The sequence below is a fragment of the Amblyomma mixtum genome, chromosome 5 (genome assembly GCF_055824585.1).
Source record: "Amblyomma mixtum isolate Tamu chromosome 5, ASM5582458v1, whole genome shotgun sequence".
In the NCBI taxonomy this organism is placed as follows: domain Eukaryota; kingdom Metazoa; phylum Arthropoda; class Arachnida; order Ixodida; family Ixodidae; genus Amblyomma; species Amblyomma mixtum.
The window spans coordinates 21,044,896-21,277,924 of NC_143016.1; the positions used below are offsets into that span (position 1 = coordinate 21,044,896).

The window sequence follows — 233,029 nt, forward strand, 5'->3', positions numbered from 1 at the left end:
AGCAGTGGAGCCTACAAAAGGGCATTTATAGAAAGGAAGAAAATTTAGAGCCTTTCTTTTTTGGTGTCAGAACTTCGATTTGTGAAGAATCTACTGCCCCATTCGCTTTTTCCATCGGTTTAATTACTATAGCAAAGGGACTGGGCTTTCCATATTTCAGTACCATTTTTGACAAAAACAAACATGAAGGATGTTCGATATTGACATTTTAACAACGTGGGTACATCATCTCGCGCTAGAGGACTAAAAGACAATGCGTCCATATGGATGTACACGTCGCGCCATAGTAAGGTGGTCGAACACTACACCAAACAAATGAAAAAATTCTGAGAAGGAACCTTCGCTACCCGTCGTGTATTTTATTTTTCAGAACAAAAGTACAGCCGTTAAATTTGTTGTCACGCACCTCGTGGTGGCACAGAAAGTCAACTAGACAGATATCACGAATTTTCTGGTAACGCTGTAATTATTTACCAAGCACAATGTGTTGGCCAAGGTGAAAATTCGTCCATAAGTCACTAGCTTTTAATTTGCGCAAGCTAGCAGCGATGGGCTCATGGCTCACTCTTTCGAGCGCTGGTCTAACAATCGCGAGGTCAAAGACCGCTTCAACGTGCAGTTCCTGGTATATTTCTCTTCATGCCTTACGCTCCCGAGAAAGACGCTTGCAGCTATCGCTGTTGGGTTCTCAAATTGAGTTTTGATGCAAAGAAAGCAGTTCGCGTGCGACGCTCACCAGTGGCCACGTAGCAGATGACCCAGGAGCCCCACGCTTCGCTCAGAACGAAAGCGACGATGGCGCGGAAGGCCGCACCCTGCAGCGTGTAGAAGGTCCGGTCGTGGCGCAGCCGGGGAGGCTCGGCGAGCAGCGGGTTCGAGAACAAGAAGTCGGTCTCGGCGCGGCTCAGCGTGCGGGAGTCCGGCACGCAGGTCGAACCGGTGCCCGGGTACGTGGTGGCGTTGGTCCTCACGACAGTGCTCAAGGAGTCTCTTCTGGCGGTCAGCTTGATGAAGGCGGTGCCGTTGAAGGCCCGCTCGATGTCTTCCCGCCGGAAGGCACACACGGCCGAGTCGGGGTAACCGTTGCTGCGTTGGTAGAAGACGGAAGAGTTGCGCCTATGTATTCGAATCGAATCGGATATCGAATCGGTAGTTTTCGAACCGACAATCTGGCTATATTTTTTTTTTCTTGTTCCGCGAAACCAAAGAGCATATATCGATGGGTGATTTGGATGCAGATTCTGAGTTCTGATCAAACGGCGACTGATATCTTGCTTCTTCGCTGGTCCGCGGAGAGAGACTCCATCGCCGATTGGAATACGCCATCCGACAGAAGCGCAGAATGGTTTGACACCCTCGCTATAAGCGTGTTCGTAAACCGCAATTCCGTGCGTTGCCATTCTGCCGCTACGGCCATCCGTCACTTGAGCTAATATTTTACGCAAGCCACTCCAGTTGTCTCCTTTATGGCATAGGCAAAAATGGTGCTTCCACGCTAGACGTCACTGAAGGAAAGAAATTCTGTTAGGAGCAGATTGCATCTATTCTCGAGTTAGGAATTATTTTTACAATAATTCTTACGTGACGGTCACAAAGGTGCCGAAAAGCACACCGTTCTCCAGTTCGGGCACCCAGGATGAACCGTCTGTGATTTTGAGACAGAGAGAGTAGGAAAAAAAATAAGTGCTTAATGGCGGAGGCGATAATGTGCTTGTAAGACGGGAAGGCTCTCTTCCTAAAACTGATGTGGGCAACAACCAATGCCTTGTAAGGAGACGCTGATTACAACTCTTTGTTAGTAAAACTAATGCAGCAAGCAGAAAATATAGCCGTGAAGAAGCCTTTGCTAGCAGTGCCCTGCTAAATCATCTCTATCCCAAAGAGGGAGCGCAATGCTCTAAATGGCGCAAGTTCCGCTATGCGAAGACCTAGGTTCTGCACAGTTAGACTCTAAATAAATAGCTACGGCACACCATTGCTCTCGCATCTAAACACTTTGTCGCCGCTGCAGAATCATATTCCAACCCCCGCAATGAGTAATTTTTGTTTATTAACTTTAGACCCTCCAAGCGCACTGCAGAGCACTACTTAACTGGGGATTTTGAAAATACAAAGCTGTATATAAATTTAGAAAGATTAAAATCTGCACACGAGGTACACAGGTAGCGTGCACAAGAACAAAAAACAGCTTTACAGCCAGGTGCGAGCATCGAGAAATGACTAACGCTAGTCGGAACCCATACAGATCGGTCATGTTGACTAATGTTCAACCGTATGGTTTTAGTGCTTGTTGGTGCATAGTAGATGAACAAACTGTAGCGCAGCAGAAGACGCGGACACAGAACGGAGACGACTGATCGTGCTGTTCGACTCAGTTCAGTGTCCTCGTCTTCTGCTGCGTTGCTGTTTGTTCCTTGACTAAGGCGACAGGTAAATAATCCGATTCATTTAACGAGAGTACAAAGAGAGAACCTGGCGTTTTTTGACACGCGCGAAGGTCAGGGATACCTTCTCAGCATGGACCATGGGACTAGAAATGCGATGAGCAGGGCGGATATGAGAGGAGGCTAACGATTAAACCATGGTATGGTGAGTGGAAGGGCGATCTACAAGCGAGAGATATTCTACTGCGTGATGAGACTTTGAAAAATAAATAGTTTGAGTTCCGAGACTGTCTGACTAGAGGAGGAGGAACAAGACATGACTCTAATAGCCTTGTTCTACAGGGATTCAAGGGCATGATTTAAGATTAGCATAACATCGATGCCACATTACTGAAGCATTTTGTCTCGTGGCTGGGACGACGGGCGTGGTAGCAAACGAATGACAATCAGAGAACGCATTGAGCATGAAATATTTTGACCCTTTGCCATTGAAATGGTCGCTGCTCGGCACCTTGCCGAGCACCTGCACATCCTGAATGATGCCAGGACGAGCGCACATTATGATATCTACTCCATTATTAGTATCGCCATTCGGGCTCTTAAACACGCACTTACTCTCTCGTTTGCGGAAGAAAGTAATCATGATCCGTAAACTATTTTGGTTTGCGAAATTTACGAACTCTCCCTGCTATTCCTAGGACCTATGCTGTAGTCACTAACTGCTCGGTCTCCAGCCTGCTTCTTTCCTACCTTGGCATTGAAGTCGAATTATCCTAGACTTGAAGAGAACGGAAGAAACTAGTAAGGAACAATCTCATCAACGAGCTAGCGGTAAGAGGGAAAGTAGAGGAATTCAGGATATCATTGCAGAAGAGATATTACGCTATAAGGATCCTCCGATATAACGTGGTTCCTGAGACACGCATATTTTTTCAATCCGAAGCTGAGGCGACCTGCGCTGCACGTGCATGCGCAGTAAAGGTGACGTATCACATTCTGGAGACGCTGTTGTGGACGCATATGCGCTGCTCCGGTGCCTCCCTCCGTTCTGGAGCCAAGCTCACCCGTGGCGAGCCAATAAAGGGAGCTAAAAGTTTTCCATGCTGAATGCAGCCCGAGGTTGGAGTACAAAAGGAAGCAACCGTCACCCATATGAACAGCGCTTTTTTATCACGAAGTGGCCCGAGAGCGCTATAACATTGAATAACAAGGTAAAGTTGAGCAATTTCCAGAATTCGCCGCACATTTCACGAGAACTTTCATCTGCATATTCCGTCTCGTTCCCCCACTTGATTCCCTCACAACGTATAGGGGCAGCGTCGATGTGATTAAGTTTCGGGTTCGAGCTCCAGGAGAGTTTTTTCTCCTCCTTTTTTCAAAGCGAATATTTGCGAACACCTTGAAAGAGAATTACGCCTGCGTGTTGTGTTACGTTCTGCACTCACGTATCTCATCAAAGGTGAAATTGGTCTTCGCCGTGTCTCCAGGAGATCGAGAGAAATCGGTGCAACGGAGGCGGACCTTCATGTACGAGGTCCACTGCTGCCGCCTGACCCTGTCCCCAGGGTCGCCTCCCAAGTCGTTCTATTCCAGCGATAAAATAAATAATTCACAGAGCTTTTAGTTGCAAAGCTACACACGGTCTGTGAGGCACATTGCTACAGACGGTAGCTCAGTAATACCGACGGCACTGAGTTTTGGTAACGTGGAAAGAAACCTGAATACACGAGCATTTTTCTAGCATTTGCCCGCATCGAAATATGTCAGTTCAGCCATCAATAAAAGAGATATTGCACACATCCCTATTATAAACGAACAAAAAAAACTCCGGCTAGTTTACGTCGTGCTTCATTCGCCTGCAAGAGCAGCTAAGCTTCGTGACACAAGGGATACCTTGTGCTTGGTGCATGATGGCCATAGCTGCCTATCTGCCATTAAACCGAACACAACACAAGAGAGAAACACTAACGTAGTGCGGAACAGAGATTTGAGCGCATTGCTTAGTTGCTTTCTACTGCCTATATATGCAGATTTTGGAGACTATTCTACATTTTTTGAACTTGTGTTCTGCAGTTTTCTTTAGACCCTTATCCGCAACAGCGCCTTGATCGGGTGACGAAAATAACAGAACATGAAGTATGACAGCGAAGCCTATTGTACACACCCACCACGAGTGGCATGTACAATGCCACAACTGTCTCTAACATCAAGGACAGACGCTTCTGACAATATGTTCCATCTGCGTCTGTCACGTCGACCTTATCTATCGGAAGAAAACAGTGCTCACTGTGGGCTAATATACAACGCCGTCACTAGTGTAAGCTTGTGTTTATTGTAAGCAAAGTGCCTCTCCATAGATCTCCACATGGTCTAATCCTTTTTACTGAGTTGGCATTTCTTCTTTTTCGTAAGGATTAGCTCGTTCCTCACTGCTGTTTACATAGCAAGCCTATCAATTGGATCGTCTTTGATTGCATAATGCTGGTTTTAGTTCCATTGGCACTTCGTTGTATGATTCATATTTATGACAAAACTAGAGGCCATTGCTTTCGGCACACGAGGCGCTTCCTGTATATTCCTGTAAATAAATGCCTTTACGTTGACTGCGCAAAGTACTTCGTAGGAAGACGCCCAGGTGAGGCAGTACACACCTTGCACACACGGGCCATGGCGGAGGCGACCCGGCCGCCGCACGCCCTTCGCTCTACTTGGTGCTCGCGGAAGATGAAGTAGGCGTGCGCGCCCAAGGACAGGGCGCCAACCGTGCGCGGCTCTGTGGAGATGGAGTGCAGTGTTTTGCAGTGAGGCCTAAATGCAGTGAGGCCATTTAGGCCTAAGTGGATCACTTGCGCGAAACACAGCACTGTGGAGGAAAGCGCCGGACAGGAATGCACGTAGCTAAAAACATGGACAGAAATGAACGACACGAGCGTGAGCAGAACAGCTAGTACAACAACACCAAGGTTTAATGTCGAGAACTTCACTTTGTACGCCTGTGCTCTCTGAATTCCGCTCTTGTGTCTGCAATGACACTTATTCCAAACTGGATAACCTCCGCACCATGTTAACAGATAACGATAACAAAATCTGCGAAAACGCCGACAGACAGGCAAGCATACAGACATATTAGATTGGATTCAGACCATACGTTAAATGAAATTAGATAAATAAACACAAGTCTTGCAAAAATGTTTTAGCACATTAAAAATCGCTTAGTTTTAAATCGTACGCAATCCTCTGACTTCGTCGCCGACTAGTGTTGTGAAAACTTCGTGCTATTCTCTCCTGTTGAATCTCTCTTATACAGATCCAGCGGCATTAGCAATTAGTGGCAGTAGTATGGCGTTTTATTGAGGCGCAAAACCTAGGCGTCTAAGACGTCGATGGCCTGCTGCACGGGCGTGCGCTGTTCGTCTTCATGGTCAGCTCCAAGCCAGTCCAGCCAGGTCCCGACAGCGAGGAAAGGGGGGGGGGGGGGGGAACCCGAGTGCAGAGCACCAGGCACGGAAATAAACAGTGGTAGAAGTTGGCATAAGGGGCAATGCAGTTGTGACATGAAGGATAGCGACGGAATTTGTACGGATGAAGCCGTGCAGGTGTGAAAAGTGTGTTGAGTTATATCTGTCGAATGATATGAGTCTTCGGCACAGAAAAACTAAGATGAGGGCCGGGGTAAAGTTTAGAGCAGATCCCATTTGCCACCAGGCAGGAGCGCTGCGCGAGCCGAGCGATGAGACGGAAAGAAGGACATATTAAAAGGAGGAGAATGGGCGCCGTGCCGCAGAGCGCCTGCAGCACCAGATCTGGCTCCATGAAACACAGAGGTGACGAATGGAGAGGAGATGAGCAGGAAAAAGTGGAGTAAGCGAGCGCGGCGCATGTTTTTCAGTTACAGCGCAACCTCGTTATAATGAAACAGTTTATAAAGTAATTAATGAGTATAACGAAGGCATGGTGATTTCTCTTGGAAGCTCGGTCAATACGGGCTATAGAGAAGCTACGGCTATATCGAAGTAATCGCAGGGCCCCTTCAACTTCATTATAATGAAGTTGAAGTTGAATCAGTTCAAAATCGCGCAGCTAGATTTATTTTTTCGGACTACTCGTATCACACCAGCGTCACTGCACTTAAATCTGAGGCTAATCTTACTAATCTCGAGTCCAGACGTTGCATCTTTCGGCTCTGCCTCTTTCATAAATGTTATCGCAGCCAACTTGATGTTTCAGCTATCCTGCCAGCTCATCGCTTATCAAGCCGTAACAACCATCCTAAAACAGTCTACCCTCCCCCAGCACAGACTACAGCTCATCTTCGCTCATTCTTCGTGCAAACTGCTCGAGACTGGAACGGCCTGCCATTCGACTCCGTGCACCACTCCGATCCACTGCACTTCAAGGCTGCCATCCAATCTTCCATTAGTGACACATTCAGCCCATCCCTCATGTAATACCCCATTCCTGGGGCATTTGAGGTATTGATAATAAATGAGGTTCATAGGTTCATGTGTACTATGTTGTTTTAACCAGCTTGTAAAGGTAATCCCATCGAAATTGGTGACTTACGAAATTGCATCATTAGACAAAGATAAGCCTGAACTTTAGAGAGATTAAGTATAATTTCTTAGGTTCATTATTTCTATTCCTATGGCGGTTCCAAGTGCGGACATATGAAGAAAAATTCCAATTCAAAAACTCTAGACACAAAAAAAAAACGTCAAGAGCAGCAGTTAAATGCAATTTCCATTAAAATTTATGCCACAGCTCCGCGGAAGTAAGAACGCAGAGGGGCCAAAAGGGAAGCAATTGCATGCGTCACGCACCGTTGAGCACGGCGATGTTTGTGGTGTCGGTCAACAGGTAGTTGTAGAGGACTGTGTTCGTGCCAGGCGCTGGAATTGCAGCGCGATAGATGGCATGCCCCCCGCGTTTCAGGGGCCACAGGCTCACCACGCATGAACTATTCTGGACAGGTGCGTCGTCTGAGTGCGAGAATGCGTGTGCAGAAACACATCAACGACGAGCAGGATTTGACACACGCGCGTACATGAACACGCAAAGCCACCTCCCGTTCTGGTGTCGTACAGCACTCACTGTAAACAAAACCTTGTCCACAGTTCCGCTCCGAAAAAAAAAAAAAAGAACGGATACATACTCAACGATGCGTGAAGCTCGTTATAGGTCGGTTATGTTGGACACGCTGGTGACGTAGAGCTCTAGGCATGGTAGATGCAGGGGAAGTTGACGTGACTATTGTTAAGACGCGGAACAAAACTACTGGACTAATGGGCCGTCTTTAAATGAGAAAAGGAAACTATGGAATTAAAAATCACTACTTTCGAGGAGCACTAAGATGATTTTAAGTGTGGTATTCCGCCGCCACTATCGGCTGATTATGTGACATGATACCGTACACTAATATCTCCGTGAACAAGGTTGAATAGTTAATAAGGCCGTCGTCTGTGTCCAGTCAATTTAGCGAATTGTACTGAAATTTATTAGTAAGGCAGTTAATTGAAAAGCAATGTCAGCACAGAGTCGTCATGAGGGTCGCAGGGACCTGCGATCGGCGGAGTACAAAATGAAACAGCTTATCGTCTATCTTTCTTACTCCATCGATGACTTCAGCATTGTAGTGTCATAAAAAAGCAGCATGCACAAATAACGCCCCTTGGCTCATCGTCTCTCTTTCTTACTCCATCGATGACTTCAGCATTGTAGCGTCATAAAAAAAAGCAGCATGCACAAAGGACGCCCCTTGTATCTTCTATTCCTGATCCACCGACGAATTCCCGGAAAGCTATCTTCTTCGCCAGCTCTCGCAATCCCGCGCAGCACCTGGAAGACCTATAGAGAAGGCACCCACCCAACCACAGGGAAGCGGCGTCCTGGGAGACGAAGTACGAGCAGCGGCCCTCCGCTTTGCCGGTCATGTTGCTGTCCATGACGGACACCTGCTCGGCCATGGGTGTCAGGGACAGGTCCATTGCCTGTGAACGACATAAGGCGTTGCGTAAGCCGCGTGGTGAAATTTTCAAAAGCAGCTACTCATTCAGTGCTGACTAGGCCTTGATGCCATGCTCTGCTTGTAGTTCTTCCGTCATGCCTATGCCTTGTTACTCTTCAGATAAATATGGCCCACTGAGGAACAGTTTACAAGATGTTCCGGATGTACGCACTTTGCCCTTGTCTAGCGGACAGTCAGAATGAAGCAGAAATAGCAATAGAGGAAATCTCAAAGCGAAATAATGCAATTTTGCCATCGAGTCGCCAGTAATTCTGAAATTACACCCGCATAAAAAAAAAAGAAAACTTTCAAGCCGACGTGGCCCAATCCAGGATATGCTTCGTGAGCGCTCATAGCCTCCAGAGAGACCCAGTAACAGGCACCTATACCATATGGTTAGCCACGTTTAGCAGTACTTGTATGCACAGGCACCCACCCGCACTTGCCAGTCGGTCGGATCCCTGGCGTTCGTGCCACAGACGTAGAGTCTGCTGCCGTCCCCGATGGGCTGGACCACGCGGATGTGGTTGCCGCATTCCACTTGAGGGCCGAGCTGCGTGTGGGACATTCGAGCTAAAACCTCACACCGTACGCCGTTGCCAGTCACTACCGAGAGGCTATACGCTTCGGATAGCCCCAGCCCTCACTCGTCGCGCACTCACTATTTTCGCAGGTGGTTACGCGGAAGTAGGCGGCATGCGATCGTTATGCTCATTAATATATGGGATAACCCTACTCCTGAGTGAACAACGTATGCGTGTCCTGCCATCGGTGGAAACTCGCCTCGCTGTCTCTGGCTGTTCGTAAAACTTCGGTGGGCCTGAGCCACAAGGTACTTAAGGAGTGTCGAATGACGACTCTCTACTATTTCTGGTATCTGAAGCTGAACCCGAGATCAAGAGCAATTTATTTGGAAGTGGAGGAGCAGTTTTTCTGCTTTTTTTCTTTACTGTCCATGCAGTGTTGGTAGTTGAGCGCATATTGCTCTACGCTTTGTCGACCCAAAGGTGAATCTTAGGAAAAGTGCAGCGTTCAGGATAGTTGCATGTAAAGATGTGACGCTTTCAAGGGCTCGCGATGTCTGCGTAACCATCTGTGGTGACGTTGATTCTGAAATGCAGATCCTCGGACAGGCCTCGTGTAGAGATAGACGCACTCGTATAAAAGACGATCATTGTGAGTCAAGCGGCAGGGTATGCGGTAGCATTAGTGCGAAAGTGTGCGACCGATTTGTGTCTGCGACGGGCTTCCGCACCGCTGACCGTTGGGGCAGAATCCATCATTAGTCTTCTCCCTGTCGGCGCTGCTTTAAACTGGAATCGTTGAGCGGACACTGGTGCAACCGCCTCGGAGACGGGAGGAGAATTCTCAGTACACGTCCGACCGATTCAAAGAGTGAAATGAAACTGAAAGGCCACCGAACTCCAACTTAACTTTTCCCCTCTTCATCATTCCTTCCCTCTACGGCACGTAAAGTCCCCTTCGCTGATTGGCTACAGTCTCTCTCCTCCTCCACCCTCTCTTCGCTGATTGGCCACCGTGCCAGCTCCTCTCCACATGACTGCCATCGATTCATCCCACTCTAGGCTTCAGGCAAACCACGTCAGCGGTCACAATTTGCAGAAATGCGAGTTCTAATGCTAAAGCATTAAGCCAGAGAACTTTGGGAAAAATCTTTTATCTATTTTTTCTTCGCGAAGCCTAGAAGGCAGTGAAAAACCGTGCACGACGTGATGGCCCCTGACAGTAATAATGAACTACAAACGACGACTGACAGCCGCGCTAAAAGAAGCGGAAATGAGAACACTTCGTAAAGTATTTTTCAGTACCAAAATATTTCTAGATTTCGGCACCATATTTTTTATACTTTTCAGATCATAAAGACCTAAACAAGAGTGGCGCTAAGTATTGGCCTGCTGCAGTCTTGTATCTCGCCTTTTGCTTTTCGGTCGCACATGGCCGGAGCCAAGCCTGCTATCAGAACTTGTGCGGTTCTGTTCAGCGCAGCAGCCGGCAGACAGGCTGTGTTGTGAAGCCGAGAGGGGAGTGTAAAGATAGCACTTTAAAGCTGGCCAACGGCCCTTAGGAGCGACAGACAAGAAATCCAAATTCCTGCAAGGCTCACAAATGCAGCAATCTTGCTTTGGCCTGATTCCTGACCGGGACGAAAGCGAGTTCGCAGAAGCAAGAGGAGCGGTGCGTCAAAGAGGGTGGCCATCGCCCGGCAACCCCTTCGGATACCGTGAAGCAGCCGCCGAGGATGCGTGGCAGCACTTACCGGACCTCCCCCGAGCAATGTGCAGCTGTCCACGCTTGACTGCGGTGCCGGCAGGTGCAGCTCCTGAAGGATAGCGTTCGCCAGAAAATGCACGGCAGTCAGTGCCTGAACTGCACTAATGTCGCCCCTTGCTCATTATGTGCAGTGCCCGTAAACGAGCAATAAATAATCAATCACAGCAACGGCAGAGACACACGCTCTCTGTTGTTCTGCCGCATGCCTGCAGGGGCAAAGTAAGTTTTAGGGAGCTGACATCATCGTCACGAAGTTTATGATGAGAGAGAGTTTAATTTCAATGGCTGGCTGGGAAGGCTGGCCCCCCACTGTAGCAATTCATACCCATCACTCCACGCTTCACTATGCCGTTTATGAGCTTTGAAGTCTCTTAGCATTCGTGTTGTCTGCGGTCACCCGTATAACATTTCTCTAGAGGTATGTGATGCGGATGTTAGCAGACAGCTGGAATGGAAAGGATAACCGCGAAACCTGTTTGTTTAGGTCTGTTTGTCAGCCCTCACTCGATCAAGTCTTTATATGTATAACTTTGGCTGGTCCATGGGCACGCTGTTCGAAATTCACACTTTGTCTTACCATGATTGGCATGCGGCTTATGTCGTCGAGTTGAAGCTTGAACAGACGGTCCCTGAAAGCGAAATAATGCAGCATTTTGCTATTTTTCCGCAAAGCCCATAGGTGCTAAAAACGAGAGTTAATAAATTATTCCGGCAGCCTTGAGAGTACTCCCCTTGTTAAAGATTTGGATATGGCAACAATGCGAATGCCAGAACAATAACGCATGGGCGAGACCTCGCAGACGCAAAAGCGAGCACCGTCGAGTCTGCTGAAAAACATTGGGGTACTTGGCGATTGTGTGAAAAGAGTTTCAACGAAGTACGTTTCTCGCAAACAAACTATTGCTCACGTAAGCGCTCTTCGAAGTTACAGCGAAGTAGGGAAAGTTAGTTGGGAGTAAAAAATTTTTATTCAGCGCGAAAAAGAATACAAAGACAAATGATATTTTTAAATATTTCATTTGCATTCCTCCTTAATTCTACCCAATCAATGAAAATAAGTAATAGTTTCCGTCGTTTTACGATTTGATTAAGGAAGAAAAAAACTTAGCGTTTTAAGAAATTTTTTCCCAGAAACTTTATAAATGGTAAAGGCACAATAATTTTTCTCGTTTTTCCATGTTGGTATACTTTCTGCTAAAATTATTTTTGATTCGTTAAATAAAGCACTCTTTAGAAATTTATTTTCATAATTTCCAAACAGAAAGTAATTTTTTTTCCTAATATTAAGGCATAAATTCCGGGTCAAGGCCCTCCAGATAAAATTTCGTGAGATGGCTCATTGTACACACCAACTTAGCTCAAGATCTAAAAATTTTAGTGCTAGTAAATTTTGTCTGAGGCAAAAAACAATGTCTGAAGACCAGAACCAGCCCCAATGGTAGGTACTGTGGACAGTGTCTTCACTACAGAACACGCACGTGCCGCTGCCTATTTTTCTGGCATGCATATGACTGCAGCTCTTAGCGAAGCGATTGTGTGCTGCGTCGCTTTACACCAGGATGAATACATCGCAAACTGCCCATTTTCTTCAGTTCACCACATCTCATTTTTGGGACTCGGGTGATCAAGTCATCCATGTGAGCGTTTTCCAGTGGCAGTTAGTGGCCAGCCTTGCCCAGTTGTCTGCGATACGGAGACAGTAGTATCATAGGGTGTTTATAGAGACAGGCGCGAACGGGAAAATCAATGTGGCTTGAGCGTTGATAAAATTTGCGAGGAAATTCTTTGAAACGAACAATTTTTTGCTTTTTTTACTGAACTAAAAAACGTGGATAATTTCTACATGGTTTCAATGGAGCCAAAAGAAACATCAATGCAAATGAAATACTAAAAAATAATATTTTTCATTGTACCCTATTTCACACTTAATTTAAAATTTTTTACCCCCAATCAACTTTTGCTTTTTCGCGGGACCTTCAAAGAGCGCTTACATGAGCAAGAAATGCTTCGACAAAAGTCAATGACACAACGCCAACTTGCCCGATTTTTTTTTTAAATAGGCGGCAGTTGCTACTGGATCTGAGACGTTTCACGTGCAACGGCCCGCATGTGAACGCCTGACATCACGTGACACAAAGCTTCACTCGTGGCACAATAAATGTACTATCGTTCTCGAGCGCAGCGAAAAGGCGGTGGTACGAAACAGCCCGCACGTTTATTTCTTTTTCGTAAGCTTTGTGAACTTTGTAAACTAGGAGCATTTCGAAAAATCTGGTTGTCGTCGCGATGCGCTGTTTACGAACGCTGTCATCGTTTAGAACACAATGCCAATAGCTGCACTCCACTTTTCTGCTGAGATATTTGTTGGCCACCATGAGTTTTCGGCAAAGCAACTGGCACTAATAAGCAAAAACTCCAGATGCAAAAATGTCATTACACTCGTTATACGCATTCCGTATACCTGCATTCACTTAGGTTGTTTTTACAAGTAAATATTGTGCAAATGTGTAGTATATACCGTCACAAATTAAGCGTAATCTTTAATCAATTAAGGTGCCGCATGCAGTTTTCAGGTAAAGAAAGCAAAAAAAATTATTTACCAACGAGAAAAACGATTGCTTATTTTTAAGAGAATGGTGGGGATTCAAAGTTGGACGTGCATTGTAAGGCGTGTGAAGGTCACTACCCACATCTCTGGGCTACGGACATTTTGGCAGTTCATTAACTGCAGAGTAAAGTTTCACACGTTCTCTTTCCTCCTTGCACCGGGGGTGCCCCGCCAGAGACGGTTGATTTAACTCGAAGACTGAAGGTTGATCTTCGCACCAGGGGTGCCCCGTCAGAGACGGTCTCTCGATGAGTAGAGATGCAGGGATAAAGTGAATACTTATGTACAGTTTATGTACAGCAATTTACAATAGATACAAGTTAAGGCACTGGAGATATATTAAGCAGAAAAGGACAAACCAAACAACAAAAAGGTGGAACTGGCTAACACTAGGGGAGGCCCCTACTCGGCATTGCCGATGATGCATAGCATCTCACCTTAGCGCAGAACCCCGCTTCCGGCTCCGGGGTCCAGTTTTAAAGCCCTAAAAGGCCCGGCCCACATTCCGTGGCTTCCAATCATGTTGCGGTCTTAACATGATTGGTTCATCCAGGGCATGGCCAGCCCTCCAGCTTCCGTAAGGTAGAGCACTCTCTCCACCACAAAATAAAAACAAACACAAATAGACATTCGTGCCAGCACGTGCGCGAATCGGTACCGCGGGGCGGGGGACACCCGTTCTTCCCGGCGCGTTCGCGAGCGGCCGCGTTCCAAGAAAGGAGACGCTTCGCTTTGAGCGCCCCAGCCAGCCGCGTTCCGATGACCCCGCGTACACTAACGATCCCTTACACGCCCTTCCCAAGATTCTACAAAGGGCTCAAATGCCACTTTTAGAATTATAACAAAGGGATCGGTACGGGTCACAAAACCACCCTGTGGGTGACATGCCGCAGCTACACCAGCACTGGCACGAACAAAACCAAAAACAAAAAAACGCACACGGGCACCAACACAACATTACGCAAAATGCACACTTAAATACACACAGTGGCATGCCTGCCGTGCGCCGCAACACAGCGTTCAAGTTGGTGGGTTGCACCCAGTTCACCACCTCAAAGTACACACCCTCGTCCTGCTCGCGAACGAGAGCGCACGCACACACACACACACACACACACACACACACACACACACACACACACACACACACACACACACACACACACACACACACACACACACACACACACACACACACACACACACACACACACACACACACACACACACACACACACACACACACACACACACACACACACACACACACACACACACAGGCACTCGCAACTGGAGCGTTCAGTAGCACTCGCACGACGTCCGTAAGTGGCCACGTGAGCCTCCTTAGTCGCACCGAGCGTCCCTGTGTGCGTTTCGAGCCAACACGTGTCTCGATCGACACGATTAACGCCTAATGTCCGCTACGCTCATTAGACTGATGCCACAGCGGGGCAAGAACTCAACAGCTGGTGTCCTCCAGGATCAAACACGTCATGATCCTCGATAGGTCCAAATCTTTGACCATGCGACGCCCCTAAGGGAACGCTCTCTCCGGCGCACCAGTATGAACAGCGTACTGCGTAAGGAACATTAGCCTTGTGCAGTCCAACTATAACAGTGCGGCCGGCTTTGCTACATCTAATTTGACGTACCGCAGCCCGGAACGTACTGTTCCTCGCACCGACTTTCACTTTGAAAGCCACGCCCCTGCCTCCTGTTAGTTCGCCTCGCTTGGAGCCATTTGTCCCGTTCCTGCACGGGCATGCAATGAAATTTACGCTCCCTGTATTATAGGCGCTTGCCGATTTCGTGGCATCATATAACTCCGAGGCTACCTGCGCTCTTTCGCAGCCACTTAATCCTAATTTGCCTTGTGGCAAGTCGCCACGAATTTCCCTGTCCTCAAATGAAAGGACTTTGCCATCAATAGTGCTACGTGGCACTTCATGCCACATGCCTGGCACAGTGTGCCGTTGCGGCAACGTTTGACCTCCTCCTATCCCTAGCTCGCCAGTCTGACGTCTGTCGTCGCTGGTCGTTTCACGCTGAACCGACTGCTCTTTTTCGCAGCTTGCCTGAGGCCGAGTTTTTATTCCTGAGCTCGCGTCCGCGTCCCTGGTGTCATTTGGGGTAGAGCTAACCTGCGCAGCTGGATCGTCGGAGTGCGCGTTCACCGCCTCTAACACCGCGACGCTGCGTTCCGTCAGGATACTTTCTTCACGAGAGATTCCAGTTTCGCGGAAAGCTGGCTCTCTTTTTACTTCTCTCTGGTTGTTTTCTTTTCCTGTGCTTGACAGGCATATGCCTTTGCCTTCCAGCACTGGCGACCTCTCTGCTCGGGACTCGGAGCAGTTCTCCCTGGCTAGTTGGCTAGCTCTCCTAGACTCCTTGATCTTAGAAATCTCGAGCTCTACCTGCTGGCGTCTGGCTTCGATTACCTTCAAGACATACTTAACCTCCTGAGGTTCTTCCTCACGAAGCAGCGCCTTTCCGCCATTCACTTTCGCGAGTTGAGCCTGAAGGTCCGCTAAGCGCGCCTTCGCTAACTCAACCTGGTACCTCACATCGAGTGAGGGCCGGCATGGATAACTCTCCATACCGCCGTCTATACCACTCAACTGTCCTACCGGCTCGAACACATGCACAGGGACGGGAACAATGCGACGAAGGAAACTCACTGTTTCGATGCGTCGATCCGCATTGCCAGCTCCTTGGCGTCGGAGTCCACCGCCACTTTCACTGGACGCTGCGATGAGCTGTCGCACGCCGCTGGTCCTGTGCCCGCTGCTGTCGCCTTGCTTCGAGACGCCGGTGACCGTCGAGTTCTCGACGCGCTGCTTTTCTTCCCCGGTCGCAGTCCCGCGTCGCTGGACTACTGCCGTGGTCCTTGCATCCTTGCCGCCGTCTCTCCGCAGGTCCTTTCTAGAACGCTGCTGTTGCCTGACCGTCACCTTTCTCCCTGCGTTCAATCTTCTTCCTGCGCCGTCTTCCGATGGCCGCAGGATCCTGTCGACTGCGCCAGTAAAGTTTCACAGGTTCTCTTTCCTCCTTGCACCATGGGTGCCCCGCCAGAGACGGTTGATTTAACTCGAAGACTGAAGGTTGATCTTCGCACCAGGGGTGCCCCGTCAGAGACGATCTCTCGATGAGTAGAGATGCAGGGATAAAGTGAATACTTATGTACAGTTTATGTACAGCAATTTACAATAGATACAAGTTAAGGCACTGGAGATATATTAAGCAGAAAAGGACAAACCAAACAACAAAAAGGTGGAACTGGCTAACACTAGGGGAGGCCCCTACTCGGCATTGCCGATGATGCATAGCATCTCACCTTAGCGCAGAACCCCGCTTCCGGCTTCAGGGTCCAGTTTTAAAGCCCTAAAAGGCCCGGCCCACATTCCGTGGCTTCCAATCATGTTGCGGTCTTAACATGATTGGTTCATCCAGGGCATGGCCAGCCCTCCAGCTTCCGTAAGGTAGAGCACTCTCTCCACCACAAAATAAAAATAAACACAAATAGACATTCGTGCCAGCACGTGCGCGAATCGGTACCGCGGGGCGGGGGACACCCGTTCTTCCCGGCGCGTTCGCGAGCGGCCGCGTTCCAAGAAAGGAGACGCTTTGCTTTGAGCGCCCCAGCCAGCCGCGTTCCGATGACCCCGCGTACACTAACGATCCCTTACATGCAGATTATATGAGAAGTCATTGAGGCCAGACTTATCTTGCGACTAGGGAAGGAATGTGTCAGCGAGCAGTCCATGGAGTTAACGAGAAGAAAGTTAAGCTTTCTTGATCTGAGCGGTTCTCAGGGCTGTTGTGTGTTCTGGCGTGTCGCTTGGTGGGACTATGCACTCTTCGTTCGCTTCCATAAACTTCAGTTACGAGTCAGCACTCGTTCGTGTATACTTCATCTCCTTGTCGTTCGCGCCGGTAAAATTAAAATCACACCGTACCAACTTGCCCAGGTATCTTTCTCTTTGTATCTCTGTAAATTTAACGATACAAATTGCCCTCACCTACAATCAGTGCTAGCAGCCATAGAGGCGCTCAAGAAAGTAAACACGCGAACTCAATGGGTTTAGCAGTGCCGTCACACGCCAGCGTGTTCGGAACTCAGACGCAGTTAAGGGTGCGACGCTTGATTAGCTATTTAGAAAATGGCTACGTAGGTATTGTCGACCGTTAATACAACACAAAAGAGAAAAATTGCCGACGATTACGTTACTTCATAACGCGAAATTTGAGCGCAGCTCATCAGCTGTTTCAGCTTTTTGATAGATTGAGGCAAAGAATTTGAGCAAGACATGTGTGTACAATTGCAGACGACTTGTTATTTTTCACACATATTTCTTCTTCTAGAAACACTCCACTAACAGTTCTTCTTTGCCATGAAGGAAGCTTTGTGGACAGAGAAATAGATGGATATATCCTCGACTTCCTGCACCAAAGCTTGGTTCTTAAAGACGAGGTCTGCACAAGTATTTCGCGAGGTTGCCACAGGGTGTGGGAACCGTTACGAGCGAGAGGAACGGGATGTTCTCCTGCATAAGTGGTAAGAAATTCCCGCTTGTCTTGTCCCTACCCACCCTGCCACCCTGGCAGGTGGCAGGGTTTCTGGTACAATGTTGCCAATGCCAAAGCATGCAGCGCATATCTGTCACTGCCGTCATGTAGCTTAAAGCACGATTGAGGTGTCCACTGTTCCAAGTGGGCAGTTATGCGCCTTCCCTCTGGTTCAAGTGTCCGCCGAGATGTCCATTATCAAACTAGAAAAGCTAACTGAACGTGTCTATGGCTCTCGGCTGTAGCAGCCATTAACTATCACATATAAGCTGCGATGCGCACAGAGACTCCCACATACCTGGCTCCGACGAACAGATGCCCACCGGCCACGTCTAGGTAAGCCGAACGGTAGTAGAGCTTCCCGCGGGTGAACACCTTGACCTGCCGCTCCACTACGCCGGGTGTTGTAGCTGCACATGGAGGACACGCTCGACTGTACGGCACAGCAGATTGATGTAACGTGCTGCACAGCGCACAGCCGCCTAGGCGCGACCTGGCCTGAAGGCTATGGGCTATCCGGTGACGATAGCCGAAAAACAGTGGTTTCATTGATCCTCCCGCCACGGAATGTTAAAAATTTCTGCATTTTACATGCAACTGCATTGAATTTATTTAAATTAACTTCATTGCCACCTACCGTGGTGGGCAGGTGACAGCCTGCCCGCCGTGGCAGGTGGGCCGCCTGCTTTTTCATGGCACGAACAGACGTATGGACGCCGGCCTTTCTAGAAAATGTGACCTGTAATGCCATCGCATTAAAGAACACAAGCCAAACGGATCGACTGCTGCAGGTGTGGGCGCAAGTTTCATCATGCAATCACAATTGCGTAGCTTCCAATGAATTTCCGTTTGTTGACAAAGATTGGAAAACTAATGCGCTAGCGAACATTCCGGTGACAGGAAATATAATCCCAACCGGATGCACTACTCTTTCAACCTTATTTATATGTTCTTTAGTACATATCCTAAATCATGCAACGACAACTAACGTCAGTGACGTGCATATAATACAAGTAACCCTCTTGTTTTGTTTCCTACAATAGCGTAAAAATGCTAAACAGCTGTTCAAAGTTAATAACGCCACCATGGCTGCTCTGCAAGAAAGTTGGCAGGATAACTTCAGGGAATAGTAAGGACAGCTGAATCGTTTTTTTTTTTATTGCAGAAGTCGTTTCTGTGGCTCTTTCTGAGCGCATATTTACTGCTATGGTTGTTCGGCAGCAAAAGAAGTTATTGCCAAAAAAATAGATATAAAAATTTTTCCACAACATCATTCAAACTTCTGGCGTCAGATTCTGTGGTCTTTATTTAGAAGTATTTGAAGTGGTAGCCTAGCCTGGATACGTACACAATAAACTGTATCGACGCGCTGCAGTTTATTTGCAAAAACGGCCGGTGATGGCGACACCTGCACTTCATTTCTGGCTTTTCCTTGCTTGAAACATCTCGTTTTCAGCGAAGTAGCAGATTTGTTCTTATAATGCGATGATCTAGCGATGCACGGTAACTTTAGTTTGTCTCCAGTGTTCCTTTAGTAAGTTTATCGCCATTTCCTTGTTGACTTCATTAGATGCTTACCCTTGCTGGCAATTCCAACCTGCTTTTTTTTTAAGTGCACTCAGCTAGTGTCTACCAGAAGGCCTGAAATACGTGTGAGAGCTTATGTCAAAGCTTAAAAAGTTACACAGAGACTTGTGGTGCGGTACGCATAGCTCAGAGAGAAACAGCTTAGAAAAAAAAAAATTCGTGAGCTTAAAAGGCTGGCTGCAAGAACACATCAGTATTTAACATACCAGCGGATGAGGCTGAGCCGTAAGTAGCAGAAGTTGCAGAGGCGGCGAATGTGGTGGTAGAAGTGATAGCACCATTAGGGTTGGCGGGTCCTCCTGGTTTGACGACGATGCCGGGCGGCAGCGTTGCCATCTCTGGAGTGAGCACCATAAGGGGCGGCTGGGTGGCGCCAGTGGGCAGGGCCGGGCTTCCTTGCGGGGGCTGCGCTGCCAGCGTCAGCACAGAACCAAGGATGCCGGCAGCCACCATGGCGGTAACCACGAAGACCACGTAGGCCAGCCGATGAGTCGCAGTGCCCGTCCCTTCCTGGGCCGGAGAGGAACGCCGCGAAGGCTGCAGACCTCCGGAAGCATGCGGAAAGAGCAGTGCCTCCTCTCCATAGTATCCAGACATGACCTGCTCCTCAGGCGACGGCCAAGTGGGACTCACTGGCACCTCTTGTCCTGGCCCTAAGGAATACATCGAGTGCGTCGTGGGGCGTGATCGAGAAGGGAACACCGGGCAGGGTCAACGAAGCAGGGACACCGGGGCAGAGAAGCTGTGGCTTCGCAATCTTCACTTCTTCGTCTGGCTCGCGTTACGCGCCACCTGTGGGTCAGAGATGATGATGATGATGATGTCCTCAGGGGGGGGGGGGGGAGGGGGGGGGTCCGCTTGGAAGTTATCCCGCTTTTTCTTTTCTTCTCAGCATAGACCACGCAACGTAGCCAGGAGAAGGAAACTCAAGCTAGTTTCAGTTTTAAATAGTTCAGCACACCCTGGTGACTGAAGGAGAACTGATGGCCAAGAATGAATAATTCCTGTGCATGCCAACCATTCCAGAGACAGCAGATTTGACCTACTTGTCTCGGGCACCGGAAGACGAAGTTGTTCTGGTTCTGTAGGCAGTGGTTCGAATCCCACTCGTGAGTGATGTTTTTGTTACTGCTGAATACCGTTGCCATGACGATTCGACGCTCCGCTATGAGAAGAATTGGCGCTGACGTCTGGATTAGCTGGACAATGGTGTCTATGGAATTTTCCTACCCCTGACGTAGCTGCCGATACAGAAAGTGCTGAGCGCCCCATCGTGAACGATCAGCAATTAGGCCAGCAACAAATACTTTTAATATTAGTGCAAGCTTTTTGCAGAATTACGGAAGAGGCGACACAAGACGACACGCGCAAACTTTGAAGTGAAATTTATTTTCACCGGTGCACGTTTCCATAAATCAGCCAACGCTGGAGGGCTGGGAGGCGGCCCTGTCCAGCTCGGACCTCGAGGAACGAGCCCTCGTCGCCAGAGCACGGGCAGCGGCTTTTACCAACGGTGTCCCGGACTTGAGCCTTCCCTTCAACTAAGGCATTGTGGCTTTCAATAAATCTTTTCATCATCATCATGAGCTACTTATCCAGACACAAGATCAGAAAGCAATGATAAAGTGAAAAAAAAAAGAAAACGGAAGTGAAAACAACGTGGAAGAACAATTCTTTTCCTGCGATGGTAGACATACCACCTTTGTCCGTTAAACCATACCTTGCTCCTCGATAGCCATTAGCTCGTGTTGTCCCGGTTGGTAAAACTGGAGCAAAAACATCGAGTGAGAACTATTTACCTTCAGGCATATCTATTCACTTCTCCAGCTCTGTAGAAAACGCTGCTAAGCGCAGTTAGACCTATGCCTCACTGCTGGGCACCACGGAATGGGCCCATGTCGGTCAGCTACGTTGACCTCTTAGTGAGCTAGCACTGCAGTTTGGGCTCAGCCGCTAAGCAGTTGTCCGTGTGGTGCCTCTGTGTGGGCAAGTTATGACGTGACAAGGTCACGTGACCTAGATGACCCGCTTGCAACCCTACCATGCTTCTGTGGTGGAGCTCGTTACACAGATAGAACTAAGCGCAAGCTTTGACGCTAAATAGCACCTCGTGAAAAGATCCCTTAATTCTTTGAGGTACCCACGTGTGTCATTTTCAGCGCGACAAAGTGCCGAACTTTATTCGCATAGATAATGAATCGGCGCACACACCGTACAGCTATGGTTTATTACACTTCCGCAGATAAATGTCAACGTTGATACCGAAAAAAAAAACACGAGTCATTATGCAACGTTCGGTTTCGTATTTATCTTTTTTTTTATGTGGAGATAAAATATTTTGAGACATGAAATTGTTAACGCAGACTGATGTGAGCGGCCGGCCTGTGACGACTAATTCAATGTGCGCGTGCTCTGATGCTCTCTCACGAACAATGGCCCCGCGCGATGCTCTGACTGGCGCAGGGCAACCAATCTGTGCCGGAGTGAAAGCAATTGCGTGGACGACGATCGGCCGCTCCCCCTCCTCCACGCAGTTTGCACGCCCGCGCGCACGCGTACTCTCGACAACCATGCGCGGCTCAGAACCCCATATTTATTTGTTTTAATATCCTATATTTTTGTACATAGTTTATATTGCCGCCCTACCCCTATCCTTCTTCTATCACTCCCCCCTTTCTTTCCCTCTCTGTCCTTTTATTCCCGCTATCCGCAGCTCAGGTGTTCCAGGCTTCGATTGAAGATGCCGCATAAATAGCCGCTAACATCATCTTGATCTTCAGCACGACCATCGTTTGGCTCTGTAAACACAGAAACAAAGGAAAGCTAATAGCACTGCGCAGCAGTCAACGAACGCGGATTACTTGTACCGCAGGTAACGAATATACGTACAATGGTTAGTTTGGTTTAGGTTTGGTTTATTGGGGTTTAACTTCCCAAAGCAACTCAGGCTATGAGGGACGCCGTAGTCGAGGGCTCCGGAAATTTCGACCACCTGGGGTTCTTTAACGTGCACTGACATCGCACAGTACACAGGCCTCAAGAATTTCGCCTCCATCGAAATTCAGCCCCCGCGGCCGGGATCGAACCCGCGTCTTTCGGGCCAGCAGCCGAGCGCCGTAACCATTGAGCCACCGCGGCGGGGCAATATACGTACAAGGGTTCATGCCAAGCACTATGACTAGTGGTTACTTCTTTAAAATGTGGTTTCCTCTCTTTTTTTTTAAATATTGCCTCTATATATAATCAGGTCATACATTGCAACATCATATGCAGTGAATATAAAACGCTTAAAGGCACGAAGCAGCCGATTACTTCATGAATACGTTTGAGAAATATCGCGCTAATATTTTCAGAGTATATATTTATACATAAGATGCGCTCGAAATAATATACATTTTTTGTACAGCAGAGCTGTGAAGCTGTTCGCTTTCTAATGGCATGCATCTATACGCATATCGGGCATAGGTACTGTGGTAGTAAGCCTAAACTATATAAAGGCCGACTGCGGTATGCTCGAGGGGTGTGTAAAGTACACAATTTTGTTTCCTGTAGAACGCACCCGTAGGCGTGCGCGAGGCAGCGTCTCCCATCCCAGCCGCAGAAAGGGTCCAACAGACAGGTGGCGCAGTCCAGGCGGCGTTCGTCGCAGTCGTCCATGCGGTACTGAAGGACAGCGTCGTCCGAGAAAACGTACAGGCCCCGGTTCTGTGTGCAGCGTGATCGCCAAGGGTTTATGTGCAGAGCCGCACTCACATATCCACAGCTGCAGGCTCCTGATGCGGTATTTGACATCAAAACTAAAAAATTCAGGGGGCACTTTGACTGTCTAAAGTGCGTAGAGGCGAAAGCGTTTTCCGCACCACTTTCAGTGCTTCTGTGGCACTGGTGGCGTCACATGTAATTGAGTACTAATTACTTAGTGATGACAAATCACTAATTAATTGTTAATTACTGATTAATGCCTGAATACTAATTAACTGCTAATTAAGCTTAAGCTTAAGCTTCGCCTTTAGGAGTGAAACGCGACTGCGTGTTGTAGCGCTGCCAGGGAGTCCACGGAACGCCACCACCCGTTCGGCGCGATGCCTTCCCGTTTCAACGCAACGGTTTTTGAGGAAAGGAAATGGCGCAGTAAATCTCTGTCATCTCGGTGGACACCTGAACCGCACCGTAGAGCAACACCACCTAGACGAAGTTCGTCTAGGTGGTGTTGCGTAGAGGAACGAAGGAAGTGGGAGTGAAAGAAGAAAGACGAAGATGGCCCGTAATGAAGAAAATGAAAATTGTATTTGAGGAAAGAAAATTACGCAGTAACTGTCTCACATATCTCGGTGGACACACGTCAAAATTCAGGGGGGGGGGGTGCACTTTTTTGACCTAAAGTGTGGTCACTGATGTGTGGTTAAGATGTTAAGCTTCGCCTCTAAGAGTGGGACGCGAGAGCGTCTTGCAACGCTGCCAGGGAGTCCATAGAACGCCATCGCCCATTCTGTTCTACGCCTCGCTCGTCGGTAAATTGGTTTTTGAGGGAAGGAAATGTATTTCTCTCTCATATCTCGGTGGACACCTAAACCTCGCCGGAAGGGAAGGGAGGAGGATGGCAGTGAGCGAAGACACCGTATTCACTAGACGTGCCTTTGTTCATTCCAAACCATCGAGCTTGCATGGCGGAGTGGATAGCATGCTCGTCTCGAAGTCCGAAGACCGGGGTTCGATTCCCGAGCTCGACCAATTTCTTACTAGGTTTTATTTATTTATATGGCCTGACTAGAGAAGTTAATTAGGCTAATTGGGTAATTAAGCAATTAACTAAGCTCAGTCCCACTTACTTGGAGCATCACTATATGGTCCCTTGAATTGGTTGCATGGTTACTAGCCAAAGTACAATTGGCCCCGTTTGAAATTGGCGCACTGTGACGTCACGACCGTTTCGACCAACTGAAAAGCGTGACATTCTCTGTCGACAACTGCTGCTTACAACGATGAGACATTAAAGGTTTTCGCCTTAAAATTTATACGCTTTGCCCGCATCAGAAGACCACTAGAGTAAAAAATTACCGACGATTACGTTACTTCCTAATGCGAAATTTGAGCGCAGCAAATAAGCTGTTTCACCTTTTCGATAGATTGAGGCAAAGAAATCGAGCAACACATGTATGCGCTATCACAGAATTTTTTTTTATTTTTCACACGTATTCCTTTAACAAAGACTCCACTAACAACACGATAAAGGGAGGAGGGAAGAGATAGCAGCGACTGACTGATGCCGCTGACGCCGATAGTGAGTCAACCCCAGCTGCGGAGTTGGTTTCAGGGACAACGCCGCCGATGCCGACACAAACAATATGATACCCTCGCTTCCGCAGCGCTAAGAACCAGGTCTAGCCGTGGGAAGGTGGTCACGTATTCGTCGACGTGCCGGGGCCTACGTGAAATAACCGGCGCGTCGGCAACTGAAGAGCACCCTATCCGCCACACAAGAACAGGGGGGACCCTTTCCTCCTCTTTCTGCATGGCGGCGACGGTGTTCTATGCAGTCACGTTATCTTGACTCTCTAGCGGCGTCAGCGGCATCCAGCGGTATCAGTCGGTCGCTGCTAGCGCTGGGGGGATGAAAGGGGGGCGGAGCTGGTTACGAGGCCGACGACAACGCCGACGACGACGCGAAACCCAGGAACGGACGCCAAAGAGCTGCGCTCTAAAAGAAGGGTGGTTTCAGGCCGCTTGGTAACGTTCCTTATTTCACGAAAGACTTCGTAATGTTGCTAGGACGATAACCCAGTAGGATGTTGTCAAAGTATCATTCCAGTAATTACAGGCATAAAGGTCACTGTTCTGGACCCTGGCGCCTAAATCGTAACGCCGTCCTGCCTCGAAAGTTGACCTGCGCTTCTTGCCTCGATTCTAAGCATAGTCCGCGCACGATTTTTGCCTTATTCTCCGATAAGGCTATTCGCCTGACCCGCAGACATGCAGGTCTGTCATCCTGGGTCATGTGATCAGAAAGTCACAAGACATTACATACTTTCTCCATATCAATCATGCTGACGCCTGATTTTAATACTTCAAAACATAATTGCGTGATTTTTAAACGGTGACGCTATACGTTTCTCGTTACGGTACGCATCTCGCTGTGACGACGACTCCGCGAAACTCTTAAAAACAGAGCTGAAAGAGCTATTGCTGCCAAAAAGAAAGCAGTGAAAAACGGGTGTCCATACAGACCTCTACGGAAACCACAAGCTTGCGAATCTCTCCCGTGGGAACGCTGAACGCGTCCACCACTTGGGCAGGGGCGGGTGTCGCGTCCCCGGACACGATTTCCTCAGCCAGTTTCAGAACCAGCCCGTTTGCTGCACAAAGAAGATGGTCTTCAAAGAAAGTTTCATGGGTAGCCACATAAATCTTTCCTAACCAAACACTGGTGTGCTTTTCCACAGTGCTACTGCAACAAGGATTACTATATACTGAAAAAGTTAAAAAGAATGCATGTTCGAAACGAAGGTTTTAATAGGCCCTCCATTAGCAGAGGAAAAATTCCAAAAACCGCCACCTCTCAAAGTTTCGAGCTTCCAGCTTACGCAGCTGCCTAACTCCGGAACAAAACTTTTTATTCGAATTGTAATAAGCAGGATTCCCGCTAGTTGGTGCCGCCCTGGTTAGCTGGCTGCCTATCGTGCTCCGCTTTCACCTGCCCCTGGCCTAGTCCAGGGCTTCGCCCGCCCCTGGATTTCCTCTCCATCGATTCAGGAAGGCTTCCGAAGCACGTGGATACCATCAGCATCACGGCCCGCAGCCGAGCTGGCCCTCCAAGCGCCTCCAAAAGTCTGAAGCGGCGCGGCGCCTCGCTAACCCTAACGCGCCGCGCCTGCACCTCTGCAATGCAGCGTCTGACGAAGACCCTGCAGCCCAGACCCACTGATGCCGCCACCGCGGGGCCTACTTCAACCACCCACGTCACCGCGCAAAATCCTGTCGCAACCAACACTGTGAGCGACGCTGGGAGCTCCGGATCGACGGCCGCGGCGCAGCCGGCAGCGTTCGTCGTCGCCGCAGCGTCCACTGCTAGCCAACTCCACGCATGTCTCTTGTAGCCTTTAAAGTGCAAATCACCTAAAATTTCTTGTGCCTGAAGGCTTTAGTGAACGAATTTTGATGGTCAATTTTGTGGACCTTAAAAACAGGAGATCGAATTTATACAGCATCAATCGCTTACAGAAAAGGGTGACTATCACTATGTTAAAAATTAGGATGTTGGTTTCCTCCGAGGTGGCTGTGCCATATGCAGAACTCGCGACATGCAACACACTCCGTCGATCGGTCCTTCCCTACAACTGCTGGCAGTCTACGTGGAGCACTATACCCGCGAACACTTCCAATTATTCCTGTAAATGGCGATGGCTTCTAATCAACGCTGCTCGGACGAGCTTTTGCCGTGTGGTACGTTAACTGGAATGACAAAGTGCCTTTCACAAGCACTTCGCAAACCTCCGAAGACCAAACAATACTTTGATCCGCAGCAGCTTATTACTTTCTGTTCTTTGACTTTCAGAATCCGTTGCACCTGTCTTGGCCGAAAAGCTGACCAGGGGTTTCAGAAGAGACCATGCATTTTCGGAAAGAGTTTCCAAGCAGAAAGGATTTCGAAGCTCTTAAATCTCAATTTCGAAGGAGATCGTCGCGCGTAACCAGAAGCAGTTCGTGTGCAATGCTGACCCGTGGCCACGTAGCAGATGACCCAGGAGCCCCAGGACTCCTCAAGCACGAACGCGGCCACGGCACGGAATTCGATGCCCGGAAACGTGAAGAAGACCCGATCGTGGCGCTGCTTGGGCGGCTCGGCGAGCAGTGGGTGCGAGAGTACGAAGTTTGTGTCGGTGGGATCCAGCCTGCGGGAGTCCGGCACGCAGGCGGCAGCCGCTCCCGAGTAGTTGGCCCGTTTAGCGTTTACTACCTTGCTCAAGGTGTCCCTGCTCAAGGACAACTCGAAGAATCTGGTGCCGTTGAATGCCCGTTCAATGTCCTCCCGCCGGAAGGCACACACGGCAGAGTCGGGGAAACCATGCCTGCAGCGGAAGCGTTGTGCCACGCTTTACCTGAAGTACTTTTTGAACGCTTACACGTTCAAAAGTAAGCGGCATGCTAGAAATCTTCAAATCTTTCGGCGGCCGCCGCGTTTCCTATGGATCAATCCCTGTGCTCACACGCCCCCTGCTAGGCTCGCCCTAATTGAACGCCCAGAAATGACACCTTGTCGAGAGTATTCTGGTAACATGGTTTCGTTTTGAGCCATGCAGCTAAGCACGGTCTTGAAAGGTGAGTATAAGGCTGGAATAATTTTTGTTAGCGGCTAAAAGAAACAGATACAGAGAGAGAAACAGGTGTGTGTGTGTGTGTGTGTGTGTGTGTGTGTGTGCGTGTGTGTGTGTGTGTGTGTGCGTGTGTGTGTGTGTGTGTGTGTGTGTGTGCGTGCGTGCGCGCGTGTGTGTGCGTGTGTGTGTGCGTGCGTGCGTGTGTGTGTGCGTTTGTGTGTGCGTGTGTGCATGTGAGTGTGTGCGTGTGCGTGTGTGCGTGTGCGTGTGTGCGTGTGTGTGGGCGCGCTTTTAAACCGCCAAGAAAATTATTCCAGCAAGCAAATACCATCTAGGCCCACTTAATGTTTTAACGAAGCTAATAAAATGGTTGTTCTCACCCTGCAGAGAGTGTAAAGGGGTGCTAGAAGTACTCCAGGAAAGACACATAGGGCAGACCATGTGGACTGAAGACTTCTTACCAAGGCTAGTTACATCACTCGGCAATCTTTTACAGCCCTCCCTCTTGGCCTAGTTGTCCCGGTCTCCACTAATCTCATTTCATTTTAATACCTTAAAGGCCCAGCGAGGGATAATGCATAAGGGGTGGGCACAAATAATATAGTGAGCAAGTATTAACACAACGAAAGATGTTTGGTGACATTTTCGCGAAGTTTGATGAGCACGTAATGGCTGTGATCTAGTTGGCTAGGTCGCTCTAGCCTGCAGGAGCCAGGAAAAAAATGTCGAACCGAAAGTAACAATCGAGGAAGCTGAAAAAGAAGGCGGGTGCGGTGAAATATGCAGGCTGGAGGGACAATGTAGTGTGGGGAGCCAAGTGAACTATGAAAAAATTTATGAGCTAAGCAAAGGTTGTCAATACGGGGACGAATTAAGAGCGGTAATGAGTTGGGTTCTGCTTTCAATGCTCATACATCGATATCGTAAGAATATGAAGAATGAATAAATCTGGCCGCTCTGCTTTTAACTCATTCAAGCGCATTGATAAGCTAATCATGATGTGGGTTGCAGCTTGGAGGGCGAGCTCTACCTCCCCCATTGAGCCGTAGGGTACGCCGAAGTGGGATGTCCTGCGTGTAGAGGAGGGAGTGAAGACGTGGAATCGCAGACATGGTTCGCGCGAGTGAAAGCATGTCGAGGTTGAAATGGGTTGACGTAATTACAGAACTCTGAGGGATCTGGCAAGAACGGAGTAAAAGGACAAATAAGAGTCCAGCGGGCACCTAAACCAGTCTCAAGAGCGTGGGCGAAAATTGCTAATTGCATCGTGTAGCAGGATAGCGACGGGTTGGCGGACGTCAACTGTGACGAGCGCATGAACATGACAGCTTGCTGGAAAGAAGGTTTCTTGAAGAAGTAGTAAGAGACCTTGAGTGAGCATATGAAGTCAATCTTATTGTTAGGAAGGTAAATGGTTTTGTTGAAATGAAATGAAAAAAGGAATGGTTATTAAAAAAATCACAAGCGCAGTAACTGTCCGAAATCTTAGTGGGCATCACAACCGGGACGTCAGGAATTTAGGACTAAAAGAAGGAAAGAGAAAATGGCTCCGGAATAATTTATACCACCTGGGGATTTTTGATGTGCACTGACATCGCACAGCACAGGGGTGCACTCTGTTCTGCGTTTCGCGTCCATCGATAATGTCGAGAAGATCCGTTAGGCTGGGCAGAGAAGCCGATGCGGAGTGTAGGAGAAAGGCATCGAAGAGAAAAATGAAAGGCGCCAAGAATAGATGGCATGTGGAGCGCACGGAAAGCAGCTGCATGCGTCAAAAGATGTCGGGCAGTCTATGGACACAGCTGAGGAGCAGCGTCTTGTTGGGCCTTGCTGCGGAAGGCCAGAGCTACAAAGGTGCGGTGATTCGAACAAAGCACGAAGCTTTTCGGAAGCAGTTGCCGGCAAAAGCGCTGCGCAATAAGATCCTCAGCTCCGTGATCACACATTTCTCGCACCACAAAGCGCTGGGGAGAGGGCAAGAGGAGGGATTCCAATTGCGCCGACATCGTTTATCCTGGAAGAGCATCCTCAGAACGTGGCAGGAAATTTGGTTTATTGGTTTATTGGGGTTTAACGTCCCAAAGCGACTGAGGCTATGAGAGACGCCGTAGTGAAGGGCTCCGGAAATTTCGACCACCTGGGGTTCTTCAACGTGCACTGACATCGCACAGCACACGGGCCTTGTAAGGTATCGGTAGCGTTCGCGGGGGTCATTGGAACGCGGCTGGGGGCACTCAAAGCGGAGCGTCTCCTTTCTTGGAACGCGGCCGCTCGCGAACGCGCCGGGAAGTACGGGTGTCCACCCGCCCCGCGGAACCGATTAGAGCACGTTCTGGCACGAATGTATATTTGTGTTTTTGTTTTATTTTGTGGTGGAGAGAGCGCTCTACCTTACGGAAGTTGGAGGGCTGGCCATGCCCTGGATGAACCAACCATGTTAAGAGCGCAACATGATTGGAAGTTACCGAATGTGGGCTGGGCCTTTAGGGCTTTAAAACCGGGCCCCGGAGCGGGAAGCGGGGTTCTGTGCTAAGGTGAGATGCTACGCATCTTCGGCAACGCCGAGTTAGGGGCCTCCCCTAGTATTAGCCAGATCCACCTTTTTGTTGTTGTTTGTCCTTTTGCCGTTTAATTTGTCTCGAGTGTCTAAACTTCTATACGCTGTAAATATTTGTATATAAAACTTCAAGTATCCCTTTTTGTTATCCCTGTGTCTTCAAGTCTTCAAGTTGAAACCACCCGTCTCTGGCGGGGCACCTATGGTGCAAAGAAGATAAAGAAGAAGAACCTGTGGATCTTTACTGGCGCAGTCGACAGGATCCTGCGGCCATCGGAAGACGGCGCAGGAAGAAGACAAGGCAGGGAGAAAGGTGACGACAAGGCGACAGGTCAGCGTTCGTGAACGGACCTGCGGAGACACGGCGGCAAGGACGCAAGGACCACGGCAGTAGTCCAGCGACGCGGGACTGCGTCCGGTCAAGGAAGCAGCGCGTCGGGAACTCGACGATCACCGGCGGTGGACCAGCGGCGTGCGACAGCTCATCGCAGCGTCCGGGGAAAGTGGCGGTGGACCCCGACGCCAAGGAGCTGGCAATGCGGATCGACGCATCGAAACCGTGAGTTTCCTTGGTCGCATTGTTCACGTCCCTGTGTTCGAGCCGATAGGACATCTGAGGGGTACGGAAGGCGGTATGGAGAGCTATCCAAGCCTGCCCTCACTTGATGTGAGGTACCAAGTGGAATTAGCGAAGGCGCGCTTAGCGTACTTTCAGGCTGAACTTGCGAAAGTGAATGGAGGAAGGGCGCCGCTGTGCGAGGAGAAACCTCAGGATGTTAAGTGCGTCTTGGAGGAATTAGAAGCAAAGCGCCAGCAGCTAGCGCTGGAGCTCGCTGAGCTCAAAGAGACTAGGAGAGCTAGTGAACTAGCGAGGGACAACTGCTCCGAGTCGCGAGACGAGAGGCCACCTGTGCTGGAAGGTAAAGCCTTCTGCTTGTCATGCACAGGTCACGAAAATAGCAGTGAGGACGCTGAAAGCAATCAGCCGGTATGCGGGAACGCATCTTCGTTAGGAAAGGCCGCAAATGTTTCAGGAAGTGAGAACGAGATTCCTGAAGGGCGCGGAAATATCACAGCTTTTCCGCCAACGCGGGCGGCTAGTAAGGAAAGGGAGCAGCCCGAGTCAGATCATCTGGGGGCGATCGAGACCAAACTGTGCGACAACAAACAGGGCAACGATCAATCTGTAGAGATTAGCTCTACCCCAGATAAGACCAGGGACGCGGACGCGTGCTCAGGATTGTTGGAAGTAAGTCTCACAATTCCAAAAACGCAGTCTCAAGCAAGCTGCGGAAAAGAGCATTTAGCTCAGCAGGGAACGGTCAGCGACGACAGATGTCAGAACGCGGACCTAGTGACAGGAGAAAGTCTAGCGTTGCTGGAACCGCACACTGTGTCGGTCATAGGGCATGAAGGGCCCCGTAGCGTCATTGATGGAAAGAGCGTTCCATGCGAGCCAGGGAACGGAGGCGGGCTTGCTGGGCCGACCGGGCAGAGCGCCACACAGTTGTGGAACGCACCCGATGTGTGTCTGGCCAGGTCATTTGAGTACCCGGAAATGAGTGGCGACTTGCCGCAAGGCAAGCTCGGGTCAAGCGACGGCGAGTCAGCTCGTGCAGCAGACGATGCCACGAAGCCGGCCAGCGTCTATCAAGCAGGGAGCGGCGATTTAAATGTTTGCCCGTGCAGGAACGGTGCAAATAGCTCCAAACGCTCCAAAGTACCAGGGGACAGGCGCATAGCCTTCACAGTGAATGTCGGCGCGTGGAACAGTACGTTCCGTGCTGCGGTACGCCAAATTATGTTCAGCAAAGCCGGCCGCACTGTTACAGCTGAACTCGGCAAGAGAGATGTTCCTTACGCAGCACGCGGTTCGTACCAGCGCGCCAGAGAGAGCGGGCCCTCAGGTGCGTCGTGTAGTGAGGGGTTTGGACCCATCAAAACCCGGGACGTTTTTGATCCTGGAGGGCACCATCTTTTCAGTTCGCGCCCCGTTGTGGCGCCAGCCTAATGAGTGAGTTACCGTTTAGGCGTTAATTGTGTTACTGACAACACGTGGTGGCTCGAATGTACACAGGGACGCTCGGTGCGACTAAGGAGGCTCACGTGGGCATTGGGCGAGTGCTGTGAACGCTCCAGTCGCGAGTGTCTGTGTCTGTGTGCTCATTCGCGAGCAGGACGACGGCGTGCATGCAGGCGAACTGGGTGCAACGCACCAACTTGGACGCTGTGTTACGGCGCACGGCAGGCATGCCACTGTGTGTATTTAAGTGTGCATTTTGCGTGATGGTGTGTTGGTGCCCGTGTGCATTTTGTTGTTTTTGGTTTTGTTCGTGCAACTGGTCGCAGCGCGACAGCTTGGACTTCGGTGAATGCGCTGGTTTTACAGGTGTGAAACGCGCATTTGAATGTGTACGTTTTGTTTATGTTATGTCACCCGAAGGGTAGTTTCGTGTCAGACACCGATCCCTTTTGTTTGTAATTCTAAAAGTGGCATTTGAGCCCTTTGTAGAATCTTGGGAAGGGCGTGTAAGGTATCGGTAGCGTTCGCGGGGGTCATTGGAACGCGGCTGGGGGCACTCAAAGCGGAGCGTCTCCTTTCTTGGAACGCGGCCGCTCGCGAACGCGCCGGGAAGTACGGGTGTCCACCCGCCCCGCGGAACCGATTAGAGCACGTTCTGGCACGAATGTATATTTGTGTTTTTGTTTTATTTTGTGGTGGAGAGAGCGCTCTACCTTACGGAAGTTGGAGGGCTGGCCATGCCCTGGATGAACCAACCATGTTAAGAGCGCAACATGATTGGAAGTTACCGAATGTGGGCTGGGCCTTTAGGGCTTTAAAACCGGGCCCCGGAGCGGGAAGCGGGGTTCTGCGCTAAGGTCAGATGCAACGCATCTTCGGCAACGCCGAGTTAGGGGCCTCCCCTAGTATTAGCCAGATCCACCTTTTTGTTGTTGTTTGTCCTTTTGCCGTTTAATTTGTCTCGAGTGTCTAAACTTCTGTACGCTGTAAATATCTGTACATAAACCTCAGTTATTGCCTTTTTTTATCCCTGCGTGTCAACACATCTTGAGACCGTCTCTGACGGGCACCCCTGGTGCGAAGAGCTTCAGTCTTCGAGTTGAAACCAACCCGTCTCTGGCGGGGCACCGCTGGTGCAATAAGGAAGACGAAAGAACCTGTGAAACTTTACTGGCCTCTAGAATTTCGCTTCAAGAAATTCAACCGCGTTCATCTGTTTCGCAGTATCCACCGAATTCTACCACTGATGTCAGCCCACATTTTTTTTTTCGAGAGAACTATTTGTTACAAAATCAATACTGAACCCTCCTTTACAGCTTCTTTGTGCAGTTTCTTTGCGGCGTCGGGACCTTAAACCTATCATACCCACAACGTGTCATTACCCATTAACAGCCTTATTTAAATTTTGTACGCGGGAATCATCGCTTCCCGAAACATTATTTATTTTGCAAGCCAAAATGCTGCTTCTACATTACACTGCAACCAAGAGCTGTAATCAACCTTCATTCTCTTACAAGCCAGATTGGTGTCATGACTGTATGTCATGAAGCTTACGTGACAGTAGTGTAGGCGCCGAAGAGCACGCCGTTCTCCAGGTCTGGCACCCAATAGGAAGCATCTGTAATGCCACGTCAGTAACAAAACATTATGAACAAAAAAAGTGGATACCTGTTTAGGCCCTGATCTGCTTGCCAGGAGGACTGTACTCCTGTACCAATAATATAGGTCACGATCAGTGTGAAATGTGGAAATCCAGCAGGCATGAATAAGAGCCGCGACCTTAGCCTAGTTTGTAGAGTATTATTCTCCTACGCCAGACGAAAACATGAAACAAGGTGCAGGATTTCTCCGTATTCGGCATTCAACAAACACGAAGCCCACTGCCAAGGTGGCGTTTCTTAAATCCAGAAAGTTAACGGGCGGCTTAGTTATAATTCTGTAACGACGTCGTCAGTCGGATAAGCTAAAAACACACGGAATTTTTAGAGAAAGAGATACAGGAAGTTTTTATCCGGCATCGTGTTGTATACATCTTTCTGTTGTGGTATTGTCTGTTTCCTTCTCGATTGTTAATCATGGCTGATGTGTTGAGAAAGGAAGGGTGAGGCAGGGTTTCCATGAGCAGCGTGCATAGACGTGACAAGGATCAGGGTCCGTATGAGTGCCACCAACATCCGCAAGAGAAGCCGCACATAACGGTGATGCCTTTTAGAAACTCGAAAAACTGAGTAAAACTCGTCCTCATTCAAACATCAAACCAGCGGCCACTGCCGCATCACGAAAACTGCACAGCGACATGAGCCGAGGCTGAACCAACCCGCGAATTCAAATAGCCTCGATGCCAATACCACCTTACAGAGCGGCAACTGGGGCCGTATTTCATAAGGACTATGTGAGAGGGATATCCATTGTCCTTTTCCCTTGGCGAGACGTGAGCGTGACAACAGTATCAGACGAAAGGAGCAAGCGGCCAATCACATAAATCACATGGTAGTGGGTCCGCAAGTCCACGATATCCATCGCCATTCGCTGCACTTAGCGGTTAACTAATGGCTGCGTCAGCAGCAAATGGCGAGTTCCGGTCGCCAATCAGCCACTGGTCGGTGCATGAGCTACGTCACCGAACAGTGAGCAATGCCAGAGGGCAAAGTGGATCCGGAATGTAACGTGGATAATGACTCTCTATAAAATACGGCCCCTCGTTAGATGTATGTAACGACCATAACAGTATTACTTTCAGGGGACCAAGAAGATCTCATGCAGGTACCAGGTAGTTCGTTTAACAGTACCTTTTGCTGGGCTAGTTGATGTGACATAGTGTTCAGGAAATTAAAAACGCTAAATGTTACACAAACCACACAGAAAGACGGACAGGACGGGCGCTGACAAACATAGATGGAGTCAGCGCCCGTCGTGTCCGTCTTTCTGTGTGGTTTGTGTGAAATTTAGCGCTGTCTTTACTTTCCTGAACACAAAGTACCAGGTACCCTCGCAACATATATAGACTGCAGCTCAGTGCAGGCGGGTCGTGACTTCGACATCTGGGCAAGCTCCAGCGCTTCCTTTTACAACCAGAAATACTTCATTGGATCAGGCAAACTAACTCTACCGTCTCGTTGTATTCTACACTCACATATTTCATTAAAGGTGAAGTGGCCCTCCTGAGTGTCTACAGCAAACTGCGTGAAATCGGTGCACCCCAGACGGACCTTCGTGTATGAAGTCCACAGCTGCGCCCTTCTCCCGGTACTTGGGTCACCGCCGAGGTCGTTCTGTTCTCGCAGTGAGAGAAAATAAATAGAAATATTTACGAGCGACACCTACGTCCAGGCCTTAGTACTATTAGGATTAATGTTGACCGCCTGGGTTTCAACGCGAACCGAAACCTGACTAGGACAGAAAATTGGTCGCGCTTGGTCTACACATTGAATTTAAATCTTTAATGGCGAACAGATAGGACTTGATGATGAGATCTACATTCACGTCGTTAATTTCTAGAAACGCGTAATACAATTACACAACTCCTGTTAACACATCACACCCGCAGTATTGGAAATCGCTAGTGAGAACTGGAACCAAAATATCTCTGTACCTTCAATAAAAAACCTCTGAGAGGATGCTGACACACTCGCAAAAAAGCAATTTCACCCCACTAATTTCACGTGCGATCCGCTCTTTAAGCGTTCGTTTTTCCACAGCTATAATTAAATGCAAATGATTTTGCATGCAAATTAATTGGATGCAGATCAGGGTATCTATATATATTATCATAATCAATGACACTGCCATTTCAAAGCATTTGACCGTTAACTCCGATTAGCCCTCTCCCGTGCCAGCCGATGCCATCTTTCTCCAGCATAACATCTATTCCTACCTGTATAAATAAAGTGCTTTACACTGTGTATGTTAGATTTAACATCCACAAGGGGAGTATTCGCTTTGAATTGCTTTCATTGCGCCGGTGGTGAAAGCGTAACATACTGCGCGGAACGATAGCGATGACTTAAACGCACCTTACACACTCGAGCCATGGCAGAAGTGACCTGGACACCGCACGCCCTTCGCTCAGCGGCGTTTTCGCGAAAGACGAAGTAGGCGTGTGCGCCAAAGGAGAAAGCACCCACCGAATGAGGCTCTGCGAAGAGGGAATGAAGTATTTCACAGTGAAGCCTGGATGGTGCCCTTGCAGTACTACCTATTACTCAAAACGTGATACCCAAATAGGAAGCATTCCAACAAGAATGCACGTATTTTATTTTGTTCGAAATTCGTAGGACTAATTAAGTGATTAGGTAATCAACTATGCATTCATTGACAGACTGACTGACTACTGACTGACTGACTGATTCATTGACTGGCTGACTGACTGACTACTGACTGACTGATTGACTGATTCATTGACTGACTGACTGACTGACTGACTGACTGACTGACTGACTGACTGACTGACTGACTGACTGAGTGACTGACTGACTGACTGACTGACTGGTTGATTGATTGATTGATTGATTGATTGATTGATTGATTGATTGATTGATTGATTGATCGATCGATCGATTAGTTGGTTGATTCCTATATGTCGATCAGTCGGTCTCTAGCACCGTGGTTCTTAAAATTAGTGCAAACAAAGAAATGACTGTGCATAAAAATTTTGTTTCCCCGATCCAGAAAACAAAAGGGAAGGAACAAGCTGGGAAGGGAAAGCATTAGCCTGTGTCCGTCACCGCTGAGCACGGCGGCATCGGCGTCGTCGGTCCTCAAGTAGGGATGGCGCTCTCTGCCGGTGCCCGGTTCCGGGATCGCCGCGCGGTAGATGGCGTGCCTCCCATGAGTTTGATGCCACAAGCTCACCACGGAGGAAGTGCCCGGTTCAGGTGCGTCGTCTGCGTGCGATAATGGACGCTGATGGAGCATTAGTGTGAAACATGTACCTGCGAATAAATAAAATACTATCTATTTCTGGTTCGCACCCATCATTAGAATGCACAGAGTTGCCTGCAGCTCTGCTCCAAGTAACAGGGAGGGCGACACTGCAGCCAAATTTTAGGCGTTTATGCTTGGCCTTACATATCCAGCAGTGTAACATTGCCGCCGCTCTCGCCGCATTGACTTGGAATTTTGTTCAGGGAATAACGCTGTCCCGTCTCGTTATTCCACTTAGGGATGACGATAGAGAATATACAGAGCACTTATGTGAACAGAATTTGTCCGTCATGTAAGTCAGGGTGATTCTATATGCTGGCAGAAGTGTTGTGGCCATCTTCTGCTAGCGTTGCGCAATGCAGCTGCTCGCAGCGTGCCATGGTCCGCTGTGGTGCGACCGGTTACGTTGTCACTTGTCACAAAATAACGCGGTGCACGCCTTTCTCCTCCCGATTATCCTGTTCCCGTTAGGCTTTGCGTTGTCGCTTATTTTCCTGCAGCAGAATCGACTGCTCAAAGCCGATACAGGCTTCATTTGAGGAAAAGCCGCTGGATGTTAAAATTTGAGTTAAATTTATACTTTTTCGCACGAATATATTACCCATGGCTCCAAAAAACTCATCAGTTTTCTGGACAGCTGCTTATTTAGTTTATATGTTTTATACACGGCGCGGGTGAGCGGACAATGTTAACTTTGTTGTTTAATTAAAGCTAAAGCTTTATCTAGAAGTAAACTGTGGCCTGGATTCGGTTTCCAAACGGAACTCTCCTTTCGACCTATCTTTAAGACAACGTGAAACGCCTCATCCTCAACGTGAAACGCCTGATCTCATCCAGGAATCTTCATAAGGCGATCACCGTGTGTGGCTATAAATAGCCGCAATGCGAGTATCACCAGAGAGGGCACCCACCCAGCCACAGGGAGGAGGTGTTTTGAGAGACGAAGTCGGAGCAACGGCCCTCCGCCTTGCCGGTCTGGTTGCTTCCCAAGATGGGCACCCGTTTATCCTCGGGCGCTATCGCCAGGTCCGCGGCCTGCACGTGACGGTGGCGACGCTTCAGCAGCGTGGTGTCACTTCACAAACGGCTAGACTTCTTCGCAGTCAGCTAACCTTTTGCAGTTAGGGGAACGAGCATTATTAAAAACGACTCTTCTCTCAAGCCACGCGTTTTATCGGTTGGCGAACAAGCAGGAGCAGTTCAGACAGAAGGGCTAGGAGTAGAATCAAAAGACAAAGGGGAGGTTGAAGAGGGAGGAATTTTAAGAGCGTTAGCTTTTACTCATCACAATTCGAGATTTCGTGGGGTCTCCTACCACCTTGAGATCACAGCGACATGTGTGGAAGCAACTACTCATCACGTTTCGAGATTTCGTGGAGTCTGCTACCACACTGAGATCACAGTGCCATCTGTGGCAGCAACTACTCATCACGTTTCGAGATTTCGTGGGGTCTGCCACCACACTGCGATCACAGCGCCATCTGTGGCAGCAACTACTCATCACGTTTCGATATTTCGTGGGGTCTGCTACCACACTGAGATCACAGCGTCATCTGTGGCAGCAACTGGGAATAAACCGGAATAACCCGGCCACTGTTGCGTGGTGCTGCTAATAAGAAAAGAAACCGTGCAGTCGATTTGAGATTTATTCAAGAACGCAGTCATCTGATTCGGTAGAAAAGCCCTCACGGTGCCCCCGAAAGTTAATAGATTAGCCTAGAGTAGCTTCTAGTCTCTATTAACATTTCGTATTAATTTCTGATCAAAATTTCGTACTGTTTATGTACAGCAGCCACATGCCAATGTGTCAGCGGTCTTGGCATATGATGGCAGTCAAACTAAAGCGAATCGCTTCGGCTGCCACATGACGTGGCAAACTTTTCTTTCGCAAAGTGGAAACGACAAATTTCGAGACGCTGAACGCCAGAAGCGAAGCGAAGGATGATAGACTTTCTGTCCCGCTGTGTTACGATATTTGTATTTCGTACATTTCCATATTTGCCACAATCAGCGGTTTTCGGCATACGTGTCTTGAAGGGTAATATTTCAAATCATGAAAGCCATGGTTAAACTTAAGTTTCGAAGAAAAAAAAACAGCGAAGGTAGATTAGACATCTAGCCGGCTTATATGTCCTCTTCTTAGTAACATTACCGCAGTCTTTACCGTGGAGTAGGGTGAAAAATAAACACGGAATCTTCCATCTCGGAAGGAAACTCTCTTCAAGGATACGCACTCGCACTTGCCAGTCGGTTGGATTCTTGGCGTTCGTGCCGCAGACGTAGAGTATGCGGCCGCTCCTGATCGGCTGGACTACGACGATGTGGTTGCTGCAATCCACTTGCGGGCCGAGCTGCGTGCGGAACATTCGTGCTGAAACCTCACTCCGCGAACCGTTGCTAATCTCTACCATGGGGCTGTAGGCTTCATACAGTCCCAGCCCACACGCGTCGCAAGCTAGGTATTCGTTGGTGGCTACGCGGATCGTAACAGCCATCACAAGGTGTTTTCTACGCGTATAGACGGCACGCGGTCTTTATGTATGATACACATCTGCTGCTGAGCGAACAGCGTAAACGTGCCATGCCGTGGGTGCGAGCTCTTCTCACCAGCGACGGCTGGTTGAAAAAATTGGCAGTAGTTTAGCTCTTGTTAAACCTGGAGGATTGCAAAGCAACGAGGAGAGAGGGAGAGATGCTATGGATAGCGCGCCGCACCGTCGGCGGCCCCGGCAAGCTAGCTATGCGCCGCTACTGCCCATGCACAGCTGGCGAGCGTGGCGGCAGCACCTTTGAGTCACCCGCACAGCGGCGGCGCGCCAGCTGTGCGCCGTGTGACTTAAACAGCTGCTCTCGCATGCGCAGTATGGCCTTGCCTCAGCTCCGCGAAATGACTCGGCGACTGGCGTAGCATTGCTTTTGCAACAAAATTGCGGTGGGCATGAGCCGCAAGGCACTTGAGGAATGACGAGTGGGGCAGCCACCAAACCCGAGCCTTTGGGAAGCCATTGCGCCAGCGAATAATGAACAGATGCGATAAAGAATCCACATAGTAGCTTGTACGTTTTCAAGTTGAGGGCATACGCGGCAGTAAATTGTCGCCATGTTCTTGTTTCGAGTATTTTTTTTAGTGCCTTCAATATCTGAGAAAAAAAATAATCCTTCCTCGTTTTGTTTTTCTCGACATTCAGTTTCCGAAAATTTTACTTCCCCGGAGGATTACGCAACAAGCGGTAAGAAGGCGAAACAGGCAGAGAGGCTAGATCCAAAACAGAAAGGAGAAACCTTGCGTTGGCCTAATTTACTAATTTACCCTATTTCTGACCGGAGCGGGAGCGTAAAGCGCAGGGTCAAAAGGAGCGGTGCGAACGAAGAAGGTAGCTAGCTATCGCCCGACAAGCGCTGTGGATACCGTTCGGCGGGTGCCGCGATGCGTGGCGGCACTCACCGGGCCTCCACCGAGCGTTGTGCATCTGGTCACGCTTCCCGGCGGTGCCGGCAGCTGCAGCTCCTGAAAGATGGCGTTCGCCAGAAAGAGCATGGCGGCTAGTGTCAGACGTCCAGAAATATAAAGTACCGCTAAACTTCTTGCACAAGGTAGGAGAAAAGGTGCAAGGTGGCATGCACGCACTATTCTCAGCCATCGGCCGCTGCTTAGTATGCACAATGCTGCTAACCGAGAACTCAATCCCTGATCACAGAAACGGCTAGTTAAACACGCTCCCCTTTGTTGAGCTCCATACCCGCGGGCGCGCAGGGGTACTTTTGGGAGCTGTCGACATCGTCACAAAACTTATCATGAGAGGAAGTTAACTCTGAATGGTAGGCCGAGGAGGATGGCTCCATGCCACTTCATTCAGTATCCATTAGTACTAGGTTTCATTGCATACTGTCAAGTGGTGGCGACAACGTCGTGGACAACTGACGATCAGACTAACCTGGAACTGAAACGAACTATTTATTAGGCTAATATGAGACCGCAAAGAATTGATCAACTTCGCGGCGGCAATTGCAAAACGCGTGCTCGGTGGTCCTCCAGGTATACAAAATCACCGTTCCTCTCGATCGAGCTCAGTTTAGAGCTCGAGAACTTTCGACATAAGGGGCAGAAACCACCTAGTCCACTGTCGAATAACGTTGAAGCAGTTGCCCACGGCTACAGTCATTTCAGATAAATCTGGTTGCATCTTCAGTCAGACTCCAAGTGATAAAGCTGCGTGCCACTGGCTTGGAACACAAAGATTAAAGCTTCATGTCAATAAGATCTTTGCAGTCCCTTACAGTAATGCGAAACGGTTGTTAGCAGACAGCTAGAATGGAAACGATAAATGCGACGCCTGGTTTTCCAGGCCTTTTTTTATTTCTACCCTCACTGGCCCAAATATGTGCAAGTTAATGGGGGCAGGTCCATAGGTTGGCTGTTCGGTATGGACACCTCGACTTACCCCGATTGGTAGCTCGTGGCTTATGTCGTCGAGCCTAAGCTTGAACAGACGGTCCCTGAAAGAGAAATGCAACATTCTGCTAGTTATGTTCATAGCGCCAAGCAGCTAACTACCAGAGCTATTAAACCATTCCAGCCGCTTGGGGAGCATTCACGTTATGAAAGCTGCAGGTTTCGCAACAATGTAAATATGCGCATATAAGTATCTCCCATCCCGTGACACACCTTTGCTCTCATGAAACTCCGATCCAGGTCTGAGAGGCGGTCACGGACGTGGGTAACCACCTTCTACACCTCTGAGAAGCCCGTTGCAGCCTCGCCCGCCGTTGCCGACGCCAGAAACAAAATAGAAACCTTAAAGCTTGAATTTACGAGCTTACACAGAAAGCGGCAGAGTACGCGGCCCAACTTGCCGACTTGAACTGGGTGGACAGATGCAACACGGCCGCGCGACAAATTTCGTGCCACAACACAAGGAGTCTCTTTCGTGCCCTAATCGACCCAACCCAAACCCGAACAGAAACAAAAACATTTGCAGCAAGCCACGCACCCATTCCCTGGCAACACAACTCAACTAGCACAGAAACTTCGGGACCAGTTTTTGTGTACAGCCGAAGACCCCCGTGGATCTGCGTACTCTTATGTAGGCAGAGAGAACGCGGAGCTGGATCAACCTTTCCAGCTTCATGATCTGCGGGCGGCTCTCGCCAAAATGAAACGGGGCACTGCGCCAGGAAGGGATAAGCTCACCGTCAAGCTTTTGACGAACCTGTCCGACTTGGCATACCAGTCTCTGCTCGAATACAGCAATGCGGTTTGGCACGGGGAAACCCCCCTGCCAATCGACTGAAAAACGGCTTTGGTCACTTTTATTCCAAAAGCAGGCAAACCAATCGACACAGATAACCTCCGCCCCATCTCTCTCACCTTCTGTGTGTTCAAACTAATCGAGACGATGGTGCGAGATCGATTATCTGCATATCTTGAACACAAACATGTCTTTGCGGGCACCATTTTCGGATTCCACCCACGCAGATCCGCACAGGATGTCCTCCTGCAATTAAATCGGGAAGTCCTTGACCCCCTCGGATGCCGCCATAATAACCTGGTATTACTCGCCTTGGATCTTGAAGGGGCATTTAGCAATGTAGCACACGCGATCATACTCACTATCACTAACCTAAGCTCGACCGACTGTGGCCTCAACGCACTCCAATACATATGCCAATTTCTAACGGATCGTCAATCCTACATCCAATTCCAAGATAGAGAGCACGGTCCTTACCTACTCGGCACGCGGAGAACCCCCCAAGGCGCGGTACTTTCCCCGCTGCTCTTCAATCAGGCTGTGATGCACCTCCCGGCCCAGCTGGGTGGTGTCGCCGACGTGCAGGACGCCCTGTACGCCAATGACATCACCCTGTGGGCCACGCAGGGCAGCACAGGGGACACTGAAACCAGCCTGCAAACAGCGGCGACGACAGTAGACCGCGACGCCCGCCGCTGCGGTCTTCAATGTTCCCCTCAAAAATAAAAATTTGTGCACCTCCGCCCCTAACAAAAGTGCACAACTAAAATCTCTCTCTCTCTTAAGAGTGGTACCATACGCGAAAGTGACGAGATACGGGTACTCGGACTCTACATCCACAAACACAGATGGCCAGACACTACGGCCAAACTTAGTGGTCTGGGGGACCAGGTGGGCCGCATGGTCCACCGTGTTACCAACAAACGTGGGGGTTACGAAGTAAGAATGCCTTGCCGCTGGCAAATACCTTTGTAACTAGTCAAATTCCCTATTCGACTCCTTTTCTCCACCTACAGAAACAAGAAAAGGATGTGCTTGAGGTCATCCTTCGCTAAATTATTAAGCGTGCCCGTGACCTTCTCATCACTACTTCAAACAGCCGGCTTATGGCCGTTGGGGTGGTGAATACTTTCCGGGAGCTCCGGAAGGCACACCTTACAAACCAGTACACGCGCTTGTCGCTAACGGTGGCGGGTCGCCACCTCTTTGCTCGGCTCCATAACCAACACACCACACTACCATGGAAGACAGGTTTCACATCCCAGAACTGCGGAGACGCGCCCTCCATGTGCGACCTCTTCCAGCCAACATGTCACACGAAGACCGTAATCGTGGGCACCTGGCGCGAGCGGAAGCCCTAGCCCGACATTATGGCAACAAAAGAGGTGTATACTACGTGGACGCCGGCCCTCGCCACTGGGGATGGTACACGGTCGCGGCAGTTCACATCAGTAACAGAGTTAACGGTATCACCTTCAGAGCCCGCACTGCAACACAAGCAGAAGAGGTCGTGATTGATCTCGCGGCCGCACATTCCGGTTCAGGTTTCGTTTGGTTTATGGGGTTTAACGTACACAATCACAGACTCGCGAGGGGCCTGTCGGAACGTCGAACAAGGCTGCACTCCCTTCCTAACCTATCGAATCTACCAAGATTGCATACAGGATACGGACCCCGCACACCGTTACCTTATTGGGTCCCTGACGATCAGGGGTTGGCAGGAAACGAGGCAGCAGACGCAGCTGCCCGCGCGCTCTCTCACTGGGCTCTTTTCTCCTCCCCACCCGATCAGGAACCCGATTTTAATCCGATCTATACCTTCAAAGATGTTACAACTTACTGTCAAGACAGTCATCGCCTTTACCCTCGCCCATGTAAAGGCCTCAAGAAGGCGGATGAGCGGCTCCTTCTACACCTTGTAAGTTCTCACTTATACATTGCTGTGTCCGGCAGCACTAAGACATTTTGACCCCTCCTCTAGCGGCAGCTGCCCGCACTGTAGAGCGATGTCTTCTGACACTTATCACATGGTGTGGGCCTGCCCCTCTAGCCCGGTATTCTGCCCATCACCAACCCAACCCGGAAGGACTGGGAGGCGACCCTGCTCGGCTGCCACGACTTACAGGCCCAACAAGCTTTAGTCGGGAGCGCCCGGGCGGCGGCCACAGCCACTGGGGTCCCATACCGGGGACCTCCACCTAGTGCTTGTAAGGAGCGGTCCCTTAAGGGCTGATCCAAACATACCTTCTGTCGCTTCTTAATTATTGTTTTCACCACCACCATCTCGTTTACCATTTCTTTCACTCACACCATCCTCCCTTCCCTTTTGGCGCGGTTCGGGGGACCACCGAGATTCGCCGTAGTTACATCGCCACCTTCTTTCCTCAACAATGAATTTTCAATTCCCTATCGGTATGTTCGTGAACCGTTGCGTCGCGTAGGGCGATTTCGCCGCTCCGGTTGTCAGCACAAGGGTTATATTTTTTATTTGCACCTGTAAGTTCAACCAATATGAAAGGCCGCAAGAGAAAAGGACTAGGTCACTGCGCCATGGCCAGACTAGAGAACTTAACTGGGCATATCAGTTGCTGTTGGCTTCCGGAACCGCTAATTATTACGCATAAGCCGCGAAGCACTCAGCGTCTCCCACAAACCTGGCTCCGACGAACAGGCGCCGTCTGACCTCGTCTACATAAGCCGAGCGGTAGAAGAGCTTGCCGCGGGAGAACACCTTGGGCCGACGCTCCCCTGCGCCGGGTGTCGGAGCTGCACAGGGAGGGCATGATCGACTGTGTAGCACTGGAGATGAATTAAACGCGTTGCACAGTGCAGAGCTGCCTAGACATGGCCCGGAGGCTAAGGGCTATTTTCATCATAAACCAACATGGAAGCCGCCAGGACTAGACACTGCTACTTTGTTCCATTCGGTCTAAATTCTAAACCAAGTACACAAATATTTCAATTTCGCTTACACATTTGAAGAAAAAAGTTGAAACGGCCCACCTCACAATGAAACGACCTCTAGGAATATTTGGCAGTGGCCGCCCTTTTGCCCAGAACATTTTTTACAGCGTAGCTCTTTAGCGCCCGTTCCTGTGTTTCGCGGCGTCGCCGTTGTCCCAACGAGTATACATGGTTGTCCCTCGTAACCAGCTCCGCAGCTGGGGCCACGCACTACTATAGCTGCGCTCGCTCCTGGCGCCATCTGCCGCACGCCAAAGCCAAAGCGCATATGCGCCGCCGTTCGCCACTGCGTGTTGTCATTTATGCCGCCAGTCGGCATAAATGACAACAAACGACACGTTATTACACGTCATATATATACCACCCGAACGTCAGCTTTACGGAAATAAGCCCCTCTCCCAAACCGGAACAGATCTGTTTTAATCAACTTGTTTAGCAGCTGTTAATGGCCGAAGCCTGTTGATGGAGATAACAGGTGTCAGGCTCTTCCGATGAAAAGAGGAGGAGTTGGACGCATAGAATTTGATGTACGTGAAAGACTTCGGTTGTGCATGATAATGTAATGCCGACGCTGACCGCTGTTGCAGTACAACATGAGCACAGATCGCCGATGAATCAGGGTCTTGCATATCTCAATTTCCTGATATGCTGTGCTTACAGATCAACAAAGCAGCGCTGTGCACATCGTCTCGTCTCTGATACCTCTCTTATCAATACAATGGCCTCCAAGTAGCCATAGTTTACTTCCATTCAATAAATTGTGTTACTGAATAATGGTCGGTTGGTTTATGGGGTTTAACGTCCCAAAGCGACTAAGGCTATGAGGGACGCCGTAGTGGAGGGCTCCGGAAATTTCGACCACCTGGGGTTCTTTAACGTGCACTGACACCGCACAGTACACGGGAGGTACTGAATAATGGGGTTTGGTTTGGTTTGGTTTGGTTTGGTCTATGGGGTCTAACGTCCCGAAGTGACTCAGGCTATGAGGGACGCCGTTGAGCAGAGCTCGGAAATTTCGACCACATGGGGTTCTGCACTGACATAGCACAGTACACAGGCCTCTAGACTTTCGCCTCCATCGAAATGCAACCGCCGCGGCCAGGATCGAACCCGCGTCTGTCGGGTCAGCAGCCGAGCACCATAACCACTGAGCCAATGCAGCGGCAAAAATGAAGTTTAGCGGTACACCTACCTAAAACCACGATAACTGATAATTTAATGCCATTTACTGCCGAAAACCCACCCCCATGTCACGAATCCAGCGTGCATATGCGTTATAGAGAAATAGTCAGTGACATGCGCGTTCTCTGCAGTTAAGAGATAGTTCGGTAGTATAGACCGGCGAGGCTGGTTTCGGACTTGAAAAAAAATGTTAGTGTCTTACGACTCTTACACTCAGCCGCTTAACCTTTGTCTCTGAACTCCGTTTCTGTTCCCACCGAGATGTGGACAACCTGCCTTAGGTGGCCTAATTGCCACCTAGGATGGCCACCCAGGTGACGCGACCCTGTGAGGTCATCACAACGTGCCTACCAGATTCTGAGCAAACTGTCCACTCTGAGAATGACCAATCTCGCATCCATAGGCATTAACCTATTATAGCTATCACGTCATATCATTAAGGCGGAGCTTAAGTGTTCCGTTCAGTAAAACCAAAACTGCAGTGAAAACCGCACCTAATTCGCGTTTGACCTTGCCACGCTAAATTAAGCGTTATTTTTTCACGCCTCTGACAGTTATAGGTTACAAACTATGAAGTTTGTGCATAAGGAGCCATCTCACGGATTTTAATGTGGAGGGCCTTGAACCTTGATTTAGATCTGAATGAGAAAAAAGGTCACTGTAAAAATTATCTCCATAAAAGTACTCTGTTTAACAAACGCAGTACTAAAAAAACAAACAAGAGAGAACAGATGCGGGGAATGACATCCCAGTTGAAATCAAGAGGAAGAAGTGGGCTTGGGCAGGGCATGCAATGTGAAGGCAAGATAACCGCTAGTTTTTAAGAGTAACGGAGTGGATTCCAAGAAAAGGCAAGTGTAGCAGGGTGCAGCAGAAAGTTAGGTGGGCGGATGAGATTAAGCAATTTGCGGGAATACGGTGGCCGCAACTGGCGAAGGACATGGTTAATTGGAGAGACATGGGAGAGGCCTTTGCCCTACAGTGGCCTACAGGGTGATGATGATGATGATGATGACTTTGTTTAAAACCTGTAAAATATTTTAGCATAAACTGCAGAACACATGACAACGGTAAAAATTATTCTGGCTAAAATTTCAACGCCGTTGATGTAAAAAAAAATTTCGAACGCTAATTTTTGTTGTTTTTTTTACTGAACCAAGAAAATGTGGAAGATCCTTTTATGTTTTTACTACTGAAGTCACATGAAAGAAAAATGCAAGGGAAATATTCTAAAACAATAGTTGTCATTGTACCGCACGTTTCACATTCCATTAAAGATATTCTAACTTCAAAACTTCAACCAACTTTTGCTTCTTCGTGGAATCTTCCCAACGCTACCATAAGCAAAGCATTTTTCGTTGAAACCACTCTCTATTCAGATTCTCCTCTCCTTCGGGGCAAGTTCCATGGGATATGCCCTGAAACCAGTGTGGTATCATATCCACGACTATTTAATTACATCAGGTGGGTTCCTCTGCTTCAATAAGAATTCACTGCTTTTTTTTTTCAACAAATTTTAGCCTAACACATAATGTTATCCAAATACACCACTCCTTGTACTATCAGCAACGAATGAAACGCGAACAACAAATCTGAGGAAGCAACACAACTACATTCACACATTAGTTCCTGGAGAGCAAATACAAGCGAGGTCGATTAACACTTCTCTCGAAGAGTCGTTGCGCGTTCGATGTGACATCACCCTCTGCTAGTACAGAGGTTCCCCTTCCTGAGAATTTGTTACATTTCTGGGCGAGGCTGGGTTGTCTTGTTCGTGTTTCATTTATTGCTGATAGTACATGAGTGCGTTTGTATCCGCTATGCACCCTGGAAAATCGCCCGCCGGGGGTATGTGCCATTAAGCCTGAGGACATCAACATCATCTAATCGCTCAATCGCCCACTAGCTCTTTTTTTTTTTTTAAATCGTCGGTGTGTTCTTTTTGGGGTCTGAGACGACTCGAGTGGGATGTCTTCGCCGTGCAAGCTGTACTTAAAGCACTGACCTAGTGCTTTGGAAACGGCTACGAATATACCTAAGTTGTAAAAATTCAAAAATTAAACAAGGGGCTCCTCTGACGCTAATACGCATAGTTTCGACTGAAGAACAGAGTACAAAACCTTCCATGAGCTTATAATTTTGGCTGTGTCAAAATATATACTTTAAACACGAATTAGCCTATATACGAGCAAAAATAGGAGTGAGCTGTCCTTTAGCGCACTTTTATTTTCGGGACAGGGTATGATGCCCGAGCACTGGGATAAGTTTCCATCACTGAAAATACCTAATACCTGCGGTTGGCAACGGAAACAAATTCCCTCTTCAAACAAGCGCATTTCTTGCAGTTACGAAGATTGTAACCGAGATTGCGATCTCCTCTATTTTCCTGCCCCGAGGCCTCCAGTGCCACGTTTAAAAGCTTCCCCAACTGCATCAAATTACTATGCTCTGCGCTGGGGATGTGCCTACGCTGCCAAGAGTAAAAATTCCGCATATTCAGTGACTGAAATCTACGCCGGAACTTGGACGGAATACCCTGCCACTAAAAGGGAGTTTTCCAGAGGACGGCTCACTTCCTGTTTCCTGCCATATTCTTATTCGTGTTTAGAGTGCATCAATTTTCTATCGTACCAGAGTCGGTGGCGGCAGGGGTGATGCCGGATCCACTGAAGCCGAGGGTGGGCACCATGATGGGCAGGTGGGTGTCGGTGATAGCCTCGGCCGAGTCATCCCGCGGAAGCACGGCTGCCAGTGCCAGCACAGAACCCAGGACGCTGCCGAACACCAAGGCAAGGAGCACGACGAGCACGCAAGACATCTCACAGGTGTCCCTGTCCATTAGTTCCAGGGCAGCGCTACGATGGTGAGGCGACGACAGTCCCCCGGAAGAAAGAGGAACAAGCAGCTGCTCCTCCGCAGAAGACTCAGGCTCGTCCTCAGGTGACACCCAGGTGGGACTCACTCGCACCTCTCGTTCTCGCCCGAAGGAATGCATAGCGTGAACAGGGGAACGTACCCAGCGAGTGGACACCTTGCAGGCACCTTGTGGTCACAGCTCAGGGGGCTACGTGGCACGGACTTTGTCGCCTTGCGATCTTCGCTTCTTCGTTTTGCATGCGTCACGCGCCACGTTCTGTTTTTGTCGCCCTCACATGGCGCACACCAACCAGGGGGACTGGCTATGACGCGGGCGGTCTTGTGGTTTCGAAATTTTTTTAGACTGGATGCGGAAATAATTAGTTAAAAAAAAAAACGGGATCAAATTTTAAGCTGTGACACCTATGGTTGAAAAAAAAATCATGACTGCAGGCGTTTTGATTCGAGAGAAAGTTTTGAAAGGCAGAACATAATTCAACTTGAGTTTCCAAGCATAGGAGCGCCAACTGGAAGTACAACCACAAAAGAAAAACAGAGAACGAGTTTCTGAATAGGGATTTCTAGCAGTAACCTTCTTAAAGAAGTGAAGCGGCGACAGAAGGCAGTGCGGTATTAATGTTACTTCAGGATCAGCACAGAGAGAGAACACCAAGCAAAGTTGGTAGGGGTAAAAGTTTAGCAGCGCACGTGACGACGTAGCCGCGTGAAACTTCAAGCTTGTAGGATTGCCCAACTTTACTACTCCAAGGAAAGAAAAAATGGTGGAAACCATATGAAGATGAAGATCTGCTGGTGAGGCATCAAATTCTCGTTTACAAAATTTAGCCGCCGTAATCTATGCACAGGTCGAAAGGAGATCAAAGATTGGACTACTCAAGGATGCATTCGCTAAAGTGTCAGCAATTTCACTTAAATCTAGGCCTCTGTATTTTGGTATCAAACAAGACAAACTGATTGCACATGCGGTAGTATCAGGAACTTGACCGTGCGTAGTGTCTGGGATTCAATAGACGGAGATAGGAAAAGTGCAAAGATAAGTAGTCAGCAATTATTATCACTGAAGAGAACGACTCCGGGTGGAAGAAACCTTTCAAAGCGAAAGCTTTACTACTTGCACTTTCAGCCTGTGGCGTGGCGTGGCGTGGCGGTGCCACCACCACCGGTGCCTAACGCCTGCGCTCTCCGCTAGGAGCGCAACAGGTGCTTTGTGACGTCACGCCGAAGAGAAGGGCGACCGGCTCGCGCCGTCGCAAGCCGCGGCTAGGGTGGCTAGACTACCGCGGCGGTGCCACCACGGCGTGGCCTCCGCAATCGAAGCGCGCTTTTAAGGCGGAAGCCTTTAATGCCTCATCGTTGTAAGCAGGAGCTGTCGACAGAAATGTCACGCTTTTCAATTGGTCGAAACGGTCGTGACGTCACAGTGCGCGAATTTCAAACGGGGCCAATTGTACTTTGGTTACTAATCATGCAACCAATTAAAGGGATCGTTTAGTGATGCCCCAAGTAAGTTTGACAGAGTTTAATTAATTCCCTACTTAACCAATTAGTCAAACCTTTCTAGTCAGACCAGATAAATAAATAAAACCCAGTAAGAAATTTGCCGAGCTTGGGAATCGAACCCCGGTCTCTGGAGTGCGAGTCGAGCATGCTACCACTCCGCCATGCCAGCTCGATGGTTTGGAATGAACAAAGGTGCGTCTATATAGTGAATACGGTGTCTTCGTTCACTCCCATCTTCCTCCCTTCCCGTTACGGCGAGGTTTAGGTGTCCACCGAGATATGAGAGACAGATACATTTCCTTTCCTCAAAAACCAATTCACCGACGAGCAAGGCGTATTTGTCCGCGTTTCAGATTGGTCCAAATTGTCGTGACGTCACCACGCGCGAATTTTGACGGGTGTCCGCCGAAATATGTGAGACAGTTACTGCGCAACTTCCTTTCCTCAAATACAATTTTCGACTAGTGTCTACTGAGATATGTGAGACAGTTAATAATTTCCTTTCCTCAAATACAATTTTCATTTTGTTCATTACGGCCCCTCTTTCGTCTTTCACTCACACTTCCTGCCGTCCTGTACGGTGCGGCTCAGGTGTCCACCGAGATGACAGAGAATTACAGACCATTTCCTTTCCTCAAAAAGCGTTGCGTTCGAAGGGCAACGCACCGCGCCGAACAGGTGGTGGCGTTCTTTGGACTCCGTGGCAGCGCTACAACACGCTGTCGCGTTCCACTCCTAAAGGCGAAGCTTAAGCGTCATTAATTGCCAGTTAATTAATGTACCAACAAAATGTGCAGTGAACAATCGCGTAGCAGAATGCAGCACTCAGGCTTTCGCCTTTCAACTTGGATTTACCAGGACACTTACCATGAGTGCCAAGCATGCCGTTGTAGCCAGTGCAGGAACAGCAGTTCTACAGTCTGCATTAACATCACCAGCAACCAAGTATATCCTCACAGCGCAGCGATTATAGTTTCACTACTAGTTGTACATAGAATAGCCAAGTGATCACCACAGCAGCACCAAGGTATACAACATGTTTCACACAAGCACCACAACAGCACGACTATCATGTGAGCGAGGGCGTAGCCATGGGTATTGCTTTCGCGATTTCCCGGCTTAACCAAGTTGAGCCACAGCCATTTTTTTATTTTCTTCCCAGCCTAACGCACGTGGCGTAGCTGGCGATGCACAACATGTTGGCCACGCCATCGTGAACGATTACCAGTTAGCGCAGCAGCTTGGTAACTTCAGTACGCGTACGTTCCATTTGCAAGACATACGGGGGAAGAGCATTGGAATTGGTCGGAAAGCTGCAGAAGCAAAATACTGGATCTTTCATTACTCCGTTTTAGTTGCTGGTTTAATAACAATTCTTTTGGCACGATGATATGAACGATACTTTTATACCCAAGCATACACCCTGATAGCCATTAGCTCGTGTTCGCTCGGTTGTTAAAAATCGAGCAGAAACGTGCGTGGAAACAATTTACCTTCCGGCATACCTTTCCCTTCTCCTTCACTCCTGCGGTTATTTGGAAAATACTGCTCACCACAGATTAAATATATCTGCCCGATTGCGACAAGTAGGAATTTTTGAAAATTCGGCGGACTGTTGTCAGTATTTATTTCACGGCGCTAGTTTGTTTTTTTCGGCGAATACTATTTTCGATGAATGAAATACTGACTTTTTCGGTGACTTAATGTAGCAATTCTCTGTGGTCAAAGCCATTTAAAGTCTACCTTGGAATTTTTACCATCCTGAACAATTTGATTACCAGTAATTAACGTGCAAACGGTAGAATACTTGAAGCTGTGCTTGTAGAAGGAAGGAAGGAAGGAACTTTATTTACAGTAATGGTTCTTCTGCGGTTTGGGGGCTTCTTCAGAGACGTCTTGGTTCTACCCCCAGGAGCCTTCTCTGTCGAAGTCGTCCGCCTCTAATCAGTGGTCGGTTGCCCTCAGTCCAGGGCTCCGCTGGCCACTGCCGCCCGTTGAGCTCGCTGTACCAGACCTTGTTGGTCTTCGCAGCGATCGCTGGACAGCAGAGTCTCCCACTGCTCCGCACTCGGGTTTTGTATTTTGGGGACCACGTCTATGTTTTGGCAGGCCCATGTGATGTGGTATAGTGTAGGTTTTTCGTCGCACCAGGGACATTTGTTCGTGTATATCGTAGGGTGCATTTTGTTTAGTAAAAAATTTATACAGTCATTAACAGATTTACTCAGGTTAGACGAAGACAAAACGGATGTGGTAGTTTACTTCTAAGAACTAGGCTGGCATAATATCGCAAGGTTGGTTTGGTTTGTTTGGCCCGTGTACTGTGCGATGTCAGTGCACGTTAAGAACCCCAGGTGGTCGAAATTTCCGGAGCCCTCCACTACGGCGTCTCTCATAGCCTTAGTCGCTTTGGGACGTTAAACCCCATAAACCAAACCAACCAACCCCCGTAGGGTTGTCACGCTGCGCTGAGAGCTAGGGCGGGGCATTAAGTGGTCTGTGTTTTGATGACAGCGATGGAACTATATTGACGCAATTAACCGACCAACTGTTTTAAGGAGTTTATGATAGCGAATAAACAGTGCACGTGTTATGTTTCTCGCGCTCTTTTTATCGCCAAGAGCACCCGGCTTTGCAAAGACGGTGGTGTCGCCGGACATTTTAACGCATCCACAACAAACACGCCCTTTGACCCCTTTATGGGGAGCACAAAACCTAGGTGGAGGTTTTAGTACGGGACCCCAGTGGCGGTGGCCGCCGCCCGGGCGCGCCCGACTAAGGCTTGTTGGGCCTGTATGACGTGGCAGCCGAGCAGGGTCGCCTCCCAGTCCTCCCGGGTGGGGTTGGGGAAGGGCGGAATGGAAGATGCCGCGGCTGGCAACATCAGTTCCTTCAATTTTTATTTTTTTTTTACCAATAAATAGCCGCTAACAACATCTTCATCTTCAGCACCGCCTTCGTGTGGCTCTGGAAACAGAGAAACAAACCAAGGCAAGCTAATAGCACTGCGCAGCACTCAGTGAACGCGGAATACTCGTACCGCAGGAAACGAATATACGTACAATGGTTCATGCCAAGCACTATGACTAGTGGTTACTTCTTTAAGATGTGGTTTCCGCTTTTGTTTTAAATATTGTTCCTACATAGAATCAGGTCTTATATGCCAACGTCATATGCAATAAATACAAAACGCTTAAATGCACAGAGCAGCCGATTCCTCCATCAGTATGTTTGAGAAGTATCGCGCTAAAACTTCCAAGCAGGGTACAGATTTATACACAAGGTGTGCTCAAAACATTATACCAGTTTTTGTACCGGAGAGCCGTAAAGCTGTTCGCTTTCTAATGACATGCATCTATACGCACATCGTGCATATCGGGCATAGGTCCTGTGGCAGTAAGTCTGAACTATATAAAGGCCGACTGCGGTATGCTCAAGGGGTGTGTAAAGTACACAATTTCGTTTCCCGTAGAACGCACCCGTAGGCGTGCGCGAGGCAGCGACTGCCATCCCAGCCGCAGAAAGGGTCCAACAGACAGGTGGCGCAGTCCAGGCGGCGTTCGTCGCAGTCGTCCATGCGGTACTGAAGGACAGCGTCGTCCGTGAAAACGTACAGGCCCCGGTTCTGTGTGCAGCGTGATCGCCAAGGGTTTATGTGCAGAGTCGCACTCTTATATCCACAACTGCAGGCTCCTGATGCGGTATTTGATAGGGTAAATTGGTTTTTGTGGAAAGGAAATGGCGCAGCATTGTCTCACATATCTCGGCGGACACCTGAACCGCGCCGTAAGGTAATGGAGGAAGGTGGGATTGAAAGGCAAAGAGAGAAAGAGATGCCGTAGGAGAGGTCTCCGGAATAATTTCGACCACCTGGGGATCTTGAACGTGCACTGACAGCGCACAGCACACGGGTGTATCTTGCGTTTCGCCTCCATCGAAACGTGGCCGCCGCGTCAAAACCAAAATTTATACGCTTGCCAGCATTAGAAGACCACTAGAGTAAAAAGAAGGGTGGTTTCAGGCCGCTTGATAACGTCCTTTAATTCACGAAAGACTTCCTAATGTTCCTGGGACGATGAGCCAGCATGATGTTGACTATGGATCATTCCAGTAATGTCATGCGTAAAAGTCCCTGTTCTGTACCCTGGCGCCTGGATTGTAACGCCTTGCTGCCTGGAAAGTTGTCCTGCACTTTTTGCCTCGATTCTAAGTATAGTCCGCACATGATTTTTACCCCATTCCCCGATAAGGCTATTCGCCTAGCCCGCTGACATGCAGGTCTGTCATCCTGGGCCATGTCATCAGAAAGTCACGAGACATTACGTGATAGTTTCTCATTATCAATAATGCTGACGCCTGATTTTAAAGCTTCAAGACATAATTGCGTGATTTTCAAACGGTGACGCTATACGTTTCTCGTTACGGCATGCATCCCGCTGTGACGACGGCTGCGCGAAACTCTGAGAAACAGCGCTTAAAGAGCTCTTGCCGCCAAAAAGAAAGCAGTGAAAAACGGGTGTCCATACAGACCTTCACGGAAACCACAAGCTTGCGAATATCTCCCGTGGAAACGCTGAACGCGTCTACCACTTGGGCAGGGGCGGGTGTCTCGCCCCCGTACACGATTTCCTCAGCCAGTTTCAGAACCAGCCCGTTCGCTGCGCAAGGAAGATGGTCCTCAAAAAGAGTTTCAGGGCTAGCCACATAATTCTTTCCTAACCAAACACCGGTGTGCTTTTCCACAGTACCACCGCAACACGAATTATATACTGAAAAATTTAAAAAGAACGCACCGTTCGAAATGGAGGTTTTAATTAGGCCCTCCACTAGCAAAGGAAAAATTCCAACAACCGCCCCCTTTCAAAGTTTTGAGCTTCCAGCTTATGCAGCTGCCTGATTTCGCAGTAAAACTTCGTATTCGAAGTGCAACAAGTATGTCTCTTCTAGCCTTTAAAGTGCAAGGCATTAGCCTGAACGCGTAAGTGCACGAATTTTGATGATAAATTTTGTGGGCCTTAAAAACAGGAGATGTAATTTATACAGGATCCCTCGCGCAAAGGAAACGGTGACTGTAAGAAGTTTGTTAAAATTTAGCATGTTGGTTTCCTCCGAGGAGTCTGTGCCGTATGCAGATCTCATCACATGCGACACACTCCGCAGATCGGCCCTTCCGTGCCATTGCTAGCAGTCTACCCGCTAACACTTCCAATCATCCCTGTAACTGCCGCTGGCTTCTAATCAATGCCTCTCGGACGTGCTTTTGCCAAAGTGGTACGTTAACTGGAAATATAAAGTGCCTTTCACGAGCACTTCGCAAACCTCGGAAAACCAAGGAATACTTTGATCCGCAGCAGCTTACTACTTTCCGTTCTTTAACTTTTAGAATCAGCTGCACCTGTCTTGGCTGAAAACCTGACCAGGGGTTTCAAAAGAGGACATAAATTTTCCGAAGGAGTTTCCAAGCAGAAGGGATATCGAAGCTTTTAAGTCTCAATTTCGAATGGAGATCGTAGCGCGTAACCAGAAGCAGTTCGTGTGCAATGCTGACCCGTGGCCACGTAGCAGATGACCCAGGAGCCCCAAGACTCCTCGAGCACGAATGCAGCCACGGCACGGAATTCGATGCCCGGAAACGTGAAGAAGACCCGATCATGACGCTGCCTGGGCGACTCGGCAAGCAGTGGGTGCGAGAGCAGGAAGTTTGTGTCGGTGGGATCCAGCCTGCGGGAGTCCGGCAGGCACGCAGCAGCCGATCCCGAGTAGTTGGCTCGTTTGGCGTCTACTACCTTGCTCAAGGTGTGCCTGCTCAAGGACAGCTCGAAGAATCTGGTGCCGTTGAATGCCCATTCAATGTCCTCCCGCCGGAAGGCACACACGGCGGAGTCTGGGAAACCGTGGCTGCAACGGAAGCATTGTGCCACGCTTTACTTGAATTACTTTTTAAACGTTGACGCGTTCAAAAATATTTCCTACGCCTTGAGCTATAACATATATAGTGATAATATAGCAATAATATAGTGTAATATAATATAGTAATGATATAGTGATAATATAGTAATAATATAGTGTAATATAATATAGTAATAATATAGCATAATAATATAGTAAGAAAGTATAAAACAACGAAAGATGTTTGGTGACATTTTCGCGAAGTTTGATGAGCACGTAATGGCTGAGATCTTGCTGGGTAGGTCTTTCCTGTCTGCAGCAGTCCGGAAAAAAAATGACGGGGCAAAAGTAACGCTCGGGAAACTTGAAAATGAAGACGACTGCGGTGAAATATGCAGGCTGTGGGCACAATGTAGTGTGGGCAGCCAAGTGAACCATGGAAAAATTTATGAAGTAAGCGAAGGTTGGCAATACGGCGACCAATTAAGAGCGGTAATGAGTTGGCTCTGCTTTCAATGCCCATGCATCAATATCGTAAGAATGAAGAATGGATAAATCTGGCCGCTCTGTTTTTATCTGATTCAAGTGCACTGATAAAGTAATCATGATGTAGGTTCTAGCTTGGGCTCTACTTCTCCCATTGAGCCTTGGGTACGCCAGAGTGTGATGTCTTCTGTGTAGAGGAGGAAGTGAAGACGTGGAATGCCTTCCGTGTAGAGGAGGGGATGAAGACGTGGAATCGCTGACAGGCTTCGCACGAGTGAAACCATGTCGAGGTTTAGAAGGGTTGGCGTGGTTACAGCACCTTGAGGGCATGGCGAGAACGCAGTAAAAGCACAAATATAGGAGTCCAGGGAGCAAATAAATCGATCTCGAGAACGTCGGCGAAAACTGCGAATTGCATCGTGTAGCGGGGTGGCGACAGGTTTCCGGACGTTAACTGCGACGACCGCATGAACCTGTCTGCTTGCTGGAAAGAAGGTTTCTTGAAGAAGTAGGAAGAGACCTTGAGTGAGTGTGTGTGAAGTCAATCTGATTCTTAGGAATTTAATTGGTTGTGTCGAAATTAAATAAAAAAGGAATGGTTATCAGGGAAATGATAGGTGCGGTAACTGCCCGAAATCTTGGCGGGCACCACAACCACGACGTGAGGAATTTGGGTGTGAAAGAAACAGAAAACGGCACCGGTATAAGTTATTCCACCCGGGGATCATTAAGGTGCATTGACAACGCACAACACACGGGCGCATTCTCTTCTGCGTTTCGCCTGCATCGATAGTGTCGAGAAGATCCGTTAGGCAGGGAAAAGAAGTCGATGCGGAGTGGAGGAGAAAAGCAGCGAAGAGAAAAATGGAAGGCGCCAAGAATAGACGGCAAGTGGAGCGCACGGAAAGCAGTTGCATGCGCCAAAAGATGTCCCCGAGAGTAGAGTGGGTCGGTTGCGACGCATGTTATTAGCACATGAGCGCGTATCTGTGTATAGTGGCCGCCATTCCCGTTGCGGGAGGTCTATGGACGGAGCCGAGGTGGAGCGGCTTGTTGTTGGAGGTGGTGGTGGTGAAAATATTTAGTAAGAAGGAACAGGAGGTATATTTGGATTAGCCCGTAAGCGACTGATCCTTACAAGCACTAGGTGGAGGTCCTTAGTATGAGACCCCAGTGGCGGTGGCCGCCGCCCGGGCGCGCCCGACTAAGGCTTGTTGGGCATGTAAGTCGTGGCAGCCGAGCAGGGTCGCCTCCCAGTCATCCTGGGTTGAGTTGAAATGAGCGGAATAGCCGGGTTGGAGGGGCAGGCCCACACCATGTCATAGGTGTCAGAAGACACCGCACTACAGTGCGGGTAGCTGCCGTTAAAGGAGGGGTCAAAATGTTTTACTGCTCCCGAGCATATAAAGGTATTGGTGAGAAGGCGGAGAAGGAGCCGCTCATCCGCCTTCTTGAGGCCTTTACACGGGCGAGGGTAAAGGCGATGGTTATCTTGACACTAAGCTGTAACATCTTTGAAGGCATAGATCGGATTAGAATCGGCTTCCTGATCGTTTGGCGAGGAGAAAAAAGCCCAGTGAGACAGCGCGCGTGCGGCTGCCTCTGCTGCCTCGTTTCCTGCCAACCCCTGATGAGCAGGATACCATATAATCTAACAGTGTGCGGTCCACGTAGTATACGCCTGTTTTGTTGCCCTAATGTCGGGCTATGGCTTCCGCTCGCGCCAGGCGCCGACCATTATGATCTTCGTGTAACATGTTGGCTGGAAGAGGTCGCACATGGAGGGCGCGTCTCCGCAGTTATGGGATGTTAAACCTATCTTCCATGGGAGTGGTGTGTTGGACATGGAGTCGAGCAAGAAGGCGGCGACCCGACTCCGTTAGCGACAAGCACGTGTACTGGTTTGTAAGGAGCGCCTTCCGGAGCTCCCGGAAAGTATCCACCACCCCAAAGGCCATAAGCCGGCTGTTTGAAGTAGTGACGGGGAGGTCAAGGGCACGCTTAATAATTTTGCGATGGATGACCTCAAGCGCATCCTCCTCTTGTTTCCGTAGGTGGAGATAAGGAGTCGAATAGAGAATTCGGCTGGTTACAAAGGTGTTTGCCAGCCACAAGGCATCCTTACTTCGTATCCGCCCGCATTTGTTGGAAACCCGGCGGAGCATGCGGCCCACCTGGCCCCCACCTTATGTAGTTTGGCCAATGTAGTGTCTGGCCGTCTGTGTTTGTGGATGTAGAGTCCGAGTACCCGTACCTCATCACTTTCGCGTATGGGACCAATCTTAAGGGAAAGAGATATTTTAGTTGTGCACTTTTGTGAAGGGCGGAGGTGGACAAATTCAGATTTTTGAGGGGAACATTGAAGGCCGCAGCGGCGGGCGTAGTGGTCCACTATAGTCGTCGCTGTTTGCAGGCTGGTTTCAGTGTCCCCTGTGCTGCCCTGTGTGCCCACAGAGTGATGTCACCAGTGTACAGGGCGTGCTGCACGCCGGCGACACAACTCAGCTGGGCCAGCAGGTGCATGATGGCCAGGTTGAAGAGCAGCGGGGAATATACCGCGCCTTGGGGGGTTCCCCGCGTACCGAGTAGATAAGGACCATGCTCTCTAACTTGCCTTGTTGGGAGCGCTTCTGCGGACGGCCAGAGTGACAAAGGTGCGGTGGTTAGAAGAAAGAACGAAACTTTTCGGACGCAGCTACCTGCAAAAGCTCGGCGCGACAAGATCCTCAGGCCCGTGACCACATATTTCTCGCACCACAAAGCGCTGGGGAGAGGACGGGAGGACGGATTCTTTAGTTCAACTAACTGCGCCGACATCGTTTATTCTGGTGTCGGGACGTTAAACTTATCACAACGCTGGGTACGTGGCAGGAAAATCCGCGTTCATCTGTTTCGCTGTATAAACCGACATCGACTGCTGATTTCAGCCCACATTTCTTTTTCAAGGCAACTATGTGGTAAAAATTAATACGGAACACTCCATTACAGCTTCTATGTGCAGTTCATTTGCGGTGTCGGGACGTTAAACATATCATACCCACAACGTGCCATTACCGATTAACAGCCTTATTTAAATTTTGTACGCGCAAAACATCGCTTCCCGAAACATTATTTATTACTCAAGCCACAATGCTGCTTCTACACTACACTGCAATCAAGGACCGTAGTCAACCTTCATACTCTCACAAGCCAGATTGATATCGTGACTGTATATCAGCAATGAATGTCCTGGTTCAGAGGCTTACGTGAAAGTAGTGTAGGCACCGAAGAGCACGCCGTTCTCCAGGTCGGGCACCCAATAGGAAGCATCTGTAATGCCACATCAGCAACAACACATTATTTAAAAAAAAAAGGAGGATACTAGCTTAGGCCCTGATCTTCTTGCTAGGAGAACTGTACTCTTGTACCAATAATATGGGTCACGATCAGTGTGAAATATGAGAATCCAGTAGGCATGAATAAGAGCCGCGACATCAGCCTAGTTTGTAGAGTATTCTTATAATACGTCAAAGGAAAACACAAAACAATCTGCAGGATTTCTCCACATTCGGCATTCAACAAACACGAAGCCCACTGCCGAGCTGGCGTTTCTTGAAACCAGAAAGTTAACGGGCGGCTTAGTTATAATTCTGCAATGATGTCGTCAGTCGGATAAGCTAAAAACAGACGGAATTTTTAGAGAAAGAGATACAGGAAGTTTTTATTCGACATCGCGTTGTATACATCTTTCTGTTGTGGTATTTGCTGTTTCCTTCTGAATTGTTAATAACGGCTGATGTGTTGAGAAAGGAAGGGTGAGGAAGGATTTCCATTAGCAGCGGGCTTAGACGTGACAAGGATCAGGATCCGTATCAGTGCCACCAACATCCGCAAGAGAAGCCGCACATAACGATGACGCCTTTTAGCAACTCGATAAACTAAGTGAATTCCGTCATCATTGAAACATCAAACTAGTGGTCTCTGCCGCATCACGAGAACTGCGCAGCGACTTGCGCCGAGGCCGAAGCAACCTGCGAATTGGAATAGCCTCGATGCCGTTACCACCTTACAGAGCGGCAACTGGGGCCATATTTCATAAGTATCCATGTGAAAGAGATATCCTTGTCCCTTTCGCTTGGTGGGACGCGAGCGTGTCGACAGCATCAGACGAAAGGAGCAAGCGGCCAATCACATAAATCGCATGGTAGTGGGTCCCCAAGTCTACGATATCCATCGCCATTCCCTGCACCTACCGGTTAACTACTGGCTGCGTTAGCAGCAAATCGCGAGTTCCGGTCGCCAATCAGCCTCTGGTCGGTGCATGAGCTACGTCACCGAACAGTGAGCAATGCAGGAGGGCAAAGTGGATCCGGAATGTAACGTGGATAATGACTCTTTATAAAATACGGCCCCTCGTTAGATGTATGTAACGAGCATAACAGTGTTACTTTCAGGTGACCAAGAAGATCTCAAGAAGGTACCACGTAGCCTCGCAGCATATACAGCAACTGCAGCTCAGTGCAGGCGGGTCGTAACTTCGACCTCCGCACAAGCTCCAACACTTTCTTTTACAACTGTAAATACGAGGGGGTACCCAAAAGAAACCGGACTAAATTTTTTGGTCGGCAAAGCTTCTGTGGTACCGCGTTTTGCCACTAGGAGCGCATAGAACGAACATTCCAGAGTCAGTAAGCCGAGTGTCGTCGTTGAAGGAGGTCAGACTAGTTTAGGCAGAGTTTTAGAGTGACGACTGTTTTGTGTGAATGTCGTTTTTGCAATGGCTGATTTTCGTGAAAAGAGTGCGCCGGTGAAATTCTGATTTTTGCTCGGAAAAAGTTGAATGAAAACTCTTGAAATATTAAGAAAGACGTACAAGGACAATGCTACGGGGACAACTCAAGTGTTCCTGAATCGAATCCTGAATCAAAGCAATCATGCCAATGGAAAACTTCAAATTCACCTCGCCTCAAGAAAACTCGTCAGGTGAAACGAAACCTTAAAACAATGCTGATTTGTTTTTTCGACGTGAGAGGAGTCGTCCATTGAGAATTTATTCCGCAGGGTCAGACAGCCAGGCTTTCTACTTGGATGTTTTGAAAAGATTGGGCAACAGTGTGTGGTGGAAGCGGCCAGATTTGTGGCGGTCGGGTGACTGGTTTTTCCATCATGGCAATGCCCCTGCTCACACATCCCTGTCTCTACGACAATTTTGGACCAAAAATGGCATGACCCCTATTCCACAACCCTCATATTCTCCCGAACTTGCCCCGTGCTACTTTCTTTCTTTCCTAGAATGAAAAAATAGGCGAATGGAAAGCGTTTCGCTGATGTTGCTGAGGTGAAGAAAAAAACGACGGAGGCACTGTCAAGCATCACAAAAGATGAATTTAAACAATGTTTTGATAAATGGAATGAAAGATTCGACAAGCGTATCATTGAAAGTGGGGAATACTTTGAAGGAGTTTGAAGGTCTGTGCTTAAAATGTGAACAAATAAGTTCAAACAAAAATAAGTCCGGTTTCTTTCGGGTACCCCCTCGTACTTCATTGGGTCAGGCAAACTAGCTTGCCTACTCGCTGTATTCTACACTCACATATTGCATTGAAGGTGAAATGGCCCTGCTGGGTGTCTACGGAAAACGGCGTGAAATCGGTGCACCCCAGACGGACCTTCGTGTATGAAGTCCACAGCTGCGCCCTTCTTCCGATACTTGGGTCACCACCGAGGTCGTTCTGTTCTCGCAGTGAGAGAAAAGAAATAGAAATTTTTACGAGCGACATCTACGTCCGGCCCCTTAGGGCTATTAGGATTAATGTTGACCGCCTGGGTTTCAACGTGAACCGAAGCCTGACTAGGGCAGAAAATTGCTCGCGCTGGGTCTGCATGCTGAATTTAATCTTTTAGGGCGAACAGACGACGACTTTATGTTGAGATCTACATTCACGTCGTTAGTTTCTAGAAACGTTTAATGCACTTACACAACTCCTGTTATCACATCACACGCGCAGTATTGGAAATCGCTAGTAAGAACTGGAACCAAAATATCCCAGTACCTTCGATAAAAAAACCTCTGAGAGGATGCTGACACACTCGCAAAAAAAGCAATTTCACCCCATTAATTTTTATGAACCGAAGCCTGACTAGGGCAGAAAATTGCTCGCGCTGGGTCTGCATGCTGAATTTAATCTTTTAGGGCGAACAGACGACGACTTTATGTTGAGATCTACATTCACGTCGTTAGTTTCTAGAAACGTTTAATGCACTTACACAACTCCTGTTATCACATCACACGCGCAGTATTGGAAATCGCTAGTAAGAACTGGAACCAAAATATCCCAGTACCTTCGATAAAAAAACCTCTGAGAGGATGCTGACACACTCGCAAAAAAAGCAATTTCACCCCATTAATTTCACGTGCGATCCGCACTTTATGCACTCGTTCTTGCACAGCCATAACAAAATGAAAATGGTTTTGCATGCAAGTTAATTGACTGCAGATCAGGGTATGTGTATATATATCATCATAATCAGATTGCCGTTTCAAAGAATTTGACCGTTAACTTGGATTAGCCCTCTCCCGTGCTAGCCGATGCCATCTTTCTCCGTCACACCATCCATTCGTACCTGTATAAAGTGCTTCACATTGCGTATGTCAGATTTAACACCCACAAGGCGAGTATTTGCTTTGAATTGCTTCCATTGCACCGGTGGTGAAAGCGTAAAATACTGCGCAGAACGATAGCGAAGACTTAAACGCACCTTGCACACTCGAGCTATGGCGGAAGTGACCTGGAGACCGCACGCCCTTCGCTCAGCGGCGTTTTCACGGAAGACGAAGTACGCGTGTGCGCCAAGAGAGAAAGCACCCACCGAATGAGGCTCTGCGAAGAGGGAATGAAGTATTTCACAATGAAGCCTGGATGGTGCCCTTGCAGTACTACCTATTATTGAAGAAGTTATGCCCAAATAGGAAGGATTCCAACAAGATTGCGCGTATTCCATTTTTTTTTCAAAATTCATAGACTATTTAGGTGATTAAGTAATAAACTATTGATTGATTGATTGATTGATTGATTGATTGATTGATTGATTGATTGATTGATTGATTGATTGACTGATTTACTGACTGACTGACTGCCTGGCTTGCTGGCTGGCTGGCTGACTGGCTAACTAATTGATTGATTGATTGATTGATTGATTGATTGATTGATTGATTGATTGATTGATTGATTGATTGATTGATTCCTATATATGAATCAGTCGGGTCAGTCTCTAGCAGCCAGTTGCTTAAAACAGTGCAAACGAAGAAATGACTTTGCGTAAAAAATTTGTTTCCCCGATCCAAGAAAAAAAAAAGCAAAGGAACAAGCAGGGAAGGGGAGAAATAGCCTGTGTCCGTCACCGCTGAGCACGGCGGCATCGGCGTCGTCGGTCCTCAAGTAGGGATGGCGCTCTCTGCCGGTACCCGGTTCCGGTATCGCCGCGCGGTAGATGGTGTGCCTCCCTTGAGTTTGATGCCACAAGCTCACCACGCCGGAAGTGTGCGGTTCAGGTGCGTCATCTGCGTGCGATAATGGACGCGGATGGAGCATTAATATGAAACATCTGCCAGCGAATCATTAAAATACTATCTATTTCTGGTTCGCACCCATCATTACAATGCACAGAGTGGCCTGCAGCTCTGCTCCAAGTAACAGGGAAAGCGAGACTGCAGCCAAGTTTTAGACGTTTATATTTGGCCTTACATATCCAGCAGTGTAACATTGCCGCCGCTCTCACAGAATTCACCTGTAATCCTATTTACGGGAATAACGCTCTCCCGTCTCGTTACCCCACTTAGGGATGACGATAAAGAATGTACAGAGCACTTATGTCAACAGAATTTGTCCGTCATGTAGTTCAGGGTGATTCGATATGCTGCCAGAAGTGCTGTGGCCATCTGCAGCGAGCGTTGCGCAAGCCAGCGGCTCGCAGCGTCAGAGAGTATCGAGCGTGTCACGGTCCGCTGTGGGGCGACCGGTTACGTTGTCGCTTGTGTTAAATAACGGGGAGCACAGCTTTCTCCTTCCGGTTATCGTGGTCCCATTAGGATTTGCGTTGTCGCTTATTTTCCTGCAGCGGAATTGACAGCTCAAAGCCTAAACGGGCTTCGCTTGAGGAAAAGCTGCTGGATGTTCAAATTTGAGTTAAATTGTTACTTTCTTTACACGAATATTTTACCCATGGCTCCAACCAACTCATCAGTTTTCTGGACAGCTGTTTATTTAGTTTATATTGTCACGTGCTTCCACAGAACCTCGACGGAAGAAGCAGAAGATGGACTGATCAGCAGGAAGCCTACCAGCGTCCTTCAGCTCTTTCTGTCATGAGTTTCAGCATGAGTTATATAAACGGGCGCGGGTGAGCGGATAATGTTAACTTTGTATAATTAAAGCCAAAGCTATATCTACAAGTAAACTGTGGCCTGGATTCGGTTTCCGATCGGAACTCTCCTTTCTAGCTTTCTTTGTGAAAACTTGAAACGCACTCGCCTGGAATCCAGGGATCTTCATAAAGCGATCTCCGTGTGTGGTGATAAATACCCGCAATGCGAGGATCGCTAGAGAGGGCACCCACCGAGCCACAGCGAGGAGGTGTTTTGAGAGACGAAGTCGGAGCAACGGCCCGCCGCCTTTCCAGTCTTGTTGCTTCCCAAGATGGGCTCCCGTTCCTCCTCGGGCGCTATAGCCAAGTCCGCGGCCTGCACGTGACGACGGCGTCGCTTCAGCAGTGTGGTGTAACTTCACAAACGGCTAGACTTCTTCGCAGCCAGCTAACCTTCTGCGGTTAGGGGAACGGTCCTTATTAATAACGATGCTTCGCTCAAGCAACGCGTTTTATCGGTTGGCGAACAAGCAGGAGCAATTCAGGCAGAGGGGGTAGGAGTAGAATAAAAAGACAAAGGGGAGGCTGAAGAGGGAGGAATTTATAGAGCGTTAGCTCTTACTAATCACGTTTCGAGATTTCATGGGGTCTGCTACCACCCTGAGATCACAGCGCCATCAGTGGCAGCAACTACTAATCACGTTTCGAGATTTCGTGGGGTCTGCTACCACCCTGAGATCACAGCGCCATCACGTGGCAGCAACTGCTCATAACGTTTCAAGATTTCGTGGGGTCTGCTACCACCCTGAGATCACAGCGCCATCATGTGGCAGCAACTGCTCATAACGTTTCGAGATTTCGTGGGGTCTGCTACAACGCTGAGATCACAGCGCCATCATGTGGCAGCAACTGCTCATAACGTTTCGAGATTTCGTGGGGTCTCCTACCACCCTGAGATCACAGCGCCATCGTGTGGCAGCAACTGCTCATAACGTTTCGAGATTTCGTGGGGTCTGCAACCACCCTGAGATCACAGCGCCATCAGTGGCAGCAACTACTAAAAACGTTTCGAGACTTCGTGGGGTCTGCTACCACCCTGAGATCACAGCGCCATCATGTGGCAGCAAAAGTGCATCACGTTTCGAGATTTCGTGGGGTCTGCTACCACACTGAGAACACAGCGCCATCTGCGGTAGCAAGTAGGAATAAACCGGAATAACTAGGAATGAAATAACCCGGCCATTGTTGCGGAGTGCTGCTAATTAGGGAAGAAACCCTAGAGTCGATTTGAGATTTATTCAGGAACGCAGTCATCTGATTCGGCAGAAAAGCCCCCACGGTGCCCCCGAAAGTTTATAGATCAGCCTAGAGTAGCTACTAGTCTCTATTAACATTTCGTACTAATTAATGATCAAAATTTCGTACTGTTTATGGACAGCAGCCACATGCCAATGTATCCGCAGTCTTGGCATATGATGGCAGTCAAACTAAAGCGAATCACTTCGGCTGCCACACGACGTGGCAAACTTTTTTCGCAAAGTGGAAACGCTAACTTTCGAGACGCTGAACGTCAGAAGGGAAGCGAAGGATGATAGACTTTCGGTCCCGCTGTGTTACGATATTTGTATTTCGTGCATTTCATGTCTTGAAGCGCAATCTTTCAAATGATGATAGCCAGGATTACACGTAAGTTTCGGTGAAAAAAAAAAGAAGCTGAGGTAGATTATACATCTAGCCGGCCTATATGTCACCTTCTTAGTAAGATAATCTTCTTAGTAACATTATCGCAGTCTTTACCGTGGAGTAGGTTGAAAAATAAACACGAAATCTTCCATCTCGCAAGGAAACTGTCTTCAAGGATACGCACTCGCACTTGCCAGTCGGTTGGATTCTTGGCGTTTGTGCCGCAGACGTAGAGTGTGCGACCGCTCCTGATCGGCTGGACCACGACGATGTGGTTGCTGCAATCCACTTGCGGGCCGAGCTGCGTGTAGTACATTCGTGTCGAAACCTCACTCCGCAAACCGTTGCTAGCCTCTACCATAGGGCTGTAGGCTTCATGCAGCCCCAGCCCATACGCGTCGCAAGCTAGGTATTCGTTGGCGGCCGCGCGGATCGTAAAAGCGACCACAAGGTGTTTTCTACGCGTATGGATGCCACTTTACAGTCATAGATGCATGAGACACATCTGCTGATGAGTGAACAGCGTAAACGTACCATGCCGTGGGTGGGAGCTCCTCTCACCCGCCCCGGCTGGTTGAAAATCTGCGGTGGGCATGAGCCGCAAGGCAACTCAGGAATGGCGAGTGGTGCAGCCACCAAACTTGAGCCTTTGGGTAGCCAGTGTACCAGGGAATAGTGAATAGATGCGATAAAGAATCCACATAGCAGCTTGTACGTTTTCAAGCTCAGGGCACACGCGGCAATAAATTGTCGACACGTTCTTGTTTCGAGTACTTTTTTTAGTGTTTTCAATATGTCAGAAAAACATAATCATTCCTGGTTTTGTTTTTCTGGACATTCAAAGTTTCCGAACATTTTACTTCCCCGGACTGTTGCGCAACCGCCGGTAAGAAGGCGAAACTGGCAGACAGGCTAGTTCCCAAACAGAAAGTAGAAACTTTACGTTGGCCCAATTTACCAATTACCCGATTTCTGTTTGGAGCGAGAGCGAAAAGCGCAGGGTCAAGACGAGCGGCGCGAAGAAAGAGGGTAGCTACCGCCCGACAAGCGCTGCGGGTATCGTTTGGCGGGCGCCGTGAGGCGTGGCGGCACTCACCGGGCCTCCACCGAGCGTTGTGCATCTGGTCACGCTTCCCCGCGGTGCCGGCAGGTGCAGCTCCTGAAAGATGGCGTTCGCCAGAAAGAGCATGGCGGCTAGTGTCAGACGTCCAGAAATGTCAAGTCCCTCTAAACTTTTTGCACAAGGTAGGACAAAAGGTCCAAAGTGGCATGCACGCATTTTTCTCAGCCATCGGCCGCTGCTTAGTATGCACAATGCTGCTAAGCAAGAACTCAATCACCGATCACAGAAACGGCTAATCAAACACACTCCCCTTTGTTAAGCTCCATGCCCGCCGGCTAGCAGGAATACTTTTGGGAGCTGTCGACATCGTCACAAAAAGTATGATGAGAGGAAGTTAGCTCTGAATGGTTGGCCGAGGAGGATGGCTCCAGAGTCCATACCACTTCATTCAGTATCCATTAGTACTCTTTCATTGCATACTGTCACGTGGTGGCGACAAAGTCGTGGACAACTGACGATCAGGCTAACGTGGAACTGAAACGAACTATTTATTAGGCTAATATGAGACCGCAAAGATTTGATCAACTCCGTGGTGGCGATTGCAATACGCGTGCTCGGTGGTCCTCCACGTATATAGAATCACCGCTCCTCCCGACCGAGCTCAATTTAGAGCTGGAGAACTTTCGAAATAAGGGGCAGAAACCACCTAGTCCACTGTCGAATAACGTAGAAACAGTTTCCCACGGCTACAGTCATTTCAGATAAATCTGGTTGCATCTTCAGTCAGAATCGAACTGATAAAGCTGCGTGCCACCGGCTGGGAACACAGAGAAGAAAGCTTCATGCCAATAAGAGCTTTTCAGTCCCTTACAGGAATGCGATACGGTTGTTAGCTCTAGAAACGATAAATGCGACGCCTGGCTTTTTAGGCCTTTCTTAGTTCCACCCTCACTGGTCCAAATATGTGTGTAAGTTAACGGGGGCAGGTCCATAGCTGGGCTGTTCGGAATGAAAACCTTGACTTACCGACACAGGCAGCGTGCGGCTTATGTCGTCGAGCCTAAGCTTGAACAGACGGTCCCTGAAAGTCAAATGCAACATTCTGCTAGTTTTTTGCATAGCGCCAAGCAGCTAACTACCAGAGCTATTAAACTATTCCAGCCGCTTGGGGAGTATTCACGCTAGGAAAGCTGCAGGTTTGGCAACAATGTGAATATGAGAACAATTTCGCATATAAACATCTCCCATCACGTGACACACCTTTGCTCTCATAAAACTCAGATACAGGTCTCAGACGCGGTCACGGACGTGGATAACCACTTTCTACACCTCTGAGGAGCCCGTCGCAGCCTCGCCCGCCGTTGGCGACGCCAGAAACACAATATAAAGTTTAAAGCGTGAATTTCCGACTTTACCCAGAAACCGGCGGAGAACGCGGCCCAACTCGCCGACAGGAACTGGGTGGACAAATGCAACACGGCCGCGCGAGAAATGTCCAGCACCAACACATGGCGTACCTCTCTTTCATGCCCTAACCGACGCAACCCAAACGAGAACCGAAACACAAAAACGTTTGCAGCGAGCCATGCACTCTTTCCCTGGCAACACGAATCAACGGAACAGAAACTTCTGGACCAGTATATGTGTACCGCCCAAGACCCCCGTGGATCTGAGTACACTTATGCAGGCAGAGAGAACACGGAGTTGGGTCCACCTTTCCAGCTCCATGACCTGCGGGCGGCTCTCGCCAAAATGAAACGGGGCACTGCACCAGGAAGGAATAAGGTCACCGTCAAGCTTTTGACGAACCTGTCCTAATTGGCATACCACTCTCCTCGAATACATGAATGCGGTTTGGCACAAGGACACCCCCCTGCCAATCGACTGGAAAACGGCTTTGGTCACTTTTATTCCAAAAGCAGGCAAACCAATCGACGCAGATAACCTCCGCCCCATCTCTCTCACCTCCTGTGTGGGCAAACTAATGGAGACGAAGGCGCGGGATCGGTTATCTGCATATCTTGAACAGAAACATGTCTTTGCGAGCACCATTTTCGGATTCCACCCACACATATCCGCACAGGATGTCCTCCTGCAACTCATTTGGGAAGTCCTTGACCCCTTCGGATGCCGCCATAATAACCTGGTAGTACTCGCCTCAAATCTTAAAGGGGCATTTGGCAATGTAGCACACGATATAATACTCACTAACCTAAGCCCGACCGAATGTGGCCTCAACGCATACCAATACATATGCCAATTTCTAACGGATCGTCAATCCTACATCCAAATCCAAGATAGAGAGCATGATCCTTACCTACTCGGCACGCGGGGAAACCCGCAAGGCGCGGTAATTTCCCCGCTGCTCTTCATTCTGGCTATGATGCACCTGCCGGCCCAGCTGGGTGGTGTCGCCGACGTGCAGCACGCCCTGCACGCCGATGACATCACCCCATGGGCCACGCAGGGCAGCACAGGAGACACTGCAACCAGCCTGCAAACAGCGGCGACGATAGTAGAATGCTACGCCCGCCGCTGCGGTCTTCAATATTCCCCTCAAAAATAAGAATTTGTGCACCTCCGCCCCTCTAAAAAGTGCACAACTAAAATCTATCTTTCTCTTGAGAGTGGTCCCAAACGCGAAAGTGACGAGATACGGGTACTAGGACTCTATATCCACTAACACAGACGGCCAGACACTACATTGGCCCAACTGCGTAATGAGGGGGACCAGGTGGGCTGCATGGTCCACCGGGTTTCCAACAAACGCGGGGGGTTACGAAGTAAGGATGCCTTGCGGCTGGCAAACGCTTTTGTAACCAGTGAAATTCTCAATTCGACTCCTTATCTCCACCTACGAAAACAAGAGGAGGATGCGCTTGAGGTCATCCTTCGCAAAATTATTAAGCGTGTCTTCGACCTTCCCATCACTACTTCAAACAGGCGGCTTAAGGCCCTTGGGGTGGCAAATACTTTCCGGGAGCTCCGGGAGGTACACCTTACAAACCAGTACACGGGCTGGTTGGTAACAGAGTCGGGTCACCGCCTTCTTGCTCGACTCCATGTCCAACACACCACTCCCATGGAAGACAGGTTTAACATCCCATAACTGTGGAGACGCGCCCTCCATGTGCGACCTCTTCCAGCCAACATGTCAAACGGAGACCATAATGGTCGATGTCTGGCGCGAGCGGAAGTTCTAGCCTGACATTATGGCAACAAAACAGGTATATACTACGTGGACACATCCGGCCCGCACCACGGGGGATGGTACACGGTCGCGGTAGTACACAACAGCAACACAGTTAACCGCCTCACCTTCAGAGACCGCAGTGCAACACAAGCAGAAGAGGTCGTGATTGCTCTCGCAGGCTCACATTCTGATTCAAAATACAAAATCATGGACTCGCGAGGGGCCTGTCGGAACGTCGAACAAGGCCGCGCTCCCTTCCTAGCCCATCGAATTTACCAAAATGGCATACAGGATACGGACCCCGGACACCGTTACCTTATATGGGCCCCTGATCATCAGGGGTTGCCAGGAAACGAGGCAGCAGACGCAGCCGCCCGCACGCTCTCTCACCAGGATGTTTTCTCCTTCCCACCCGATCGGGAACCCGATTCTAATCCGATCTATACCTTCAAAGATGTTACAACCTACTATCAAGATAGTGACCGCCTTTACCCTCGCCCATGTAAAGGCCTCAAGAAGGTGGATGAGCGGCTCCTTCTCCGCCTTCTCACAAATGCATTGCTGTGCCCGGCAGCAATAAAACATTTTGACCCCTCAAACGGCAGCTGCCCGCACTGTAGAGCGGTGTCTTCTGACACCTATCACATGGTGTGGGCCTGCCCCTCCAACCCGGCTATTCCATCCATCCCCACCCCAACCAGGGAGAGCTGGGAGGTGGCCCTGCTCGGCTACCACGAATTGCACGCCCAACAAACCTCAGTCGGGCGCTCCCGGGCGGCGGCCACCGCCACTGGGGTCCAATACTTGGGACCTCCACCTAGTGTGTTGTAAGGATCGGTCTCTTAAGGGCTTATCCAAAGATACCTCCTGTCCCTTCTTAATAAATGTTTTCACTACCACCATATCGTTCTCCGTTTCTTCTTTCACTCACACCAACCTCCCTTCCATTGTGGCGGGGTTCGGCTGTCCACCAAGATGCGCGATAGTTACTTCGGTATTTTCTTTCCTCAAAAACCAAATTTCAATTTTCTGTCGGTATGTTCGTGAACCGTTGCGTCGTGTGCGGGTGACGTCGCCGCTCCGGTTGTCAGCACAAAGGCTATATTTTTTATTTGGACCTGTAAGTTCAACTTTTATGAAAGCCCGCAAGAGAAAAGGACTAGGTCACTGCGCCATGGCCAGAATAGAGAACTTAACTGTGTATATAAATTGCTGCGGGCTTGAGGTACCGCTAATCCCACATACCTGGCTCCGACGTACAGGCGCTGTCTGACCTCGTCAACGTAAGCCGAGCGGTAGAAGAGCGTGCCGCGGGAGAACACCTTGGCCCGACGCTGCCCTGCGCCGGGTGCGGGAGCTGCACAGGGAGGACGTGATCGACTGTGTAGCACTGCAGATTGATGTAACGTGCGGCACAGTGCAGAGCTGCCTAGACATGGCCCGGAGGCTATGGGCTATCCGGCGACGATAGCCGAAAAGGAGATGTTTGGCTAATCCTTCCGAAGCACGAGTGCGTCTCTTCACTCCGCGCTGAGTGCTCAGCAGGTTTTGATCATAAACCAACATGGAAGCCATCAGGACAAGACACTGCCACTTTCTTCCATTCGGTCTAAATTCTAAAATAAGTACACAAATATTTCAATTTCGCTCTCCCACTTGAAGAAAAAATTTGAAACCGGCCGGGCTGCCAGCGTCATGAGCCTCCGGGACATGAACGTTTGAAAGCAGTGGGGCCGTGCGGGGGCCCACGGACCTGTGTGTCCCAAACTCCCCAGTTGTAAATAATGTTTCCACCACCACCACCCAGCTCACAATGAAACGACCTCTAGGAATCTGTGACAGTGGCCGCCCTTTTGCCCAGAACTTTTTTTACAGCGTAGCTCTTTGGCGCCCGTTCCGGCGTTTCGCTGCGCCGCCGTTGTTCCATAGAATAGTACTACATGATTGTCCCTCGTAACCAGCTCCGCAGCTGGGGCCACGCACTACTCTAGCTGCGCGCGCTCGTGGCGCCATCTACCGCACGCCCAAGCCGAAACGCATAGCCGCCGCTATTCGCCACTGCGTGTTGTCATTTATGCCGCTGGTCGGCATAAATGACAACAAACGACAGGTTATTACACGTCATATATATACCACCCGGACGTCAGCTTTACGAAGATCTACCCCTCTCCCAAACCGGAACAGACATGTTTAAATCAACTTGTTCAGCACCTGTGAATGGCAGAAGCCTGTTGATTGAGATAACAGGTGTCGGGCTCTTCCGATGAAAAGAGCAGGAGTTGGAAACCTAGAATTTGGTGTGCGTGAAAGGCTTCGGTTGAGCGTGATAATGTAATGCCGACGCTGACCGCTGTTGCAGTACAACATAAGCACAGTTCACTTTGGGAGAGATCTGCGAGGGCTGGCGAGCAGTGCCGATGAATCAGGGTCTTGTATATCTCAATTTCCTGATACGCTCTGCTAACAAATCAGCAAAGCAGCGCTGTGCACATCGCCTCGTCTCTGATACCTCTCTGATCAATACAATGGCCTCCAAGTGGCCATAGTTCACTTTCCTTCAATAAATTTATTACTGAAAAATGGGGTTTAGGGGGCACCTACATAAAACCACAATAACTTATAATTTAATGCCCTTTACTGCCGAAAACACCCGCCCCCATGTCACGAATTTAAAGTGCATATGCGTTCTAGAAAAATAGTCAGTGGCATGCGCATTCTCTACAGTTAAGACAGAGTTCGGTAGTATTGACCGGTGAGGCTGGTTTCGGACTTGAAAAAAATGTTGATGTCTCACCACTCTTACACTCAGCCGCTTAACCTTTGTCTCTGAGGTCCGTTTCTGTTCCCACCGGGATGTGGACAACCTGCCTTAGGCGGCCTACCTGCCATTTAGGATGGCCACCTAGGTGACGCGACCTTGTGACGTCCTCACAACGTGCCTACCGGATTCTGAGCAAACTGTCCACCCTGGCAGGAGGCAATTCAGTTAATGACTGGTCGTGAGAGAAGAGGAAAGTGGGTCTCACGCGGTGTCAGCACCTTCCATCACACGGCAGTGGTGAACCGCTTAACCGCTGCACCACTGCACCAGGAGTGGTATGAAGACTCCCAGGAATCTATGAATGTGAAGTACAGAATCACCAATCTCGCATTCAAAGGCATTAACCTATTATAGCTATTGCGTCATACCATTAAGGCGGAGCTTAAGTGTCCCGTTCAGTGAAACCGAAACACCGAAATTGAAGTGAAAAGCGCACCTAATTCGCGTTTGGCCTTGCCACGCTAAATTGAGCGTTATTTTTTCTCGCATCAGAAAATTATGGGTTACAAACAACGAAGTTTGTGCATAACGAGCTATCTCACGGATTTTCATGTGGAAGGCCTTGATCTTTGATTTAGATCTGAATGCGAAAAAAGGCCACTGTAAAAATAATCTCCATAAAAGTACTCTCTTTAAAACTTTTAAAATATTTTAGCATAAACTACAGCAACAAATGACAACGGTAAAAATATTCTGGCTGAAACTTCAACACCGTTGATGTAAAAAAATTCTTCAACGCCAATTTTGTTTGCTTGATTTTTTTACTGAACCAAGAAAACAGGGAAAATTCTTCTCTGTTTTCATTACTGAAGTGAAATGACAGACAAATGCAAGCGAAATATTCTAAAACAATAGTTGTCATTGTACCGCGCGTTTCACATTCCATTTAAAAATCTTCCAACTTTACAACTCCAACCAACTTTTGCTTCTTTGTGGAAACATCACAGCATTCACATAAGCAAAGCATTTTTCGTTGAAATTACTCTCTATTCAGATTCTCGTCTACTTCGGGCATGCTCCTTGGGGTATGCCCCGAAACTAGTGTGCGATTATATCCACGACTATATAATTACAGCAGGTGGGTTCCTCTCCTTGAATGAGAATTCACTGCTTTTTTTTCGTGCAAATTCTAGCCTGACACACAAAGTAATCCAAATACTCCACTTCTTGTATATGAGTGCTTTTGTATCCGCCATGCACCCTGGAAAATCGCCAACCATGGCTATGGGCCATTAAGGCTGAGGACATCACCATCATTTAATCACTGAATCGCCAACTAGCCCTTTAAAAAAAAAGAAACAATCGTCGGTGAATGCTTTTTGGGGTCTGGGACGTTTCGAGTGGGATGTCTTCGTCGCTTAAGCTGTACTTAAGCAGCACTGACCTAGTGCTTTCCAAACGGCCACGAATATACCTAAGTTCTAAAAATTCAAAATTAAACAAGGGGCTCTTCTGACGCTAATACGCATAGTTTCGATTGAAGAACAGACTACAAAACTTTCCATGAGATTGTCATATTTGCTGCGCCAAAATATGCACTCTATAAACGAATTAGCCTATATACGAGCCAAATAGGAGTAAGCTATCCTTTAGCGCATTTACTTTCGGGACAGGGTACGATGCCCGAGCATTGGGATAAGTTTCCGTCACTCAAAATGCCTAACACTTACGGTTGGCAACGGAAACAAATTCCCTCTTCAAACAAGCGCATTTCTTGCAGTTACGAAGATTATAACCGAGATTGCGATCACCTCTATTTTCCGGCCCCGAGGCCTCCGGTGTCGCGTTTTAAAGGCTTCTCAACTGCATCAAGTTTCTATACTCTGCGCTGGGGATGTGCCTAAGCTGCCAAGAGTAAACATTCCGCATATTCAGTGACTGAAATCTACGCCGGAACTTGGACGGAATACCCTGCCCCTCAAAGGGAGTTTTCCAGAGGACAGCTCACTTCCTGTTTCCTGTCATATATTCTTATTCGTGTTTAGAGTGTATCAATTTCCTATCGTACCAGAGTCGGTGGCGGCAGGGGTGATGCCGGATCCCCAGAAGCCGAGGGTGGGCACCATGATGGGCAGGTGGGTGTCGGTGAAGGCCCCGGCTGAGTCATCCCGCGGAAGCACGGCTGCCAGTGCCAGTACAGAACCCAGGACGCTGCCGAACACCAAGGCAAGGAGCACGACGAGCATGCAAGACAGCTCACAGGTTTCCCTGTCCATCAATCCCAGGGCAGCGCTACGATGGTGAGGCGACGACAGTCCCCCGGAAGAAAGAGGAACAAGCAGCTGCTCCTCCGCAGAAGACCCAGGCATGGGCTCGTCCTCAGGTGACACCCAGGTGGGACTCACTCGCACCTCTCGTTCTCGCCAGAAGGAATGCATAGTGTGAACAGGGGAACGTACCCAGCGAGTGGACACCTTGCACGCACCTTGTGGTCAGTCACCGCTCCGGGGGCTACGTGGCACGGACTTTGTCGGCTTGCGATCTTCGCTTCTTCGTTTTGCGTGCGTCACGCGCCACGTTGTTTTTGTCGCCCTCACATGGCGCATACCAACCAGGGGGACTGGCCATAACGCAGGTGGTGGGTGGTTTCCAAATTTTTTTGGACTGGGTGCAGAAATAATTTGATTTTAAAGAAATGGGATCAAATTTCGAGCTGTGAAAGATATGGTTGAATATGTGGCAAATGGGCTTCGTGAGCTTAAATTCGGAAAAAAAAAGTAATGACTGCAGGCGTTTTGATTCGAGAAGAAAGTTTTGAAAGGTGAATATGATTTCAGTTGCAGTTTTCAAGCACAGGAGCTCCAACTGGAAGACCAACCACAAAAGACAAAGACCGAATTCCTGAATGGGGATTTCTAGCAGGAACCTTCTTAAAGAAGTGAAGAAGCGACAGAAGACCGTGCGGTGTTAATGTTACTTCAGGATCAGCACAGCGAGAGATGACCAGGCAAAGTTTGTAGGGGTAAAAGTTCAGCAGCAGCACGTGACGACGTAGTCGCATGAAACTTCAAGCTTGTAGGATTGCCAAACTTTACTACTTCAAATGAAATGAAATTTAAGCGCACACGAAAAACGCACACAAGAGGAGATACACACAGGACAGGCGCTGTCCTGTGTGTATCTCCTCTTGTGTGCGTTTTTCGTGTGCGCTTAAATTTCATTTCATTTATAGCTATGCACCATCTAGCCCAAACAGAAGTTTTGTTAAATTACTACTTCAAGGTAAGAAAACATGGTGGAAACCATATGAAGATTAAGATCGGCTGCTGAGGCAGCAAATACTCGTTTACAAATTTTAGCCGCCGTAATGTATGCACAGGTCGAAAGGAGATCATTGATTGGACTACTCAAAGATGGATTCGCTAAAGTGTCCGCAGTTTCACTTAAATCTACGCCTCTGTAGTTAGGTACTGAAGACATACTGATTGCAGATGCGGTGGTATCAGGAACTAGACCGTGCGTAGTGTCTGTGATTCAGTAGACGGAGACAGAGAAAAGTGAAGTGATAATTATCCAGCAATCATTATCACTGAAGATAAAGACTCCGGCTGGAAGCAACCTTTGATTTTATTTTCATTCCAGCCTAGCCCACGCGGCGTAGCTTGCGATGCAGAACGTGTTGGCCACGCCATCGTGAACTATCACCAGTTAGCGAAGCCGCTTAGTAACTTCAGTACGTGCCATTTACAATAAAGACGGAGGGCGAGCATTGATCGGAAAGAAGCAGAAGCAAAATACTTGGCCTTTCAGTACTCCACTTTAGTTGCTCGTTTATTAACAATTCTTTCGCCACGACGTTATCAGCGGTACTTTTATCCGTTCAAGCATACACCCTGATAGCCATTAGCTCGTGTTCGCTCGGTTGGTAAAAATCGAGCAGAAACGTGCGTGAAAACAATTTACCATTCGGCATACCTTTCTCTTCTCCTTCACTCCGGCGGTTATTTGGAAAATACTGCTCACCACAGATTAAATATATCTGCCCGATTGCGACAAGTAGGAATTTTTGGAAATTCGGCGGACTGTTCTCGGTTTTTGTTTCGCGAAGCTAGTTTCGGTTTTTTTCGGCGAATGCTATTTTCGATAAATGAAATACTGACTTTTTTCAGGTGACTTAAAGTAGCAATTCTCTGTGGTCAAAGCCAATTAAAGTCTACCTCGGTATCTTTACCATCCTGAACAATTTGATTACGAGCAATTAACGTGCAAACGGTAGTATACTTGGAGCTGTGATTGTATTAAAAATTGCTACACTCATTAAAAGATTTACTAAGGTTAGATGAAGAAAAACGTAAGTGGAAGTTTACGTCTAAGAACTAGGCTGGCATATTATCGTAGGGTTGTCACGCTGCGCTGAGAGCAAGGGCGGGGCATTAAGTGGTCTGTGTGTTGATGACAGCGATGAAACGCAATTAACGTAATTAACCAATCGTGCTGTGCGATGTCAGTGCACGTTAAAGAACCCCAGGTGGTCGAAATTTCCGGAGCCCTTCACTACGGCGTCCCTCATAGCCTGAGTTGCTTCTGGACGTTAAACCCCAATGAACCAAACCTAACTAACCGACCAACTTTTCTAAGCAGTTTATGATAGCGAAAAAACAATGCACGTGTTATGTTTCTCACTCGTTTTATCGCCGATGGCACGCGGCTTTGCAAAGACGGTGGTGACGCTTGACATTTTATGCGAAGCATATTACTAGAGGTGCACTACAGCCCTTCGCCGTGGTTACGCGCCGTGCACACCACGTGGTACAGTGACGTCACACCACGTGACATACCACGTGACACATGACGTCACGACAGAGGAAGAAGGAGGTACACTACAGCCCTTCGCCGTGGTTACACGCCGTGCACACCACGTGGTACAGTGACGTCACACCACGTGACATACACGTGACACATAACGTCACGACAGAGGAAGATGACGGTCCACCTCGCGCCGTCGCTGTGGTTGCAAGCCATGCAGACCACGTGATACAGTGACGACACACCATGTGACATACCACGTGACACATGACGTCACGACAGATCGCCGTCACGCGCTGGGAGAGGGAGAACGATGCCATCGCACAGACACCGGAATGTCCTCGAGCGGCATTCCCGCGCATTTCGAACGCGCGTTCACACTCGGTGTAGGTGAAACGCTCGCTCCACCGGGCAGGCGGACGCGGCTTCCGTGGCAATCCAGGCGCCCACCCAACGCGCGTCTCGGGGTTAGTCGGCGTTCCGCTGTAGCCATGCCGTTGTCTTCCCCCACGTCGAAGGCTTCTAGTGGTTGTATTAAAATGACCAGGTATTCAACCAAGGAAAGTCATGTATTACCAAGCCTAGCCATCAATATGCTTCGCATCTGGCCAGGGTTAACCAAGTTAAGCCTCAGCCATTTTTTACGTATCCACATCAAACACGCCCTTTGATTCCCTTATGGGAAGCACAGACCCTAGGTGGAGGTCCCAGTACGGGACCCTAGTGGCGGTGGCCGCCGCCCGGGCTCGCCCGACTCAGGCTTGTTGGGCCTGTAAGACGTGGCAGCCGAGCAAGGTCGCCTCCCAGTCCTCCCGGGTTGGGTTGGGGATGGGGGGAATGGAAGATGCCGCGGCTAGCAGCATCTGTTCCTTCAATTTTTATTTTTATTACCAATAAATAGCCGCTAACAACATCTTCATCTTCAGCACCGCCTTCGTGTGGCTCTGGAAACAGAGAAACAAACCAAGGCAAGCTAATAGCACTGCGCTCCACTCAACGAACGCGGAATACTCGTATCGCAGGTAACTAATATACGTACAATGCTTCATTGCCAAGCACTATGACTAGTGGTTGCTTCTTTGAAATGTGGTTTCCACTTTTTTTTTAAATATTGTTCCTACAGAGAATCAGGTCATATATGCCAACGTCATATGCAATCAATACAAAACGCTTAAAGGCACAGAGCAGCCGATTACTCCATTAGTATGTTTTAGAAGTATCGCGCTAAAACTTCCAAGCAGGGTATAGATTTATACACATGGTGTGCTCAAAACATTATACAAGTTTTTGTACCGGAGAGCCGTAAAGCAGTTCACTTTCTAATGACATGCATCTATACATACATCGGGCATATGTGCTGTGGCAGTAAGTCTAAACTATATAAAGGCCGACTGCGGTAAGCTCAAGAGGTGTATAAAGTAGACAATTTCGTTTCCTGTAGAACGCACCCGTCGGCGTGCGCGAGGCAGCGCCCGCCATCCCAGCCGCAGAATGGGTCCAAGAGACAGGTGGCACAGTCCACGGGGCGTTCCTCGCAGTCGTCCATGCGGTACTGAAGGACAGCGTCGTCCGAGAAAACGTACAGGCCCCGGTTCTGTGTGCAGCGTGATCGCCAAGGGTTTATGTGCAGAGTCGCACTCTTATATCCACAACTGCAAGGTCCTGATGCGGTATTTGACATCAAAACCAACATTTATACGCTTGTCTGCATTAGAAAACTGCTAGAGTAAAAAGAACGGTGGTTTCAGGCCGCTTGGTAACGTTCCTTATTTCACGAAAGACTTTGTAATGTTGCTGAAACAATGAGCCAGCAGGATGTTGACAATGGATCATTTAAGTAATTACAGGGATAAAAGTCACTGTTCAGGACCCTGGCGCCTTGATTGTAGCGCCTTCCTGCCTGGAAAGTTGTCCTGTACTCTTTGCCTCGATTCTAAGTATAGTCCGCACACGATTTTTACCCCATTCCCCGAGAAGTCTATTCGCCTGGCCCTCAGACATGCAGGTCTGTCATCCTGGGTATGTGGTCAGAAAGTCACGAGACATTACGTGGTACTTTCTCAATATCACTAATGCTGACGCCTGATTTTAATACTTTCAAACATAATTGCGGGATTTTCAAACGGTGACGTTATACGTTTCTCGTTACGGCATGCATCCTGCTGTGACGACGGCTGCGCGAAACTCTGCAAAACAACGCTGAAAGAGCTATTGCGGCCAAAAAGAAAGCAGTGAAAAACGGGTGTCCATACAGACCTTCACGGAAACCACAAGCTTGCGAATTTCTCCTTTGGAAACGTTGAACACGTCCACCACTTGGGCAGGGGCGGGTATCGCGTCCCCGGACACGATTTCCTCAGCCAGTTTCAGAACCAGCCCGTTTGCTGCGCAAAGAAGATGGTACTCAAAAAAAAGTTTCAGCTCTAGCCACATAATTCTTTCCTAACCAAACACCGGTGCGCTTTTACACAATACTACCGAAACACGAATTATATACTAAAAAGTTTAAAAAAAAGATACTCTTCGAAAAGAAGGTTTTAATTGGGCCACCCATTAGCAAAAGAAAAATTCCAAAAACCTCCACCTTTCAAGATTTGAGCTTCCAGCTTATACAGCGCCCTAATTCCGCAACCAAACATGGTATTCAAAGAGTAATAAGCATGTCTCTTCTAGCCTTTAAGGAGCAAAGCATCTAAAATTTGTTGCGCCTGAAGGCGTTAGTGTACAAATTTTTATGGTCAATTTTGTGGGCCTTAAAAACAGAAGATGGAATTTATACAGCATCACTCGCGTATACGAGGCGGTGACTGTCAGTAAGAAGTATGTTAAAAATTAGGATGTTTGTTTCCTCCGAGGAGGCTGTGCTTATGCAGAACTCGTGACATGCAACACTACGCAAATCGGTCCTGCCCTACCACTGCTGGCAGCCTACCCGCGAACACTTACAATCATCCCTGTAACTGCCGCTGGCTTCTAATCAACGCTTCTCGGACGTGCTTTTGCCGAAGTGGTACGTTAACTCGAAACACAAAGTGCCTTTCCCGAGCACTTCGCAAACCTCGGAAAATCAAACAATACTTTGTGCCGCAGTCGCTTACTACTTTCCGGTCTTTAACTTTTAGAATCAGCTGCACCTGTCTTGGCTGAAAACCTGAGCAGGGTTTTCAGAAGAGGCCATAAAGTTTCAGAAGGAGTTTCCAAGCAGAAGGGATTTCGAAGCTCTTAAATCTCAATTTCGAAGGAAATCGTCGCGCGTAGCCAGAAGCAATTCGTGTGCAATGCTGACCAGTGGCCACGTAGCAGATGACCCAGGAGCCCCAGGACTCCTCGAGCACGAATGCAGCCACGGCACGGAATTCGATGCCCGGAAACGTGAAGAAGACCCGATCGTGACGCTGCTTGGGCGGCTCGGCGAGCAGTGGGTGCGAGAGCAGGAAGTTTGTGTCGGTGGGATCCAGCCTGCGGGAGTCCGGCAGGCACGCAGCAGCCGATCCCGAGTAGTTGGACCGTTTGGCGTTTACCACCTTGCTCAAGGTGTCCCTGCTCAAGGACAACTCGAAGAATCTGGTGCCGTTGAATGCCCGTTCAATGTCCTCCCGCCGGAAGGCACAGACGGCAGAGTCGGGGTGACCGTGGCTGCAACGGAAGCGTTGTGCCACGCTTTACTTGAATTACTTTTTGAATGCTGACAGGTTCAAAAGTAAGCGGCATGCCAAAAATCTTCAAAGGTTTCGGCGGCCGCCGCGTTTCCTATGGATCAATCCCTGTGCTCACACGCCCCCTGCTAGGCTCGCCCTAATTTAACGGCCAGAAATGACACCTTCTCGAGAGTATTCTGTTAACATGGTTTCGTTTTGAGCCATGCAGCTAAGCACGGTCTTGAAGGGTGAGTATAAGGCTGGAATAATTTTTCTTAGCGGCTCAGAAACACAGACACCCGGTGTGTGTGTGTGTGTGTGTGTGTGTGTGTGTGTGTGTGTGTGTGTGTGTGTGTGTGTGTGTGTGTGTGTGTGTGTGTGTGTGTGTGTCTGTGTGTGTGTGTGTGTGTGTGTGTGTGTGTGTGTGTGTGTGTGTGTGTGTGTGTGTGTGTGTGTGTGTGTGTGTGTGTGTGTGTGTGTGTGTGTGTGTGTGTGTGTGTGTGTGTGTGTGTGTGTGTGTGTGTGTGTGTGTGTGTTTTAAACCGCCAAGAAAATTATGGCAGCTAGCAAATACCATCTAGCCCCACTTAATGTTTTAACGAAGCTAGTATAATGGTTGTCCTCACCCTGCAGAGAGTGTTAAAGGGGGCTACAAGTGCTCCAGTAAAGACACAAATGGCAGAACATGTGGACTGAAGACTTTTTACTAAGGCTAGATAGATAGCAACTCCGCAATCTTTTACAGCCCCACCTCCTTTGGCCTAGTTGTCCCGGTCTCCAGTAATCTCTTTGCATTTCATTTTAATACCTAAAAGGCCCGGTGAAAGATATTACATAAGGGGTGGGTACAAATACTGTAAGGGATCGTTAGTGTACGCGGGGTCATCGGAACGCGGCTGGGGGTGCTCAAAGCGAAGCGTCTCCTTTCTTGGAACGCGGCCGCTCGCGAACGCGCCGGCAAGTATACGGGTGTCCCCCCACCCGCGGTACCGATTCGCACACGTGCTGGCACGGATGTGTATTTGTGTTTGTTTTATTTTTATTTTGTGGTGGAGGGAATGTTCTCTGCACGTACTGGCACGACCGTGCGTTTGTGTTTATGGAAAGGGCGTTTTGCCCTACGGAAGCTGGAGGGCTGGCCAGGCTCTCGATAAACCAATCATGTGAACATCGTAACATGATTGGAAGCCACCAAATGTGGGCCGGGCCTTTAGGTCTTTAAAACCGGGCCCCGGAGCTGGAAGCGGGGTTCTGCGCTAAGGTCAGATGCTATGCATCTTCGGCAACGCCGAGTAGGGGCCTCCCCTAGTGTTAGCCAGTTCCACCTTTTTGTAGTTTTGTATCTTTTTGCTGTTTAATTTGTCTCGAGTGCCTGAACTTGTATCTGTTGTAAATTACTGTACATAAACTGTACATAAGTTTTCCCTTTATCCCTGTATCTCTATCCATCGAGAGACCGTCTCTGACGGGGCACCCCTGGTGCAGAGATCAAGCTTCAGTCTTGAGAGTTAAACCAACCGTCTCTGGCGGGGCACCTCTGGTGCAAGGGAAGAGAAGAACCTGATCTTTACTGGCGCAGTCGACAGGATCCTGCGGCCATCGGAAGACGGCGCAGGAAGAAGACTTGAAGGCAGGGAGAAAGGCGACGACAAGGTAACAGGTCAGCGTTCGAGAACGGACCTGCGGAGAAACGGCGGCAAGGATGCAAGGAGTACGGCAGTAGTCCAGCGACGCGGGACTGCATACACGGTCCAGAAAAGCAGCGCGTCGATAACTCGACAGTCACCGGCGTCGCGAAGCAAGGCGACAGCAGCGGGCACAGGACCAGCGGCGTCCGACAGCTCATCGCAGCGTGCGGTGAAAGTGGAGGTGGACTCCGACGCCAAGGAGCTGGCAATGCGGATCGACGCATCGAAACCGTGAGTTTCCTTGGTCGCATTGTTCACGTCCCTGTGTTCGAGCCGGTAGGACAGTTGAGGGGTACGGAAGGCAGTATGGAGAGTTATCCAAGCCAGCCCTCACTTGATGTGAAGTACCGAGTAGAATTGGCAAAGGCGCGCTTAGCTTATTATCAGGCAGAGCTTGCAAAAGTGAATGGAGGAAAGGCGCCGCTATGCGAGGAAAAACCTCCGGATTTGGAGATGTTAGAAGCGAGGCGCCAGCAGCTAGAGCTCGAGCTGGCTAAGCTCAAAGAGTCTAGGAGAGCTAGTCAACTAGCCAGGGAGAACTGCTCCGAGTCCCGAGTGGGGAGGACGCCAGTGCTGGAAGGCAAAGGCATATGCCTGTCAAGCACAGGTCAAGAAAACAGCCAGGCAGAACTAACAAGTGAGCCAGATTTCTGCGAAGCTGGAATCGCAGTTGAAGAAAGTATCGAGACGGAACGCAGCGTCGCTGTACTAGAGGCGGTGAACGCGCACCCCGACGATCCAGCTGCACAGATTAGCTCTACCCCAAATGACATCTGGGACACGGACGCGAGTTCAGGAACGCTGGAATTGAGCCTCACGATTTCAAAAGCGCAGTCTCAGGCAAGCTGTGAAAAAGAACAGTCGGTTCAGCGTGAAGCGACCAGCGACGACAGACGTCAGACTGGCGAGCTAGGGATAGGAGGAGGTCAAACGTTGCTGCAAACGCACACTGTGTCGGCCATAGGGCATGAAGTGCCCCGTAGCGTTACTGGTGGCAAGAGCCCTTCATCCGAGGCAGAGAGCGGAGGTGGGCCTGCTGGACCGACCGGGCAGAGCGCCGCGCAATGCTCGAACGCACCCGATATGTGTCCGGCCAGGTCATTTGAGGACCCGGAAATGAGTGGCGACTTGCCACAAGGCAAATTAGGGTCAATTCACTGCGAGGGGTCTCATGCAGCCTCAGAGTTAGAAGATGCCACGAAGCCGGCAAGCACCGATCAAGGAGGTTGCGGCAATTCCAGTGTTTACCTGAGCAGGAACAGGGCAAATGGCTCGGAGAGGCAAAGTAGGGAGAGGCAGGTGCATGGCTTTCACGCTGAAAGTCGACGCGAGGAACAGTATGTCCCGTGCTAGAGGTCGGCATATCAAGTGTAGCGAGACTGACTGTACTGCTATATTTGGACGGGCCAGGGGCTATGCTCTTTACGCACCACGCGTGTCGTACTGGTGCGCCGGAGAGAGAGTGCTCTCAAGTGCGTCGCATGGTCAGAGATTTTCACCTATTGATGACCAGGATGTTTTTGATCCTGGAGGGCACCGTCTTTTCAGTTCACGCCTCGTTGTGGCGCCAGCCTAATGAGTGAGTTACCGTTTAGGCGTTAATTGTGTTACTGACAACACGTGGTGGCTCGAATGTACACAGGGACGCTCGGTGCGACTAAGGAGGCTCACGTGGGCATTGGGCGAGTGCTGTGAACGCTCCAGTCGCGAGTGTCTGTGTCTGTGTGCTCATTCGCGAGCAGGACGACGGCGTGCATGCAGGCGAACTGGGTGCAACGCACCAACTTGGACGCTGTGTTACGGCGCACGGCAGGAATGCCACTGTGTGTATTTAAGTGTGCATTTTGCGTAATATTGTGTTGGTGCCCATGTGCATTTTTTGTTTTTGGTTTTGTTGGTGCCAGTGCTGGTGTAGCGGCGGCATGTCACCCACAGGGTGGTTTTGTGACCCGTACCGATCCCTTTGTTTTAATTCTAAAAGTGGCATTTGAGCCCTTTGTAGAATCTTGGGAAGGGCGTGTAAGGGATCGTTAGTGTACGCGGGGTCATCGGAACGCGGCTGGGGGTGCTCAAAGCGAAGCGTCTCCTTTCTTGGAACGCGGCCGCTCGCGAACGCGCCGGCAAGTATACGGGTGTACGTACTGGCACGACCGTGCGTTTGTGTTTGTGGAAAGGGCGTTTTGCCCTACGGAAGCTGGAGGGCTGGCCAGGCTCTCGATAAACCAATCATGTGAACATCGTAACATGATTGGAAGCCACCAAATGTGGGCCGGGCCTTTAGGTCTTTAAAACCGGGCCCCGGAGCTGGAAGCGGGGTTCTGCGCTAAGGTGAGATGCTACGCATCTTCGGCCACGCCGAGTAAGGGCCTCCCCTAGTATTAGCCAGTTCCACCTTTTTGTTGTTTGTCCTTTGCTGTTTTAATTTGTCTCTAGTGCCTGAACTTGTATCTATTGTAAATTGCTGTACGTAAACTGTACATAAGTTTTCCCTTTATCCCTGTATCTCTATCCATCGAGAGACCGTCTCTGACGGGGCACCCCTGGTGCGAAGAAAGAAGCTTCAGTCTTCCAGTTGGAACAAACCGTCTCTGGCGGGGCACCCCTGGTGCGAAGGAAGATAAAGAACCTGTGAAACTTTACTAATAGTTTAAGGAGCAAGTATTACAAGAATGAAAGATAACTGGTGACATTTTGGGCGAAATTTGATGAGCATGTATGTGATGGCTGCGATCTTGTTGGGTAGGTCGCTCCAGTCTATAGCAGCAGTCCGGGAAAAAAAATGACGGGACAAATTTAACAGTCGAGAAGCTTGAAAAGGATGACGAGTGCGGTGAAATATGCAGGATGGCGGGACACCGTAGTTTGAGCAGCCAAATGAACTATGGAAAAATTTATGAGGTAAGCAAAGGTTGGCAATACGGCGACGAATTAAGAGCGGTAATGAGCCGGGTTCTGCTTGCAATGCTCATACATCGATATCGTAAGAATATGAAGAATGGATAAATCTCGTCGCTGTGTTTTTAACTGATTCAAGTGAATTGATGAGGTAATCGTGGTGTAGGTTCTAGCTTGGACTCTACCTCCCCCATTGAGCCGTGGGTTTCGCCAGAGTGTGATGTCTTCCGGGTAGAGGAGAGAGTGAAGACGCGGAATAGCTGACAGGATTCGAGCGAGTGAAGGCATGGCGAGATTGAAAAGTATTGACGTGATTACATAACTTTGATTGGTCTGGCGAGAACGAAGTAAAAGCACAAATACCAGCACGGTTTTCGCAGCGTTTATTCATGCGACACACAACTCGCTGGATTTACTAACGACATATTTTCCGCAGTAGACGCTGGCTTACAGGTTGATTTAGGCTATTAAAGCTTTTGATCGCGTTCCCCATCACAGGCTACTAACCAAATTGACAAACTTAAATCTCCATCCCAACGTTATTTCATGGATAAAACAATTCCTCGATAACAGAAAACAATTCACCTGTGTCAACGGCTTTAACTCGTCTTCTGTCCCCGTAACATCTGGAGTCCCCCAGGGAAGTGCACTTGGCCCTCTGCTTTTTTTTAATTTTTATTAGCGTTCTACCCAAGTGTGTATCGTCGCAAATTAGGTTATTCGCGGATGATTGTGTTGTGTAATATATCGTAATATTACTACTGAAACCGACCGCCATTCACTTCAAACTGATCTTGACGCTGTAACGGCTTGGTGTTCTTTCTGGCTAATGTCTCTAAATGCATCTAAAACAAAGTTAATGTCGTTTACTAACCGTTCCACTCGAATTGCTACAGCCTACTTTCTCAATAACGATAGAGTTGAACTTTCAACAACTTACAAGTACCTAGGAGTTCACTTTCAGTCTGACCTAACTTGGCATTACCATATTAACATAATCTTAGCATCAGAACATCGCGCACTCGGCCTTCTTAGGCGTAATCTCAAACACGCGCCTTCACACTTAAAAAAACCTCCTTACATCACGCTAATCCGCCCGAAAGTTGAGTATGCTTCTGCCATATGGGACCCTCAACAAGCTTATATCATAAACAACCTTGAATCCCTGCAAAACCGTGCTGTTCGCTTTCTCTTTTCAGATTATTCACTCTTCACCAGTGTCACAGCACTAAAACAACGTGCCGAGTTGGAAGCGTTATGTCGACGCCATTTCGCTCGCCTAACCTTACTTCACAAACTGTATCACCATCTCACCCTCCACGACGACTTCTTTTTGCCACACCCTGCAGTCTTTCCTCGCCGCGACCACGATAACAAAATAAAACGCATCGCATGCCGTTCATTGCTCTACGCGAAATCATTCATTCCTCGCACTATAATAGATTGGAATAACTTGCCATCACACATAGCTACTGAGGTTTACCTACAATCGTTTCAGCATTCGTTAAAGCAAACCATGGACTAACAGATTTGGTATTTTTTTGTATTATCTGCATTTACTAAGTATTTTATTCGGCGTTGTCTGTTGTGTTATTTGTGTACATTACTAGTTTTAATTCATTATTACGTGTATTTTGTTTCAAATGCCTGTGCCATATTTTTATGCTTGTATCGCCCCCCCCCCCCCCCCCCCCCTATGTAATACCCTCGCACGAGGGCCCTTAGGGGTATTGTAAATAAATAAATAAATATAAGAGTCCATGGGCACCGAAACCGGTCTCGAGAACGCGAGCGAGAATTGCGAATTGCATCGTGTAGCAGGGTGGCGACGGGCTTGCGGACGTCAACTGTGACGAGCGCATGAACCTGTCTGCTTGCTGGAAAGAAGGTTTCTTGAAGTAGCAAGAGACCTTGAGTGAGTGTGTGAAGTCAATCTGATTGTTAGGAAGTTAATTGGTGGTGTCGAAACTAAATAAAAAAGGAATGGTTATCAGGGAAATGATAGGCGCAGTAACTGCCCGAAATCTTGGCGGGCACCACAACCGCGACGTGAAGAATTTGGGTGTGAAACAAACAGAAAACGGCTCCGGAATAAGTTATACCGGCTGGGTATCTTTCGAGGTGCACTGACATCGCACAGCACGCGGGCGCATTCTGTTCTGCGTTTCGCCTCCATCGATAGTGTCGAGAATATCCGTTAGGCAGGGAAGAGAAGTCGATGAGGAGTGGAGGAGAAAGGCAGCGAAGAAAAAAATGAAAGACGCCAGTGATAGACGGCATGCGGAGCGCACGGAAAGCAGTTGCATGCGCCAAAAGTTGTCCCCGAGAGCTCTCTTTAACCTCAAGTGGAGTGAGTCGGTTGCGACGTGTGCTATTAGCAGACGAGCGCGTGTCTGTGTAAGGGGCGGCCATTGGCGATGCGGGAAGTCTATGGACGCAGCCGAGGTGGGATGTCTTGTTGGGAGCGCTGCTGCGGAAGGCCAGAGCCACAAAGGTGCGGTGGTTCGAACAAAGAGGGCGTCTTTTAGGATGCAGCTACCGGCAAAAGCGCTGCGCGACAAAATCCTCAGGTTCGTGACCACACATTTCTCCCGCCGCAAAGCGCTGTTGAAAGGGCAGGAGGAGGGATTCATTAGTTCAAACAACTGCGCCGGCATCGTTTATCCCGGAAGAGTATCCTCACCATGCTGATTACGTGGCAGGAAAGGCCGCATTCATCTGTTTCGCATTACCCGCCGAGTTCGACCACTGATGTCAGCCCTCATTTTTTTTTCACGGGAACTGTTTAGTACAAATCAATACGGAACACTCCATTGCAGCTTCTCTGTGCAGTTCACTTGCGGTGTCGAGACTTTAAACCTATCATACCCACAACGTGCCATTACCCATTAACAGCCTTACTTAAATTTTGTATGCAAGAAACATCGCTTCCTGAAACATTATTTCTTTTGCAAGCCACAATGCTGCTTCTACACTAGACTGCAATCAAGGACCGTAATCAAACTTCATTCTCTCACAAGCCAGATTGATATCGTGACTGTATATCAGCAATGAATGTCCTGGTTCCGAGGCTTACGTGACAGTAGTGTAGGCGCCGAAGAGCACGCCGTTCTCCAGGTCGGGCACCCAATAGGAAGCATCTGTAATGCCCCACCAGAAACAACACATTATATAATAAAAAAAAGACGATAGGAGGACTGTACTCCTGTAACAATAATATGGGTCACGATCAGTGCGAAATGCGAAAATCCAGTAGGCATGAATAAGAGCCGCGACCTCAGCCTAGTTTCTAGAGTATTCTTCTACTACGTCAAACGAAATCACTAAACAAGGTGCAGGATTTCTCCGCATTCGGAATTCAACAAACACGAAGCCCACTACTGAGCTGGCGTTTCTTAAAACCAGAAAGTTAACGGGCGGCTTAGTCAAAATTCTGTGTTGATGTCGTCAGTCGGATCAGCTGAAAACAGACGAAATCTCTAGAGAAATATATACAGGAAGTTTTTATTCGACATCGTGTTGTATACATCTTCCTCTTGTGGTTTTGTCTGTTTCCTTCTCGATTGTCTGTTTCCTTCTCGATGTGTTGAGAAAGGAAGGGCGGGGCAGGGTTTGCATGAGCAGCGGGCTTAGACGTGACAAGGATCAAGATCCGTATGAGTGCCACCAACATCCGCAAGAGAAGCCGCATATAACGGCGATGACTTTTAGCAACTCGATAAACTGAGTAAAACTCGTCACCACTGAAACATCAAACTAGCGGCCACTGTCGCATCACAAGAACTGCACAGCGACATGAGCCGAGGCTGAACCAACCCGCGAATTCGAATAGCCTCGATGCCATTACCACCTTACAGAGCGGCAACTGGGGCCCTATTTCATAAGGATCCAGAAGGTCCCTTTCGCTTGGCGTGACGTGAGCGTGACAACGGCATCAGACGAATGAAGCAAGCAGCCAATCACATAAATCACATGGTAGTGGGTCCGCAAGTCCACGATATCCATCGCCATTCGCTGCAATTAGCGGTTAACTACTGGCTGCGTCAGCAGCAAATGGCGAGGTCCGGTCGCCGATCAGCCTCTGGTCGGTGCATGAGCTACGTCACCGAACAGTGAGCAATGCCAGAGGGCAAAGTGGATCCGGAATGTAACGTGGATAATGACTCTTTATAAAATACGGCCCCTCGTTAGATGTATGTAACGAGCATAACAGTGTTACTTTCAGGTGACCAAGAAGATCTCAAGGAGGCACCACGTAGCCTCGCAGCATATACAGCAACTGCAGCTCAGTGCAGGCGGGTCGTAACTTCGACCTCCGCACAAGCTCCAACACTTTCTTTTACAACTGTAAATACTTCATTGGGTCAGGCAAACTAGCTTGCCTACTCGCTGTATTCTACACTCACATATTGCACTGAAGGTGAAGTGGCCCTTCTGGTTGTTTACGGCAAACTGCGTGAAATCGGTACACCCCAGACGGACCTTCGTGTACGAAGTCCACAGCTGCGCCCTTCTCCCGGTACTTGGGTCACCACCGAGGTCGTTCTGTTCTCGGAGTGAGAGAAAAGAAATATAAATCTTTACGAGCGACATCTACGTCCGGCCCCTTAGGGCTATTAGGATTAATGTTGACCGCCTGGGTTTCAACGTGAACCGAAGCCTGACTAGGGCAGAAAATTGGTCGCGCTGGGTCTTCACACTGAATTTAGATCTTTTAGGGCGAACAAACGAGGACTTGATTTTCAGATCTACATTTCCGTCTTTAATTTCCAGAAGCGTTTAATGCACTTACACACCTCCTGTTGTCACATCACACGTGCAGTATTGGAAATCGCTAGTTAGAACTAGCACCAAAATATCCCAGTACCTTCAATAAAAAACCTCTGATAGAATGCTACACACTCGTAAAAAAGCAATTTCACCCCACTAATTTCATGTGTGATCCGCACTTTAAGCATTCGTTTTTGCACAGCTAGAACTAAACGCAAATGATTTTTCATGCAAACTAATTGGCTGCAGGTCAGGCTATGTATATATATCATAATCAGACTGCCAGTTCGAAGCATTTCACTGTTAACTCGGATTAGCCCTCTCCTGTGCCAGCCGATGCCACCCTTTTCCAGCATACCATCCATTCCTACCTGTATAAACAAAGTGCTTTACATTGCGTATGTTACATTTAACATCCGCAAGGGGAGTATTTGCTTTGAATTGCTTCCATAGCACCGGTGCTGAAAGCGTAAGATACTGCGCAGAACGACAGCGAAGACTTAAACGCACCTTACACACTCGAGCTATGGCGGAAGTGACCTGGAGACCGCACGCCCTTCGTTCAGCGGCGTTTTCACGGAAGACGAAGTAGGCGTGTGCGCCAAGAGAAAAAGCACCCACCGAATGAGGCTCTGCGAAGAGGGAATGAAGTATTTCACAATGAAGCCTGGATGGTTGCCTTGCAGCACTACCGACTATTGACGAAGTGATGCCCAAATAGGAAGGATCCCAACAAGATTGCACGCATTCCATTTTTTTTTTTTCAAGATTCGGAGACTAATAGGTGATTAATGACCGACCGACCGACCGACCGACCGACCGACCGACCGACCGACCAACCGATGACCGACCGACCGACCGACCGACCGACCGACCGACCGACCGACCGACCGACCGACCGACCGACCGACCGACCGACCGACCGACCGACCGACCGACCGACCGACCGACCGACCGACCGACCGACCGACCGACCGACCGACCGACCGACTGATTGATTCCTATATGCCATTCAGTTGTTCTCTAGCAGCGTGTTACTTAAAATTAGTGCAAACAAAGAAATGACTGTGCATAAAAATTTTGTTTCCCCGATTGAGAAAACAAAAGGAAAGGAACAAGCCGGGAAGGGAAAGCATTATCCTGTGTCCGTCACCGCTGAGCACGGCGGCATCGGCGTCGTCGGTTCTCAAGAAGGGATGGCGCTCTCTGCCGGAGCCCGGTTCCGGGATGGCCGCGCGGTAGATGGTGTGCCTCCCTTGAGTTAGATGCCACATGCTCACCACGCAGGAAGTGCCCGGTTCAGGTGCGTCATCTGCGTGCGATAATGGACGCGGATGGAGCGTTAATGTGAAACATCTACCTGCGAATAAGTAAAATGCTATCTATTTCTGGTTCGCACCCATCATTACAATGCACAGAGTTGCCTGCAGCTCTGCTCCAAGTAACAGGGAGGGCGACACTGCAGCCAAATTTTAGACGTTTATGCTTGGCCTTACATATCCAGCAGTGTAACATTGCCGCCGCTCTCGCTGCATTGACTTGGAATTTTGTTCAGGGAATAACGCTGTCCCGTCTCGTTATTCCACTTAGGGACCACGTTAGAGAATATACAGAGCACTTATGTGAACAGAATTTGTCCATCGTGTTGGTCAGGGTGATTCGATATGCTGGCAGAAGTGCTGTGGCTATCTACACCGAGCGATGTGCAAGCCAGCTGCTCGCATCGTCAAAGGGCATCGAGCTTGTCACGGTCCGCTGTGGTGCGACTGGTTACGTTGTCGCTTGCCATAAAATAACACGGTGCACAGCTTTCTCCTCCCGGTTATCGTGGTCCAGTTAGGCTTTGCGTTATCGCTTATTTTCCTGGAGCGGAATAGTCTGCTCAAAGCCTAAACGGGCTTCGCTTGAGGAAAAAAGGCCGCTCGATGTTCAAATTTGAGTTAAATTTTTACTTTCTTCACACGAATATTTTACCCATGGCTCCAACAAACTCATCAGTTCTCTCGACAGCTGCTTATTTAGTTGATAGGTTATATAAACGGGCGCGGGTGAGCGGATAATGTCAACTTTATTGTTCAATTAAAGCCTAGGCTTTATCTAGAAGTAAACTGTGGCCTGGATTCGGTGTCCAAACGGAACTCTCCTTTCGAGCTTTCTTTACGACAACGTGAAACGCACTCGCATCTCATCCAGGGATCTTCATAAAGCGATCTCCATGTGTGGCGATAAATACCCCCGAGGATGCGAGGATCGCCAGAGAGGGCACCCACCGAGCCACAGGGAGGTGGTGTTTTGAGAGACGAAGTCGGAGCAACGGCCCTCCGCCTTGCCGGTCTTGTTGCTTCCGAAGATGGGCACCCGTTCCGCCTCGGGCGCTATCGACAGGTCCGCGGCCTGCACGTGACGACGGCGTCGCTTCAGCAGCGTGGTGGCACTTCACAAACGGCTACACTTCTTCGCAGTCAGCTAACCTTGCGCAGTTAGGAAAACGAGCCTTTCTAATAACGACGTCTCGTTCAAGCCACGCGTTTTATCGGTTGGCGAACAAGCAGGAGCAGTTCAGACAGAAGGGCTAGGAGTAGAATTAAGACATTGAGGGGAGAGTGAAGAAGGAGGAATTTTAAGAGCGTTAGCTCTTACTCATCACATTTCGAGATTTCGTGGGGTCTGCTACCACCCTGAGATCACAGCGCCATCTGTGGCAGCAACTACTATTCACTTTTGGAGATTTCGTGGGGTCTGTTACCACACTGAGAACACAGCGCCATCTGTGGCAGCAACTAGGAACAAACCGGAATAACTAGGAATGGAATAACCACTGTTGCCAATGGAATGGAATAGAATAGCCACTGTTGCGTGGTGCTGCTAATTAGGGAAGAAACCCTGGGGTCGATTTGAGATATGTTCAGGAACGCAGTCATCTGATTGGGTAGAAAAGCCCCCACGGTGCCCCCGAAAGTTAACAGATCAGCCTAGAGTAGCTACTAGTCTCTATTAACATATCGCATTAATTTCTCCTCAAAATTTTGTACTGTTTATGGACAGCAGCCACATGCCAATGTGTCAGCTGTCTTGGCATACGATGGCAGTCAAACTAAAGTGAATCGCTTTGGCTGCCACACGACGTGGCAAAATTTTCTTTCGAAAAGTGGAAACGCCAACTTTCGAGACGCTGAACGTCAGAAACGAGGCAAATGATTATAGACTTTCTGTCCCCCTGTGTTACGATATTTGTATTTCGTACATTACCACCTTTGCCACAACCAGCGCTTTTCGGCATGCATGTCTTGAAGGGCAATCTTTCAAATCATTACAGCCGAGGTTAAACGTAAGTTTTGGAGAAAAAAAGGCAGCGGAGGTACATTAGAAATCTAGCCGGCCTATATGTCCTCTTTTTAGTAACATTACCACAGTCTTTACCGTGGAGTAGGGTGAAAAATGAACACGAAATTTTCCAGCTCACAAGGAAACTCCCTTCAAGGATACGCACTCGCACTTGCCAGTCGGTTGGACTCTTGGCGTTTGTGCCGCAGACGTAGAGTGTGCGGCCGCTCCGGATCGGCTGGACCACAACGATGTGGTTGCTGCAATCCACTTGCGGGCCGAGCTGCGTGCGGAACATTCGTGCTGAAACCTCACTCCGCGAACCGAAGCTAGCCTCTACCGTGGGGCTGTAGGCTTCACACAGCCCCAGCCCACACGCGTCACAAGCTAGGTATTCGTTGGTGGCCGCGTGGATTTTAACAGCCACCACGAGGTGTTTTCGCCGGGTATAGCTGTCACTTAATAGTCATAGATGTATGAGACACTTCTGCTGCTGAACAGCCTAAACGTAGCATGCCGTGTTTGGGAACTCCTCTCACCAGCCCTGGCTGGTTGAAAAAATTGGCAGTGGTTTAGCTCTGGTTAAACCGGGAGGATTGCAAAACAACGAGGAGAGTGAGATGCGATGGAGAGCGCGTGGCAGCGGCCCCGGCACGCTAGCTATGCGCCGCTACTGGGCATGCGCAACTAGCGAGCGCGCCGGCGGCACCTTTGAGTCACCCGCGCAGTGACGGCGACGGCGCGCCAGCTGTGCGCCATGAGACGTAACTGCACCTCGCGCATGCGCAGTATGGCCTTGCCTCAACCCCTCGAAATGGCTCGGCGACTGGCGTAGTATTGCTTTCGCAACAAAATTGCGGTGGACATGAGTCGTAAGGCACTTGAGGAATGGCGAATGGTGCAGCCACCAAACGTGAGCATTTGGGAAGCCAATGTACCAGGGAATAATGAATAGATGCGATAAAGAATCCACATAGTAGCTTGCACGTTTTCAAGCTCAGGGCACACGCGGTAGCAAATTGTCGCCATGTTCCTGTTTCGAGTATTTTGTTATTTTGTTAGTGTTTTGAATATCTAAAAAAAAATAATCCTTCCTCGTTCGGTTTTTTTCGACATTCAAAGTTTCCGAAAATTTTACTTCCCCGGAGCATTACGCAACAACCGGTAAGAAGGCGAAACAGGCAGAGAGGCTAGATCCCAAACATAAAGGAGAAACCTTGCGTTGGCCTAATTTACCAATTTACGTGCTGACCGGAGCGAGAGCGAAAAGCGCAGGGTCAAGACGAGCGGCGCGAAGAAAGAGGGTAGCTACCGCCCGACAAGCGCTGCGGGTATCGTTTGGCGGGCGCCGTGAGGCGTGGCGGCACTCACCGGGCCTCCACCGAGCGTTGTGCATCTGGTCACGATTCCCCGCGGTGCCGGCAGGTGCAGCTCCTGAAAGATGGCGTTCGCCAGAAAGAGCATGGAGGATAGTGTCAGACGTCCAGAAATGTCAAGTCCGGCTAAACTTCTTGCACAAGGTACGAGAAAAGGTGCAAGGAGGCATGCACGCATTTGTGTCAGCCATATCGGCCCCTGCTTAGTATGCACAATGCTGCTAACCAAGAACTTAATCGCCGATCGTTGAGCTCCATGCCCGCCGGCGCGCAGGAATACTTTTGGAAGATGTCGACATCGTAACAAAACTTATCATGATAGGAAGTTAGCTCTCAATGATTGTCTGTGGCGGCTGGATCCATACCGCTTCATTCAGTATCCATTATAACTAGGTTTCACTATACACTGTCACGTGGTGGCGACAACGTCGTGAACAACTGACGATCAGACTAAGGTGGCACTGAAACGAACTATTTATTAGGCTTATATGAGACCGCAAAGAATTTATCAACTTGGCGGCGGCAATTGCAATACGCGTGCTCGGTGGTCCTCCAGGTATATAGAATCACTGCTCCTCCCGCCCGAGCTCAATTTAGAGCTGGAGAAGTTTCGAAATAAGGGACAGAAACCACCTAGTCCACTGTCGCATAACATAGAAACAGTTGCCCACGGCTACAGTCTTTTCAGATAAATATGGTCGCATCTTCAGTCAGAATCGAAGTGATAAACCTGCGTGCCACCGGCTTGGAACACAAAGATCAAAGCTTCATGCCAATAAGAGTTTTCCAGTCCCTTACAGGAATGCGATACGGTTGTTAGCAGACAGCTAGAATGAAAACAATAAATTGGACGCTTGGTTTTCTAGCCCTCTTTTAGTTTCACCCTCACTGGGCCAAATACGTATAAGTTAAATGGGGCAGGTCCATAGGTGGACTGTTTGGTATGGACACTTTGACTTACCGAGACTGGCAGCTTGCGGCTTATATTGTCGAGCCTAAGCTTGAACAGATGGTCCCTGAAAGGGAAATACAACATTCTGCTACTCTTCTTCATAGTGCCAAGCAGCTAACTACCAGAGCTATTAAACTATTCCAGCCGCTTGGGGAGCATTCACGCTACGAAAGCTGCAGGTTTGACAACAATGTGAATATAAAAACAATTGCGCATATAAACATCTCCCATCACGTGACACACCTTTGCTCTCATGAAACTCAGATCCAGCTCTCAGAGGCGGTCACGGACGCGGATAACCACCTTCTACACCTCTGAGCAGCCAGTGGCAGTCTCGTCCGCCGTTGGCGACGCCACAAACAGAATAGATAGCTTAAAGCTCGAATTTCCGAGCTTACCCAGAAAGCGGCAGAGTACGCGGCCCAACTCGCCGAGTCCAACGGGGTAAACAGGTGCAACACGGCGCACGACAAATGTCCAGCCGCAACAAATGGCGTCTCTTTCGTCCCCTAATCGACCCAACTCAAACACGAACAGAAAAAATGGCTGAGGCTTAACTTGGTTAAGCCTGGAGAATACGAAGCATCATCGTGTCGCGTAATTTGGAGGCGCACAACCACAGCGACGGCGCGAGGTGGGCCCCCGTTTCTCCACTGTCGTGACGTCATCGTGTCACGTGGTGTGACGTCATGTATCACGTGATTTGGAGGCGCACAACCACAGCGACGGCGCGTGGTGGGCCCCCGTTTCTCCACTGTCGTGACGTCATCGTGTCACGTGGTGTGACGTCACGTATCACGTGATTTGGAGGCCCACAACCACAGTGACGGCGCGAGGTGGGCCCCCGTTTCTCCACTGTCGTGACGTCATCGTGTCACGTGGTGTGACGTCATGTATCACGTGATTTGGAGGCGCACAACCACAGCGACGGCGCGAGGTGGGCCCCCGTTTCTCTACTGTCGTGACGTCATCGTGTCACGAGGTGTGACGTCATGTATCACGTGATTTAGAGGCCCGTAACCCCGGTGAAGGGCTGAAGTGGTAGCTAAAGTAGTATGCTTCGCATAAAAAAAAACATTTGCACGAGCCATGCACGCTTTCCCTGGCAACACGAACCAACTGGCACAGAAACTTCGGGACCAGCATCTGTGTACAGCCCAAGACACCCCGTGGATCTGAGTAATCTTATGCAGGCAGAGAGAACAAAGAGCTGGATCAACCTTTCCAGCTCCATCACCTGCGGGCGGCTCTCGCCAAAATGAAACGGGGCACTGCGCCAGGAAGGAATAAGGTCACCGTCAAGCTTTTGACGAACCTACCCGACTTGGTATACCAGTTCCTCCTCGACTACATCAATGCGGTTTGGCACGGGGACACCCCCCTGCCAATCGACTGGAAAACGGCTCTATTCCAAAGGCAGGCAAACCAGTCGACACAGATAACCTCCGCCCATCTCTCTCACCTCCTGTGTGGATAAACTAATGGAGACGATGGTGCGGGATCTGTTATCTGCATATCTTGAACACAAACATCTCTTTGCGAGAACCATTTTCGGATTCCACCCACACAGATCCGCACAGAATGTCCTCCTGCAACTGAATAGGAAATCCTTGACCACCTCGGATGCCGCCATAATAACCTGGTAGTACTCGCCTTGGATCTGAAAGGGGCATTTGGCAATGTAGCACACGAGATCATACTCACTAACCTAAGCCCGACCGACTCTGGCCTCAACGCATTCCAATACATATGCCAATTTCTAACTGATCGTCAATCCTACATCCAATTCATATATAGAGAACATGCCTTCTCGGCACGCCGGGAACCCCCCAAGGCGCGGTACTTTCCCCGCTTCTCTTCAATCTGGCTATGATGCACCTGCCGGCCTAGCTGGGTGGTGTCGCCGACGTGCAGAACGTCCTGTACGCCAATGACATCACCCTGTGGGCCACGCAGGGCAGCACAGGGGACATTGAAACCAGCCTGCAAACTGCGGCAACGAAAGTAGACCGCTACGCCCGCCGCTGCGGTCTTCAATGTTCCCCTCAAAAATAAGACTTTGTGCACCTCCTCCCCTCACAAAAGCGCCCAACTAAAATCTCTCTTCCTCTTGAGAGGGGTCCCATATGGGAAAGTGTCGAGATACGGGTACTCGGACTCTACATCCACAAACACGGACGTCCAGACACTACATTGGTCGAACTCCGTAATGTGGGGAACCAGGTGGGTCGCATGGTCCGCCAGGTTTCCGCCGAGATGTGCGATAGTTGTTTCGCAATTTCCTTTCCTCAAAAACTAATTTTCAATTTTCTATCGGTATGTTCGTGAACCATTGCGTCGCGTGGGGTGATTTCGCCGCTCCGGTTGTCAGCACAAGGGCTATCTTTTTTATTTCCACCTGTTAAGTTCAACCACTATGAAAGCTCGCAAGAGAAAATGACTAGGTCACTGCGCCATGGCCACACTACAGAACTTAATGGGGCATATCAGTTGCTGTGGGCTTCAGTAACCGCTAGTTACTGCCCATAAGCCACAAAGCACTCAGCGTCTCCCACATACCTGGCTCCGACGTACAGGCGCTGTCTGACCTCGTCTACGTAAGCCGATCGGTAGAAGAGCTTGCCGCGGGAGAACACCATGGGCCGACGCTGCCCTGCGCCGGGTGTCGGAGCTGCACAGGGAGGGCATGATCGACTGTGTAGCACTGCAGATGAATGAAACGCGCTGCACAGCGCAGAGCTGCCTAGACATGGCCCGGAGGCTACGGGCTATGCGGCGACGATAGCCGGAAAGGAGTTTTTTTGGCTGATCCTTCCGCCGCAGGAGTGCGCGTCGTCACTCCGCGCTGAGTGCTCAGAAGGTTTCGATCATAAACCAAAGTGGAAGCCGTCAGGACAAGACACTGCTACTTTCTTCCATTCGGTCTAAATTCTAGAAGAAATACACAAATATTTCAATTTCGCTGTCATACTTGAAGAAAAAAGTTGAAACCGCCCACCTCACAATAAAACGACCTCTAGGAATGTGTGGCAGTGGCCGCCCTTTTGCCCAGAACTTTTTTTTAGAGCGCCGCTCTTTAGCGCCCGTTCATGCGTTTGTCCCATAGAGTAGTACATGATTGTCCCTCGTAACCAGCTCCGCAGCTGGGGCCGCGCGCTACTCTAGCTGCGCACTCTCCTGGCGCCATCTCCCGCACGTCCAAGCCGAAGCGCATAGCCGCCGCCGTTCGCCACTGCGTGTTGTCATTTATGCCGCTGGTAGGCATAAATGACAACAAACGACAAGTTATTACACGTCATATATATACCACCAGAACAACAGCTTTACAGAAATCAGCCCCTCTCCCAAACCGGAACCGGAAACCGGAAATCAACTTGTTTAGAAGCTGTGATTTATTTTATTTATTTATTTATTTATTTATTTATTTATTTATTTATTTATTTATTTATTTATTTATTTATTTATTTGAAAATACTGCAGCCCTGTTCAAGGGGCTATAGCAGGAGTGGGTACAAAAATGTGGAACAATTCCACGCATACAAGAGTACATACAATCGTTACAAATATAAACGCTAGAAAAACAACATACAATGCTACGACTCAATTGCCGACGCAAAATCAGAGATTGATAGTGCACGAATGCTGCCGTCCAAAGAATTCCAACACTCCACAGTGCGCGGAAAAAAACTGTATTTGAAAACGTTAGTGCGGGCAAAAAAAGGTTGGATATTAAGATCGTGATGGCTCCTGGTGGCAGATGGTTTTGAAAACGAGATATGCTTACCCTCTGAAAGGCAATTAGCAGAATGGACTATGGAGTGAAGAAGTTTTAAGGACTCAGTTTTTCGGCGGGATGCAAGCGGGCTTATGTTTAGGGAAGACATCGCAGATGAGGGTGAAAAATGAAAGTCGTAGCGGCGAAAAATAAATCTTACAGCTTTACGTTGCACAGATTCTATTTGATCGATTTCACATTGCTTGTATGGATTCCAGACATTAGAAGCGTATTCAAGAATAGGGCGAATTAGAGTTTTGTACATGAGCAATTTTGCTTCTTTAGGAGCATCCCGTGCTGTGCGCCGCAAGTAACCTACCTTTTTATGAGCTTTAGCTGTGATGTAATCGATGTGTTTTGACCAATGCATATTGTGAGAAAAAACGACGCCAAGATATTTATATTCATGAACCCTTTGCAGTGATGCATAGTCGTAATTAGAAGGTGATAGGCGGTTGGTGAAAGACATGACAACTGTTTTGCTGAAATTGATGTTCATCTGCCACGTATTGAACCAGTCACGGAACATACCAAAAGACTCATTCAGAAGGAGGTGATCATTAACAGAGTTGATAGTGTGGTACAGTACGCAATCATCGGCGTATAGACGGATCTTGGAGGTTATACTGTCAGGTCAATCATTAATATAGAGCAAAAATAGCAAAGGGCCAAGGACAGAGCCTTGGGGAACACCTGAGGTAACATCGGCTAAGGAAGAATCGACGGAATTGAAGCGAACAGAATGGGAGCGGTGTGAGAGTAAATCGGCAATCCAATCAGCGAGTTGAGAGTTATTGAGAATAATTTTAAGTTTGCATAACAATTTAGAGTGAAGGACCGTGTCGAAAGCTTCCTCCATTACCCCGTCAACGGGGTAATGGAGGAAGCTCACTAGATTCGGTAGCTTCATGACAGGGTAACGAATGAAGCTCAGAAGATTCGGTCGCATCGTGATGGGGGTCCCGTTTCAAGCTACTCGAAGCTTCATCCCATGTGTACCTGACACCATCAATGAAAGCGTGATTGTACCGAAGCTTCACTTTTGAACCACCGTCACGAAGCGAGGAAGATGCATTCCATATTTTCTTACGAAGGGCACGGACGCTCGCAGAGAAATCCTCAGTGATGTAAAAATCTTCCCCTTTGAGTTTCGATACGTTTTTCATGACAACAATCTTCTCACTGAAGTCGAGGATCCTTAGAATGACAGGTCGTGTACGTCCATCACTGGGTCTGCCGATGCGATGACAACGCTCAATGCGCGGACATTCTATGCGAAGATTTTCAGTAAATATTTTGCAGATTTTGGACAATAAATGGCGCCATCTTCATCAGGACTCTCTTGTAGACCGTGCACAACAAGATTGTTCCGCCTTGACCGGTTTTCTAAGTCGTCATTCTTTACAACCAAGTTGGATATTGTTTTTTTTAATGAGGTAATGTCCGAACGGAGGTTAGCGCTCAATGCCTCAGAGGCTGAAGGAGTTGCAGATGATTCCAGTGATGAAACACGAGCTTCGAGGACATCAAGACGAGCGGAAAAAGTTTTCTTAATATCTGTAATGTCACTAGCGATTCGTTCTTGACCAGCAATCAGTTGCGAAAGCTGAGAAAGGACGTCTGCGACCCCCGGAGTGGAGGACGAGTCAGTATTGGAACGCGTTGCCCGCTTCCCACTAAGATGTTTAGACGAGTTAGCTGATACTGATCGTTTCGGGGGGCCTGGGTTTTGTTCGACGTCCCCGCTTTGTAGAAGGCGAGAAAAACAAAATACAGCATTTGAAAAGAAGGTAACAAAACTCTGTGGGCAGGAAAACAGCAGCAAACAACGATCATCAGATCGAACGCAGTGAGCGTTCTTTAGGTAACATACCTGCACGAAGAACATGCAACGATTAGGCATCTTGTAAAGGCTGCTGCCGTCCTGCCCACTGAAGCGGTACTCCGGTGCGGTCCGATTTATAGTCCGAGGAAGAGCTGACGTAGACCAAGGGCCGATGGTGATTGGACGGTGTAGACAGGCACGTGGGAAGCCGTCAGGTGGCCAGGGGAGCACGCCAGGTATATCACCAACAAGGGTGACATGGCAGTCCGTAGCGAAGCTGATGGTCCCATCCACGTGCCGCAAGCTTGATGGTTGCGCAGGCGCTCTTGAGTCGAAGTCACAAAAAAGCGAAACAGCAACAGCCGCGAGGATCTGCACGAAGAACATGCAACGATTAGGCATCTTGTAAAGGCTGCTGCCTTCCTGCCCACTGAAGCGGTACGCCGGTGCGGTCCGATTTATAGTCCGAAGAAGAGCTGACGTAGACCAAGGGCCGATGGTGATTGGACGGTGTAGACAGGCACGTGGGAAGCCGTCAGGTGGCCAGGGGAGCACGCCAGGTATATCACCAACAAGGGTGACATGGCAGTCCGTGATTGGCCGAAGCTTGTTGATTGAGTTAACAGATAACAGGTGTCAGGCTCTTCTGATGAAAAGAGGAGGAGTTGGACACCGAGAATTCGATGTACGTGAGAGGCTACGGTTGTGCATGATAATGTAATGCCGACGCTGACCACTGCTGCAGTACTACATGAGCACAGTTCACTTTGGGAGAGTTTTACTAGGGCTGCCGAGCAGTGCCGATGAATCAGGGTCTTGCATATCTCAATTTCCTGATATGCTGTGCTTACATATCAACAAAGCAGCGCTATGCACATCGTCTCGTCTCTGATACCACTCTGATCAGTACAATGGCCTCCAAGTAGCCATAGTTTACTTTCATTCAATTAATTTTGTTACCGAAACATGGGGTTTGGTTTTGTTTATGGGGTTTAACGTCGCAAAGGGACTAAGGCTATGAGAGACACCGTAGTGGAGGGCTCCGGAAATTTCGACCACCTGGGCTTCTTTAACGTGCACTGACATCGCACAGAACACGGGCCTCTAGACTTTCGCCTCCATCGAAATGCAACCGCCGCGGCCAGGATCGAACCCGTGTCTTTCGGGTCAGCAGCCGAGCACCATAACCACTGATTCACCGCGGCGGCAAAAATGAGGTTTAGGGTAAACCTTCCCTAAACCACGATAACTCATAATTTAATGTCATTTGCTGCCGAAAACACACGCCCCCATGTCACGAAACCAGCGTGCATATGCGTTCTAGAGAAATAGTAAGTGGCATGCGCGCTCTCTGCAGTTAAGACATGCTTCGATAGTATAGACCGGTGAGGCTGGTTTCGGACTTGAAAAAAATGTTAATGTCTCACCACTCTTACACTCAGGCGCTTAACCTTTGTGTCTGAGGTCCGTTTCTGTTCCGACGGGATGTGGACAACCTGCCTTAGGTGGCCTACTTGCCACCTAGGATGGCAACCTAGGTGACCCGACCCTGTGGCGTCATCACAACGTGCCTATCGGATTCTGAGCAAACTGTCCACCCTGGCAGGAGGCAATTCAGTTAATGACTGGTCGTGAGAGAAGAGGAAACTGGGTCTCACTCGGTGTCAGCACCTTCCATCACACGGCAGTGGTGAATCGCTTAACCGCTGCACCACTGCGCCAGGAGTGGTATGATGACTCCCAGGAATCTATGAATGTGAAGTACAGAATGACCAATCTCGCATCCATAGGCATTAACCTATTATAGCTATCACGTCATGCCATTAAGGCGGAGCTTAAGTGTCCCATTGAGTGAAACCGAAACACCGAAATTGAAGTGAAAACCGCACCTAATTCGCGTTTGGCCAAGACACGCTAAATTGGCCGTTACTTTTTCACGCCTCAGAAAATTTACTCGAATTAAAATTCCAGGGTTAAAACAACGAAGTTTGTGTATAATGAGCTATCTCACGGATTTTCATGTGGAGGGCCTCGATCCTTGATTTAGATCTGAATGAGAACAAAGAGGTCACTGTAAAAATCATTTCCAAAAAGTACTTGGTTTAACAAACAGAGTACTAAAAAAAGAAACAACCGGGAACAAACGCGGGTTTATGACATTTTAGTTGAAATAAAGAGGAAGAAGTGGGCTTGGGCAGGGCATGTAATGCGAAGGCAAGATAACTGCTGGTCCTTAAGGCTAACGGAGTGGATTCCAAGAGGCGGCAAGCGTAGCAGGGGGCTGCTGAAAATTAGGTTGGCGGATGAGATTAAGAAATTTGCGGGAATACGGTGGCCGCAACTGGCGAAGGACAGGGTTAATTGGAGAGACCTGGGGAAGCCTTTGCCCTAAAGTGGGCTACAGGCTGATGATGATGATTATGATTCTGCTGAAAACTTTTAAAATAATTTAGCATAAACTAAAGCAACACATGATAACGGTAAAAAATATTCTGGCTAAAATTTCAACGCCGTTGATGTAAAAATCTCAGCCTCACCCGTAACCGAGAGTAGAGTAAGCATGAAATGTTTACGGGCATAACACATTGGTTGTAGATGGTACTAGTCAAAATCTTGAAATGGGTCTAGTGTTCAACAAAACACACCACTCCACACATACTGTGCACTGGTCCATGTGCACGCAATCGTTTCCTGTGAGTGCCTGGGGAATCTCTCCCGCCCTGCCTCGTCAGCTGTATAAGGTTTCTGTCAGGCTCCACTGATCGGCTTAAGCAGCTGTGACGGTGGCGGCATTTAAATGCAGGACGATGCAGAAGCGTACGCGGACACGACGAGACGCAGGCCTGACAAGAATGCATATGCAGCGCGTTCGAATACTCCGCGAGCGTGTATACATCTGTCTGCCAAAGGGGGAAACGTCATGAGCTGAAGACCCAGTGGCCGGTCTTTTACATGCGTGAGTATGGGACCGCTGCGCCAACCTTGGGGACGGCGCGGAAGCAGTTTTTCCGCCCAAAGCCCTTCTCGCCCTGGAGCTCCCCTCTTGCTCTAAGCGGCCCTCTCTCTTAGAGAGTCTCGTTAAATCTCGTACGGTGCCCGGATGCTCTCGGTTCAGTGCCCGGATGAGTGGAATTCAGTGCCCGGATGTTGTCTCTCGGTCTCGACGTGACGTCACCACACTGCCGACAATCGGAGCTAAAATTTTGCATTTCGTGCTTAAAAATTCTTGAACGCCTATTTTTGTTTGTGTTTTTACTGAACCAAGAAAACGTAGAAAATTCTATGTTTATGAATTCACATGAAAGAAAAATGCAAGCGAAATATTCTAAATGCCATAGCATCACTTGCCGATGCTGAAAAGATCTGTCATATTGACGAATTATATATCAGCGAGTCGCAGTAAGTACCTGTGCAGGCCTAACTAGCATCTGGACCCGGCCTTCAACGATGTGTCATTTATGACTTGGAACCTAATGCGCCTCCAAAGGAAGTGATGACGGATCTCTACTCCGACACCCATTCAGTGCTTAATGCCCACCGATTAGGCAACCGACGCACATTTCTTCTGCTTTTGGGGCTGTTAGAACTTCCCACCCGATTCTTCTACAATGGACGAATCGTTCATCCGAAGATTTTCCGTCCTGCACCAGTCGTCTGCTATCGGTGCCTGCGACAAGGTCACATTAAAAAGTTGTGCCCTGCATCGCAAGGCACTGTGCCCAAACCACCAACAGATGGTCTTCCCTCATTCACGTGTCCATTTTGTAAGAAAAACGACCACGACATCACTTATTCTAAATGCACTCGAAAGAAAGGTCGTCTGGCTGCGCCTATTCAGTCTGGAGTTAAGATCTCCAACCGTTTTGCTGCTTTATCGACAGACAGAGATGAGGATGATACTGAAAAACCGCCAGCACCGTTGCCCTCACCTTCTGGTGTCCGCCCTTCCTATGCCTCTGTTTTAAAGCCAGGTTCTCGTACCCAGCGGAAAAAAGGTGAATCTCCTCCGATAATCCCCTCTATGCCTGTTGAAATCTCTGCCATCGATGATGCGATCACCAACGACCGCCAACAACTTGACTAGCTCTGGCGACGTGTGCTGCAGGAGTATGCGCAGCTCAACACACTGGAAGATTTAATTACCCAGCGACAAACCAATAGAGCACGGAAAGTTTCTGTTCGTCCGATGTTCGAGCCTAAACCACCTCCATGGGACTACTGCCACATTACACCAAACAAGCCTGCTCGTCATAAGAAGTCGGAGTTCTCCTCACCGCCGTTACCACAAGCTTTTTCTACGCAACATGACAGCTGTACTCTATACAGAGATGTCTGCATAACCCCAACAGGAGGATGAACTGCTTTTATAAGCCCGACACACCCTCAACTCTACGGCCGGCAAACCTACTCTACTGACACATCATATCTTCCTCTAGAGCTGCAAGCGATATTAAATGCCATAGCAGATTTACCTGACGACTTTCCTTATAACCAGGTGCACCTATGTACCCATTCACAAGAAGCTGTGGAGCATGTAAAGAAAGTCCGTGGTACCCTTCGGGTTTCTCAGGCCATACATGCTGCTTGTAAATCTTACTCGGTACCTATACTCATTCAATGGGTTCAAGCTCGCACAGATGTCCGCATCATCACACCTGACATAATACTCGTGTGACTGACGTTCCACAAACTCCACCTGCCTCTTTGCCTCCAGATCCATTTCTGACACATCTAACATCTTCAGCCTTCCTCAGGCGGCGTACACGTGCTCTTATCCCCCCATGTACCTACCCCCTTCCTCCCAACCTACAACGGGTGGAGGAGGTCTCTCTGAGGCGGCTGCGTGTCGGAGTGGCCCTTACGCCAGCAGTTCCCAACCAGTGGCAAAGTGATAAGATTCCTGCGCCGCAAAAATGCCCTCACTGCGAAGCACCCGCTGCCGACACCAATGTCCACCACCTACTATGGACATGCCCAGGAACTTCGCTGGTGCGCGCTCGAGTTATTCAAGAGACAGACCTGTCTACAAACAATGACTCTAGTTTGCACGTGTGGCTAACAAAAAACATTTACGCCCGAAGCTTATGTGACTTTTTACACGCAACCGGGCTTCAAGCGTTTTTGTAACGTATTATACCGTTCGTCACTAACACCATGTTTTATGCCGCGCGGCACAATCAGCGTTACAAATAAATAAATAAATATTCTAAAATAATGGTTGTCCTTGTACCGCGCGTTACACATTCGATTAAAAAAATCTTCCAACTTCAAAACTTCAACAAAATTTTGCTTCTTCATAGAAACTTAACAGCGCTCACATAAGCAAAGCATTTGTCGTTGAAACCACTCTCAGTTCAGATTCTCCTCTCCTTCGGGGCAAGTTCCTAGGGATATGCCCTGAAACCAGTGTGGGATTATATGCATGACTATATAATTACATCAGGTGGGTTCCTCTGCTTGAATGAGAATTCACAGCTTTTTTTCAGTTTAGTTTAGTTTAGTTTATGGGTTTTAACGTCCCAAAGCGACTAAGGCTATGAGAGACGCCGTAGGGGAGGGCTCCGGAAATTTCGACCACCTGTGGTTCTTTAACGTGCACTGACATCGCACAGTACACTGGCCTCTAGAATTTCTCCTCCAAAGAAATTCAACCGCGACGGCCGGGATCGTACAAATTCTAGCCAAACACACAATATACTCCACTCCATGTACATGAGTGCGTTTGTATCCGCTATGCACCCTGGAAAATCGCCCGCCGTGGGTATCTGCCATTAAGCCTGATAACATCATCATTATCGAATCACTCAATTGCCAACTAGCCCTTTTTTTAAAAACAAACAATCGTAGGTGGCGAGGCGATATAAAAGAGGGTGAAGAATAATACGTGTTTTTTAAGCCACCTAGCAAACCTAAACACTCACTCCACTACATATAACACGCGAAAGTTTGAGCGATGGCAAGTGGACACGTGCAGGACTACGTATGGTTTGCAAATGCTAAAAAACCGGCTTCCAAGATTGTTAAACGCACTGCATAAGGACAATATAGAACCCGAGAACATTACTTTCAAGAAACTTCGTGATCACTTTAGTAATTAAAAAAAAAGAAACTTAATATCCCTAGCTCTCTCGTTGTAGTTTCATTTCCGGCGATAAACACTTGTCGGAATTTTATGCTCTCCTTCCTAATGATGCTTTGTATAGGTTATCTGTCTTAATGTAATAACTTTTGTTTTGTTGATTGTGAGTGCTGACTTTTACTTATTTATTTTTTTTTCCCCGATGTATGGTGGAACCTCAATGCATGTAACTTATAGTTCCTTACCTGTAACGCGGTTTTCTGAAACGTTGAATGCCGTCGTTTTATGTTTTTTCCCCTCTCTGTGCTCAAAATAACTGGTGTGAATTTCTGTGTTTAGTTATATATTTTGCTGACCACTGTGTGGTGTTGCCAGTGCGGGGGCCTGTGGCCTTGCCAAGCTGCCGTTGTGACAGCTTTTTCCGCAGGCCTCCGGCATCATGTATGCATGATGTGGATAAAGTTGTTATTATTATTATTATTATTATTATTATTATTATTATTATTATTATTATTATTATTATTATTATTATTATTATTATTATTATTATTATTATTATTATTTATAGAAATCCATGGTCTGCCGGAAAAAGAAAACGAAAATCTGAAGGAAATGCTAAGCGATATCGCTGAAAAACTAAACCTTCAGAAATTTTCCCTGTCGGAGGTTGAGGCGATTCACCGTCTTCCGGGAAAACGTGACTCCATTCCGAGGGTCCTTGTGCGCTTCACTTCTGTTGCTGCCAGAAACAATTTGTTCGATGCCCGTGGAAAGCTTCTGCAACTTTCCGAAGATGGTTCGCTTGAAAAGATATATTTGAACGAAAACCTGACAAGAATAAACCGTGACTTATTCTGGCGTGCTAGGACAAGAGCAAAGCAAATGGAGTACAAGTTTGCTTGGGTGAAGCGTGGCAAAATTTTTGTGAGAAAGAATGAAGGATCGTCCCTTCTTCGAATAATCAGACAAGCAGACTTGGATAACATTGTGTAGCTATCATGGCTAACACGTGCTACCAGCTTCCACACTTTCAGTCGTTCAAGGACACTTTTGGTGTGAGCGTTGACGATGATTTCACTGTTGTAAATACCAATATCAGGAGCCTTCGGAAATACTGGGAAGAATTCAAGCTTGTCGCTACGTCAGGAATAGGTTTCATCGATGTATTCGTGCTGACAGAAATCAATACTTCAGATGCTTGCTTGCGCACATTTTCAGTGCCAGGCTATCAGAGTCGTTTTGTGACAAGGCCTCATCGTCGAGGTGGTGGAATCGCCATCTTCATAAGTGATAAATTTGATGTTTCATCACTGGACGTGAACTTCGCGCATGCGGAATGTTTAGCGCTGAAGATAACTTGCGGTGCCCGGTGTGTAAATTTGTTAGCTTTATATCGGCCGCCGTGCTCTAGTATCACCCGATTTTTGTTAGAGCTCGAGGAAATATTGAACCTCTTTGGAATTCCGTGGAAGAGATATGTTTGGTGGGCGACTTAAACATAAACACATTGTGCCCTGCAATGGGCACCGTTTCCGATTACTTGTCTCTCCTGTCCTCATGTGGTTTAATAAATACGACAACAGTTCCCACTCGTGAGGAAATGGTTAACGGTCGTCTAACTAGTTCATGTATTGACCACATTGTCTTCCGGGCTCCTAACTATTCCTTTGCCTCCTGTGTTATTTTACAGCGCTTCGTGGATCACTATCTGGTTGCTTGTCGTTCGTCTCCTTCTTTTCCTTTATCAAATGCTTCACGAAGCGCTGTTCCAAAAAACCTCATCTATATCACTATAGATGACCATAAAGTCTTAGATAGCTTGATCAGCAGCTTTAATTGGTTAGCCATAACTGAGGCTAATTCGCCAGAGAAGGTTTATAGTATCTTCTGCGACCAAATAAGAAAATTTGAGGGCAATTCTAAACGTGTCGTAATAAAAAAGCGCCGAAGAGATTATAACTGGTTGACCGCTGACGTAATGCGTGCCATTTCATACAGAGACGTACTTTGGAGACGATGCAAACGTGTACCAAAAAATCAAGCCTTACGACTGGAATATAAAGCCGCAAGAAACAGGGTGGTCGCTCTACTAAGGTCCACGAAGCGCCAGTACTTTTTTCAGAAATTTCGCCAGTCGTCAAGGAATGCTGCTAAAACGTGGTCACTGATAAACCATCTTCGTGGCAAGAATTCCGCAAGTACCTCCCCGCTTTCTTTCTTTCCGGGAGATTGCATCGAAGTCGCTGATAGCTTTAATCGTTTTTTTGCGCTGTCCTCAGAGAAAGCATCTTCCAGTCGGACATACCAATGCACGTTGAAAGAATCAAACTCTGCGTCCGCTTTTCTACCCAGCATTACGAAACAAGACTTACATGATATAATCTTTAGCTTCAAGCGAAATAAACCTCCTGGTATTGACGGCTTGTCAGCAGATTTGCTCCAAAGGAATTTCGAGGCATTGTCTGATGTCCTGATTTACATGCTGAACGGTTTTCTACACACTGCATTTTTTCCAGATGAACTTAAAACTGCTGTAGTTAAGCCGTTATTTAAAGGAGGACAGAAAGACGACATGAAAAACTATCGACCCATCTCGATCTTGCCTATACTTTCCCACATAATCGAAAAATTTCTTTTGAGATCCATGTCATCCTTTGCTGAAAAATTTTCTATTTTGTCAACCCGTCAGTTTGGTTTCGTTCCCGGTCGTGGTACTGTAGCCCTTCTGGAAGAGTTCTCAGATCAACTTTTCTCAGCTTTCGATCAAAATTTGTTCAGTGTTGCTTTATTTTTAGACATTTCAAAAGCTTTTGAAACAGTTCATCACGGCATTTTATTAGAAAAGCTGCACTCCATGGGTTTCAGAGGTCCGTTTTACGATGTGCTCAAGAATTATCTTTCCGGTCGATCACAAGTTGTTGTGTTAGACGGGATGACAAATGTAAGTAGTAAACTTCCATTGAAGGCCGGTGTTCCGCAGGGTTCCATATTATCACCCCTTCTGTTCAATCTGTTTGTTAATGACTTATCCGAAGTAATTTCCAAAGGTCTAATATTTCAATACGCCGACGACACTGTTCTGCTTTCCAAACACTTTTCTTACAACACGGCCATTACTAATCTCCAGAATAACATACACAAAACAATAACTTGGTTCACTAATAACTGTTTGGAAGTTAACCCGGTAAAAACAAAACTCGTTTGTTTCAGATCCCCATTAAAACTACCAGCTATAGATGCGCCGGTTTTTCTACATATTCACAACTGCTTTCCCTGTCGGTGCGTGCCGCTCACCTATGTGAATTCGGTAAAATACTTGGGAGTCTTCTTCGACAGTGATATGTCTTGGCACAGCCAGCTATCACACGTCTGCGATAGGCTAAGGAGCGCAGCCTGGTTGTTTTTCCATATAAAATCAATTGTTCCTTTTCACATAAAAAAAAATATTGCGCATGCTCTGGTGTACAGCATTCTCCGATATGGAATTGCTATTTTTGCTTTTTGCTCAGCCAGATGGCAAAACAGAGTTGACACTTTATTAAGAAACATACTGACAAATATAGCATATAACGCCCCCTTTTCTGTATCCGATAACATTTTCACAGCCCTTGGTCTTCCATGCTTTCGAACTCTCTTTCTACAGACTGTAGTAGTACGTCATTTCTGGGACAGCATTTTCAAAGTGCATCATGTAGCTTCCCGAAGCCTACGTAGTACCATTCGTTTTAAGGTACCGCGCTCCTCAACAAGGTATGGAGAAGCCAGGCGCTGTGTTTATGTTCCCCAAATTTTTAATGATTTGCCAGAGGAGGTGCTTTCCGCAACATCAAAAAAAGCGTTAAAAATCATGGTTCAGTCATTGTAACACGGTTCTTATTTGTCTAAATTTTCATGATCAGGCACGAAGTGTTAAATTACTATTGTGTTAACATAGGCTCTTGCAGTTTACTTTATCTCTTGTTGATGTCACTTACCTGAACAGTTACACCTTGATCACTACTCATTTCGTGTTATTGTTTTGATATGTTGTGTTAATATTATGCTCATATTTCATGTTTGTATTGCACGTCCGCCTGCCGACTTTGCCGGGCCTAGTCCCTCAAGCCACTAGAGGCTTTGACAGGCCCGTTTCTTTATTATGTATTTACTATGTGCAATAAAAGATATTATTATTATTATTATTATTATTATTATTATTATTATTATTATTATTATTATTATTATTATTATTATTATTATTATTATTATTATTATTATTATTATTATTATTATTATTATTATCGTAGGTGGATACTTTTTGGGGTCTAAGACGTTTGGAGTGGGATGTCTTCGTCGTGCAAGCTGTTCTTAAGCAGCACTGACCTAGTGCTTTCGAAACGGCCGCGAATATACCTATGTTGTAAAAATTCAAAATTAAACAAGGAGCTCTTCTGACGCTAATGCGCATAGTTTCGACTGATGAACAGACTACAAAACTTTCCATGAGCTTATCATATTGGCTGCCTCAAAATATACACTCTAAACACGAATTAGCCTATATACGAGCAAAATAGGAGCGAGCTCTCCTTTAGCGCACTTTTATTTTCGGGACAGGTTATGATGCCTGAGCACTGGGATAAGTTTCCATCACTGAAAATGCCTAACACTTACGGTTGGTAACGACAACAAATTCTTCTCTTCAAACAAGCGCATTTCTTGCAGTTACGAAGATTGTAACCGAGATTGCGATCTCCTCTATTTGCCGAACCCGAGGCCTCCGGTGTCGCGTTTTAAAGGCTCCCCAAGTGAATCAAGTTTCTATACTCTGCGCTGGAAATGTGCCTAAGCTGCCAAGAGTAAACATTCCGCCTATTCAGTGACTGAAATCTACTCCGGAACTTGGACGGAATACCCTGCCCCTAAAAGGGAGTTTTCTGGAGGACAGCTTACTTCCTATTTGCTCCCATATATTCTTATTCGTGTTTAGAGTGCATCAATTTCCTATCGTACCAGAGTCGGTGGCGGCAGCGATGATGCCGGATCCACTGAAGCCGAGGGGAGGCAGCATGATGGGCAGGTGGGTGTCGGCGATGGTCTCGGCCGAGTCATCCCGCGGACGCACGGCTGCCAGTGCCAGCACAGAAACCAGGACGCTGCCGAACACCAAGGCGAGGAGCACGACGAGCATGCAAGACATCTCCCAGGTTTCCTTGTCCATCAGTTCCTGAGCAGCGCGACGATGGTGAGGCGACGACAGTCCCCCGGAAGAAAGAGGAACAAGCAGCTGCTCCTCCGCAGAAGACCTAGGCTCGTCCTCAGGTGACACCCAGGCGGGACTCACTCGCACCTCTCGTTCTCGGCCGAAGGAATGCATAGTGTGAACAGGGGAACGTACCCAGGGAGTGGACACCTTGCAGGCACCTTGTGGTCAGTCACCGCACCGGGGACTACGTGGAAGGTTCTTTGTCGCCTTGCGATCTTCGCTTCTTCGCTTTGCGTGCGCCACGCGCCACGTTCTGTTCTTGTCGCCCTCACATGGCGCATACCAACCAGGGGGACTGGCCATGAAGCAGGCGGTAGGTGGCTTCCAAATTTTTTTAAACTGCATGCGGAAATAATTTGAGTTCAAAAATAACGGGATCAAATTTTAAGCTGTAACAGCTATGGTAGAATGTGTGGTAAATGGCCTTCGTGAGCTTAAATTCGGAAAATAAATAATGACTGCAGACGTTTGGATTCGAGAAGAAAGTTTTGAAAGGCAGAACGAAATTCCAGTTGCATTTTCCAAGCATAGGAGCGCCAACTGAAAGAACAACCACAAAAGACAAACACAGACCAAGTTTCTGAATAGGGATTTCTAGCAATAACCTTCTTAAGTGAAGCGGCGAAAGAAGACAATGCGGTATTAATGCTACTTCAGGATCAGCACAGGGAGAGATCACCAGGCAAAGTTTGTAGGGGTAAAGGTTTAGCAGCAGCATGTGACGACGACGTCGTCGCGTGAAACTTTTAGCTTGTAGGATAGCCAAACTTTAATTCTCCAAGGAAACATGGTGGAACCCATATGAAGACGAAGATTAGCTGCTGAGGCAGCAAATTCTCGTTTAGGAAATTTAGCCTCCGTAATGTATGCACATATCGAAAGGACATCATCGATTGGACTACTCAAAGATGCATTCGCTAAAGTGTCAGCAATTTCACTTAAATCTAGGCCTCTGTATTTAGGTGTCAAACAAGGCATACTGATTGTACATGCGGTGGTACCAGGAACTTGACCGTGCGTTGTGTCTGTGATTAAATAAACGGAGATAGAAAAAGTGCAATGATAATTAGTAATTACTATCACTGAAGAGAAAGACTCCGGATGGAAGCAACCTTTGATTTTATATGCATTACCCCACGTGGCGTAGCTTGCGATGCAGAACGTGTTGGCCACGCCATCGTGAACGATCACTAGTTAGCGAAGCAGCTTAGTAACTTCAGTACGTGTCATTTGCAATAAAGACGGAGGGAGAGCATTGATCGGAAAGCAGCAGAAGCAAAATACTGGGCCTTTCAGTACTCCACTTTAGTTGCTCGTTTAATAACAATTATTTCGCCACGATGGTATGAACGGTACTTTTATCCGTTCAATCATGCACCCTGATATCCATTAGCTCGTGTTCGCTCGATTGATAAAATTCGAGCAAAAACGTGCGTGAAAACTAATTACCTTTCGGCATACCTTTATCTTCTTCTTCACTCCTGCTGTTATTTGGAAAATGCTGCTCACCACGGTTTAAATATATCTGCCCAATTCTGACCAGAAGGAATTTTTGAAAATTCGGCGGACTGTTCACGTTTTTATTTCACGACGCTAGTTTCGGTTTTTTTTTTTGGCGAATACTATTTTCGATGGATGAAATACTTTTTTCCGATGACTCAATGAAGCATATCTCTGTGGTCAAAGCCTTTTAAAGTCTACCTTGGTATTTTTATCTTCCTGAACAATTTGCTTACCAGTAATTAGCGCGCAAACAGTAGTATACTTGGAGCTGTGCTTGTAGAAAAAACTGATGCACTCATTAAAAGATTTGCTCAGGTTAAATGAAGACAAAACGGAAGTGGAAGTTAACTTCTAAGACCTAGGCTGGCATATTATCGTAGGGTTGTCACGCTGCGCTGAGAGCGAGGCATTAAGTGGTCTGTGTGTTGATGACAGCGATGGAACTCAATTAACGTAATTAACTGACCAACTGTTCTAATCAGTTTATGCTAGCGAATAAACAGTGCACGTGTTATGTTTCTCGCGCTCCTTTTATCACCGACGGCACGCGGCTTTGCAAAGACGGTGGTGACACCGGACATTTTAACATATCCACAACAAACACGCCCTTTGACCTCCTTATGGGAAGCACAAACCCTACGTGGAGGTCCCAGTACGGGATCCCAGTGGCGGTGGCGGCCGCCCGGGCACGCCCGACTAAGGCTTGTTGGGCCTGTAAGACGTGGCAGCCGAGCAGGGTCGCCTCCCTGTCTTCCCGGGTGGGGTTGGGTATGGGGACAATGGAAGATCCCGCTCGGGTGTTCCAGGCTACGGTGGAAGATGCCGCGGCTGGAAACATCTGTTCCTTCAATTTTATTTTTATTACCAATAAATATCCGCAAACAAAATCTTGATCTTCAGCACCGCCATCGTGTGGCTCTGGAAACACAGAAACAAACCAAGGCAAGCTAATAGTACTGCGAAGCACTCAACGGACGCGGAATACTCGTACCGCAGGTAACGAATATACGTACAATGGTTCATGCCAAGCACTATGACTAGTGGTTACTTCATTAAATTGTGGTTTGCGCTTTTTTTTTAATATTGTTCCTACACAGAATCAGGTCTTATATGCCAACGTCATATGCAATGAATATAAAACGCTTAAATGCACAGAGCAGCCGATTACTCCATCAGTATGTTTGAGAAGTGTCACGCCAAAATTTCCAAGCAGAGTATAGATTTATACACAAGGTGTGCTCAAAACATTATACAAGTTTTTCTACCGGACAGCCGTAAAGCTGTTCGCTTTCTAATGGCATGCATCTATACGCATATCGGGCATATCGGGCAAAGGTGCTGTGGCAGTAAGTCTAAACTATATAAAGGCCGACTGCGGTATGCTCAAGGGCTGTGTAAAGTACACAATTTCGTTTCCTGTAGAACGCACCCGTAGGCGTGCCCGAGGCAGCGTCTGCCGTCCCAGCCACAGAAAGGGTCCATGAGACAGGTGGCACAGTCCACGGGGCGTTCGTCGCAGTCGTCCATGCGGTACTGAAGGACAGCGTCGTCCGAGAAAACGTACAGGCCCCGGTTCTGTGTGCAGCGTGATCGCCAAGGGTTTATGTGCAGAGCCGCACTCATATATCTACAGCCGCAGGCTCCTCATGCGGTATTTGACATCAAAACTAAAATTTATACGCTTGTCCGCATCAGAAGACCGCTAGAGTAAAAAGAAGGGTGGCTTCAGGCTGCTTGATAACGTTCCTTACTTCACGAAACTCTTCGTTATGTTGCTGCGACGATGAGCTAGCATGATGCTGACAATGGATCATTCTAGTAATGTCAGGAGTAAAAGTCACTGTTCTTGATCCTGACGCCTGGATCGTAACGCCGTCCTGCCTCGAAAATTGTCCTGTACTTTTTGCCTCGATTCTATATTTCACAACAATCAGCTCAAAAATGGGCTGTTTTCTGTGATTCAAAATCTGCCCTACAATGTCTTCAATCTGCCTTGAGACATAGCGACCATGAGCAACCCTTAGCGGAGATACGATATCTGCATCACCAGGCAATCGAATAAGATCATGAAATCATCTTCCAATGGGTATTAGGCCATAGAGCATTGTTGGTAACGCCTTAGCTGACAATGCTGCTCGATCGGCTCACGATACAACAAAAGTGTCCGCATACCATTTACAAGAGCTGACGCAGCAAGGCACCTTCAACTGCTCGCCCGAAACCTGACTGCAACTTCGTGGTCTGCCCCTCGAGGTTGGACACCCCGCTCGCACCACTTCAACCTCTTGCTTCAACATCATATACCATTCGGCCTCCCCCGCGGTGATACTACGCTGTTGTGCCGCCTGTGGCTGGGAGTGGCGTTCACAAACGCATATTCCCATCTCATATCAATGGCAGACTCTCCAGCGTGTGACCAGTGCGGTTGTGATGAAACGATCGGACACCCCCTTTGTGACTGCCCTCGTTTTGAGCGAGAGCGCGCTTTCCTAATTGCTACTCTGTACCGCTTGGACTCGCGTCCTTTAACAGAGTCCAACGTTCTGGGGCCTTGGACACAACCTTTCTCAGAAAGGAAAGCGGTGAAAGCGCTCCTGAAATTTTTAAGGGACTCGGGGTTGTATTCCCGTCTTTAATCCTTTAAGTTTTCAGTGCGCGCCCTCTGTCCCCGTGACATAGTGGCCGCTGGACACTTAGAAAACTCATTTCATTGCCGCTCTTTTTCCTTTTTTTTCCCTTTGTTCCCCTCCCCAAGTGTAGGGTAGCCAACTGGGCATCGCCTGGTTAACCTCCCTGCCTTTCCGTCCATTTCTCTGTCTCTCTCTCTCTATGTATAGTCCGCACGCGATTTTTAACCCATTCCCCGAGAAGGTTATTCGCCTGGCCCACTGACATACAGGTCTGTCATCCTGGGTCATGTGATCAGAAAGTCACGAGACATTACGTGATACTTTCTCACTATCAATAATGCTGACGCCTGATTTTGATCCTTCCAAACATAATTGTGTGATTTTCAAACGGTGACGCTGTACGTTTCTCGTTATGGCACGCATCCTGCTGTGACGACGACTGCGCGAAACTCTGCAAACCAGCTTTGAAAGAGCTATCGCTGCCAACAAGAAAGCAGTGAAAAACGGGTGTCCATACAGACCTCCACGGAAACCACAAGCTTGCGAATCTCTCCCGTGGAAACGCTGAACGCGTCCACCACTTGGGCAGGGGCGGGTGTCGTGCCCCCGGACACGATTTCCTCCGCCAGTTTCAGAACCAGACCATTTGCTGCGCAAAGAATATGGTCCTCAAAAAAAAGTTTCAGGTCTAGCCACATAATTCTTTCCTAACCAAACACCGGTGCGCTTTTACACAATACTACCGCAACACGGATTATATACTAAAAAGTTAAAAAAAAAGATACTGTTCGAAAAGAAGGTTTTAATTGGGCCACCCATTAGCAAAAGAAAAATTCCAAAAACCGCCGTCTTTCACGTTTTGAGCTTCCAGCTTATACAGCTCCCTAATTCCGCAACAAAACTTGGTATTCAAAGAGTAATAAGCATGTTTCCTCTAGCCTTTAAGGAGCAAAGAACCTAAAATTTGTTGCGCGTGAAGGCGTTAGTGTACAAATTTTCATGGTCAATTTTCTGGGCCTTAAAAACAGGAGATGGAATTTATAAGCATCACTCGCGTACACGAGGCGGTGACTGTCAGTAAGAAGTATGTTAAAAATTAGGATGTTTGTTTCCTCCGAGGAGGCTGTACTTATGCAGAACTCGTGAATTTATGGTTTCAGGGGCCCATTCCTTAGCTTAATCAAAAGCTATCTGCAGTTCAGGTGTCAGAGGGTTTCAATAAATAACTGTCTTTCAGATAACTTACCCATTCATTCTGGTGTACCTCAAGGAAGCATTCTTGGACCTTTGTTATTTAATATTTACATTAACGACATAATAAATATTGACACCACTGCCCAATTCATCATATACGCTGACGACACTAGTCTGTTTTTTACATCTGGTTGTGCAAGGGACCTGTTGGCTCTTGCGAACGCTGCTTTAAGCGAACTAAATCGATGGAGTTCATTGAATTCACTGTCTATAAATAAAAGCAAGACAAAGGCTGTACTTTTTCAACCTAAAAACAAAAATGTCCACATTGACGGCCATTTGCAAATGGGTTCCTCGGTTATCAACATTGTGCCATCCATTAAGTGCCTCGGGGTCGTATTTCAAGAGAACTTACTTTGGAATCTTTGTACAGACTCAGTTGCTAACAAAATCGCTCGTGTTGTGGGGATACTAACGAAACTTCGATTTTTTCTTCCCTTGAGCGTGAAAAAGCTGCTTTACAACTGTCTCTTCCTGTCCCATCTGAATTACTGCCATTTAGTGTGGGGAAACACCACAATGTCTAACATCACAAAGCTTTATCTTTTGCAGAAGAAAGCAGTGCGCGCTATCGCTAATTCCTCATATGACGCTCATACACAGCCTCTTTTCAGTGCCCTTAACTTACAGCCGGTCACCTCCATATATCGTAGTATTTTACTCAAGCGTTTCACTACTGCGAAAAAACAGAACACCAAATTCTTCGAGCATTTATCTCTATTGACAATGAGTTCTAACATTTACAACACACGTCACAGAGAAACATGGTACGTTCCTAAAACGCGCACTAACTACGGTCAACAAATGTTACGCCACACACTGCCATCTTTGTTAAACTCATTAGGAACTTAATAACAACGTAGCTCTCCTTTTATGGGCTCATTGTGGATTCGTTTTTTTGTTTTGTTTGCTTTGCTGTAGTATACACTGACGCCATGAATGTCTAACCAATTTTCTTTGCTTGTTAGTAACTTATTATTTATGTTTGTGAATTTCAAAGCTATTTTATTTGTATAATTTTATGCTTTCTGCTTTTTAAATCCTTTCAGCATTCTATCATTGATTTTTTTTGGCCGTATGTATTTCTGTTATAGCATAGAATGTTATAGAATGTTCACTAATACTTTTTTTTCGTTTATCCATTATTGTATCTTTGCGTCCTCTTTATTGTGCATAGTGAAATTTCTGTAGGGGGTACAGACCCCGTCAAGCCAAATCCATTTGGCTTTTTGTCTGCACTCCCGTCATCTGTACATGTATAGATGCAAATAAACTTGAATTGAATAACATGCAACACTACGCAGATCGGTCCTTCCCTACCACTGCTAGCAGTCTACCCGCGAACACTTACAATCATCCCTGTAACTGCCGGTGGCTTCTAATCAACGCTTCTCGGACGTGCTTTTGCCGAAGTAGTACGTTAACTGGGAACACAAAGTGCATTTCACGAGCACTTCGCAAACCTCGGAAAATCAAACAATACTTTGTGCCGCAGTCGCTTGCTACTTTCCGGTCTTTAACTTTTAGAATCAGCTGCACCTGTCTTGGCTGAAAACCTGACCAGGCTTTTCAGAAGAGGCCATAAAGTTTCAGAAGGAGTTTCCAAGCAGAAGGGATTTCGAAGCTCTTAAACCTCAATTTCGAAGGAAATCGTCGCGCATAACCAGAAGCAGTCCGTGTGCAGTGCTGACCAGTGGCCACGTAGCAGATGACCCAGGAGCCCCAGGACTCCTCGAGCACGAATGCAGCCACGGCACGGAATTCGATGCCCGGAAACGTGAAAAAGACCCGATCGTGACGCTGCTTGGGCGGCTCGGCGAGCAGTGGGTGCGAGAGCAGGAAGTTTGTGTCGGTGGGATCCAGCCTGCGGGAGTCCGGCAGGCACGCAGCAGCCGCTCCCGAGTAGTTGGACCGTTTGGAGTTTACCACCTTGCTCAAGGTGTCCCTGCTCAAGGACAACTCGAAGAATCTGGTGCCGTTGAATGCCCGTTCAATGTCCTCCCGCCGGAAGGCACACACGGCAGAGTCGGGGAAACCATGGCTGCAACGGAAGCATTGTGCCACGCTTTACTTGAATTACTTTTTAAACGCTGACACGTTCAAAAATAGGCTGCATGCTAGAAATCTTCAAAGATTTCTTCGGCCGCCGCGTTTCCCATGCATCAATTCCTGTGCTTACACGCCCCCTGCTAGGATCGCACTAATTAAACGGCCAGAAATGACACCTTGCCGAAAGTATTCTGGTAACATGGATTCGTTTTGAGCCATACACTAAGCAGGGTCCTGGAGGGTGAGTATAAGGCAAGAATAATTTTTGTTAGCGGCTCAAAAACACAGATACTCGCGTGTGTGTGTGTGCATGTGCGTGTGTGTCCGCGTGTGTGTGTCGGTTGGTTGGTTGTTTTATGGGGTTTAACGTCCCAAAGCGACTGAGACTATTAGAGAACCCCAGGTGGTCGAAATTTCCGGAGCCCTCCACTACGGTGTCTCTCATAGCCCCAGTCGCTTTGGGACGTGTGTCTGTCTGCGTGCGTGTGTGTGTGTGTGTGTGTGTGTGTGTGTGTGTGTGTGTGTGTGTGTGTGTGTGTGTGTGTGTGTGTGTGTGTGTGTGTGTGTGTGTGTGTGTGTGTGTGTGTGTGTGTGTGTTTTATTGGGGTTTAACGTCCTAAAACTTCCAGGCTATGAGGGACGCCGTAGTGAAGGGCTCCGGAAATTTCGACACCCAGGGGTTCTTTAACGTGCACTGACATCGCACAGCACACGGGCCCCTAGAATTCCGCCTTCATCGAAATTCAGCCGCCGCGGCCGGTATCGAACCCGCGTCTTTCGGATCAGCAGCCAAGCGCCGTAACCAATGAGCCACCTCAGTGTGTGTGTGTGTGTGTGTGTGTGTGTGTGTGTGTGTGTGTGTGTGTGTGTGTGTGTGTGTGCGTGTGCGTGTGCGTGTGCGTGTGCGTGTGTGTGTGTGTGTGTGTGTGTGTGTGTGTGTGTGTGTGTGTGTGTGTGTGTGTGTGTGTGTGTGTGTGTGTGTGTGTGTGTGTTGGGACTGGGCCTCCGAGCCAAGAAGCGGTCGAGGCGACGGTGAGTGAAACGACTTTTATGTACAGTATGTACAAGGGCTTTTACATGATACAAGGGCCAAGAGCACCACGGGCTAGCACAAAGAAGAAGGGCGGCCCCGGCGGCGAGCGTAGCTCAGGCGTGATGGCTCTTCTGCTGCCCGTCTGCTGCTCGGGTTCAGCGCGGCTCCGTTTTTAAAGCCGCCGGTGTCCGTTGGGGCAGCCAGCCGTTCAAATCCTCCAATCAGGTCACGGCGCTGGCCACCGTTCAAATTAGACGAATGGTTGAGAAGCGCCCGGCCGTTGAAGGCTTCCAGACAAGAACGGGCGGCCGGCGAAGCGCCGCAGGTGTTCGAGCCGACGGAGAGGAGGGGGAGGAGGAAGGGTCCGCACCAGGCGCCGGCGAGGCGGGATGATTCGCGCTGCAAGCCGCGACATGTCCGAGAGAGTCTGGGCCTGCTTTGAGCGACGGCGGGCGCGCAGCGCTGGTTTCCAGAGAGGCCAGCCAGCGAAATGTGGGCGCCGGCACAACAGCACAACCGCCGCCAGACAATGCGCCACGAAGACGAGCTACTTTCGCGTCGCTCGGATGCGGGTCGCGCTCGTACGCCAGGCTCCTCCATGTTCTCGTCCGGTGTTCAGCCGCAGGTAACTCCAGGCTCCTTTCCGTGTACAGACCCCACTCGTCAGGACAGGATCACTGCTCCGCCGCCTTGTCGCCCAGGTGCCTGGACCAGCTTCGCTCGGCCCTTCCGAAGAGCTTGATCGTTCTGCATGTTGCCAAGAACTGACCGACAGCAGACAACACCCAACTCGAGCAAGTGCCCTCCGTCACCCGCCAAAACGCCAGACTTAAAGGTCACAAAAACTCCGCTAGCAGTAGTTCTGTCCCCTTTTCGCTCCCTCTTCAACAAGAGACACATGTGGGATACCGGAACTCTAAAATCAGAACTCGAACAAAGTGTCAAACGCAAGCAACACAAGGAATATAACGAATGTAAATTGGGTCCCTCGAGATCATTTGGGCAGGAAAACAATCGGCTGAGGCCACAAATGAGGATATCAATTTTGCCCCAATTTACGAGCGACCTAAATAGCTGCTCGCGAAGTGACAAAATGTAAGCCACGAGGCGGTCAAAGGCAGCCTTGCATAGAACGCACGGCTTAGTACGTCTGTGTTAACGTTCAACTCGGTTCTAACGGACGCTAAAAGGTACCCGCTACAGCGGAAGCTAATGACTCTGCCTCTTTCACTGTGGCTGCGCTTTTTTCTCTCTCTCTCTCTCTCTGTACTTGTCCTTCCAGTTTTTACGGGAGGTACAGTACGAGAGCTTTTTGCTTTCTCTTACTGACGACTTATCCCGTTCTTTGCGCTTCACGCGCCACTCGCGGCGTTCCATTGCGAGTGCGCAACGCTTCCGGTGGGACCGCTCTTTCTCTTTGTTCGTGGTGGCAAGTGAGGCCCACGAGTCTTCAATTTCTCGCGCACCCTTTTGCCTCTCCGCTCGACGTCTGGTTCCCATCTACACGGCCTTTTGATTTCACACCTACCGAATAGAGTTATCCTGACACGTGGCTTTCCATCGCGATAACCGTACCTGGCCGAGCGCTTAGGCGGTTTCTTCTTGCCTATTTTCCTGACCCTGTCACTGCGGCCCCGCGCAGTCTTTCGCTTTTTGAGCCGTACACGCGTTTTATCTGCGCGCGTGCCGCTTTCTGTGGGATCGCGGTTTCTTCCCTGATTGCAGCGGAAAGCGAGAGACTTCACGAGAGTACGCGCTTTTGCGCGTCTTGCTGTCTTTGTGCTAGCGGCAAGATTCTCTCTTGTCCCGCTCCTTAATTTTTCGCCTCCCGGGCAGCGCTCTCTTGAATCTCGGTTTGCTGCCGCGCGAATGCTTGTATGCTTTCTTTTTGCAGTTCCGTTTCCGCGCGCTTGCCCTTTCTCTCTTTTCGGCAGCGCCCGTCTTTCTTATGCCTGCCGTTCAACTCTCGCCGGCACCACTCTTTCTTTTGCCTGCCTTTCACCGTCTTTCGGTGACAGCTCTCTCTCTTGAGCTTGCCTTTACTGTCCTTTCGGCGGCAGCACTGCTTGTCTATCACCTTGTGGTGATAGCTCTCTTTTCGGAACTGGCTGTTACTTTCCTTCCGGTTGCAGCTTTCTTTCTTATGCTTGCCTTTCATTTTTTGATGGCAACAGTGTTTCGCTAGCTGGTTCTTCGAAAGCACATGCTGCTTCCGTAGCCTAGGTTCCTGCTCTCTGACAATACCGTTCTGATTGTTAGCCGATTCACCTGCGCTACCTAGATCAGGCCTGTCTTTAGCGCCTTTACTAGCGTCCTCCAAACTACGTTCTTCCTCGTCAGCCTCTACGAGTGCACATTCGTCCTCATCTTTCTTGGATGGAAAGACGTCGACAGCTGCCATGTCGTCTGGGAGGTTCTGTACTCCACTGTCGTCCAGCACCTTGGCTTCTACAGGCGCGGACGAACCAGTGTTTTCTCCTGACATTAGTGTTGACATGCAGCTCGCGTCGTGCTCCTGACGCGTTTCAGCCGATTGCGGATGAGGGTCGGCTCTGCACTCAGTCGCGATGTTCCCGCTACTGCAGCTGCTTTCTGGAATGTCGCAAAGCTCAGAGCAGTGCGAAAGCACGGGACTCGTTTCACATCGCTCGCCAGAGACACCAACGAACAACTCAGCGTCCGTAAACTCTACATGCACCCGCTTCTGTTGATCGTAAGTGTCAGGTTTCTGCATTTCTGCCGAACGCGCTGCACAACACGGTGTGCCGTCCTCGTTTACTTCGCTTGCGTCGGCGCAGGCGTTTTCATTAATGTCCTGACGGACGTCCTCTCTGCCCTGTTCGGGAACTTCTCCTGCTTTCGACACGCTAGGAGATCCGCTTTCGGGTAACTCCGCCACAATTTAAATGGGCGAGACCTCTGTAAGTGCATCGTCCGATGCTGTGACTACGTTATCCGATGGTATAGAGGTTTGCTCGGTTGGCGAATGCGGGGCAATTCCCACTGTTACAGCAGCAGTTACATCTGCCACGTACGGACTACCTTCCTCTGTGCCGCACTGGCAGTGCTGCTCCACAGCGACGCATTCTATCTCTTTGTCACGATCTTCCAACCCTTCAGATTTCGAGCCACTCTAAAATGTCGGCTTTAAACTGGTAGTGAAAATCGTAAAATGATGGGGTGTTATTCTCTCGCAGGTACCTTTGGCGAAGGTCCAGCGGTGGCACGTTATACCTCGTCAGTAAGAAGCTTTTCAGCTCATCGTATTCCGCCAAGCCGCCGTCCAACTGGAGCTTGACAACGTCATACGCTTCGCTGGAAAGCAGGGCTACCAACTTCTGTGCCCAACCATTCCGCTCAACGCGCTTTGTCTCCCAGACGCACTCGAACTCCGCCAAATATTCCGCCATATCTTCGGCGATCACGAAGCGCTGCGGCCTGTCTCAGCTGCTGACCGTTGGTCTCATGCAGAGCGGACAATGTTCTACATCTCTCGAATCCGATCTCATGCGCTTCAAGCTCCAGGTCCATCAGTTTCCTAGCACGCCGTATTATCTGAAGCTGCCTCCGTTCTTTGATCTCATCCCAGGCCTCATTGGCTTCGTCAGCCGTTACATTCTCCTTCCGCATGATCTCAAGAATCGCATGCTTTCGTTTTACGTGGCCCAAATCTATGCCCAACTCTTCACAACTTTCGATGAGTTCCTTCACTTTGAAGTTCTCCATCTAGCCTCTTTCAGTTCGCCCTTTTCTTAGAATTCCCTTGCCGTTCACTACTATAGCGCTACTAGTACGACACGCGCGAGTAATTCTTTCCAAAACCGCCTTGTTTACTCCCTCTGCACCAGCTTTCGTTTCAGAGCACTCCGCCCTGGCTCGAAACAGCAAAAGCTCTCTCCAGTGCAACACACAGCCCTACTCTAAACTACAATCACGTGTGCTATAGCAGTCTGGCGAATTGAGGGGAAAACATCAGGCACTCACCGCGCCGAGGTAGCTGACGCCTGTCGATCCCGCAGCTGCCATCCACTGTTGGGACTCGGCCTCCGAGCCAAGAAGCGGTCGAGGCGACGGTGAGTCAAACGACTTTTATGTACAGTATGTACAAGGGCTTTTACATGATACAAGGGCCAAGAGCACCACGGGCTAGCACAAAGAAGAAGGGCGGCCCCGGCGGCGAGCGTAGCTCAGGCTTGATGGCTCTTCTGCTGCCCGTCTGCTGCTCGGGTTCAGCGCGGCTCCGTTTTTAAAGCCGCCGGTGTCCGTTGGGGCAGCCAGCCGTTCAAATCCTCCAATCAGGTCACGGCACTGGCCACCGTTCAAATTAGACGAATGGTTGAGAAGCGCCCGGCCGTTGAAGGCTTCCAGACAAGAACGGGCGGCCGGCGAAGCGCCGCAGGTGTTCGAGCCGACGGAGAGGAGGGGGAGGAGGAAGGGTCCGCACCAGGCGCCGGCGAGGCGGGATGATTCACGCTGCAAACCGCGACATGTCCGAGAGAGTCTGGGCCTGCTTTGAGCGACGGCGGGTGCGCAGCGCTGGTTTCCAGACAGGCCAGCCAGCGAAATGTGGGCGCCGGCACAACAGTGTGTGCGTGTGTGCGTGTGCGTGTACACGTGTGCGTGCGTGCGAGTGCGTGTGTGTGTTTTAAATCGCCAAGAAATTTATTTCAGCTAGCAAATACCATCTAGCACCACTTAATGTTTTAACGAAGCTAGTATAATGGTTGTTCTCACCCTGCAGAGAGTGTAAAGGGGTGCTACAAGTGCTCCAGTAAAGACACAAATGGCAGAACATGTGGACTGAAGACTTTTTACTAAGGCTAGTTACATAACTCCGCAATCTTTTACAGCCCCACCTCCTTTGGCCTAGTTATCCCGGTCTCCAGTAATATCTTTGCATTTCATTTTAATACCTTAAACGCCCGGTGAGAGATATTACAAAAGGGGTGGGTACAAATACTATAAGGAGCAAGTATTACATGAATGAAAGATAACTGGTGACATTTTGGCCGAAATTGATGAGCATGTGATGGCTGCGATCGTGTTGGGTAAGTCGCTGCAGTCTACAGCAGCAGCCCGGAAAAACAAATGACGGGACACATTTAACAGTCGAGAAGCTTGAAAAGGATGACGAGGGCGGTGAAATATGCAGGATGGCGGGACAACGTAGTTTGGGCAGCCAAGTGAACTATTGAAAAATATATGAGGTAAGCAAAGGTTGGCAATACAGCGTCGAATTAAGAGCGGTAATCAGCTGGGTTCTGCTTTCAATGCTCATACATCGATATCGTAAGGATATGAATAATGGATAAATCTGGCCGCTCTGTTTTTAACTGATTAAAGTGAATTGATAAGGTAATCATGATGCAGGTTCTAGCTTGGGCTCTACCTCCGCCATTTGAGCCTTGGGTACGCCAGAGTGTGACGTCTTCCGTGTAGAGGAGAGAGTGAGGACGTGGAATAGCTGACAGGGTTCGAGCGAGTGAAGGCATGCCGAGATTGAAAAGTGTTGACGTGATTACATAACTTTGATTGGTCCGGCGAGAACGAAGTAAAAGCACATATATAAGAGTCCAGGGGGCACCGAAACCGGTCTCGAGAACGCGAGTGGAAATTGCGAATTGCATCGTGTAGCAGGGTGACGACGGACTTGCGGACGTAACTGTGACGAGCGCATGAACCTGTCTGCTTGCTGGAAAGAAGGTTTCTTGAAGAAGTAGTAACAGACCTTGAGTGAGTGTGTGAAGTCAATCTGATTGTTAGGAAGTTAATTGGTGGTGTCGAAACTAAATAAAAAAAGAATGGTTATCAGGGAAATGATAGGCGCAGTAACTGTCGGAAATCTTGGCGGGCACCACAACCACGACGTGAGGAACTTGGGTGTGAAAGAAACAGAAAACGGCTCCGGAATAAGTTATACCGGCTGGGGCTCTTTTAAGGTGCACTGACATCGCACAGGAGACGGGCGCATTCTGTTCTGCGTTTCGCCTCCATCGATAGTGTCGAGAAGATCCGTTAGGCAGGGAAAAGAAGTCGATGAGGAGTGGAGGAGAAAGGCAGCGAAGAAAAAAATGAAAGACGCCAAGAATACACGGCATGCGGAGCGCACGGAAAGCAGTTGCATGCGCCAAAAGTTGTCCCCGAGAGGTCGCTCTCTTTCACCTCGAGTGGAGTGAGTCGGTTGCGACGCGTGTTATTAGCAGACGAGCGCGTGTCTGTGTAAGTGGCGGCCATTCGCGTTGCGGGAAGTCAATGGGCGCAGCCGAGGTGGAATGTCGTGTTGGGAGCGGTGCTGCGGAAGGCCAGAGCCACAAAGGTGCGGTGGTTCGAACAAAGAACGCGGCTTTGAGGATGCAGCTACAGGCAAAAGCGCTGCGCGACAAAATCCTCAGGTTCATGATCACACATTTCTCCTGTCGCAAAGCGCTGGGGAAAGGGCAGGAGGAGGGATTCATTAGTTCAACTGCGCCGGCATCCTTTATCCCGGAAGAGTATCCTCACTATTCTGACTACGTGGCAGGAAAGGCCGCGTTCATCTGTTTCGCAGTACCCGCCGGGTTCGACCACTGATGTCAGCCCTCTTTTTTTTTTTTGATGGAACTGTTTAGTACAAATCAATACGGAACACTCCATTGCAGCTTCTCTGTGCAGTTCTCTTGCAGTGTAGGGACTTTAAATCTATCATACCCATAAGGTGTCATTACCCATACACAGCCTAACTTAAATTTTGTATGCGGGAAACATCGCTTCCTGAAACATTATTTTTTTTTTCAAGCCACAATGCTGCTTCTACACTAGACTGCAATCAAGGACCGTAATCAAACTTCATTCTCTCAAAAGCGAGATTGATATCGTGACTGTATGTCAGCAATGAATGCCCTGGTTCCGAGGCTTACGTGAAAGTAGTGTAGGCGCCGAAGAGCACGCCGTTCTCCAGGTCGGGCACCCAATAGGAAGCATCTGTAATGCCCCACCAGAAACAACACATTATATAATAAAAAAAAAGACGATAGGAGGAATGTACTCCTGTACCAATAATATGGGTCACGATCAGTGCGAAATGCCGAACACCAGTAGGCATGAATAAGAGCCGCGACCTAAGCCTAGTTTTTAGAGTATTCTACTACGTCAAACGAAATCACTAAACAAGGTGCAGGATTTCTCCGGATTCAGAATTCAACAAACACGAATCCCACTACTGAGCTGGCGTTTCTTAAAACCAGAAAGTTAACAGGCGGCTTAGTTAAAATTCTGTGATGATGTCGTCAGTCGGATCAGCTGAAAACAGACGAAATCTCTAGAGAAATAGATACAGGAAGTTTTTATTCGACATCGTGTTGTATAATCTTTCTGTTGTGGTATTGTCTGTTTCCTTCTCGATTGATTCTCATGGCTGATGTGTTGAGAAAGGAAGGGCGGGGCAGGGTTTGCATGAGCAGCGGGCTTAGACGTGACAAGGATCAAGATCCGTATGAGTGCCACCAACATCCGCAAGAGAAGCCGCACATAACGGCGATGACTTTTAGCAACTCGATAAACTGAGTAAACCTCGTCACCACTGAAACATCAAACTAGCGGCCACTGTCGCATCACAAGAACGACACAGCGACATGAGCCGAGGCTGAACCAACCCGCGAATTCGAATAGTCCCGATGCCATTACCACCTTACAGAGCGGCGACTGGGGCCCTATTTCATAAGGATCCAGAAGGTCCCTTTCGCTTGGCGTGACGTGAGCGTGACAACGGCATCAGACGAATGAAGCAAGCGGCCAATCACATAAATCACATGGTAGTGGGTCCGCAAGTCCACGATATCCATCGCCATTCGCTGTACTTAGCGGTTAACTACTGGCTGGGTTAGCAGCAAATGGCGTGATGCGGTCGCCAATCAGCCACTGGTCGGTGCATGAGCTACGTCACCGAACAGTGAGCAATGCCAGAGGGCAAAGTGGATCGGGAATGTAAAGAGGATAGTGGATCTTTATAAAATACGGCCTCTGATTAGACGTAAGTAATGACCATAGCAGTGTAACGTTTAGGTGCCTAAGAAGATCTCAAGCAGGTACCACGTAGCCTCCAATATATACAGCGACTGCAGCTCAGTGCAGGCGGGTCATAACTTCGACCTCCGCACAAGCTCCAACACTTTCTTTTCCAACTGTAAAGACTTCATTGGGCCAGGCAAACTAACTTGCCTACTCGTTGTATTCTACACTCACATATTTCATTGAAGGTGAAGTTGCCCTTCTGGGTGTCTACGGCAACCTGCGTGAAATCGGTGCACCCCAGACGGACCTTCGTGTATGAAGTCCACAGCTGCGCCCTTCTCCCGGTACTTGGGTCACCACCGAGGTCGTTCTGTTCTCGCAGTGAGAGAAAATAAATAGAAATATTTACGAGCGACATCTACGTCCGGCCCCTTAGGGCTATTAGGATTAATGTTGACCGCCTGGGTTTTAACGTGAACCGAAGCCTGACTAGGACAGAAAATTGGTCGCGCTGGGTCTGCATGCTGAATTTAGATCTTTTAGAGCGAACAGATGAGGACTTGATGTTCAGATCTGCATTTCCGTCCTTAATTTCCAGAAACGTTTAATGCACTTACACAACTCCTGTTATCACATCACACGCGCAGTATTGGAAATCGCTAGTGAGAACTGGAACCAAAATATCCCAGTACCTTCGATAAAAAAACCTCTGAGAGAATGCTACACACTCGCAAAAAAGCAATTTCACCCCATTAATGTCATGTGTGATCCGCACTTTATGCATTCGTTTTGCACAGCTATAACTAAATGCAAATGAATTTGCAAGCAAACTAATTGGCTGCAGGTCAGGGTATGTATATATATCATAATCAGACTGCCAGTTCAAAGCATTTCACTGCTAACTCGGATTAGCCCTCTTCCGTGCCAGCCGATGCCATCTTTCCCCAGCATACCTTGCATTCCTACCTGTATAAACAAAGTGCTTTACATTGCGTATGTTACATTTAACATCCGCAAGGGGAGTATTTGCTTTGAATTGCTTCCATTGCACCGGTGGTGAAAGCGTAAAATACAGCGCAGAACGACAGCGAAGACTTAAACGCACCTTGCACACTCGAGCTATGGCGGAAGTGACCTGGAGACCGCACGCCCTTCGCTCAGCGGCGTTTTCACGGAAGACGAAGTAGGCGTGTGCACCAAGAGAGAAAGCACCCACCGAATGAGGCTCTGCGAAGAGGGAATGAAGTATTTCACAATGAAGCCTGGATGGTTGCCTTGCAGCACTACCGACTATTGACGAAGTGATGCCCAAATGGGAAGGATTCCAACAAGATTGTACGCATTCCATTTTTTTTCAAGATTCGGAGACTAATAGGTGATTAATGGCTGGCTGGCGGCCGGCCGGCCGGGCAGCCGGCCGACCGATTGATTGATTGATTGATTGATTGATTGATTGATTGATTGATTGATTGATTGATTGATTGATTGATTGATTGATTGATTGATTGATTGATTGATTGATTGATTGATTGATTGATTGATTGATTGATTGATTGATTGATTGATTGATTGATTGATTGATTGATTGATTGATTGATTGATTGATTGATTGATTGATTGATTGATTGATTGATTGATTGATTGATTGATTGATTGATTGATTGATTGATTGATTGATTGATTGATTGATTGATTGATTGATTGATTGATTGATTGATTGATTGATTGATTGATTGATTGATTGATTGATTGATTGATTGATTGATTGATTGATTGATTGATTGATTGATTGATTGATTGATTGATTGATTGATTGATTGATTGATTGATTGATTGATTGATTGATTGATTGATTGATTGATTGATTGATTGATTGATTGATTGATTGATTGATTGATTGATTGATTGATTGATTGATTGATTGATTGATTGATTGATTGATTGATTGATTGATTGATTGATTGATTGATTGATTGATTGATTGATTGATTGATTGATTGATTGATTGATTGATTGATTGATTGATTGATTGATTGATTGATTGATTGATTGATTGATTGATTGATTGATTGATTGATTGATTGATTGATTGATTGATTCCTATATGTCGATCAGTTGTTCTCTAGCAGCGTATTGCTTAAAATTAGTGCAAACAAAGAAATGACGGTGCATAAAAATTTTGTTTCCCCAATCCAGGAAACAAAAGGAAAGGAACAAGCAGGGAAGGGGAAGCATTAGCCTGTGTCCGTCACCGCTGAGCACGGCGGCATCGGCGTCGTCGGTCCTCAAGTAGGGATGGCGCTCTCTGCCGGAGCCCGGTTCCGGGATGGCCGCGCGGTAGATGGTGTGCCTCCCCTGAGTTAGATGCCACAAGCTCACCACGGAGGAAGTGCCCGGTTCAGGTGCGTCATCTGCGTGCGATAGAGGACGCGGATGGAGCATTAATGTGAAACATCTACCTGCGAATAAGTAAAGTACTATCTATTTCTGGTTCGCACCCATCATTACAATGCACAGAGTTGCCTGCAGCTCTGCTCCAAGTAACAGGAAGGGTGACACTTCAGCCAAATTTTAGACGTTTATGCTTGGCCTTACATATCCAGCAGTGTAACATTGCCGCCGCTCTCGCCGCATTGACTTGCAATCTTGTTTACGGCAATAACGCTGTCCCGTCTCGTTATTCCACTTAGGGATGACGTTAGAGAATATACACAGGACTTATGTGAACAGAATTTGTCCATCATGTTGGTCAGGGTGATTCGACATGCTGGCAGAAGTGCTGTGGCTATCTACACCGAGCAATGTGCAAGCCAGCTGTTCCCAGCGTCAGAGAGCATCGAGCGTGTAACGGTCCGCTGTGGTGCGACTGGTTACGTTGTCGCTTGCCATAAAATAACACGGTGCACAGCTTTCTCCTCCCGGTTATCGTGGTCCCGTTAGGCTTTGCGTTGTCGCTTATTTTCCTGCAGCGGAATCGTCTGCTCAAAGCCTAAACGGGCTTCGCTTGAGGAGAAAAAGCCGATCGATGTTCAAATTTGAGTTAAATTTTTACTTTCTTCGCACGAATATTTTACCCATGGCTCCTACCAACTCATCAGTTCTCTCGACAGCTGATTATTTAGTTGATAGGTTATATAAACGGGCGCGGGTGAGTGGACAATGTTAACTTTATTGTTCAATTAAAGCCAAAGCTTTATCTAGAAGTAAACTGTGGCCTGGATTCGGTTTCCAAACGGAGCTCTCCTTTCGAGCTATCTTAATGACAACGTGAAACGCACTCGCATCTCATCCACGAATATTCATAAAGCGATCTCCCTGTGTGGCGATAAATACCCACAATGCGAGGATCGCCAGAGAGGGCACCCACCGAGCCACAGGGAGGAGGTGTTTTGAGAGAGGAAGTCGGAGCAACGGCCCTCCGCCTTGCCGGTCTGGTTGCTTCCCAAGATGGGCACCCGTTTGCCCTCGGGCGCTATCGCCAGGTCCGCGGCCTGCACGTGACGATGGCGACGCTTCAGCAGCGTGGTGTCACTTCACAAACGGCTAGACTTCTTCGCAGTCAGCTAACCTTCTCTAATTAGGGGAACGAGCCTTATTAACGACGCTTTGCTCAAGCCACGCGTTTTATCGGTTGGCGAACAAGCAGGAGCAGTTCGGACAGAAGGGCTAGGAGTGGAATTAAGACATTTAGGAGATAGTGAAGAGGGAGAAATTTTAAGAGCGTTAGCTCTAACTCATCACATTTCAAGATTTCGTGGGGTCTGCTACCACCCTGAGATCACAGCGCCATCTGTGGCAGCAACTACTCATCACGTTTCGAGATTTCGTGGGGTCTGCTACCACACTGAGATCACAGCGCCATCTGTGGCAGCAACTACTCATCACGTTTCGAGATTTCGTGGGGTCTGCTACCACACTGAGAAAAGAGCACCTTCTGCGGCAGCAACAAGGAATAAACCGGAATAACTAGGAATGGAATAACCCGGCCACTGTTGCGTGGCGCTGCTAATTAGGGAAGAAACCCTGGAGTCTATTTGAGATATATTCAGGAACGCAGTCATCGGATTCGGTAGAAAAGCCCCCACGGTGCCCCGAAAGTTAACAGATCAGCCTAGAGTTGCTACTAGTCTCTAATAACATTTCGCATTAATTTCCGTTCATAATTTCTACTGTTTATGGACAGCACGCACATGCCAATGTGTCAGCAGTCTTGGTATATGATGGCAGGCAAACTAAAGTGAATCGCTTTGGCTGCCACACGACGTGGCAAACTTTTCTTTCGCAAACTGGAAACGCCAACTTTCGAGACGCTGAACGTCAGAAGCGAAGCGAATGATTATAGACTTTCTGTCCCGCTGTGTTACGATATTTGTATTTTGTACATTACCACCTTTGCCACAACCAGCGCTTTTTGGCATGCATGTCTTGAAGGGCAATCTTTCAAATCATGATAGCCATGGTTAAACGTAACACTTTGGAAAAAACCCACCTAGGCGCAAATGATTTCACAGGGACACAAAAAGAGACGAGGAGACAACGGACAGGCGCCTGTCCGTTGTCTCCTCGTCTCTTTTTGTGTCGTGAAATCATTTGCGCCTAGGTGGGTTTTGTCCCAAGTGTCAAGATGAATAACCAACTAGCCCGTCAACATGCCTTATTGGGTTAAACGTAAGTTTCGGAGAAAAAAAAACAGCGGAGGTACATTAGACATCTAGCCGGCCTATATGCCCTCTTTTTAGTAACATTATCGCAGTCTTTACCATGGAGTAGGGAGAAGAATAAACACGAAATTTGCCAGCTCGCAAGGAAACTCCCTCAAAGATACGCACTCGCACTTGCCAGTCGGTTGGATTCTTGGCGTTTGTGCCGCAGACGTAGAGTATGCGGCCGCTTCTGATCGGCTGGACCACGACGATGTGGTTGCTGCAATCCACTTGCGGGCCGAGCTGCGTGCGGAACATTCGTGCTGAAACCTCACTCCAAAAACCGATGCTAGCCTCTACCGTGGGGCTGGAAGCTTCACACAGCCCCAGCCCACACGCGTCACACGCTAGGTATTCGTTGGTGGCCGCGCGGATTTTAACAGCCACCACGAATGTGTTTTCCCCGCGTATAGTTGTCACTTTATAGTCACAGATGTATGAGAAACATCTGCTGCTGAGCGAACAGCCTGAACGTAGCATGCCGTGTTTGGGAACTCCTCTCGCCAGCCCTGGCTGGTTGAAAAAATTGGCAGTGGTTTAGCTCTGGTTAAACCGGAAGGATTGCAAAGCAACGAGGGGAGTGAGAGAGATGCGATGGAGACCGCGCGGCAGCGGCCCCGGCACGCTAGCTATGCGCCGCTACTGCGCATGCGCAACCGGCGAGGGCGCCAGTGGCACCTTTGAGTCACCCGCGCAGTGATGGCGACGGCGCGCCAGCTGTGCGCCATGAGACGTAACTGCTCCTCGCGCATGCGCAGTATGGCCTTGCCTCAGCTCCGCGAAATGGCTCGGCTTTCGCAACAAAACTGCAGTGGGCATGAGCCGCAAGCTCAGGGCACACGCGGCAGTAAATTGTCGCCATGTTCTTCTTTCGAGTATATTTTTTAGTATTTTGAATATCTCAGAAAAAAATAATCCTTCCTCGTTCTATTTTTTTCGACATCCAAAGTTTACAAAAATTTTACTTTCGCGGAGGGTTACGCGACAGCCGGTAAGAAGGCGAAACTGGCAGACAGGCTAGTTCCCAAAAAGAAAGGAGAAACCTTGCGTTGGCCTAATTTACCAGTTTACCTAATTGCTGACCGGAGCGAGAGCGAAAAGCGCAGGGTCAAGAGGAGCGGCGCGAAGAAAAACGGTAGCTACCGCCCGACAAGCGATGTGGATACCGTTCGGCGGGCGCCGTGAAGCGTGGCGGCACTCACCGGGCCTCCACCGAGCGTTGTGCATCTGGTCACGCTCCTCTGCGGTGCCGGCAGGTGCAGCTCCTGAAAGATGGCGTTAAAACGGCGTTAAGAGGGCTGGTTAAACAAGCTACCCTTTGTTGAGCTGCATGCCCGCCGACGCGCAGGAGTACTTTTGGGAGCTGTCGACATCGTCACAAACTTATCATGAGAAGAAGTTATCTCTCAATGATTGTCTGTGGCGGCTGGCTGCGTACCGCTTCATTCAGTATCCATCAGTACTAGGTTTCACTATATACTGTCACGTGGTGGCGACAACGTCGTGGACAACTGACGATGCGACTAAGGTGGCACTGAAACGAACTATTTATAAGGCTGATATGAGACCGCAAAGATTTGATCAACTCGGCAGCGGTGATTGCAATACGCGTGCTCGGTGGTCCTCCAGGTATATAGAATCACCGCTCCTACCGACCGAGCTCAATTTAGAGCTAGAGAACTTTCGAAATAAGGGGCAGAAACCACCTAGTCCACTGTCGAATAACGTAGAAACAGTTTCCCACGGCTACAGTCATTTCAGATAAATTTGGTTGCATCTTCAGTCAGAATCGAAGTGATAAAGCTGCGTGCCACCGGCTTGGAACACAAAGATCAAAGCTTCATGCCAATAAGAGCTTTCCAGTCTCTCACAGGAATTCGATACGGTTGTTAGCAGACAGCTAGAATGAAAACGATAAATTGGACGCCTGGTTTTCTAGGCCTTTTTAGTTTCACCCTCACTGGGCCAAATATGTATAAGTTAATGGGGGGCAGGTCCATAGGTGGGCTGTTCGGTATGGACACCTTGACTTACCGCGACTGGCAGTGGGCGGCTTATGTCGTCGAGCCTAAGCTTGAACAGATGGTCCCTGAAAGTGAAATGCAACATTCTGCTACTCTTCTTCATATTACCAAGCAGCTAACTACCAGAGCTATTAAACTATTCCAGCCGCTTGGGGAGCATTCACGCTACGAAAGCTGCAGGTTTGGCAACAATTAGAATATGATATATAATTGCGCATATAAACATCTCCCATCACGTGACACATCTTTGCTCTAATGAAACTCAGATCCAGCTCTCAGAGGCGGTTACGGACGCGGATAACTACCTTCTACACCTGTGAGCAGCCCGTCCCAGTCTCGTCTCCCGTTGGCGACGCCACAAACAGAATAGAAAGCTTAAAGTTCGAATTTCCGAGCTTACCCAGAAAGCGGCAGAGTACGCGGCCCAGCTATCCGACTCCAACAGGGTAAACAGGTGCAATACGGCGCGCGAGAAATGTCCAGCACCAACACATGGCATACCTCTCTTTCATGCCCTAATCGGCGCAACCCTGACGAGAACCGAAACACAAAAACATTTGCAGCGAGCCATGCACTCTTTCCCTGGCAGCACGAATCAATGGAACAGAAACTTCTGGACCAGTATATGTGTACAGCCCAAGACCCCCGTGGATCTGAGTACTCTTATGCAGGCAGAGAGAACACGGAGTTGGATCAACCTTTCCAGCTCCTTGATCTGCGGGCGGCTCTTGCCAAAATGAAACGGGGCTTTGCGCCAGGAAGGGATAAGGTCACCGTCAAGCTTTTGACGAGCCTGCCCTAATTGACATACCACTCACTCTCCTCGACTACATCAATGCGGTTTGGCACGGGGACACCCCCCAGCCAATCGACTGGAAAACGGCTCTGGTCACTTTTATTCCAAAAGCAGGCAAACCAGTCGACACAGGTAACCTCCGCCCCATCTCTCTCACCTCCTGTGTGGGCAACCTAATGAAGACGATGGTGCGGGATCGCTTATCTGCATATCTTGAACACAAACATCTCTTAGCGAGCACCATTTTCGGATTCAAACACACAGATCCGCACAGGATGTACTCCTGCAACTGAATAGGGAAGTCCTTGACCCCCTCGGATGCCGCCATAATAACCTGGTAGTACTCGCCTTGGATTTTAAAGGGGCATTTGGCACGAGATCATATTCACTAACCTAAGCCCAACCGACTCTGGCCTCAACGCATTCCAATACATATGCCAATTTCTAACGGACCGTCAATCCTACATCTAATTCCAAGATAGCATGGTCCTTACCTACTCGGCACGCGGGGAACCCCCAAGGCGCGGTACTTTCCCCGCTGCTCTTTAATCTGGCTATGATGCACCTGCCGGCCTAGCTGGGTGGTCTCGCCGACGTGCAGAACACCCTGTACGCCAATGACATCACCCTGTGGGCCACGCAGAGCAGCACAGGGCAGCACAGGGGACATTGAAACCAGCCTGCAAACTGCGGCAACGACAGTAGACCGCTACGCCCGCCGCTGCGGTCTTTAATGTTCCCCTCAAAAATAAGACTTTGTGCACCTCCTCCCCTCACAAAAGTGTCCAACTAAAATCTCTCTTCCTCTTGAGAGGGGTCCCACATGCAAAAGTGGCGAGATACTGGTACTCGGTCTCTACATCCACAAACACAGACGGCCAGACACTACATTGATCGAACTCCGTAATGTGGGGAACCAGGTGGGTCGCATGGTACGCCGGGTTTCCGCCGAGATGCGCGATAGTTGCTTGGCAATTTCCTTTCCTCAAAAACCAATTTTCAATTTTCTGTCGGTATGTTCGTGAACCATTGTGTCGCATGGGGCGATTTCGCCGCTCCGGTTGTCAGCACAAGGGCTATATTTTTTCCGCCTGTTAAGTTCAACCACTATAAAAGCCCGCAAGGGAAAAGGACGAGGTCACTGCGCCGTGGCCAGACTAGAGAACTTTACTGGGCATATCAGTTGCTGTGGACTTCAGGAACCGCTAATTATTACGCATAAGCCGCGAAGCACTCAGCGTCTCCCACATACCTGGCTCCGACGTACAGGCGCCGTCTGACCTCGTCTACGTAAGCCGAGCGGTAGAAGAGCTTGCCGCGGGAGAACATCTTGGGCCGACGCTGCCCTGCGCCGGGTGTCGGAGCTGCACAGAGAGGACATGATCGACTGTGTAGTACTGCAGATGAATGAAACGCGCTGCACAGCGCGGAGCTACCTAGACATGGCCCGGAGGCTACGGGCTATGTGGCGACGATAGCCGGAAAGGAGATGTTTGGCTGATCCTTCCGCCGCAGGAGTGCGTCTCATCATTCCACGCTGAGTGCTCAGAAGGTATTGATCATAAACCAACATGGAAGCTGTCAGGACAAGACACTTCTACTTTCCTCCATTGGGTCTAAATTCTAGAAGATGTACACAAATATTTCAATTTCGCTTTCAGACTTGAAGAAAAAAGTTGAAACGGGCCACCTCACAATAAAACGACCTCTAGGAATATGTGGCAGTGGCGGCCCTTTCGCCCAGAACTTTTTTTTAGAGCGCTGCTCTTTAGCGCCCGTTCCTGCGTTTCGCGGCGCCGCCGTTGTCCCATAGAGTACATGGTTGTCCCTCGTAACCAGCTCCGCAGCTGGGGCCGCACGCTACTCTAGCTGCGTACTCTCCTGGCGTCATCTCCCGCACGTCCAAGCCGAAGCGCATAGCCGCCGCCGTTCGCCACTGCGTGTTGTCATTTATGCCGCTGGTAGGCATAAATTACAACAAACGACAAGTTATTACACGTCATATTGTCACGGCTTGACGTACAGGCCGGCGACGAGAACAGGTGAAGACAGGGAGCACAGAACAAACAGGCAGGTCCACCAGCAGCAATGACATCGTCGGCGCGCCGCAATCACTCCTCGTCTTTTCCTTCCACTCGCGACACTACCTCCTCCTAAAAGATGCGTCGTCCCGATGCTAACACGGAAGCAAAGGCACACGAAGGAAGACCACACACGCGCCCAGCAACTCCTGCTGGCCAGTGTAAAAGGCAGTGGGAAAATCAGTTCGGGGGCAGGCGATCATCGCGCGTAATACGGCTTAAGCCGCACTACGTGCACTATTTCAGGGCGGGGTGAACGACGGGATGACGGTCGCGTTGCTTCCGGCAGCACCTCGTAATTAAGTTCACCGAGGCGGCGAACAACTGTATACGGGCCAAAGTAGCGCTCATGAGTTTTTCGGAGAGACCTCGACGGCGTACCGGCGTCCACACCCAGACTTTGTCTCCAGGTTAAAAATGGACGTCGCGTCGACGGAGATTGTACCGACGAGCGTCGGCATGCTGTTGATGTTGGGTACGGAGTCTAGCGAGTTGCCGAGCTTCTTCTGCGCGCTCGCAAACTAGTCGGGCATCATCGGCTACGTCGACAGGCGGCTCGTGCGGTAGCATAGCGTCAAGCATCGTGGTGACCTGTCTGTCATGGACCAGCTGGAAAGGGGACATACCTGTCGTCTCCTGGAACGCGGTATTATAAGCTAATGTAACGTAGGGCAGTACCGCGCCCCACTGCGATGGGCGACATCCACGTACATGGCGATCATGTCGGCCATGGTCTTGTTCAGCCTCTCCGTCAGCCCATTCGTTTGCGGATGGTACGCAGTAGTTCGGCGGTGGCTGGTGCAGCTGAGACGGAGGATATCCTGTGTGAGCTTGGCCAGAAACGCGGCACCCCGGTCAGTGATCAAAACGGCAGGGGCACCATGACGGAGCACAATGCACTCAATAAAAAACGGGGCTGCCTCAACAGCTGTCGCCGACGGAAGTGCTCGGGACTCCGCGTATCGCGTTACGTAATCCGTCGCTATGAAAACGTACCTGTTGCCCGACTGGTACGCTGGAAATGTACCAAGAAAATCCATTCCGACAGTGTGGAACGGAACAGGCGGTAGTTCGAGTGGTTGGTGAAGACCAGCTGGTCGTACGGGCGGTGTTTTGCGCCTTTGACACGTTCGACAAGTTCTTATGTAGTGACGGACGTACTTAGGAAGTGTCGGCCGGTAGTACCGTTCTCGAATACGTTAAAATGTCCGGCTGTAGCCAAGGTGACCAGCTGTAGGATCGTCGTGGCAAGCATGGGCTACCTAGTAGCGCAGGTCTTCCGGCACAACAAGGAGCCACGACCTCGGGCTGCTGTTCCATGCATTATCTTGAACATCGGCAGTATGCGCTGGAAAATGCGAGGCATCGCAGCTTGGTGGCCTTCCAAGTGCGCCATCAGCTGATCATGCTGAGGATCACTGCGTTGCCGAGCAGCCATATCTGCCGTGTCTAATGCCCCAAGGAAGCCGTCCTCTTCGCCATTTTCGCCTCCCGGCGCCGGCTCCACGGGGGCTCGAGACAAGCAGTCAGCATCATAATGTTTACGGCCGGACTTGTAGGTGATGGTGACGTCGTACTCCTGTAGCCGAAGGCTCCACAGAGCAAGGCGGCCTGCTGGATCCTGAATATTGGCGAGCCAGCACAGCGAATGGTGATCGGTGACGACACGAAAAGGGCGACCGTACAGATAGGGCCGGAATTTGGTGATAGCCCAGATGACAGCGAGGTACTCTTTCTCAGTTGTCGAGTAATTGCCCTCCGCCTGTGAAAGAGCTCGGCTGGCATACGCAATAACCCTGTCAGCGCCGTCCTGGAATTGCAGAAGCACTGCCCCAAGTCATTTGTTGCTGGCGTCCGTGTGAAGTTCAGTGTCGGCGTCTTGATCAAAATGGCCTAGTATGGGGGATGTTGCAATGGCGTGTTTTAATTGGCGGAACGCTGATTGCTGCTCCTCGGTCCACTCAAAGGCAACGTTATCCTTCGTAAGGCGGTAAAGTGGCGCCGCGATCTGGGCAAAGTTCCGTACGAAACGTCGGAATTATGCGCAGAGAACAAGAAAGCTTCTGACGGTCTTCTTGTCCGACGGTGGAGGGAAGGATGCGACGGCAGCAGTTTTCTCGGGATCTGGCTTCACACCCACTTGGCTGACGATGTGACCAAGGAACTTCAGTTCACTGTATGCGAACCGGCACTTCGAAGGCTTGAGCGTGAGTCCGGCGTTCAGAAGAGCTTGAAGAACCGCTTCAAGACGCACCAGATGGTCTTCCAAAGTGCTTGAGAAGATGACAACGTCATCCAGATACACGAGGCATGTCTGCCACTTAGACCGGCGAGCACAGTATCCATGACTCGTTGAAATGTCGCGGGCGCTGTACACAGGCCAAACGGCATCACCTTAAACTCGTAGAGGCCATCCGGGGTTATAAATGCGGTCTTCTCGCGGTCGCGCTCATCCACTTCAATTTGCCAGTATCCACTCTTCAAGTCGATGGACGAAAAATAGCGGGCATGACGAAGACGGTCGAGGGTGTCGTGGATGCGTGGTGATGGATACACGTCCTTCTTGGTCACCTTGTTGAGTCGCCAGTAGTCGACGCAAAATCGTAGGGTCCCGTCTTTGTTCTTCACTAGTACTACAGGGGCGGACCACGGACTGTTGGATGGTTGGATGACGTCGTCCTTTATCATTTCGCGCACTTGCTCCTGTATGGTTTCCCTTTCCTTCAAGGAAACGCGGTACGGCGGCTGACGAATCGGGTGCGTTGCGGTGTCGACAATAATTCGTTGCTTGGCTACGGGCGTCTGGCGAACTCGGGATGTCGTCGCGAAACAGTTAATGTACCGATGCAAAAGAGAGAGCAGTTCGCGTGTTTGGGAAGGCTCAAGTTTGGGATCGATATCCAGGGGCAACGTTGTAGGGTCTCGTGACTCGGGCGAGGCCGCCTCTGTAGGCAGCGCAACAGCTTCACGAACGCCGCTAAGTTCTTCCATTTGGGCTATAACTGACCCTTTTGTCAGGTGCTGCGGCTCGTTCCTGAAGTTGGTCACGAAGATGTTGGCACATCCTCGTTGAACATTTGCGACCCCTCGCGCAATACCAATGCTACGCGTAAGTAACATCTGGACACTGCCTTCCAGAACGCCTTCTCCACATGCTGTTGCATCGGATCGGACCGGCAGGAAAACTGTCGACAACGGCGGCAAGTGGACATGGTCGGCATCAACTTTCATCGCAAAGCCTGTGGCCCGGGGCGGTACTGGCGATGAAGAACGTGCGCGGATGGTCAACCTGTTCTGCCCTATGTCGGTTACGGCGCCATACTCACGGAGAAAATCCATGCCCAGAATAACATCTTTAGAGAAATTCTCCAATATCACGAATGTGGCGGGGCACGTCTCACCGTGGATCTCGACGCGGGCAGTGCACTTGCCAACCGGGTTTATGATGTGGCCTCCCGCGGTACGTATGGGTGGTCCGTCCCACTGGGTGGTAACCTAGCGAAGACACCGAGAGAAACTGCCGCTGAAGACCGAGTAATCGGCGCCGGTGTCCACAAGCGCCGTTACGTCGCGCCCGTCGATCAGAATGTTCACATTGCTAGAGTTTACAAAATGGTTTGCGCTTCCCAGGTGGCCATCGGTCGAGCTGGGACATTCCAACGTAGGCGGAGGTACTTTGCTTCGTGCGACTCCGGCAACGCCACCTCCAGGCGCCGCCGTACTCAGTTTTCCCGAAGGGGCGAAAGGCTCTCACGGCGAGACCCGCGAGAAGGGGATGGTGGGCGGCGAGGTGGTGGTGACCGGGAGGTGCGAAGAGCTATAACCGGTGATGGAGAACGTCGAAGGTAGTCTTGTATGTCGACATTGGTGAAAACAGCGCGAAAGAAGAAGCCCGAAGGCGAAACGAGGAAGTGACAGGAAAGAGCGCTGACTGACAACTGAATTTATTGAGCGAAACTCGCGCAATATATAGGAAGGCAGTGCCAAAGATAATCAGATGCAGTCAACGTCACATGGTGCAAAGAGCCATAAAAGCGATAAAAACAAAACAAGGTGAAAAGCTAACAGAGAACTGAATATCAAAAGGGGATGGTACCAAAATGAAAACTACACTCAATGACTATACACAGTTAATGTCACATGGTGTAAAGAGCCATAAAAGCGATAAAAACATAACAGGGTGAAAGGGCTAAAAGTCAGCAGAATCTCAAGGGGATGGTAACAAAAAAATACATGATGACTTAAACAGTTAATGTCACAAGGTGTAAAGAGCCATAAAAACCGATAAAACATCCATAGCAGGTAACAAGGGTAAAACCGATAAAAAATTACGAAATGGAATTGTGGAAAGAATAAAAACTAACTGAATGTAACAACGTATGGCTAAAACATGCACATACCTTAACAATAAAACGATGAAACAGTGACACTCAACGATTGAAACATGCGTAGTCAACAATAAAAATTTAGCAATGTTGTTCCAAAAAGGCAAGTTCACTCCTGTACAAAGATTTTGACGCGTCACTGACACATTCCAAGCCCTTTCTTTTTATAAAGAAAGCCTCCTTCAACTCCCGGGCTACGCTGTCTCTACTCCTATCAAGAACAATAGTGTCGCGTAATCAAGGCATGCATTTACAATCTTTGCAATGAAGCGCTAGATTAGAGCCAGTGCCTTTTTCAAGTGAGCGCTCATGTTCCCTTAAACGTTCGTTCAGGCACCTTCCGGTTTGACCAATATAAACTTTGTCGCATGTAAGCGGAATCTGATAAATCACACCTTCCCTACACCTGACGAACATGTTGGCATGCTTTACGCCACAGGTTTGCTGTCTTGGCTTTTCATTATTTATCCTGTGACACAACGTAGCTAGCTTGCAAGGGGCAGAAAAGACTACGGGAATCTCATATTTATTTGCAACCTTTTTCAAATTATGTGCTACCCGGTGGGAATACGGGATAACGGCAGGCCTCACCCTCCTATTGCTTTCCTGAGTAACGTTTTTCTTCTTGCCTTTAACTTTCTGAAGCAGAGCTTCAGTCACTGCCGAAATCACAGTCTGCGGAAAACCTGCCTGTATTAACCGTGCGGTCTGCAGTTGGAAGCTCTCTTGCATGCAATGCTCGCATGATTTTGTTAGTGCCGATCCTAATCCTGATGTGGCTATGGCTCTTTTAACTGTTTTTGAGTGAGCTGACTCGTAGGACAACAGCTCTTTTTGACTTCGAGGCTTGTACATCCAACAGAATCTATCTCGTTCCAAGGAGAGTTCCAAGTCCAAAAACTGTAACTTGTTGTTTTGTGGAAATTCACAAGTGAATTCCAAACCATGGCTCAGTTCATTAAATGCATCTAGAATTTCATTTACAGTGGCTCTGTAAGCTGGTGCGTCTTGCTTGGTTAATACAACTAAAAAATCGTCGACATACCTGAAAACCTTTAATACTTTGCTCTTGTCGAACCTATCGTCCAGATCTTTGTCAACTGCTGCGAGAAAAATATTACTCAACACTGGCGCTACACAGGACCCTATACAAATTCCTTTCTTCTGTATGTACACCTGATTGTCAAACTCGACCACAGTAGCACTAAGGTAGAATTCCAACAAAGAAAGAAAACTCTCCATTGAAATACCCGCTGAATTTTGAAACAACACACCTTTCTTTTCAATGCAAGACTGAACAGCTGAGAACAACTCAGCTGAGAACAACCCTTTCACCCTGTTATGTTTTTATCGCTTTTATGGCTCTTTACACCATGTGACATTAACTGTGTATAGTCATTGAGTGTAGTTTTCATTTTGGTACCATCCCCTTTTGATATTCAGTTCTCTGTTAGCTTTTCACCTTGTTTTGTTTTTATCGCTTTTATGGCTCTTTGCACCATGTGACGTTGACTGCATCTGATTATCTTTGGCACTGCCTTCCTATATATTGCGCGAGTTTCGCTCAATAAATTCAGTTGTCAGTCAGCGCTCTTTCCTGTCACTTCCTCGTTTCGCCTTCGGGCTTCTTCTTTCGCGCTGTTTTCACCAATGTCAGAATGGACCAACTAGCCCAGCAAAAAGTTCTGCTAGATTACCTTTCTTATACAGTGGGCCCTTCGTTATGTGTTTCTTCTCCTACGGCACAACTGGATGCCCTCGTCAACAACATCACATGGTCAACCTGCCGGGCCAGGTACATCACGTTCTGCATGAAGAAGGGATTGGTACCCTGTGACCTCAACGTCCTCTTCGGTGCAGTCCGGCCTTCTTTTGGCCACGTAAAGAGGATATGTAGAATTCTACGATCTGAGCTGTGGAGGCAAGTGCGACTCTTTTATGACGGTTTGCGTGTCGCCTGCTACTGCCAACATCCTGATTGGGTCGCTGAGAAGAAGTTTCGCGATTATAAACGACGTGCAGCTCAGGCTATAGAGTTCCGGTGGTGCCACATCTTGAACCACACACCTAAGGCTTCTAGCATGAAACAGAGAAGCGGATTCGTGAAGGTGCTGGGGCATGTTCAAATCACAAGCGAAGTAAACAGGGTTCTTGTGAAAGGACCGAAGTTCAGCCTTGAGCCTACGGTTAGGGCACACGAGCACCTGTCACTGAATAGGTGTATTGCTGGAAAAGCGTCCCCGGAGAACCGTGAGCGCTGCTTGCTGGACGGAGTGGATGCTTTGTCAAGAACAGTATCGAGGAAATCCCCAAGCGACCGGTCCGGAATCAACACCGTCGTCACTTTTTTCAAGGACAGACATCTCCGGTTACTGCAATCAGACAAGGAAGGAGGGTTTGTCGTGGTGCCGCCCGGAATCTACGGAGAAAAGACCCGCTGTGCGGTGGAAAAGAACTTCACTCAGACGAACCTCAAGCCGAGTAAAGTGAAATCGCGAGCTGTCGCCCTCTGCAAGAACTTGGAACTGGAGCAGTTGGCAAATTCTATAAGTAAGTGCAAAGAAAAGACTCTTAGCATGTTTTTTACTGCAAAGACTCACAAAGAGGAGGTTCCGTTCCGGTGTATTGTTAGTGAGCGCTACACTTACCAAAGGCTTATTAGCCAATACCTGTTAAGGCATTTAAACTCTCTTGTCGTTGATGATCCCTTCTGTACGAAGAACTCGACGGAAATTATTGCTTTCTTTCAATCCTGCAAAGGCATTGGAAGTGTGTTTTCGGTAGATGCCAAGGACCTTTTCTATTCCATTCCACACAAAGAGTTGTTCTCAGCTGTTCAGTCTTGCATTGAAAAGAAAGGTGTGTTGTTTCAAAATTCAGCGGGTATTTCAATGGAGAGTTTTCTTTCTTTGTTGGAATTCTACCTTAGTGCTACTGTGGTCGAGTTTGACAATCAGGTGTACATACAGAAGAAAGGAATTTGTATAGGGTCCTGTGTAGCGCCAGTGTTGAGTAATATTTTTCTCGCAGCAGTTGACAAAGATCTGGACGATAGGTTCGACAAGAGCAAAGTATTAAAGGTTTTCAGGTATGTCGACGATTTTTTAGTTGTATTAACCAAGCAAGACGCACCAGCTTACAGAGCCACTGTAAATGAAATTCTAGATGCATTTAATGAACTGAGCCATGGTTTGGAATTCACTTGTGAATTTCCACAAAACAACAAGTTACAGTTTTTGGACTTGGAACTCTCCTTGGAACGAGATAGATTCTGTTGGATGTACAAGCCTCGAAGTCAAAAAGAGCTGTTGTCCTACGAGTCAGCTCACTCAAAAACAGTTAAAAGAGCCATAGCCACATCAGGATTAGGATCGGCACTAACAAAATCATGCGAGCATTGCATGCAAGAGAGCTTCCAACTGCAGACCGCACGGTTAATACAGGCAGGTTTTCCGCAGACTGTGATTTCGGCAGTGACTGAAGCTCTGCTTCAGAAAGTTAAAGGCAAGAAGATAAACGTTACTCAGGAAAGCAATAGGAGGGTGAGGCCTGCCGTTATCCCGTATTCCCACTGGGTAGCACATAATTTGAAAAAGGTTGCAAATAAATATGAGATTCCCGTAGTCTTTTCTGCCCCTTGCAAGCTAGCTACGTTGTGTCACAGGATAAATAATGAAAAGCCAAGACAGCAAACCTGTGGCGTAAAGCATGCCAACATGTTCGTCAGGTGTAGGGAAGGTGTGATTTATCAGATTCCGCTTACATGCGACAAAGTTTATATTGGTCAAACCGGAAGGTGCCTGAACGAACGTTTAAGGGAACATGAGCGCTCACTTGAAAAAGGCACTGGCTCTAATCTAGCGCTTCATTGCAAAGATTGTAAATGCATGCCTCGATTACACGACGCTATTGTTCTTGATAGGAGTAGAGACAGCGTAGCCCGGGAGTTGAAGGAGGCTTTCTTTATAAAAAGAAAGGGCTTGGAATGTGTCAGTGACGCGTCAAAATCTTTGTACAGGAGTGAACTTGCCTTTTTGGAACAACATTGCTAAATTTTTATTGTTGACTACGCATGTTTCAATCGTTGAGTGTCACTGTTTCATCGTTTTATTGTTAAGGTATGTGCATGTTTTAGCCATACGTTGTTACATTCAGTTAGTTTTTATTCTTTCCACAATTCCATTTCGTCATTTTTTATCGGTTTTACCCTTGTTACCTGCTATGGATGTTTTATCGGTTTTTATGGCTCTTTACACCTTGTGACATTAACTGTTTAAGTCATCATGTATTTTTTTGTTACCATCCCCTTGAGATTCTGCTGACTTTTAGCCCTTTCACCCTGTTATGTTTTTATCGCTTTTATGGCTCTTTACACCATGTGACATTAACTGTGTATAGTCATTGAGTGTAGTTTTCATTTTGGTACCATCCCCTTTTGATATTCAGTTCTCTGTTAGCTTTTCACCTTGTTTTGTTTTTATCGCTTTTATGGCTCTTTGCACCATGTGACGTTGACTGCATCTGATTATCTTTGGCACTGCCTTCCTATATATTGCGCGAGTTTCGCTCAATAAATTCAGTTGTCAGTCAGCGCTCTTTCCTGTCACTTCCTCGTTTTGCCTTCGGGCTTCTTCTTTCGCGCTGTTTTTACCAATGTCAGAATGGACCAACTAGCCCAGCAAAAAGTTCTGCTAGATTATCTTGTATGTCGCGGGGCTGTTCACCGTAGCGGGGGCACGGATCAGCCCGGTTAATACCTCTTAGGCCAAGCTCGCGGTATGGACAGGAGCGATACATGTGGTCAGGCTCACCGCAGTGAAAACACAATGGTCGCCGGTCCGCAGTCCTCCAGATGTCGGTCTTCCTGCGTCTCGGCGGTCCCAGGCGTGCATCAGACGGGTGCAGGAACTCGAGGCGTCGAAGGCCGGAATCTGGAGCGCTCTGATCCTGGCGATGGATGGGAGGCGCGCGACGAACTGCGGCGGCGTAGCTCAGAGCTGGTGGGTCGGCTGCAGCTACAATTGGGACGTCTTCTGGTGCCAGCGTGTGTCGCAGTTCTTCGCGAACGGCCGACGCGATAGAGACAGATGCGGGCTGCTGACGTCACGGATTATTTCGCGAACATCGGCAAGGCCAACTCCGCCCAGGCCAGACGAGGCAAGACTTGAGACGGCAGGAAGGGCGCTCAGTCGCTGAAAGTGTCTGGCTCTTGTCGCCAATGCGTGCTCGATGTTGGTAGCTTCAGCGACGAATCCAGCTACTGTGGTCGGAGGATTGCGGATGAGGCCTCCAAATATGTCATTCCGGACACCCCTCATCAACGCCCGTACCTTTTTCTCCTCAGTAGCCCGCGGGTCGGCGCGGGCACTCAGACGCAGCACGTCTTCGACGAAGCTTCTGACGCTTTCGGTGGGTCCCTGGATGCGAGCGTGGAGCAGATCTTCAGCTTGCTGTCGCCGGTGCCGGTTCGCGAACGTGCGTACCAGTTCGCTCTTGCACGTCTCCCATGATGTTAACGAAGCCTCATGGTTCTCAAACCAATACTACGCTGTGGCTTCCAGGGAGAAGTACAGATTCTGCAGGCATTGGTCGGGAGTCCACACGTTATGTCGAGCTACTCTTTCATAGTGCTGGACCCAGTCTTCAACATCATTGAGGCCATCGCCACGGAACGGGACGGGACGACAGACCTTGGAGTGACAGGCACGTAGACGATCCTCGACGAAATCGTGGGGTCGGTTTGTTGTGACTGGGACGCCATGGTGACGTTGGCTGTCCTAGATGTCCGCGATCCCTCGGGCAAGAGTCCGAATTACGGAGCTTGGCCTTGCTGACGCCGGCTAGAGCGAGTCTCAGTTTCTACCGAGGGCTCCTCCAAGAAAACTCGACGGCCAGGACTTAAGACGGGGCTCGAACTACGTGGCGGGGTGCGCTGCATGAGATGCGTTACCCAGCACCTGCACCAAATGTCACGGCTTGACGTACAGGCCGGCGGCGAGAACAGGTGAAGACAGGGAGCACAGAACAAACAGGCAGGTCCACCAGCAGCAACGTCGTCGTCGGCGCGCCGCAATCGCTCTCCGTCTTTTTCTTCCACTCGCGGCAACATATATACCACCCGAACGTCAGCTTTACGAAAATCAGCCCTTCTCCCGAACCGGAACAGATCTGTTTAAATCAACTTGTTTAGCAGCTGTGAATGGCCAAAGCTTGTTCATTGAGATAACAGGTGTCAGACTCTTCCGATGAAATGAGGAGGACTTGGACGCCTAGAATTCGATGTATGTGAGAGGCTTCGGTAGTGCATGATAATGTAATGCCGACGCGGACGAGGGCTGGCGAGAAGTGCCGATGAGTCAGGGTCTTGCATATCTCAATTTCCTGATATGCTGCGCTTACAAATCAACAAAACAGCGCAGTGCACATCGTCTCATCTGTGATACCTCTCTGATCAATACAATGGCCTCCAAGTTGCCATAGTTTACTTTCATTCAATAAATTTTGTTACCGAAAAATGGGGTTTGGTTTGGTTTGGTTTGGTTTGGTTTGGTTTGGTTTGGTTTGGTTTATGGGGTTTAACGTCCCAAAGTGACTCAGGCTATGATGGACACTATTGTGCAGGGCTCCGGAAATTTCGACCACCTGGGGATCATTAACGTGCACTGACATCGCACAGCACACGGGCCTCTAGAATATCGCCTCCATCGAAATTCAGCCGCCGCGACCGAGATCAAACCCGTGTCTTTCGGATCAGCAGCCCAGCGCCGTAACCACTGAGTCACCGCGGCGGCGAAAGTGGGGTTTAGGGTACACCTACCTAAAACCACGATAACTCATAATTTAATGCCATTTGCTGCCGAAAACACGCGCCCCCATGTCACGAATCCAGCGTGCATATGCTTTCTAGAGAAATAGTCAGTGGCATGCGCGCTCTCTGCAGTTAAGACATGCTTCGATAGTATAGACCGATGAGGCTGGTTTCGGACTTGAAAAAAATGTTGATGTCTCACCACTCTTACACTCAGCCGCTTAACCTTTGTGTCTGAGGTCCGTTTCTGTTCCCTCCGTGATGTGGACAACCAGCCTTAGGTGGCCTACTTGCCACCTGGGATGGCCACCTAGGTTACGCGACCCTGTGACGTCATCACAACGCGCTCAACTGTCCACCCTTGCAGGAGGCAATTCAGTTAATGACTGGTCGTGAGAGATGAGGAAACTGGGTCTCACGCGGTGGCAGCACCTGCCACCGCACGGCAGTGGTGTATCGCTTAACCGCTGCACCAATGCGCCAGGAGTGGTATGAAGACTCCCAGGAATCTATGAATGTGAAGTACAGAATGACCAATCTCGCATCCATAGGCATTAACCTAGTATAGCTATCACAACATGCCATTAAGGCGGAGCTTAAGTGTCCCATTGAGTGAAACCTAAACACCGAAATTGAAGTGAAAACCGCACCTAATTCTCGTTTCGCCAAGACACGCTAAATTGGCCGTTACTTTTTCACGCCTCAGAAAATTTACTCGAATTAAAATTCCTGGGTTAAAACAACGAAGTTTGTGTATAATGAGCTATCTCACGGATTTTCATGTGGAGGGCTTCGATCCTTGATTTAGATCTGAATGAGAAAAAATAGGTCGCTGTAAAAATCATTTCCAAAAAGTACTTGGTTTAACAAAGAGAGTACTAAAAAAAGAAACAACAGCGAACAAACGCGGGTTAATGACATTTTAGTTGAAATAAAGAGGAAGAAGGGGGCTTGGGCAGGGCATGTAATGCGAAGGCAAGATAACTGCTGGTCCTTAAGGGTAACGGAGTGGATTCCAAAAGATGGCAAAGCGTAGCAGGGGGCGGCAGAAATTTAGGTGGGTGGATGAGATTAAGAAATTTGCGGGAATACGGTGGCCGCAACTGGCGAAGGGCAGGGTTAATTGGAGAGACATGGGAGAGGCCTTTCCCCTACAGTGGCCTACAGGCTGATGATGATTATGATGACTTTGTTTAAAACTTTTACAATATTTTAGCATAAACTAAAGCAACACATGACAACGGTAAAAATTATTCTGGCTAAAATTTCAACGCCGTTGATGTAAAAATCTCTGCCTCTCCCGTAACCGAGAGTAGAGTAAGCATGAAATGTTTACGGGCATAACACATTGGTTGTAGATGATACTAGTCAAAATCTTGAAATGGGTCTAGTGTTCAACAAACCACACCACACCACACATACTGTGCTCTGGTCCATGTGGACGCAATCGTTTCCTGTGAGTGTCTGGGGAATCTCTTCTGACCTGCCTCGTCAGCTGTATTCGGTTTCTCTCAGGCTCCACTGCTCGGCTTAAGCAGCTGTCACGGTGGCGGCATTGAAATGCAGGACGATGCAGAAGTGTACGCGGACACGACGAGACGCAATGCAGGCCTGACAAGAATGTATATGCAGCGCGTTCGAATATTCCGGGAGCGTGTATACATCTGCCTGCCAAAGGGGGAAACGTCATGAGCTGAAGGCCCAGCGGCCGGTATTTTGCATGCGTGAGTGTGGGACCGCTGCGCCAACCTTGGGGACGGCGCGGAAGCAGTTTTTTGCCCAAAGCCCTTCTCGCCCTGGAGCTCCCGTCTTGCTCTAAGGGGCCCTCTCTCTTAGAGAGTCTCGTTAAATCTTGTACGGTGCGCGGATGCTCTCGGTTCAGTGCCCGGATGAGTGGAATTCAGTGCCCAGATGTTGTCTCTCGGTCTCGGCGTCATGTCACCACACTGCCGACAACGGGAGCTAAAAGCATTTCGTGATAAAAATTCTTAAGCGCCAATTTTTGTTTGTTTTTTTATTGAACCAAGAAAATGCAGACAATTCTATGTTTTCATTACTGAAGTCACATGAAAGAAAAGTGCAAGCAAAATATTCTAAATGTCATAGCATCACTTGCCGATGCTGAAAAGATCTGTCATATTGACAAATTATATATCAGCGAGTCACAGTGCGTACCTGTGCAGGCCTATACCTAGCATCTGGACGCGGCCTTTAACGATGTGTCATTTATGACCTGGAACCTAATGCGCCTCCAAAGGAAGTGTGATGGATCTCTACTCCGACACCCATTCAGTGCTTAATGCCCGCTGATTAGGCAACAGAGGCACATTTCTTCTCCTGCTTTTGGGGCCGTTAGAACTTCCCACCCGATTCTTCTACAATGGACGAATCGTTCATCCGAACCCTTTCCGTCCTGCACCAGATTTCTGCTATCGGTGCCTGCGACAAAGTCACGTTAAAAAGTTGTGCCCTGCATCGCAAGACACCGCCCAAACCACCAACAGATGGTCTTCCCTCATTCACGTGTCCATTTTGTAAAACAAACGACCACGACATCACTTATTCTAAATGCCCTCGAAAGAAAGGTCGTCTGGCTGCGCCTATTCAGGCTTGAGTTAAGATCTCCAACCGTTTTGCTGCTTTATCGACAGACAGAGATGAGGATGACACTGAAAAACTGCCAGCATCGTTGCCCTCACCTTCTGGTGTCCGCCCTTCCTATGCCTCTGTTTTAAAGCCAGGTTCTCGTACCCAGCGGAAAAAAGGTGAATCTCCTCCGATAACCCACTCTATGCATGTTGAGATCTCTGCCATCGATGATGCGATCACCAACGTTCGCCAACAACTTCACTAGCTCTGGCGACGTGTGCTGCAGGAGTATGCGCAGCTCAACACACTGGAAGATTTAATTACCCAGAGACAAACAAATAGAGCACGGAAAGTTTCTGTTCGTCCGATGTTCGAGCCTAAACCACCTCCATGGGACTACTGTCACATTACACCAAACAAGCCTGCTCGTCATAAGAAGTCGGAGTTCTCCTCAACGCCGTTACCACAAGCTTTTTCTACGCAACATGACAGCTGTACTCTTTACACAGATGTCGCCATAACCCCAACAGGAGGATCAACTGCTTTTATAAGCCCGACACACCCTCAACTGTACGGCCGGCCAACCTACTCTACTGACACTTCATCATATCTTCCTCTGGAGCTGCAAGCGATATTAAATGTCATAGCAGGTTTACCTGACGACCCTCGTTATAATCAGGTGCACGTATGTACCCATTCACAAGAAGCTGTGGAGCATGTAAAGAAAGTCCGTGGTACCCTTCGGGTTTCTCAGGCCATACATGCTGCTTGTAAATCTTACCCGGCACCTATACTCATTCAATGGGTTCAAGCTCGCACAGATGTCCACACCATCACACCTGACATGATACTCGTGTGACTGACGTTCCACAAACTCCACCTGCCTCTTTGCCACCAGATCCACTTCTGACACATCTAACATCTTCAGCCTTCCTCAGGCGACGTACACGTGCTCTTATTCCCCCATGTACCTACCCCCTTCCCCCCAACCTACAACGGGTGGAGGAGGTCTCTCTGAGGCGGCTGCGTGTCGGAGTGGCCCTTACGCCAACAGTTCGCAACCAGTGGCAAAGTGACAAGATTCGTGCACCGCAAAAATGCCCTCACTGCGAGGCACCCGCTGCCGACACCAATGTCCACCACCTACTGTGGACATGCCCAGGAACTTCGCTGGTGCGCGCTCGAGTTATTCAAGAGACAGGCCTGTCTACAAACAATGACTCTAGTTTGCACGTGTGGCTAACAAAAAACATTTACGCCCGAAGCTTATGTGACTTTTTACACGCAACCGGGTTTCAAGCGTTTTTGTAACGTATTATACCGTTCGTCACTAACACCATGTTTTATGCCGCGCGGCACACTCAGCGTTACAAATAAATAAATAAATATTCTAAAATAATGGTTGTCCTTGTACCGCGCGTTATACATTCGATTAAAAAATCTTCCAACTTCAAAACTTCAACCAACTTTTGCTTCTTCGTGGAAACTTAACAGCGCTCACATAAGCAAAGCATTTTTCGTTGAAACCACTCTCTATTCAGATTCTCCTCTCCTTCGGGGAAAGTTCCATGGGATATGCCCTGAAACCAGTGTGGGATTATATCCATGACTATATAATTACATCAGGTGGGTTCCTCTGCTTGAATGAGAATTCAGAGCTTTTTTTTTTCGTTCAAATTCTAGCCTAACAACACCCCAAATACTCCACTCCATGTACATGAGTGCGTTTGTATCCGCTATGCACCCTGGAAAATCGCCCGCCGTGGGTATCTGCCATAAAGCCTGAGAACATCATGATTATCGAATCACTCAATCGCCAACTAGCCCTTTTTTTAAAAAAAAATAAACTATCGTCGGTGAATGCTTTTTGGGGTCTGGGACGTTTCGAGTGGGATGTCTTCGTCGTGTAAGCTGTACTTAAGCAGCACTGACCTAGTGCTTTCCAAATGGCCGCGAATATACCTATGTTGTAAAAATTCAAAATTAAACAAGGTTTGGTTTATGGGTTCTAACGTCCCAAAGCGACTAAGGCTATCAGAGACGCAGTAGTGGAGGGCTCCGGAAATTTCGACCACCTGGGGTTCTTTAACGTGCACTGAAATCGCACAGTACACGGGCCTCTAGAATTTCTCCTCCCAAGAAATTCAGCCGCCGCGGCCGGGATCGAACCCGCGTCTTTCGGGTCACCAGCCGAGCACCATAACCACTGAGCCACCGCGGCGGCAAAATTAAACAAGGTGCTCTTCTGACGCTAATACACATAGTTTCGACTGATGAACAGGCTACAAAACTTTCCATGAGCTTATCATAGTGGCTGCCTCAAAATATACACTCTAAACACCAATTAGCCTATATACGAGCAAAATAGGAGCGAGCTGTCCTTTAGCGCACTTTTATTTTCGGGACAGGGTATGATGCCTGAGCACTGGGATAAGTTTCCATCACTGAAAATACCTAATACTTGCGGTTGGTAACGGCAACAAATTCTTCCCTTCAAACAAGCGCATTTCTTGCAGTTACGAAGATTGTAACCGAGATTGCGATCTTCTCTATTTGCCGACCCCGAGGCCTTCGATGTCGCGTTTTAAGGGCTCCCCAACTGCATCAAGTTTCTATACTCTGCGCTGGTAATGTGCCTAAGCTGCCAAGAGTAAACATTACACATATTCAGTGACTGAAATCTACTCCGGAACTTGGACGGAATACCCTGCGCCTCTAAGGGAGTTTTCTAGAGGACAGCTTACTTCCTGTTTGTTCCCATATAGGCTTATTCGTGTTCAGAGTGTATCAATTTCCTATCGTACCAGAGTCGGTGGCGGCAGCGATGATATCGGATCCACTGAAGCCGAGGGGGGGCACCATGATGGGCAGGCGGATGTCGGCGGTGGTCTCGGCCGAGTCATCCCGCGGAAGCACGGCTGCCAGTGCCAGCACAGAAACCAGGACGCTGCCGAACACCAGGGCGAGGAGCACGACGAACATGCAGGACATCTCCCAGGTTTCCCTGTCCATCAATCCCAGGGCAGCGCGACGATGGTGAGGCGACGACAGTCCCCCGGAAGAAAGAGGAACAAGCAGCTGCTCCTCTGCAGAAGACTCAGGCCCTTCCTCAGGTGACACCCAGGTGGGACTCACTCGCACCTCTTGTTCTCGCCCGAATGAATGCATAGTGTGAACAGGGGAACGTACCCAGCGAGTGGACACCTTGCAGACACCTTGTGGTCACGGCTCAGGGGGCTACGTGGCACGGACTTCGTCGGCTTGCGATCTTCGCTTCTTCGTTTTGCATGCGTCACGAGCCACGTTCTGTTTTTGTCGCCCTCACACGGCGCACACCAACCAGAGAGACTGGCCATCACGCGGGCGGTCGGGTGGTTTCCAATTTTTTTTAGACTGCATGCGGGAATAATTTGAGTTAAAAAAAAAAAACGGGATCAAATTTTAAGCTGTGACAGCTATGGTTGAATATGTGGTAAATGGGCTTCTTGAGCTTAAATTCGGAAAAAAAAATCGTGACGGCAGGCGTTTTGATTCGAGAGAAAATTTTGAAAGGCAGAACATAATTCCAGTTGAGTTTTCAAGCACAGGAGCGCCAACTGGAAGAACAATCTCAAAAGACAAACACTGACAGAGTTTCTGAATAGGAATTTCTAGCAGTAATAATAATAATAACAATAATAATAATAAACTTTATTCATACAATATCTACAATCCCGTACAGGCACACCAAAGCCACAAGAGGGCTTGTAGGTTGTCGCCCGGCAGCAGCGACAATCCAAGTAACTTTCTTGAAGAGGTGAAGCGGCGACAGATTACAGTGATGTATTAACGTTACTTCAGCTTCAGCAAAAGAATAGATCACAAGGCAAAGTTTGTAGAGTTAAGCATTTAGCAGCAGCAAGTGACGACGTAGTCGCATGAAACCTCAAGCTTGCAGGATTGCCAAACTTTACTACTACAAGGGAAGAAAAGATGGTGGAAATGGTATGAAGATGTAAGAGCTGCTGAGGCAGCAAATTCTCGCCTACGAAATTTAGCCTCCGTAGTGTATGCACAGGTCGAAAGCAGATCAACGGTTGGATGACTCAAAGATGTATTCACTAAAGTGTCAGCAATTTCACTTAAATCTAGACCTCTATACTTAGGTAACGAAACGAGACATACTCCTTGCACATCTGGAGGTATCAGAAACTTGAGCGTTCGTAGTGTGTGTGTTTGATAGACGGAGATTGAGAAAAGCAACAGGATAATTTAAATAGTTAGGAATTATTATTACCAAATATACAGAGTGCGCGTGGAAGTAACCTTTCATTTCGTTTTCGTTCCAGCCTAGCCCAAATGACGTAGCTGCAGATTCGGTACGTGCTGGCCATGCCATCGTGGATGATCGCCAGTCAGCTCCGATGAACACGCATATGGGTACCAGAATTATTGGCGGCAATACCGTCATTCCGGAACAAAGTTACGCAGCTGGTCACAGCCATGTACGCCATTCTTAAACAAAAAAAAAATTGAATATAGAATATTCTAAGGTGCTGCTATGCAAATATTGAAGGTAATAGGCCATTCTTCCGATGCATAGCAAAACATTATAATATTTTTGCATTGGTCGCATCGAGCAGTTAAGACTGCCGTAGAAAACCAATGAGAACATTTTTGACGACAGAAAAAAACTTCGTAGAAAAAAAACACCCTGCCAACGGGACATCTCCGGACATAATTATTGTTACAGTGTAATGTCACAATATATCAAAAAAATTGTTTTTTAAATGCTTTCCCGTTGAAAAATGTTTTCTCCTTGTTTTCGTAAGGAATGATCAGCTTCCCTGCTATCACACACCCCCTGTACAGGTGTGACAGCATACTTAAACTTTTCTGACGATGCTAGGGTGCGAGCTGCAGACAAGGAAATGCACTCTTAAGAGCCAAACTTTTCTTAGTGTAGAGAAGACGGCCAAACGATTCATTCAACATAAGGGCGCAGTTCTCGGAGTCGAACATCATGCATTTTGGAACCACAACACGCGGGGCTCTCTAAAAACCACGCGGCTGACGACATTGCTTGAGGCCAAACTTAGTGAGCGAGTGCTGAAGCGCGGCTACAAGGCCTGTACCCCAACGGATCAGGTAAGGAGCAGCAGGAGACGATACCCTCCGCCTCATCAAAGAGCAGGAGTCACGCTGGCGCCATCTTCACACAAGCAGCTTTCCGTGGCTATACATAACAAAATTCATCCCGCCGGGTGTGAGGATAGATGTCCACATTGCAGGGATAGGGCTACGCTTTACCACGCCACGTCGACCTGCGAACGTAATCCAGCAATGCCCTTCACACAGATGTCCCAGTTTGGTTCAGTGGCAGGAGGCCTTGACCAACCCAGTGCTGGAGGACCAGCTAGTCTTTAAAAGACTGGGCCTCTACGCCGAGTGTCTCTGTAGGAGTCCGGAACGACCCACACTTTCAGAGTAATTATAAGGTTTATTCTTCGTGTACAAACGCGCAATGGCCGTTCGTAACATGTACACTTTTTTCTCCCCTCTCTTGAATGCTAACGACGACACATTCTCGGTGGCTACATGTGACGACGACTGCGCCACCTGAAGCAGTAGTGATTAACGATTGGTATCCCGATGTTACTAATATCGTCACAAGGTGATTTTTTTTTTTTATCGCCGACAGCTCGCGGCTTTGCAAAGACGGTGGTGACGCTTGACATTTTTACATATCCTCATAAAACATACCCTTTCACCCCCTTATGGGAAACACGTCAATCCTTATGAGTTCTTTACGGAGATAACAGGGAATAGTTTTGGCACTATTGTACTGATTGTAAAGAGCACTTGATAGAAATAATGCTTGGTTACTTAAGGAGATCTGTGCACCATTTTCAGCGCGATTGAGAGGCGAACTCTATTCGCATAGAAAATGGATAGGCAGACACATCAATAACTACTAGCGTTTATTATTTTTGCGTAAATAAATGTCGTAAGCTTAGTATCGAGAAATGAACCAGACCAAGAAGGCCATCATGTAACGCTAGGATTTGTAATTTTTTTATGTGTGTGTGGGCAGCGGTAAAATATTTTACGCCAAGTAACAGTAAACGCATATTGAAGATTGCATTTCTTGGCTTCATTCAGCACGTCCTTCGAGTGGTTCTGCAAACGAAGAAACGAAAAGCAAGTTAATGCCACTCTGCAGCACTTACAGAGCACTGAACGCTCGCGTCGCGCAAACAAGCGAGGGTACGTTCATAGAGCCGTGCCTAGACGTGCAAAGTGCGAGCTTCGAACAGTATCTGCATCTGTCTGCCTGCGTTTAACCGCCCCGCACAACTACTTCAGAAGTACAAGCAAAGCACGTGTTCAATCACCCGCTCTTGATATAGTGAAGCCTCCATATGTCGGCGAGGAACGGATAGAGAACGGGAGGCGCACAGCAGTGTGGCGCCATCTCTTGACACACACTGTTTAACTTTGCACTTTCCTAACATGTTTTCTGCTACTACACCAGGTGCAGTCAGAGTTCCAACATGTTTCTGCCTTAATCTGAAAACTCCGGAAAGAACTTTAAAGACCTTATTCTTCTGCAACCTCAAGAATTTTTATCAAACATTAAGGGAGGGGGGGGGGGGAGTAATTAGCACCGTGCATCAAGCGGTTTTTGGTTGCAATGCGTTTAACAAAACGCACCAACTTCTATGTCAATTAGTAAGTGCAGACCATTGTTGTTGTTTTTTTTTGCACCCTCACGCCCTAGATGAAACACAGCGCAAAAAACACTTCTCTCCAGAGAACAAAAGTAATACCAGATTTCAAAAATATTCTGGCCGGAGAAGCTTCAGCAATAGGCCGCAGCGCGTTACGCTCTCCACCGTTCCTTACGTTAAATTTCTTCCTGTCTCCTAAATGCATCTATAAAGTTTCACGGAATATATGCGACTAATTCCTTTTCACACTTACAGAAATTCGCAGGGATGACTTCGCGAGAGAATGTATTGTGTGCACGGAACATCGTAGCGGGGCCATACTCGCGAAGCGCACTCCGAGTCGAGTTATAAAGGAATGGGAAGAACGGCGCAAATACGTTAGGCGCTCGGCTTGAGAGAAAAATCACATCAGGCAGAATGGGAAACCCGTCGAGGTGCCTGGCAGAGTGAAAAAAGTAAATAAAATTCTCAGTAGCCTGTTGTCTCATCGGGATCGCCTCGAAATAGTCGCATTATGTCAAAAGCGTTTAAAAAAAAGGGACTTCTAATAAGGCCAGTTGTAAAAATTTCAGGGGAAAAAGATTAAAAGCGTGCGTTTAATCACAACAAGAGTTCTTGGCGGCAGGGGACAAGGCTACAGAACAGCGATATTGGACACCTTGGTAGCGGCATGTAAAGCTGCAAGGAATATGGAACGCTTCAACGCACAAAGCCACCGACTACTCCGCAAGTACGTGAGCAGCAATGCACTTGTGTTTCCCGGTAGAGTTTTGTCTTGGACATAAGGCGTACTCAGAACATTAAATAAGTTAAATGCTACCGTTAGTAAAGCTGCTTCCTTTCACTTCGCTTGTACATGCACGCATGTCTGGCGCTATAATCTTATTAGTCACTTTAAACTGATTAAAATTCGAGTGCTGTGTACCCAAGCGGATTGTAGAGTACACGCCGCGGTGGCTCAGTGGTCATGGCGCTCGGCTGCTGACCCGAAAGACTTAACCATTAGTGTCTTTAAACTCTGTCCTTATCAAGCTAAGCAGAGCACGTCTTGCATATGATCAACTAGCCCAATCCCAAGCACTTCTTACCTTGAGTTTCGATGGAGGCGAAATTTTAGAGGCCCGTGTACTGTGCGATGTCAGTGCACATTAAGAAAGCCAGGTAGTGTAAATTATCCGGAGCCCTCCACTACGGCGCACCTCATAGCCTGGGTCGCTTTGGGACGTTAAACCCTGTGAACCCAATAAACAATTTCGCTTCCAGGAGAACGCACCCATCGACGTGCGGGAGGCAGCGTGTGCCGTCCCAGCCACAGAAAGGGTCCGTCAGACAGGAGGCACAGTCCAGGGGGCGTCCTTCGCAGTCGTCCATGCGGTACTGAAGGACATCGTCGTCCGAGAAAACGTACAGGCTCCGGTTCTGTGAGCAGCGTGATCGCCAATGGATCATATGCAGTGCCTCGCACATATCTCAACAGTTTCAGGCTCGGAATGCGATATTTGGCATCAAAAGTGAAATTTAAACGCTTGTGCGCATTATAAGACAACTAGAGTAAAAAAGCAAGGTGGTTTCGGGCGCTTGGAAACATTCCTTATTTTACAAAAGACGTCGTGATTTTGCTAGGACGATGAGCCAGCAGGATGTTGACAAAGTATCATTCCAGTAATCGCGGGCATAAAGGTCACTGTTCTGGACCCTGCCGCCTGGATCGTAACGCCGTTATATCCACAAAGTATGTATTTCTTGGTCATGATTCGACGTGGAAACTACATAAAATTTCTACCCCTTTTTCCAAGAAGACTATTTTCTAGGCCTACAAATATGCCGATCTGTCATTTCAGGTCCTGCGATCAGGAATTCAAGCTAATTGATTATAAATTCTCAAACTCAAGGTGGTAGTAATGTCAGCGCTTGATTCTATTGCGTCAGATATCATTGCGTGAATTTTGAACGGTGAGCCTCAGTTTCTCGTCATGCCAACTATTCCTGCTTTGACAATGGCTCAATGAACCCCACAAAACAGAGCTGTAAAAGCTATCGCAGAAAAAGAAACTGTGCAAGACTGTTTTACGTCCGTACATACCTCCAAGGAAACCAGCAGCTTATGAATCGCTCCCGTGGACACGTTGAACGCGTCCACCCGTTGGGCAGCGGCGGGTGTTGAGCCCCCGGAGACCATTTCTTCAGCCAATTTCACCACCAGGCCATTTGCTGCGCAACGAAGACGGCCCTCAAAAGCAGCTTCTGGGCTGGTCACATTTTAATGCGATAGTATTAAAGCTGTCGTCACAGCAGAATTCCGTCTATGTCCCGTGTCACGAAGTTCACTGATTGGTTCACAGAGGCCACGTAACCTTGCGATGTCCTCGCAACCTGCCCTGATGGGCCATCTTGATTTGTTGAGAGAGGTCACATGACCTCGTGACGCCATCACAACCTGCCCAGGTGGCAACCTGGACACCCGATTGTGGGCAACCTGCCCACCGTTGGAGACTGCAGTTAAATTAATGACTGGTCCACAAAGATCGCGTGACCTTGTGACGTCAATACAACTGGGCCACCGGACTGTGGGCAACCAAGTTTCTAGACAGCGACCTAGACAGAGAATCGGAGCCAAAAATAAGAAATATATATATATATATTTACATTTTTTATATAGATATATGCAATGTTGGCACTGTCACAGCTTATCAGATACCTGCTACTGCAGCTAAAAGTCCGAACATGGTGGTTGCTGTAACAACAGTTGCAAAGATAAATGTGTAATCTAATGCTATTCATTCCGCTCTTAACGTGACTTCAGCGTCCTCATAGTTTCTTTCTCTTTTAATCAAACGCCGTTGTGGTATTCCGCGAGTACTGACATAACACGGAATAAGTATTTAAAAAGATTAAAACAAGGAACCTTTCGATGTGAAATTTCTGAATTCGGTCACAGGAAAATTGAAGAAAGGATTTCGACATGCTGAGTTGCCAGCTTACTCAGCACACTAGCTCCACGACAAAACCAGGTGTTCATACTGTAATAAGCATGTCTTTTATACCCTTTCGAGTGCTTTTCACCGTAAATTTTTTATAAGCGAAGACGATTTCGGAAATATCAAGTTTGTATGCCTTCAAACATACTTTTGTATGCCTTGCTTCGTCCCCGTTAGCGCTGTTTTTAGCCTCAGATCATGCACCAACCAGCCCAAATTTCCACCCTTTTAAAGAAGGAAAGTTTATACATCATAATTAGAATGCACAAAATGTTGACTATCAGTAAGTAGTAGGTTAAAAATTCAGATTTTTTTTTCTCCGTGGCGGCTGTGCCACACGCACAACTCGTGGCGTACAGCACATACTGCCAAACGGTCTTTCCTTGCCCAAGCTGATAATCTACATGGAGCACTACCCGTGAAAATTTTCAATCGCCCCTCTCACTTTCGCTGGCTGCTAAAATACTGTTTACTTAGACGAGTTTTTGCAGCAGTTATGCGCGAACTAGGATTATAAATTGCTTTGCACGACTACTTCGCAAAGCGAGGCATATCAAACAGTTTGATCCGCAGGAGGATGCCGCCGTCACAAATTCCTAGTACTACCCTTACTACATTCTTTAAAGCAAGTTACGTGGAAATAGCTGCACCAGTGTTGACCTAAAACCTGAGCACGGGTTCCTGAAGAGGTCATCAATTTTCGGAAGGCGTTTCCAAGCAAAAGAGATTTCGAAGCTATTTCATCTTAATTTCGAAGGAGATTGCGTGTAACCAGAAGCAGTTCGTGTGCAACGCTGACCCGTGGCCACGTAGCAGATAACCCAGGAGCCCCAGGCCTCGCTGAGTACGAACGCGGCCACGGCACGGAAGGCGACGCCCGGAAGCGTGTAGAAGGCCCGATCGTAACGTTGCTTGGGCGACTCAGCGAGCAGTGGGTGCGAGAGCAGGAAGTTTGTCTCGGTGGGATCCAGCGTGCGGGAGTCCGGCACGCACGCAGCACCCGTTCCCGTGTAGTTGGCCTGGGTGGCGCTCACTACCTTGCTCAAGGTGTCCCTGCTCAAGGACACCTCGATGAACCTGGTGCCGTTGAATGCCCGCTCGATGTCCTCCCGTCGGAAGGCACACACGGCCGAGTCGGGGAATCCGTGGCTGCAAATGAAGTGTTTTGCAATGCTTGTGTTGGCTGAAGGAATCGAGCATTACTTTTAAAAAGCAGCTTTCATGCGCCCGTTTCTGGTTTGCGCGTCGCCGTCGGCGTCGTAAATGGCAGAGATGGTTTGCGCGTCGCCGTCGGCGGCGAAAATGGCAGAGATGGTTTGCGCGTCGCCGTCGGCGGCGAAAATGGCAGAGATATCGCAAAGCGAAGAGCACGGCGAAGGACGAAAGCAGGGTGATAGCGAATGGAAGGCGAGAATTCGTTTAATTGTTTCTTTTTTTTTTGAGGGAAGTAAAATAGCGCAGTAACTGCCTCACATCTAGTTGAGTAAACACATCAGCCATGCCGTGAAAAAAAAAAAAAACAAGAAAATTGTGTGTTTTTTTTTAAGTGGAAATAGAAGGAACTCCTCTCACGACGCAGTCGCGGTGTCCATCACGATGGTTTGGTTTGGTTTAGTTTATGAAGATTTAACGTCCCAAAGCTACTTAGGCTATGAGGGACGCCGTAGTGTAGTTCTCCGGAGAATTTCGACCACCTAGGGTTTTTTAACGTGCACTTCCATCGCACAGGACACGGGCCTCTAGCATTTCGCCCCCATCGAAATGCGACTGCCGCGGCAGGAATCGAACCCACGTCTTTCGGGCATGCAACCCAGCACCGGGCCACCGCGGCGGCTTGAGTTACTGCTACTTATTTCCTCAAAACCAATATTTTTACAGCGAAAGCTTTAATACGTAGCTGTTAAAGAGCCAAACGTAGGAGCTAGAAGGGTGGAGTCAATAGAGTTTTAGTATAACGTTAGTGTGATAGCGGATTTAAGATAAATTACGCTAGCATGCCGTAAGCAACTTATCCCCCCACAGAGTTTGTGTTTAGCGTTCCGAAAATAGTAAATGCGAATTGAATTACATGGAGACGGAAGGCGATTTTAAAATGGTCGCCAGAGACGCTATTTCGCCAAAACAATATATATATCGGAGTATTTTACAGCCTTTTGACGCAGTAGCGTTTATTTCCGCCAGCAAAATTTCTAAGGAAATGCATCGACGGTTAAAAATAGGCTAAATAAGAAACGTAATCACTGTGGCACTAGCTAGTTAGGGAAATTCAAAGTAAACACCGCTTGAGCAAGAATATTTTTCATTACAAGACATGCAATGCTCGAAATACTTGCGCAAATCTAATAATATTTGCCGTGTTAAATTACCAAGTTCATAAAACACAGTGGCAAAGCTCAAAACCTGTTTCTGTTGCTTTCCGAGCACTTGCAAACGGCTGCAGAGCAGCGGGTGGCATCATTAGGCGTGAGCGCGCCAAAATTAAGAGCGTATCTAAAAAACTGCGCTGAATCGGAATCTAAAATTTGTCGTAGAAACAAGGTCAGTCATAGCGAAAGGCAGCAACACCAGTAGTTACTGGTAACCGTGCTGACCGCGACCGCAAGGACTGCTTATTCGGCTGAAGCGGGCGACTCTCGCTTAGATGGACGCCGCCATATTTTCACGCAAAGTGCACAGAAAGCCGCTACTGCCGCAAAGCTAACTTCACAAAAATTGCGTGCGTACGATAACGCTATTTCCCACTGAGCGTTGTAGCTACGCGCACTCTGGACCCGCTATTCCGCTAAGCACGCGATCCCGCAAAGCCCGCTACACTAAAACTCCCCAACCTCATTCCCACACCATGCCAATAACCATTAACGACCTCATCGAAATTTAGTTTGCGGGAACCGTGGTTTCCCGAAGCATTATTTCCGACGTCAAAGTGAAGTTTTTATACTAGACGATAACCAACGAGCATATCAAGCTTTATGCCCTCATGAGCCAGATTGATAGCATCGAGTCGTCACTGTGTTAGCGCTGTTTGTCAGTCAGGAATTAATGTACTAGTTTAGAGGCTTACGTGACGGTGGTGAAGGCGCCAAAGAGCACGCCGTTCTCGAGGTTCGGCGCCCAAGAAGAAGCGTCTGTAATGCCCCACCCAGAACAAAAAAAAAAACTATTAAATTAAGAAGAGGATACAAACTTATGCACCGATCTGCTTGCAGGAGGAGTGCAATTCTGCGAAGAATATGGGTAATGATCCGAGCGAAATTCGCGAATCAAATGGGCAATAATCAAAGTCATGACCTAAGCTCAATTTGTAGAATACTGTTGAAATGTCGTGCAGGATCCCGTTCACAATAGACATTTCACCAACACGAAGCCCGCAGATGAGCTCGCGTTTCTCGAAAATGCTAATTTAACGAGTGGTTTGGTTGTAATTGGGCAATGGTGGGCAGACTGAAACCAGTTGGAAATGAACGGAATTACAAGAAAGAGAGTCACAATGTTTTTAGCCTGCAGTCATGCTGAGTTTGTCCTTCTCTTCAGGTTCCTTCTGCTTCCTGTTCGATTATTTGTAATAGTTGATGTGTTGAGGAAGGGAGGGTGGGGCGAGATTTGCTAGAGCAGCGAGCTTAGACGTGACAAGGATGGGGATCAGTATGAGTGCCACCAACGCCCTCAGTGGTAGCCGCACATAAAGGCTGGTGCAAAATTCGTCCTAGTTCAAACGTAAAACCACTGGCCACTGAAGCTTTACGAGATATGCACAAAGACCTGAGCTGACCTCCAGGCTTGAAAAAAGCTAAGCAAGGTTGAACCAACCGGTGAATTAAAATCGCCACGATGCCGTTTCCACGGCCCGGAGTGGCACCTGATTGCACTTAAAAGAAGCAGCGACCACATGACTGCTACTTTGAGGTGCCTAAGTTGGCCTTACGCAGGTACCTGGTAGGCTCGCAACGTAAACAGCGACTGCAGCTCGATGGGTGCCTATCGTGACTTCGACTCCTGGCATGTGTAAACATGTGCTTTTCTAGTTAAAGTTTCAATGGATTAGAAACTTAATTCTACCTATGCGTTGTGTTCTATACTCACGTATTGCATCAAAGGTGAAGTGTGCCTTCTGGGTGTCTTCGGGAAATTGCATGAAATCAGTGCAGCTCAGACGGACCTTTATGTACGAAGTCCAGAGCTGAGCCCTTCTTCCGGTCCCTGGGTTACCGCCGAGATCGTTCTGTTATCGCGGAGACAGAAAATAAATCCTAAATATTTGCATGCCAAACCTACTCCTGGCCTCTTCGGCCTCTTAGGATTGACACTGACCGCCTGGACTTTAACTTGAACCGAAACAACACGAGTGCAAAAATTTGGTCTTGCCGGTTCTGCAAACTGAACTTAAATTCTACAGGGTGACCAGACGTTCCATCGACGTTCGGATTCGTACGCAAGCGACTAACTTCCTGAAACGTTCACTAAGAGAAAGGCGCAATACTTATACACCTTGTGCTATCAGTGACACGCGACGCATCAGAAACAGATAGCGGAAACTGCCACCGAAATATCCCTGTACCTTCCATAAAAAGGGCTCTGATGAAGTTCTATTTCGCCCCACGTGTCATCCAGTCTTTACACCTTGGTCTTCGAGCAGCTGGAAGTGAATGTGAGCAGTTTTCCATACAAATTAATTGGCTGCAGATTAGTATGAGTATAGATAATTGTCACCAGCTAGAGTGCCATTTAAGCGCATTGTATCGTTATCTACAACTAGCCCTCTCCCACTGTAGCATCTGCCCCATATTCACGAATACCACCCTAACGGTATAAATGCTAAGATTTAAACTGATATGGCATTGGAGGCCTGACGTCCCCAAGCGACGCATGAGCTATTAAGGACGAAGTAGTGCAGCATTCGTTGCAAATTGTTCTCGGTGCGCCGGTGATGAAAGAGTAGCATGCAGCGCGGAACAATGGCGAATAGTTCAACTCACCTTGCACACGCGAGCCATGGCGGAAACGACACGGACACCGCACGCCCTTCGCTCCGCGGCGTTTTCGCGGAAGACGAAGTAGGCGTGCGCGCCAAGAGAAAGGGCACCCACTGAGTGAGGTTCTGCGAAGGCGAAATGCAGTATTTAAAAAAGTGAAAGCCAAATATGAAATACTCGAGCGATATGAGATTCGTTCTATTTTGCGAAATTGGTTGTCTAATGACTGACTGTCTGACTGGATTGATTGATTGATTGATTGATTGATTGATTGATTGATTGATTGATTGATTGATTGATTGATTGATTGATTGATTGATTGATTGATTGATTGATTGATTGATTGATTGATTGATTGATTGATTGATTGATTGATTGATTGATTGATTGATTGATTGATTGATTGATTGATTGATTGATTGATTGATTGATTGATACCGATCGGTCGGTAGGCCTCTCGCAGCGTTTTGCCTAAAATTAGTGCAAATGAATGACTCTACACTATTAATATTGCATTCATTCCTGGTGCCCAAAGGTGGAAAAGTGGTGGAAAATTTCTCGCGCTGCTCCGGGAAGAGGGAAAAGAGGCAGGAGAGGGGAAGCAGTGGTCTGCGTCCCTCACCGCTAAGCACGGAGGCGTCGGCATCGTCGGTCTTTAGGAAGGGGTGCCGCGGTTTGTCGGTGCCCGGTTCCGGGATGGCCGCGCGGTAGATGGCGTGCCTCCCTTGTGTCAGATGCCACAGGCTCACCACGGAGGATGTGCCCGGTTCAGGTGCGTCATCTGCGCGCGATAATGTACGTTGCGCAGGCCACCTCGCAGCGTCGCAGAGCATTGTGTCCGTCATGCTCCACTGTGGTGCCGCCGTTTACATTGTCGCTTGTTCAATAAAATAGCGCATTGCGCAGCTTTCTCTACTGGGTAATTTCGCCCCGTAACGTTTTCAGTTGTGGCTCATTTGCTTTCAGCGTTGGTTCTATTGTTTCACCGCAGAGCGCTTCCAATCTGTAGAATCGACATCTAACAGCCAAAACAGGCGTTTCTGAGCCGACATTAGGTGTTCCTTAGTCGAGAAGTAACTAAATTTTCAAATTTGGATTAAAGGTTTACTTTCTTTGCATGAACGTTTAGTCTCGATACAACAGTGGTGCTCGCGGACGCGTATCGCTCTAGGATACATTTGACTGCTTGCCTGTCTGCCCGACCGCCCGCCCACCCGTTTGCCCATTTGCCCGTCTGCCCGCCCGCCCGTCTGTCTGTCTCTTTGTCTGTCTCCCTGTCCTTCCGTCTGTGCGTGTCTGTCTGTCGGTCGGTCGGTCGGTCGGTCCGTCCGTCCGTCCGTCCGTCCGTCCGTCCGTCTGTCTGTCTGTCCGTCTGTCCGTCTGTCCATCTGTCTGTCTGTCTGTCTGTCTGTCTGTCTGTCTGTCTGTCTGTCTGTCTGTCTGTCTGTCTGTCTGTCTGTCTGTCTGTCTGTCTGTCTGTCTGTCCGTCCATCCGTCCGTCCGTCCGTCCGTCCGTCCGTCCGTCCGTCTGACCAACTCATCACTCGTCCGGACAGACGTTTGTTTACATTTTGTATAAACGGGTGCGAAGGGGAGAATAATGTTTAGATATTTAGATTTTGAGAAGAACCAGGGAGCAGACAAAGAGCAAAACTGGCCAGGCTTCGGTTTTCCTTTCAGACTCTCCTTCTCGGCTTTCCTTGTAATAACGTCCAACGCAATCGCCTCCCCTCCAGGACTATGCCTAAAGCGATCTTCATAAGCGCCGGAAAATACGCCGCAATTTGAGGATGCCGAGATATGACACCCACCGAGCCACAGGGAGGAGGTGTTCCGAGAAATGAAATCGGAGCAGCGGCCCGCCGCCTTGCCGGTCTGGTTGGTTTCCATGACGGGCACCCGTTCCGCCTCGGGCACCATCGACAGGTCCGCGGCCTGCGTATGATGCACGACGTCGCTTCAGCTGCGCGGTGACTCTTCACAATCGCCTAATCTTCTGCCGTGCTGACAGCAAGCCCTTCTTGAGAAAGACACTCGCTCATACCACGCGTTGTTTCAGTTGGCGAAGAAGCAGGAGCCATTTGGGAAGGAAGGGCTGGAGCGCAATCAGCAGAAGTAAACGCGCGGGGCACGAGGGAGGAATTTTTCTGAGCACGCAAGATTACGCGTCATTAACGTGGGGTCTGGGTGGGCGTAGCTGAGTCATGTCATTTCGGAGCTGTGTCTATTATCAGAGAATGTACGTTAACAGAGCCGCGCCTCAACGCTTCTGTTTGGGCTGACCTTGCGTGCGAGCTTCGAAACATTGTCTCTATCTGTGCCCCGTCAAACTCGCATCCCACCCATCTCCCCAATCGTTCTCCTCCGTCCTCAAAGACCTGACTCGCGTCGACCCTTTGGGACGACCAGCTAACTTTGGTATGCATTGCGTTGTGTTGGGTTTATTGGCGCATAAGCAGCTAAGGCTATCATGCGCCAAGAACAAGGCATGATATAAAGTTGATTCTTTCTCTCTTCTAATAGTCTGCAAAGCCTGCGCGCTGAGGGCGACGCACACCTAAAGTGACATGTAGAGCCCGACTCGGGAATACTTTGCTTCAGCGAAACTAAATGACTACATATCCTTACGAACGGCAGAGAAGAATGCGGAATATAGCGTGACCCTGCTTTTGCATATTAACATATGACACATCCCAAACTAGCTTCCGCGAAATGGAAGTTGATGTACTGGGTTCTCCACTAGCAGGTTCTGCTTCAAAGGATTGTAAAAGACGACACTAAATCTTGCTAAATTACGGCATATCGATACCGAGACTGCAAACATGCCATTTATGCCAAGAAAACCGCTTAAGTAAGGTAGAATATTACGAAAGGACCAAAACCCTGCAGTGATGGCCATCGCAGAATCAAGTAAATACGCACTGTGAAATCTTCGCCAGCCACGATTAGTTCACAGTTTTCACGTGCCACACCTATCGTCGGAAGGTTTGGTTTGGTTTATTGGGGTTAACGTCCCAAAGCGACTCAGGCTATGAGGGACGCCGTAGTGAGGGGCTCCGGAAATTTTGACTACCTGGGGTTCTTTACGTGCACTGACATCGCACAGTACACATGCCTCTAGAATTTCGCCTACATCGAAATTCAGCCGCCGCGGCCGGGATCGAACCCGCGTCGGAAGGAAAACAGTACGGCTAGTGCTACGTGCATATGAGAATAAAATGCGTGGCTTTCTTCATTTGGCTAGCCGCCGGGCGTAACTACATGTTCAATTCAAGCGCATGTTCATTTGCCCACTCTTGGTATGGCGAGGCCTTCGTAATCAAGGAAGGGGTAACGAACGGGACGTGCACAGCATGGTGGCGCCACCTCTTGACGTATACCGTAATAAAGGGGTCGCCTGGTGATAGGGTCAAGCGATTCTGTCTTGGTTCGTACAAGAGCTCGGAATAATGCTCGTTATCAAAAATGGAGTTAACCGACCAGTGTTGTGCGCTGTAAATGCGGGAAGAAACCCGGCAATCAGTTTGCTATTTCCTCGGAAACACAGACTGCTGTTTCCGGAGAAAACTTCTGGTGGAGTTTTCGAAGTATAATCCAAGCCAGTCAACTCGCTCACAGTAGTTTCCATTAACAATTAACATTAATGTCTCCAAAACAACTAAGTCGCTTCGTTTTCTACGCGTTGCAGCAAACTATTCTTTCGCGGCATGGAAACGCAAACTTTCGGGATGCGAAACGCGACAAGCGAAGCGAAAGAGATTAGAATGTTGCTTTATTTTGTTCGTTCCCAGCTTTTTCACGGCCAGCGCTTTTCGTCAAGCTTTTTTAAAGGGCACTCATTCGACATATATGAGAGTCAAGGACAAACAAGGATAGGGACCCAGAGACATCTGCCCGGTCTAAGTCCTCTCCTCAGTATTAATATCGCGCACAGAGTACGGAGAGGAACAAACACTAAATATTCCATCACCAAGGAAACTCTCTTCAGGGATACGCACTCGCACTTGCCAGTCGGTCGGATTCCTGGAGTTTGTGCCGCAGACGTAGAGTGTGCTGCCGTTCCCGATCGGCTGGACCTCGCGGATGTGGTTGCGACAGTCCACGTCCGGGCCCAGCTGCGTACAGCATATTCGTGCAGAGAATGGTGAGCATACAACTGCCATTACTACTTCTATTGACTGAAACGCTGAGCTTCACTTGGCTTGTTCAGAGGTTCCGTCAGATTTGAGCAGCCCTTTACACATTGGGCGCTATCTGGAATTCTCCTGCGTGACTAACAGCGGCTACTCGTAAGCGCCACAACAAGATGTTCTCCCGCCGACTTGATAGGCCCTTTTTTTTTCGCCTAAATGTACTGGATGAAACAGCGCAAATAATACAAAGGCACTGGAAACAAGCAGAGGCGTACAATATAATCTAATAATAGCTTATAAGCACCTTATACAGGCGAAAAAGGGATTGTTTCAGTTCTATTCTAGGTTTCTTGGTGCGATTCAGCGCTAGTCCGGTTTGCTTATTTCCTGTTGTCTGGTCTCCTTTGCGCTGCTATATCCAGTAAGAATGTGTGCAAGGCACGTAGCCAGGAATTTTTTTTTTTTCGGGAGGATCCCGAGATACTTCGAGCAAGGGGAGGGGAGAGGGGATGCGCACATGCTTCCTCGTTCCCTCCCCCTCCCCCTTGGATAAGTACCTGATTAGTTCAGTGCTCCCACATGAGCGAAGATGAGATTAGTGAGCACCTGCGCGCATCACTCTCAAAAACACTACTGCACTCGGTCCAGGGAGCACAGCATCCCGAAGGCTGCTCCTCAGGTAGTGCGGAGCGAGCAATTAAATGACGGCAACAATAAGAACCTTAGATGAAGAGAGGCGTTCTGGATAGTTTAGGCTTCAATGACGCCAAGCTTTAAACGGAATGTAATCGCTGCATGCTCCCTCTATGCAAATACCTGCTCGCATGCTCGCTTCTTCGGACAGAATTCTAAGGCAGAAAAGCGGTAGGGAACTAGGGAGCTGCTGGCAAGAGTGTGAGGCCAACAGACCGACGCAACGGCTTCTCGGTTCTGTAGCCGAGACAAGAAGAAAGTCAGCGCCGTCAAGCTCCCGTAGGATTTCAGTGCGTTTCGATGATTACCTGATCTCCTCCCCGTACTACGCAGCCGGACACACTTTGCTCCGGTGCCGGTAGGTGCAGCTCCTGAAATGTTGAATTTCCAGGAAAAGACGAAACAGTTATCGACAGATCTTCGTACAAGTTAGCATAGCCACAGCCGTGGGTCGAGCGTACACAGAAAGGTAGAAAATCGATCATGAGAGATGAGATACCAAGCAGAGGCCGCGCTGTGGTGTAAACTCATTCCTTTGCAATAAATATTGACTGATGCTGACAATTGGAATTTTTATTTGTTTGTTAAGCTTGCAAAAAAAGATAGTTTTTTATTGTATCTATCGTGCGCGGTTATTCCAGGAATATAACGCAGTACTGATGGGCAGAGCTTACACAATAGAATCTTATTATTTCGAACTTGCTTAATTCGAATTTTCGGTCCAGTGAAACTGGCGCTTTGTTCCTGTCAACATTTCGTGTTTCAAAAAGGCGCCACTTAGTTTTAACCCTGCAGTCTTCTAAGATAATTTCGGTCACCTACGAGTTTCAACTATTTATAGTCGACTTATCTGCGATCTCTTGCTACAAGCAGCGCGGCGCCTCCTGAACCCAGGCATTTATTTATTTATATATCAAAGAACCCAAAGCGCCAGAGCATTAAAGTGTGTCCTCAAGGAGAGGGCTGAGTCGGGCTGGTTGGTTCATGTTGAATGGTACGGCAAAACAGCGCTGACGGACGGGACGGAAGAAGATGAGACAAACACATGCGCTGAACTAACAACCAAATGGTTTATTGCGAAAGAAGGGTGCAATATAAAGCATAGAAGGGAAAACTGCGGTGTAAACATGACAAGGCATACATTCGGGATATCATCAATGATTAAGAAAAGCGATCTCCTGTGGGAATAGAGCCACCGATGGTTGGCTTACACATGAGTTGCCTAATGTGTGAATGTGAAAGGCCTCCGATATCAGGCGTGAGGTGTGGTCTCTATACTTGGCGATGATAGTGGTTTGGTGTCCTGCCCACGTTAGCGCGTTTTCGGTGGATGTCAAGGACTTGTACTACTCCCTGCCGCAAAGCGCGGTGATCGCAGAAATCAGCAGGTGCATCGACCATCACGGAGTTACAAAGTTCCAGAACTCTAGTGGTATGAACGTTAGCATGTTTCTAGAAATGCTCCACTTTTATTTACAGTCCAAGTTTGCTAGAATTGACGATAGTTTTTTCATCCAAAAACAAGGTGTTTGTATTGGATCCAGCCTCGCTCCCGTTCTCAGCGATCTGTTCTTAGCTTCGTGCGATAGACAACTTCAAACCAAGCTTGACGGCACCGTTGTTAAGGTTATGCGTTATGTAGATGACTTTTTAGTATTTTATCTCAAAGGTGACGCCCAACAAACTGTTTCGCAGATTTTTGACGTGTTCAGTACTGAACTTAACAACCTACAATTAACCACAGAGCTACCTACTAACAACAAACTAAGGTTTTTAGATCTGGAACTTTAGCTATCGTGTGACCATGTCTGTTGGATGTACTCCCCGCGGTCCCAGAAGAGCCTGCTCCCCTTCCGGTCGGCCCACTCTAAGATAGTTAAGCGCGGGATAGGGAAAACATGCATGAAAGCCGCTCTGTTTAGATCATGTGCGCATAAAACCCAAGCCAGCTTTGACGCGCAGGTTACTAGGCTTACCGCTGCAGGCTACCCGACGAAGGTCTTATCTAGCATAGCAGAGTCAATATTAAAAGAATGCAGAATTCAGAAGGAGACGCGCAAACTGGACAATAAGAACATAACATGTATTCCGTATGTTCATCAAGTATCGCACAACCTGAAAAAGATTGTGAACAAAGCCGGCGTGAAGCTCCTTTTCTCTGCCAGGAACAAGTTGGGAGGCCTGTGCAAGAGAGTGAATCAGGAAAGTGGAAAGAAGGCTTACCAGAAGAAACACAGAAACAAATTTGTCAGCTGTTGCTGTGGTGTGATTTACAAGGTCCCACTGTCATGCGGCCGATTTTACATCGGGGAGACCGGACGGTGCGTCAATGATCGGCTACGCGAACACGCGAAAGACATAGAAAACAAGTCACGCCGAAATAACATGGTCATTCATTTCGCAGATTGCGACAAATGTGAGGCGTTTTTAGACCAAACCACTATCATCGCCAAGTATAGAGACCACACCTCACGCCTGATATCGGAGGCCTTTCACATTCACACATTAGGCAACTCATGTGTAAGCCAACCATCGGTGGCTCTATTCCCACAGGAGATCGCTTTTCTTAATCATTGATGATATCCCGAATGTATGCCTTGTCATGTTTACACCGCAGTTTTCCCTTCTATGCTTTATATTGCACCCTTCTTTCGCAATAAACCATTTGGTTGTTAGTTCAGCGCATGTGTTTGTCTCATCTTCTTCCGTCCCGTCCGTCAGCGCTGTTTTGCCGTACCATTCAACAGTGTGTCTGTGTGTGTCTGGAGAGGGGGGTAGAATACGAAAGGCATAAAGTATTACACCTCTGCTGCTAGGCAGACCAGAAAGTATAACGGCCAAAAAAGACAAATAAAAGATAAGGCACCCTGACATGCATATTTACAACATCGAAAAGAAAGCATCATTTCATGCAACACTCATGACATCACTCAGCAGCCTATTCGATACCCGCATGGTTCTAGGAAAGAACGACATTCTAAACAATTCATTTTACATCGCTATTTCACGGACCTTAAAATCATGGTCAACACGGCTGGATTTATAACAAGATAAAAAGGCTGTTGCAAATACTTTTCGCGCTCAACACGAAAAGCTGAATAATAAATTGCATGAAAAACGTTCAAACCCAGTTTTATTCGGGCGCGTGTCGAGCAATTCCCAGTTGAGTGCTTCTTTCGTACACGCATGCCGAAATAAACTGAGGGGGTCAAAATGGACTCCTCAAAGTTTTACGGTCGGTGCAGTGAGCGTGTTTTCGTTACCTTGTTTTTGCAGTACGAGAGCTTTATAAGGCTTAAAATCTATTTATCTGTTTACATATCGACTTCTTATCGCATAAACCGCTGATAAAGGTACAGTAGAGACCATGAAAGCGCATGTCGAGTCACGATGTCTACACATGAGGACATGAAGCAGAAATTGTATATTTAATCATCTGGAAGAGCGAGAATTTTTTTCTGTGCAGTCTTGGCATGTTCAAAAATATTCCTCCAAGCGGATAATCATCCGTGGCTGAGAGTCATCCGAGCTCTCAGACGAAAGTATCATGCACCGATCATTACGGTGGCTGGTAGCAGACTACCAACTGTGCTTCGAGGGAACGGAGGTGGGTATGACTGAGCTGTCCCCCCTTGCCCGCACGAAGGGCAATAAACTTGTGGGATTTTACGTGCGTGCGTGCATGCGTATGCCTGCCCTCTATCTGGACAAGATAAGTGTGAGTAGATATTGCCACGTATCATTTTAGTGTCCGTTCGTTCGCGCTCAAGGCCGCAGGAAAGGGGTGTTATCATTTTTGTTTGTGACGCGAGAAGCGATCGGACTAATCTCGATTGATCACAGCCATGAAGAGCTGCATCTACGTTTTTCTAGATTACTGTAGATGATCTTGACCTGTAATCTCGAAGTTTCCTTGGTGGCTTTAAATTGAGCGATGCCGTGAGCGGCGGGCATTCGTTGTTCGACGACTGACGAGCACGTTTGTTGCTTACGCCGCCGTCGAGTTCCCCATGTTCCCCATGTTGCAGCGCCTCCGCACGCGCCTCTTTGAACAAGCATGCGTGGACGCTCTGTCAATGAGCGAGGCTGAGTTCTTGCGCAAATGGTCGACATACTTTATCGTCCTGCGCGGCGGTCGAGTATAGGCTTTCTTACTGCATTACTGACGTGCTCAGTGCTGCGGCACTGCGCATATGCTTGATTGATCAGAGCATTAAGTTCATCTGTTTTATTTTGTATTTTCTATGTTAACACAGAAAAAAATAAACTTCTCTTTCTACGCCGCCGTCGAGCGATTCAGTTCTTTTGCGGGCGCAAGTCAGCCCAAATAAAGAGCTTCGTTTCCAACCCTTGTTGGTGTCCTACTGACCGCTGAACTGCCGTCACTACAACGTGACAATATTTTAGTCGGATACAACTCAAGAACAAAGCCCCAAACACCCCTACTAGGAAGCCTTCAAGCCAGTGGCATCAGTGGTTTATCCTAACGTTGCGGTTAATCCCCGAGTGTGACATCGCAGGTGGCTGTTAGGGGCATCCGTGAAATGGAATTAACCGCGACTTCATGACAATAGGTGGACGCAGTTGGCTGGAGGGTCTCCTTTGAGGAGTGTTTGCCGCATTGTTATTGACCTGTAGCCGACTGTAAGAACGGTGCAGAAGGTAGAACGCGATGTCTTGAAAAGCTTACAGGCGTCCGGTATGCAACTACTACCTTAAACGCACCAGTTATCTTAAAAGTACGCCTAACTTAAGGTGAAGAATCACGGCATAAACTGAATTCTTGAATTCAGCTACAGACATGGTAGATTTTACCCCAGTCGCAAGCACGTTCCAGATTTAAAAACTCAAACTCAAGGGGACCGCGTGGTCGCGAATGATACAATGCTAAGTCATCGCAGGCTTCTGGAATAGAACTGTCTTCCAATGGGTTCTACTTGGCTAGATAAATACGACACTCAAGAAAATAGAATCGCCAACCAGAGTATTCTAATTTTCTCTTGCCAAGTATAACGTTTTCATTGATGCAAAGCGTACTGAACTGTCCTTAGGTGGTCTAACCAGCACTTCATGCCGAAATAGTTGAACGTCTCGCAGCAACTGCTATTATCGCGTGCGGCAAAAAAATTGAAAAACTAGTCAGTGCAGCCACACTAAGAAGCAAATTGTGACGGTTTCTGGGTCGTTAGCCTGCAGTCAGACTGGTAATGGCAACTGTGAGAGGTGTCTACGCAGGTGCTTAGCCGCAACGAAATCGGCACGATGTTAAAATTAAGTACACCTACCGCAACAGGATCCTGGCTTATGTCGTCAAGCCGGAGCTTGAACAACTGGTCCCTGCGAGAGAAATTCACCTTTGTTTGGGTACTTCTCAGAGCACGGCTGATGAGCATCGCAGAACCTTAGTTAGGGCGGCAGCGTTCTCACAGAAAAACGCTAAAAGAGGTGTTGCGCTGGATAAATTTAAACGTGAGCAAGAATCCCGGAAACGAAAGAAATTCACAAGTTTCTCCTGGGCTTCATTCGTGAAAAACTGGTTCTTGCGTAACAGCAAATCCGAAGGGGACTGAAGTTTTGGACATCAATTTCGTAGGTAAATTTAAAAAATGGGTTGAGTCTAAAAGTTGCTAATTGAGGCGGGGTTCTCAGATTCACTTCCGCGTGTTTTAATGTATATTGCCTACAATCAGAGGATCTTTTAGTAAAAAGTGACCAATGATGAGAGTAGGCATCAAGGGAGCGAAATAGGGTTGTATGGTCACATGCCATTGGGCTCATAAGGCGGGCATAAAATATCCGCCATATCTATTTGTCACACTACCTTGTAGCAACACACTACCTCAGTGCCACACCCCTGGCTCCTTTTATTATGATTGGTAAAAACGAGAACCTCTGTTCTCGTTTTCATGAATCATTACCTCTTTATTTTGTCATCATTATGGTACATCTATTTTGTTTTTGCCTCTTATTGTTGCTCCTCCAGATTGTTGTTATAGGAAATATTTTCATTATTTATACCCACACTTCCTTACGTCCCTCGCACGGGGCTTTCAAACTATTCAAAACAAATTAATGTTGCGTCAACACGTTTTGGCGGGCTAGTTGGTTAAGCATCTTGAATAAACAGCGCGAACGAAGACGAGCACAAAAGACAAGAAAACGGACGACACAGCGCTGACTAACAACTGAGGGTTTATTGCTGATCATACAAGTATAAATACATAGATGTCGGCGGAGAGGGAAAGGTATGCAAAGTGCAAAAAAAAAACAAAAAACAAAACACAAATGTGACAACAGCAACAGAGGCGTGCTAGAAATCAGCGGAGATTATCAGCCCCCAGGAGTGACAGCTCTTTTTGCAGTAGCGTTAGCGAAGGAGTGCTTATACATGCATTTCCCTGCTTCAATATGTTGTAGGCCTCGATAATTTCCCTTGCAGTTTTTTCCCTATTTTTGGCGATGACCTAAGTTTCATGATATTTCATGATTGGGCAAAGACAGAGAAAAAAACAGTGCGTACCGCTATATCGTGAAACTAAGGTCATTGCCAAAAATAGGGAAAAAAACTGCAAGGGAAATTATCGAGGCCTACAACATATTGAAGCAGGGAAATGCATGTATAAGCACTCCTTAGCTAATGCTACTGCAAAAAGAGCTGTCACTCCTGGGGGCTGATAATCTCCGCTGATTTCTAGCACGCCTCTGTTGCTGTTGTCACATTTATGTTTTGTTTTTTTTTTTGTTTTTTTTTTGCACTTTGTATACCTTTCCCTCTCCGCCGACATCTATGTATTTATACTTGTATGATCAGCAATAAACCTTCAGTTGTTAGTCAGCGCTGTGTCGTCCGTTTTCTTGTCTTTTGTGCTCGTCTTCGTTCGCGCTGTTTATTCAAGACAAATTAATGGTAAACTGAGAACAACTCCATCCAATAATTTTTTATGTAAAAATTGATTTTCTGGCTCTCTATTCCTACGTTAACGTATGTTCAGCAGCAAAAGGTGCATTTATCGGCGAGAAAATTGGATTCAAGTCGATTCAAATTCTTGGTGCCCTCACCAAAGAGGACGGGTTGTCAATGTTTTGAAGAGAATGGCTGTTCAGTATAGCCTCCGGGATCCGTGATTTGCACGATGCGTAGCAAAACCTTCAGACTGAAATAAAAAATCAATGGGGTCTTTTGGACAATAAATAGCAGAAAAACAAGCGTCCCGAAAACGCATGTACCAATATCATTATTGCTGTGATACAATCTTACTATATAAGAAAATAAACAACTTCCTGTTAAAAAAATACACTTTTTCAGAATTTCTGGGCACGAGAGCGCTTTGAGATTACAATGCGGTTCCCTGTCGATTTATATTTAGTTATCCTCAGTGTTCCTTTGATATTATACATACGACTCGAAAAGAGCTCTAAGAAAAAAAGGAGCTTGGCCACTGGACATATGTCGAGCTACTGAGCCTAATTACGTACAGTCCAGGATTGCTTGCCGCAGCATCTAGCCATCAGAAATCAAGCATGATGCACAAAGCGATTGTCACGTACATGGCTCCGACGTACAGGTACCCTCCAGCCTCGTCCAGGTAAGCCGAGCGGTAGTAGAGCTTCCCGCGGGTGAACACCTTGACCTGACGCTCCACTATGCCAGATGCTGTAGACATTGCCCCAACGCAAGCGAATGAGATGCGTTGTGCATGTGCAGACATAGAATCACCAGCCAATGGGTTATCAATGCTTCTCGTATGATTTAGCTCAGTTTATGATTGGCCGACATCCATACGCCCGCCAATCAAGATGGCCAAAGAGATAACCAAGAACACTACCCACCAGGTCGAAACCTTGCACATGAATACATACAAGTGGCATGCGAAGTAAACAGTAGAAGCTAGGGTACAAGAAAAATCTTACCTCTCTGCAGTCCTAGTGGTTACTAGCAGGCATACTATGAGTTTGTGTGTTTCAATACCGCAGGTGTACACTACCGGGTTCGCATTATGCTGCGCGTGTATACGTTTCGTTACGAAGCTAGGGTACAAGAAAAATCTTACCTCTCTGCAGTCCTAGTGGTTATTAGCAGGCATACTATGAGTTTGTGTGTTTCAATACCGCAGGTGTACACTACCGGGTTCGCATTATGCTGCGCGTGTATACGTTTCGACCGCGGCTTCCGGTAATCGAACCAGGAACCACCGCCGGCCCGTGGCAGTCGCTCGGCCTGCCGAGCTAACAAGGGCCACTAGCAGACAGTAGGATGAGGGCGAATGGATCAACTCGAAGCGGAGGAGTAAATTTATCAACTTCGAATTGCTGATCAAAACGGCTTCGCCCTACGATCCGTTACCATCCCTGGTTGCCTCATTTGAAAGAGCGACTGCCCCGGACAGGCGGTGGCCCCGGGTTTCATTTCCGGATACGTACAAGACCTTTTTTCAAATGCGACGTTTTGGGAAAGTTGTACAGCTTTTCTTTATAGCCATACGGTAGCCCATGCTGGATGTTAACGAGTAATTACTCGCTTGTTAGACTTTACCATACCAGTGGTGGCAGTGGTAGCGGTGATGGTGGCGGTGGCGGTGGGGGCTCTGGTGGCCTTGGTGGCGCCGGTAGTACTGGTGGTGTGAGAGGCGCCAGCTCCTCCATTCGGAACTTTGATGCCGGGTGACTGCCCGGGCGGATAAGTGGTCCCCGTGACCTCGGCCGGGTCCCTGGCCATCGACAAGGCTAGCAGAGTGAGAACAGAGCCCAGAACGGCGGCCACAACTATGGCGAGTCCCAGGCACACCACCTGATGGGTGAGGTTCTCCTTGAGTCGTTGGCTCAGCGTGGACTCCGGCGAAGTCAGCGAGCCCTCCGATCCCAGCACGAGGAGTCGTTCTGTACTCGTGGTGACTGTTGGAGAGACTGTCTGCGTGGGCGGCGCCATGGGCGTCAGTGGGGCACCCGCGGGCGCTACCTGTCCCCACGCCATCACAAAGGTCCACAAGGGCATAAATGCTTGTCAATGCAAACCGGGTCGCAGGCAGTAGCCGTCTGGACGCTGTTGTTGTTGTTGCCTCAAAAAGGATGGCACATACCCACGGTGGGGGATTGGCCAGGGTTTGTTGTTGTTGTTGTTGTAGCCTTTGACAGAATGGCACATACCCACACTGGGGTATCGGCGAAGAATGGCCAGGGTTTGGTGCAAGGTGCGTGCCCTCGCGCTTTTTTCTTCTTTGTCTCTTTCGAGTCACGTGTCATGGTGTCTGGGTTCATCCTTCCTATCGTCCTCTGACCAGTGGACGCGGGGTCCCAAGTATTGCATAACAAGCCTGCCTAACGCAACGCCTGCGAGCGACCAGAGAACTGGCCTCAAGCTGAATTGCACAAGGAAGTGATTGCACAAGTTAACCTTAGTATTACTACAGCGGCAGCCGTGAAGTGCTCATGCTGAGAAATCACCTCAGATATGTGAAAAAAAAACTCATATGATCTCTGATTTTTTATTTTCATAAAAAGATGAAGCGCGAAAAAAAAACAGCTGACAAGCAAGAGAGAAGAGACATGAGCTGTTCTTGTGTGCTATTTTTTTTTTCTTTTAGTCTTTTCATAAAACCATGCGCCATCTCACTCCCAGGGTGTATTGCAAGGCTGCCTGATGTTTTAAGTTTGTTCCCCCACTCAATACATGACAAAATATAACCAGAGCAAGACATAAATGCGTTGTTTAAGATGGTCCACGCGTAAACCCCCAAAACCAAATTAGTGGAGTTCCAGACTTCCGTGTTCTCGCGCTGCTGAATGATATCCATTGTCTCCCAGAAGAGCTCGCCAGTATACCGCCTACCTTTCCTACCACCCACTTCAAATTCGCAGTACCCGATTATAATGGCAGGATTGTCTGTGACTGCATAGGCTAAAGTCGTCTTCTTCGATGATGCGGATCAAAGATTCGTATATGCATATATGCTCCGGACCCACAATAGAAGCATAGCTGAAAGTTAGAACTTGTCCGCCTGTCGCTTGTATCGTCCTCGTCCTCTCGTGTTTCTGCGCTGTGTTTAATTCCGCGCAACCAAGTAAGAACTGGCGACTGCATGGCTGGAAGAGCCTTTTATTTCCTCATGCTACCGCTGATTCTAGGACTGCTAAGTTGCAGGCGTTTGCTGCGCAGTGAGAGGAAAAATTATGGATAACTAAAAATCCAACCACAGATTTCAGCTTTCGCTGATTTCCCTGACCACTGGCTTCTTACGTGTAGAGCATGCGGCCTTATCTTGTAAGCGTTGACAATTTTATTTCCCACTTGCATCTATGGGAAGAGGTATTTGATAGGCCAGATGTCCCGTACTACTCATGCCTTATCTTGAATCAGCGAAACAGAAAGCCGGAATAGGAAAGTCATTGTGATACACTAAAGATGCTTCGTAGGTAGCCCCTGTGTCCACGAAATTATGCCGGATACAAAGGATGCAAGTCTCCAGGTTACTCGGATTGAATGCTGCATAACTGGTCTTCAACATGTTCGCTTAGCAGTGGTACTCACTCGGCATAAAGAGGAAGAACTACACAAAGGTAATGCATAATGCTGCTCGCATGAAACAAAGAATAAGGGTAAAAGCAAAGCAGCGCATTGAACTAGGACGTCGGAAGGAAAGAAAGCATAAGCTGAGATTTCTTCTGCCTTCTTGAACCTGTCTTCATGGGCAAGTTTACTTGTCGCCGCGACATGCGACGCAACGCTACTGTCGCTGTTGTGGCCCACTGTGGCCCATTCTCAAAACAGTGTCAGCGATGCGTGTAACGTCCAGATGCGGAGAGCAGACAAAATTTTTTGTAATCAGTGCAATTTGTACCAGTTACTACGCATTGTTTTCCTGCCAAAACTGCCCCTTTCGTCACTCTGCGACATTGCCTGAATCCTGTGGCCGCCCACTTCTTCTGTTTCCTGGACGGCCTGGCCCAGGACTGACTGCAAACGCACACATATTATACACCTGGTGCTGGGAGTGCTGTTACGTCCGTCAGTACGTCTACATGCAAAGGAAATATATAGCCGCCATGGAAATAAAAAGTTATGAAAAGAGAAAATCCCTTATCACTCACCAGAAGTTCGGAGTATATTACCCGAGGCCAGAGGAAAACCTGCACTCTAAACAGAAGTAAAAAGAGAGTACGCTGTCCTCCAGTGCACACTCCCTTTTATAAAGCGGACAGATTCTTTTTTACTCCCATATGGGCGTACCCATGTTGAGTGTGGTGACATTTGGCCAGTAATGCACGTGCGAGCTTGTGTACTTGCTAGCCAAAATGTACTAGGCACCACGAAATAATGAAAACCACCTGCGTCAGAGAGCTTCCCTGTCGGCTGTACGCGTTTTTCTGCTGTAAGCGCTCGTCGTACGTCCGTTGTTTATTTCCTTAATCCGCTTCCGTGACCAGTCATACCGCTTTCAACGTGGCGGCTGTCGTCAGCTGTTGAGAACCGACCATTTCCGATTAAAGTAGTGCATCCCTGTCTTGCCGCGCTGTCATCGACGAAGTGGGGAACTTGAGGAGCGCTTCGCAGTGCATCAACCTCCTTCGGGTTCAGGTGTGTCCCAAAGCGCGGGGAAGAAACCTTATTTCGGGAAAACCATGGCGATCGGCTGACCTGACAGTACAGAATACAATCCGTGGCGAGTCTTCGATGTAAACAATGTACGCAGAGTCCACGGTGGTTTGTTATCGAAATACAGGGTTCGGCGGGGAAGCAGCTTTATTCGTCCTTTATCGCAAGAGCGGGAGGAGGCGACAGTTTATACGGATTTCGTTTTGGCTAAATTCTTGTTTGGAAGCAGAAGTTATCAAGTAAAATCCACTTTGTTGCCGTGAAATCTGTTATTAGAACAATGTAACGATAAGTAAAGGTTGAATAAGAAGAACAGAACAATATGACGATAATTTGTCGACGCATTTCGGGAACCTTAGTCTTCAGCACTGTCGTGATGTAGCAACAGCCGACCTAGAAGATGAGAAAAAGAACACGGCTTTCAATAAGTCAGCGCTTCAGGCACACTATGCGGGAACATTAACGAGTTCTATTCTAAGGTGACGTTCTAAAACGGAAGTGTATGAGTTACGAAAAGCCAGGCCCACACTCGGCCATCACAAGTCAGAAAGGCACGAGGTGAACTTTTTCTTCAGCAATTCCTTACTAACATGCAGGTTTTTTTCATCAACTTTCACAGCGCAATTTACATGCCAGAAGTAACTGTATCAGGGCTGGTTGTCATTGCTACATTTTTCTGCGGCAAAATATGCCAAGTCTTTGTTGCCTTTAACAGGGAAGAGCTTGGGGATGACGGTACAGAGTAAAAACAAGGCTAGCCAAATTTACGTGCAGGAAAGATGACGACACGGATCACTCGCTTTCTTCTTTTTTTTTTTTTTTTGAATGGTGCTAATCTTCTAAGTGACTTAGCAAAAACTGCGGTGCATTGAGCAGAGATGTGCAAAAAGTAGTTAGGAACGCAGTTTGTCATCTTGCAAAAAATATGTTCGAGACTCCTAGAGAAAGCACAGACAAACTTCCAGTGCGACACTGCCTTGGGAAAAGCAAGACGTTTTTAAATTATCGAAATAGCAGAATGCAGATGACGTCAGCTTCAAACAAAGCAGGCATGCGTCGTCACAAGACCGGTTCGTGAAGCAAAGATAATAAAATAAACTGGCTCCAACTAGTTTCGCCTAGTACAAACGCCTGCCTGTTAAACACTGCGCCATCTGAGCAATGGTTGAAACAATGGTATAGCAGGACCACAATCAGCATGAAGTTCTATCCGCGTGGCTCACGCACCAACCTGCTGCGGACTGTAACTATCACGTGAAAGTTATGCCGTGTTAACGAAGAGCACCACCTATAAGGAGAGGGACGGTACGACAACATGTCTCCAGCCTGCGCACCCGACGGTGTGAGGGAGACAGCTGCTCCCGTCCCATCCGCAGAAGGGGTCCTGTAGGCAGGACGGGCAATCTGCGTGGCGTCCTTCGCAGGCATCGAGGCGGTACTGGCGAACGTCCACGTCTGTGAACACGTACAGGCTCCGGTGCTGCGGGCAGTTGAATCAAGATGAGCTCTATTACTGTCACGCGCAGAAACCAGTAAAGCAGGCAGAATAATAAAGAGGACGTTACAGTCCAGGGTCATGTACTTTGACGGAGACCAGCATCTTGTTTATGGGTTCCGTCGTTGCGTTGAAGGCGTCCACCATTCGTGCAGGAGCGGGTACTTGGCCAGCGGCGGCTTTTTCCTCGGCCAGCTTCAGCACTGTGCCTGCATCTGGAAGAAATTGCTATCTTGAAGACGTCATCTCTACAGCGTGGATATACTTCTGATGAGCTTCGCCTTATCTCGTTTTTAATGGGATAGTATTTAGGGTCTTGCAAAAACCACCCGGCTTCTCCGTAACGAAATCCCGTGAGTGGTCGTGAGGGTCGTGACATCATCAGCCCCGCCAAATTTGAAAATCTGAGGACTTGAATGCTCAAGCACCTTCCATTTTAATTATGATATGGGGTTAAACTAAACGGACCCACTCTTCCACCGCAATTCAACCACTAATATCCACTAACCCAATTTAATCCACTCACTCATCTCTACTATGCGCCTTAATCCATTTTCTGGGGTGGGCCCGTTGCCAAAATTTAGGGCGTTCTTTAGAATATTTGAGGCTGGGCCAACTTCTAAATGCTATCACATTTTCTTCTTTAAGAATTTAGGTGATAAGGCATCAAGTATTATTTTTAATTCCAAGTTTATTCCATTCAAGCGCGTTTATCAATCGCCCTGCACTGAAAAGGACACCGCTACAGGCGCGATAATTTACCATAGCCAACACCTCGAAAGCCGATGACGTTACCACACAGTAAGAGCGGGGCGTCGTGAAAGCGCCCTGCGCTGAGATCGATGCCCCTTCCACCGATCACTATAGCTTGTGTGTTACGGCGCAGCGATTAGTGCAGAAACCTCTGGTACACAGTCCCGACCTGTGAAAACATGGTTCGATGCTGTTCCTCTGCCTCTTTGTATCTTTCACTTATTTTTAAGTCCCCTTTACTTGTTTTGTGCCCAAGGATCTGCAATATGCACCAAATAAAACTGGCTGACAGCTCCTCGTTAGGAAGTGAGCAACACAGGCACGAACCGGTAGCCACGTAGCAAATGACCCACGTGCCCCACGTCTCGCTCAGCACGAAGGCGACCAGTCTGCGGAAGGCGACGGACGGCATCGAGAAGAAGGGCCGGTTGTGGCGCTGCTTCAGCGCGTCGACGATGAGCGGGTGATCGAGCAGGAACTTCTCCTCATCGCCGGGGATGGCGCGGGCGCCCGGAGGGCAGGTCACGCCCGCACGCGGAGAGGGAACGTTACTCAGGGGCAACGGCGCGCTCAGCATGTAGTTGCCGCGGAGCGTCAGTTCGTACACGCTGCTCCCGCCGAACTGCGACTCGACGTCACTCAAAGTAAATGCGCACACAGCCGAGTCGGGCATGCCGGGACTCCGAGACGAACGCCTGCGTTGGAAGGAGGGTTTCGCAGACAGGGCGGGAGGCTCCAGTGTGGTTCAATTTGATTTTTTTTTTTTTAACATTCTGCGTAAACTTTTCTCGAGCGAGGGTGAAAGAAGGGATATGTTGCCCCCCCCCCCCCCTGTTTCCCTTTCTCCTTCCCTATTGCCGCGTTCTCCGGAAGTGCGTTAAATTATGCATGAGGCAACGGGCGCCACCCGCCAACCGTAAATACCAACCAAAGGATAGATAAGACTCCAATCGATCTAGAGCGAATTCTTATGTTTTACGCTTTAGTTTAATTTACATTAGTTTAATTTATTAACTAAGCATACATACACAAAAAAAATCAAACTATAAGCATGTACTAAAAACTACACTAAGCTAAAACAAACTATACTAAGTGTACTAAACCTACTATAATAGAGCATAAGAAATAGTACAGCGGAAACACACAAGAAGGCTTTGCAGATTCCGATCCAGTCGCGGGCAGTCGGGCTTACGTAACGGTGACGAAGGCGCCAAAGAGCACGCCGTTCTCCAGGTCGGGCACCCAGGAGGAGGCGTCTGGAGCGGTGGCAAAGAGATACGGGAGAGAGGAGAAGAGGAGCGATGAAAGGGCAGTTACGCATTCAGCTGCAATCATTTAGCGAGCCCGAGGCGCTAAACTGGCAACAGTAGTTATCTCACGTAAGAGCGATTCGTGCCTGCCTTAGACCAGCGTGGCAAATATGTACCAAGTTTGAGTCAAAGCGCCCTCGCTCTTAAACCGCACGCGCCGTGACGGACTCGAGGGGACGGCGACACGTTTCTATATTCAGCCTGTCCCGCATGGAAGGTTTTTTGCATGCGAAAACTGCCCGCGTGTGAAAGGCACATGGCCCTGCCTCCGATCTTGCACTACCGTGGGCGTTTATCGTGGTCCTTTCTTGAGCCTGTAACGGTGCAAATTTGCTGGCAAGGCCACGTGCGTATCGTGCGCACCGTTTTCGCGGGCAAAAAACACTCCATGCGGGCAAAGTTTTACTGGTTTGTCAACAAGGCGCCAGCGCTTAAGAACATAACAGATTCAAATTACGCGTGAAATCGGACCACTGAGTGGTGGCTCATCTAGTAATGGCTTGAGGAAAGAGAGGACTCAATCTTTCTGCGGCACAGGCAATTGTGTCTCCAAATGCATATCTTACACCATGGTCAGGATGCAGGAAGGTTTATGGGGAGCTAGCTCTGGTGGGTGTCGTATTCACAGCTTCCTCCCATATCTGAGCTCTGTTTTTTGTGAAATCTCCATAATTCGTATCCTCTAAAGCTGATCTATTTATCAAAAATGACTTCATATTCGATATCCCGCTAAATGTGCAGGGCCATCGCGGAGTCACGTACACCAGTTCCGTCAAGCCACGACCATGTGTTTCTCCGATGCACACAGTGGTGGGTTCAACTTTTAGCCAAGGCAGCCAGCTCCGCACAGTCCAGTGCTAAAAGATTTGTTACTGAGGTTCCGTTGCATGTCAAGGAAAAATATTTGGCTGCAAGGTGAAAATGAATAAAGCGTTTTTTTTTCCAGAGCTTCACCCGGGCTTTGAGGCACGTGGTAGTGGAAGGCAATCGGCTTCAACTTCGACTTTGTGCTCCTCTCTCAGAAGCACCGCAGTCTGAGCATGCGATTATCAGTGCATTTCTCCCTCAATGAAATTCGCGAACAGTGCCTAAAAAAACATTAACATGCGAATTCTTGGTGACCAGAGTCTTGGAAGTTAATCCACAGCCCTTCACTAATACAGTCTATCCCGGTTATAACGAAGTCGGCGGGAATCGGAAATCACTTCGCTATATCCGCTATTTCGTTATATGTGGACTACGAAAAAAAAAATGCAAACATCGGCATACCGATTTATTGCCGCTGAAAGAAGTCGTCCAGCGTCCCCTGAACACGTTTCGCGAGTGCGGACTTCAGGATTGCGGCTTCCATACCATCCAACTGCGAACCAAAGATCTGGTCGAGCTCCGCGATAACGCGACAACGATAAAAATGAGCCACGCTTCCAACATGAACAATGCTGCCGCGCTTTCTCCCTGCCTTGCGCACCGCGGCACCGACATAAAACAAAGCGCGCGCTGCCACACCTCCTGCAGACTGCAGTCCAGCCGTGGCGCTGACTGCCTGGGAGAAATAGAGAACCGAGATTGGCCAGGACGGCCGCTCTCTGCGACGTCATCGAAAAAAAAAAATCGTCTCTGTTCTTTTTACATTATTCCCCTGCGCGGCGTGCTCTACCGCTCTACGCCGTGACGCCGTTCAAGGACGGCGCAACACGAGACCGGCGTGCCATGCGATGCAGTGAAGCAACCTTTCGCTCCGCAGGACAGCAGACGACGCCACGAAAGGGCGCCGTCAGCCGAATTTTGCTCTTATTTTCGCGGAAAAAATCACCTCAAGGACGCAAAAATGTGTTGATTGGCAGATTATTTTTCGGTTGGTATTAAATCTCTTCGTTATATCCGCTGACGCGCTCTTATTTACTTCGTTAAAACCGGACCCAAAATGTATTGAAAATGCAAAAATGGGAATGGGAAATTGAAATCCCTTCGTTATAACCGCTATTTCGCTATAAGTGGCTTCATTATAAACGGGCTAGACTGTAATCTCTCTGATAGTTTCGGTGTAGTTTGGAACACAAAGAAAAAAAATATATAACGCGCTTTTTCAACGATGTGTCGCATGACATTCAAGGACTTACCCTCTCATTTCCCGCTCACCAGCAGCTCTAATACAGATCGCGTGCCCTTATACATCATCTCACGACTTAGTTCAGCACGGAGGAAGCTATGAAAGCAAGATTGTGGCAGCAAAAATGCGTAGATGGCTCGTGAGCGCTTGAGAAGAGTAGGTTGTGGAAGCCGCCGCAACGAGCTGTTTTCTTCTACCTCCCAGGAAGAAGGCGTAAGATGGACTATATTTCAGTTTAATCGTACACTTGATCAATAAGCTGGTACTGAATGTACTCTAGTAAGGCGTGAGATGGAATATATTTGAGTTTAATCGTACACTTGAGCAATAAACTGGTGCTGAATGCACTCTAACTGCAAGAGAAGGGTGTTTTGTTTCATAGCAGTACTAGCCTACAAAGGCATTCACAGATCCCGTTTGAAAAAGTGTCTTCCGCGTGTTGCACAGTGAGAACAGTGACCGCAGCGATATATTACGTCATCTTGTTGACCGTTGAGACTAACAGAATTTTTACATAATTAGTCACAAAAGAGGTAGCCTAATTTAATCGCAAAGGTCCTGTCACTAACAGGCAGCATATGAACATCTAATGATTCCAGGGATGGCATCCAGAAATACACACTCGAAAGAAGTGTCTCATAAGCTGTACTGTACATCTATAGTTGTAGAAGTTTAACGCCACACTATGTGAGAAAACAAAACAGGGGCATTAAAGTCATCGGAACTCAAGTCAATGGAACTCCAGTGACTTAAGGAGCGTTTAGTACCCATCTATGCTTATTCATATAAAACAAAGTGAACAAGGGTTTGGGGGAGCCCCGAGACCTCTATAAACGTTTCGAAAAAGACAAGTCGTCCTGTCGAAACGTTGGCCAGCGGCCTGAGGCTTCCTTTTAACCTTTGTTCATTTTGTTTCGTGTTCTCAAGAATCCCATTTTCTTTCCCTCTGCTATGATTGTTTACGTTAGTCGAGTGTATTCACTACTCACGTATTTCGTCGAAGCTGAAGCCGGCATCAGCAGGATCGACGCACTGCAGGCGGCCCTTCATCAAAGATGTCCACATGCGATTCGTGTGCTGTTCACGGATCTCGTTCTGTTTGTTTCGGAAAGAAAATGCATATATGTTTCTAAACAGAAGAAAATGCTTCCCAGGGTGCATGCATCGGCAGCACGCACTGAATGACCTCTGCATACCTCTATGCTAATTTTGTGCCGCCCCCACTCAAAGACGCTCCACCTCGCATGTGACTGGCCTTAAAGTAACCTACGCAATTCATGCGTTTGCTCGGTACATGTGCACTTCGCCACCTGACCAGAGAGCTCCGTTTAGGTATAGAGCTGTAAGCGAGACTTGCAAGGCGAAAGCCAGAAATTGCGCGTTATTAGCGTTAATACAAGAGCCCCGGGATTGCAAGCGGTCGCCACCTTTGGACGACTGCATTGAAAGAAAAAGAAGCGCAGACGTACTCTATATTAAGCACTCATAGCACGACAATCCCTCATTATTTAGAGCATTTTCGAGACCGCAGTGGCTCAGTGGCTAGGAAATTGAGCAGCTATGCACAAGGTCCCCGTATTAAATCCTGGACGCGGTGGTCGTATATCATTAGAGGTAAAGTGTAAGACGTCTATGTGCCGTGAAATGTAACCCTGGGTGATCAAGATTAATTCGCCGTTCACCGCTACAGCGTCTCTCATAGCTCGCATGCAGCTTCGGCGGCGTTAAACACCAAATACCATATACTATGTGTTGGAGGGCCCGTAGCGAGGGAAAAAATTAAATCAAGGCTACCTAAGTTGAGTTTAACACAGTATTTCTTTTGTGCATAGCAAGCCGCACTGCTCAGGTCAACGTCAGATCTCAGACTTCCAGAATTACCCACTTACCCACTTTCCAGTGCCTACGAACCACGGCCGGCCAAGTCGTGGTTCGTAGGTACTGGAAAAACTATTTGAAGCGACGCTTGCGTCGAACCTTGCATACGCGTGCGAGTGTGGAGACGTTCTTGAGACCGCAGGCCTTGCGCTCTAAGCCTTCCTCGGAGAACACGAAGTAGGCGTGATCCCTCGTCGAGAAGGCGGCCACCGAGTGGGCTTCTGCGAACGCACCCATACCAGCAGTAAGCTCGTATTGGTGCAGCAATGTATACAACTGCGTTCGTAGAACGATATCGTGGCCACCAAGCACGAGAGAGTGAGCACTGAATTCTCTTGCGTTATCACGTAAGAACGCTATTACTGACAGTTCCCGACAGTTCTCAGCGCCAAATAATGTTAGTCGGGACAACGATAAGTATTAGGAATGCACCGACCATTTACGGACCACGTTTGCTTGACACAATGATTGTGAATTTTGACACTCAGAGGCTATACTGTCGCCAAGTGGCAAGCATACCGTGCGAGCAGCATCCTGACACCTAATGACAGGTATACTGCACTAATAGCCCCAGACAACTTTGTGAAGAGTAGGCAACGTTTATTAACAGAATTCTGAAATAGCAACCTGACCGCTGTTTTTGACACGCCATCAGTTTATCTTTATCGGGTGACACTTACGACGATTCTAGGGTGCCCCGATGCATCGACGCAATTCGGATAATTCGCGTCACGTCAGCTCTGGAGGTTATATTTTTCCTCCACGCTAAGCTAATCGCACTGCTGAGCAGCGCAATGTGAATGGCTAAGTGAGAAGCGCTTCACCGTTATGTGCCTCTTCTCTACAAAACTTGATTACGATGATTCTTGTACTAGGAATAGTTTGTGGGATTTGCAGGAACGATGCTGTAGAGAGGTCGTGATGACCTAAGGGGAGGCGAGGGTACGCAGCTTTTACCGTCCACCCTCTTCTGCAGTTACGCAGTTAGTCCTAGTGAACTGCCCGCAAATCAGGCTCCGGCATTTTGAACGAGCAGTGTTTCTTCTCATGCACGCGCACACAAGAAGCTCCTACCATTTGCATAAAGCTTATGCACAAACTATTGTTGTTAAGTCGCAGGACTAACTGGAGAAGGCATGTGATTGGTTGCGCAGCCCAATCCATTCCGTTATTCCCATGAGAACGGCAACCAATAAAGCCTGTGACGCGCTTAAAATTTGAACTCGACGTGCTCATTTGAGTTCTCAGGAACGCCAAGGCGCAAAGGAACGATCAAGAAGGCTTGGTTCAGAGAAACGCTAGATTGTTCCGAGCTTGCGGCTTGCTGTCCAATATCTCCGTCAACCTTTTTCTTTTCAAAAAAAAGTTTAGTTATGCCTTTCTTTCTCAACGTCGCGCAGAGCGATCCGCCTTTTTCACATGGTGTGGCGCCCACTGGGGAGTGGCGAAAATTCCTCTGCTACTGGTTGAAAATAAATGCACGTGGGGGACGCAGACGCGATCTGGTTCCACGAGGAGCTAGATGCGCCTGCGAATGAAAAGTGCATGTGTGCTGGACAGCTGCCGCCATCTATCGCATGCGCCAGTCACTAACATGAACTGCGCATGCGCAGTATAGGAGCTGGCGGTTTTCGTTTTCAACCAGAGGAGCTGGAGGATAAGAGGCGCGCATGCGCACAGCGGGCTTATGAAAAAGGCGGATTAAGGGGAACAAGGACAAATACGATATTAATAAATTATCCTAACTACATATGTGTTTGTGCAGTTCATCGTCAAGCACAGGTTTCAGCTGCTCGTGTACAGAGGGCATACATTCGTGTCTCCTGGCGACGCACAGAAAAAAAGAGGCGATGGGCTCAGAAGGCTCATGGCACAAAGCTTTGTACGTCCGTTGCCCCCTTTTGTGGCTGCGTGTTTACAGTTGGCCCGTGTGCAATATTCCAGCTCGCCCGCAATGTGCTGTTGACTTCGAGGACTCACTCTGCACGGCGCGGACGTCAGTCGAGGCGAGAGGAGGAAGGGTGGGTCTTGTAGAACCCGCTGCGTAGACGCCCGACCGGAAGAAACCATACTGGCCCTGTTTGTTCACGGTCAGGGCCACAACGGAAGACCTACTGCTCTCGGGAGCGTCGTCTGCGGGCAGGCGCAAAAATACATCACCACTGAATGACTGCCATTAACTCAGGCCAAGGAGCTGCTGCAGCCTAGACCGCCGAGGTATCGCGGATGAAAGGATCCAATAAAAATGCAAATGAATAGAGGCAGGAACCAAAAGACAACTTCGCACGAAATAAGAGCAGAAGGATACGGAAATGGGAGGCAGATGAAGTTCAGCTAGAAGATAGGAGCCGTCAGGGAGGTGCATTAGGGCTGAGAACAGTTCTTGAAATAACCGCCATACTCTTTGTTGCGGAGCCGACTTCACTGGTGGCTTCTTCGGCTTATATGTACTCTTTTCGTGAATAAATTTGTGTGTGTGTTAGCGAGCGCAAGATGTGTGAGTGGTCGTGAGAGAGGGAGTGAGAGTTTTGTGCACTGTTCGGTTTGCAGTGGCCTGTTTATACTATGAGGATGTTTTTTTTTTTCTCTCTACTGTTTTATATTTAAGCTATAGAACCGTTTATTACTGCCACAATCTCTTTCAGGAGACAGAAGTCTTTCAGCGCAAAGTATTTCCTGCTTATACCTGGATAACCAACCAGGATATTTTTTAACCACAAAGTCAACAAGGTAGGTGAAAACCTGAGGATGTTTTCCCCTCCGTTGTTCACTTTGTGATTATCAAGAACCATCTGACCAACCTCTCGATTCCACTGACCAGGATATTTCTTAGCTGATGGAATTCTTCTTTGGTCTATGGTTTGGTTTGTGGTTTATGGTACGTCCCAAAGCGACTCAGCTGCTATGAGAGACGCCGTAAAACTTCCAGGCCACCGGATAATTTCGACAACCTGGAGTTCTTTGAAACGCACTGACATCGCAAAGCATAGCATTTCGCCTCCATCGAAATGCGACAGCTGCGGCCGGGATCGAATTCACTTCTTTCGGGTCAGCAGCTGATCACCATATCCCCTGAGCCAACCCGACGGCTCGAAATTCTTCTTTGATCCAACTTATTGGCTTTTTTCTAGAACGGTTGCGAGTGAAACCCTATTGATTTCTTAGAAAAAGATGGTTTTTGACTACAGAATTGTGCAACACATACTTTATACTGTGTAACATGCCGTACCCTCGCTCCGCTCGCCTGATCCAATCCAGCAATCACAGGTCGACGCTTCGGTGAGGGACACTCTCCCTCACTCAATACAAGTCGCCTCCCACCCTCTCTTCTTCTTTTCAATACCTTTTTTCCCGCTCCCTTGAAAGTGGAGAGGGAGATTTCTCTCTCTCCGCTTTACCGTCCGCCGTCCGAGGCCTGAGATAGACGTACAGAATAATCCGACATGGTGGTTCCGATGCTAACACATCAAAAATACAAACTTCTTTGATGAGCGGAACTGATACTTCAGCACTGTGGACTAGCCAACAAAACGCCCAATCACAAGCCCGCAATTCCCCGCTTTCCATCATTCTCATGGTAGATGGCGACCGCAGCGTCGCATTTCCTTCTATAAAGCAGTTCTTACGGGAAATTCTAGGCCTCACCCAGCCACAGCGACGAGCTGTCCTGGTAGACGTAAAAGGGACAGCGGCCCTCCGCCTGCTCGCTTTGGTTGTTTCCTCCGACGGGCACCTGGTTGGCCAGCGGCACCAGCGTCAGGTCCCCGGCCTGCAGGGTCACAACGGACGCGTCATCAGGGCACACCAAACGCCAGTGCTTCAAAACTAAGTACCCAATATTTTGCCGCAACGTCTCCGAAAGACAAGGCTGCCGTTACTTGCCGTGCACAACATTTGAGGACACCGGCAGTGTGCTATCCGGAGATAAGTCTTCCGTTCGCACTCGATCGCTTAGAAAGCGGCCCACATTTTAGTGAACCGGTGCACAAGGCAAGCCCGTGACGCATGCAAATCTGGAGTCTTCACATAATTTAGCTTTTAGTTTCTTAACTATAATAGCGAAGGTGGTATACATGGCAGGCCTGATACCTGGAGCTTCAAAAAGGCTGAGTCCAAGGTCACAAGGTCAGGTGACCTTGGGACGTTATCACAATCTGCCTGCCGGATCATGAGCAAACTGCCCACCGTGGCTGGTGGAAGTTATATCAGTGAGTGATCGTGAGAGGTTGTTCGCGTTGAGCAATCTGGGTCTCATAAGCCCCACCCGTAGCCATGTTTGGAACAGCCAGCTGGCGTTGCAGTAGAGCATCCTTAACCGGTGCATCACTGCACTAGGAATGGTATGAGGACTCCCAGCGATCTCTGAATGTAAAGCAGTGAAGGACCAATCCCGCATATATGGGAATTAATCCATTAAAGCTGTCGCTTCATACCCCTCGGGCGGACCTTAAATGTCCCCTTAATTTTAATGTTATAGCATTAGGATGGTCATGAAGGCGAAAACTGTCCGGCGATGGTGGTGGCGTCCGTGTGAAGCTCCACCTGACCACCGTGGCAGGAGGCAGGTGGGGTTTAGGGGAGATTTCCTTGCCGTCACCTGCCATCTGCAAAGCTGCTCCTCTTCATGGTTAGGAAACAAACGCAGTTGCCGGGTTGCTTTTGGCAAAGACGGTACAAGCTAACGCTTATAAACCTGCGAGTACGTCAGTCACATCCTGCGCAAGACCTAAATTTGCAAACCTGGTGCCTCCGAAATTGGAAGGAGACGCCTCGTGTGCACTTTGACACGTAAGCTTAAAGCTCTTTTAATCCAAACTAAGCGCTATTAGTGTACCGCTGTCGCAGGCCACTGTCGCCTTTGTTCCCTTCTTGGCAGCTCCAGTCCAGCAGTGATAAATGCCTCCGCTTTTAAAATACCGAGAAAGTGATGCAACTCTATCATTTTGGAAGAACTGCAGATTGGGCTAGTTGGTGTAGATTCATAATGACGGTTCAACAGCGCAAACACACACAGACCAAGGAGACAAGACACACATACCAGCGCTGGTGTATGTTCTTGTCTCCTTCTTGGCCTGTGTGTGTTTGCGCTGTTGAACCGTCATTATGAATCTACCATTTTAACCTGCATTGTGATTACATCGTGGCTTTTATATAAGAGGCAAGGATGCCTACAATTAAAAAAGAAACGAACTGCAATTGCGTGCGGAGGATTGCGTGAAGTCCACCCTGTGATTCGCAGACGCCAGTTGTAGCTTATACAATGTCTTATCCTTTTACCGACCCCCACTTGCCAGTCCGTGGGCGCCCTGGCGTTGGTGCCGCAGGCGTAGAGCGTGCTGCCGTCCCGGATGGGCTGCACCTCGCGGATGTGGTTGCGGCAGTCCACGTCTTTGCCCAGCTGCGCGGGGAGAGGAGGTCAGCCGCAGTCGGTTTTTCTGCCAAACTGTAACCTCGTTCATATTATTGCTATGCCGTCAATAGTTGTACGTATGCAGAGAACAGGATTCTAGCAGCTCTTATTACCTCCACGACGATGCGTAGAAAGTCGGCAGTTGCCAACGCTGTGCACAGCGAGGCGAACACTAAGAGCGCTACCACATCTGACACTTGATTTGTTATTTTATGCCGACAGCTGCATATGCTTCTTTCTCCGTGGTCACCTCAGTATGCTGTGTTGTTTACTGCACTGATAATTTTAGGAGGGTTCCGGTTATGGTTTTATCGGGTTTAACATTCCAAAAGCAGCTCAGGCTATGAGGGACGGCGTAGTGGAGGGCTCCGGTCAATTTCGACTACCTGAGGTTCTTCAACAAGCACTGGCATCGTACATTAGACGGGTCTTTGGCATTTCGCCTATACCGAAATTCGACCGCCACGGCCGGTATCGAGCCCGCGTTTATGGGGTTAGCAGCCGAGCGCCATAACCACTGAACCACCACGGCGGCAGCTTTAGGATGGTTCTGATTTACAGTCTGTCATGAGGCCAGCAAAACGTGCACAGTGTATTTAACTCATTTTTAAATAAATGAACCTCCAACTACCCGTTCGGTATGGATTCAAGACACCTTTTTGTTCCTCGGGCTCAGCACCAACACCCTGAAGACTTTGCTCATGGGTGGACTTATTAGAAGGGGGAAACTATTATTATAGGCCAACAAAAAGGATCGCTGACTCCACTAGGGCCTGTTCAGTCCGTATGAAGCCAAGCACTCCAGTAGGTAAGGAGAGGGTGTGGTAAAGAGGGAAAGGCAATGTCAGCGTCGCATGTGCTCAGTACGTCTTCTGCATGTGTTCTGATCTCCGTACAGTTGAGAAGATGAGCCGTTTGACGCCATCCGAAGTTGCAGAGAATTAGTGGTATGAGACGCATTAGTCTGTAAGAGAAGAAATTCAGCGCTATTTTCACAGACGTACACAGAAAACATACATGACTGGACGGGCCCTGACATGTATGTCCAGTGTTTTTTTTTTTTTTGCTTCTGTCCGTCAAAACAGCGCTGAATTTCTTCTCTTTGGAAACATGGTTAACCAACCAGCCCTGCAACTTGTTTTTGGTTGGAAGGTCCTGGTTGTAGGCCAGATGGTAGGCCATCGTAAGGAGCGAAACCGCAAAACAGGACGATACAGAGGCAGGCGACAACACAGGGCGGTTTTTACTTGTCTGTACATTGAGACAAGGTTAACCAACCAGCCCGCTAACTTTTTTTTATTTGTCTGTGCTTCTACTTTTGGGAGAAATGCGTGTTTGCTTCACGCTGAGTAATGGATGTGGTTGAGGGAAAACGGCGCTCTTCTCCCTCTCATGTATCTAACGTTAGGCGCGCGCTATCTGGTCTGCTTAGCGCTGTGTGGTACAATATCGCCTGGAGTCGGATCTGGGGCCAGAGTAACTAACCTTAACTCGGAATTTATCAGGTCGCTCCCTGATTTCAGATACCACGCAAAGCCCCAGCCAAGGCGACGCCTGCTACAGACCTCTACGTTCGGAAAATTCCATTTCGATTAAACTTGATAATAGCGGAATATAGTTTGTCGAGTTGCGTGACAGAGACAGTGTTTCTTCTGCCCTAGTCCGCGTCATTCACAGCCTATTCGGCTTGCAGCGACACCTCCTACCTTAAGTTGTCCTGTATAGATGGCGCAGCGAGTGACGGTGGCACTTTCAGCCGGTAAGTCCAGCTCCTGCGTCAGTTGTGTTTGGAGAACAGAGTAAGCATCGCGTTCACATCGTATAAAATAAACGGCCAAACCACGTTTTACATAAAATCCCGTGAGAAGACCATCGCCATATAATCAATATCAATCAATATTGCTAAAACCGTGAAGATTTTTCGGATCTTCTAGCGAGGGGAAACTGGATACACTGAAAATACCGCGACAACAGAGAGGTCGCCGTTAGACGCTGAAACCTTCCTTTTATCTGTTTTTTTTTCAATCGCATATGACAAAGAACATAATTCTAGGCACTGGAATAAAAAAAAAGCGAGAAGGCATTTTTTGTTTGTTTTAACGCACGATGTGAAAGCGACGTTTTAACGCACCATGTGAATGACACAAGTAAGGCTACAGACGATCTTTCACTGCTTGAAGGACATCACGGACTGCCAGCTCAGGATGCACTTCGGGACAGCTGCCTCCGTCTTTTTCACGGTACGCAAGAGACCAAGTTTTCACGAAGTTTGAAATGTTGCAAGGTGCAAACGCCTAAGCCTCGCTGCTATAGCGTCCTGAAATACCTGGAGCTGTCGTTCCAGTGCTCCAGCTACTCTCGCCGTTCTTCGTGCAATAATGGAGCATTCGAATGAACAGATACAGAGCCAGTGTACCCCCAAGCAACGCCCACATGATCCCTAGCAATAGTTACACGACCTTTAGGTTCTTCTTCCGCCGGGATCTACCGAGAACTCTTGCAAGCAGAGCGACTTATAGTCACTTTCACTTTCTATGACGCAGCAAAAGCAATCCGAGCGCTACGGAAACCACGAAAGGTTTTAATCATTGAAACACGAGAGGAAGTGCTGGTTAAGGAAAAAGGAAAGGCGCGGTAGCTGTCGTATTCTGGGTGGACACTGCCTCGGCGCCATGAAAGATTGAAGTGAGTGAAGAGGCGAAGAGAGAAAGAAGAGCAGGTACAAAACATGCACGGTCTGTGACATGCGTGTGTATATATATATATATATATATATATATATATATATATATATATATATATATACACACACGTACCGGGTGGTGGGCAGCCTGCCCAAGTGCGTGCATATATATATATATATATATATGTGCACGCACTTGGGCAGGCTGCCCACCACCCGGTACGCAGGCGAACAGTCTGCCACAAAACAGACTCCGGAAAAGACAGACAAACACACAACGCCTTAATACGGGGAATGGCCACTATAAGTGCTAGCGGAGAGAAAAAGGCGATCACCAAAAAAAAGAAACACCACACATAACGTCTGGGGGCCATTACGCTATACGAAATCTACGACGCAATTGCAGAAAAACGTGACAGAAGCCGCTAAAGGTGGATCCAGAAAGCGTAGCGGCTCTAATATGGGAGGCAAACATGGAGACTGAGGAATAGCATTGGTGTGCCCTTCAGTAAAGTTTCACAGGTTCTTTATCTTCCTTCGCACCAGGGGTGCCCCGCCAGAGACGGTTTGTTCCAACTGGAAGACTGAAGCTTCTTTCTTCGCAACAGGGGTGCCCCGTCAGAGACGGTCTCTCGATGGATAGAGATGCAGGGATAAAGGGAAAACTTATGTACAGTTTATGTACAGCAATTTACAATAGATACAAGTTCAGGCACTAGAGACAAATAACGGCACAAAGATACAACACAACAAAAAGGCGGAACTGGCTAATACTAGGGGAGGCCCCTACTCGGCGTTGCCGAAGATGCGTAGCATCTCACCTTAGCGCAGAACCCCGCTTCCAGCTCCGGGGCCCGGTTTTAAAGCCCTAAAGGCCCAGCCCACATTCGGTAACTTCCAATCATGTTGCACTATTAACATGATTGGCTGTTCAAGGGCATGGCCAGCCCTCCGGCTTTTACAAGGTAGACGACGCTCTCTACCACAAAATAAAATAAAAACGAACACAGATATACATTCGTGCCAGCACGTGCGCGCATCGGTACCGCGGGGCGGGGGACACCCGTACTTCCTGGCGCGTTCGCGAGCGGCCGCGTTCCGAGAAAGGAGACGCTTCGCTTTGAGCGCTCCCAGCCGCGTTCCGATGACCCCGCGTACACTAACGATCCCTTACACCTTCCTCAGACTGCAAGCTGCCGCACTGTGAGTGGTTGTGGTTGCTTGAAATAAGCCTCATTTAGTGAGCCTCAGCGTCGTGCTTACATAAACGAAACCTGTGCAGCCCCTGAGGCAGGTACGGCTTCCCTTCATGCGATTCATTTGGCGGTAGAACGTCGTTCGTGGCTCCGGTCAGCAATTTCGGCCCATAATGAAGGCAGGAGAGGGCTTTTATTACATGCTGCAGGCCGATATAGGCCTCGTCAAAGCACTTTCAGGTTACAGGCCATTAGGTGTGCATTTTGACAAACTGGCATAATTTATTGCAGAGCATACGGCGTTTATCTAAAGACACTCTAATATTATTCTTGGCGATCAGGAGCGGATCGCTGCGAAAGTAGCAAGAAAGAAAAGACGCTACATAGCGAACTGAGATTTCAAGAGCATCTGGGATGTTGAATACGCTGCACCAGACTGCCCCTGTGGCTGTCAGCGCAAAAGAAATGCTGTAGGGAAAGGGAGAACCTCAGATACGAAAGGAAGCTTCAACGGAAAGTAAATTAAGTCTACCGAAAGAAAATGGCAGAGGCAAAGCTAAGAAACAGAAACAAAGCAGTACAGATTAGACAGCGAATTTGAGGTAATGAGATCTTTGCTGAAAAAAAAGCAGAGGAAACGGAATTGGACAGTATACACGCAGTGCGGAGAACAGATAGCCGATGGTCTGTTATGGTATCAGGGCGGGCCCCGAAGGAAGGACAGAAAGTCAGGTCGCGAGATCATATAATAAAATTTGCGGAGATAGGGCAGCCGCTGTTTACGCGAGACAGTGACTGGGGATAAAATGGAAAAGTCCTGTGCCTTGGAAGGGACGTAGTTCGCATGACGGTGATTAATTCAGGTTAGCTTCAGCATATACATCGATGAATATGCTGGAAAAAGCATGTGTGCTTTATTTTCCTTTTTTTGCAAACACTGCTGACGCGAAACGAGAGGCTCGACGTTACGGGCGCAATGAATTGAGGCCTTTGAGCGGTGTACTATCAGGAAGAAATGAAACTTGAACAAGACAACTGAGACAAGAACAGGAAAATGAGAATCTCCTAGCTAGGTGTAAGGTATCGGTAGCGTTCGCGGGGGTCATCGGAACGCGGCTGGGGGCACTCAAAGCGGAGCGTCTCCTTTCTTGAACGCGGCCGCTCGCGAACGCGCCGGGAAGTACGGGTGTCCACCCGACACGCGGTACCGAGCACGAATGTATATTTGTGTTTATTTTCATTTGACACGACCGTGCGTTTGGGTTTGTGGAAAGGGCGTTTTGCCCTACGGAAGCTGGAGGGCTGGCCAGGCTCTCGATAAACCAATCATGTGAACATCGTAACATGATTGGAAGCCACCAAATGTGGGCCGGGCCTTTAAGTCTTTAAAACTGGGCCCCGGAGCCGGAAGCGGGGTTCTGGGCTAAGGTGAGATGCTACGCATCTTCGGCTACGCCGAGTAGGGGCCTCCCCTAGTATTAGCCAGTTCCACCCTTTTTGTTGTTTGTCTTTTTGCCGTTTAATTTGTCTCGAGTGTCTAAACTTCTATACGCTGTAAATATTTGTATATAAAACTTCAAGTATTCCTTTTTTTTATCCCTGCGTGTCAACACATCTTGAGACCGTCTCTGACAGGGCACCCCTGGTGCGAAGAGCTTCAGTCTTCCAGTTGGAACCAACCACGTGGGCATTGGGCGAGTGCTGTGAACGCTCCAGTCGCGAGTGTCTGTGTCTGTGTACTCATTCGCGAGCAGGACGACGGCGTGCATGCAGGCGAACTGGGTGCAACGCACCAACTTGGACGCTGTGTTACGGCGCACGGCAGGCATGCCACTGTGTGTATTTAAGTGTGCATTTTGAGTAATGTTGTGTTGGTGCCCGTGTACAGTGTTGTTTTTGGTTTTGTTGGTGCAACTGGTCGCAGCGCGACAGCTTGGACTTCGGTGAATGTGCTGGTTTTACAGGTGTGAAACGCGCATTTGAATGTGTACGTTTTGTTTATATTATGTCACCCGAAGGGTAGTTTCGTGTCAGACACCGATCCCTTTTGTTTGTAATTCTAAAAGTGCCATTTGAGCCCTTTGTAGAATCTTGGGAAGGGCGTGTAAGGTATCGGTAGCGTTCGCGGGGGTCATCGGAACGCGGCTGGGGGCACTCAAAGCGGAGCGTCTCCTTTCTTGGAACGCGGCCGCTCGCGAACGCGCCGGGAAGTACGGGTGTCCACCCGACACGCGGTACCGAGCACGAATGTATATTTGTGTTTATTTTCATTTGACACGACCGTGCGTTTGGGTTTGTGGAAAGGGCGTTTTGCCCTACGGAAGCTGGAGGGCTGGCCAGGCTCTCGATAAACCAATCATGTGAACATCGTAACATGATTGGAAGCCACCAAATGTGGGCCGGGCCTTTAAGTCTTTAAAACTGGGCCCCGGAGCCGGAAGCGGGGTTCTGCGCTAAGGTGAGATGCTACGCATCTTCGGCAACGCCGGGTAGGGGCCTCCCCTAGTATTAGCTAGTTCCGCCCTTTTTGTTGTTTGTCCTTGTGCCGTTTAATTTGTCTCTAGTGCCTTAACTTGTATCTATTGTAAATACTGTACATAAAATTTGAAGTGTTCGCCTTACCCCTGCGTCTCAACTGAACACAAGACCGTCTCTGACGGGGCACCCCTGGTGCGAAGAGCTTCAGTCTTCGAGTTAAACCAACCGCCCCTGGCGGAGCACCCCTGGTGCGAGGAAGATAAAGAACCTGAAATTTACTCTAGGGTAAGCTCAATATTAGCTCAGGTTATAGCAAATTCTAAGGCGTGAAGACTCTTCGCAAGAAGTGTTAATCAACCTCGCGTGTATTCCCTCTCCGGGAGGTAATGTGTTGGTATTTTTGTACTGCAACCTCAGGTTTCTTGGTCGCGTTTCATTCTTTACTTATAGTACTACGACCGGTACTAAGCTGCGTCGTGATCTGAGGTAGGCAAGCTTCGTGCACCACGATATTCACACCGCGCGTGCTCGGCCGAGGCATTGCATGCTCTGGGACTCGCCTTGAAGGGCTGGCTGGTGATGTTTTCAAGGGGAAGCTTGAACAGCTTTTCCCTGCGAGTGAATAACAAAATGGCGCTGTGAGATTGTCAATGCTAGTTCAAAGGGCAAACGAAAGCGCAGCGCGCCGTTTCGCCCACGTCGCTCTGGCGTGACAGTCAAGTTCGAACTTCTACACTCTACATACGAATATGTCTAAATAGGAGTAAAAAAAACAGGGAGTAAGCTGTCCACTAGCGCACTTTTTTTTCTTTATGAAAGGAAGTGAGTTTCAGGACAGCTTAATCCTTTTTTACTCCTTTCTGTTTACACTTTGGGCTGAGTGCTGAGGTAGAACGAAGAAAATGAAAGGCTATGAAAGACGCCGTAGTGAAGGGCTCCGGTAATTTCGACCACCTGGGGTTCATTAACGTACACTGACATCGCACAGTACACGGGCCTCTAGAATTTCTCCTCCATAGAAATTCAACCATCGCAGCCGGGATCGAACCCGCGTCTTTCGGTTCAGCAGCCGAGCACAATAACCAGAGCCACCTTTTGCGGCTCAATGAAAGACAGAAAAATATTGTTCAAAATTATTTCGGAGCTTATAAGTTACAGGCGACGTTATTATTATCCCTAAGGACTTGGAAGACAGACAGACATCCGAAGTTCTGTGCCAGCACAAAGAATCTATAGTGGACTGCAATTATGGTTGAAACAGTAATTACTTCAGTTGCTACGTATGTAAAAGCAGTTCAAGGCGACATCGGTTCGATTCCTGTATATATGTACTACTAGGATATGTGCGTGATTAGTCAGCCAGTGGCTACAGCATGCACAATACAGACACAATAAGTGTAGCGACAAGAAGCTCATTTCACCCACATGGCTCCGACGTAGAGGTGCCCGCCGCTCTCGTCCAGGTACGCCGAACGGTAGTAGAGCTTGCCACGAGTGAACACAGTCACGGGTGGGGGTCCCACTGCGAAAATTAGCCCCAAGTGCAATTAAACCAGGACTCAGCTGCGGGATCGCTCAGGAGTGGCTGCGTGGCAGTCTAGATTTTTAAAAAATGGTTTTGGCCTCCTCAAAGGATTCAGTTTCACTTCTATTTGAGACAGTTTTGCGCGTATACAAATCAGGTGTCTCATCGCTTGCCGTCTTAAAATGGCAAGTATTGAATAATTTTATTGCCCAGCTACGGTCACTCGTGATAAAGAAATGATGATCGCTTTGGTTCAATGCCGCAGACCCTGTTAAATTAAAACGGAAACTTTAACACCTTTTCCCTGCGAGAACCCCTAGGGTGGGGTTCTGGATGCGGCGTCGGATGACTGTGACGAAATTTTTTTTGATAGTTATTTCTATTAAAATCCGTATCTGTCAACCGTTAACCGCTGGCTCTCTATCATCGCGACGTCGCAACAAAGGGGTGGTTGTACAGCCTACCTGTATTCCGTGCGTGTGTGCTTCCTGTTGTCTTATGCGAAATGAGTCACAAGCTGTTAGGCAGCTTTCGTACATGTTCTGTCCGACTATAGGGTTTTCTATCTCGGCTTGCCTCCATGCAATTAGCACCAAATAGGCCGCTAGCGTACCAGCGGATGGGCTGTTGTCGGAGCTGCTGCTGCTGCTGCTGCTGCTGCTGGTGCTGCTGCTGGTGCTCTCTGCCTTCTCGGGTGGGGGCGTCGGAGGCGCGACGCCTCCGCCCCCGCCTTTGGGATCTTCCGAGGAACCTCCTTCACCACCGCCCAAGCAGCCGGGCAGGGCTACCAGCGTGAATACTGACCCAAGCAGTCCGGGCACCAGCAGGGCCAACAGGCCGCAGGTGGCTGTGAACAGTGGGCGATAACTGTGCAGAAAGCGCTCCGGACTGCGATTCACAGCCGTTGGGAATAGGTGCTGCTCGCTGCCCGCAGCGCCGCTAGGTTGCGGCAGCTCCCCTTCCCCACGCTGCTGCGGCTGCTGTTGCTGTTGTTGCTGTTGCTGCGCCTGCTGCTGCGCCTGCTGCTGCTCCTGTTGCTGCGCCTGTTGCTGCACCTGCTGCTGCTCCTGCTGCTGCTCCTGCTGCGACTCCGGTCCTGGCGGACCACCAGACTGCATCGTTCGCCTCTTCCGTCACCTTCACATACGGTGGGCATGCAGCAGAGGTTATGAAAAGGTTTTATGCGAAGCATATTACTAGAGGTACACTACAGCTCTTCGCCGTGGTTACGCGCCGTGCACACCACGTGGTACAGTGACGTCACACCACGTGACATACCACGTGACACATGACGTCACGACAGAGGAAGACGGAGGTGCACTACAGCCCTTCGCCGTGGTTACACGCCGTGCACACCACGTGGTACAGTGACATCACACCACGTGACATACCACGTGACACATGACGTCACGACAGAGGAAGACGGAGGTACACTACAGCCCTTCGCCGTGGTTACACGCCGTGCACACCACGTGGTACAGTGACGTCACACCACGTGACATACCACGTGACACATGACGTCACGACAGAGGAAGATGAGGGTCCACCTCGCGCCGTCGCTGTGGTTGCACGCCATGCAGACCACGTGGTACAGTGACGACACACCATGTGACATACCACGTGACACATGACGTCACGACAGATCGCCGTCACGCGCTGGGAGAGGGAGAACGATGCCATCGCACAGACACCGGAATGTCCTCGAGCGGCATTCCCGCGCATTTCGAACGCGCGTTCACACTCGGTGTAGGTGAAACGCTCGCTCCACCGGGCAGGCGGACGCGGCTTCCGTGGCAATCCAGGCGCCCACCCAACGCGCGTCTCGGGGTTAGTCGGCGTTCCGCTGTAGCCATGCCGTTGTCTTCCCCCACGACGAAGGCTTCTAGTGGTTGTATTAAAATGACCAAGTATTCAACCAAGGAAAGTCATGTATTACCAAGCCTAGCCATCAATATGCTTCGCATCTGACCAGGGTTAACCAAGTTAGGCCTCAGCCATTTTTTTATGGTGCAGGTTGATCTTCTTCATGAATAATACAGAAAAACCATGGCCACAAACAAAGACACTGCTCAGCTCATCAGCACAGGCACTTGTCATCCCCTTAGCTAAAAGTTTTCAGTTGAAAAAAATAGACGTGATATTTTGGGAAGATGACTGTTCACGAAGTGCATTGTGCAAATAGAACTCTCCGTCGATAGCCCCCAACCCTCACTCAAAGCGTCAGTAAATACTCCATATACTGTCATATATAAATCATATACTGTGCTACTGGCGCAGCCGTTTGGTGAAATGGAGTAAGCCAGCTGCCACGGTTGGCAGGTGGCAAAGTGGGAAGAGGGAAATGCCCCTGTCCACTTGTAGGGCAGAGGATGGAGGGGCCGGACAGTGGCTGCCACGGAAAGACCACTCCCCACCCCCGCAGAAAAAAAATTTGTTGATTCAGGAAAGGTCTACAATCAGCGACACTCAGAACCACGGAAAGATTAACTACAATCAGAACTGTGTCTCCTCTCTCCCTCATGGATCTCATCTGCAAGTTCACATGGCCACCACATCTGACTAGGCAGCACGTGACTAGGCCGAAAAAGTAGGTAGGATTACGACATATATGCATTGTCGGCCCAGAAACTTTGCAGCTACAAAAATCGCTACCAAGTGCACAAAGGCTTTCAGTGCTATCGCATTGTAAAGGCGTGCAATTAAAAGCCCCTCAATTTTTTTAGCGCGCTCTGGTGCATGAGTTCACAGATAAATCGAATGAGGTTGTTTTTAATCGCTGATATCTCTATTGCTACATAAGCTAGAACAATAATCTTTGCGCGAGGATAATGGGTTACTTAATATCTATCAATCTTTAGCTTTTTTTCCCACGGTACTAACTGCTTCAGGGGCTCTTTAAAGCAAACTAAAAGCACAGGAATTAAGCATAAATTCATCATGTGCGGAGAACAGAATATTAAACAAAATAATAATGGAGCCTCTCGAAAAAACTACGGAAGAAAAGAGCAGTTTTGGCCAGGTTCCACTCACTAGAGGGAGAATGACGTCGACCGCAGATCCGAAGGTAAGCGAAATTTCGTCACCCAAACGCAGGCAACTGTCCTGGCTATTGCAGAATGGAGCTCCAGCTCCTTGGCTATTGTTGTTGCCTCTGAAGGGATGGCGCATAGGCTCCTTGGTATACTCTTCTTCTTCTGCTTCTTCTCAGCCTTTGTGGCACGCGCCTGCTTCCTCGTATGAGCGTCATTATAGTTTGATTTATCGAAGCACGTTCTTTATTAAATGTCATTTATGTGCACTTTGCTCGAGACATCAGTGCGGGAGTGTGGCCCCACCGTTGCCACGGCAGCTTAGGCGGATGCTCATTTGGCTGCTGCCGACTGCCATAAAGCATGTTGCTCTGGCCTTCCAAAACGAATTTCGTGATCTTTGCCCAGAACAGCGCACCACCAGCCTTGCTTTCTTGTTGGAGAATTTTCGGATCTATGGATGCAAAATTTTTGTGTACATACAGGCGAATGTCCAGACTTCCGAAATGCATTTTGATTCAGTGACAGACGACGATTGTATTATAGCAGCAACTCTATGCAGCTGTATGGCCATCTTCAACAACCAGAGCGAACACAACGTGACAAAGGTGTTAAATATATCCACGTATACCATATCGGTGGAACGCTGAGCGGTTCAACGAATTCAGACTAGACGTCTGCTCAGATCGTCCGCTACAGTTGCCACTCAATACTTCCCCACACTATTTTACGCCAAGCAGAAAATGGTCGCCTATACATTAATTTCGGGCGCGCTTTAAGAGCGACCTCTTTTTTTTTTTTCTTACGGATGGGGCAAAAGTCCCGAGGCGACCGCACCGTTCATGGTGCCCAAGTGCTCAGGTGTCAGTGCTGTTCACGTAACCTCGAGGCCTCCAGGGTTCGCAAAAACGCCTATACGAGGGGGTACCCAAAAGAAACCGGACTAAATTTTTTGGTCGGCAAAGCTTCTGTGGTACCGCGTTTTGCCACTAGGAGCGCATAGAACGAACATTCCAGAGTCAGTAAGCCGAGTGCCGTCGTTGAAGGAGGTCAGACTAGTTTAGGCAGAGTTTTAGAGTGACGACCGTTTTGTGTGAGTGTCGTTTTTGCAATGGCTGATTTTCGTGAACAGCGTGCGCCGGGGAAATTCTGATTTTTGCTCGGAAAAAGTTGAAATATTAAAGACGTACAAGGACGATGCTATGGGGACAACTCAAGTGTTCCTGAATCGAATCCTGAATCAAAGCAACAATCATGCCAATGGAAAACTTCAAATTCACCTCGCCTCAAGAAAGCTCGTCAGGTGAAACCAAACCTCAAAACAATGCTGATTTGTTTTTTCGACGTGAGAGGAGTCGTCCATTGAGAATTTGTTCCGCAGGGTCAGACAGTTAGCCAGGCTTTCTACTTGGATGTTTTGAAAAGATTGGGCAATAGTGTGCGGTGGAAGCGGCCAGATTTGTGGCGGTCGCGCGACTGGTTTTTCCATCATGGCAATGCCCCTGCTCACACAGCCCTGTCTCTACGACAATTTTGGACCAGAAATGGCATGACCCCTATTCCTCAACCCTCATACTCTCCCGACCTTGCCCCGTGCTACTTTCTTTGTTTCCTAGAATGAAAAAATAGGTGAATGGAAAGCGTTTCGCTGATGTTGCTGAGGTGAAGAAAAAAACGACGGAGGCACTGTCCAGCATCACAAAAGATGAATTTAAACAATGTTCTGAAAAATGGAATGAAAGATTCGACAAGCGTATCATTGCAAGTGGGGAATACTTTGAAAGAGGTTGAAGGTCTGTGCTTAAAATGTGAACAAATAAGTTCAAACAAAAATAAGTCCGGTTTCTTTTGGGTACCCCCTCGTAGTGGTTGATTTCCGCCATGACTTGTCCTACTGACCGCATCTTGCGCTTTTAGGTTCTTCTGGGACACAAAGCGCCTGCAACTCAGACCCCAGTGCAATTGCTGCTTCTCAATGAACGTCTCCGAAAGCACAACAAAGCCTTTATTTTTTATTTGAACCAGAGGAATAAACTGAACCGTTCACAGAGAAAAACAGCACTGTCAGTCCGGATTCAAGTGCGCATCAAAGCGTCACCGTTGGCGTGTGAGCGAGCTCCTGGTTGTTGCAAAAGCTATACAAGCGGCTGTGTCCCACGACAGGCGGTACGCATCCTGGGGCACTCTCCATCAAGATCACGTCATCATCTGGGCCCTGGCCCCGAGTTTCTTCATGGCAACGTCAGGGCGGTCACCTTAGCTCGAGAATAAGCTCATCGAGCGGGGCCATATCTCTCCTGCCCTCCTGCGTCTTCAAAAAAAGACCTATCATAACCTACACCACTTACATCGCCTACACTCAACGCTTTACGAACACAAATGTCCATGGTGCGGCGACACCCCAACTCTACCACATGTCACACATGCCCCCAAAAACTTCGCCACCTAAAACCGCGTAATGGGGCCCTGGAGCCGTGGGAAGTGAGGCTGACCAGCACACGCGTCGACGACAAGGCTGTGCTCATTATCGCCAGAAGGTCGGCGATGAGTAGTACTCACTCGCTCACTCACTAACTAGCTAGCTCACTCTCGCTCGCTCGCTCACTCACTCACTCACTCGCTCACTCACTAGCTAGCTCACTCTCGCTCGCTCACTCACTAACTAATTAACTAACTCACTCACTCTCGCTCACTCACTCACTAACTAGCTAGCTAGCTCACTCTCGCTCACTCACTAACTAACTAGCTCATTCTCGCTAACTCACTTACTAACTAGCTAGCTCACTCTCGCTCGCTCGCTCACTCACTAACTATCTAACTCACTCACTCTCGCTCACTCACTCACTCACTAACTAGCTAGCTAGCTCACTCTCGCTCGCTCACTCACTAACTAACTAGCTCACTCTCGCTCGCTCACTTACTAACTAGCTAGCTCACTCTCGCTCGCTCGCTCACTCACTCACTAACTAGCTAGCTAGCTCACTCTCGCTCGCTCGCTCCACTCACTAACTAACTAGCTCACTCTCGCTCGCTCGCTCGCTCACTCACTCACTCACTCACTCACTCACTCACTCACTCACTCACTCACTCACTCACTCACTCACTCACTGATGGATGTTCTTCGACGGACGTCGCAGTGCCTCTCGCGCTCTACCGGGCAGCGCCCGTTTATATTAGCCAGAGAGGTTTTTCAGAGTTTCGACGCCTCTGGATTGAAACTTTATTGCCGGTAGTTAGCCAAATGAAATGCGTTTCGAACTTGTTTACGGTAAAAACACAATATTGTACGATGACTAAATGCACCTTATAAAGCGTAGATTCACGAAAATATGCGGAAAAAAGAGCTCGTAACCGCCTTCAGCACACTCGTACAGTAGTCGCGCCCGATCTGGAAAGAAAGAAACACCACAACTGTAAATGCACAACTTTTACAGAACAAAAAAATTAAACTGTCCATTTGTTCAGCGAGGCTCAGATGAGCGCAAAAACAAGTGCTAGTATAGAATGCTTGCACCAACATAATGAACATGTCCTTAGTAAGAAAATGTCACCCTGAATGCAAAATACGCGTATTTGTCTGCTCTTGTCTCGGCAACTGAAAACATCATCCAAAAAAATTAAGCGCTTTGGAATTTGTCTTTCAAAAAAACGTCTGAACCGCAGGAAAAGAGAATGATAGCTGTAACGCTTAGGGACAGGCACAGGGTAGATTGGGTCAGCGAACAAATTCATGTTAATGATATCCTAGTCAAAAATAAGAAGACGTGAGCTCGGGTAGGGCATGTATGCGAAAGCAACTGACAACCGATGTGTCCTAAAGGTAACGGAATAAATCATAAGAGAAGACAAGAGTAACAGGGGGCTCCATAGTCTCAGTTGGGCAGATGAAATGAAGAAGTTTGTTGGGGTAAGGTAGTCGCAGCTGGCACAGGACGGCGTCAGTTGGAGCGATATCGGAGAGGCCTTTGTCCTGCAGTGGACTCAGGCCGATGATGAGTTAGTTATATTGATTTTAATGGCGCAAAAGCAACTGAGGCTATGATGCGCCAAACACAAGGTTAGAGTTTTTGTTAAAGGTGAAGCTTTCTATACTTAGAGTTTGTTTAAAATGCTGGCTTCCTTGAGAAACCTAAATATGCATGAGATGTCAACCAGGTCGATGATGATAATGATGATTGTGGTGGTAGTGTGATGATGATGATGACAGTGCGAAGGTCATCTATACGGTGTACGGTGTGCATAGCTAAGAAGCAGCAGCCCAAGCAGAGCCTCATCAACGGCAGCACAAGTTGGACACAAAATAGTGTAGTCCATCGTAGCCAATCCTAGCCCTGTGAATCTCCCCACGCAGTCGCTTCAGTTCTAGCATTATCAATAAAGCACCCGCCTAGCAGAAGCACAGATCGTGTGATATCAGGTCGCTGGCCTGCGCACCCGATGGTGTGCGGGAGACAGCGGCTGCCGTCCCATCCGCAGAAGGGATCCCGCAGGCAGGACGGACAATCTGCGTGGCGTCCTTCGCAGGCGTCCAGGCGGTACTGGCGGACGTCCTCGTCCGTGAACACGTATAGGCTCCGGTGCTGCGAACACAGATATTACTAAGCAACTTTTGTTGTTGCTTCTGCTCCGTTCAAGGGACGAACGTTAAGGAACAGGCAAATAGTACTAGATTTGAGGTGAGGCTCGCGTACCTCCAAGGAAGCCAGCATCTTGTGTATGGGCTCTGTTGTGGCGTTGAACGTGTCCACCAGTAGTGCAGGAGCTGGGATCTGGCCACCGGCGAGTTTTTCTTCGGCCAGCTTCAGTACGGTGCCTTTCTCTGGAAAGAGTTCCAAGCTTTCAAAGCGGCCACAAGGCGTGGAAAATGGATCTGCTAAGGTGCTTCGTTTCGTTGCAACCTCTGTGCGAGACACGCACAGCAATGACTAGTGCCAGACACGAGGTGTCTTCGACGACAGCGAGTTTAAATGGGCCATAGAGCACAGACACGAACCGGTGGCCACGTAGCATATGACCCATGAGCCCCACGTCTCGTCCAGCACGAAGGCGACCAGGCTGCGGAAGGCGACGCCCGACAGCGCAAAGAACAACCTTCCGTGGCGCATCGCTGGTGCGCGGGTGATGAGCGGGTGCTGCTCCCAGAACTTAGTGTCGGTAGCGGACAGCGTGCGTGGTCCCGACGGGCAGATGACGCCCGGACGCGGGGACGGCACTTGGCTCGGGGGCAGTGGCTGGCTCAGCGCGTAGTTGCCCGCTTGCGTCAGCTCGTAGAAAGAGCTGGTGCCGTTGAACTCCCGCTCGATGTCCTCCAGCAGGAAGGCGCACACTGCCGAGTCGTGGTGTCCGCCACTGCGCCACGAACGCCTGCGAGTGGGTAGCCAAGAACGGCAGTTTCGATGAACCGGACCGAAACACCTGTAGACGACACGGAGTGCTGCCTCTCGTGTTAATTTTGCTCAGTAATGCTCAAATTTTGGCGAGAAGAACGACGCACCGAAGAACACAGTTGTAAGCCTGCGACTATCTATATCGTGTCCCTGTGTCTTCCGATGCGTTGTTCTTCACAGAGGTAAATTGTACCTCCTGTGGTAATAAATGGCCACAATATGTGAGACTTAAAGTGCTGAGTGTGAGGCGTGATCAGTGACAGGCAGAGCAGTACGGTGGGCTAAAAATTAACATGCACAAAACCGAAGTAATATTTAACAGTCTAGCAAGAGAACAGCAGTTCGCAATTGGTGGCGAGGTGCTGGAAGTAGTAAGAGAATATGTCTATTTTGGGCAGGTAGTGACAGCTGATCCGGATCATAAGAGGGAAATAACTAGAAGAATAAGAATGGGGTGGAGCGCATATGGCAGGTTCTCTCAGATTATGAATGGCAGTTTACCAATATCCCTCAAGAGAAAAGTATACAACAGCTGTATCTTACTGGTGCTCACCTATGGAGCAGAAACGTGGAGGCTAACAAAGAGGGTTCAGCTTAAGTTAGGGACAACGCAGCGAGCTATGAAAAGAAAAATTATAGGTGTAACGTTAAGAGATCGGAAGCGGTCGGAGTGGGTGAGGGAACAAACGCGGGTTAATGACCTCCTAATCGAAATGAAGAGGAAGAAATGGGCTTGGGCAGGGCATGTAAAGCGAAGGCAAGATAGCCGCTGGTCCTTAAGGGTAACGGAGTGGACTCCAAGAGAATGCAAGAGTAACAGGGAGCGGCAGAAAGTTAGGTGGGCGGATGAGATTAAGAAGTTTTCGGGAGTATGGTGGCCATCACTGGCGAAGGACAGGGTTAATTGGAGAGACATGGGAGAGGCCTTTGTCCCCGCAGTGGGCTTAGTCAGGCTGATGATGATGATGATGATGAAAGAGAGTAAGTTGCACGAGTGATATTAGGGACGCCAGAGTGAATAGCTGCTGATTAATTTAGGCCAACTGGGGTTCTTTAACATACGCTGGCATCGTACAGCAAATGAACGTTTCTGCATTTAGCGACAATTTAAATGCAGCCGCCAAAGTGGTGATTCGACCTCGCGACCTCAGGGTCAAGAGCCGAATGCCAAAGCTACAGAGCCAGTGAGGTGGTTACCGCACAAAGATGGAAGTGGGCGCTAATTATCTGTGTACTTGACACGCGCTGATATGACAGGCTCCGGACCGCGATTACTAGCGTCTGATGTCTTGGATTCACACGGGGTTGCCGAACGGCATACTATAGGAGAGCGGGATGAAAGGCTCCAAGGTTGCTTGATGCGGGTACTGCAAGTCTGTGTGACGCTTTATTCCCGATCAAAGAATGCCAGTAATTTCCGACCGCGAACGCCGTACTCTATTAGCTAGACCAGAATAATCTTTTTGCCTGCATTTTTTTTTTACAATGAAAGCTTTGGTTTAACCTTATAGCCTTGCGTTCTACCGTGCAATATACAGCGTCAGCCGTAGGACCGCAATGAAATGTAATTTAAGTTGACTTAATTCAATGCAATACATATGTAGAGAGAGAAATCTCCTTTTTTCCTTTTTAAGAACGAGGAGGAAGAGGGTAAGTGCAAGAGGGAAGATTGAGGAAGAATGGAAGACGACGGGTGCCCAGGTCAGATTTGGTCGATTCGCATGAGCACGGCTAGGCTTTCTCTTACAGCTGTCGATTTATATTCCACTGCCAAATAAAGGGCTAAATGGCTAAACCAAAAATATAAAACTATAACAGCGTTCGCTAATTAATGCGCTAAGCTGGTAATCTTAGCTGTGCATTTTTTTTTATTTTATTCTTGCCATATCGCTAGGCAGACCGGGTGCCTGGATCCTAACGATAGTGAGGCCGTCGCTCGAGGCCAGAAACAGGGAACAGAATTAGAATGCAGACGTAACAGGATCGTCGTATTTCGTTGGTACAGAACGTGTTAATACCTGACCCGAGGCAGGCGATGAGAAGAGGAAGAAAAGGATTTTTATTATACAAACTTTTGCTGCCGGATCTATAAGCACTAACATGCTACTCTGCGTATGGGAGAAAATTTACGGATGGTGAAAGGCCATTTGGAACGAAAACGGGCACTCTTTCAAATGCATGTATGATGCCGAATGTCACCTTGTACGTTGAGGTAAATGTCGAAATTATTTATTTCACGCCTTTCTTACGATGTGCAAATATAAGCGATGCCTTTGGATCACGCGATACAACAAAGAACGTCTTTGCCATAGCTGCACCTTCCTCTCTCACCTGATTTCCTGTGAACACAACAAATATCAGTCTTTACGCAAAATGCTGGCATCTCCAGCGTCGTAAGTAGAAAAGTATGAAATCAACTCAGTAATAGCACGGTCACAAGGCAAAGCGAGTGTTTGGCACTCCTGTGACCGCTTTGCGGCGGAGGCAAAGAATCGTCACCAAGCACGAAACAGACAGGCATGTGACGACACAGTGAGCTGCTACAGACTTCGCGTCAGCTTCATTTTTCAATATGAAAGATCTAGCCTAATTGGCGCTTACGGTAAGTTTTTTTTTTGTTTTGTTTTCTTCAGCTGCACATACCGACTTTGTTTTGAGAACTGAATCGATCTGCGAAGTCAGCGCCGGTGAAAGCGGCACGATGCCTTGGCTTACGTGACGGTAACGAAGGCTCCGAACAGGACGCCGTTCTCCAAGTCTGGTACCCAGGAGGAAGCGTCTAAGATTGGAGTAAAGAGAAGAGAAGCATAGAGAGCGAGCCATCATATAGTAAACAAAGTTGTCGCCTGGCGCATTACGGTCGTCCCGACAGGTCGTATCAGTGCTCTCAACGAGTTAGTGTCTCGCTCAAAGTTGTTTCCTGTGCCAAGGGTGAATAAGGAACTCAGTGGTTCACCATGCTTTCGCACAAAAAGGAATAACCGTCGCTAACTGTGAGGCAAGGGGATGTGGTAGCGCCAGCGTGAGACGTAACACCTGTGGAGTCACAGTACGCTCCACGGCCGTCGGCATGGCCCAAGGCACAAGCTAACACAATTAGAGATTCACACAAGTACGCGCGGAAATAGAGGCGAGAACAGCCACCGCATTAGTTCAGAATGTGAAGCCGTGCACGGTGCATAATGCGATGGCTGGGGACTCAATTCCTACAGGTGACGTGTTTCTCTATCTTTTATCTATTCCGTGAAAACATAAAGGCCCCTTTTCCAGTTAATGCTCAGCCGTTTCCTACACTTTTGTTGGTATCAATGACCGTTGGCCACGTTTCTCTCCACAAGAGCGGATTACTATCAGGGCCTAATTGAATTGTGCAGACGCCGCGCATTACCGCGTTGTGCCATTAAGGACATGCATCTTTTATGGTCGTAGGTGACGGCCGGACGCGCAGACGCGTGAAGCCCAGACGCGTCTGCCGATCTTGCTGACATCCCGCGTTTCCCCCCTGTAGCTCTGCATAACTGTGGCGAAGTCGGCATAGCGATAGTAGTAGTAAGCACCCCTCGGTTTTCATGAAAAGGGAAGCCATATCGCAACACATATTGGCAACAAGAACATGGGGGTACACTTAAGCTTGGCCTTAGGGTACGACGAGATAGTGTTAATGCGTCCCTTCAGCTGCCTGGGGTCCTCTTTGCGCAGCACTTCGCAGACACGGACACTGTTCTTTCTTTTACCATCACATAATCATTTATTACTCGGCCCACCTCAGCACACTCATTCCAAGCCTTCTGCTTCGCGTCCTCCGTAATCAAAGCGAACCCCTGCATACATCCTTCTCCTCCTCTTTCACCTAGGTTCTGCCTACATGTGCATACATGCGGAATTGCTCCTTCTCTACTTTACATCCACAGATTGCGGGGAGTCATCACACCACTCCTGGCGCAGTGGCGCCCCGGTAAAACGATGCGCCACTGCCCCGTTTCAAACACTGCCACCTAGCGGAGGCGCGCGGGCATGAAGGCACCCTACTGCCACCGGTGGGGATGGTGAAACCCAGGCTGTTCTTCCTGAACTACCGCAAGACTCATGAGCAGTGCCACGGTTGGTAGCTGACAAATGCATTGCCTTTGTTTGAATTACCCTCACTGCCACGTGCCACAAATTGGCACACCCGCTGGGTAACCTTACCACCTGTCACGCCACCGATGCTGGGTCCTCCGCTGATCCACAACCTTTAAGGCTATTGAGTTAAAACTAATTTGTCTTTTCCTACTATGTGCGTAGGCCCTCCTTGTAGAGACAGAAGGACTTTATTTCCGATGTCTGTCATTATAACAATGCCCACAGTGTTGCTAAAACATGACTGGGATGCTTATAAATGCTCATTACCTATAAGCCTCTGGATAATAATTTTCTTGTAGAACTGCTTTGCGCTCTTCCACTAGCATGCCCCCTTTTATACTCTGAAGGGGAAGGCAAGATAATGAACATTACTGCGGTATCGGAGGTGTCTTTTTTTTAATTCAAAGCAGAAGTTACGTGATGGACAGAGAGTTAACTAACATTCCAGGGTTGTCATTTTATGCTGATCTTTTTGCAACAAGAATACTTTCGTAGGCATGCCAGAAAAGTGTCCGATAAATGAACGGAACTGATATCCAATGAACACAAAGAATATAACGTGCGCAGAAAAAAAAAACGCCATCAAAATATTTCTGCGGGCTGCTTGATCTACGTCGTACGCAAGCCTTTGCGTACTCACATATTTCATCGAAGCTGAACCCGGCATCAGCGGGATCGGCGCACTGCAGACGAGCTTTCATCAACGTCGTCCAAGCATCGGCATTTTGTCGACTGACGCCAATTTCATTCTGTTCGTTAGTAAAAAAAGAAAAAAAGAGGCAATTGTCCCTGGAAAGGGAGAATTTCTTTTGTGGATGTATGGGAACGTCTTTGTTGCAGCTTCTGCGGTGATCACGCACAAAATGGCAATGAGGCTTTTACGCACTATGGCCGACACCGAACAAAAACGACTGTTTCGCGCTACTCATGCGCTAGCTGCGTTTGCATAAAAGCACCAGTTTGGGTGCTTAGCGAAGGTCAAGACGGTACACAAAATACCGAGTGATTCTTTTAACTTCTATAGGTTTTTTTTTTTCAAGAACTGAGGGATACGTCGGTGTGGTCTGTGCAGGTTTATTGTACAAGGTAAATACGTGATAGAGTTCAATAATTATAATTATTTACTAAAATTACCGAATCAACTTTTCAATTTTTAATTTTAAGGGGCAAGATTATATTGCAGTATTGAAGGCGTCAACAGGTGGGCGCACTTTTAAACTTGTCTTAATCATCAGTATGTTTCGTAGCATGGAACGAAACATGGAACGAAGCATGGAAAATATGCATTAGAACGCTCGTTGAGCTGGCTTTCATGCGTTCCGCAGTTATAAAGTGATGTCGCTGCGCTCAGTATTGTCGCATAAATCACGTTAGCTGCTTCTACGTCATGAAGCACACAAACGGAGTGTATATTTGCTGTATTAAAAATGCGAGCGACGAATTTTGTAAATGTGAAACGCGGGAAAGCAACTGAACCTGCTTTCAAATGCGCTTTTTTGACGTTCGATATCTCGAACCGCATTGTCGGTTACAAAAATTTAAAAGCTGTGCTGACCTTCAGCGTCGACGGCCTTCAATTTCGCCATATAACCTTGCCCCTAAGATAAAAAATAATGAAGATGGTTGGTTAATTTTAATTATTAATGCGAAAGCATTATATGGCTATGTCCCGTCAGCAAGAAAGTGTCCGCAAAACGTGTCCGCAAATTTTGTCCGCACGATTACGTCGCTTTCTGAAAGATAAATGTGTGAAAGCGTGACTGTGATAGCTACTGTGTGATAAAATGTTGCCGTGGGAAAAGTTTGAATGATGATGTGTAATAGGCAATTAATTAAACGTGAAAAAATGCGAAAAAATACACGTCAGAATAGCCATGGGCGTCGACATAGTAAATGGCGGTCAGAACAGCCACGGACGTCCACATATTATATTGACGTCCGTGGCTGTTCCGACGTCCATATAGATAGTGTGATAAAATGTTGCCGTGGGAAAAATTTAGATGATGAAGTGTAATTAATTAATTAAACGCGAAAAATACACTCAGACGTCAGAATAGCCATGGACGTCAACTTAGTGCATGGACGTCACAATAGCCACGGGCGTCGATATAGTATGTGGAAGTTTTGCTTTAGCATTGCTCCAACGCGGGTCACCGCAATGATCTCAAAGTTTTTATTCGTCTAATTATTTAGCTCAGTTACCTATATAACGCGCGCCTTGCTGTACAGTCCACCAGCACAGACCACATAGACATATCTGTAAACGTTAAAAATCTCCTGGCATTGAGCAAAGTGGTAAAAAATTATGGCTAACCTTCGAAACACCGTTACATTTTCGGGAATCACGGCGTCGCAGTGGAGCGCCAGGAACAGAGAACCAGCGTAGCAGGCATTTGGAACTGAAGTGCCCGTGCCGTGCTTGCACACACAGCACGCGCCTCTCATTATTTTTGTTCTTCACAGCCGGTACCAAGGAGCCGGCTGTGAGGGCTGGCCTCACAGCGTAGGTGGGCCCTACAACATCAGCCCCTTGAATTTTTGGTGTCTCTAGCAATCTTGAAAAAGCCTGTAAACCGATGGCTCTCTGAAAAAGCCGATGGATCTCCGAAGCCTCGACCTTTGACCTTTGAGATGAAATGTCTTGGATACGATGTGGCAAGGCGGAGGTCCCGTGGTACGAAAGTCTAAAGAAATTGTCTTGGAGGACAATGTAAGGCAATGTCTAGTCAATAGTCAAGCGAATTCGACGGACAAGTTAAGGCAATGTTTAGGCAATAGTCAAGCTAATTCGAAACTTTCGCACATCATACTACGGTTTAACGGCGTTAACTGCCATTTTTTAGGATGTCCTTAAGCCTGTCCTTTCTTCCTATCAATCACCTTTTCTATTTCATCTCCCTGGCTACTCGCCGTCCCTTTATTTCCGCTAGCCGAATCTAAGGTGCTTCAGTATCCGACAACAGATGCCGCGGCCGGCAAAAATCTTTTCCTTCTTTATTGATTTTTTTTTAATAAATAAATAACCACGTACAGTGCCCTCGAAGCGCTTGACATCTTTCATACGACACGAGGCGAGTCGAATGGAGAGTAAACCACTCGTGCTGGAGCTGCATGCGCACCTTGCAGAGGCGTGCCACCGTGGAGACGTTCTTGAGGCCGCACGCCCGGCGCTCCAGGCCCTCCTCACGGAACACGAAGAAGGCGTGCGCGGCTGTCGAAAAGGCGGCCACCGTGATAGGCTCTGCGTGTGTTTACATTGACATCCTAAGTGCGAACTCACTAGTTGTCTCCACCGACTTGACACCGATAACCGCTCACACGGAGTCACTAAAATCGTTATTGTTTCGCCGATATAGGGGCAATGTACGCTGTTTCTCCCGTTAGCAAACTTCTCGCTGTGTCCCTGACGTGACGCGAATCCACTTTCATTTGCTGGACCTCCACACATCTTCGTCGTTAAGAACCGTAAGCACCGCGTTGCAGCATGCAAGAGGTGAGCGTCCGCCAAGCTCACTCTGTACAACGCGGGCATCAGCCGACGCAAGGCGGGCGTGACTGGGCCTGTTGGAGCCCGCTGTGTAGACGGCCGACCGGAAGAATCCGTACTGCGACGTCGACAGCACACTCAGGGACACCACGCAAGAAGTGCCGTCCAAGGGGGCGTCATCTGCAGGTGCACCGGCACGCAGTACTCAGCGACATAACAAAATAATTATTTAAACTAAACAAGTACCGTCCTCAAAAGTTGCGGCGTGCCTTACGCGAATGCCAGATCACCATCTGCGCCTAAATATAGGAAAGACTGACGACGCTGAAATCGGCCGATAAGCATTTTGTTACAATGTGTAACAACTGTGCAACAGTGCCGCAGTCACCACGAATCCTGAAATACGACGCCATGTATGCATGACTAACACCGCGAAGGAAATCCCCGACCTAGCTTACCACAGTAATACGACGTGCGAACGCCAGAAAAGAGGTGCGACGGCCACTGATGCTGCGACAAGCATTTTGCGTGTGGCTACGCAATAATCGCTCTATACCGAGTGGCCTGAAAATTTTCCACCGCCTAACACGAGAGGCTTGACAATGAAGTTACTTCTGCGCCCGCCTAAGTTTAGCAGCGATGTATGAGCTGCATTTCGTAGCCTGCGCACGTTTATGAGGTGTGCGCGAGAAGGGCGTGTCAACGGGTGGAGTTAATAAAAGTGAGGCAGCAAAAGTGAGCCCGCGGGGCTCAGGGCCTGCGCTTGCAGCCGGGCGTGCCTACACTTCCTGGCAGCAGAGTAATTTGCAGTATATCGTATACAGTAAAGGCACGCCTGGAAGTGCTGTGGAGGCCAGGGCAGCCTCCAGCTCACGTGGATCTGAATTTTCAACGTCCTCCACATTTGACGGTTCGCAGTTGTTTCGCGTTTCTGTGAAGATCAGTTCAGATACCCGTGATAGAGCCCGGTACAACTGTCCATACTGACCCCACCCTTAGTGCTACCAGAGTTATCAATTCGACCACCTGACTACAGCTGTGGCTGACACAACGTTGAACATAGATTGGATAGATAAGTGCAATGCCAGCATACGCTCACCACAGCGTGCACTGACTGTTTTCGCTCACCCAGCCACAGGGACAGGCCGCTCTGGTAAACGTAGAAGGGGCATCGGCTTTCCGCCTGGCCCGTCACATTGTTTCCTCCGATGGGCACCTGGTTGGCCACCGGAACGACGGTCAGGTCCGCAGACTGCGGCACAACGCCGGCCAATCACAGAAACAGCCGCGCGTTGAGAGCCGTCCATACCCCGCACGGTCCATTTGAAATATAAAGGCCACGACCGGGCGCAGGCACCAGTTGGAAAGAGATGCTTTGATCTTCTTGGCTATCAGTTCATCTGATCGAGCACGGTTTGAGAACCAGGTGCAATTCATTTCTATTGAGATGCGTTTTGTTAACTCTGCGGATTATTTTTTTCTTCGCGCGTAGGTGCGCCTGCACAATATGTATGGACCCTTCGCATACAAGTTACTTTTGACGGCTTAACAGAAAATGTAAGCGGCAGCTGGCGCGACGCGGCTCATACCTTTCCACTAGGCTGGGCTGCAGCTTCCGCGAAACTGGTTTGCCTGTTTTCTACGACGCTGCAGCAGGCGCGCTACCCTCCTTTCCACTTGGCTGCAGCTGGCGTGCATGGGTTTCGTCCTTTCAACGTGGCTGCAGCTTCCGCGAAGCTGGTTTTACTCCTTCATTAGGACACCACAGTGCTGCCAACCCTAGATATTTTTCCCTAAATCTAGGGAATTTGGACGTCGTTTAGGGGAAAAGGGATTTTTTTGTATAATCTAGGGAAATTTCATTTGCTCGCAGAATTATTTTTTTTTCTCCCTCAAATTGTGAAGACAGTGCAAGCTTTTCGTTGTTTTTTCTCTACAACTGACGGAGGCCCGCACAACAACCCCGCGCGCTCGAGTAAAGCCTGTTTCACATGCAAGTGAAAACGCTTTGTTGCTGCGGCGCAAAAGCTTTTTAGAGCCATCGCGGCGGCTCCAGCAGTCAGAGCAGTGATGTTCCAACAAGTTAAAAAATTTTCGCCGCACTGTGCTGCTCAATTTTCAGTCACTTGCATGTATGTGAACCAGCCTGTACACGGAAGTAGTCGGACTTGTATGGTGCCTGACGTGGCCAATGGCACCCGCTGCTGTGATCTGGCATGCGACCACCTTCCCTCAACACGCGCGCCCCTTCCTCGCGCTGTATTTGGAGCTTGCTGCACGACGTGCAATTCCTATTTAGTAAGCATATCTGCATCTTTATTTTGATAATTCGGAAGGAACAAGGATGCCATTTCTTTGATAAAGTAGCGCCAGGTTGGAAATCTTAGCTAGTCTAACTAGGGGAACAATTCCCAGTTCACCCGCCGCGGTGGCTCGGTGGTTATGGCGCTCGGCTGCTGACCCGAAAGACGAGGCTTTAATCCCGGCCTCGGCGGTCGAATTTCGATGAAGGAGAAATTCTAGAGGCCCGTACCCTGTGCGTTATGAATGCACGTCAAAGAACCCTAGGAGGTCGAAATTTCTGGATCCCTCCATTAGGACGTCCCTCAGAGCCTGAGTCGCTTTAGGACGTTAAAAACCCAATAAACCAAACCAATCAAACTATTACGTCAGCCACCCTCTACAGAAATCACAGCAAATGAACAAGCAGCTTTTATGTCGCAGTTTCTGTACACTCCTCAAGCGACCTCCAGGCATTTTGTACGTGGCATCTTTTGGCTGAAGTCTAAACCGACCCAACAGGAGGGGGAAAAAAATCATTTAATTCCACATTCCGATGCATGGTCACTAATATCTTGTGTACAGTGGAAAAAAAACATAGACGATATAGAGCATTTAATTTGCAATTTCCAAAGAGCACTACGGTTTATCTTGTAGCTTCATTTAGAAGTCCGTCATTTCAGATCCTTCATTTCAAATTTACAGCTAATTTGCTTACCAACGTCTGGTAATAGGTTGGCTGCATGACAAAAATTGCTACTGAACTACGCATAAATATACATTTTCTCATAATTGAACATTATTTTTTGTATCTAGGGAAATCTAGGGATTTTTTGCTTGCAAATTTGGGGAGAAGTGGCTCTGTAGGTTGGCAGCACTGGGACACCAGCAGGCATCACCATGACACACAACGGCTTTTTCGCTGTCACCCCCTCTTCGTCTTCCGTCTCCCACTTGCATTTCCCTCTCTTCTGAAAGTGGAGAGGGGGATTTTTTTTCTCTCTCTACTTTGCCATCTGCCAACCGTAGCAGGTGGAAACCGGCACTTGGAGGCTTCAACCGCACACAGAACGGCTTTTTTCGCTAGCGAGGCATGTAGTACAGCACACTAAAATTGCTAATTATGGGGTTTAACGTCGCGAAGCGACACATGGGCTATGAGGGACACCGCATCGAAGGGCTCCGGAAGAGCTTAGACCACCTGGGGTTCTTTCACATGCGCTGACATCGCACAGCACATGGGAGTTTTTGTATTTCACCTCCGCCGAAATGCGGCCGCCACGGACGGGATCGAACCCGCAAACCTGGGACCAGCAACAGAACGCCAAAGGTACTGTGAGCCACCCGGCAGGTAGACTGCTGGTTGATAAGGTGATGACAGAGCATGTTAAAGAACGCCGGCTGGCCGAAATCATTCGAAGCTCTCTTAGTCTGAGTCGCTTTGGGACGGTAAACCTTATAAAGCAAGTGCCTCCCTGAAGCTCTCTGATTAGGTAGAAAAATGGACTGCTTACTATGCACACGCGAACCGGCGCGCACCAATAAAAGAAAGGTGCTACTGCGCGGTCAAACCGGGGACAAACATCAGTTTGTCTCGACATACATCCAACCGTCACACGCACCCGCACTTGCCAGTCCGTGGGCGCCCTGGCGTTGGTGCCGCAGACGTAGAGCGTGCTGCCGTCCCGGATGGGGTGCACCTCGCCGATGTGGTTGCGGCAGTCCACGTCTTTGCCCAGCTATGCAGTTATAGAGAGATGGATTGGGAAAAGGAACTCGGTAATAGCCAAGCTATCGGCATAGTTGAGATAATTGGGAAAATTGCCAGTAGTTCTGCGACATTAATATTAAATCACCAAATCAGGACAATTCGTTGAGGCGTCTGCGGATACCTTAAGGAAACCAGTGAAAGTGGTCGTGTATGAGATTAGCAAAGATTGGTGGTAATAACTGGCACAATGAAAATAGCGTGAAGAAAGGTGGCCTCGTGGCGGACTGCACAGTGCCGCGCCATCATAATTCAAAAGACATTTATTTCATGTTGCTGCTAATTTGCTGTTGTGCTGCAAGAATAGATGCGCAGAGCGGCGCAGACCTGCGTGCACGTGTAATTCCAGTGTTCAATATGGCGCCGCTCAAAACAGCAAGATTGCAAACATTTCAACTAAGGTAGAAGTAGTTGTAATTCCAGTATCCAATATAGCGCCACGAAAAACAAGCGCATCGCAAACATATAAACATAGGGAAAGAAGTAGTTGAAAACGGATAAGCAGCACTGGATGCTATCTCAATAAAAAGCAGTTTCTCAGACAAAATAGAGGGTGAATGTTTTTTCTTTCTTCTTTCCTTTTTTGAGGTACGACTTTTGTAATCTATACATCCGGCACTGGACTTGAGGCCCATCTCGCTATCTCTGTGCGAGAGCATCTGCTGTAAAGATATTTAAAGCGAAGGCTATCGCATGGCTGAGCCCAAGTACACCTTTATACCTTATGCTGTCCCGTGTATATTCCACAGCCGCTGACGCTGGTGTTTGGAGCGGGCAGGTTGAGCTCCTGCAAAAATATGCCAAAGTGATCAAAAGGGCACGTGCCATCATGCGCCACTCGGCACTACGCCTCGCAGAGTACGCTGAAAACCGGACGAAGGCTGAGGGCCTTCTGAGCAGTGAAAGGTGAGACCTGCTGATGGCATGCGCACTGAATTTCCGTCATGTTTTAATCGAGTCGGTATTAAAACTGGCGACAAAAACGGAAAACGCGGACCTAACTAGGCAGACTTGTTTAAACCGTTTTCTTTGGTCGTTACTGCCAATACTGCAGGCGCGTTAAAGCCCATTTTATCAAATTCGTGTCCTTTCTCGCTGAAGGCATGTGTTCGCGCAGAACCGCGTTTTCACTCACCTTAACGTTCTTGCCGCTAATGTCGTCAAGCTGGAGCTGAAACAGCTTCTCCCTTAAAAAAAAAAAAAAAGAAACCGGGAATGCGTAAGTTGTTCTACTAGAGCAATGCAAGACGTGGAAATCGATTTTTTTTTTTGGGTGGGGGGGGGGGGGGGGGGACGAGTTGTGGTGTAGTTTTTTGTTGTCCGAGTAAGGAGCGCTCCAACTACGCGAGCTTCGATGCCGAAAAAGGCAAATATCAACCCCCGGCTGTACCGCCGAGCACATATTCTGCAAGAATCTGAGATCTCAAAGTTGTAGTCTTCGCGGCGCAAAGTGTTTTCCACGTACATGGCTCCGACGAAGAGGTGTCCTGCTCTTCCGTCGATGTACGCTGAGCGGTAGTAGAGCATGCCATGTGTGAACACTTTGACAGGTGGAGCCACTGTGAAAAACACGTCGTCGGCAGCATATAGGAGCAGATAACTAAACAACCTAAATAGAATACTTATAACTTATTACTGAGCGAATACTTATTACTGAGCGATGATTAAGTGGAGCTGTAGACATCCAGTGTTCCACCAACTGATGGAAAAAATTGTCACGATGTGGACCACCGGCTAATTTTCATACTTATTTGTACTATTCATCTCTCCATCCGACTAGGAGCAGAGCGCCTACAGCGGATACGACGACGACTGTGATAATGCTTAAGTCTGTGACAAGCCTCGGCGAAAGCTAGATTTGTTAGCGAATGTCATAAAGGATGCCACTGCAGTGGCTGCAGCTATTTACATTTTCATTTTCCGGCCATTTCAACCACTATAGCGAAATGGTTCATCACTACGCCATGATCACTGTGACTTGATCACAAATGGCCGCCAGAATATGACGTAATACCTCGAAATATGCACAAGGCAGGAACATCTTGTCGGAGTTTTATTGTTTTTGTTTTGATTTTCTTCGTTTAATCGCTTCGAAAACGATCACTGCTCTAAAATAAGAACTCTACATTGTCCAACTATCACCTACAAGAAAGCACGTGAACGCAATATAGGTAAACCTCCCGTTAAGGAAGCGTGCATTGACATTACGGAAGCAGTAGGGGCTCTCTCGCAACACAACTGTATGTGCGGTGGTGCACCCTTCACGCGTGAGCTTTCTAGGTAGGTTGGGATGACGAAACATTACTTTTGCGCAAATTGCCAGAAATCGACGTCAGGGGGTTCTAGTTCCCTTGGATTCCACCACGTGATGCATGGCTTTGCATATTCAAAAATAGCGCGGTGACATCATCAGTGACGTAAGAAACAGAATGACCGAGTGACTTTAGAACAGAACGTGATAGGCCGCTGGGCTTAGCGGCACTGGCTAGGCGCTGTACCTAATGGAATGGGTGCGTACGCTAAAATTGTGGCGGCTGCTGGCTAGATTAGGTTAGGTTATGTAAGGTAAGGTTAGGTTAGGTTAGGTTAGGTTAGGTTAGGTTAGGTTAGGTTAGGTTAGGTTAGGTTAGGTTAGGTTAGGTTAGGTTAGGTTAGGTTAGGTAGTGCGGCGCTGGAAGTGGAGCGCATATGGCAGAAGGCAAGATAACCGGTGGTCGTTGAGGGTAAAGAACTGGTTTCCAACTGGTTTCCAACTGGAACTGGTTACGTAGTTTGCGGGGATAAGGTGGCCGCAGCTGGCACAGGACAATGTTTATTGGAGAGATGTGGGAGAGGCATATGTCCTGCACGGGCGTATTCAGGCTGATGATGCTGATTATTATGATTATGACGATGATATGCAGCTTAGTGCGACATAGGAGAACCTAAGTGGTAAGTTTACTCCGCTGACAGTTTTTCCGCGCTGCAATTCATGAGGACGATATTATAAAACTATATTGCATCCCCTATTTATCCGGCCCTTCGGACTCGGACATGAAGGTCGAACATTAATGACGGCGTTAATGATGTGCTACTAGCCGCCAAGTTTGTTCCCCGTGTTATCCGAGTCAAATGCTACCGACGCTCAATGAAAGCCACTGTGAAGGTTTTAATTGTTATCGCCATGGAACACTGTGACATCGCATTGAGTCTAAATCTTTGTGAGACAAGTCAAGCGTCTTGCGAAAGAATCACCTGCGTCCCTCCCAGGTTATTTTTGGGTCACGACTGCATAACCTTCACCGCATTTGTTTTTCAGTGGCGTCGAGCTGAAAAATAGTTTTCGCCACTGACATCACACGCTCGCTGTGTTGAGACCAGTTGTTTTTTCTTCTCATAATTAAATTTAGTAAGGTATTTTATAATGAGCGCAATGCTCTCTGCTCATCACACATTTCCCGAGTAAGGATATAGATCGGCACATAACATGCGTAACCCATCCAATCACGCTGATTTTCACCTTGTTTGTTTCACTGCCAAACGGCGACCTGCCGTGCTTTTGTTCATGCTCGAAGTTTCATGATGCGGTTCACGGGAACACGAGAAAGCAGATTACAGTGACTGCAACAAACAAGGTGCTAGGGTGCTACCAGAAGCATTACCATACAGAGGACGCACATCTATCGCTTCTAAATGTATGCAAGCGTTCTATCGGCTACAAATGAAGCACGTTAAGCGACGCTGGTATGGTGTCCCTCTGCGTGACGGCATAGTCCACCATGCCATTGCCACCTAAAGAAAAATAGTGCTCAGTAGTACGTCTTTCCCTTCCATGATTTATATTAGGCGTGGACCCCGGTAAGGAGCTGCAGACAAACCAGTGACTATGGAAGCAGGGGTGGTGGCGGTGGCCGGTGCGGAGGAGGTAGCAGCGGAGGAGGTAGCAGCAGTGGTGGATGTAGAAGCAGCAGTGAGCGACGTGGTGGGCGGAAGGTCCGCTGTGCCCTTGCCGTCCGGAGACTCCTCTTTGCCCCCTCCGCTCAGGCACCCCGGCAGAGCGGCCAACGTGAGCAGCGACCCCAGCACCCCAGGCACCAGCAAAGCCAGCAGCGCGCAGCAGACCACCCAGACCACGTGGTACCGTGGCTCCACCGTGTATTCCTGCGCATGATAGTCGTCGTCGTGCGGTGGCTCCGTCGGCGGCGCCGTGTGCCCGGCGCCCGCACCGGCGTCAACCTCGGCGCCCGGCTCGGCAGAGGGCTGCTGCTGCGACTCCTGCTCCGGATGCGACGACGTTCCAGTGGAGCTTCCCGCCTCCCCCCCAGCATCGGACGATGAGCCGCTCGAGGAGGGCATTCCGCGCCTCCGTCAGTGGCAAAGCTATAGGGAGCATCGTAAAAGGCCACAGAAAGGGCTATGACGCCATTTCATCAGAAGGTTGCAGAGAACAGAAAGGTAATGCGGGGCGAACACCTAGTTGTGGGTACCATTGATCTCTTTGTGGACACGGTGTCATATACGTCCAAGGAGTGTCAAACTCAAAAGAGAGCTCGCGTGTAATTTCGCCAAAAGGACTAACAGCGAATACTGCTGCCGCGATTGAACCTACATGCGATCCGTACTTACATGCCTATTTATGACTAAAATAGGAATTCTAAAACTTGGTTCCGCGGAACCCGGGGGTACCTTGGAGTGCTTTCGGGTTTCCCCCAACACCTAAGTCCAAGCATGCTATACGCGCCCCCCTTTCCTTTTACTCAACTCATTTTGCGACCTAATTATGTTCGAATTGTTTGCAGCAGACTGTTTTACTATACAGCCAGTCATTATTAATTGAAGTGCGGAATTTCTTAAGGGGCTGTGAGGCTGCAAGCTTTATTTTTTTTTCATGCATGTTACGCACGAAGTGATGCAATCCAGAATACGCGGGGTTCCTCAGCACTTTTAGAAAGCCGTTGGGTTCTCCGAGACTAACAAGATTAAGAATGAGCAACCCTCGAAGTTGTATCTCCCGAGTTTCTCTATTTCACCAGACGCTAACAACAGCCTCAGCGGAGACAGACAAGCTAACCATGAAGATCCACCTTCACTGGTCATTCGACTACTCTAATGTGTCTTCTGACAAGACGAGAGCGACCAACAATTACCGCTGGCACGATGAGCGCGAGCACACCACCCCAAAGACATGCGAATTTCGACTGAGGCGAAATGTTGGAGGCCCGTGTGCTGTGCGATGTCAGTGCACGTTAAAGAACCCCAGATGGTCGAAATTTCCTGAACCCTTCACTACGGCGTCTCTCATAGCCTGAGTCGCTTTGGGACGACAAGCCCCCCACAAACCACAAACCAAAGGCATGCGCCCATAGCTGTCGCCCAAGAGTAATGGCTGTTCAGCGGCAGTCCGCTAAAGATAACGCAGTCCAGTAAAGAAATTCAGAGGCCAGTGAGTTTTTAGAAGAAGGGACGTTTCGGGTGCCCTACGGCTTCTTTGCGCGCACTTTGCGAATAAGAGAACTGCCGCAGAGAACTCCCGAAAAGCCACTTTTGCTCTGGAATCCACTAGTGAGCACCGAATTTCGTCTAATCGGTTGTACTTCTTGAACAGACGGTATATCGCGAAAACATCGACTGTATACATAGGGAAAGATACGAAGACCGGCTGGCGGGAGGCAGGGCTCGCCTCTTTACCCGACATGGCTTGGCACACAACTGCAGAACTACGGCTATGGAGAGAGCTTGGCATAGTGACGTGACATTGAATGGGGACATTTAGCATAGCGGACATGTACCATCTTCGACATATACTAATTTACGCTACGCCTCCTACACACGAGCAGTGCAAGGGGCGCGGGCAGGTAAGGCCACAGCACGTGCGCAGCCGGTGTCGGGTAATACGGCATACGTCTATGCTAGTACGTCTCCGCTATGCTAAAAGCTTGTAATACGTTGAATGAAGGCGAAGTCTAATTCAGAATACAATTCGTAACTACTGAGAAGATGCATAACCTCCAAGTTTATCGGGTATGAGTGTTATATCGCGACTTGTCTATGACGAGAACAGCTAATGTGCGTGCGACCTTGCAAGTGCAAGTCCAAGCTATACATGAAAGGGGATACGGGACTTTCACGTAAGCAGTGATTACTCTCGAGTACGAGTTAGAAGCAACCGCTTTGTTTTTCACTATGCTGTGTTCCTCGACAAAAATCGGCCGTTTGTTTTTAGTGCGAAAGCACTACTTCACTAGCAAAGTTGAAAAACCCGAGGTATGTGTGAAGCCTCAACCTTTGAACTTTGACGGAGAACCAGCGTCGGAGACCAGCGTAGCTGCTCCATCAACGCACACGGAACCGGCACCCCCCCATCCACTCTCCGCGCGGCCAAAGCAACCATCATACGCTGTGCCT

General features: G+C 48.5%; 9 protein-coding genes across 14 annotated transcripts in view; 1 reads left to right on the forward strand and 8 right to left on the reverse strand.

Annotated features, from left to right (window-relative positions):
- Window positions 1-20,069, reverse strand: part of LOC149341468 (semaphorin-2A-like) — a 25,504-nt gene extending 5,435 nt beyond the window's left edge. For 2 of the 5 annotated variants that reach the window (XM_089543578.1, XM_089543577.1), the window contains exons 1-11: window positions 19,648-20,069; window positions 18,153-18,264; window positions 11,258-11,309; window positions 10,667-10,729; window positions 8,825-8,941; window positions 8,248-8,371; window positions 7,205-7,363; window positions 5,036-5,157; window positions 3,830-3,968; window positions 1,582-1,645; window positions 737-1,086 (exon numbers count right to left, since the gene is read on the reverse strand). In XM_089543578.1, the coding sequence (XP_089399704.1) occupies window positions 737-1,086; window positions 1,582-1,645; window positions 3,830-3,968; window positions 5,036-5,157; window positions 7,205-7,363; window positions 8,248-8,371; window positions 8,825-8,941; window positions 10,667-10,729; window positions 11,258-11,309; window positions 18,153-18,264; window positions 19,648-20,038 (1,693 nt within the window). In that variant the 5' untranslated portion in view covers window positions 20,039-20,069. The remainder of the gene's footprint in view (window positions 1-736; window positions 1,087-1,581; window positions 1,646-3,829; window positions 3,969-5,035; window positions 5,158-7,204; window positions 7,364-8,247; window positions 8,372-8,824; window positions 8,942-10,666; window positions 10,730-11,257; window positions 11,310-18,152; window positions 18,265-19,647) is intronic. The other 3 variants (XR_016282931.1, XM_089543581.1, XM_089543580.1) reach the window with 2 other exon arrangements.
- Window positions 20,070-20,361: 292 nt separating this feature from the next.
- On the reverse strand, window positions 20,362-49,646 carry LOC149341469 (semaphorin-2A-like). The gene is made up of 14 exons (XM_089546666.1): window positions 49,283-49,646; window positions 45,160-45,271; window positions 41,699-41,753; window positions 40,702-40,764; window positions 39,491-39,607; window positions 38,168-38,291; window positions 37,058-37,216; window positions 36,347-36,468; window positions 35,467-35,605; window positions 33,888-33,951; window positions 27,158-27,507; window positions 25,667-25,794; window positions 23,001-23,146; window positions 20,362-22,239 (listed from the first exon to the last, which is right to left on the reverse strand). Exons 1-14 carry the CDS (start codon window positions 49,644-49,646, stop codon window positions 22,218-22,220), a joined length of 1,965 nt encoding a protein of 654 aa, XP_089402792.1. The 3' UTR covers window positions 20,362-22,217.
- LOC149341470 (uncharacterized) lies at window positions 29,925-33,002 on the forward strand. The gene is made up of 2 exons (XM_089543576.1): window positions 29,925-31,617; window positions 31,696-33,002. The coding sequence occupies exons 1-2, from the start codon at window positions 30,945-30,947 to the stop codon at window positions 32,319-32,321; spliced, it is 1,299 nt and encodes a 432-aa protein (XP_089399702.1). The 5' UTR covers window positions 29,925-30,944; the 3' UTR covers window positions 32,322-33,002.
- Window positions 49,647-54,176: 4,530 nt separating the features above from the next.
- Window positions 54,177-76,884, reverse strand: LOC149341471 (semaphorin-2A-like). Its single transcript, XM_089546667.1, has 13 exons — window positions 76,542-76,884; window positions 72,931-73,075; window positions 69,519-69,573; window positions 68,526-68,588; window positions 67,614-67,730; window positions 65,999-66,122; window positions 64,785-64,943; window positions 64,142-64,263; window positions 62,976-63,114; window positions 60,649-60,712; window positions 56,577-56,926; window positions 55,559-55,686; window positions 54,177-54,653 (listed from the first exon to the last, which is right to left on the reverse strand). Exons 1-13 carry the CDS (start codon window positions 76,882-76,884, stop codon window positions 54,462-54,464), a joined length of 2,001 nt encoding a protein of 666 aa, XP_089402793.1. The 3' UTR covers window positions 54,177-54,461.
- Window positions 76,885-80,174: 3,290 nt separating this feature from the next.
- LOC149341472 (semaphorin-2A-like) lies at window positions 80,175-114,967 on the reverse strand. The gene is made up of 14 exons (XM_089546668.1): window positions 114,564-114,967; window positions 100,455-100,566; window positions 97,905-97,959; window positions 96,939-97,001; window positions 95,734-95,850; window positions 94,514-94,637; window positions 93,397-93,555; window positions 92,754-92,875; window positions 91,880-92,018; window positions 90,550-90,613; window positions 82,539-82,888; window positions 81,509-81,636; window positions 80,701-80,846; window positions 80,175-80,196 (listed from the first exon to the last, which is right to left on the reverse strand). The coding sequence occupies exons 1-14, from the start codon at window positions 114,925-114,927 to the stop codon at window positions 80,175-80,177; spliced, it is 1,965 nt and encodes a 654-aa protein (XP_089402794.1). The 5' UTR covers window positions 114,928-114,967.
- A 2,735-nt stretch (window positions 114,968-117,702) lies between these two features.
- On the reverse strand, window positions 117,703-158,191 carry LOC149341473 (semaphorin-2A-like). The gene is made up of 15 exons (XM_089546669.1): window positions 157,501-158,191; window positions 142,599-142,613; window positions 142,032-142,038; window positions 140,050-140,184; window positions 138,012-138,066; window positions 137,180-137,242; window positions 136,104-136,220; window positions 134,642-134,765; window positions 133,527-133,685; window positions 132,380-132,501; window positions 131,506-131,644; window positions 130,182-130,245; window positions 121,895-122,244; window positions 119,471-119,598; window positions 117,703-117,894 (listed from the first exon to the last, which is right to left on the reverse strand). Exons 1-15 carry the CDS (start codon window positions 157,826-157,828, stop codon window positions 117,703-117,705), a joined length of 1,998 nt encoding a protein of 665 aa, XP_089402795.1. The 5' UTR covers window positions 157,829-158,191.
- Window positions 158,192-158,202: 11 nt separating this feature from the next.
- On the reverse strand, window positions 158,203-185,946 carry LOC149341474 (semaphorin-2A-like). Of its 2 annotated transcripts, XM_089543583.1 has the most exons (14): window positions 182,683-185,946; window positions 181,693-181,798; window positions 179,430-179,481; window positions 174,453-174,515; window positions 173,317-173,433; window positions 171,130-171,253; window positions 169,941-170,099; window positions 169,322-169,443; window positions 168,429-168,567; window positions 167,410-167,473; window positions 165,148-165,497; window positions 163,454-163,581; window positions 162,644-162,789; window positions 158,203-160,819 (listed from the first exon to the last, which is right to left on the reverse strand). In XM_089543583.1, exons 1-14 carry the CDS (start codon window positions 183,134-183,136, stop codon window positions 160,798-160,800), a joined length of 2,046 nt encoding a protein of 681 aa, XP_089399709.1. In that variant the 5' UTR covers window positions 183,137-185,946; the 3' UTR covers window positions 158,203-160,797. The 2 variants fall into 2 exon arrangements, with proteins under 2 accessions (XP_089399709.1, XP_089399708.1); XM_089543582.1 differs by lacking the exons at window positions 165,148-165,497; window positions 167,410-167,473.
- A 603-nt stretch (window positions 185,947-186,549) lies between these two features.
- Window positions 186,550-207,690, reverse strand: LOC149341475 (semaphorin-2A-like). The gene is made up of 13 exons (XM_089546670.1): window positions 207,596-207,690; window positions 207,252-207,439; window positions 206,473-206,569; window positions 205,608-205,659; window positions 198,562-198,687; window positions 196,926-197,049; window positions 195,261-195,413; window positions 193,380-193,501; window positions 192,392-192,497; window positions 189,175-189,238; window positions 188,310-188,677; window positions 187,300-187,444; window positions 186,550-187,214 (listed from the first exon to the last, which is right to left on the reverse strand). The coding sequence occupies exons 1-13, from the start codon at window positions 207,688-207,690 to the stop codon at window positions 186,941-186,943; spliced, it is 1,914 nt and encodes a 637-aa protein (XP_089402796.1). The 3' UTR covers window positions 186,550-186,940.
- A 6,608-nt stretch (window positions 207,691-214,298) lies between these two features.
- Window positions 214,299-230,980, reverse strand: LOC149341476 (semaphorin-2A-like). The gene is made up of 11 exons (XM_089546671.1): window positions 230,503-230,980; window positions 228,111-228,204; window positions 227,781-227,832; window positions 227,367-227,432; window positions 226,500-226,616; window positions 223,726-223,849; window positions 222,544-222,777; window positions 222,230-222,351; window positions 219,751-219,859; window positions 217,704-217,767; window positions 214,299-214,965 (listed from the first exon to the last, which is right to left on the reverse strand). The coding sequence occupies exons 1-11, from the start codon at window positions 230,978-230,980 to the stop codon at window positions 214,527-214,529; spliced, it is 1,899 nt and encodes a 632-aa protein (XP_089402797.1). The 3' UTR covers window positions 214,299-214,526.
- Window positions 230,981-233,029: the final 2,049 nt, after the last annotated feature.

Coding starts and splice junctions, on each gene's coding strand:
- LOC149341470 (XM_089543576.1), top strand. CDS start 30,945: ATGGAGAGCTATCCAAGCCTGCCCTCACTTGATGTGAGGTACCAAGTG. Junction 31,618..31,695: donor CTGCGGAAAAGAGCATTTAG/CTCAGCAGGGAA, acceptor CGTTGCTGGAAC/CGCACACTGTGTCGGTCATA.
- LOC149341469 (XM_089546666.1), bottom strand. CDS start 49,646: ATGCATTCCTTCGGGCGAGAACGAGAGGTGCGAGTGAGTCCCACCTGG. Junction 27,508..33,887: donor GGCGCCTACACTACTGTCAC/GTAAGCTTCATG, acceptor CTTCCGCTGCAG/GCATGGTTTCCCCGACTCTG. Junction 22,240..23,000: donor TGCCTCGCGCACGCCTACGG/GTGCGTTCTACA, acceptor CTGTGTTTACAG/AGCCAAACGATGGTCGTGCT.
- LOC149341471 (XM_089546667.1), bottom strand. CDS start 76,884: ATGCATTCCTTCTGGCGAGAACGAGAGGTGCGAGTGAGTCCCACCTGG. Junction 69,574..72,930: donor CGCCTGTACGTCGGAGCCAG/GTATGTGGGATT, acceptor TTTGACTTTCAG/GGACCGTCTGTTCAAGCTTA. Junction 66,123..67,613: donor CAACCGACTGGCAAGTGCGA/GTGCGTATCCTT, acceptor CGTCACGTGCAG/GCCGCGGACTTGGCTATAGC.
- LOC149341472 (XM_089546668.1), bottom strand. CDS start 114,927: ATGCATTCCTTCGGCCGAGAACGAGAGGTGCGAGTGAGTCCCGCCTGG. Junction 92,019..92,753: donor CCATAGCTCGAGTGTGTAAG/GTGCGTTTAAGT, acceptor CTCCGAGAACAG/AACGACCTCGGTGGTGACCC. Junction 82,889..90,549: donor GGCGCCTACACTACTGTCAC/GTAAGCCTCGGA, acceptor CTTCCGTTGCAG/CCACGGTCACCCCGACTCTG.
- LOC149341473 (XM_089546669.1), bottom strand. CDS start 157,828: ATGCATTCATTCGGGCGAGAACAAGAGGTGCGAGTGAGTCCCACCTGG. Junction 133,686..134,641: donor CACCTCCTCCCTGTGGCTCG/GTGGGTGCCCTC, acceptor TATCGCACGCAG/ATGACGCACCTGAACCGGGC. Junction 132,502..133,526: donor CGATGCCGCCGTGCTCAGCG/GTGACGGACACA, acceptor CCCTCTTCGCAG/AGCCTCATTCGGTGGGTGCT.
- LOC149341474 (XM_089543583.1), bottom strand. CDS start 183,136: ATGCCCTTGTGGACCTTTGTGATGGCGTGGGGACAGGTAGCGCCCGCG. Junction 165,498..167,409: donor GGCGCCTTCACCACCGTCAC/GTAAGCCTCTAA, acceptor CTTCATTTGCAG/CCACGGATTCCCCGACTCGG. Junction 160,820..162,643: donor TGCCTCCCGCACGTCGATGG/GTGCGTTCTCCT, acceptor CTTCGTTTGCAG/AACCACTCGAAGGACGTGCT.
- LOC149341475 (XM_089546670.1), bottom strand. CDS start 207,690: ATGCAGTCTGGTGGTCCGCCAGGACCGGAGTCGCAGCAGGAGCAGCAG. Junction 205,660..206,472: donor CACCTCTACGTCGGAGCCAT/GTGGGTGAAATG, acceptor ATTCACTCGCAG/GGAAAAGCTGTTCAAGCTTC. Junction 187,215..187,299: donor AAAGTACATGACCCTGGACT/GTAACGTCCTCT, acceptor AACTGCCCGCAG/CACCGGAGCCTGTACGTGTT.
- LOC149341476 (XM_089546671.1), bottom strand. CDS start 230,980: ATGCCCTCCTCGAGCGGCTCATCGTCCGATGCTGGGGGGGAGGCGGGA. Junction 222,352..222,543: donor CGAAGATGTGTGGAGGTCCA/GCAAATGAAAGT, acceptor AAACACACGCAG/AGCCTATCACGGTGGCCGCC. Junction 217,768..219,750: donor GTTCAGCTTCGATGAAATAT/GTGAGTACGCAA, acceptor CTCCAATCTTAG/ACGCTTCCTCCTGGGTACCA.